Raw genomic sequence first — 288358 nt, forward strand, 5'->3', positions numbered from 1 at the left:
ACCATAACCATCTGCATAGGTCAAACCAGGTTAACAGAATACATATAACATCAATATCTCAATGAAATGACCCTAATCATCAAGTTAACAACATATAACAACATATAACAACAATAAGCTATATATCATACTCATCAACAACATACAACATAATCATCAGGTTATCTAATATAAAACAACAATATCAACGCATACAACTACAGGTTACTATCATTCTTGGCTATCTGACACATGTGCATATAACCACACTAATCATCTAACATCTATCATGAATGTAACCATAACATCAAATACATGTTCATAAAGCTAATGTATATAACCCTAAGGCATATAATAATCCTTAACTTACATACCTCCATGCCAAACATACACTACCTGTATCACGATATGCTCTTATTCCAAAGTATAATGATGCAACCCCATTATGATCATCTGCATCCCTTGCTCTATCCCAACTAGCTCATTAGCATCATAACAACCAATAGCATCACGATGACCTAAATTGCATACAATGACTTCACAAGGCATGTTTGACCTACTATACATGCATAATCATAACCAAGACCATACATGCATAAAAACTGCATATACACACATGAAAAATGAGTACCAAACCATATACACATCATTCTAGCTAGAATCCAATTATCAATGCATGACCACATCAACTACACAAACCATGACCTTATGCATAACAACAACCATTACTCCATTGTACACATTATGCAACCAATATTATGCATAAAAAATGCCAAATCAACTACACCTACGCATAAACACATGTAGTCGAACATAAGCGATCAATTCTTGTAATCAACCTACAAGACTGATACATGTAATCAAAATATTCAAAAATGTAACCTAACATACAAGGATGTAAGTAGGTATCATGAAATCAACATGTAAGCGACATATAATTCATACACAATTAGTCACATGTTCCAAAAATCAAGACATTGTGTCTATTAATTTGAAATCAGCATTAACAACCTATAAGCATACCCCCTTACTATCCATGGTCCACACTAAGGTATAAGGAGGAAGCTACTATAATGGCCCGATCTCCAATGTCTAATTATGGAAATGGGATCTCCAAAGCTCTACTAAATTTAACCACACTTGAAAATAAATTGATTTTTATTTCTCATACATTTGTATGATATTAATTCAAAACATTTCATTTATTCCACTTGTAACATAATAACTAAAAACATGCCACTTTTCCATTTCCTTACATGCAACTTTTCAAATTCCTTGCATGCAACCTTTAAATTTCCGTCCATGCAAATCTTCAAATTATTTACATGAAAATAGGCATAGATCAACTACATCCATATTATCATACTACAATACTATCCCATCCAAAAAATAACATTTTCTTCAAACAATTATCATACTTTTACATTTTTCTTCAAACAACTACTATACTATTACATTTGCATGTAAGCATTTCTTCAAACACTTTACATGCAAACTAATATAGCAAACTAGTTGCATACAAGTAAGCATATACCAACTACAGAAATATTATGACACATAAATACTATCCCCAACCATAAACAACATACTCATTGGGGCAATTAATCATTGAACCATTTAAGAATTTCATCAAACACTTTGCATGCAAACTAATATATTGAATAATTCAAGGCATATATCCTAAATTGTAGTAGTCCAAGTTATGGAAATTGAACCATATGATCAATGGTATTTTTCCCTCACTATGGTTCAAGTTTCAACTTCTGAGATTTCATAGATGAAAACTTATAACAAAATACCAACACAATCATATTTGGTGCACAATTGTAGGAGTATCCAGAAGGCTCAAATTCCACTGGTCATATCTCCTAAAATATAGCGCCTTAAATGTCTGAAATTTGTATCAAAATATCAGTGGGATTTCCCCTCATTGTGGAAAAAATTTCAGCTCCTGAGAGTGCCCATAAGAAAAGTTATAACAAAAATGTCAGTGTGACCTGTTTGAGGCCTGATTTTAGGAGCATTCAGAAGGCTCGACTCCCTCTACTCATATCTCCTAAAATATTGCGACCCAATATCTGAAATTTCTACCACGTAATCAGTGGTATTTCCCCTAAATGTGCACAATTTTTTAACTTCTGAAAGCCTACATATGATTACTTATAGCGGAAATTCCAACATGTCTTGTTTAAAGGTGCATTCAGGAAAGTCATCTTCCATAGATCATAATTCATAAAGTATTGTGAACCAATATCTGAAATTTTTACCACATTATCAGTGGGATTTACCTTCAATATGGAAAAAATTTCAACTTCTAATATGCCACAGAAGAAACTTTATAATAGATATGACAGAAAGGTCTAAAATTCAACCTTTGTTCTTCATTTCACCTATGATAGAGCCCATCCAGTCCAAGTGTTTGAACCATGCTCTAATACCACTCTGTAACACCTTCAAGGGTAAATGTGCATATAAACAACATAATAGGAAAAAAAATACAATAAACATATCAGCCATCAAAATACATATATACATCAGTACATTTGCACATGAAAATCAGGGGAATGAATTTTTTCATTAATAAATGCAATGAACCAACCAGAGATGGGACTACCACGTTCCACCCGACCATAGATTGGTTGAGCCAAGTCTCTCTTCAGCCAATCACCCCCATGCCATATTCCAAGCATGAATGTGGGATCTCATAGAACACATCAATCAAAACTCATCCAGGGCTTCCAGAGGCCCACCACCTCAAACCATCAAACAGTGATTGCACCTCACGGTTGGACATCACCAGAAACCATCATCAAATTGGTCTCCATCCAAGCCTTCCAGGGCTTCCAAAGTGTTTATCCAACCAAGGCTTCCAGAACTAATAACTCAACCCACAACTTATACAGGGCTTCCAGAGCGTTTTTCCAACCAAGACTTCCAGAACTAGTAACTCAACCCACAACTTATACTGGGCTTCCAAATAATTTGTCCAACCAAGGCTTCCAGTACTAGTAACTCAACCCACCAAGGTCTTCCAAAGCGTTTTTCCAACCAAGGCTTCCAAGACTAGTAACTCAACCCAATCTGTTACAAGGCTTCCAGGACTAGTAACACAACCCAAGCTGTTACAGGGCTTCCAGAGTTTTTGTTCAACCAGGGCTTTCAAGACTAGTAACTCAACCCAAGTTTTTACAGGGCTTCTAGAGCATTTGTTCAACTAGGACTTCCTGGACTAATAACTCAACCCAATCTAAGGAAACATGAGAACCAACAAAAACAAAGCAATGAAAGTAAACCCACATTCACCATGGCTATTCAATAAATGGAAAGGCAATCCACTGTCGATCTAGGCAATCCTCCATGCCAATGATAGATCACAACCAAGACACCACATGCATGTGCCATGCATGCCAAAACTACTGAATAAATCATACATGCAACTCGATACCTGCAAGAATATCTGATTTAGCTATTGATGTCGATGCCTTCTTGCGCTTTCATGTTCTTCCTTTGCCTTCTTGCTCCAAGAATCCAAGTATGCCACACCCTCCAAAAGTGTTCCAAGAAAACTCTAAGTCTCCAAGAGTATGAGAGAGAGAGAGAGAGAGAATAATGAGAGAGATCCAAAGCTAAAATGACCGAAGATTCAATCTGAAAGGAAGAAGCTTGCCACCTGATCCTCATAAGCCTTTTTATTAATGAGGCCTCTATTTTCTTCATTTTCCATTCATTTTCCTCCTCACATGCAACCTATGACCTTTCACCTCCTTTTTATCCAAATTTCCATTATTTTCCTTCATTTTCCTCCTCACATGCAACCTGTGACCTTTCACCTCCTTTTTCTCCTATTTTCCATTATTTTCATAAATAAATGTGCCAAAATTATTTTTTGCCTCTTTAATGCCTTAGCCATTGCCTTTGCCAATTTCCTTAACCATAAACAACCAAATGAACACCCCTAGGATGTCTTGCCCACCATTAAGCTTGAAATACATGTCCCATCATCCGTGGTATTTATATATATTTTACATGATATTTCACGAGGTTTGTTACAAAGAGAGAGAATAGAGCGATGCCATTAGTGGTTTAATAAGGTGCAACAAGTGATCGTCGCGGTTTTGAGCTTCATAAGGACAATGACTCTCATTTTAGGGTTTTAAGAGTTATTTCTTCAGGGAAAGATCCAAATATTTTCCAAGCAAAGTTAAAGGAGGGATTTGAGTTGTATACATGGATGAGTATACTGTATAATGATCATGTTTCGGGCACTTCAGGGTATGTCAGAGGGAAGTGCAGGAAGCGTGACAAAATATCGTGTAACAAGGTGAGCAGAAAACATCCCTGTACTCCTCCACAACCTTGTCCATCTGCTACTATTGTGCAGAGGAGCCCTGCCTAGAAGTCGTGGCCACAACCTTCTTCTTTCCCTGAGGATGAATCATAAGGAAAACAAATTTCCTGGTCTGGGAAATGATCTTACTGCTTTGCTTTGCAGTGATCAAAGAGATGGCAGGAGGCAGGGCTACCTCCAGTATCCTGTACAACTTGTTTGCCAAGGTAACAATCACAGAGCGAGGTCTAGACCCATATACAACATGTCACTTCCATAAGTATGGTTGTCCTAACAATACATCACAAAATTCAAGAGGAGAAACATCACATAGTACCTCATCTATGAAGGGCTTGATGCTGTAGGGAAGGCGACATTGTTGGCTGATGTGAATATCTTGTCCTTGGTGAAGCCATTCAATGGTGTACGACTATGGATTTGTTATAGTCTTTAGTCCCAAATGTTTCACAACCTCTACTAAAATGAGGTTCTTTTGGCTCCCGCTATTGACAATGAACTGTAGCGGAGAACACTTCACCCACATCTTTGAGTGGAAGAGGCGTTCCCCCTCCTCTGGATCTTCAAGCTCAATCTTCTGGACCTTGGTGGTGGCCACGGTGGCACTAGGCTCTGCATCAATGATCTTCTTCCCTTTGTCAATTCCCTTATCAGGTTCTGATTCAGAGTCAGAACATGCATCTGATTCTGAAGTTTCAGCTCGGCCATGAGTGACTACTTGGCCTGACACTCACTTGTATTGTGAGTGGAGCTCTTATGGAACTCACACCATTTTCCCATGTCCTTCTTTGTCTTCATGGTGTTGTTATTTGCTTGCGGTTTCGGCAGGTTGTCCTAGGTAGCCCTGCCTTGGCTTGGTCCTTTGTTCTGTGGTTTGGGGCGCCTTTTCCTTGCTTTGGATTTGCAGATCCAAAGTCCCGCTTCTTCTATATAAACTTTTGCTCAACCTTGACAGCATACTGGTACGTTGTGCCAAGTGAGGAAATGTCCAGGAACTCCATCTTGTTCTGGATGTACTTTTGTAGACAACCACGGTACTTGAGCACCAAATTCTGCTTAATATCCTTAATACCCAGCTTCGTGCGAAGGGTATGGAAAATATTTGTGAACTCCGACACATCTTGGTCCCTTCCCTGTCGTAACTTGGTCCAATTTGTGTATTTATCTTCATAGCTTCCGACATGGTAATATTGTTCCTTGATGGCATCTCGGAAAGAATCCCAAGTGGGTGCAGCTAAAAACAACAAGGGTTCACTCTCGACCTTTTGTTCACAGTATGTTTCCCACCAGTCCTTGACGTGTGGGGCGGCTTTGAGAAGTGCAGAAGTAATCTTTTCCCGATTGGAAATATCATGAACTAGAAAATATCCTTCCAATAGACTTAACCATTTATCTATGACGTCTACATCTATTAGGCCTTCAAATATGGGAATATCAAAGTTAACTTGAACCTTAAAAAGAGTGGCGCCTCCAGAGTGGCTGTTGGATGAAGATGCATCGCCTGTGGGTAGCCATCGAAGGATCTGGGCAAAGTTATCCATCATCGTGTCCCTTTGTCTCTTGAGGGCTTCCTCGAGTGACATTTTGAAAGGATCTCCTACCCCCTTGTCTTTCTTTTCTTTCGCCATGGGAGGTCGTCGGGTTTTGCAAGGCTGATCTTGCAATGGTTCAACCAAATCGAGCTCTGACTTCTTATACCCTGACCTCATTGGGGACATGCAAAGAAAAACAAAGAAAGATCATATCACTCTGATACCACTGATCCGAACTTAAATAGGAACACAAAAACTTATAGCGATAATCATAATTACAAAGATGCAGCAGAAAAAACACTTCATTTCGTTAATAGGAAAATACTAAATTATGCTTACAAACAAAACGGAAATAAGATAGCTCGGGCGATGGTTGCTTATCTCTGAGAAGAGATGTGGCAGCTACATGCCTCTGAACTGTGTTACAATGAGGCTCAAACACCTATTTATTATTGAGAAACAATGGAAAATCCTAAACATCCAAAAACCTAACCCTAGGAGATGAAGCGCCAAAATTGTGGGCCCCATTTGGGTAAATTGGTACATCAACTTCTTGGGGTCGTAACATTGGGATACTATCTCCGTTTGGCTATCATAATACCTCGTTTCGAAGAGAACGCCGAAAATAAAAATTTGTAAATCAATTTGGGACATTTTTGGTCTCTTCGTTTTCCCTAAAAACGTCGTTTAGGGCCTCAAAACGACTCCGGAAGTTCAGCACCCAAAAAATTGCCTAGAATAGTACACTGTGCTACAATTAAGGAAACCAAAAAACTGAAAGAAACAGTGTTGGGGGTCCAAGTGGAATAGGCCTGTGGCCACCAATATCCACCTGGATCAAGAGCAAGCTTATTGGAAAATTATAATCTTTGAAGGGAATTAAACTTACTCAAAAAAATTAATGAAAGTGAAAAAATTAAATTTGATTGGAGAAATAAGGTTAAAATTGGACTCCCATTGGGCTATGGAGTTCTTCTTTTCCTAGTGGAGGCCTCTTGGATGTGAATAATTTATCTCCCACTTAGAGTTGAGAGAAAAGCATCAACATGAGATCGACAACAACTATAAACTTCTAAAGAACGTTAAATCAAATTTAAGAAAATAACCAAAGTTGAGTAAAGTTTCTCTAGATAACCATGAAGTAATAAGGAGAAATCTACAAGAAATTTCCTCTCGAATAAAAATAAGAAATTTGTCAAACGAAATGCCCAATGATAGAAAATAAATTCTTGCCCTTTGGGTGTCTTCACCATTTACCAAACCCTTTATTGCTTCATGACTAATAGCTATTTGACCTCCCTTAGAAAATGTGAACTTTTTCACACAAAGGAAAGAAAAATACCAAACATGGGTGCTAAACAATCTTTCCTTATTCTCCAACAAGTAAAATGACCTAGACAACCTACTTTTATGGGAGAAGAGGTGTCTAAATACAACCATACAAAACCATGTGCTTTTACAAAACCAAGTGCTAAAACAAGTGGTTGTTCAATCAATTCCCAACTTACATTTAACCACACATGTGAGAGTGCTTTTGGTAGTTTGATTGGTCAAATAAGTAGAGCACATCACCTAGTGGTCAACGAAAGCTAGAGATGAGGGTCAAAGGTGTTGAGAAACCAAGTGTTAGATAGATTTGGGCTTGGTTCCTCTTACATGATAATTACTTGTGAATGTTTGTTGGCTTCTTATTAAATTTATATTCTCTTCATCAAGCAATTAGAAAAACATAAAGATCACAAAGAGATAAAGAACAACAAAATTAGGCTTCAAGCCAAAGCAAAACCCCACAAGGGGGAAAACCTAAACATCCTCTTCTTATAGAATTAGATCAATTTGAGATATTCAAGACTCAAGACCAAGACCAAGACTATCACAAAGGTCCAAGTCAACCCTCCTCAAAGTCTCCTCCAACCAAGTCAAAGTCAACGAAAGTGAACGCTGGTCAAGCCTTCACAATTTGGTACCTGAAGTTTAGACATATAATTTTCATAGAGTTGCTCCAAAACCTTTACATGTGTGAACAAAAACAAACTAGAAACCCAAATTTTATCTATCTTTTGACTTCTCTTCTCTCTCCTTTGACTTCACTGATTTTTCTTCTTTTCTTGGCTCAAAAACCGATGTGTTGTGTGAGTGAATGAATGGTCTTCAAAGCGTTTGAGTTGACTCTATATATATATGACCAGGAGGGTTGAATAGTTTCCTTAAAGGCCGACTTGATCTTGTGAAGACACTTTGACTCAGCTTTTTTTTCTTACAAAAAGTTGAAGTGGGACCTAACTTAATTACATTTATTTTAACTCATAAAATATCATTTTTTACTCAGTTGACCCTATAAGCATAAAAAACATGCTTTGAATAAAATAAAATAATACCGATGAATATAATAAGTGAATATAATAAATATATCAAAGGTATATTTGAATACATTATGAAGACCAACACTATTTACATTTTCAACATTCCCTCTTAACTAGGGAGGTCTTCATAATGACACAACATGATACTCTCAAGTTGAAATATTCATATAAGAAATGATCTGGATTGATAAGCATCAATGATTATTGCATCATCATAACCAACATTATTAAAACAACAAGGCATTGACTAACAATCTCTATATCTCCGTTAGATCATAGCACAATGTTGGAAGGCATAAATTTGGAAACCACCGCCTCTCAGGCACATACCCCATCTAGATGTTCCCTAGGTATGTCCTCACAAGACTATTTCCTATTTCATTGTCACAATATTTGACGCTAGGAAATATCAGTCCTGAGCACTATTCTTATCTTGGATACAAATCCTCAAAGAATATCAGTCCGAGATACTTATCCAATCCGCCATTCTCCTTACTACTGCCTTCACTAGGATTACAATTTTTAGTCCTGACCATAGTGCATGACACATGGAGAATTCGATGTCCTTTCTCACTCCCTCTAAACCAGGGAGGGAACATCCACGAGCCTAAGCTTGTCCCATTCCTTTTCATGGAAAGGAACATCATTAATACATTAGCTACCTGGTTCGTCCAGTGGACATCCATTGTAGTTTCTTGGCTCCTGTCTGCATCACATCATAGCGAGCTTCGACCTTCGACCTTCCTAGTTCTCTAAAAATATTTATTCAACTTTGAATCCAACATGTCATCAAGTAGTTCATAAAATGATTTATGGATCTGTTGTAGCGGCTACAACCACCCTCCAAAATTTTGAGTATGATTCATTTTGGAGCCTCCCTTATAAACCAAAACAACTCATCTTGCACTGATCCAGGTACTTGTGCTTTGATTGAGCCTCATCCTTTGCATCTTGGCTTATGTTTTCTTACTTGGTTTTCTGTCTAACCCACAAGCCAATCTCTTGAATTGGTCTTGATCCAATTTTGGGCTTTCCTTAGAGAACCGCGCAATCCTTGAGGGAAACTAGCCTTGCTCTCGAGAATTGTGTTGTCCATGCTGACAGTGAGCCTTGAGTTCAAGAATTGCACAGTGCTAGTTGACATCCAACCTTGAGTTGGGAAATTGCGTAGAGAATGAGAGGCAGCCCAAAGCCACTCAGCCCAGGAATTACGCATAACTGGAAGGCAGCCAGTCTTGAGCTGGGAAATTGTGCATAACATGAGAGGCAGCCCAAAGCCACTCAACCCAAAAATTTCACAGAACCCATTGTGCTCAGAAACTGCGTAGTGCATGAGCCAGAGAGTTGACCAATCCTTCCCAGAACTATTCAATCTTTTCGAGAAATGCATGGCAAGTTTCCCCCCGAAAAAGAAAGAAAACTAAAGGGCAAGAAGCATCCCTAGGAAGTAGAGATCTATTATTAGTTTCCTGAAGGTGGCACGTTTCTATCCTTAGAAGTTTCTACCAAGTGTCACTTTTGTCCTTCATCTGAGGCATGTGCATCATAAATTCCAATTTTCCCAATTATATGTAATGGATGCTTCTACAGATGATGTGTACATTCGATCATCAAGCTCTAGCATTGATCCGAATTGGATCCATGAAGAATAATCAAAGTACCATGACTATATCAGATCGGGACAAACTTCGAATTCAAGAGCATAGAGTGATCAGAAAAACCTCTGAACAGTGGCAGTTGGCAACCAGTGTGGAAAGACGAGGACCTCGGTCAAAGCGCACTGACCGAGGCCCATGGAGACTGCGTAGGAGGCAAAACTAGCACCTGGGAAGCCCGGATCGGGAAAAGGAGGCAGTTTCTGGCTCGTGCATTGCTGGGAAAAACCCCTTTAAATGGAAAGGCGCCGAGCTCTCGGTCGCATGGAAGCTGGGAAAACTGTAGGAAAAAAGCACAAAAGGCTAAAGGTGAGACCCACGCTCCAGAAACTGGCGGTATTTATCGGGGGCACCCTTGGGTGGTAAGCCGATTTGGCTAAAACCTAGAGATTCCATTCAATGCCTGACGCATGGCAAGCGGAGGAGAGAGAAAACCGCCGCTCATCACACACTAACGGTCGAGCAAGTCAACCACGCGAAATGAGCGAATGACGTCGGATCTGGAGGCTCTAGATCTAATGGCTGAGAATGCGCCTGATGAAAGAACTGGATTTGACAAGGGAATAAGCCGAGATCTATAAGGGTTTGAGGTCCGATTTGACCGCCGAGGTGGTAGATGACTCATTCCACGATGAGATCGAAGAACCGTACCAACGAGGAAGAGCCAATGTAGTTCGCAAGAGGACAAGTGGACACTCCCTGTGAGCCGTTGATGATGACGCCAAGACAGGGAACTCCAAGCGAGTAGCAGCAGGCAACCCGACGGAGGAAGAAGAGGAATCGAACAGTCGTGAGATCAACTGGATTTAAAGCCATGAACAGAGAACAGAAAACACACTGAGAGAGGATGTCGAGAGGAAGAATCAAAGAGAAGAAAAAACGACAAAGAAAAGAAGAGACAGTGAAGCAAAAAGCAGAAAGACAGAGGGCCGAGCTGACCACAGGCAGTGTCGAGCACCAGAAAGCTTGAGAGGTTCAAGCCATCCCTGAGAGGATCTGTCAGGACTAAGCACCACATTGGGATCCTTCCATTAAAGACCAAAAAGGTCAAGAGCTGGTAAGGAAAAGATTTTGTGCACTCTAGTGGCTTGGGGAATCCAAGAACCACCCTGCTAAGCAAATTCTGTTTTAGGAGACTCATATTGAGCTCCTTCATTGTAATTCTCTGCTTTAAGACACAATAAAAGAAGGCCACCACTAAAAGTTGGACTAGAGACGTAGCCCTGGAGGATAGGGTGAACTCCTTATTAATTGTTGTGTTCTTGTATTTTCTCACTGTATTTCTCTGCTATTTTCCATTTTCCAGTGTCTGTATATTTTGCAATCTGATCAATTAGTTGCCTAAAATAACATAGACACACACTAGCACATGAGTCTGTAATACCTTCATTCAATAATTATTTAACTGAGATCACTCAAATGGTGATTTTCAGATCAAGTGGTATCAGAGCTAAGGGTTGTTAAGGTTAGATAAGCTTGTGTTGGTTTAGGTGTGAATGCTCACTACATCAAAGCTCAAATTAGGAGAAGGAGAGTTGGTCAAAACTAATCCTGAAATTGGGAGAGTCTATCCTCAGAAGACAATGTCAGAGGAAGGTCCTATGGGTCAGACCCTCAATTCATAGAAAGTTTCCTAGCCATAAAGTCCATGGTAGAAGAAATGTATAAAGACTTTATAAAACACAAGGATGAAGATTCATCAGGCTCTAAACAAGACAAAGGAGAAGATGAATCACATTTCCATGACCACTCAAAAGGAAAAGGGAAAGAGGAAAGCTTTCTCACACCTCCTAATAGCCTTGTACATAACAAGAAAGCATCTTTGATCAAGCTAGATGTTAAATTTGATTTGCCTATATATGATGGAGAGCTAAATGCAGAAAAGTTGGACAATTGGATTAGAAAAATTGATGTTTATTGCAGAGTACAGAACATCGACTCAGACAAGAGCAAGATTCAGCTGGCAAGCCTACGCCTAGGAGGCACTACCTTGGTTTGGTGGGAAGGCAGAACCCAAGCTGACCTGAAAAGACATGGTAAGACTATCTCTGTCTGGAGTGAATTTGTTTCTGCAATCAAAAAGCAGTTCTATCCATTGGCCTACATGCAACAAGCCATGATGAGTTGGCAAACTCTTCGGCAGTTGAAAGGGCAAAGTGTGCAAGGGTACACTCAAGAATTTAGAAAGAGAGCATTGATTCTAGGAATCTCATTAGACTCACCAGAGACTCTATTGAAGTACATTGGTGGTCTACACAGCTACATGAGGCATACCATCCTCATGTTCAATCCCACTAGTATAGATGAGGTATCTGTACAAGCTACTCATCTAGAAGCTAGAGGAAAGAATGGAAATCCAGAAGTTGGGGGACCATCCCAACCCATTTCAAGCAAGAGAAAGGAGAAAAGAGAGCAGAAGTGGAAAGCAAGGAAGGCTAACACTGCACAGAAAAGCAAGGCTTCAAACACTCAATGTAAAAAGGATGGGCATGATGATGAGCATTGTTGGATTCTGCATCTAGAGCTAAGACCTAAGAAATTCGAGGGCAAGAAGAAGAAGACTGTTGCAGCTATTCAGAAAGATTTGGGGTCAGACTCGGGAGATGAAACAACCATTGTGGCCACAGGTATAAAAGGTTGTCTGCTTTAGAGAATGCTGAAATCAAGGAGCAGGTGCAGGAGTTTCTCAAGAAGGGGTTCATCAGGCCTAACACATTACCATGTGGGTCACCAATCATTTTGGTGAGAAAGAAAGATGGCTCATGGAGAATGTGCATTGATTACCGAGCACTGAATAAGATAACAATAAAAAATCGTTATCCCCTTCCTCGCATAGATGATCTTTTAGATCAATTGAAAGAAGTTGTTTATTTCACCAAGCTAGACTTGCACAGTGGATACCATCAGGTCAAAGTGGCAGAACAAGGTGCATGGAACACTGCTTTCAAAACAAAGCAAGGATTGTATGAGTGGCTAGTTATGCCTTTTGGCTTAACTAATGCTCCTGCTACTTTCATGAGATTAATGAATGATGTACTCAGACCTTTTCTTGATGATTTTGTTATTGTGTATCTGGATGACATTCTGATTTTTAGTAAAACGTGGGAAGAACACTTAAAGCATGTTAAGCAGACACTAGATGTTTTGAAAAGAGAAAAACTTCATGTTAAACTCTCAAAATGTGAATTTGGCAAAACATCTTTAAATTATTTGGGTCATATAGTAGGGGGTGGTGAATTGAAGATAGATCCCTCTAAAGTGGCAGTCATTGTAAACTGGCCTACACCCAAGTCTGCTACAGAAGTGAGAAGCTTCTTAGGGGCAGCACAATATTGGAGGAAGTTCATTTCTAACTTTTCCTCAATTGCAGCTCCCTTACATGCTTTAATAGGATTGAACAAGGTGTTTCAGTGGGGAGGCAAACATCAGAAAGCCTTCGACACCTTGAAAGAAAAGATTAGTACAACACCTGTACTAGCACTGTCTGATCTGCAAAGACCATTTGAGATCCAAATAGATGCCAGTGACTATGCCATGGGAGCAGTGTTGACACAACACAGTAAACCCATATGTTATCATTCTGAGACTTTTAATCCTGCAGTAGTTAACTATCCTACATATGATAAAGAATTGTATGCATTAGTTCATAGTGTGAAAAAGTAGAAACATTACTTAATGGGCAAAAAGACAGTAATACATACTGATCATCAACCACTTGAATATCTACACTCCCAAACTAAGTTGCAGCAATCAAGACACTATAGATGGATGGGTTTTCTACAACAGTTTCATTTAGTCATCAGATATAAAAAGGGCATACACAATAAAGTTGCAAACATGTTATCTAGACCCATTATAAATGCATCTACTATACTTAAGCATAATTCTGTGTTACATGAGAGTTACATTGAACAATATGCTCAAGATATAGATTTCAAAGATGTATATGCAACTTTAAGTCAAGGCAAAAGAGTAGAAGAATTGGATTATCATGTAAAGGACCGACTCTTATACCATTGTGGGAAACTCTGCATTCCACAAACTGAGAGAGTAAAGATAATTAGAGAAGCACACACTTCTTTGATATCAGGTCACTTTGGGGTAAGTAAAACTATTGCACAGCTGCAAAGATTTTGTTATTGGCCAAAAATGAATGAGACAGTTTCTAGATATGTAAGAGGGTGTACTATGTGTGCTAAAAGCAAGCCCAGCAACAGAAAACTAGGCTTTTACACTCCATTACCAGTACCTTCTCACCCTTGGGAAAGTGTTTTCATGGATTTTGTTGGAGGACTGCCTAAATCTAGGAAAGGTCATGATTATCTACATGTTGTTGTGGATAGGTTCAACAAAATGTGTATTTTGATACCTTGTAATAAACAGATTATAGATGAACAAACTGTAAAACTGTTATTTGAACATGTATGGGTTCATTTTGGATTACCCACTTCCATTGTATTTGATCGAGACACCCGATTTGTGGGGAAGTTTTGGTCAAGTCTGTGGGAACTGATGGACACCAAACTGAAGAAAAGCACAACTCTTCATCCACAAACTGATGGCCAGACAGAAGTTAACAAGATAGTGATCCAGTTACTCAGAGGATATTGCAGCAAACATCCTAAGCTTTGGGATGAGCATTTGTGTTATGTGCAACATGCTTACAACATAGCAAAACATTCTTCTACATAGAGATCTCCTTTTGAGACCTGTTTTGGTTTCACCCCAAGATCTCCTTTGGATTTTGTCTTTGGTAAAGATACCACAGTTGAGGGACACAGTGATGTGGACAAGGAAACTAGGTTCATTGAACAAATCCAGGAGATCCACCAGGCAGTACAGGAACAGCTGGAAAAGAGCCAAGCCAAATACAAGGCTAGGCATGACAAGCATCGGATGGAGCATAGTTTCCAAGTTGGTGACCAAGTCTAGCTGTATATCAGCAAGGACAGGATGCAAGGTGAAGGTAAAAAGCTAAAGCCCATCAGGTATGGACCTTTCAAAATACTTGAGAAGATTGGTGAAAATGCTTTTTTCCTTGATCTACCAGCTTACATGCACATCTACTCAGTTGTAAATGCAGATTGCTTGAGATTGTTTGAACCCTCTCTAATTGAGGATCCTGAAGAGCAGAGTCAATTGCCTTCTATTGATGACCTGCTACCTGAATATCTTAATGAATTGCAGGAAGACATAGTTCTGGATAGGAAGGTGAGGACGACACACAGAGGAGATGTTGAGTACCTCAAAGTAGGGCTCAAGGGTTCAAAGCCGAGCAGTGCAAAGTGGATTGAAATTGGACAAGTGAGACAATAGTACCCTCACTTAGTTGATGCTTGAAAACCAACTTTTGGTGGTCCAAAAGCTTTTTCAATGGGAAGGCCGTGATCTAAATTGGATCCATGAAGAATAATCAAAGTACCATGACTATATCAGATCGGGACAAACTTTGAATTCAAGAGCACAGAGCGATCAGAAAAACCTCTGAACAGTGGCAGTTGGCAGCCAGCGTGGAACGACGAGGACCTCGGTCAAAGCGCGCTAACCGAGGCCCATGGAGACTGTGCAGGAGGCGAAACTAGCACCTGGGAAGCCCGGATCGGGAAAAGGAGGCAGTTTCTGATGCACGATTAGCGCTAATCGCTCATCATTGCACAAAACCCCTCGAAATGGAAAGGCCCCGAGCGCTCGGTCACATGGAAGTCGAGAAAACTGTGGGAAAAAGCGCAAAAAGCTAAAGGCAGGACCCGCACTCTAGAAACTGGTGGTATTTATCAGGGGCACCCTTGGGCGGTAAGCGGATTTGGCTAAAACCTAGTGATTCCATTCAGCGCCCGACGCGTGGCAAGCGGAGGAGAGAGAAAACTATTGCTCATCGCACGCTAATGGTCGAGCAAGTCAACCGCGTGAAATGAGCGAATGGCGTCGGATCTAGAGGCTCCAAATCTAATGGCTGAGAATGCACCCGATGAAAGAACCGGATTTGACAAGGGAATAAGCCGAGATCTATAAGGATTTGAGGTCTGATTTGACCGCCGAGGTGGCGGATGACTCATTCCATGATGAAACCGAAGAACCAAACCAACGAGGAAGAGTTGGTGCAGTTCGCAAGAGGACAAGTGGCCACTCCCTGTGAGCCATTGATGATGACACCAAGACAGGGAACTCCAAGCGAGCAGCAGTAGGCGACCCGACGGAGGAAGAAGAGGAATCGAACAGTCGTGAGATAGACTGGCTTTAAAGCCATGAATAGAGAACATAAAACACACCGAGAGAGGATGCCGAGAGGAAGAATCAGAGAGAAGAAAACAACGACAGAGAAAAGAAAAGACAATGAAGCAAAAAGAAGAAAGACAGAGGGCCGAGCTGACCACAGGCAGTGTCGAGCACCAGAGAGCTTGAGAGGTTCAAGCCATCCCTAAGAGGATCTGTCAGGACTGAGCACCACATTGGGCTCCTTCCATTAAAGACAAAAATGGTCAAGAGCTGGTAAGGAAAAGAGTTTGTGCACTCTAGTGGCTTGAGGAATCCAAGAACCACCCTGCCAAGCAAATTCTGTTTCAGGAGACTCATATTGAGCTCCTTCATTGTAATTCTCTACTTTAAGACACAATAAAAGAAGGCCACCACTGAAAGCTGGACCGGAGACGTAGCCCTGGAGGATAGGGTGAACTCCTTATTAATTGTTGTGTTCTTGTATTTGATCATTGTATTTCTCTATTGTTTTCCATTTTTCAGTGTTTGTGTATTTTGCAATCTGATCGATCTGTTGCCTAAAATAGCATAGACACACACCTGCACATGAGTCTATAATACCTTCATTCAATAATTCTTTAACTAAGATCACTCAAAGGGTGATTTTCAGATCAAGCATTCCCTAGGAGATAAAGAAGCCTTTGAAGCATTGTCGTCGCTTTTCCGAGTGAGTATTGATTTTATTGTCTTTTGTCGCTTTTTCTAACGCTTTTTGTTGTTTAGCTTGTGTGAGTGTTGTGTCCCTTGTTTTTTTGCATGACTATTGGAGTTTTAACTTGTTTTAGCTTTTATAAGTGTTGTTTCAAGTTATAGATTTCCTTTCCCAAGTGTCTCATGAGTTTTCCCGTTTTTGCACCAATGGTCGTTGTTGTGGCGATTCTCTTCACACGCTTTGTTTCCCTTCAGTTTAATCTATTGTTTCACATGCATGCATCAACACTTAGTCAGATCTGCACCCAACGTCACATCATCCTTCAGATCTACTTGGTTTCACACTCCCCATGCGCAGATCTGGGCTCCCCTTGTCAGGATATCACACTTCACTGCATGCACTATGTAGTATGGGAGCTAAAGGCCTTTGCCTTGACTTCTGGAATTGTGCAGAGCCTGTCTTGGCCTAGCTCCAACTCCGCACTGCACAAGTTCGAGAACCAATCTCCCATCCTGTCCATTGAGACTGTGCAATGCGCAGTTTCCATAGTTAGTCAGTGACCCCTGTTAGTGAAAATTTCATAATCCTTGTCATCATATGCCCTGATTGCTACTTGATCATGTTGTGAAGTTATATTTGCAAGAGCTAATGTTTGCCTGTTGGGAGTGTCCTTTTTGTCCCACAGGTACCACACTCGTGAAGTACTTCTCTCTAGAATTCATTGTACCATGGCACTAAAGAGAGCTGCTTCAAGAGAGACCACTAAAGGTACTACTAGGGAAGTAGTTGAGCAAGCGCCAATTAACTTTCCAATACATGCGAACACTCAACTGTTCATAGAAAAGGAGTCAACACTAATAGGGCAGCAAGTCCAGCAACAGTAGAAGAAGGCAACAATCCAGTACAAGATTAGGGAAAAAGGAATTTGCTGACATAATACAGGGAGAACAAAGTTGCAGAGTGAAAGTGGATTCAATCTTTGTGCATGCAACTTTGGTGGCAAAAGAAAAAGGAAGCAGAGGAAGAGAAGTAGAAGCAAGAAGAAGAACAAAGGAAGGCATGATGACGGAGCAAAAAGCACCCATACAGGTCGAAGATTTGGAACAACCAGTAGCAGAGGAGGAGAGTGAACAAATGCAGGATTGGGAGCTTGCTCAGCAGATTGAGCAGCTGATCGAAGTGACAAACATGGAGTTGGATCAGGAGCCACAGAATGAAGACACTGACCTTATGCCAAGAGCACCAGAGGTAATTTCTCAGTCTCCACCACTTCCAGTGTCGGAACCTGTCTCGAGCAAGCAAGGAGATATTGTTATCCTTGATGATGATTCGGTCATGGATGTGTACAATCTATCATTTGATGAGCTGCAAAAGAGGATTGTATAGGCGTGGAGGAAGCACTTTCTAGATGATCACACATCACCTGCATTCATAAAGGAAAGGGTGATAGTGTTAGACACCATGAAGCATTCAGCTGCCCTTGCTGAAGCCGGCTTGGCCTATGTAGGAGCGACAAGCTCAAATGTTAAGTACCCAACGATCGAGAATGAACAACTAGAAAAGAACATGCATGTTTCTAGGCAAGAGGTAGAGCAACTTCAAGCATCAATTAGAATGCAGTTTTCGCAATGGGGAGATGAGGAAAGTGATACTCGTTGAAGTATCAACACTTGAGGATACGATGCAGAAGCTCTATTACATATTTGTTACCATGCATAAAGCAGTTGTCCGCGTACATGGCCTATAACAGTGGAGCAAAGAGTTTGTTCAAACTCTAAAAAGCACACATGCTGCCATCGTCCATGTACAAGAGTGGACAATGTGGTACAAAGAGGCCCCACTTGACTTAGTTAAGAAGATGAAGCCACACGCAGAGCTGGAGAAAGCAAAGGTTCAGATGTTGATCCAGAACTATGAGCAACTTGCCCCATTCATCAACAGCATACAGGCCTCATATGTGCGGTTGTACAATAGTTTGGATGTCATGGTGAGAAAGCATAGGATCCCATCAATCGGTTCCCTCACTAAGGCTAAACCCAAGAACCAAGTCTGACTTGAGATTGATGAGTACATGGAGATTGACGAGAGACCACCAGGGAAGACTTAGAGTTGAATTCACATAACATGTAGAAGTACATCGGTGGTCCTGTCAAGGTTAACACCATGTTTCACATGCTTCAGAACGAGTTGGATACAGGTTCCAAGACCATCTACCCGGATGCCATGGAGGCAAGAGTTCGCTTTCAAAAAGACACCATCAAGCAGTTTTGGGACACCATCATGCAGTACCAAGTTTGGCATCAATATGTGACCGAGAAGCACCAAGTGGAGGTTGCCGAGTTGGTCTTTCCCCAAACTTCAGAGTCATAGTGTTTTGTCTCCAAGAGGAGGTTGCCGCGTTGGTCTTTCCCCAAACTTCGGAGTCATAGTGTTTTGTCTTGTTAGGCTGTCTCTAGCCTATTTTGTCTTACATGGGTACATGTGGAAAATGTAATATTATTTGTAAATATGTTGTAAGTGAAATTCCAAGTGTCATTAGTGGAATGTGAAAATTCATCATGTTATGTAATGATTTACTTGTAAAGAAGTTGAAGAGTCATGAGGAAGTCAAAGAGTCACAAAGGGGAATGTCAAGGGTCACCCCAACCTTTGTTATAAATAGAACCTCATAACTCATAGACAACGCTTTTTGGGAGCCAAGCTTTTGGCTAGGCTTAGGCTGAGAAAAGGCTTTGGAGTATTGTGACAAGCCTTGGCTTCTCCACAGCATAGATCGAGTATACTTCTTTGGAGGAGAAGGTGTTCTTGATTGTAATGTTCCACTATTGGGGCTAGTGGTCGTCAATGGTGTATGTATGGATGGAACTTTCATTTACAATAATAATAACAGAGCCAACAAACTTTCATGCATGTGTTGTTATTGTAGTTGGATTATTTTGGTTTCTTTAACAATGTATGTTTCTTAACTTATGCATTTGCTTATGAATTACTTTGTATGAAATTGTATGAATCTTGTTGAATGTGTGTTTTTGGATTAACTTGTCACTTTAATATGTGGACTATTCCGCATTTTAGCTTATGATGTCATCCCGCTCGTGTGTTCCTTTCAAGCTTCGTACTATTACATGCTTCATTTTCCTCTCGTGTGTTAGAACCCCCATGCATCTCACTTGACTCGCCACAAGTTCACGCACTTGCTTCCACCCAAAGTTATCATACTTATCTCTATACACTACCGCAGTCAAGGCATTACATTACCACCCACTGCTGGGACACCTACTCCAAACGGTCTGAGGTCTAGTTGGGACTTCTTATCGGGGAGATCTCTTGAATGTTGGTGGGTCCAACACTATCAACATGAGCCAAACTTATTCACAGTTGATTGCACAAGCACTCACAAATTCTTACTTTGTAATAGAATTATGCTTTTTCATTCTTCCCAAAAATTCTATAAGCTTCCAATCATTAGTAGTCTCTCTATCAACATCAATATTTTCAATCAATGTGTTCCTGGATCGAACTAATCAGTTGTCAGTACAACGATATCAAAACTCTTCAATTTCTCGCTAAAGGATATTGCCCTAGATCAATCATCTTCTCTTTTGATTACAAGCTTCTATGGGTTTTCTACCAAACTTTAATTAATATTATAACCATCCAATATCTTACAATTCCCTCTTTCTGGCTGAGGTTAGTGAACTTCCTGCTTTCATGCTTCCCTCTAACTACTTTCCGCTTCTTCATTTACGTCTATTAGGATTTAGAGAAGTCTTTGTGCTTTGTTACATTCTTCCAATTCTTCCAACTGTTCGTCAAATTTAAATAGCTTTATCCTGACCTGTAGGCTTTATTAGAAGATCATGAAAGAACAAAATGTGAAGTATATAAACAATATCATTAGTAGTAATCAAGGATTTGTAGAGTACTTATCTTTTGAAAAGGGTTATCTCTCTCTTAATCTTGGACCTGTTCACCAACCTTGTTCTCACATGATGTCATTATCACCAAAGGTTAGATCAACCTCTTACAATGGAAACGATTAGATAAGGTTTTGTTCCTAGGGTTCTTATTAGTCCAAACTAAGCTAGGGTTTACAAACCCTAGATGCCAAAATCTTCAAGACTCTCCCTTCATGAAACCTAGTCTACATATGCAAGGAGATACTTCAAATGTTAACAAGTCAATGATCTCTACATAACCATTTTATGATGCATTGCTATGTTATAAGATATCGTTAGATCATTATGCTATAAATGAACAAAGTTTATATGTACCTTTTTTAGTCTTACCTTGTCCTTGTAGAGACAGGTCGACTTTATGCTTAAATCTTACCTTAAGTTTCATAGACAGGTTGAGTTTATTGAAGTAAATTGACCTTCCTTTATGTATAGGAGAGTAGCATGGATTCACATACTTGTGTCACAATGATAACTTTTCTCATTTCTTCCATGGAGTTCATATGGTTGCATCTTCTATAGTCTTTGTACCTTCCATTAGAAAGCTACTACAAGTGATATATCTCCAATCCAACTGAATGTCTAATCTTGAACCACTACTTTGGATCAAACCCACAAAACTTGGATTTATGTCACTGAATTTGGATCAACCTCGAGACTTTGCATCGTTAAATGCATTTCTTATAGTGTCCCTTCTAGTGCTCAGTCTAGAGATTAGCTTCATAATTCAAAGATCCTTTCACAGAGTTACAAAATTTGGAAAAAGAGTAAACTTCAAATATATATAGGTTTAGTCACCGAGTATTGTCCTTAAAATAATATATCTTCAAAGTCCTCATGGGAACACATGTATGTATGTAACATAATTCATATAGTACTTCATTCAAGGTTCCATAGAATTCAATAATAGGATTCGACCTTCTAAATGGACAAAGATTAGTTATAGTTTTGTTCTTCATTGTTCAATAGTCCTTCTATGTCTTTGGATATTAAGTTCTTTAGATAAGTAGAGAAGTGTCATAGAACTTAGATGCCACAGAGAACATTCATATGCGATAACATTATCGAAGAATTGGATGCCATGAATAGTAGATATTGTTGTTTGGTGTCATCATAAATGCTTGATTAAGCCTCAGTGACGAACTATTATACCTTAGAGATATATAACAAACTTTTCCTTTTCCTTGATCAAGTAGTTTTAGATGATGTTGTTGAGCTTCAATTCAGATCTTCAATATTTTTTCGGAGTGTACTTTTATACATATGAATCTCATAGATACAAATATCACATTTTGCATGAAACAAACTTTCAAAGGTTTTGGCATTACCAAAATTATGATATTAGAGAGTATTGCTTGATATGTCATTGTCTTGGTCCCAGAGTTTCATCCTTTCAGTCTCAACCTAGATTTCATTCTTATAGATTTTTTGGATAGATGCTTATGATCACAATCTCAAACTTGGATGTAAACTTTAAACTGTAGACATAAAGTATAGAGGAGTACTTATTTGTAAAAGGAGGAGAGGCGGTTATAAGAGTGCTTCCATGAATGTTGATGATTCTTCCAAGAATTTCCAAAAATGTTATTGAGTGGTGGCTTCTATAGTGATGTCATCAAGGATGGCTTCTATAATAACATCTTCAAGCTACTATAATGACTTATTCAATTATGAGCGATGAATGAGCAAAAACTATATGATGTTTCCAAGAGCCTTCAATGATATCTTCAAAAGAGAGATTGTTGCTACGAGGATGACTTCAATGATGTGATATTCAAGCCTTCTTTCTTTACTTTGATTAGAGGGAGAGATAGACGCTGCAATAGAACCATCAAGCTACCAACAATTCATGATCTTTAAGTTGCCTTCCTTACCTTAGCTCTGATACCATGTTGAGAAACCAAGTGTTGGATAGATTAGGGCTTGGTTCCTCTTACTTGATAATTAAATGTGAATGTGTGTTGGCTTCTTATTAAATCTATATGATCTTTGTCAAGAAATTACCAAAACATAAAGATCATAAATAGACAAAGAACACCAAAATTAGGCTCTAAGCCAGGGCAAAACCCCATAAGGGGGAAACCCAAACAATCCTCTTCTTATAGAATTAGATCAAAGTGAGATATCCAAGACTCAATACCAAGACCAAGGCTGTCACAAAGATCCAAGTGAACCCTCCTCCAAGTCTCCTCAAACAAGTCAAAGTCAATGAAAGTGAACGGTGGTCAAACCTTCACAAATTTGGTCAAACACAAAAATTTCAAACCTGTAATTTTCACAGAGTTGCCCCAGAACCTTCACACGTGTGAATAAAAACAAGCTAGAAATCCAAATTTTCTCTCTCATTTGACTTCTCTTCTCTCTCTTTTGTCTTTGTTGGTTTTTCTTCTTCTCTTGGCACATAAATCGATGTGTCATGTGAGTGAATGAATGGTCTCCAAAGTGGTCAAGTTGACTCTATATATACATGTCTAGGAGGGTTGAATAGCTGCCCTTAGGGCCGACTTGGTCTTGTGAAAACACTTTGAATTAAAACAAAAAATTCTTTTATTTTCTTACAAAAAGTTGAAATGGGACTTGACTCAATTACATTTCTTTTGACTCATAAAATATTGTTTTTGACTCAATTGAACCTATAAGCGTGAATAACATGCTTTGACTAAAATAAAATAATAACGATGAATATAATAAGTGAATATAATAAATATATTGAAGGTATATTTGAATACATAATGAAGACTGACACTAGTTACATTTTAAACAAAAGCAGGTCAAACCATAAAGAGCCTCATAAATACATTAAATATGTACACACGTGGGAAATAAGAAAGAAAAATGTGCCCCTCTTTTCACAGGGTTTAGATTAAATGGTTTTTACTTAGTCAAACAAGTCATAAAATCCTTCCAAAATCCCCTATAGACATGAAAAAAATAATAAGTGGAGTCTAGTTATGTTCACACATTTGTATGTGACACACTAGCACAATAATACACCAATCAAAGCCCTCAAGTGTGAAGTGCGTCAAAGGAAAGAGGGATGCACCTCACGTATGCTAGATAACAATACTACAATGTAACAAATACTCCATGTAGAGTCATAAGTTAATGCCGAAACCCTAATGGTGTGGTGCCAGTGTTATCATGAATCCCAAAGCAATGTGCACAAATTTTGAAGTACAGTGCACACATTCCAATGCACAACCCAACCTATCATGATGAATCAAAACTCCAGTAAGTTATTAGGGATGAAAACATATATAATCCAATTTAACAAAGATAACAAAAGTTGATCATTACCAAATTACCTAAGTAAATAACGGTGGTACAACTTTATCCCTTTGTCTCTTTCTAGTAGGATATGAGGTATTTTATAAGTTTTTTGATTAGGAATAGGTAAGGGTGATGTAATTTGCAGAAGGGGACTAAGGGAAAAAATACAAAACAACCTTCAATGTCATATAATGATGTGCTAGGTTTGTCTTTGGTTTGACTAGTCTTTTTTTACTATGAGCCTTCTAATTATTTGTTGCAAACCTTTGAGAGGGAGATTTTTCAATTCATTTTTGCTACTTCGACACCATTTTCTTCCCATTTTTGTCATTTTTCTTTTAGTTTCCAGTCTGTTTTTGCTACTTCAACACCATTTTCTTCCCATTTTTGTCATTTTCCTTTTAGTTTATGGTCATTTTTTTATTATAAGAATTTAACCTGTGACTTTAATGGGCGGGCCTTTTATTGAAATAATACAAATTTCTTTTACCTCTTAGCCTTTTGTTTTTGGCTTCATTTAACTTGGGGGTTTATTTGACTTTTATCATTGATTTCTTCATTTATACCTTTGTGACATTTGATAAGCTATTTATAAGTAAGGAATGCAATTTTTATATGGATGAGGTGAAAATGTAGGGAAAATGGAAAAAGGTGTTAAGTATGAAAATGATATGATTACGATACCCACCTCGATTCATAGTAGTACCTAGTGGCCTAGGCCAACACTCTTATTTGTGGATAATTATGTCCCCCCATGGTTAGATGAGGTAAAAAGGGTGACATTTTTACTAAGTTTTAAATGATAAAGATTAATTTCTATGTCATGACACACTTACAAACAAGTTCAAATTTTCCACACCAATTTAAGCTAGGAAACAACACATGGAATCATACCTACTAGAAAAGATCATCGCATAGTCATGTCTGATAACACATATGAGATGGAGTGTATAGAGAGTAGTCACTAATATACCATTGTAAAAGAATGCATGTTTATAATGGAATGTAGTAGAGAAGCAAGCCTAGAACTGAGAAGTTAGAACAAGAACCTTGTACATGCCAATACATCACATTCGACAAAGTGTGTCTCTAAGGTAGTCACTTTAAAGGGGCAACACACACAAAGTGCATGTATATTTTGGTTGGATAATTGATATTCTTGATATGTGTGCGCAATTGCCTCTAACCGGTTTGTATTTTTTATTCTATTTTTTTTAATGTAATGTTATGTGACATGACAACATCTCTCCATATTTAAAGTGCAAAACAACTTTCGATATATTTATATTAGTATTTATACCCTCTCATAAATATAAATTGATGACTCAAATAAAATATAATTTTTTAATAATTTTGATAAAAAAAAAAATATTTTACTCACAATAATTTAATTAAAAAAAATAATTATATTTATAAATATGTTTCTTTCTGCGCAAGCTCAAATTCTATAAACTAGACCAAAGGCAATAATCAAGGCTTAGACATGAATTTTTCAAAATGAGCATGATATGTTGAGTATGCTTAGTGTGCACATTACAAAAACTTGGGAGGAATCTCATGAAAACCATAATAATAGAAAGTAAAAGACACATAGCTAGATGGCATATATACTAAAAAAATAACTACTAGTTGTAACATACTTAGAAAACATGAAGAGACTAGTTGGTTGGTGTAGGTGACCATGATGGCCTGGTGGAGGTAGGCGACCAGGATGGGATGGCCTAGTGGAGGTAGATCTCTGTCGTGTAGAATAACTACCTACATGCACTACATGTGTTCATCCATGATCTCATAAAATAAATGCAATTCTTCCATACAAAAAAAACTATCTCTACTTTTATATTTGTAAATATCTTAATATCAATTAACATATTAATTTTATTTGATCTAAGACTTTTGTGATCCATAATTATTTTTGAAGAAGCTTGCGGATAAATCACATAAGAATTGTTTTAGGGTCAACGTTTGGAACCTACCAATGAGGTTCATCATCGGGACAAGATGAAAAAAACTGATCTACCATTACGATTAAATAGCAAAGGGATGCATCACATAAGAATTGTTTTAGGGTCAACGTTTCGAACCTACCAATAAGGTTCATCATCAGGACCAAGATGAAAAAAACAGATCTACCATTACGATTAAATAGCAAAGGAATGCATCAAGATCCAAAACTCGCTGTTAGATAAATAAAAAATAAAAATAATTAAAAATAATGTATAATATATATATATATATATATATATATATATATATATATATATATATATATATATATAATTTATTTATTTATTTATTTATTATTATTATTATTTTTCAATAAATAATATATATATGTATGTATTATTTTCTAACCTATTCCCTAGTTTGTTATAATTAATTAATAATTACGCCGTAAGGCGTTCCCTCTGAGATGAACATTCCTCCTTACCCTCGTGTCATCTCTCTGCTTCGTCCGATGAAGCGTTAGACGATTGGAGTGTCTCTCGCCGTTGATTCAATAATCGAGTTTAGAGGTGTGGCCGTTGGTGTACGCGTTGGGCATGCATCTTATCGCGCATTTACGGTGGCTAACTAACTCATCCAGCGGTAACTTCATCACCAGGTTCCAGATCAACGGAAAATAGAACTAAAGGATGGTACATAGTTTTGCAGGGAAAAGTCAAGCCAAGGCCACCTCCATCTCGCGCCTCTGGGCCATCCAGGAAGACCTATGGAAGAACCTTTATTTTTCATACAAAGTGGCCTTCGTTGGACTTTCAGGCAGTGGTTTCAGGTAGAACCGAAGGCTGCTACATGCTTTTGCAGCAAAAAAGTCGAGCCAAGGCCACCTCCATCTCGCGCCTCTGGGCCATCGAGGAGGACCTGTGGAAGAACCCCTTCGCTGGACTTGCAAGTAGTGGTTCTCGTGGTGAATGAAGGAAGAAGTTACAGGAAACTCGATGCTCACCTCTCAGATGCATTGATTTTGATGGATATGTGGACTTCTTTCATTTCAGGTTGTTTCTACGAATCCTTATTCGAAGTGTTCTTGTGCCACAGGTGAGCTATCTTGGGATAAAACTTGTGCATCTGTGGATTCGTTTTTTCTTTTTATTTCACTAGTTATGATCAAATGTTTATGCAATAAAGCTATAGTGGAAGTTAGTCTAAACATTCTTAACACATGGGAGGGTTTTACTTGGATGGTTTCTAATAAGGTCTTTGTGTTTTATTTCCTAATTCCATTCTTGCATTAATAATTGAATTTAACTCAGTTTACCTCTGTCTAATGTTGTTTTTTTGCATATGGCAATTCAAAGCAGCGTATACTGTATTTGATACCTTTCTGGCCTACCAAATTGATGGTACAAATTATGTTTTACAATTAAACATATGTTTTTGATTGAAACATCATAGGTGACTCCTGGATCACCTGCTTATCGAGCTGGATTCCGTCCGGGAGATGTCGTCGTTCAGTTTGATGGGAAACCAACTAAAAGCATCAAGGAGGTGAGTTGGAGCATGCTTTTTATAATCAGCAGCACACAACAATAGAGATATGTCATGATTTCTAATTTCTTATATAAATGGGCTACAACAGATTGTTGAGATAATGGGTGACAAAGTTGGAGTGGCTTTCAAAGTAAATGTGAAACGATCAAATAATAATATAATTGACCTTGACTATAGTGCCAGAGGAAGCCAACCCAAATCTATTTTGAGTACGGAGGGTAATATGCATTTTCTTTGCATTAATTGGATTGGGTTTTTGTGAAGCAATTCATCGTCTATTGAAGGTAGCAGTGAGAGGGTCAGCTGGTTTGCATCAACTACCTTCACAGATGTGATTGAGAGCTCCAAAATGAACCCATTTTTCTTTTCCATGCTGAATTTAAGAGATCTACCAATCCCAAGGCACGTGAAAGGAAGCTGCCTCTTGGGCTATGGATGAAGTAATAATGCTACTCGGAGTTAAAAGATTCGGAAGGACTTCACTAAGCATTTTCTTGATCTTTTTGTACATAGGAAGTTTAACTTCTCTGTTGAGCAGTTTCAATTATATCCATTGGAATTTTGGCAGCGCTGAGGTTTCTTTTGATTTTGTGTTTGGATATTGCTACGTTTTGGTTGAGCAGATCCAACAAATTTCTCTGTTATTCTTCTTTTTCCACTTCTCTTTATTTTCCAAGTGCTAACCTCATTCTAAATTAGGCTTGTTTTCCTATTTTCCAAGTTCTAACCTCAGTCTAAATTAGGCTTGTTTGCCCAGGTTTGACCTGTTCTAAATTGTTGATCTAGATTGACCAAGTTTTGACTTGAAAAATCAGATTGTACTTTTGTTGAACTGAATTATTTCTCCTAGAAAAAAATGTTGGGTTTTCTCCCCAGTTTGGGTTTCTTAGGTAAAAAAATTTGGTGTCTACTGTGCATGCTTTTTCTACTGTGATCTTTAATGTGTCCGTTGCATCTACTGTTGAATTTTCCCAGTGTAATTGTGTAATAATGTTTCAAAAATATAGCTTATATTTTATATTTTTGTTAATAAAAACTCTTTTACATAAATATATAATATTCATGTTAACACATAGTATTGTAAATGGTATACAATATTGACTTTTAAGTAATAATTTTGTTATTTTAAATATATATGAAGAATAAAATTTTGTTATATTTAGAAAGAAAGTATTAGGTAGGTGTAAATGAGCAGATTGATCTAGTTTGTTATTACATATATTAATAATTAATTATTAAATTAAAATTTTAATATGATACAAGAGTGTTTTAATCAAAATTTTGTTTGTTACCACATGCTCTTATATATAATATTGTGGTAATCTATCTATTTTACATTTCGAGGTTTTTTCTGCATAATTTCTAGTTTAATATATTAATTTTACACATATACATACTAATTATACATGGACACAAAATATTGACTTTAAATATGGTAATTTTGTTGTTACTTATGCATATAATTAATTTAATAAAAAATAATACATTAAGATTTTAAATGTTATATAAAACAAGTTTAATCAAAAATATATATTTTATGTTTTATTTTTTTGTTAATGTGCAATCATTTATGTAGATATGTAGTATTCATGTTAACACATAATATTGTAAATGGCATACGACATTGACTTTAAATAATAATTTTATATATAAATATATGAACAACAATTTTTTTTTGTATTTAGATAGAAAGTATTAGGTAAGTTTAAATGATGACATTGATCTTGAATATATTTATTTTTTTATTACATATATTGAATTTAATAAATTAAAATTTTAAATATTACATAAGAGTGTTCTAATCAATATGTTAATAAGGGATTAATTGTCACTCTTTAATATTTTATTTCTATGATAAAAAAGAAGGAAAAGAAACGTTACAAGATCACTATAGTTATGTTGACTTAACAAGTTAGGAAGGTTGGATGTGTGGCATTTTTTTTGGAAATGAGAACGAATGTGGGTAAGACCTGACCAATCTAAGAGGATGTGTTTTTCGTCTTCAACCCTCTTAGTATCGCAAAGGTGATGGGTTCTTTAGTGTGAGGGTATTTGGTGGATAGTCCAATGCCCAGTTTCACTACGAAGCTCGCAAATGTGACTAAGTGATAGGTTCTTTAGTCTCAAGGTATTTGGTCGATAGTCCAATGCCCAGTTTCACTATGAAGCTCATGAGAATCAGTTCTCATATTTGCAATGTTTATTATATTCTGCATACTGGTCAAGATAGAGAGATAATTCGTGTTAGAAAGGGTGGGGTTGATCTCATTCTTGTAATGCCTTAGCTTCCTTTTCTCCTCTATCTACTTATCATCCAACAATTTATCCTTAAATTTGGAGCTAATAGTACTTTTAATATTATCCTTATTCCCCAGTATGACCTCCTCCTTTATCCCCCAATGGTCGAGCCAAGACTAGGCATCCATATGCCATCCGCGCTTGAGATGGAAATGTTATTTCTTCTATACATTAGACTATGCTTAATATATATATACACACACATTAATTGTATATGTACATAAGAAATTGAATTTAAATATAATAATTTTGTTGTTACCTATGTGAATAATTAATTTCATACATTACATTAAGAAATTAAGAAGGAGGGCTTGAGTTTCGTTGCACTATGATGGAGAATGTTAAGGTTTCACTGCTCTCTACAACAGAAGGGATAGTTGACATTGGGGCCATGTCTCACGTCCAATATGTTGAAGGACAGATCTAGAGCCTCTCCACTTTGCTTGATGGGTTAGGGCACCATGGGTTCTCTCCCCAACTTCTTTCACTTACCAGATCTAAACTTTCTAAGGTTCATGATAGAGAGGTGAATAATTTTTTTTTTATTGATTTTTTTATTCGGGCTAGATCTACACTTGTTGAGTTGTGACGTAGCTCACACATATCTCTCTTATGCGATGTTAGTGGGTGGATATATGCATCCATAATCAAACCCGCTAGGAGCTACCAACTAATCATTAGGATTTTTCCTTTTCCAGATGCTTGATTGGCCTAGACATTATCGAAAAAGTAGAAACCTTATACATTGATAAGTCAATGAATGTGAGATCTATCCTTACAACGACTCGTTGCCATAGATCTGAAGATCTTTTTGCCTTTGTCTCCTGTCTTTGAAGATCCGTTACAAGAACATAAACAAGGGACTGAATGCAACACAATGATATCTGTCTTTTCTACGGAGGAAAAATCTATCCTCGAATGTGATTTATATATGCATGGGAAAAATTCAAATTACTCGATCTACACATTTGATTCGTATTGATAAAAAGAATGGATTGGAGCTCGATGCAGCCTTATGGATATCGTGGAACCGTTATTCTCAATACTGTATACGGGATGCAAAAGCCCCAATACCTTGGTGACAACCCCAGCCACAGACACTTGCATTGTAAGGTATAAATACCCTAGAGCTACCATATTGGATCTAGGATATACACTCATCCTAGGGATATGTAATTCTAAACAAGAAGGATTGGGCCCTGATCTGAGGTCTCCTTAACGCTTCTCATTGGATTTTCCCTCAAACTTAATAGATCACTAAGCAACAAGGATCTTGAAGTCAATGAATGTACCTGCAATACAATCCCTACTACAGGTAACAAAAATATCATACAACGCCAATCAGGATCCTAGAACATCTGATATCTGAGACAAGAAAAACATAACTCCTTACAAATTTTCTCACAATAATAATAATAATAATTTTCCTTTTTTCTTAGAATAATAAGGTAGTCAACCTCTCGAGTTTTTCCTTTCACCCTCCGGTCTTTAGCCTTTTGGAGAAGGGATTAAATTTTTCCCTTGCTCCTAAGAAAATCTCGGTGGTTGATATTATGCGTGACATTGAATATGGGATCAGGGACTTACCAGGTAATACTAAATATATTATTCAACAAGATTGTGTTGTTATCCTTAGGAAAGCTAAGCCCCCTCAAAATAACATTAGCAAAGATGAGTTTGACACCCTCAAATGTTTGAACAAAAATTAAGATATTGTTGTCTTGAGAGCTAACAAAGGTGGGGCCTCTGTAATCCTTGATAAGAAGTATTATCAGATGATGTTGTTGGATGTCCTGTCTAATAGTGGTAGCTACAAAAATCATGACAACAATCCCTTGAAGAGGATCTCCATAACAATTTCTCTTGCTATAAAGTCTAGTAGCACTATTGGCTCCTTTAGCCATAAGCTTATCGAAAGTAGCCCTATGACTCCTAGGATCTATAAGCTTCAAAAGATCCATAAGGATGGGGCCCTACTTAGACCCATTGTTAAAACCATAAGAGGGCCAACCTATCTTCTGGCTAAATATTTAGCCATGAAGCTTAAGCCCCTAATTGGCCTTACGAATTCCTATGTGAATGACTCCTCTTCATTTGTCAATGAGTTAAGAGATATGAGGTTTGATCCTGGAGACAATCTTGTTAGCTTTGATGCAGTTTCTCTTTACACCAACATACCCAATAAGGAATTCATGGAGGTTATCTATTGCCTCATTGATCCTCACACTACTAAATTAGTCAAGATCTGCCTTGAACTTTTTTCTACTTCGAAGGTGAATTCTATGAACAAACCTGTGGTGTGGCCATGAGCTCCCCCATGTCCCCTATTGTAGCTAATTTGTTTATCGAAGACTTTGAATCCAAATCTTTGGCCTCAACTCTATTTAATCCTAAGATTTGGAAGCGATTTGTGGATGACACCTGTGCCATATGGCCCCATGGTCGTAAGAAGTTAAATCTCTTTTTCCAACATTTTAATAATCAATCTAACTCCATAAAGTTTACCATGGAGCTTGAAGTTAATGGTTGCCTTCCTTTCCTTGATGTCCTCATTTCAAGAAAGGATGATGGCTCTTTCTCCTACCAAGTGTTTCATAAGAAGACTCATATTGAGAAGTATATCCATGCTAAATCTCATCATTTCCCTGCTCAAAATCTAGGTGTTCTTAACACGTTAGCTACTCAAAATTAAAATTTAATTAAAATTTTAATATGATACAAGAGTGTTTTAATCAAATTTTGTTTGTTACCACATGCTCTTATATATAATATTGTGGTCATCTATCTATTTCACATTTCGAGGTTTTTTCTATATAATTTCTAGTTTAATATATTAATTTTACACATATACATACTAATTATACATGGACACAAAATATTGACTTTAAATATGGTAATTTTGTTGTTACTCATGCATATAATTAATTTAATAAAAAATAATACATTAAGATTTTAAATGTTATATAAGACAAGTTTAATAAAAAATATATATTTTATGTTTTTTTTTTATTGTTAATATGCAGTGATTTATGTAGATATGTAGTATTCATGTTAACACATAATATTGTAAATGGCATACGACATTGACTTTAAATAATAATTATATATATAAATATATGAACAACAATTTTTTTTTGTATTCAGATAGAAAGTATTAGGTAAGTTTAAATGATAACATTGATCTTGAATATATTTATTTTTTTGTTACATATATTGAATTTAATAAATTAAAATTTTAAATATTACATAAGAGTGTTCTAATCAATATGTTAATAAGGGATTAATTGTCTCTCTTTAATATTTTATTTCTATGATAAAAAAGAAGGGAAAGAAACGTTACAAGATCACTATAGTTGTGTTGACTTAACAAGTTAGGAAGGTTGGATGTGTGGCATTTTTTTTGGAAATGAGAACGAATGTGGGTAAGACCTGACCAATCTAAGAGGATGTGTTTTTTGTCTTCAACCCTCTTAGTATCGCAAAGGTGACGGGTTCTTTAGTGTGAGGGTATTTGGTGGATAGTCCAATGCCCAATTTCACTGCGAAGCTCGCAAATGTGACTAAGTAATAGGTTCTTTAGTCTCAAGGTATTTGGTCGATAGTCCAATGCCCAGTTTCACTATGAAGCTCATGAGAATCAGTTCTCATATTTTCAATGTTTATTATATTCTGCATACTGGTCAAGATAGAGAGATAAGTTGTGTTAGAAAGGATGGGGTTGATCTCATTCTTGTAATTCCTTAGCTTCCTTTTCTCCTCTATCTACTTATCATCCACCAATTTATCCTTAAATTTGGAGCTAATAGTACTTTTTATATTATCCTTATTCCCTAGTATGACCTCCTCCTTTATCCCCCAATGGTCGAGCCAAGACTAGGCATCCATATGCCATTCGCGCTTGAGATGGAAATGTTATTTCTTCTATACATTAGACTATCATGCTTAATATATATATACACACACATTAATTGTATATGTACATAAGAAATTGAATTTAAATATAATAATTTTGTTGTTACCTATGTGAATAATTAATTTCATATCATTACATTAAGAAATTGAGAAGGAGGGCTTGAGTTTCGTTGCACTATGATGGATAATGTTAAGGTTTCACTGCTTTCTACAACAGAAGGGATAGTTGACATTGGGGCCATGTCTCACGTCCAATATGTTGAAGGACAGATCTGGAGCCTCTCCACTTTGCTTGATGGGTTAGGGAACCATGGGTTCTCTCCCCAACTTCTTTCACTTACCAGATCTAAACTTTCTAAGGTTCATGATAGAGAGGTGAATAAATTTTTTTTATTGATTTTTTTATTCGGGCTAGATCTGCACTTGTTGAGCTGCGACATAGCTCACTCATATCTCTCTTCTGCGATGTTAGTGGGTGGATATATGCATGCATAAACAGACCTGCTGGGAGCTCCCAACTAATCATTAGGATTTTTCCTTTTCCAGATGCTCGATTGGCCTAGACATTATCGAAAAAGTAGAAACCTTATACATTGATAAGTCAATGAATGTTAGATCTATCCTTACAATGACTCGTTGCCATAGATATGAAGATCTTTTTGCCTTTGTCTCTTGTCTTTGAATATCTGTTACAAGAACATAAACGAGGGACTGAATGCAACACATTGATATCTGTCTTTTCTACGGAGAAAAAATCTATCCTCGAATGTGATTTATATATGGATGGGAAAAATTCAAATTACTCGATCTACACGTTTGATTCGTATTGATACAAAGAATGGATTGGAGCTCGATGCAGCCTTATGGATATCGTGGAGCCGTTATTCTCAATACTGTATACGGGATGCAAAAGCCCCAATACCTTGGTGACAACCCCAGCCGCAGACACCTGCATTGTAAGGTATAAATACCCTAGAGCTACCATATTGGATCTAGGATATACACTCATCCTAGGGATATGTAATTCTAAACAAGAAGGATCGGGCCCTGATCTGAGGTCTCCTTAACGCTTCTCATTGGATTTTCCCTCAAACTTAATAGATCACTGAGCAACAAGGATCTTGAAGTCAATGAATGTACCTGCAATACAATCCCTACTACAGGCAACAAAAATATCATACAACGCCAATCAGGATCCTAGAACATCTGATATCTGAGACAAGAACAAACATAACTCCTTACAAATTTTCTCACAATAATAATAATAATAATTTTCCTTTTTTCTTAGAATAATAAGGTAGTCAACTTCTAGAGTTTTTCCTTTCACCCTCCGGTCTTTAGCCTTTTGGAGAAGGGATTAAATTTTTCCCTTGCTCCTAAGAAAATCTCGGTGGTTGATATTATGCGTGACATTGAATATGGGATCAGGGACTTACCAGGTAATACTAAATATATTATTCAACAAGATTGTGTTGTTATCCTTAGGAAAGCTAAGCCCCCTCAGAATAACATTAGCAAAGATGATTTTGACACCCTCAAATGTTTGAACAAAAATGAAGATACTGTTGTCTTGAGAGCTAACAAAGGTGGGGCCTCTGTAATCCTTGATAAGAAGGATTATCAGATGATGATGTTGGATGTCCTGTCTAATAGTGGTAGCTACAGAAATCATGACAACAATCCCTTGAAGAGGATCTCCATAACAATTTCTCTAGCTATAAAGTCTAGTAGCACTATTGGCTCCTTTAGCCATAAGCTTATCGAAAGTAGCCCTATGACTCCTAGGATCTATAGGCTTCAAAAGATCCATAAGGATGGGGCCGCACTTAGACCCATTGTTAAAACCATAAGAGGGCCAACCTATCTTCTGGCTAAATATTTAGCCATGAAGCTTAAGCCCCTAATTGGCCTTACGAATTCCTATGTGAATGACTCCTCTTCATTTGTCAATGAGTTAAGAGATATGAGGTTTGATCCTGGAGACAATCTTGTTAGCTTTGATGCAGTTTCTCTTTACACCAACATACCCAATAAGGAATCCATGGAGGTTATCTATTGCCTCATTGATCCTCACACTGCTAAATTAGTCGAGATCTGCCTTACTTGAACTTTTTTCTACTTCGAAGGCGAATTCTATGAACAAACCTGTGGTGTGGCCATGAGCTCCCCCATGTCCCCTATTGTAGCTAATTTGTTTATCGAAGACTTTGAATCCAAATCTTTGGCCTCAACTCTATTTAAGCCTAAGCTTTGGAAGCGATTTGTGGATGACACCTGTGCCATATGGCCCCATGGTCCTAAGAAGTTAAATCTCTTTCTCCAACATTTTAATAATCAATCTAACTCCATAAAGTTTACCATGGAGCTTGAATTTAATGGTTGCCTTCCTTTCCTTGATGTCCTCATTTCAAGAAAGGATGATGGCTCTTTCTCCTACCAAGTGTTTCATAAGAAGACTCATATTGAGAAGTATATCCATGCTAAATCTCATCATTTCCCTGCTCAAAATCTAGGTGTTCTTAACACGTTAGCTACTCATGCCCTGAGAATTTCAGACAAAAATAACCTCTCTAAAGAGAAAACTCATCTCCTCAATGTTTTCATTAATAATGGTTATAGTAGGCATCAAGGTCTTAAAGATTTCCTCAATGCTAGCAAAGGTCTCAAAGTTAAGAAAGACCCCAGTGATCGTATTTCAGGGGTACACCTCCCTTTCATCCAAGGGACCACATACAGGATCGCGAGAAACCTAAGGAAGAATAAGGTTCCCTCAACTTTTAGTCCTCTCAACACCATTAGAAGCTCCTTGAAATATGTTAAAGACCTAGTGGACCCCATGAATATGAAAGGTGTTTATGTTATCTCGTGTTCTTGTGGAGCCTCTTACATTTGTGAAATTGGTCGGCCCATTAATCAGAGGACTAAGGAACATGCAAATGAAATTAAACATGGGAGGACCCGTTCTTCAGCTTTAGCTGAGAACATATAGAAGACAAAGCATCATATATGCATTGAGGATGCTATTGCAAATATTTCTCATTTTCATCACCGTAAGTTTAGGGAAGCCATTGAAATTGAAAGGAGGTTAAGTAATTTAAACATGGATGATGGATGGAAAATTATAAGTTGTTGGATCCCTGCCCTTTCCTCTTAGTTTTTCTTTCCTGGTCTAGTTGTTTTGTCAATTTTCCTAGCTCCCCTTTTCATTCCCTTGATTTTAATTTGTTCTGGTTTCTCTCCATTGGGTTTATTGGATCCTCTTTATTTCCCTTTGTTGATTTGTTTCCCCTTTTTGATATATAAAATTATTTTATATTTATTTTATTTTTGATATTTATTTTATTCTTCCTTTGAGTTGAGTAATTTATAATCTCCTATTTATTAAGCTCTATAATATGAATAAAATCTCTCATTATTATTGAATTTAGGCTTCTGTGATCCATATCAAGTTTGAGAGAAGATTCTTCAGCGAAAATCACATCGGGATGCTTTTGTTGACGCGTTTCAAACCAACCAGTGTGGTTCATCGTCAGGACAAGTTGAATGAACAGATCTCGCTTTGCATATTAAATAGTCAGAGCAGAATATCCAACGGCTATATTTCTTGACCAGGTAACAACTATATTTACTAACGGCTAAATTTGACCGGGGAACGGTTAGTTTGATTAGGGGTATAACCTTTTATTTAAATAAGTTAAATCAGTTGGTTATATTCTTATTAAAATAAAAGTAAATGGAAAGTAATCTTATATTCTTTTATTTTAATAAGAATATAACCAACTGATTTAACTTATTTAAATAAAAGGTTATACCCCTAATCAAACTAACCGTTCCCCGGTCAAATTTAGCCGTTAGTAAATATAGCCGTTACCTGGTCAAGAAATAAAGCCGTCGGATATTCTGCTCTGACTATTTATATGCATAGTGAGATCTGTTCATTCAACTTGTCCTGACGATGAACCACACTCGTTGGTTTGAAACGCGTCGACAAAAGCATCCTGATGTGATTTTCACCGAAAAATCTTCTCTCAATCTCTCGTTATTATAATTTTACTTCCTTTTATGAAAATGTTATTATATATATATATATATATATATATATATATAGAGAGAGAGAGAGAGAGAGAGAGAGAGAGAGAGAGAGAGTATTTTTATTTTATATATATATATATGTACCTTGTTTAAATTATACTTTAAAAGGAATTTGATTTTCTCCTAAATCTTAGATTAGTCCAAAGTTAATTTTGAATCTTTGATTAAAATTTATTTATTTTATTTATATTTGTTCATTTATATTACAATTTAATATTAATTTTTCTTCGAATAATTACGTCGTAAGGCATTTCCCTTTGAAATGAATTGCCCCAGCCATCACCGTGTCTTATTGTTCACCGTGGATTTGTGGTGTTAGATGATTGAACAAAGTTTGATCGTTGATCCAAAACTGAAACGGTTCATGAATTTTCATCCTCGTCGTTCACCCTAAGATCTTGCTCATGGCAATGGCGGTCAGCAAGGGCACTGTAATGCACGGAGATAAAATAAAGACTGTAAGAGTTGCACAGCCAAGAATCAGTCCACGAATAGGCTTAAAAACCTACACTAAATATATTTCAGAATTTTCAAGGACCAGAGAGTCTGCTAAATAGCAACGGCAAGATGCCTTTGCCACAGAACACATCGAAGCCTCGATATTGTTTCCTCGCAAGCAGAACACCACATTGACCCTGGCAGCGCGCAAAAATACATATGAAAAGAAACAGATGCCACTCAGACCGCCAACAACGATTAGAGGAAATTTTTATATATGGAAACAAGACTCCAGCCATTGAATGTTTAGAGATGGGGAAAGTTAGGCCTAAACTAAGAATTCAGAAATTTTATACATTTAAATGAAGAAAACCTATCGTGAATATATCTCTATCCATTTTCAGCTCCCGACCACGCGGTTCCGTACTAAACCTAACAGATGAACGGTCAGTGCTTAAGATTGTTAAATCAGGCTTGGATTGTCAGTAAGTGAAATCATATTAGTGTTGTAGATGGTTTTTTTTCTGGGCCTGCAGCCCTTCATAATGATCTTTAGTGGAAATCTCTATTTCAGGGGAGCCAATTTTGGGGTCTACAGCTACATTGGTTTTTAATTGGTGAAGACTGCATTCTGTTTAGCAAAGCATTTGTGACTGCTTGTGTCAATTTCATAGAGTTTGATCTGTATGGAAATAGACACAATTTGTAATGTCCAAACATCTTCATTCTAATGTTTTGAATACACTTCGTCAAACTGTTAACAGTTTTAAGGTGAACAAAAATCAAAGCACTCCAGGTTGCTTAGTATGCCTAGCATAGTAGTTTTCTTTGTTTACATGTATTTCCATGATTTGGCAGACATTTATGTTGCACTGGTTGTGAGTTGTTACTGGTTTCGGATGTGGATTAGGATTAAATAGCTCTTCGAGAAAATGTAATGGTATGCTGGATTGCATTTGAAATATTTGTTTGGTGAGGCTTAGTTTGATTTTGAATTTGTGTATCTTTGGATCTCAAAATCTGGAACTATCTTATGTTAGGTTTGTGTTATAAACAATGACTGGAAAACTTCATTCACCTCTTTTTTATGCATGTCATGACGTGGGTGTCATTTGGTATTGTGTTGTGATCCATGACTCGTATAATGTGCTAACCAGGGGTTGCTTTAGCATGATAAATGTGTGGCTAACACATACAATGCTTGCTATTTTGTTTTGACTATTTTACTTGTCTCATGACTTGATCAGCAAGAATCGATCCCTGGACCTGATGACAGTGGCGTCGCGCGGAGCTTCAGAGCGTATTTGTCCCTCCATGCCCTCGAGATCTCAAAAGAAAAACAAACACCTGTGAATTGAAAGGCACCTTCGGCTTCAATCCTTCCTCTACACTAAAAACATACACACGAGCAGAGTAGAGAGGAGAAGCAAAGCGCAGTGCGAGACACGCAAGGGCAAATAATAGTTGGGCTCAGCTTTGACCTCTGTGTAATGTTTTCTCTTCATTCAATTCCAATTAATTGCTTTATCAATTATGTTCCAAATGGCGATTGAAACGTTGTTTTCTGGTCTTCTGGTTCATGCCCTTCCTCCACACGTGTCCCCAAAAAGAACAAGGTTCATACGATTTCAGTGTATGTAAATGAAAAATTAATAGATCAATTTAATCTTAATTTTGACGGATTTACTGTGTGTGTGTTTCCTTTTTGGGGATTTAGAAAGGATTGTTGGGGGGGACAAAAATCAGGCTTGGATTGTCAGTAAGTGAAATCATATTAGTGTTGTATATGGTTTTTTTCTTGGCCTGCAGCCCTTCATAATGGTCTTGAGTGGAAATCTCTATTTCAGGGGAGCCAATTTTGGGGTCTATAGCTACATTGGTTTTTAATTGGTGAAGACTGCATTCTGTTTAGCAAAGCATTTGTGACTGCTTGTGTCAATTTCATAGAGTTTGATCTGTATGGAAATAGACACCATTTGTATTGTCCAAACATCTTCCTTCTAATGTTTTGAATACACTTCGTCAAACTGCTAACAGTTTTAAGGTGGTAGCTGATAAAAGATGAGAAACAACTTAATCACACATCTGTTGGCAAAGGCCTGATACTAAGAAGGTAGGTAGAAGTGGATGATGTTCGTATGCTTTATCTTCATTTCTGCACAGAAAAATCATAAGATAATTGGGTTTTTCGGTTTGGTTTGATCAGGTAGTTTTATTGGTTTATAACTATTGTCAGAACTTTATTTGGAATTCTAAGAGAGATTGAGATGGACTATGTTTGGAAGGCAAATAGTTGAGTTCAAACATGATGAAAATTTAATTCCCTTTATACAAAAGCATGTATTAGGTGTTGATAATGGCTAGAAATATGAACTGAAGATGTATATACCTCCTTCTGTACAAAAAATAACAGAAGAGGCAGAGGTATAAGGTTCACCTCAAATTTTCTTGCAAGTTCAATCCATTGTAGGACGTGAAAGGAAGTGTCATAATGCTAAGAGTGAAAAAGAGGGGAAGGAAGAAACTAATAATTTCAGAAATTTTAGCTTTCTATCCGTACCTTGATTTGTTCTAATAAAATAAATATTAATTGTTTGACGGCATCCAGGGAGCTATCTGGTAATACTAATAATATTATTATTAGTATAATAATAATAATAACAATGGAAAGGTGGGGAAGGAAGAAACCAATAATTTCATAAATTTGGACCTTTTATCCTAGCTTTATTTGTTCTTCCGATCCAACTAATATTTTGTAGATCCAACTTATGGTGAAGCAACAACTTGAAAGCCAATTGCAAGTCATTCAGCCAACAACGATCTATAAGCATGCCATAGTATTATGTCTCCGCATATTCACAATAGTGATTCCACTGTCATATTATTATTCCCCACTTGGACAGAGCGATGACATAAGGGGTTTCTACATGTTGACCAACCATGTAAATTGGATCTTATAAATTATAATTCTTGTTTTCTAGCCTTCTATTTCTGTAGATATCAATTGTGTAGTTGATGGCATACTTTTTATAAATAAATTTCCATGGCTATTACGGTTCAATTAAGAGCCAATCTCTTGCAGAGTTCAGAGTTGAATTCATCTATAACTGCCTTTGATTTAGGGAGTGATCTAGAAAAAACTTCAATGCCTAACAAGACTGTGATAATCACAACCATAAACGCAGCTTGGGCAGAAGAAAACAATGTATTAGATTTGTACATGCAGAGCCTTCAAATAGCCATTGAATCATGTTCTCCTTGTTGCAGTGGACTAGGGGTCATTTAGTCATTGCCAACATATTCATCACACTGTTATATTTTGCTGAAAGAAATATCTGATTCCAATGAATCTGTCTCTACATACCAAGACTGGCGTGAATGGTAAAAGTCAATGAATCTGCCTCTGCGTGCCACTAGAAGTTGTTGGATGAAAATATCTGTTTTAAAGGCAAGAAATGGAATGGTTTTTTTTGTTATTTGGATTACCAAAAGAAATGGCTTAGTTAACATAGCTTATAAATGGAGGCACAAGTTCTGAGGCTCTCATGGTGTTATTTCAATATATTGGCCTTGTTCAAGTTTTGAATGATTTAGAAATTAGCAGATCTGTTAGATAGTGGAGGCAGGAAATTTGCACTTCTTTTCTGTCAAACCTGGTAGCTGATAAAAGATGAGAAACAACTTAATCACACACCTGTTGGTAAAGGCCTAATACTAAGAAGGCAGGTAGAAGTGGATAATTAAGATTGTTTATAGGTTTAGCCAACAGTTTTATTGGTAATATGCTTAGTTTGAACTTTTGGTGATATTGTTTCATCACATAGGCTGACTACGATTTGGTGAATTGTTACTGGAAATATACTTAAATTAGGATAAAATATAGGTGGTAATACCTAGTTGAATGGAGAGTCCCAGTATATTGGCCCTTTTGAGGATTATTAATTGACCAGTTTGTTGCCTTAGTCTGCTGAGAACATTTTTTTTTTGTTGGTTGGTTGTTGTTGTAATTGGTAAATTGTATAGGTGATTTTCATTCACATGCTTATTGGAATAGCTGGCTCTTGAATAGGGCAATCATGTAGTTGAGTATGTGAGAGGGGTTTGTAGAACGCATTATCTAATGAACTCTTATGTAGAGGCTAAAAGTCTCACTCATAGCTTACTCAGGGCTTCAGATGGGAATTTCTTTTATAGACTGATCAACTTACTAGAACTACTGCTACACTTTCTTCATCAATCAAAGCCACTTGAAAATAAACTCTCAGTAAGGGCCATTGTTAATAAAAATATTTACAGTGGAGGGAGTTTCTACATGTTGACCAACCATGTAAATTGGATCTTATAAATTATAATTCTTGTTTTCTAGCCTTCTATTTCTGTAGATAGCAATTGTGTAGTTGATGGCATACTTTTTATAAATAAATTTCCATGGCTATTACGGTTCAATTAAGAGCCAATCTCTTGCAGAGTTCAGAGTTGAATTCATCTGTAATTGCCTTTGATTTAGGGAGTGATCTAGAAAAAACTTCAATGCCTAACAAGACTCTGATAATCACAACATAAATGCAGCTTGGGCAGAAGAAAACAGTGTACAACATTTGTACATGCAGAGCCTTCGAGTAGTTATTGAATCATGTTCTCCTCGTTGCAGTGGACCAGGGGTCATTTAATCGTTGCCAACATATTCATCACATTGCTATATTTTGCTGAAAGAAATATCTGATTTCAATGAATCTGCCTTTGCATACCAAGATTGGCGTGAATGGTAAAATTCAATGAATCTGCCTTTGTGTGCCACTAGAAGTTGTTGGATGAAAATATCTGTTTTAAAGGCAAGAAATGGAATGGTTTTTTTGTTATTTGGATTGCCAAAAGAAATGGCTTAGTTAAGATAGCTTATAAATGGAGGCACAAGTTCTGAGGCTCTCATGGTGTTATTTCAATATATTGGCCATGTTCAAGTTTTGAATGATTCAGAAATTAGTAGATCTGTTAGATAGTGGAGGCAGGAAATTTGCACTTTTTCTGTCAAACCTGGTAGCTGATAAAAGATGAGAAACAACTTAATCACACACTTGTTGGTAAAAGCCTAATACTAAGAAGGCAGGTAGAAGTGGATGATTAAGATTGTTTATAGGTTTAGCCAACAGTTTTATTGGTAACATGCTTAGTTTGAACTTTTGGTGATATTGTTTCATCACATAGGCTGACTACGGTTTGGTGAATTATTACTGGAAATATACTTAAATCAGGATAAAATATAGGTGGTAATACCTAGTTGAATGGAGAGTCCCAGTATATTGGCCCTTTTGAGGATTAGTACTTGACCAGTTTGTTGCCTTAATCTGCTGAGTACATTTTTTTTTTGTTGGTTGGTTGTTGTTGTAATTGGTAAATTGTATAGGTGATTTTCATTCACATGCTTATTGGAATAGCTGGCTTCTTGAATAGGGCAGTCATGTAGTTGAGTATGTGAGAGGGGTTTGTAGAACACATTATCTAATGAACTCTTATGTAGAGGCAAAAAGTCTCACTCATAGCCTACTCAGGGCTTTAGTTAGGAATTTCTTTTATAGACTGATCAACATACTAGAACTACTGCCACACTTTCTTCATCCACAGAAGCCACTTGAAAATGCTTGAAAACAAACTTTCTGTAAGGGCCATTGTCAATAAAAATATTTTCAGTGGAGGCCCTCGGCCCAACAACCATTTTAGCCAGCCTTGGAAGGCAAATAGTTGAGTTCAAACATGATGAAAATTTAATTCCCTGTATACAAAAACATGTATTAGGTGTTGATAATGGCTAGAAATATGAACTGAAGATGTATATACCTCCTTCTCTACAAAAATGAACAAAAGAGGCAGAGGTATAAGGTTCACCTCAAATTTTCTTGCAAGTTCAATCCACTGTAGGATGTGAAAGGAAGTGTCATAATGCTAAGAGCGAAAAAGAGGGGAAGGAAGAAACTAATAATTTCAGAAATTTTAGCTTTCTATCCGTACCTTGATTTGTTCTAATAAAATAAATATTAATTGTTTGACGGCATCCAGGGAGCTCTCTGGTAATAATAATAATAACAATGGAAAGGTGGGGAAGGAAGAAACTAATAATTTCAGAAATTTGGACCTTTTATCCTAGCTTTATTTGTTCTTGAAATCCAATTGCAAGTCATTCAACCAACAACGATCTATAAGCATGCCATAGTATTATGTCTCTGCATATTCACAATAGTGATTCCACTGTCATATTACTATTCCCCACTTGGACAGAGCGATGACACAAGGGGTTTCTACATGTTGACCAACCATGTAAATTGGATCTTATAAATTAAAATTCTTGTTTTCTAGCCTTCTATTTCCGTAGATATCAATTGTGTAGTTGATGGCATACTTTTTATAAATAAATTTCCATGGCTATTATGGTTCGATTAAGAGCCAATCTCTTGCAAAGTTCAGAGTTGAATTCATCTGTAACTGCCTTTGATTTAGGGAGTGATCTAGAAAAAACTTCAATGCCTAACAAGACTGTGATAATCACAACCATAAACGCAGCTTGGGCAGAAGAAAACAGTGTACTAGATTTGTACATGCAGAGCCTTCGAATAGTTATTGAATCATATTCTCCTCGTTGCAGTGGACCAGGGGTCATTTAATCGTTGCCAACATATTCATCACACTACTATATTTTGCTGAAAGAAATATCTGATTTCAATGAATCTGCCTTTGCATACCAAGACTGGCGTGAATGGTAAAAGTCAATGAATCTGCCTCTGCATGCCACTAGAAGTTGTCTGATGAAAATATCTGTTTAAAAGGAAAGAAATGGAATGGTTTTTTTGTTATTTGTATTACCAAAATAAATGGCTTAGTTAAGATAGATTATAAATGGAGGCACAAGTTCTGAGGCTCTCATGGTGTTATTTCAATATATTGGCCTTGTTCAAGTTTTGAATGATTCAGAAATTAGCAGATCTGTTAGATAGCGGAGGCAGGAAATTTGCACTTCTTTTCTGTCAAACCTGGTAGCTGATAAAAGATGAGAAACAACTTAATCACACACCTGTTGGTAAAGGCCTAATACTAAGAAGGCAGGTAGAAGTGGATGATTAAGATTATTTATAGGTTTAGCCAACAATTTTATTGGTAACATGCTTAGTTTGAAATTTTGGTGATATTGTTTCATCACATAGGCTGACTACAGTTAGCATAGTAGTTTTCTTTGTTTACATGTATTTCCATGATTTGGCAGACATTTATGTTGCACTGGTTGTGAGTTGTTAATGGTTTCGGATGTGGATTAGGATTAAATAGCTCTTCGAGGAAATGTAATGGTATGTTGGATTTCCAGTTGATCGATTTGCTAGCTTTTCTAGATGTACTTATCATACAACGGACAAAGTGAACAGAGGCTCTGTAGCTAGGAGAAGCTGCATCAGCTTCAGACCTTTTCTGTTGTGGCCTGCCCTGTTTATACTTACCCTGTTGCACTGTATGCTTGTAGATATGCAAGTTAATAATTGAGAATACTTTTAAATTGGTTTCAAAGTACGAGTTTAGTGAATTTCATGTTCTAAAGCTTATTATGTCCATTCTATTTAGAGATATCTCAGGCTAAGGATGTGTCGACACTTTAGCGTTTAGGTGAAGGCTTATCATCCAAAGATCATATTGTATCTACACTTTCTTTGTATTATAAATATGCGGTTTCACTAAGATCAATAATTTTCATAGTGGAGCAATGCCAATGGCTTTGGGCCTTTATAACTTGAATTTTAGTAATTACCTTTGCTGATTTGATATGTTGGGTCTTAGGCCATCCAAACCAACTTACAATTTTAGTTATAAATTTACAATTTTCGTTGGAATGTAAATGAATGGAATGTCAACTAAAGCAGGAGGATCTGCATTACGCTTTCTTCTATGTTGGCTTCTTCATCGAAATATTCACTCAATCCAAATTTTTGGTGACTCTTTGAACGTAATCAACTGGGTGAACGGAAATGTTGCATGCCAAAATCAAATCTTGAAGATTATTCTTGAGGAAATACAGCGCTTAAAGTCATCTTTCAATGTCTTCATCCTATGCCATGTATTCAGGGACAGAAACGAGGATGCCGACAGGTTCTCAAAGGCTGGTGTTCAACAAGTTTTGGGAAGCTGGTCAATAACACAATACAGGTAGGGGCAGTCCATCGTTTCAACAGATCCTCCTTTTGAACAGCCTCAGTGATAGTGACACTCTGTCTCTAATCGCTTTCTTGGTTTTGGATAGTTTCGTCTTATATGTCTTTGTTTCTCTGCTTCATGTTTTATTATGTGGCCAGTTTTTACACAACAGAACTCAATTATATATACCTCATCTTTCTGATCATATCATCACGCCTGAAGTACTAAAAACAGTTTTGTAAGGTTTTGTTTTTCCTTCTCTGAAGGAGACCTCGAACTGCAAAAGGTTTCTATAAGTCTAGTGTTCAAAGCCTCGCTCAAGGAGGAAGAGCAAACAGTTAGATATATGACCATAACTCCGGAATGTCAGTTATCTGAACTTTCTTCAAACAGTCAAAAGGACTGTGTTTTTCGTGTTTCCTTCAGCGGAACTTTCTTGCAACAGGTCTGCAAGTGACTCACTGTATGTATCTTTTTATTTTGCTTAATAAAAAGTGGTTTTTTCTTCGGGAAAAAAAAAAACTAAAGCAGGAGGCTTACGGGACTGTACTAAAGTTTTCTCTAGTTGCTTCCTTAAAGACTATATGTTATATAAGAATCAAAAATTGATAGAATGAGTTCAACCAGACAAGGAGGCTTGCAGTATTGTATTGAACTTTTATGCTTGCACCATTTTAGACAATATATGTCATATAAGCATCACAAATTGATAGAATGAACTACTGGTAATGGAGTTGAATTAGACATGCAGGTTACATTTACTCTGATATAATAAAATTCTTGTGTGTTGGTGTTTAGATATGATTTGATGTGCTGCTAGTGTAATAGTGGTTATTTTCATTGTAAGTAAGGTGATTATACGGTCCGCTAGGGAGCGATGGCGGGTGTTCGAGTGATTAGGGTTTCAGAAGGTCCGTTCTGTGCCGCCGCTGCCCCCAAAGATCAGCTTTGTTTTGGAACGGCTTGGTGCCTAGCCGCTCGGTTCTCAGAGCTCAATTCTCCCCTTTGGTTTCGGCTCAGATACTTTGCTGGAAAGGAGTATCATGCTTCGAATCAAAGCAAACAGAGACCGGAGGTTTTCTCTCCCTTCTTGGCTTAGGTTGTTTTTCTCAGGGTGGATCTGGGCTCCTTTCCTCATTGCCCTGGGCGTTTTGTTTCAAATCAACCAGACCTTACCCAATTTCGGGTAGATGCACTCTCCTCCGCGGGTGTTTCGCCCTGGCTAGGCAGCTTTGTCTGCGTCTATAGGAAAAAGATGCAGCTGACTTTTCCTCTGCCCCCATTCGGTATGCCGCGGGCCCGCTCTGCCGCTTTCTGGCAGTCTTTTAATGGTTTGGTTGAAGACCAAGTATGGGGCGGGAGCTTGGGTCTGGGTTCCCTGTGGTTAGAGGCTCCTCTGTTCACCTTCGCGCAGATTTGGGCAGTTGCCATCTCGGCAGCGAAGAAATTTATGCTCTGGACTCCCCTTTCCAAGATCTCCTTTCGTCGAGAGGTCCGGGTCTCCCTGACTCCTACAGGTCCTCCAGATACTTTAAACGAATGCCGGAGAATAAACCATGGCAAGCCAGCTCCCCTTCTTGTACTGGAGAACCAACTAGCAGAAGGATCCAGGCAAAAAACAAAATTAGCAATAAAGGATTCCGGTCTTGAAGCGATACAAATCTTCATCAGAACCCTATCAGGTAATACAATCTGCAAGCAAATAAGAACAGAGATGCTGATAAAAAACTTAAAAGACGAAATACAAGAATTATTAGGCATATCAGCAAGCCTGTTGAGCTTGGTTTATGCAGGACACATTTTACAGGAAAAATTTACAGTGCAGCACTATGGAGTAGTGAGAGATTCAACTATTTTTCTGAGCATAAGGCTGAGAGGTGGAAGTTTCGGATCTAGCTCAAAGGGCACAGGTTCATTCAAGGATGCTGTTAAAGGAAAAGGGGAAGCCACCAACAAGCCAGCACCACCACAATATCTACCTGGTCCTTATATAGTGGAGCAAAGTAAGCAGACACCAGTTTTGACAATCGATATGCCGGAGGTAAACAACTTTCATGCCGATTTCTCTTCTTTGGCAGTCATTTGTAGATTCAATGGCTTTTGGCCTAAAACAAATGCTCTTCGGCATTGGATCTTTTCCACATGGTCACCAAACTGTGACATCCATTTATGCTCCAAAGGATTTTTTATTGTAAAATTCGATTCAGTTGAGGAAAAAGACCATGTCCTCCATGAGGGGCCATGGTTCTGGGGCAATGCAGGGCTCTTCACGACCCCCTAGTTTCCGGGTTTTGACCCCTCCTCTATGGTGGTCTCCAAAATGTCGGTCTGGGTCAGATTACATAATCTCCCACTTCATTTTTGGCTCCCCAAAGTTTTTGAAGCAATGGGGAATGCAATAGGAAAATACACCAAGCAAGATGTGGAAAGAATTGCTAGATGCATACATACTTTTTCCAGAATCTGTGTCAAAGTTCACCTCAGTCAAGGGCTACCTGACAGCATCATTCTGATCCATAACAACTCCCAGTGGAAACAACCACTAGATTACGAAAACACGGCCTTCAGGTGCCGAGGCTGTCAACAGACAGGTCACCTCCATAATAACTGTCCTCAAGTCAAAAGAGAAAACAGAAGGAACAAGAAACAAGCAAAAAAACCAAGAGGTTGGCAACACACAGAGAACCCAGAAGAAGAAACAGAAGACGAGGAGGCAGATAACCCTCCACCTGATCATGACGATGATCCAATTGGGGGCGAAGCCACGGCTTCCTCCCCCATAGCAACTAATCAAGTTCACATGTCGCCAGAATCCGAGAATTTGGCAGCTCAGGGAATGTTGGCCTCTTTGTCGAAGAAAAATCCAGTTCTTGAGGACACTAGCGGGGCTAAAAGACATCACTCTCCAGAACACTCTGATTCAGATAAGGACGCTCCTTGTATTGTGGAGGATTCCTCTCTTGTCCTTATTTCATCCTCTCCAACTCAAGGGGAGTGGCGAAAGGTTGAGAAGAAAAAGGGGAGAAAATCATAATTTCCCTCCCTCTTTGTGTTTTTTTTCTTTCGGTCTCTTTCTCTTATCTCTCTCTTATATTTTTTTTCTCGTCCTCCAATTGACGCTGTTGTGCTGGTTCTTCACCAACCAGTTGAGGATGTTGAGCTAGTCTTTGTTAACCAGCTGAGACTCTTTTCTTCTACCTTTTTTAAGGCAAAGAACGAGTCTTTCGGAATGCTTTGCATATACTTGGTAACTCTCTATTTTTATTAATGGATGTTCACTTTTTTCTGTGGAAAAAAGAAGAAGAAGTAAGGTGATTATACTAGCAATTTTTTTATTAACTCGGCAGCAAGTGTCGCCTCCCCTTGTATGGGAATAATACAATGAAATGTTGTTGACTATCACCATTGAGAACAACCCACGGCTATATCATCAATTATTCTTAATACATACATATTTTTCTTGTAATTTTGCCCAGCCCACCATAGAATTTATGTGCATGTTGAAGGCGGCTACTTATTTCAAATTGGGGAAATTGGCTTAAAATTATGAGTTCCAAACTTAAATCCTATTTCAATGAGCTGGCTACACATCTAATTTGTTGAACTTCAACATTGGGAACTAAGACGGATGCTGACTCTTTTTGCTGTGTCGTTTGTTTCTTCTTTCTAAATGATGATGTGCCCAACCATATACTAGCACTTACAGTAATATATTCATCTAAATTTGTCAAACAATTTTAAGGTGAACAAAAATCAAAGCACTCCAGGTTGCTTAGTATGCCTAGCATAGTAGTTTTCTTTATTTACATGTATTTCCATGATTTGGCAGACATTTATGTTGCACTGGTTGTGAGTTGTTAATGGTTTCGGATGTGGATTAGGATTAAATAGCTCTTCGAGGAAATGTAATGGTATGTTGGATTTCCAGTTGATCAATTTGCTAGCTTTTCTAGATGTACTTATCATACAACGGACAAAGTGAAGAGAGGCTCTGTAACCAAGAGAGGCTGCATCAGCTTTAGACCTTTTCTGTTGTGGCCTGCCCTGTTTATACTTACCCTGTTGCACTGTATGCTTGTAGATATGCAAGTTAATAACTGAGAATACTTTGAAATTGGTTTCAAAGTACGAGTTTAGTGAATGTCATGTTCTAAAGCTTATTGTGTCCATTCTATTTAGAGATATCTCAGGCTAAGGATGTGTCGACACTTTAGCCTTTAGGTGAAGGCTTATCATACAAAGATCATATTATATCTACACTTTCTTTGTATCATAAATATGCAGTTTCGATAAGATCAATAATTTTCATAGTGGAGCAATGCCAACGGCTTTGGGACTTTATAACCTAAATTTTAGTAATTGTCTTTGCTGATTTGATATGTCGGGTGTTAGGCCATCCAAACCAACTTACAATTTTAGTTATAACTTTACAATTTTCCTTGGAATGTAAATGAATGGAATGTCAACTAAAGCAGGAGGCTTACGGGACTGTACTAAAGTTTTCTTTGTTGCTTCCTTAAAGACTATATGTTATATAAGAATCACAAATTGACAGAATGAGTTCAACCAGACCAGGAGGTTTGCAGAGTTGCATTGAACTTTTATGCTTGCGCCATTTTAGACAATATATGTCATATAAGCATCACAAATTGATAGAATGAACTACTGGTAATGGAGTTGAATTAGACATGCGGGTTACATTTACTCTGATATAATAAACTTCTTGTGTACTGGTGTTTAGATATGATTTGATGTTCTACTAGTGTAATAGTGGTTATTGTCATTGTAAGTAAGGTGATTATACCAGCAAATTTTTTATTAACTCGGCAACAAGTGTGGCCTCCCCTTGTATGGGAATAATACAATGAAATGTTGCTGACTATCACCATTGAGAACAACCCACGGCTATATCATCAATTATTCTTAATACATACATATTTTTCTTGTAATTTTGCCCAGCCCACCATAGAATTTATGTGCATGTTGAAGGTGGCTGCTTATTTCAAATTGGGGAACTTGGCTTAAAATTATGAGTTCCAAACTTAAATCCTATTTCAATGAGCTGGCTACACATCTAATTTGTTGAACTTCAACCTTGGGAACTAAGACGGATGCTGACTCTTTTTGCTGTGTCGTTTGTTTCTTCTTTCTAAATGATGATGTGCCCAACCACATACTAGCACTTACAGTAATATATTCATCTAAATTTGTCAAACAGTTTTAAGGTGAACAAAAATCAAAGCACTCCAGGTTGCTTAGTATGCCTAGCATAGTAGTTTTCTTTGTTTACATGTATTTCCATGATTTGGCAGACATTTATGTTGCACTGGTTGTGAGTTGTTAATGGTTTCGGATGTGGATTAGGATTAAATAGCTCTTCGAGGAAATGTAATGGTATGTTGGATTTCTAGTTGATCAATTTGCTAGCTTTTCTAGATGTACTTATCGTACAACGGACAAAGTGAAGAGAGGCTCTGTAACCAAGAGAAGCTGCATCAGCTTCAAACCTTTTCTACTGTGGCCTGCCTTGTTTATACTTACCCTGTTGCACTGTATGCTTGTAGATATGCAAGTTAATAACTGAGAATACTTTGAAAGTACGAGTTTAGTGAATGCCATGTTCTAAAGCTTATTGTGTCCATTCTATTTAGAGATATCTCAGGCTAAGGATGTGTCGACACTTTAGCCTTTAGGTGAAGGCTTATCATCCAAAGATCATATTGTATCTACACTTTCTTTGTATCATAAATATGTGGTTTCACTAAGATCAATAATTTTCATAGTGGAGCAATGCCAATGGCTTTGGGACTTTATAACCTGAATTTTAGTAATTACCTTTGTTGATTTGATATGTCGGGTCTTAGGCCATCCAAACCAACTTACAATTTTAGTTATAACTTTACAATTTTCCTTGGAATGTAAATGAATGGAATGTCAACTAAAGCAGGAGGCTTACAGGACTGTACTAAAGTTTTCTTTGTTGCTTCCTTAAAGACTATATGTTATATAAGAATCACAAATTGACAGAATGAGTTCAACCAGACCAGGAGGCTTGCAGTACTGCATTGAACTTTTATGCTTGCGCCATTTTAGACAATATATGTCATATAAGCATCACAAATTGATAGAATGAACTACTGGTAATGGAGTTGAATTAGACATGCGGGTTACATTTACTCTGATATAATAAAATTCTTGTGTATTGGAAACTCCATTTAAAAATGTTACCAAATTCCATTCCCGGGTCTTAAAGCTCCCAAGTTCTGTGCTGTAGTTTTTAAGGACATTTAATATCCTCATGGCTTATATTACTATTCCCTGAAGAAGGAATCTTCCATAATAATCCTCTATGCGTGTATGCATTCATTTGAATCTTTGATGTTCAATCATGTTTCCCTTGTAAAATGTTACCAAATTCCATTCCTGGGTCTTGAAGCTCCCAAGTTCTGTGCTTTAGTTTTTAAGGACATTTAATATCCTCATGGCTTATATTACGATTCCCTGAAGAAGGAATCTTCCATAATAATCCTCTATGCGTGTACGCATTTGTTTGAAACTTTGATGTTCAATCATGTTTCCCACACAAAGGTAGACCATTTTTTTCCAGTCTTATCTAAAGAGGTCACAATTTTGTCTGGACGGCAAATTCTGAAATTTGACTGTGGGAGTGTTTAAATTGTTTTTGGATGGCGGAAATGGATTTAGCATCCATCATGAATGCCTGGGTACCCAAAATACTGAAGCTTGACCGCTGTAATTGACATTTTCAAAAAAATTAGCTGGATTTTTTCAAAATCATGTTGTAATTTCTATAATTTTCTGTGCAAAATTAAGGCACTCAAAATTCTAAAACGTGACAACTATAATCCACATTTTCAAAAAATTTAGCTAAATTTTTTCAAAATCATGCTGGAATTTTTATTATTATCATCATGCCTCCAACAATTTTTCATGCATTTTCAAATATGGAACGACGACCATGATGTTGTTCACAATGTCGTATCGTTTCTTTCACCTCTTCCATTACAATATAATAGTATTTTCTAATAACACCATAAATAGGTAGGATATGGAAAAATTACATCTCAGAAGACCAAAAAAAACTTTAAAATAATGTACAAAAACATGTTCACATAAACAAAAACAATAACATGGATAATGGATAACCTCTACAAAACATTACTATTATTTACCAAATAGCCATATTCGAATACACATAACTAATCATTTCAAGTATAACTCATTATCATCCACCCTAGCTTTCAACAATGTCCATTCACATGTTTCTATTTTTCCACACACTACTATTATTTACAAAATATCCATATTCAAAATACACATAACAAATACTTTCAACTCTAACTCATTATCATCCACCCTTTCTTTCAACAATCTCCATTCACATGTCGCTATTCTTCCACAAACTATTATTATTTACAAAATATCCATTTTCAGAATACACATAACTAACTATTGCAATTGTAACTCATTATCATCCACCCTTGCTTTCAACAATGTCCATTCACATGTCCCTATTCTTCCCCACTCTATGCTATTCTTCCCCACTCTATACATGTCCCTATTCTTCCCCACTCTATGTTATTCTCCCACACTCTATACATGTCCCTATTCTTCCCCACTCTATGCCTTACGGCGTTTCCTTTGCAACATAAGGTGCAAATGCTAGTTATTTTTTTAATAAAATTTCTCCCTTCTGACTTAATGGGTACAAAAATAAAATAATATTATTATCTAACGACTAGTTTTGGATCTTGATGCATCCCTTTGCTATTTAATAGTAATGGTAGATCGGTTTTTTTCATCTTGGTCATGATGATGAACCTCATTGGTAGGTTCGAAACGTTGACCTTAAAACAATTCTTATGTGATTTATATGCAAACTTTTTCAAACATATCAATTTTAACTAAATAAAAAATTATTTACTAGATAATTCATTATTGAGTTGTTGAATTGAGGCTTCTGTGATCCATATTAAGTTTATGAGAGATTTTTCGGCATAAATCACAAGATATTTCATTTGTCGACGTGTTTCGAACCAACCAGTGTGGTTCATCGTCAAGACAAGTTGAATGAACAGATCATGCTTTGCATGTTAAATAGATAGAGCAGAACCTCCAACGGCTATATTCCTTGACCAGGTAACGACTATATTGACAACGGCTAGATTTGACCAGTTAGTTAGGACAGGATTAGGGGTATAACCATTATTAATTAAATAAGTTACTTCAGTTAGTTAAATTCTTATTAAAATAAAAGTAAATGGACCCTTTTTATCCACTTATAATTATAAATATATATTAAAAAATAAATTATAACCTAAATTAATTCAAATTAATAGTTAGTTATCAGAGTTATTATATCTAAATATTAGAGTAATTAATAGTTAGTTATAAAAATTATTAAATATATAAATATTAGAGTAATATATAAATAGCTAGATATATTTTTATTAAAATATAAGTCAAAGACACTGTTTCATACACTAATTTATAAATAAATATTAAAATAAATTAATTATAAACTAAATTAATTTTAAATTAATAGTTATTTATAAAAGTTAAATAAATATATAAATATTAGAGTAATTTAAATTATAAATATGATATCATAAATAAATTATAAAATAAATTAATAGTAAGTTATCCAAGATATTATATCTAAATATTAGAATAGTTAGTTATAAAAGTTATAAATATTAGAGTAATATATAAATAATAAGTTATAATTTTATTAAAATGTAAGTTAAAGGGACTGTTTCATACACTTATAATTATAAATATATATTAAAATAAATAAATTAAAAATAAATTAATTTTAATTCAATAGTCATCTATAAAAGTTAATTAAATATAAATATTAGAGTAATTTAAGGGTTAGAAATAATACTTTAATATTTAAAATTAATGGTTTATTTAAGGGTTAAAATTATCATAGATTAATTTCAAGATTATTTTCTTTATGTTTTTTTTTTCTTCACAGAAACGGTTATGGATTATATTAGCTGAGAGGTCTAAATGCCCAGATTTCAGATTACAATGAGAGGGAGCAAAGCCCAAATAGCGACAACCTGAAGTGCTATCGAGTTTGTGTTCAGCTTCCAGCTCTTTTTTATTACAACTATGGAATCGATTTCTGTGATTTGTCCAAGTTTATAAATACAAACGAATTGTTTCAATAGCAAGCAATAAAACATATCAGCTGACTGATTATGGAATTGGATCCCATGTTTCCTCTCTGTCTCTTATCATTTCCCCCACAGAGAGAAGAGCAGCTTTATTAGCTTCAAGATCTGCTTCTTTGTTGTTGTCTCTCAGAACGTGGAAGTATTTCAGGTTCTGGAACAGTTTCCCCAAACTTCTGATTCTAGATATCAGTCTTGCCAATCTTAAGTCCCGAGGGGATGAGTTGGTCACCATGATTTTTATTATCACTTGAGAATCTCCAAAAATGTTTGCCTCCTTGATTTCCAAATTCAAGAGCAGCTTAAGACCTTGGAAGAGGGCCAATGCCTCAGCTTGAATGCTGGAGTTGATCCCCAGACCCCAAGCAAAGTTGTGGGTCGATATACCTTCAATGTTTTTTACAATTCCTCCTGCCCCAGCCTTGCCCGGATTCCCCTTTGCTGCCCCATCAAAGAAGAGAGAGTGTACCTTTTGATTGGAGATCCAGTCTTGGAAGTCTTCATTATTTTCCCCCCTTATTTGCCATTCTTTAGAAGAGGAGATATTTCTGATGGCTTGGTTAAATTGCAGATTTAAGGAGGCACCCCAAGCAGAATCTAACTGATTTAGATTTGAGTCGTCTTTTTGATCTCCCAGGCATTCTTTTAACTGGACCTTTATCTTAACTGCTACCACTTTGGCATCATGCTGAGTGTTTCTAAAAATTCTGTTGTTTCGCTCTAGCCAGATCTGCCAGCAGCAAATTTTAGGCAGGGAAGACCAAGCCGCTTTAATCACTTTGTTTTTGGGAGGAGGTCCGGGGTAACTGTTCTGCCAATTAGCAAAAAAATCAGTGATGGAGCTAGGAAGAACAAAGTTGGGGTTCCAATAATCCATTAGTTCCCTCCAAACCTGCACAACGAATTTGCAGTTTAACATGAGATGCGTGGCACATTCCACATTCTCTCTGCACAGGGAGCACCTGGACGGGCCATGGAATCCGCGCCTCTGCAGTTTGTCATCAGTGAGGATTTTCCTGTGGCATAGGAGCCAACAGAACATGTCGACTTTGGGCAGAGAGGAAATGCGCCAGATCGCCTTCCAAGGAGCAGGATCGGGAGGGACATTTGGTCTCAAGGTGAGTTTAGTGTAGCCTTGAGCTACTGTGTATCCTGCAGACAGTGAACCCCAGCCACGCGAGTCTCTTCTGCGTACATGCGAGGGAGCAATTCTGTTCAACATAGCCCGAAGGCAGTTGCATTCTTGAAGAAGATCCGGAGGCACATCAGTAAAGTTCCAGCCTGTCCAACGCATCCCAGCCCACATGGATATATCCCACAACGTGGATCTGCCTGAAGCTGTCAACCAGTCACGCAACGCCTTCACAGAGTGGCATTCGCCAATCGGGTCTCGATCCATGATGCGATCAGTCCAAAAATTGATTTTCTTCCCGTTTCTAGGAATCCAGTAAGCATTGGAGCAGATCAGGGGGGCGGCTTTGGAGCAGAGCTTTATAAAAGGAGAGACGCCCTGGGGGAGAGGCCCGTCCAGGCATCTAACTCTCTTGCCTTTGAAATACTTCCTCCAAAGCGCTAATTGGGCCCAGCCAGGCTTGGGCGCAATGATTTTCCAGAGAATTTTGGCTCCCATGGCAATGTTCTGGAGGGAAAGATTCTTGAAGTTTAATCCTCCCTCCATTTGAGGCTTGGAGACAGTCTCCCAGTTAACAAGAGGGATTTTCCTCTCATTTTGTTTACCTCCCTTCCAAAAGAAATTGTGAATATGTTGTTCCATTTTCTGAAGAATGCCAATTGGAGCAAGGAGGACTAAGAACTGAAATAAGGGGAGACTGCAAAGCACAGCTTTGATGAGGACTGACTTGCCCGCAATATTAAGCCAGTTGAAACCCCATGCTTGAAGCTTGTTCTTGAATTTTTCCACTTGAGGGAGCCAGTCCCTGCTATAGGCCCGCTTGAGGAAGATAGGGAGTCCAAGATATTTAAACGAGGTCCAAGCTAAAGAGGCTGTGAATCCTAAGCATCTGGCAATGGAACTAAGCAAGTTGGGCTTGATGTTCCAACAATATATATGGCACTTCCCTTTGTTGAGACTACTTCCCGCTCCATACAAAACTCATCTAGAGCTTCTTTAAATCTGTTGGCAGAGTGAACTGATGCAGCCCCCAGCAGTAAAGTATCGTCTGCAAAGAGGGCATGGTTGATGCTTTTGACTCCTCTTGCGATGCAGATCCCTGAGATTTCCTGCTCTTGCATTTTGTTGTTTAGATGAAAGCTGAGGGCGGAGGCTTGAAGAACAAACAGAAGAGGAGAAAGAGGGCAGCCCTGCCTTAGTCCTCTTGAGGCTTTGAAGAAATCAGCAGCTTTGCCATTGACCAGGGGAGCAATCCATGGCTCCGATATGCAGGCCCGAATCCAGTTTATAAAGTTCTCCCCAAATCCAAACTTTTGCAAAATATTCAAGAGAAAATTATGCCTAACACGATCAAAATCATTTGCTAAGTCTAGTTTGATAGCCATACCTTTTTCCTTGCGCTGCTGGCTTGAGAGGATTGCCTCTTGGACTAAGATGAAGTTGTCCACTAGCTGTCTACCATGAATGAAGCCCCCTTGATTCTCTGGAATGATTTTGGGGAGAAGATACTTCAGCCTGTTAGCTATTACTTTGGTGATCAATTTGTAGCCAATGTTGCAAAGAGAGATGGGACAAAATTTGTTGAAGGAGTTGGCGCCTTTCTCCTTGGGGATGAGTGCAAGGAACACAGAGTTTGTACTTCCTCCAATTTTTTGACAAGCTTGGGATTTTTGAACCATTTTATAGAGGTCTTTTTCCACAATGTGCCAACAGGATTGAAGGAATCTGGCGGAGAATCCATCTGGTCCTGGGGCTTTATCGGGGTTCATGGCGAAGAGAGCATTTTTTACCTCAGCTTTAGTGACTTTAGCTTCTAGTTGGTGATTCATCTCAGCAGTGATTGAAGTGGGAACCCGGTCCAGTAAACAAGAGTTCTGAGTCAGATTCACATCCTCACTGTACAAATTTTTGAAGTGGAGAAAAGCTGCTCGTTTGATGCTTGCAAAGTCCTTGTGATTGGTAGTATCTCCCTTGATTTCAGTAATGGAGTTAAAGCATTTTCTGGCTTGAGCTTGCTTATGAAAGAAAGAGGAATTTCTGTCTCCTGCTTTGAGCCATAGGCAGCGAGATTTAATCCTCCAAAATTCTTCTTCAGCCAGGCAGGCTTTATGAAAGTGTTGTTGGAGCTGGACCTCCTTATCTAGGCTGTCTCTAGTTACATATGCCTCTTCCAAAAACATATGGTGTGCATCTAGTTGACTTTGGAGATTTTTTCTTTCTGCTGCTGGATTAGGAAGGGTTTTGGCCCAACACTTTAGAGCAGATTTCGTTCTTCTAAGCTTTTCTTCCCACACATAGAAAGGTGATCCATTGACTGGCTGAGACCAACTTTCCTTGACTATCTGCAAAAAGTTGGATTCCTTGATCCAGAGAGGGCTAAACCTGAAGGGGATGGGGCCAAGATCGGAATGGGCCCGGAGTTCAAGCTTGATAGGGTTATGATCAGAGATGCTGCAAGAGAGGATTTGCATACTAACGTCTAACCCAAGCAAAAGAAAAGAGCTTTGAACTAAGAATCTATCTAGCCTTGCTGCAATGTGACCAGGACCTACTCTTTTATTTGACCAAGTAAACTTACCAGAGGAAGGCTTGATGTCTAACAGGTCCCAATCTTGCAGGAGGTCCTCTGCCCATTCCCTTGCCGGATCTCGCACAATGCAGCCTCCTTGCTTTTCTGAGGAATGCAGCGTGAGATTTAGATCTCTTGCAATAATGATGTTGTCTAGATTACTCAGATCTGCTTGGCTTCTTATTGAGTCCCAACAAGCCTTTTTTTCTCCAGCATTAATCGACACATAAACATTAAAGAGACAAAAGGATTCTTTAGTTATGAGATGCTGCATTTTTAGCATCAGCCAGTGAGTATTTGATGTCTCAGATACTAACGAAAACTTGCTATCATTCCAAAGAGTGCCCAGTCCTCCAGAGGCTCCTCGGGCTGAGACAGCTATTGCTTTACTTTTATTCTAGAGTTTTTTGCTTGTTTGGAGGAAGTCTGAGTCCTCCATCTTTGTCTCCTGGAGAAGGAATATGTCCGGGGCTTCTATTCTTATTAAATTTCTTATGGCCTCTTCCTTAACTTTGCTCCCCATTCCCCTACAATTCCAGGAGACTATTTTCATTATTTACCTTTGCTCTGCTGGGCTCCCTTGGAGCCTTGAGACTGGTTTCTTGCCATCTTCGGCTTTTTTGCTAACAACCTCTCCAGAGTTGGTTGGCTGCCCTGTAACTTATCCTTGTACGTTTCCTGCTCTCTTTTCTCCCGATCTGTTTTGCGTCCTCTTGTGGATCTCCTAACAGAGGCTTGGGAGTCACCTATTTCTCCTTCCTCCTCCAAGTCTTCCGACTCTTGATCCTCTTCCTTGATTTCGACAGGGTTTCCTTTTGAGCTTTCTGCAACACTTGCATCCTTGGGAGAGACAGGCAGGTTACCTTTATTTGGAGACACTGCCTTTTGGACCACGACCTCCTGGGTGTCCTCTGGTTGCGAGCTAAGAGGATCGAACTTATTTTCTGGAGTAGGCTTGGGCGGGATCTGCTGAGCAGAGGCCTGGTGAGGTCCTTTGCCATTAGGGCCTCCCGACTTCTGTGTCTTGAGATAAGGTTTGGAGCGCTTGACTTGATTCCATCCGTCCTCCTTCCCCTGCACAGCCTCAATGTTGGTTTGGCAGCCTCTGGCGAAGTGGCCATAAACATGGCATTTCAGGAATTTGAAGGGCAACTGCTCATAGTCCAGTTTCTGCAAGTGCATACAACTTCCGACATTTGTTTTGATGGCCTCTAGTAGCCCCACCTCCAGATCTACTTCTACACAGATCCTGGCACAGTCATATTGGTCCTTATTGTTCGCTCGATCTATAAATTTCCCAAGGGCATTTCCAATGTGCATCAAAGAGTCCCAATTCCAACAATGCACTGGGAGATTTGGAAGCCTAACCCACACCGGGACTGCTTTGGGCACATCTACTGCTGGATCGAAGTCTGGAGTCCATTTATTCAGATACAAACCCTGAGGGCCCATGAAGTAGGGGCCGTTTTGGAAGATCAGATCTTTGTCATCCTTTGAAGTGAATTCGAAGAGGAAGAATCCTCTCCCCAGAAAGTAAGAGGTAACACTTTCTTTGATCAACGATGCCCAGTTTCTGTTGACCCAACTCTCAGTGGATTTTGGGGACGGCCATAGCCCAGTGAACTGGCCGATGAGAGCTCGTTTGACCAAAGACAATGCAACTTGGATTGGGGTTTCTGGAGGAAGGGAGATCACAGGAATATCATCCAGCTTTTTTACGAATTTCGCAGCTTCAGAATTCTTCTTCTTTGGGAGCCCTGCCAAGAGCCGATTGAAGGCCTCAGAAGACGAGAGCGGTGGAGGAGAAGGGAGAGGCGCCTGGGGAGTGCCCAACACCTCCATGGGTGCAAGCCCTAGGGAACGGACCTGTCAAAAGCTAGCAGGCAGCAGCACGGTCCTCCATGAACCAGTCCGGCCGCAATATGCAGAATATCCCCCCGCAGACACGCCCAAAGGGATCAGGTCGCGCAGAGAGCGGGCGTGCTCGCTGTTTATAGAACGCGTGAGTTGCGGATCTCGAGGGTTTGCAGAGCGGGAGCCGAGTTCTTTCAAGATTATTTTCTTTATGTTATTAGCATAAATAAGTGCTATTACAATACCTTCAACTATATCAACCTCAAAGAACAAAGGCCACAAGAAACAGGAAACCAAGGGAAATTTTTTTAAAGGACAATAAGAAAAAACAATACATAGGGAGGGGAAGGCAAGAAGACAACGCCTAGGAGGAGAAGGCTGGGACCCAGCAACTACTGATCTTCCAGCGATCCTCTCTATTGAGATTGTTCGGCCTTTCTTCAATCTCAAGCGCTTCCCTAAATTTTCGGTGATGGAATTGGGACACTCTAGCAATCACACTAGCCTCCTTGATACATACATGATGATTGGTTTTCTCCACATGCTCTACTAAAGTAGAAGACTTGGCTCTCCTATGCTTAAGGTCATCTACGTGCTCACTAATCCTTTGATTAATGGAGCGACCAGTCTCACCAATATAGGGGGTCCCACATGAACAAGGAATAATATAAACCCCTTTCATGTCCTTGGGGTCAATAGGATCCTTCACTGATCTAAGGGACTTACGAATGGTGTTAAGAGGTCTAAAGGTCGAGGGGACATTATGCTTCTTAAGAATCCTTGCAATCCTATCCGTGGTCCCCTGAACAAACGGAAGATGGACACCGGGAATCCTCTCCTTCTTATCTCTTTTAGTTAATGAATTCTTAGCTGCTTTGAGAAAAGCCTTTTGTCCCAAGTGCCTATTATAACCGTTCTCAACAAAGACATTAAGGAGATGGGATTTCTCCTCCTCGAAGCTCTTTTCATCAGAGATCCTTAAGGCACGAGTAGCAAGGGTGTTGAGAACCCCCAACTTCTGAGCCGGGAAATGGTGGGAACTAGCATGAAGATATTGCTCCGTATGAGTTTTCTTACGAAACACTCGGTGGGAGAGGGAACCATCACTATTCTTAGAGATAAGAATATCAAGGAAAGGGAGGCAACCATCGACTTCTTGCTCCTTAGTGAACTTAATGGCCAAGGATTGACTATTGAGATGATCGAAGAAGAGGTCTAACTCCTCTTGGCCATGAGACCAGATGACATTAGTGTCATCTACATATCTTTTCCAAAGCTTAGGCAGGAGGCGGGCTGAGTTAAGAGCCTTGGATTCAAAATCCTCTATAAAAAGATTCGCAACAACAGGAGAAAGGGGTGAGCCCATGACAACCCCACAGCTTTGCTCAAAGAACTCACCTTCAAAACTGAAAAAGGTCGAAGTGAGGCAGATCTCAACTAACCAAGCGGTATCAGGATTGGTTAGATGGTTGATTACTTCCATGGCCTCATTTATAGGGATGCAAGTGTACAGGGAAACAACATCAAAACTGACTAGAATGTCTGAAGAGGACGACGTAATTAATTTTAGTTCTAGGAATAATAACATAGAAAGTAGTAGTAGGATCTTTAATAATAATAATAAGTTAAAAGTTCTTAACATGAACAGTAATTCTAAGTTTAAGAAGAATCATAGTTTTAATAAGTTTAATCCTCCTCCCCCTCCTTCTCATAGTAATAAGAAGGTTGTCAATTTGTCTAGTTTCTCCTTTCCCCCTTCTGTTTTTAAGGTTTTAGGCAAAGGTTTAAATTTTTCCTTGGCCCCTAAGAAGATCCTGGTTGATGACATTATTTGTGACATAGAATTTGGGATTCGTGGTTTACCTGATAGTATTAAAAACACTATTAGGCAGGATTGTGCTATTGTCCTTAGGAAGGCTAAGCCTCCTAAGAGCAACCTTAGCAGGGACGAATTTGAAGCCCTAAGATCCTTAAATCAGAACAAAGATATTGTTGTTCTGAAAGCTGACAAAGGTGGGGCTGTTGTCATTCTTAACAAGGAAGACTACCACAATAAAATGTTGGAGCATCTTCATAATAGTGGAAGCTATAAGAAGCTTCCCAAAAACCCGTTAAAGAAGATCTCCAGGAATGTGGCCCTTGCCATTAAATCCAGTAACTCGGTGGGTCCCCTGCACAATAAACTCATTGAGAGAAATCCTATCACTCCTAGAATATATGGTCTCCCTAAAATTCATAAGGAAGGAGCTCCACTTAGGCCCATAGTCAACACCATTGGAGGTCCTACCTATCTTCTGGCGAAGTTCCTTGCCTTGAAGCTTAAACCCTTAGTTGGTTATACAGGGTCCTTCGTTAAAGACTCAACTTCTTTTATTGAGGAGCTCCAGGACATTAAGCTAGACTCTAGAGACATTCTGGTTAGTTTTGATGTTGTTTCCCTCTACACTTGCATCCCTATAAATGAGGCCATGGAAGTAATCAATCGTTTAACCGATCCTGATACCACTCGGTTAGTTGAGATCTGCCTCACTTCGACCTTTTTCAGTTTTGAAGGTGAGTTCTTTGAGCAAACTTGTGGGGTTGCCATGGGCTCACCCCTTTCCCCTGTTGTTGCAAATCTTTTTATGGAGGATTTTGAATCCAAGGCTCTTAACTCAGCCCACCTCCTGCCTAAGCTTTGGAAAAGATATGTAGATGACACTAATGTCATCTGGTCTCATAGCCAAGAGGAGTTAGACCTCTTCTTCGATCATCTCAATAGTTAATCCTCGGCCATTAAGTTCACTAAGGAGCAAGAAGTCAATGGTTGCCTCCCTTTCCTTGATATTCTTATCTCTAAGAATAGTGATGGTTCCCTCTCCCACTGAGTGTTTTGTAAGAAAACTCATACGGAGCAATATCTTCATGCTAGTTCCCACCATTTCCCGGCTCAGAAGTTGGGGGTTCTCAACACCCTTGCTACTCGTGCCTTAAAGATCTCTGATGAAAAGAGCTTCGAGGAGGAGAAGTCCCATCTCCTTAATGTCTTTGTTGAGAACAGTTATAGTAGGCACTTGGGACAGAAGGCTTTCCTCAAAGCAGCTAAGAATTCGTTAACTAAAAGAGATAAGAAGGAGAGGATTCCTGGTGTCCATCTTCCGTTTGTTTAGGGGACCACGGATAGGATTGCGAGGATTCTTAAGAAGCATAATGTCCCCTCGACCTTTAGACCTCTTAACACCATTCGTAAGTCCCTTAGATCAGTGAAGGATCTTATCGACCCCAAGGACATGAAAGGGGTTTATATTATTCCTTGTTCATGTGGGACCCCCTATATTGGTGAGACTGGTCGCTCCATTAATCAAAGGATTAGTGAGCACGTATCTGACCTTAAGCATAGGAGAGCCAAGTCTTCTGCTTTAGCAAAGAATGTGGAGAAAACCAATCATCATATCTGTATCGAGGAGGCTAGTGTGATTGCTAGAGTCCCAATTCCATCACCAGAAATTTAGGGAAGCGCTTGAGATTGAAGAAAGGCCGAACAATCTCAATAGAGAGGATGGCTGGAAGATCAGTAGTTGCTGGGTCCTAGCCCTCTCCTCCTAGTGGTTGTCTTCTTGCCTTCCCCTCCCTATGTATTGTTTTTTCTTGTTGTCTTTTAAAATTTTTTCCCCTGGTTTCCTGTTTCTTGTGGCCTTTGTTCTTTGAGGTTGATATAGTTGGAGGTATTGTAATAGCACTTATTTATGCTAATAACATAAAGAAAATAATCTATGATAATTTTAACCCTTAAATAGACCATTATTTTTAAATATTAAAGTATTCTTTCTAACCCTTAAATTACTATAATATTTACATATTTAACTTTTATAAATGACTATTGAATTAAAATTAATTTATTTTTAATTAATTAATTTTAACATATTTATAATTATAAGTGTATGAAACATCCCTTTAACTTACATTTTAATAAAATTATAACTTACTATTTATATATTACTCTAATATTTATAACTTTTATAATTAACTATTCTAATATTTAAATATAATATCTTGGATAACTTACTATTAATTTAAATTAATTTATTTTAATATATATTTATAATATCATAATTATAATTTAAATTACTCTATTATCATATCCTTAACTTACTCTAATATTTATATATTTATTTAACTTTTATAGATAACTATTAATTTAAAATTAATTTAGTTTATAATTAATTTATTTTAATATTTATTTATAAATTAGTGTATGAAACAATCCCTTTGACTTATATTTTAATAAAAATATATCTAACTATTTATATATTACTCTAATATTTATATATTTAATAATTTTTATAACTAACTATTAATTACTCTAATATTTAGATATAATAACTCTGATAACTAACTATTAATTTGAATTAATTTAGGTTATAATTTATTTTTTAATATATATTTATAATTATAAGTGGATAAAAATGGTCCATTTACTTTTATTTTATTTTAATAAGAATTTAACTAACTGAAGTAACTTATTTAATTAATAATGGTTATACCCTAATCCTGTCTTAACTAAACTGGCAAATCTAGCCGTTGTCAATATAGCCATTACTTGGTTCTGCTAACATGCAAAGCATGATCTGTTCATTCAACTTGTCTTGTTATTTAAACTAGTTTTTTTAATGTATATATCGATTCAACACCTAAAAAACTCCTAGGGCACTTCGATTGTACAAGGATTACCCATCAAATTTGCGATTTTAACAAATTCCTACTGAATTTTAGAAAAATTAGACCAGAAAACACCACCATAAAAACTTCCAAACAATCTCACTAAAAACAACTCAATTCATTATAAGCTACTCTTACTACTATCTTATAATGAATAAATAATATTCATTAATTAAATATATTAATATCATAAATAATCCCTTTGCAGGCGCAAAACAATTCCGTAAAGTCAAACATTTGTATTTGATTAAATTAAATCTCAAATCCGTAATCATAAACATTTTCAATCAAAATCAAATAAAATGCGAAATCATGGGAAACCATTTAAGCATAAATAAACCATGTTATATCAACTAAGTTCTTTGGAAGAGACATTATTATATCAAAATAATTATGTGCACAATCTTGTCTCAACTAAGTTGTTTGCACGAGACATTATTATATCAAAATCATTACAGTTCACATGTAGCCATGTGGTCATCGAAGAACTTTCTATTAAATATATTTTAATATTATTTAAGTATTTATTTATTATATTGTTTTAGAGGCATTTAATTTTATTTTTCACTGGGTTTTAGTATGTGTTTGACTAAAAATTGATGACGGTTATATATAGTAAATATTAAGAATTTATTTTTGTTATTTTTAAAATTTATTTATTTGTAAAGTGATTGGTTAAGATCTTATTATATTAATTACTAATTTTTAATTTTTAGTTTTATTTTCTTTTTATTAAACTTTTTGATTTTTTATTTTTTTTTTACTTATTATTTCTATTTTCAAACTTTTTGATTTTTTATTTTTTTTTTACTTATTATTTCTATTTTCATGAATTATAATTTTTACACAATATTTTCAAACTAATTATTATATTAAAAATATATTTTAATAAATTTAATTATAAATGATTATACATATTAATAAAATTAAAACATATACACATAGATATTTATGTGTTAATATAAACAATATTAGTTAATCATTTCTCTTAATTTTTGGTGATGACATTCAACAATATAATATTTTGTTAATTGTTATATTTTTGTGATGAAATTTTTGTCTTTGTTATTTTTTTGTTTAATTAAATTATATTTAAGGTAAGCCACATACACTAGCTATTATGTAACCCTTGTTATTAAAATAAGTGATTAAAATTTATTATAATTTATTTGAAGTTACTTTAATTATTTAAAATATATTTTATAGTTTTTTTTCGCTGATTGTTATTATAAAATTGAGTAGTTGAATTTTTTGATAATGGTGAACCTATTTATGCTTTCAAAAATGCAATTTATACAATCAGAAATTTTTGTCTTACCTATTTATGCTTTCAAAAATGCAATTTATACAATCAGAAATTTTTGTCTTACTATTTTTTTAATTGATTTAGGTAATTTGGAATTTTATAGTGTCTTGTAATTTGATTGTCAATGTGTAGCCACTAAATTATTATTGTTTGTTTTTTTGTGAATGTGAATAACCTCATCGTTGTTATTTAAGAAGAACCACAACACTTAAAATAATCTCGTTAATAGTCCTAAAGAGTTTTAAATCATTTAAATGTAGTTTTGGTTTTGATTTTATAACCAAAATACAATTTTAACTTAAACGGTATCTACAAGAAAGTCAATAGTGTTTAAGCTCTTAATTATTTAGAAATAATTTAAGTTATAATTTCATGACTAATATACAATTTTAACAATATATTATGAATCACAGAAGCATAAAGTCTGAGATTATATAATATCTATCAGAAAATCAACCATTAACTATTAAAATTAAAATTAAAGTTTAATAATTTCTTTATTAAATCTTATTAATTTAATTAATTTTTTTATTAAAATAAAATAAAATAAAATTATGTATTCCAAAATAAACACACCTATTAACTTTATTATAATTAAAAATACATTTAATACAAAAATATATTTTTCATATATATATTCATAAAAATTCTTAATTATAAACTTCTTAGAAATTGACATTAATTTGAAATTTATAATAATAATTAAAAAATTTACATCTCAAGGTGGTAATCCAAGAATCCAACTAGCTTCCCTTCTCAAAAGAAAATCCTTACTTTAATACCACCTCAAACCAAATACCACCCTTGACCAAACATCTTAGGTTAGAGCAATGCAAAGATATTTTGTCCCACCTCTTTTTTGATATATATTATTTAAAATATGTATAAAATAAGGAATTTGAACGCTGATTTTGTGGATGGTCGAGCATATTTATCAATCCGTACTTTTTATCGGTTATGGGCACAGAGAGAAATACACTACCTTCTATCCGACGTCAGCGGATTGTGATTTTTCTTCTGCTGAAAGCTAATGGGTTGTTCTAGCGCCAAATTCGAGTCAATCACACGACAATCTCACCATTCTCTGCAAGAAAAGCCGGCTATCGTGAGTAATGGAGCTGGTTGATGGGAATGATTATTCTTCTGAATTGAAGAATATTTGCCATCCATTGTTGACCTTCTTGCAGGAGGAGTCCTTATTCAAGTGTGGGATGGGGACTCTATACGAGATCTGATCTGGATCTTCTTCGATTAAGGAAAGGCAGCTGCTATGCTATAGCTTTTGATAGGATCTCAGCAGAAATTCACCACAATTGGTGCCAGGTAGAAGTGGAACTTATCATAATTTGGCATCGCAGCCCCAGCTTACTCCTGAGATTCTTGCTTCTTAATTTGGTAAGCGGTGAATCTTTCAAGTTCAATTGTCTGAATTGTTGCAGAAATTCGCACATGCATCCAGTTGAAGGCAAATGGAATGGATTTTTTTATAACTGATGGAGATGGAATAGGACTAAGGTTTTTATATTTAATAGGATGAAAAAATATCGAGGGGAATTGGTGTATATAGAGTAAATCAGGTGAGATTAGTAGTACTGGCTCTGTGATGGCAATTTCGTGAACGATGGGTGTAACGAGAATTTACCCTATGACCCTCTTTGGGCAAATGAAACTGGTAGATAACACACCCATTATGCCTGATCCAGTTAATTCCCCGAAGACAACAATAGTTCTGGAATTGCACACTTATTATCCGTTGCTATACTCTTGCAATTGAGTCATTGACACAATAATTTTGCATTTATGTAAAAAGGAGAATTATTAAGTTATCCAATTTTTGATGTGGATTTCCATGTTGCACAACATTTCCTGGTACTTCAACATTAGATGAACGCAACAGACCTTGGGGAATGATTTAATCAAGTATGCAGATCTGAGAATTATATTTATTAACAACAGAACTATAACACCACATTTCAGATCTAAAGTTCCATTTTAGTTATGCCAAATCACTCAACATTTCAGCGTTGCCGTCCTTACAAACCAACATATCAAAACAGCCATGAAACTTGCTCAAAACCAGATATGCAATAAGAGAATTTCAGAGAGCGAAGGACATAACCCCTTATTATTACATAACGAATATAATGTACAATACCTCAGTTTTGCCAACGCAGGTACATCACATCTTTCTACTTTATCCCAAACCCTAGCTAGGATATTCACAATTACTGCAAATATATATGCTTAAATGAGCTATACACGGGAAGAAGTGCACAGAAGTCGTCATCATCCATATATGAACTACTTTTGAAGCAAAACATTGCATTTCCCAAATTCCAATATTTAATACATCAGTCTTTTGTGTGAATTAGGATATGCCGGAGAACATAGCTATCATATACGAATTGCTTTGCCACTGGTCTCCTAGTCTATTATATGCATGATATCATACTGAAACTCGCGTTGTTATGTAATGCAAATGTTTTTTCCTTGTGATCAATGGCAAAAGAGTAGGGTTGTATATGTGTCTTTATGGACAAGTGTCTCTTTTTTCTATTTGGGGATGCCCCTTGGAAATTGCATCTGTTTGCATCAGGTAGGAAGGATTATACGCACCCAAGAAAAGATTGTAATTCCTTACATAGTTGTGCCATATTTACTATATTTTTCGCTTTTGCTTTCCTGTCTATCAGTTTCAAAAATATTTCAAGATTTTCTTTTTCGGAATCTTTACAAAATCGATACTTGCATGTTTTTATGCTGAAGCTATCCTCTTGGTATATGATGGCAGGTTTTAATATTTATACTACAGCAAGCGAATTGAAATATGGAGGATTAATGGATTCTGTCCCTAAATTTCCACATATGGATAGTAGCATTTTGTACAAGAAGTTTAAAGGCACAAAGGCTGTGAAATATTATACTAATTTTACAAAATCAGGAACAGGGGGTTCTCTGCTTTATACGTTGGAATAGGAGCTCTCCACTTCACATATATTTTTTTGAAATGGGAGAGTGGATTACAGCAGCTGTAATCAATGTGTTTGGAAGCATTGGAATCAATTTTGGAACGAACCTTTTGAAACTTGGCCATAATCAGGTGAATCCATGTTAAGCATTTCTAAGGTGGTACTATTCTTATTGTGTTGGTATTCTCTTTTTTTGAAATCAGCTTTTGGTCCTTCGAGAATGACGGTCACTTTTTAATGATACTATTCTTTGGAAGATGGTTGAATTGATTGTAATCATGAGTCGCACTTTACCCATTTCTATGGGAGGACTATGTCATACCTGCTTAGTGCTCGCCTGATAGGATTCTTCTCCCAAACAGTGTTCTTAGTTTAGGAATTTAACTTCCCCTGTTTACTTCTTTTGCTTTTACAGGTCAATCTATTTCTTTGCATTTAGCTACCCAAATCCTATTATCTTACATTTAATTCTAATTTTCTAAAATCGAATTTTCTAATCTATTCTATTATTTTTTTTTGTAAGCTTGGTAGGACTACATCTTCATCATGTCCAACTTCTCACCCCGATCAGGGGGATAGCACAAGATTTGAACCCAAGACTTCCGGTTCGGTGAGACTTCATTTCCACGGCCATTGCCAATTAAACTATACCAAGCGGACTAATCTATTCTATTATTAATTCTCCTGCTTATTTCTATTTCCTGTGTTTCTAAATATTATAATATAATGAGCATTATCTCTTCTTTTTAGTTCAATAATATCCACTGCTTTTCGTATTTACAAAATTATTTCTCCCTTCCATCAATTTGTAATCAAATTTTTACCACAATCTTTCATTTCCAAATAAATGTAAAATTCCCCCATTTTTAGTAGACTTTATGGGAATAAAAAAGGGGCATCATTGCTCAGTTTATCAACTAAAACCATGATAGCATCATGTTACTTCACTGTTCTTGGCAGTCTTGTAATAAAGTCCATTGTTGTTACCTCAAAGTTTCATTCTAGAAGTGGTAAAGATTATAGAAACCCTGCTGGATGTTGTTGCTCAGGGTTGAGCTGTTGACATTCCATGCACTGTCCAATGTATTCTGCAACATCCTTCTTTATTCCATACCAAAAATCTTGCTTCCTTACGGAAGCAATCATTTTCTGGTAGCCTATATAGCCAGAATATTGCATTTGATGAATTTTGCCCATGATGATGGTTTTCATATCTGTAGAGATGAGAATATAATCGCTTAACTTATAGCCTTTATACTTCTGCTCTAGTTTCTCCTGATCCAATAACTCATAGCCTCATACCTCTTTTCGATTTTCTCCTGATTTAACCAGGCACTTGGACATAATGTTCATCAATAGCAAGGGACTGCATCCCTCTGGTAAATCAGATTTGCAATTGTTAATAGCTGCTGCATGCATTAGATGCATTTTCCTGTTGAGTGCATTTGCAAGCCTATTTTCTTTCCCTTTTATGTGCTTGATTTCGAATTCATAATCTCAAAGGAATCCCAACCATCTCACTTACTTGGCAATTATGTTTGGTTGGTCAAACAGATGCTTCAACCCATTATGATTTTTCATTAGCATGTACTCCTTGCCCATCAAGTAGTGTTGCCACATCTTTAATGCATGCACCAAAACAAGAAGTTTTAGATCATGGTTAACAGAGTTTTTCTCATGTTCCTTTGGCTCTCGTGTCTCATAACACATCACATGGTATCCTGCGTGAGAAATCCACCAAGTCCTTCCCCACATTTATTTGTGCACACAATAAAATCCCTTTCTAGATTTTCAATTTTCAGGATTGGTGCACTAGTGAAGAGGTTTTAACTTTTTTTAACTACTGAAAGCTTTCTTCACATTTTTGGCTTCATTTCAACTTCTTTTTTTCCTTTGTTTCACAAAAGAGTTATTGGGTGTGCAATCTTATAGAATTCCTCAACGTGGCTTTGATAATAACCAACAAGACCCATGAAATATCTCACATTTGCCACATTCCTTGGGGTGGGTCAATTCACTATGGCCTTGATCTTTTCTGGATCCACAGATACTCCTGAAATGGTGTGACCAAATTAATGAATTTGCTTCTGGTAGAAGTCACATTTGATGAGTTTTGTGTACTAGTGTTTTGTCAGAACTTGCAAAACCATTTGCAAATGCTCCTCATGTTCTTCTTTAGACTTCGAATAGATTAGTATATCATCATGGAATATAGGCATAGATTTGTTCTATTACTCGTTGAAGACACTATTCATGATGCACAAGAATGCTGTTGATGCATTTGTGAGATTATGGTACCACTACAAACTCATAATGACTATATCTTGTTCTGGATAATGCTGTCTTGTGAATGTCTTCTTCCTTAATTTTGACCTGATGATATTTTTATCTTCGATCAAATTTTGAAAACACCTTTGTCCCCCAATTTGGTTGTTTAAATTATCAATCTGAGGCGAATCAGGCGATAGATACTTTTTCTTCATTGTTATTTTGTTCAGCTGCATGTAATTGGTACACAACTTGAGGGTTCTTTTTTTCCATGAACAGAACTGTTGCTTTCCACAGAGACACACTTGGTCGAATGTATCATTTCTCAAGTAATTCTTGCAACTGCAATTTTAGCTCTATTAGCTCCATGGTACTCTTCCTATAAGGAGCCTAGTCTGGTGCAACTCTAGGCACAAGGTTAATTGAGAAGCCAATATTTCTCCTTTATGGTAGTCCCAATACCTCTTCAGGGAATACATCTCTGAATTCTTGCAATACTGGACAATTTTCAAGATTTGGACCTTTATCCTTTGTTGATTTCAATACATGGGTGCATGCAATTGACACCCCTTTCTAAATAACTTAATTAGCTATAGGGCTAAAATCTACCTTATAAAGATTGCCTTTGAAATACTTATTGTTATTGGGTTTTCATCTTGATCAATGCAATCAAATGTCTTATTGTAGCAACTAAGCTTGACTCAATGTGTTTCCAACCAGTTCACACCAATAGGGACATCATATGAACCAAGTGGCAAAATGTTCAGATGTTTCGAGGTGAGAGTCAACTTGAATGGACGTCTCAACACTAGTTTATTTCAATTAAAATGGACAAGTATTGCTTAGAAATCTTACCTTTAACTGCAATCATTGCTAATTGGTGATCTGCTTGGTGATCTTCCAATGCAACATAGATCTTAGGAATAGTCCCTGCTACATTATGAACAACTGTATCCTCTCGAATGTTATGAATATTATTGCTGTTAGACTTTTGCTGTGGACAATTTTGAGCACATGATCTTCTCCACACCCCAAACATTGAATGGGATCTCTTGGTGTAACTGTTGAGAATTATAGTCTGGACAAGAACTTTGCATGGGTTCACATTGAATGTTCAAAAAGTAGTTTGAGATATTTTTGAAAACATAATTTTTGAAAAGTAATTCTATTTTTAGAAAAATAATTCTATTTTGTAATCATTTTAGTAAAAAAGTGAAAGTCTTATATTTAGCAGTTGAGTCTAAAAGTGTATGTCATGCATGACTTAGACTAGGAGTAATTCCAAAAATAGATTCTCGGCTAAAAGTATAAAGACATGGCAAGGTAGAGGATTTCAACACAGTTGAACACAGTTGAACACATGAATAGGTTGAACAGTTGAGAGAGAGGGAGAGTGCAGGCAGCCAGGACAGAAGTGTTTCCAGGCAACACACAGTTCCATATAGTCGTAAAGAACAACTCCCTACAGAAGTTAGTACAGCTACATGAATCTATACACGAATATGAAATTCATACAACAGGGCCGTGCAACAGTCGTATAGTCCATACAATAGTATTGTATGATAGTTGTACAGTTTGTACAACAGTGTCATATGGGAGAGAGTTGCTATTTCTGGTTTTTTTAGCAGGCACATCTCTCAAGCAGCTTAAAGAAGCTCAGCTTCAAGGTGATTTCAGCAACTATGTACCTTTGTTTTTGTGGATAGCATGTGGAGGTTTCCTTGTAAGTTTTTTGAAGGAATGAAAAGATGATTTGAAGTAGTTACTTGTGTATGTATGAAATTGTTTTTATGCTTTTGCTATTTAATTCTAGCAATTGTGTGATTAATGCTATGGTTTGAAATTTAATTTCAACATTAATTAAATTCAACAGTATACTTATTTAATTGAGATCACAAGGACATTAGTCACCTAAGGCTTGAAATTTTCACATGGTATTAGAGCTAACTTCTTTGGTTGAGATTTTCAAGGATTTGTAGCAGTAAATCAATTGTTGGAAAAGGACCAACAGTTAGAGGATTTCAAACTAATTTTCATATTTGGGAGTTTGTGCAGTAGATTTGAGAGATGGTATCAACTATTGTCAGGTTTGAGAATAGATTGGATGGTGCCTTGAATATCTTAGCACAACATTCACAGGTAAGCAATTGTGTGATTGCAATTTGGGAAAATCCACATCTGAGAAGGAAATGATGGCTGTCCTCCATGCAGTGGAGACTTGGTGGCCATATCTCATAGGGAGTATTTTTCCGATCAAAACTAACATCATAGTCTAAAGTACTTCCTCGAACAATGATTGTCTTCACCAGAGCAACATATATGGGTCACCAAGATGTTAGGATATGATTATGAGATCATATATAAGAAGAGTAAAGAGAATTTTGTGGCTGATGTCTTATCTAGACCATTTGAGGAGGATGTGTCACTCCTTGTCTTATCATTACCAAGTCTAGGATGGCTTGAGGAAGCCTGTAAGGATGACTAGCAAATATTACTTTAAGGCAGCTCATCCAACAACTTAAGATCGTAAAAATTATATATGGCAGGAAGATACATTGTGGTATAAAGGGCACATTGTTTTGGCAAAAATTCAACCCTAAAATAATGAGTCTTAGAGGAGCTACTCTCATCACCAATAGCAGGTCACTCTGGCTTTCATAAGACCTATGAAAGAACTAAGTGTTCATTATTCTAGGTAGGCATGAAAACAGATAACATAGGATGAAGAAAGAAGGGAGAGACAATAAAGATACTAGGGGCATGAACCTCTAACAGTTCAAACATAGATCTAGATAGGCATTTCAATGGTTTTTATTGGAGGACTCCCAAAAGTGGGCAGCAAATTAATCATTGTGATGGTGGTAGACTGTCTTTCTAAAGCTGCCATTTGTGTGCCCCAGCCCATCCTTCACTCGTTCCTTAGTTGCCTAGGCTTTCATGGATCATATATTTAAGCTACATGGTATGCCCATTTCCATTGTTTTAGATCGAGACCCCACATTCACCATCAAATTTTGGCAGAAGCTATTTAAATTTCAAGGTACCCAGCTGAATATGAGCACTGCATATAATCTTCAAACTGATGGTCAAATACATGTGGTGAACATGTGCTTGGAAATCTATTTGAGATGCTTTGCTTCTGAAAATCCCATCGGTGGGCATAATGGCTTTACCTTGTCGAATGGTGGTACAATACCACTTATCATGGAGCTACCAAAATGACACTATATGAACCAATTTGTGGCCCAAAACCCCTTTCCGTGGCATCCTATGGACTAAGCGCATCCAAGTTTCTTGCAGTAGCTAGAATGCTTCACACTAGAGAAGCTATTGTCCGAAGGACAACTTGGTTATGGCACATCATTGAATTAAACATCAAGCTGATTAACATAGATTTGAAGATTCTTTTGTCAAAGGGGATAAAGTGTTTTTTCTTTTGTAGCCTAATAAATAGACATCATTCAAAGATAAAGTTCCCTAGAAGCGAGCTTTAGAGTTCTATAGGCCCTATTAGATCATACAACACATTAGTCAGGTTGCCTACAAGTTGGCTCTTGTTAAAATTGGCAACTAGGGCCAAACGCCACATGGGTCATCTTATTTATGACAACTGGTATTTTTCTTGGATTCCTCTCTACGAGAGGTATAGGATTGATCTAAAGATCATCCGATTCTGACATGTACAAATGAAGTTATGAATTTATTTTGATTATGGTCAAATTGTCAAGGTTGGCCAGCAAACTTATGTAGGCTCAAAAGCCCAACAATCACGTCTATTCATCCTTAGCATTGCATATAAATATAAGGCGATTTAGCCTCATTTGGACACACTCATCTTCACACTTTCTCTCTCTCTCTCCCCTCATTGATTGGGTATGGATTTCTGGGCCTCTCTCTCTACACATGTCCAAAATTTTAGGAGAGCGAAATGTTAGGAGGCCGAAATTTCAAGAGGCCGAATTTTTGGAGAGTTTGACCAGCATGCATTGACCTCCTTTGACTGTGTTTTTGTGAGGGCTATCTCCGTTTGGGTAGGCCGCATTTTTGGGCACAGAAATCGAGGCTAAACATTGACTGTTGACTGTAGCTAGGGCTTACTACAAGTGGGATGTTTGACCAGACTTTGACTGGGCTGAATTTGACTGTTTTGAGGGCTATTTTATCTTGCTGTTTGGAGGCCGAAGTTGACTGAAGTTGACCGATTTGCTGAGGTTCAAATCTGCCCTGTTGACTAGCGTTGTCTTTTTTGGTTAGGGCTCTTTTGCTATTGTTATAAATTATCATATTTGTAACTTGTATTATCTCTGTTTGCTGAACTATTGAAGACTATAAGAAGAATTGATCAAGGGTTTCCCCACATTGGGGTTTGTCCCTGGCTGGTGCCACATCTTGTGTCCTCTTGTCTTGGCTTGTCTTCTACTGTCTATGTTTATGTTCCATTTGCATTTTACTATCATGTTGATGTGATTTCTAAACTGGATATTGATATTGGGCTAATTAAGAAATTGAAGTAAAATTGATCTAAAGCATAGAACATACCATTGTTGCCTAAAATTAACATGGTATCAAAGCTGAGGTGAAGACAAAGCCCAAGCAAGAGTGAAAGAGCAATCACCAAAGACAGTTTGACAAGGACAAAAGGCTCAATGGGTTCCTCATCCTACTTCTCGGCTGAAGACAAGCTTCATGATAAATCTGACTATCATGGATGGAAGATGTCTCTTGATTTGACCTTGGAAGAGAAATGAGTGATGGACTATGTGCAGGGTAAAATCCCTGAACCTCCTTTAAATGCACCGGCTGTTGCGAAGACCAAGTACAATAGGGCTGAAGTCAAAGCAAAGAAGATTATCTGGGATTCCATTGACAAGCATTTGGTGGCCTACATCTCCGAATTGAAGACCTCCAAGGAGATCTACGACAGGTTGGTCGACATGTTCAAGGTTAGTAATAATCAAATTCTATTTCTCAAGAACAAGTTGAAGCATATTAAGAAGGGTAAGGACGAGGATATTCAATCCTATTTCTTGAGGATTACTGAGATCAAGAATGATCTACTCTCGATTGGAGAAGTCATTCCTGATAGGGAACTTACTCTCATCACCCTTGGAGGACTCCCACTTGAGTGGTATGTATTTAGAACCATTGTCCTCAACAATGATCGAATTCTAGGGTTTGAAGAATTGATGTTGAGATGCATTCAAGAAGAAACAAGAATGGCGGAGCAAGAAATGCTTTCTAATAGAAGCAACCCCACTGCATTCTCCGCTCATGCCAAAGGAGAAATAATGCAGGGTCTAAAGGCCATTTCCATGGAAACCCTGGATCTAAGGGAGGAAGGAAGGGCAGGTGCTTTGTTTGCAATAAGTTTGGCCACTATGCAGGGGAGTGTCCAAATAGAAGGGACACATCTCACGATAATGATCACAATCATTTCAGGGGCAAATTCAACAACAACGATCAAAGGAATGGCAGGTCCAATGGCAAAGGAAAAAGGAATGCGGGGCATCAAGGAAATGGTCGACCCTCCAAGAAATCAAGGAACTCCAGGTATGAAGAATCAAATGTTGTTAACAATAAGCAAAAAGAGTACTATCTTATATCGGCCCTCTTCACTGCCTCTCCTTCGGACACTTTGGGAAATTGGCTGATTGATAGTGGTGCCTCAAGGCACTTGACCAGATACAGGGAAGCCCTCTCTAATCTGATAGAAAAGGAGACAAACTTGGAGATCATCCTTGGAGATGATGCCACCTATCTCGTGAAGGGAGTAGGGACTGTTACCCTTCAATTGAATCAAGGTAACACTATTCATTTGCAAGAAGTACTATATGTACTTGATCTCAAGAAGAACCTGGTGTCCATTTCAGCCATGGAGGACAAAGAGTGAAGGTGGTATTCATCGATGGAAAGGTACGTGTTTGGAAAAGAAATTTTAAAGATGCTTTTGCTCTTGGGTTCAGGGTTGATACTTTGTATCAAGTTGGAGTAAGTCCATTGGGAGCCATGTCTTGCGACACATCTCTACAATCTAAACTATGGCACCGGAGGTTTGCCCATCTTCATTATAAGGCCCTACCCGACGTGAGACAGATGGTGACATGTATGCTCGAGTTCAAAGTAGAGCATGAAGGTGTATGTTCGGGATGCACCGAAGGAAAACTTACAAGGGGACCATTCCCCTCAAGTAATAGCAAGACCACAGATATATATTGCAATTGATCCACTCCAACATATTTGGTATGATGCCTGTAAACTCTTTGGGAGAATACTTATATTATCTCACCTTTACGGATGATTGTTCTCGCAAGACCTGGATCTACTTCTTGAAGAAGAAGGATGAAGTGTTCATCTGGTTCCGACACTTCAAAGCCTTGATCGAAAACCAACCCGAGAAGAAAATCAAGATATTGAGGATTTATAATGGGACCGAGTACGAATCCAATGAATTCCAAGATTATTGCAGAAAAGCTGGCATTAAGAGGGAGACTACAATGCCATACACTCTTGAGCAAAATGGTGTGGCTGAAAGGAAGAATCGCTCTATTGTAGAAGCAATTTGTGCCATGCTTCATGATCAAGGCCTTTCGAAGTTCCTATGGGCTGAAGCTGCAAATACTGCCGTGTATGTTCAAAACCGATGCCCTCATTAAGCATTGGACTCCAAGACTCTTGAAGAAATGTTCACTCGTAAGAAACTCGATGTCTCTCATTTTAGAATTTTTGGAAGTCCCGTATATTTTCATGTGTCGAAAGAGAAAAGAAGCAAATTGGGTGCATCTGGGAAGAAATGAAGCTTTGTGGGCTATAGCAAAAATTCTAAGAGATATAGAATTTATGTGGCTGGTCAAAAGGAAGTTGAGATAAGTCATGATGTCACCTTTGACGAAGATATGGCCTTCAGGAAGATCAACAACCTTCCTATCCTAAGGAAGGACAAAGAAGCTGACACTGGAAATCAGGGTGCAAAAGAAGACGAAACGATGCCTGATGTTGATGAACCTATTTATCCTATTGATCCTCCTCCTCATGAGCCCTCCTCCTCCAAAAGGAGACCCTCATGGCTTAGGGAGACTCTTGAAGATGCCGAGAGACACATTGCACCAAGGGGGACTTTCCGTGAAAGCAAGAAGCCGAATAGGTATCAAGGATATTTGACCGCCATGAGCATTATCATTCAAAATGAGCCTTCATCATTCGAAGAAGCTGCGAAGCATCAAGTATGGAAGGATGCTATGAATGAAGAATTCGAGTCAATTATGAAGAATGATGTCTGGGATGTGGTCCCTAGACCCCAAGACAAATCGGTTGTCACCTCTAAGTGGCTCTACAAAATCAAGCATGGAGATGATGGAAGTGCAGAAAAGTTCAAGGCTCGCTTTGTTGCTCGAGGCTTCTCTCAAAAGGAAAGTGTAGATTACGATGAGATATTTGGACCTGTTGCCCAATACACCACCATCCGCTCGATCATAGCCCCTGCTGCCTCGCAGGATGGAAACTACATCAGATGGATGTAAAGACCGCTTTGTTGCATGGTTCAATCAAAGAGGAAGTCTATGTGGAACAACTCGAGGGGTTTGAGGTTCATGATCGGGAATCTCATGTATGCAGGTTGAAGAAAGCTCTCTATGGATTGAAGCAAGCACCTCGGGCTTGGTATGAGAGGATCGATAGCTATCTGATGAAGTTGGGATTCACTAGAAGTGAAGCCGATCCGAACCTTTACTTTAAGGTTGAAAATGATAAACCTCTCATTCTGGTACTTTATGTGGACGACCTCTTTTTGACAGGTGCAGACCCTCTCATTCACAAATGTAAGAGGGAGTTGGCTTTTGAATTTGAGATGAAGGACCTAGGACTGATGCACTATTTTCTAGGGTTGGAGGTCTGGCAAAAGCCAGGTGAAATTTTCCTCTCTCAAGGAAAATATGTTGTGAAGATATTGGAAAGATTTGGGATGGTGCACTGCAAGCCTGTGACTACTCCGATGGAACTTAACTTTAAGAAGTTATGTGGTAGTGCTGCTGGACCTGAATTGGGAAATGCTTCTGAGTATCGTCAACTCATAGGAGCACTGATGTTCTTGGTGAACTCCCGTTCGGACATATGTTTTGCAGTTAACACATTGAGCCAATATATGGTTGAGCCTCATCATATACATTGGATTGGTGCCAAGAATCTTCTGAGATATCTTCGGGGCACAATCACTCATGCACTGAGATACACTGCTGGAGATGTGAGGCTGCATGGTTATTCTGATATTGATTGGGTTGGCAGTGTTGTGGATCGCAAGAGCACTTTTGGATGCTATTTTTCTTTGGGTTTTGCTTCGATATCCTGGATGAGCAGGAAGCAGAAATCGGTTGCCTTGAGCACCGCCGAAGCCGAATACATAGTTGGTAGTATGGCCTCCTGTGAAGTTGTCTGGTTGAGGAAGCTCTTCAGTGAGCTATTTGGACATGCGCTGGATATCACCGTGATCTTCTGCGGCAACTAGAGTGGGATTCGATTATTAGGCATATAGATATCAGGTACCACTTTATCCGGGATATTGTACAACGAGGAGCAATAATGCTCCATCACATAGGCACTGATGAGCAGGTTGCCAATATTTTGACAAAGCCCCTGGGGAAGGTCAAGCTCTTGGCCTTCCAAGAACGACTTGGAGTTATGTAGAGACCCTCTTATGAGGGTCCTGTATGAGATGGAAATTGAGCTCTGGGAGCTCTGGGGGGCTTGGGGTACTTCTTGGAGTGATGAGCAACCATAGGGTGAGTGGTTTAGCCTTCCCCTAGTGGTTTGCTGTGTACAGGGTGAGTTTTTCAGCCTTCCCTTGCAATACGCCTTGGCGACATGTAGGTAGGATCAGTGGTTCATCCTTCTCCTGCTGAGACACCCATGCAGTCTGGGACTCATGGGAAGTACCTCTCATTTGGCCAATGAGTAGGGAAATGAGGATAGGGACAATAGTACTACTGTTGGACGCATTGTGTACTACCATACTCCCTATGCTAGGATGACCGATATTGATTTGGGATCAATTGAAACTGACTTCGGGTCAGTAAGAGTGGTATGAGACACTCTTTTGATTGGAACTGACTTTGGGTCAGTAAGAGTGGTATGGCACACTCTCCTTTGATTGGGACTGACTTCGGGTTGGTAGAGAATGGTATGATACATTCTCGATCACTTCTTCTTCTTCATAGTTCAACAGAGTAGAGCAGTGCATTGATGGCAGAGATAGTACAGATTGGTAGATGGATTAGCAGATGGAGTTCTCCCTAGTTGAGAGGGAGTGTTAAAATTGGCAACTAGGGCCAAACTCCACACGGGTCATCTTATTTATGACAACTGATATTTTTCTTGGATTCCTCTCTCCGAGAGGTGTAGGATTGATCTAAAGATCATCTGATTCTGACATGTACAAATGAAGTTATGAATTTATTTTGATTATGGTCAAATTGTAAAGTTCAGCTTGCAAACTTATGTAGGCTCAAAATCCCAACAGTCACGTCTATTCATCCTCAACGTTGCATATAAATAGAAGGCGACTTAGCTTCATTTGGACACACTCATCTTCACACTTTTCTCTCTCTCTCTCCTCATTGATTGGGTACGAATTTTTGGGCCTCTCTCTCTCCACACGTCCGAAATTTCAGGAGAGCGAAATTTCAAGAGGTCAGCCAAAATTTTAGGAAAGCGAAATTTTAGGAGGCCGAAATTTTAGGAGACCGAATTTCTGGACAGATTGACCAAACATTGACCTCCTTTGATTGCATTTTTGTGAGGGCTATCTCTGTTTGAACTTTGGGTAGGCTGCATTTCTAGGCATAGAAATTGAGGCTAAACATTGACTGTTGACCAGCGTTGACTGCAGCTAAGGCTGACCGCAGGTGGGATGTTTGACCAGACTTTGATTGGGCTGAATTTCACTGTTTTGAGGGCTATTTTATCTTGCTGTTTGGAGGCCAAAGTTGACTGAAGTTGACCAATTTGCTGAGGGTCAAATCTGCCTTGTTGACCAACGTTGACTTTTCTGGTTAGGGCTCTTTTGTTGCTGTTATAAATTATCAGATTTGTAAATTGTACTATCTCCCTCTCTGTTGAACTATTGAAGACTATAAGAAGAATTGATCAAGTGTTTCCGCACATTGGGGTTTGACCCTTGCTGGTGCCACATCTTGTGTCCTCTTGTCTTGGCTTGTTTTCTACTGTTTATGTTTATGTTACTATCATGTTGATGTGATTGCTAAACTGGATATTGATATTGGGCTAATTAAGAAATTGAAGTAAAATTGCTCTAAAGCATAGAACATACCATTGTTGGCTAAAATTAACAGCTCTTCTAGTGCACACCAAGACTCATCTAGTCTTCATGTGTCTTGTTTGAAGAAGGCTGTGGGATCAAATTACAAAATGCAAACTAACCTACTAGAACTTGATGAAGAAGATTCCATTTAGCTCCAACCAAGATGTATTGGATACCAAAGGGTGCTAGTTGCACCATTGCATTATCAAGGAAGCATTGATCAAGTGGAAAGATATGTAACCAAAAGATACCACATGGGAACCAACAATGATTCCCTAACAATTTACTCACTTTTATGTTAGTTTTTGTAGCATTGGATGTGTTCTAGCCACAAAATTTTGTGGAGAGGTTAGAATACAAGAGATCTCCAAAACCCATAAATTGTTTATGGAAATTCCGCCTAGAACTGACTTCATTAGATAATTAGCCAGTTTTTAAATATTTCCTAAGTTTAAACTTAGGGAATATGGGTTAATTAATCATAATTAATTAAGTCAAGATGTGAATGTTCTAGAAACTCACACAGATCAACTTCTAGTTAATCCTAGCCATCAATTAAGTTTTAATCTTGGCCGTTGGAGTCCCAACAGAGGATTATAAGAAGTTGATGGGCACTTGGAGAAGACACTTGAGCAATTTGATTTCTTGGCAGATCGATTTCCAGAGTAGCAGCAGTCAGTTGCCAGAGAGAGATCTAGTGAGATCGAAGAGTGAAACAACTTCTATCACCTCGGGACAGCTGTTTTCTGCTACTATTGCTCTGCTCAGCTGATGTCCTTAGTCCTCTTGTGATCTGCAATAACCCTCTGATACCATGTTGAAGTTTCTAAGTTTACTTAGTTAGAAACCCTCCATGCACTTTATCTGATTCCTACCTACTTGTTATTTTACTTAACAAGTTATTTACAATGTAAATATTGAAAATAAACACTAGTGCATGTTCAACATATTACAGATTAACAACTAAAGGAAACAGAAACAATCACACCATATAACACCATTATTTTTGGACCAATGTCCCTGGAAAAACCCATTGTGGGAAAACCGGTGCAACTATCTGAGGGTTTTCTTATTAAGCAATATCAGAGTACAATCTGGGTGCCGAAACTGGCCTATCCAACAGAGAATTTCCTTGGCAGTAATACCTCTCAATTTCTGACAAACCTCCTGGCTGAAGCCCCGGATAATCCTTCCGGCAGCTCCTCAACACCAGTCTGCCCCAGAAACCCCAACGTTAGCTTCTCTCTGGATTGCGTCAGCCCCTCTGTACCCAATGCTGGTCCTGTGTCACCCTGGATGGGTCTACGTCAGCCTTAGGAGGCCCTGTGTTAGCCCCTTGGCCCTCTGTGTCACCAACGGTGGCCTCTTTGAGGCTCTGCGCAGCTCCCGGCTGCCTCTGTGTGGCCCTACGTGAGCCCTGGTTGGCTCTGCGTCACTCTCCCCGGCTACTGCGCTGCTCTCTCAGCACTATCTTTGCCTCTCTGTCTCTCTGTACTCAATGCCCCTCAGCTGCAACTCCCGATCACTAATTCTATCTCTCTTAGCAAACCCCGCTCTAGAGAATAGAATCACTTATCACTCTGGTGTACTTCTCCAAGTGACCCTCAAGCCTCCTCTTATACTTTTCCTGTTGACATATCAACGGCCGAGATTAAGTCCCTAATCAACGGCTAAGATTTGATTTGGCTTGATCCATGTATTTTGGACCATTCTAACACAGTTTCATATTAATTCCCATTAATATTTTATTTTCCCTAAGTTTAGACTTAGGGACTCCATTAAAAATATTAATTATTTTAATATCTCATGAACTGTTTAGAATCTGCCTAAACCCTTTTTGGGTATTGGAGATCTCATGTGCCCCAACCTCTCCACGAAATTTCGTGGCTAGAGCACATCCGATGCTACCCCAAATTAACACTCCCTCTTAGCGAGCACTATGCTCTAGCAATACTCCTCATTGAGTATTACTCTGATCATCCGGCATTGGTCCCTGTGCTGATGCTAGGCCTGCTGCCCACCATCCTTTGCACTGCTGTATCCTGACTGCTGCCCATGGTTTTGCCACTACCACTGCTGCATTTGTACGACAGCTCCCTTTGCATCTGTGCTACTGCTGGTCCTTTCTCTCAGCATTGCATCCGCACTGCACCTCCTCTGATCATGTTGTATCGTGCTGCCCACTGCTGCACTACAACTCAGTTACTGAGAAGTAAGTAACTGATCTCCCAACCTGACCTCCCTGTTGGGCTAGAGACCCTCCTGATGCTGAAGCTCCCACTGCCATTGACAAGTGCTCCCTATCTGACCTCTGCGTTGTTGCAACAACTTCCTGCATCTCCCACCGTTGCACACCTCTTTGTGCCATCCTGCACTGGTGCAACACTCCGGTGCCTCTCGCACTGCTGCAACATGCTAGCCTCGTGTTGTCTCGGGACTTCTGCACTGTAGCTCTCTCTGCTGCTCCATCCGCATCCCTCTCTACCCACATCAGCCAGTCCTGCTACTCCTCGTCGGGGCTCTCGTAGCAAGGTCTAATCCAAGAGGCTGGGTACCTTGAGGATCTTGCCCCTCATCGCCTGTAGCCCGCTTGACTACAACTCGATTTCTCCCCACTTTCGCTCTAGTGGTGCGTGTGCACTCATGGCACAGTCATCGTTTATCAACACTTTCTTCTTTGCCCGTGTTGGCGCTCCCTTAGTCTCGGAAGACTCTCCCTTACTCTTCTGCCTTGGACACTGGGTCGCATAATGACCCAGCTCCCCACAGTGGAAGCACTTGATCTTGGAGAGATCTTTCTTCTTCCGCTTTTTCTGCTTTCCCTCAGATGCTAGGGCAACATCTTCCTCCTCTGCTTGACTTTGATCCCCTTGCTGCTGCTACCCGTCTTCGACTGCCGTTTGATCTCTTCCTGGCGAGAAGAGCTGCCCACATCTCGTCCCAAGGTGGGAGAGTCCCTCTGCCCAGTATACTCTGGAAAAATACCTCCCAGTCTTTTGAGACAACATTCAGGGCTGTCCTCACCATCAACTCCTAATCTGGTGTCACTTCTATAGCAGTCAACTGCTCTCTGATCTTATTCCATCCTCCGAGGAAGGTGTCAATCGACTCTCCCTTCTTCATCTGATACGATCTCAACTGATTCTCAAGTAGCATTCTTCTCTGCACAGAAGTATGCTAGTACAATTTCTTGAGGGCCTCCCACATCTCATGTGCCGTTTCCTTCTCGGCAATGTGTGGTACTACATGGTCCTTGACCCCGTCAAGGATGATGCCCTTAGCCCTTGCCATTGCCTCCTTGTACTTGTCGTTATCATTGGGGTCAACTGGGATAGCTATAACCTTCAAGGCGAAGTTCTTGACACGATTTCTGTCAAGTACGGATAAGATTCTGGCCTTCCAGACTGCGAAGTTCGACGCTCCGTCCAGTCTTTCCTGGTCTCTTACTTCGTGTAGTGCCATGATGCTCTTCTACTTCCCTCCTGGAAGTTCTCTGTTCGACTCCTTTGAGTCTCTACTTCCCATCTGGAAGTTCTCTTCTGGATGCCCTCTGAGTCTTGATTTCCCTCTTGGAAATCCTTCTGCCGCTGTCGAGATGCCCCCTACTCTGATCGTCTTGTGCAATCGCACCACTGATTTGGGTTCCGCGGCTAGAAACCCTCGGTAGCAACTCCTCTTGGCCTTGCTCTGTCAGGTACGGTTCTGACTACAATACCTCACTAGCTCCACTCTGCAATATTCTCGCAGCCTTCTAAATCCCAACAACCTGAAGGTGAGAGCTCCTAAGCTTTGCGCAATCCCGACACCAGCAACTTGGCCTCCTCAGCTAACTGTGTCAGCCCTCCCAGCTACTACGTGGCTCTGCGTGAGGCTCCTTTTGCCTTCCTTAGCCTCTGTGCTGCCTTTTCCCGACTCACCCTTGATGACGTAGTCACTGCATCACCCTTCCCTTATTGCTGCTTTGCTAGAAACAACGTCTGTCACCTCGGGACAGTTGTTTTCTGCTGCTATTGCTCCGCTTGGCTGATGTCCTTAGTCCTCCTGTGATCTGCAATCACCCTCTGATACCATGTTGAAGTTTCTAAGTTTGCTTAGTTAGAAACCCTCCATGCACTTTATCTGATTTATTCCTACCTACTTGTTATTTTACTTAACAAGTTACTTATAATGTAAATACTGAAAATAAACGCTAGTGCATGCTCAACATATTACAGATCAACAACTCAAGGAAACAAAAACAATCACACCATATGTCACCATTATTTTTGGACCAATGTCCTCGGAAAAACCCAATGTGGGAAAACCGGTGCAACAATCTAAGAGTTTTCTTATTAAGCAATATCAGAGTACAATCTGGGTGCTGAAACTGGCCTACCCAACAGAGAATTTCCTTGGCAGTAATACCCCTCAGTTTCTGACAAATCTCCTGGTTGAAACCCAAGATAATCCTTTCGGCAACTCCTCAACACCAATCTGCCCCAGAAACCCCAGCTTCAGCCTCTCTCTGGACTGCGTCAGCCCCTCTCTGCCCAGCATTGGCCCTGTGTCACCCCGGATGGGTTTACGTTAGCCCTAGGAGGCCCCGCGTCAACCCTTTGGCCCTCTGCGTCAGTAACGCTAGCCTCGCTGAGGCTGTGCGCAACTCCCGGTTGCCTTTGCGTGGCCCTGCGTGAGCCCTGGCTGGCTCTGCGTCACTCTCTTTGTCTACTGCGCTGCTCTCCTGGCACTATCTCTGCGTCTCTGTCTCTCTGTACTCAATGCCCCTTAGCTACAACTCTCGATCACTAATTCTATCTCTCTTAGCAAACCCCGCTCTAGAGAATAGAATGACTAATCACTTTGGTGTACTTCTCCAAGTGACCCTCAAGCCTCCTCTTATACTTTTCCTGTTGGCATATCAACAGCCGAGATTATGTCCCTAATCAATGGTTAAGATTAGATCTGGCTTGATCCATGTCTTTTGGACCATTCTAACACAGTTTCATATTAATTTCCATTAATATTTTATTTTCCCTTAAGTTTAGACTTAGGGACTCTATTAAAAATATTAATTATTTTAATATCTCCTGAACTGTTTAGAATCTGCCCAAACCCTTTCTGGGAATTGGAGATTTCATGTGCCCCAACCTCTCCACCAAATTTCGTGGCTAGAGCACATCCAATGCTACCCAAAATCAACAGAACACAGTTAATAACTTGTATGGATTAACAAGTAGGAGAAGTAACATCAGTTTGTTTCAGTAGGGATTCCGGTATAGGAATTTTCACATGGTATCAGAGCTGCATGTGATACAAGAAGAGTAGTGCCAGAGAACCCAGCGCTGAGCAGAAGAGGGAGATCGAAAAAAGTTGCAGGAGGCAGCAGTTCGAAACCCCAGAGGGTTTGCGCAGTCCTAGTCGGAGGGTTGATTTTTGAGGCAATCTCTCTCTGAGTGAGTCGATAGAGAGGAAGGACTCCCAGTTTGAAAGTTTGTGGGGGCAGAGGGAGCAGCGTTGAAGCCTCAACGTGAGAAGATTTGGTGGGACACAGATTTTTTGCAGGCGGTTTGCTGGGCAAAAAATCGTCAGAAGAAAGTGGAGAAGCACGGTTGAGGGAATTCTTCCTCAGAGGACTTCCAACCAAGAAGTTTGATTTCTCATCTAGCTGAGTAGCAGTAGAGAGTAGCAGATCTACTGACTCTAGCAGGGAGTGCGTAGGCTAGCCCAACAGCTGCGCAAAGGAGAGGGGGAGCAATTCGAAATTTTAGTGCAGATGGCCACGGGTGGGCAGGATCCATGGAAGAGCAACAAATTAGATCCAGTTGCCGCAAATTTCTCACATGGATCAGTATCCTTGCTACAGGAGCCTAACCGAATCAGTAGCAGGAGGATCACATTGTTAGCAAATGCAGCTAGTCATTCAAATGATAGTTGCATAGCTAGTTGCAGTTAGTTTTCGGAAGACAGTTGCAGATCTAGTTGCAGTGACACAGGCAGTGTGAATTGCCCAATTCCAGTATGTAGGAGCAGTTCCAGCTTGGAAATTCCCAACGCAGAGCTTCGCAGTCCAGTTTCCAATGCAGGAGGACTGTGTGAATTGCCAGCAGGGAGCAGAGAGATTTCCCATAGGGAGATTGAGACTCAGAGGAAGTCTAGTTTCAAAGGGAGCGGCCCTATGGAAGCTAGTACTTCTAGGTTGAAGGAGATTAGACTCATTATTGCAGTAGTTGCAGCAGCGGTGCAGAAGCATCAGCAAAGCAGTAGGAGCCACAATATGAGTATATCATATTTTTCCATGATAGTCGAGATACCTCCAGGAGGGAGGTGGGATGATTTGGAGCTGTAGTTCGAAAGAGCTACAGATGGGCAGGATCCTTAAGGAGTCCACCTCTCGGATCAATACCTTGCTACAGGAGCCCAGATTAGTAGTAGCAAGATGGACTAATGTCAGATGGGGCCGAGAAGTGTCGGGGAGACAGTTGCAGCGGCTAGGAGCGTCAAAGACTGAACAACGTAGAGCAGAGTTGGCAACAGTGCAGATGGCATAGAGTAGAGGTCAACAACAATGCACTAGATTCAGAGGGTCAGTACAGAGACTAGCAGCAGTCAGGCTTCAACATTCACGTGGTATCATACTGAACACAGTTAGTTCAATAATTTTGGATGTTTTTTCGTTGCTAATAAGGTAGCAACAACAATTTGTAGTGTAGTGGCAGTTGGCAGTGGCAGTGCTAGCAATAGCACAGATGCAACGCTTGAGAGGGAGCTGTAGTACGGATGCAGTGTTGACAGTGGCAACGTCAACAATAGTACAATTGCAGCAGCAACGCAGTAGTTGGTGGATAGCATGTCAGACATCAGCAATGCAGAGGATGATGCTTCAGAGTCTGAGCAGTATGTAGAGAGGCAGTGTATTGTTAGAGCACATTCATCGCTAAGAGGGAGTGTTGATTTGGGGTAGCATTGGATGTTCTCTAAGCCTCAAATTTTGCAGGGAGGCTTGGGCATAGGTATTCCAAAGAACCCATAAAGCGTTTTGGGAAATTCCACCCAGAAGTGATTTTATTAAAATAATTAATATTTTTAATGGGGTTCCTAATTCTAAACTTAGGAAAATTTAAATATTAATGGGTATTAATCTAATTAGGAGTGAAACTTCTAGAAAAAGCAACGGATCAAGTGAAAACGATATGAGCCTTTGATTATGAGTTAATCTAAGCCGTTGGTTGTCCAGCAAGAAGATATAAGAAGGGGCTTGAGGGTCATTTGGAAAATATACTGAGAGATCAAGAGATCGAATTTTTGAAGTGAGAAGTTCTCAGGAGGAAATTCTGATCGAGGAGATTTCTTGCAGTTGAGGGGCAGGGATAGTTGGGTTGGAGTATCTTCTCTAGAGCCTAGGATACGCAATAGAGAGAGGCAGAGAGACACCAGAGGGGTTGACGTTGAGCCAGAAGGGCCCACGCAGAGCTTGATGCTGAACCAGAAGGGCTCACGCAGAGCTTGACGCTGAACCAGAAGGGCTCACGCAGAGGCATCTCAGTGAACCACACAAAAGTTGGAGTTTTGTAGAGGAGTTGACATTTCTGAGCCGAGAGGGCTGGAAATTGCTCCAAAAGGCAAGACTTTTCCTAGTTGAGCTAGAGCAGAGCCTTAGAGAGCTCCACGCAGGGCCATGTAGTTACTGTGCAGGGGCAACGTAGTTGTAGCCGGGGACAGTTGATTCAGCTGCCGGAACAACCGGGATTTGCCAGGTAGAGTGAGCTAATCTTACAATTCTTTTCTGCCAGTTGTATTTCTCTGTAACTGGATTGTCTAGAGGGCATCCAGAGTTGTATTCAGAAACTACTACTTAATAATATAAAACCCTCAGATTTGCTGCACCAGTTTTCCCGCATTGGGTTTTTTCGGGGACATTTGTCCAAAAATAACTCACTTGTTTTTTATCTTTTCCTGTTCAGTTTCTTGTTTCGGCATATTATTTTTAATTAAGTGAAGGTTGCAGTAGTATTTACTTCGATATTTACGTAGAACACAATAAATAACTTGTATGGATTAACAAGTAGGAGAAGTAACATCAGTTTGTTGTAGTAGGGATTTCGGTTTAGGAATTTTCACAGCGAGTACTATCATCAACCACTTCAACAAAGTCTGTCTCTGAGCTCTAACTCAGTGCTTCTTCTACTTTTTAATTTGGATCAATAATGCTCTCAAAAACCCATAAAAATCATAATAAACTTTATATACAATTTAAATGTTCTACAGAATGGCCCTTTCTAGGTGCTTTATACAAATTGGATCCTTTTGTTGCTTGTGCTACAAATTGCTCACCGTAGGTTTGTTATATGTTCGATAAAATGAGACATAAGCGAAATTAAATAATTTTTTTTTTGGACTGTCACTTGTTGGGGCTCGAACTTGAGATCATGTGCATACTCAACACCTACCAACCGCACCACCTCCCAACTCTGATTTGTTGTGAGTGATATTGCTTCAAAGCAAAGAGCTTGGGGATCGGTCCAAGGTCGAATCATATACAGTTCCCTTTACTATGTGTCAATCATCACGACGTTACAACTTTGCAGGGAAATAGCGACATGTCAGTTCATGCGACTAGTCATTGATTAATGAATTGATGGCCTTGGCCTCCAACGATGACTGTACATAAGACTACAGATAATTCAAACAGAACTTGGAATGACAAAAACTATGTTTTGAAAGCCATGCTATAATAAACCAAATTCTCCGCATGGATGTTGCTTGCCACCGAGCACTTGATATATGAATAGAAACAACACTTGTCCACAGGAGCTAGAATCTATTCACCATGTTAGTTTTAGTAGCATCATATGTGTTCTAGCCTTGAAATTTTGTGGAGAGGCTAGAAAACCTGAGATCTCCAAAACCCAGAAATCGTTTCTGGAAATTCCACGTGTCTCAATTAGATTATTGACCGTTTTTTTTTAAATATTTCCTAAGTTTAAACTTAGGGAATATGGTTAATTAATCAATATTAATTGAGATAAGGTGAGAATCATCTAGAAACTCACTCGAATCGATCCAGAGATGATCCTAGCCATTGATTAAGTTTTAATCTTGGCCATTGGTGCTCCAACAATGGATTATAAGAGGAAGTCGATGTGGTGATGGAGAGATCATCCAGTGTAGATACTCAGTTGCCTAGGCAGTTCGATTTTCTCAGAAGCAGCAGCTCAGTAGAGAAGATAGAGTAGAGGGTGGAAGAGGAGGGCAATAGCATTCTGGGAGGAAGATTTCCAGTTCCCGGAAGAGGCAAAGGAAGGAAGGCCAAAATCTCCAGAGGGCCAGCATAAGATTTGCGCAGAGGGTGACGCAGGGAGCTTAGCGCAGAGGCTAGGGAAGCGATTTCAGAGGCAAAAAATAGCTCTGGGGTGAGAGAATTCTCACGATATTTTTGCCAGTATTTTCTCAGATTAGATTGCCAGTTGGGCATCTAAATTATTGTACTCAAAATTGCTGCTGAATATTAATAATAAAACCCTCATTTGCTGCATCGATTTTCCCAAGTTGGGTTTTTCCGGGGACATTTGTCCAAAAATAATTGTGTCGAAACTATTTTGTGTGTGCTAGAATTTCTTAGTTTTCAGTGTTTTAGTTTTTGCATTATTTTGATGGTGAAACTTGCAGCTGTGATTTTATTCGTTATTTGCCGTAGCAAATAAACTACATAATTAATTTTTGAGTTAGAAGAATAATTTCCAGTAGCTGCAATAGATAAAATGTCACACACTAGTGAGGAGTCCGAATCAACCAGGTCAACCACAGATCATGTATTTGTGAGTGTTCATTATTTACGTAGGCAAATAATATGGTGATTAATCCAACATGTCAATATGTGCCAACCATGCATTGTATACAATCCACGTCATATTGGAACCAACCAAACTCCGAGACCAAGCAATATGTTAGGTTATCCTTGGCGAAAATCAATCTCTGCCGAAAGTTTAGACTCCACTATTGTAACTCAACTAGACCGTGAAGGTTAAACTTCTTTTACCAAATTGTGATAGTAGACCAAATTGCATTCTGAATCAACAATCAACGAACCAATGTCCTTGTTCCTCATCACATGACAATGAACTTCACCTTGTTATGACCATAACATCTGCCACGATTTAGACTTCGGACAAAACGACACCAATCAAATGCGATTCAGAACATATGTATGAAATCATGGACTAGTTAGCCAGGGCCCAGAATCCTCAATATAGCAATTCTGCGGGAAACCTCAAACCATGAAATAACACCTTCTGAAATGTGTAGAATATCATGTTAGATCAGATTAAAGTCATAGTTTGACATGCCAAAGTTCACATTTGATTGATCCCCAAGCCTTGCATCATTACTGCGTGCCAAAAGATCTTTGCCAGACATAGAACACTGATCATTGTACGTTCTTATGCATTCTGGTTGTATTCACTTGCATTGAAAATTAAGCTTGAAAAACATGTAGAATAGTTTGTTGAGGTGGGCCTTAGATGTGGTCTGGAACTTTGCATAGAAACCCTGCTTAGTTTTTCTCACAAGTGAAAGAACTAACCAAAAATATAGAATTTCCAGCCCAAAAAATTTCAGCCTTACACAAAAAATTAAATGTGAATGCCCCTAGCCTCAGAGTTCAAAAGATAGATATCTACCCTGGCAAATTGATTATCTTGGATGAAACAAGCCCTCATATATATATTAGACGAGGGGATTTCAGGGAGGGCTGACATGACATAATTTAAAATTTGAAACTTTTGGAGCTAAAATTCTAAATCCCCATTGAATTTGACTTAATCTCCAAAAAATTTATGATTAATCAAACCATTTTCTAGGGCAGATAGGGCTGGAATAATCCACATGTGATTTATTTAAATGTTTGAGAACCAATTAACAAGCCGTCATTAGCATCATAGTTTGAGGTTCCTTGACCAAGTTTTGGGGCTTCAACTTTGAACAACCGTATCTCCTCAATCGCGAGGAGTTATGTGGCGTGCCATCGACCGTTGGAATTGACACGACGAAGAGAAAACAATGAGGATGGTCTCACGATCAAAATCACTGCCCTTTACATGCATTTTTCTCAACAAGTGCAGGGCATCTAAGGCTTCCCTTCGTCTCTTCCAGGGCTTCTTGTCATTTGGAGCTTCCAATCAATGCAAACTAGACGAATATTAAGAGCGTTGAAGGACCGACATTGGCATCAATGACAACACCATTCAACAATCTATGACTCTAGCATTTGAAATTAGGGCCATCATGCATGACATAGATGCCATTGGAGTGAAGATATACATTCGTCTCATAGCGTTCATCAAGGCCCTCTACCCTACGTACTTTCACTATCTTGAAACCTTGTAGGCTTGTGACCAACTCAAGTCCATCACATTTGACTCTCTGGTGGATATAGTTGTAGATTGAGAGAAAGCCTCTCGGAATAGGAAGACAACATCTCAACCCCCTGAAGAAACAATGTGCTTTGCTCAGAAAGGGAAGAATCAATCACATTACTCTCCTAGAGGAAGTGGTAGTAATAGAGGATGTGACAAATATTTTCATAGGCAGGGGTAAACACCATCAAGGAGAAAGATATGATTTTCATTGCATTTGTTGCGACAGAGATGGATATGATGCATCAACATGTATAATCCCTTGGGAGAAGATCAAGACAAACAAAATAGAAAGAAGACATAGGTAAAATACTAGATTTCAATGAAAGGTAAAACCCCTGAATGTGCTCATTGTATTGTTTCCCATTGCAATATTGGAGTAATTGAATATTTGTTTCACACTTTATTTGCTTCTTGGAGAGATGCATGACTGCTTGACATAGGTGCAACATGCCACATGACCTTTCAGAGAGACTTCTTTGAAGTCTTTGGTAATAATGTGGATGGAACAATGTATTTTGTAGATAAAAAATCAAGTCCCAAGCCCTTAGAACTTGGCACCATTAGGCTTAAACTGCCTGGATTTCTTGATTTTCTTCTACATGATGTGCTTTACATTCCAGAGTTGCGAAGAAATCTGCTCTCTTGTGCACATTCACCAGTAATGCCACTCTATTCATATTTTTGTTGGTAAATTAGAATTAAGGAAGGCATTTGACAACATGGTTGTCATGATTGGAGTGGAGGATGAAAGACTGTTGAAGTTGAAAGGAACATCTTCTCATATACAAAATTATGTATACATCTCTCATCACAATGAAGTTACATTGCCATCTAGTCTTCTATGGCATGCTAGATTTGGACATATTAACTATGACAACCTTCGTTTATTGAAAAAGAATGGTGTTTTTGATCTGCGTACTATTCCTAGGAAACTAAAACAATGTGATGCTTGTATCCTTGGAAAGCATAACAAACAACCCTTTCATGATTCCACTTCTAGAGCATGTAGAAAACTTGGATTGATGCATTTTGGTTTGTGTGGCTCTATGCATGTTCCTTCTATTAATAACAATAAATATATGATGACTTTTATTGATGATTACACCAAAATGTGTTGGGTGTACTTGTTGAAAAGTAAATCTCAAGCTTTTGAAACTTTCAAAAATTTTCATGTATGGATTCAAAATGAAGCACAATCACATATTGGCTCTCTTCATACTGATAATGGAAGAGAATATACTTCGAATAAATTTTAAAACCATCTTTGCTACATAGGATTCAATATCAAACTACAGTTCCATACAATCCTCAACAAAATGGTGTAGTCGAAGAATGAATAGGACTATCTTGAATCTAGTTCATTCCATGATGTTTTTACAAAAATGTAAAGTTGATGTTTTGGGTTGATGCAGTTCCATGTGCAATGTATGTGAAAAACAAATGTCCATGTCTTGCTCTCAAAAATAAGACTCCTTATGAAATGTGGTATCGTCACATTCCTTCGGTAAGGTATCTTAGGGTCTTTGGTTCCACTTGCTTTGCCTTGATTCCTAAGGAGAAAAAAATAAACTTAATGAAGGAGTCAGAAGTGCATCTTCTTGGGGTATTCAGATACCACCAAGGCATATCATCTTTACAGTGAGGTAAACAAGAAGTTTATTCTTTCTAGAGATGTAATTTTTCTCGAATATTTGAAAACTTACAGCATGGTTGAGCGACAACTTGATTGTTTGGATAGATTCGCTCATAACTCAATAATGAGATTCCACATCTTGAAAGGGGGGATCCCTATCTTGAATCAATCTTTAGAATCTCCTTTTGAAGCACCATTTCCCTCTCATGAAATTTTTGCCACATCACCAAATCAGGAAGACCCTTTGAGTGTTGTGATTGAGAGGATTGGAAGACTAAATCTTGATCCAATCCATATTTGTTAGTGGAGCAACCTAAACCATCTTAGAAAGGTCCCCAAAACACTTGAAAGTGTTCATCCCGATGAAATCGAAAAGACAGGAACCAACGGTTTCACTAGACAAGATGGAGGTGATGTAGATAATTTTGATTCAATTGATATAGATGATATGGATGTTTCATATAATTGTGAATTGAATTTATCTACTAGTAAGCTGCTTGTCATGGTGAATGGAAAGAAGCAATGCAGAAGGGGTATGATGCTCTCATAAAGAATGGAACATGGAAGTTGGTGGACCCTCCATTTGGAACCAAACCAATTGGCTGCAAGTGGGTCTACAAGAACAAGTACAAATAAGATGGCTCACTTGACAAGCACAAAGCAAGGCTCATGGAAAATGGATTTGCACAGAAAAATGGTGTTGATTATGAAGAAACTTTTGTCCTCCATAGAAAAATGTGTCACCAACTGGTCTTTCTTTTCCTTGGCATCTCATAATGGATGAAAAGTTCATCAAATGGATGTGAAGAATGCTTTCTTGAATGGATACTTGAAAGAGAATGTCTTCATGTCTCAGCCGGAAGGTTTTGTTGTGAAGGGACAAGAACGTAAAGTATGTAAACTTATCAAATCTTTATATGGCCTAAAATAAGCACTGTGAGCGTCATATGAAAAGTTAATTGAGCATTGTCTAAAATTGAATTTCAAACACTTTAATCTTGATGGTGCAACTCTGTTTGTCAAGAAAGTTGACAAAATTGCTGTATACCTTGTAGTGTATGTAGATGTTCTATTGATAATAAGGAACAAAAAACTATATTGCATCCATAAAGAAAGAGATGAAGTGCTTTGAGATGACAGATTTGGGGCATCTTCGTGACTACCTGGGCATTGAAGTGACTCAACATCCAAAGTACATATTCATCTTCCAAAAGAAATACATTGGAGAATTGTTGAACAGGTTTGGGATGGTTGAATGCAACCCTCTATCTACTTCAATGGAATAGAATTTGAATCTCACATCAAAAGAGGGGAATGGATTTAAAGATGAAACCAAGTACAAACAACTTGTGGGAAGTCTTATCTACCTCACCACTACTGGACCTAATATTTCATTTGTTGTTGGGATTCATTCTAGATTTATGCAAAAGCCTTGTAGAGGACATTTGTCTACTGCAAAAAGAGTTTTGAATTACTTGAAAGGAACTCAAGACTCTGGCCTCAAATATTCACAAGTGGACAATTTCAACTTGATTGGATATTTTAATTTAGACTTTGACGAACACAGGCTATCTCCTGAGTCTTGGATCAACAACTGTTCCCTGGAGGTCACACACATAGTCAATTCCAGTGGATTCCACAACAGAGGTAGGATACGTAGTAGCTACAGAAGCAACAAAGTATATTCCGTGGCTAAGGAAAATACTTGAAGATTTGCAAGAGACACAAGTGATATCTACTCATCTTTTGGTTTATAATACATCTGAAATCAAGTTGGCCAAGAATTCCAGATTCCATGATCGGATTAAACACATCAATACAAAGAATCATTTGATTCAAAACTATGTAGAGGCCAAGACTATTCATTTAGGACATTGTTCATTTAATGTGAAAATTGCGGATATCTTCACCAAAGCTCTTGGAAGAGAGAGAGAGAAAAATTCAGAATTATGCTTGCACTCACAAACACCCTTTCGGCTTAAATGAGGGATTGCTGGAAGTAAGAATTTAGGATTTGTGTCCATGTAAATAAAATTGTAAATAATGGGGTTTATCTTGTAAGTAATGAGGAATACGAAGATAAACCGACTCTTGGATAATGACTCAAAGAGTCACTTAGTTGTATAAAATTGATTGCACACTAAAGAAAATATGTCCAATAGATTTAGGCAGCTTGTCTAACAAAAATGACAGGATTTTTCTAATTTTTTGTTACTATTTTTTTGTTTTGTTTTGTTTGTTTTAATTTTTTTTCCTGTTTGGCATAAGTTTAGTATTTTAGTATGTTAATTTCTATAAGATATGAATTTAAATTAGTTATATACTGCATATTATATATACATAATTATTAATATACTTATTAATAAATTTTATATATTTAATATCTATTCACATTTAAAGTTTAATATTTATATTATTTTATAGATATAATATATATTAATTACATGTAGTGTAAGGGTTAGTTCAATTGGTTCACACCAATGTTTATAGGCATTTGACTAATTCTTTATTAGTGCTTTCTATCACTCCCAACTTGCCATTTTTTGCATTTTTGGGTGAATCTTCTAGATGAAAGAAACTCGTGCCACAGATTTTATTGTATTCCATGGAGAAGTTTTTTGTTGTAAGAGGAGTTGAGCTCAAACCTATATAAGGGTTTGGTGGATATGGGGCTAGATACCTTGGAGCCTAATAGAACACTTATTGGATGTAATTGAGGGACAATGAATTGCTTAATGGGTGAGGAAATCCTCTAGATATCTATTCTATCTCATATGGATGAAATCTTCTTTGATCATGTTATGAAAAATTGAATTGGGAAACATCATTCCCTCTTTTTGGTATTTATCATTGGGATGTTCTATATTGATGCATGTTTCTCTATATTTGGTTGTATGCATTTGCAATCCATTCTTGACGTGTATAATATTCATAGCCATTGGAGTCTATCTACTCTAGTAGTCTCCCCTGACAAATTTGACAAATTTCAGATGTTTGGGATGGAGAGGAGGGGGTTAATAAAGCTTGTACTTTGCAGCCATATTGTTGTAGAAAATTTGTTTAGGCCCAGCCTGGTTTCAAGTTTTGTGAAATCACATCAAGTTTAATGCACAACCCACATGTTTTATGTTGTTGTCATAAACATGAATATTTTTCAAACAAGAAACACATGAGCCTACTCTACTCTTTCACTTTTGCTGAGAAAAATACAAACAATCATACAATTTTGACACAAGATTTTTGGTCTAATGACCCTGGAAAATCTGTGAAGGGAAACCCAGTGAGAGAGAGATTTTTATTTCTTATCCAGTAATAAACGACAGCAAACGCAGTCAACTTATCTCCCTGAATTCATGCCCAGAATTCTTTGAAAACTGTGCTGTAGTCCCTCGAATTTTGTGCCAGACAGCTCCTAGAATTTCATGCCTAGCTCACTCAGAAAGTTGTGCCTCTGCTGTACAATATGACAGTAGTCAATTTTTTTGTCACTTCCCCTCAAAATTTGTGCCACTGCCTCGAACTTTGCACACTGATAGTCCTGAAATCAGCCCTCAATTTCAGTGCTTTGACACCTTGATTTTTGTGCCATGACAGTGCAGTAACTGTTCCCTGATAGCCTAAAAAAAACACCCTGCCTGCTCAGAAAAATGCGCTCTGACAACTTGCAATAAATGCTGACAGGCTCCTTGATTTTTGTTCTGTCTGCAAAGAAAATCTGCTGTCCTCTGACTCAAATTCTGGGCATATTCTCTGCATCAGAATTCATGCCTGTTCTCCTTGAGAAATGTTCTGTACCTTCTGCAGCTGCTGTACTCCCCTTTCTCCTGCTGTACTTCTCCCTTGGTTCTCTTCTTTTCTTCTCCTAAGCTCTTGAAGAAATGAAAGCTAATGGTGCCTTTTCCCCCTTTTCTTTTCCTTTTTGTTCTCTCATAATGAAGAGAGACCTAACCCTAAGATCCAATGGCTGAGATTAGATCTTAGCCATTGAGATCAAGGGTGGGGATTTAATCTCTCATTGACCCATAAGTCACTTTATCCCCTAAGTCCCCTTTTCATTAATTATTCAAAAAGTCACTTTATGACTTTATGTCTTATAAAGTCACTTTAACTTTATTTCTCATAAAGTTAAGTCAAGGGGTCATGTTAGGACACTTTTTCCTAGGCTAGACACCAAGCCTTAGGAACACTTGTCCTTGGTACTCTTTTTCTAACAATTGTTCCTCTTTTCCTCAGTAGGGAAACCTAAACTGTTTTGCTGGGATTTACTCTTCATTTCACCTTTCAATGCATCGTTTAAAATTGTAGCAATCCTATTTTAGTAAAGTCCCCCTTGTGCCTGAGGAGAGCTGGCCTAAAGTGTGAAAAGGGTTGGTGAGATGACAGTGGCCTCCCTTAGCTCTTCCAAGACCTTGCTTGAGCTTTAGGACTTTATCTCAAGAAATGAGACTTTGTAAGGTAACATATACCATATTTGCATGAGAATGAACTCACGGAGAGTAATTTGATATCCAGTTCTTGTCAATTACTATTGTGCTATTGTTGATTACTGTCATACGTTAAATTGAATATTGATGAACTAATATTCGGTTCTCTGTAGCCGAGATAAGGAGATTGTTGTTCATAGTTCACCCTTTTTCAGCGTGCCTTGTAAATAGTAAATACTATTAATAACATCAGCAGAAATACTAGTGTATCTAGGGTGATTGTGATTATGAAGGTGACCAACCGCGCATACATTTTCCCAATCACAGGAAATAAATTTGTAACTCTGCATCATAAGTTTTTTTGAACCATCACTTAATGAGTTTGAAAACAATTTAAATCTTTACATGATGTGATTTTTGACTGTCTTAGACATTGCAAATGTCAAAATGAAACTGACTTGCCTCAGTTTTTGGTTTTATGCAATCGAAAATTTTGCAGAGAGAGAGATTAGCCTTGTTGGAAGCTCCAGAATGTGGGGCAAAATCAGACTTTAAGCCAATAATACACTTTCAGTCCTGGCGAGTTGGTAAGAATTGTCAGTTTTTGTAGTGCTGCAATGAATACTGTACATACGGGCCAAATTTTTTTGTAGAGGGTTTTATGAGATTATATGTGTGCAGTTATAACATTCTTAGCTCATCTCATTACATGCAGGGATGCTTATATTTGCTCTCGGAAATTGCCTCAATTTCATTTCCTTTGGATATGCAGCACAGGTTCGCAAATGTACTCACCAACTAAAGGATTTTAAAACCATATGAAGTATGGATATAATTACTCACAGTTTGCCTAACCACTGTTATTTCTTTTCAGTCACTTCTGGCAGCACTGGGGTCCGTACAATTTATATCTAATGTGGCATTTGCTTATTTTGTTCTGGAAGAGAAGGTCACAGGAAGGTAAACGACAGTGAAATTTATAACACAGAAACACGTAGAGGTTGAAACTGGAGATTTATTAATTCAAACAGAGAAGTATACTTGCTTGTACAACTACAGTCTAGAATTTGATTTTATAATTTAAAGCTTAAAGGTATTGATCAAATTAGTGGAGATTACAGTGTAATGGCACTTTTACACAGGGTTATTCTTGCCACTGTGCTTATTGTTTTTGGCAACATCTTCCTTGTTGGATTTGGTAACCATCAATCACCTGGTATTCTCTCAAGTCTGCTCATTCTTTACTGAGATTTTGTTAAATGTTTTTGTATTTGGTTGGTACTTCATGGTCATGAGTGTTGGGCTTCTTTCTGTAGTTTTTACACCTGAGCAGTTGATGGACAAATATACAAATCCCATATTTCTCTTATATTGCCTGGGTCTTTTGCTGATAGTTGCAGTCAATCACTATCTTTACAGGTATTTCTTTTCCCGAGTGAGACATTTCTTATGTGTGTTTTTGGTAGGAGGAAAAAATATTGAACTTATGGGTTTAATCTTCACCATGTTGGAATAATTGGTGTAATTTATACATATGGCCACAGCCCATGCATATGTATTATTATGTACTTGCATTATATAGCTAAAGTTATATTTTATTTCTTTCTTTTGTGTCACAAGAAGTGATTAAGGCCATCCCAGTCAAACTTGAGATGTAGGCTAAATAACTCTCTTGGAGTGTGTGGTCTTGTCTTGTGGGCCCATGACCCCTTCTTGAAGGGACGCCTAGCTTGAGTTGTGTATATATACAAAAGTCAAGCTCCCATTTGTACTATCTCATCTTATGATATTCTTGATCTGAAATACAGTGTATAAGCCTAAGGGCATTAATTTTGACATTCACTCTTTTGATTGGCATCTTTTTCTTAGGTGTACTTGTTTATTTCTGTTTTCAGCACCTTTTCTTGCCTTTTGCGCTCTATCTCAAGTGCACTAGATTTGTATCTTTCCAGTATGCTTGTGAAGAGGCTATTTCAGAATCTGGGTGAGATTTGGTTCCATTGATTCTCTTGTTGACCCTTACAAATTTCTTAATATAAATGCCATGGTATATATATATATAATATATATATATATATTCCTTTCTATATTACATTGCATTTATATTAAAAATACATGCAAAATTCCAAATTTGTTGCAGACTAAATGAAAACATGCATATTTGTACATTAATGAAGGTAGAAATGGTATCCATATTCAAGTGTCAACCATCTAGAATCTAGATTTTAGCAGTTACAAACAAACATAAACTTTTTGAAGCCATATAATAGAAAGTAGACCTTTAACTTATCAAATGAAGTAGGTTATCTAGAAACTGTGAACACTGACATGACCAAATAGTTATGTTTCCAAAATAGACCATCTGCACACTGAACTATGAACACCAAAAGGTCCAAAACAATAAACTAAGCTAGTTGCTAAACACCTCTCTACAGAATAAGTGTTCACCAATTGTGAAAGCACCCATGTTGCCAAATCTTGTAGCTATGGGGTACCACCGCCATGTATGTATTGAATTTTCTAAGTCTATCCGTTAGAAAATTAATCTGTATTCTGCTGGTTTATTTCTTCTACTTGTTTAAATTCGAACAAGTTATTTAATACATTTAAATACCGAAATAAACACAATCACAACATCTACAGATCATCAACTGAAAGAAAACAAGCACACAAGTGACACCGTTATTTTCGAACAAATGTCCCTGGAAAACCCCAATGTGGGAAAACCGGTGCAGCTGTTTAGAGGGTTATATTATTATGCAGTCTATTTGAGTACAACTAGGTGCCTAACCGGCTCATCCGACATAGAAAAATATAGGTATTCAAAAAACCTGTCCCAGGCACAACTGAAGCTCAGCGCTGGCCCTTCTGGCCTCTATGTTAGCCTCTCGCTGACTTGCGTCAACCCCAGGACCCTCTGCGTCAGCCCTCTGAGGCATTGCGCAGCCTTTGGGACCCTCTGTGTCACTCCAACAGCCTCTGCGTGGATGACGTAGTCCCTCTGGCCTCTACGTTGTCTTTGTTGGGCTCTGCATAGCCTGGACTGGCTGCTGCTCTCGCTCTCTCTGCTTCTGTGTTGGTCTCTCAGTATTGTCTCTGCCTCTCTGCCTCGTACTCACTGCCCCTCGCTGCTGATCACTGATTCAATTTTTCTTAGCAACCCTGCTCTAGCAAAATGAATCACTGATCACTCTGGTGTGTTCTCTAACTGACCCTCAAGCCTCTTCTTATACTTTTCTTGTCGGTCGTTCAACGACCAAGATTAAATCTTTAATCAACGGCTAAGATTAGATTTGGCTTGATCCATGACTTTTGGAACCTTCTAAACCAATTTTATATTAATATCCATTAATATTTTATTTTTCCTAAGTTTAGACTTATGAACTCCATTAAAAATATTAATTATTTTAATATCTCCCAAATCGGGTACAATCTGTCCAAACCATTTCTGTGTCTTGGAGATCTCATGTGCTTTAGCCTCTCCACCAATTTTCATGACTAGAGCACATCTGATGCTACCCCAAATCAATAGTATGTTCCACAACTCCTTGATAAGCAATGTTCCACCATTGCTTATATTGGGATCCTCATCATTAGTATCATCCTTCATTTTTTGCCTATTGTCTAGCCTTTTTCCTCTACCTCGATCCTATAGGGACGTTAGTCAACACTACCCAATTTTGATGAAATTACCTATTCTAAGCTTTAAAATATGGTAGAAAAAGCTTGACATGCATGATCAGTGCTTTTGATTTGAGTGAAGGGTACATTTGTCCTAAAGCCATGACAAAAGAGTTCAACAATCACCACCACCAACATTGGGGTACATATCACATACCCTCCTATGTTAATGTGATACAATCCAATGAAAATACCACAATCCTATCAATCCTAAAATACTGACAACTATTAAGTTTGCTGAATTTTAAATGGGATATGAAATTTACTTTCTTCTTGTAAAGTTTGATGAGGTTGGAACCACTCTCAAACATCTTGAAACAATAAATGGTATTGTTAAAAATTTAAGTAAAATGATTACTCTAAAAATTTAATAATACCATTAGGGAGCACTCAAAGAGTGCCTAGGGAGCATCCAAGGAGAGCCCAAGGAGTGTCAAGGGAGCGATTAGGGAGCATCGAAGTAGTGCCCAATGAGTGCAATTTTTGGCTTAGGGAGTGTCCCAGGGAGCTCCCAAAGGGGCAGGGAGTGTGTCAAATTCATTTAGAGTGCACACTTGAATTTTGGAAGCACACTCCTAGGAGTGCTCGCTAGGCGCCCTTGCTCATAGCACATTTTGGAGTTGGGGGGGCAGGGGAGGGCGTTCCTTGTGACACTGATATAAACCTGAATTTGGAGCTGCATCTTCCTTTTGGGTTGTTCTTTGGCACTTTTTCACCCTTCTTTAAGTCCAACGTCTTGATTTTTAAGGTTACCTAGTGTTTTGTACCATTTGGATATATAAAGGTGAACTTATGTAGTCTTCATTCCATAAGGATCCTTCATCTTGCCACTATTGAGCCAGTAGATTCAAAGTGGTTCTTACCTCGTCTAAATGGGGTCAACTATCATTATTGGGTGGATCAAATCACTGCCTTGCTTCTAAGCATAGGTCTATTGATGTACTTGATGAGGCTGCTTTCTATTGAAGATGGTGATAATGATGACCCCGCATGTTTGAAGAAGGATGAAGCTCTTGGGTTGATTACTCTTTATGTCAAGCTTAATCTTATTCATCATACCAAGGATAACAAAGGTGCAAAGGAAATTTGGGATACCTTCAAAACTCTCTTGTAATGGTAAATACTACTTAGGTGAATGACTTGAAATTGAACTCTTCAACCTCAAGATGGGTGACTTTGAAATGGTTAGGGGTAGCTTGCAAGGGTTAAAAGCCTGAAGATTGACATTATTCAAGTAGGAAGAAAAGGAATATAAGATCCAAAACTTGTAAATATTGTTCTAAATAATCGCTCTCAACTATTCATATTTTCTTCTCTTATATTCTACAACATGCCTTTGTTTGTTGAGGATCCTATAACTGTTACACTTGAGGAGGTTTTGTCTAAATTCCATTTAGCATCAAATTACATTGAAGAATATGGGTGAGTTACCACCCTCCCAAGATCAAGCCCATCTAAAGGCTGCCTCAACCTCTCTTAAGTTTGAGTCTGATTAGGGTAAGGGGAATACTCAATCCTCTAAGAAGAAAAAATTCGTAGGGGGCTATTGCCATAAGGAGGGCCATCCATTCAAGCCTTGCCTTGCTTGTTTTCAAAAAATTGAATAGCTTGCAAGATCTTGAATAGGAACTAATCATTTTTTTGATGAGAATGTTGGATCTCATAATGCACATTTGGCAGTACGTTGTGCCCATTGGTTTCCCTTGTCCTCTTCCAAATAAGAGTGGATGGTTGTTTTTGGAGCTACTTGATATATAACAACACATGTCATCTTCTCTGGAGAGTGTTCATGGGTTTGAGTTAGCAAGACCATGTAGCATGAGAGCATTTGTAGATTTGAGTTTTCTCCTTGTGGAGTTGTGGTCATTAACCATGATTAAGGAGTAGGTGTTGATTTCAGTAGCATCGGATGTGCTCTAGCCTCGAAATTTTGCAGAGACGCTAAGACACATGCATTCTCCAAAATCCAGAAATTGTTTGGGAAAATTCCACCTAGAGATGGTTTAATTAAAATAATTAATAATTTTTAATGTATTCCTAAGTCTAAACTTAGGAAATGTGATTAATTAAAGGCAATTAATTAAATCTGGTGTGAATCTTATAAAAGAAGACGAGAATCAACTCCCAGTTAATCTTAGCCTTTGATTATGTTTTAATCTTGGCCGTTGGTGCTCCAACGAGAGATTATAAGGAGCTTGATGGGCACTTGGAGAACACACTGAGATGGTGAGATCTAGGGATCAAAGTTCTCAAGTGTAGCAGCGCTGAGTTGTCCGAGAAAGATTGAGTGATCTTCTTGTAGTGAGGGGTAGGGATAGTAGACCGGAGGGGATTTTTCTAATTCCGGTGAGTGCAAGGCAGAGAAGGCATCGAGAGTTTCAGAGAGGCAGCGTAGTGCTTCAGAGGGAGTCTGCAATTTTGCTGAGGAGCAATTGAAATCCAGTGCCAGAAGCCGGGGTGTGAGTTCGGAAGGCTAGGGAGTCGAGTTTCCAGTGGGCAGAAAATCAAAAGAAGAGGGTGACGCAGTCCCTTGAGCCGTGACGCAGTGACTGTGTGAGCTCATGTAGAAACTGCACAAAGATAGTGTAGGGCAGCTCATCCAGAGCTCGGATCAGTGTCGGATCTCTCTGTATCAGATTGCTAGTTTGGGCATCTAAAGATTTGTACTCAGAAACTACTGCATACTGATTAAAACCCTCAGCTGCTGCACTGATTTTTGCACATTGGGTTTTTCCAGGGACGTTTGTCCAAAAACAATGGTGTATTTGTGTGTGATTATTTCTCTCTTGTGCAGTATGTTGTTTCCGTGGTATTTATTTTGTGAAGGCTGCAGTGTATATGTTTTCATATTTGCCGTAGGAAATTGCAAATAATTTGGTTGACTAATTTAACAAATAGAAGGAACATTATCAGTTGCTATAGTAGGATTTGGGGTTTCCGGATTTTTACATGGTATCAGAGCATAGATCGTTAGCTAGAGAACTCATAAGCAGAAGAAGGAGGTTTGAATTTCTGCGTAGGCAGCGATTCAAAACCCCAGGGGCAGCGTATTTCCTTGGCCAGGAGGGTCAGTTCTTTGTGGAAAATTTACTTCTCTGAGTGAGTCGCCAGAGAATAAAATTTTCCAGATCGAAGAATACCAGAGGCAGAGGTAGTAGCAACAGCTTCCTTGCGGAGTAGATCTTCAGCTGGGATGCAGATTTTGCAGCAGTTTGCTATTGCAAATAGCGCCAGGAGGAAGGAAGGGCACACATTGAGGGAATTCTTTCCTTAGGGGACTTCTAGACAAGAAGTTTGAATTTTCCTAGCAGAGTAACAATGGTTGTGTGTAGGATTTCTCACTCCAGAAGGGAGTGCGGATAGCTGGGCAGTAGTTGCGCAGAGGAGAAGAAGAGGAATTCGACTTTCTTAAGAGAGATGGCATCAACTGGGTTGAGAGATGAAGATCGGTTGGAGGGAGCCTCCAACAATGTGATTTGGAAGGCTAGAATTCTTGGCCTTCTAGATGAGCACGATCTCAAAATTTATATCGATAGTGTGGTAGCTGTACCCGCAGATGCAGATCCGCTTAAGAAATACAAGAAGGAGATGGTGAAATCTAAGAGGTTGATTCTCGATGGGGTTCGAGATGACGTGGTATCTCACATAGCTCGCAAAGATACAACCCGACATATGTGGGAAGCACTAGCTACGCTGTACGAAGGATCTTCCAAGCAGTAGAAGATGTATCTTGAAGAGAAGCTGAGATGCATGAGGATGTAGGAAGGGGAGCGTGTAGACCCCTTCCTTACTAGACTTCAGGATGTCTGGGACCAGTTGGCTTCAGTAGGGTTAGTGCCCCAGCCTACATAGTTTGTACGATTAGCTCTGAACAATGTTTCCGAAGAATGGCAAGTTTTCGTCCAGATTATCCTAGGTAGAGAAAAACTGCTAAATTGGGAACGTATGTGGGCTGGTCTGCAGCAGGAGGAGATGAGGCGAGATCTGGTGAAGGCCACCATCAGTGGTAGTAGCAGTAGTGGGACGAAGCAAGCAAAGGAAGAGGAGAATGCGGCCCTCGCTTCTAAGGGACAACAGGAGCAATGCAGGAGGAAGGACATTTCAAAAACCAAGTGCTTCAGGTGTGGTGAGCTTGGCCACTACAACACTCAATGTCCTCTTAGAAAGAAGGACAAGGAGGAGAAGCAGGATCAACAGGCTGCATCCGCTGAGATCGACAGGCTGTCCTCCATACTGGAGGAAGAGTTTTCCATGATCACTGAGTTACCTCCAGGGGTGAGGTGGGGTGATTTGGATTTGTAGCCCCAGAGAGCTACAGGATGGGCAGGATTCTTGAGGAGGTCCACCTCATGAATCAATACCTTGCTACGGGAGCCCAAGGCTTTCAATAGTAGGATGGACCAGTGGCAGTTGGTGCAGTAAGGTGCCAGAGTGACAGATGCAGTAGCTAGTAGCAGGTCAGATACTAGGCAGCGCAGTGCAAAGTTGGTAGCAATGCAGATGGCACAGAGCAGTCAGCAACAACGCAAAGGCTTTAGTGACAACGCAAAGTCTAGCAGCAGTCAGGACTCAGGTGACAGATGCATCATACTAACCACAGTTGGTTTAGTATTTTGGATGCTTTTTCGTTGCAGCAACAACAATTGGAGAGGGTTGCAGTGCAGATGTAGTGTTGGCAACAGTTTAGCATGGCCAACAACTGTCAACAACACGAATGCAGTAATAAGAGTTGCGCAGTAGTTGGTGGGCAGTAGAGCCAGACATCGGTAGCGTAGCAAGAGATGGTGCAGAGACAGAGTGATGCTTCAGTGGGTTGCAACACTAAAGCACAGTCCTCACTAAGAGGGAGTGTTGATTTTTGTAGCATCGGATGTGCTCTAGCCTCAAGATTTTGTAGAGAGGCTAAGTCTCGTGCATTCTCCAAAAACCCAGAAATCGTTTGGGAAAATTCCACCTAGAGATGGTCTAATTAAAATAATGAATCATTTTTAATGCATTCCTAAGTTTAAACTTAGGAATTGTGATTAATTAAAAGGTATTAATTAAATATGGTGTGAATCTTCTAGAAGAACACGAGGATCAACTCCCAGTAAATCTTAGCCTTTGATTATGTTTTAATCTTGACCGTTGGTACACCAACGAGAGATTATAAGAAGGATCCTAATGGGCACTTGGAGAACACATTGAGATGGTGAGATCTAGAGATCAAATTTCCTAAGAGTAGCAGCGTTGAGTTGCTAAAGAAAGATCGAGTTATCTGTTGATTTGGGGTTGCATCGGATGTGCTCTAGCCATGAAAATTGGTGGAGAGGCTAAGGCACATGAGATTTCCAATACCCATAAAGGGTTTGGGCAGATTCTAAACAGTTTGGGAGATATTAAAATAATTAATATTTTTAATGGAGTCCCTAAGTCTAAACTTAGGGAAATTAAAATACTAATGTGAATTAATATAAAAATGTGTTAGAATGGTCCAAAAGTCATGGATCAAGCCAGATCTAATCTTAGTCGTTGATTAGGGACTTAATCTCGGTCGTTGATGTGTCAACGAGAAAAGTATAAGAGGAGGCTTGAGGGTCACTTGGAGAATACACCAAGAGATCAAGCTTTCGACTTTCTAGGGCTGGGTTTGCTGAGAAAGTTGAGAGAGTGATCAGAGTTGCAGCTGAGGGGCAGTAAATACAGAAGCAGAGAGACAGAGATAGCACTAGGAGGATCAGTGCAGTAGCCAGAGAGAGGGACGCAAAAGCAGCCAAGGGTTCAAGCAGAGCCAGCCAGGGCTCACGCAGAGGCAACCAGGAGCGGCGCAGTGCCTCAGAGGGCCAGCGTGGGTGACATAGAGGGACGGAGGGCTGACGCAATGCCTCCAGAGGCTGACGTAGGCCAAGCCAGAGTGACGTTGGGCTAATGCTGGGCCAGAGAGAGGTTGACGCTGCGGTTTCGTGGGGCAGATTAGAGCTGCCAGAGTGTTTATCCGAGGTTTCAGCTGGAATATTTGATTCCGAGTAGAGAGGTACTATTGCCGAGATTTTTCTCTGTTGGGTGAGCCAGATTTGGCACCTAGATTGTATTTTGAAACTGCTTAATAAATCAAACCCTCAGATAGCTGCACCGGTTTTCCCGCATTGGGTTTTTCCGGGGACATTAGTCCAAAAACAACGGTGTCACTTGTGTGCTTGTTTCTATTTCCTTTAGTTGATGATCTGTAATGTGTTGAGCATGTACTTGTATTTATTTCCAGTATTTACATGGTAAATAACTTGTTAATTAACAGAACAAGTAGGTAGGAATAAATCAGTAAAGTACATGAAGGGTTTCTAACGTGTAAGACTTAAAAATTCCAACATTATCTTCTTGCAGTGAGGGGTAGGGATAGTAGATCGAAGGGGAATTTTCCAGTTCCGGTGAGTGCAAGGCAGAGAAGGCATCAAGAGGTTCAGCAAGGCAGCGTAGTGCCACATAGAGGCAACACAATGCTTTAAAGGGAGTACGCAATTTTGCTGAGGAGCAGTCGAGATACAGTGCCACAAGCCGGGGTGTGAGTTCGAAAGGCTAGGGAGTTGAGTTTCCAGTGGGCGGAAGATCAGAAGGAGAGGGTGGGGCAATCCCTTGAGCTGTGACGCAGTGATTGCGTGAGCCTATGTAGAGACTACACAGAGATATCGTAGGGCAGCTCATCTAGAGCCCGGATCAGTGTCGGTTCTCCAGTGACAGTGTGAGAATGTTTCTCACTACCTCTTTGCCATTTTATTCTCTGTATCAGATTGCCAGTTTGGGCATCTAAAGATTTGTACTCAGAAACTATTGCATAATAATTAAAACCCTCAGTTGCTGTACCGGTTTTCACACATTGGGTTTTTCCAGGGACGTTTGTCCAAAAACAACGATGTATTTGTGTGTGTTTAATTCTCTCTTGTGCAGTGTTTTGTTTCTGCAGTATTTATTTTGCGAAGGCTGTAGTGTATATGTTTCGATATTTGCTGTAGGAAACTGCAAATAATTTCGTTGATTAATTTAACAAATAGAAGAAACATTATCAGTTGTTGCAGTAGGATTCAGGGTTTCCAAATTTTCACAGTAGGAACACCCATGAATTTTTTTGTAACGAAAACTTGAGCAAGTTGGTGGAGTAGGAAACATTGAAAAACTTTGGTCATGGAGCTCTGCTAGGATCATGGAACAAGAGAGCTACATTTATGGGTTTTCCTTTGTGGAACTTGTGCAGGTAGTAGTTTGTGGTTAGTGGAGGTTGGAAAAAAACATGTGGAGCCCAAGTTGAGGTTCATACGAGAGCATTGTGTAACTCCATACCAAGAACTTAAGTAGATTTTGTGGAGCTTGAGTAGGGTTTGGAGAGCCTAGATGGAGATCTTCGAGACAAGCTAGCAATAAGCATAAAGCCATGGGGGATGTAAGAAGGTACTTTTGTGTTTAGTTTTTTTGTGGAGCCCATGATAAGTTGCAAGATACATTAGATGAGGCTTGAAATGGAGATGTAGTTTCTGACCCCTATGCCATTGTGGACTTTTCCCAAAAATCTCCCCCCTCTTAAATGACCCCCTTGTTCCCATCCTCTTTCACTTCATTATCCACATATTCTAGCTTCCCCATGTTCCAATCTGTCTTTCGACAACCATCTTGATCAACACCACTATCCCCAATACTAGAAGCTCCACTGGTATAAATCTGGAGTTGAATTTCTTTTATTGGACATCCTAGATTAAAAACCCAATATGAAGAACAAAATTTTTGGAAACTGAAAACAACAAGCTTCCTTTAGAGGTAACAAATCTCGAATAACTTGTTTTTGAAATGAAACACCAAGAGATCATACTTTTAAAACCCACATGTGAATTTCCCCACTCCAATCTAAAATCTCAAACATAAAAGTTCTACAAGAAGAGATGAGATCAAAGTATGCTTTTCTTAACTCTTGGGTTCAGGTGGTTTGAAAAGGGAACAACTTGTTGAGAAATCTAGGGCATCAAGTATTAGGTGATTTCTCTTCAATTAGTAATTGCTTGTCAGTGCTTTTTACTTCTTTAGATTAGGATCTTTTTTTACTCAGGTTATTAGTGTTCTTCTTCATCAAACAACTACCAATGCATGAACATAAATAGACAACAGAGACAAAATGTAGGTTATCAACCAGGGCCAAAACCTCTCACTCTTTGAGAGGAAAACCTGCACAAATTCTTCTTATAGAGATTCCAATTGACGAATACCAAGACCAAGACCCTTGACCTATTTGCCACTCCAAGACCAAGACACAAGTTCTCTTGACAATCAATATTCTTCCTTCAAAGATTCTTCCATCAAGTCATCCATGTTTGTTCTTCCTCTCACTCTGTTAGCATACTAGGATCCATGTCACTGTGTTTTGCACCAAGATCATTATCTCTGTCATGGCACCGAGATCCTCTCACTGTAGTATCCCTGAGACCTCATCACTGTCATGACACCAAGTTGCACTGTGACCCTCTTTCTGTGGTAGTACTGAGATCATCTCCTATCTGAGCTTCTTCTTGTGGTGGTACTGAAGTAGAGATAGCATTGAAACTATGTCTTTACTTAACTGTAATGACACCAAAATAGAGAGACCTTCTTTATGTGATTATACCGAAACTTGTCATTTAAAACCTCCTTTATGTGATTATACCGAAACTTGTCATCTGAAATAACACTGAACCATACTGTGACATGTGACTGAAACTGTGTCTAACATCTCTACTGCAATCTGCACTGTGATTTTTGCAATTAGATCGAGATTCTTTGTACACTTATTTGAGCTTCTTTCCTGAAATGACATCCGAACTTGTCATTGTAATTTCCCATCAAATTTCAGAGGTGATCAAACTTCTTAACTGTGGAATAGGTTGAGTTGCCTATTTATAGTAGTTTGTCCATGTATATTAGCTGACATGACCATATGAAGAGTTGTGTCTCCAGTTTAGGTGAGCCGACATGAGTTCTATATTTCATCTTGAAGCCGACTTGAAGAAGGATAACTTGAGCTTGTTTTGGAGGGCTACTTGACAATCTTATTGACTTATATACATTTGTAACATGCCTAAGGAGGGTTCTTCATACATGACATTGAGTCTCTTTGACTTTTGTGACTAGATGACAAATCCTAAAGGCTCACAATGGGAGTCATCTAAAAATAAAATTACTTGCTCATGAAACCCATGAGGCAAGCATTACAATAATAATTTTATTTTTCTTCTTTACATCATTTACATAAAGATCACAATTACATGATGTTATGAAGATCGAACCTATCTACACTTTTCAACACTCCCTCTTAACTAGGGAGGTATTCATAATGGTACTTTCATTCTCAATCTAAATAATTTCTCATAAGAAGAATCAGATTGGTAACCCATCTGTATAGCATCATATCAACCAACATTGTCACATAGCAAGGCCTTGACTAACAACTCTATCTCTCCACGAGATCTGAACACAATGCTGGTGAGACCAATGATTTATAAACACCCTCATCATTGTCTCTCTTGGAACATACCCCACCCGAGTTCTCAGGGTGTGTTCCACTAGGACTATTTTTATCTTGGATTCCTAGTCCTCAAAGAATATCGGTCCTCTACAACTACTCTTTTCTTGGATGCCCTAACTCATCCTCAAAGAGTGTCGGATGCCAGATGCTTACCCAATCCTCCATTCTGTCTTCCCAAGTGAAGACAAGAATGATGTGTCTATCTCTCCCTCTCAATTAGGGAGGACATATCTATTCCACTAAAGGAATTTACTCATTCCTAAGGAAGGAATGTACCTAAGCTTCCTCTTGCCTTAGGAATTTCGCTTCCAAGTTTCTACCAAGTAAGAAACTTGTTTCCAGGCTCCCTCTTAACTAGGGACCTACAACAGCTCCTCAGGTGGAGATGATGGGACAACTAGCTGCTTGAAGAACTCCTTCCTTCGATGTCATGAATTTCTTCTTTGTCATGGAGTCTTCATCCTTTTGGGACTTCTTCATAGGGCACAAACCATCCATCACTTTCATTCATGAGTCAGTCATGTCAATATTCCTCTTATCGGAAAGTGATCCATGAGTCCATATCTGGCCTTCCTTCATGCCATGCTGCCTTCTTCATGCCATGTTTTCTGGAAGGATCTTTCATCCTTCTACATGGTCCTCTTGGAAGACATCCACAGTTCTTCCCTCGACAACCCTGTATAAGCCCATCTAGATATATGTTCAAAAATAAGTAATGAACATTACATTTAAATCAAAATTACCTTTGTGATGGTCTTTCATCATGACATCTTCCAATTTGCATCAACATCCTGCATACATATTGACACATCTCCCAAAGATATCCATTGTCAAGGGTCTTCATCTTTTTTGGACTTCCATCTGAGTCTTCATATCTTTCCTGGAGATATCATAGTCAAATCTTTCAGTTCTCGGATGTTGATTGACTTTTCCATGGTTGCATAGTCCATGATCTCTTCCTTCCTTTCTTCACATATTTCATTCACAGGAACTTCCAATTAGAGTTCCTCCAATTGCTGTCAACCACCTCATACTTCATATGAGGACATATTATGTTGATTTCATCTAGTGTGACCCATACCTTCCTGCATCCTTTCAGAGGAGGAGATCCTTTTCTTTTGATCATGCTCTCAAGATAGAGCATTGATCCATGTTACCTGCAATCATATGCCATGATTGTTGATTTGTGTAGCTTGGCAGGTACTCCAAGCCCTAGGGTTCAGGGTTTGGAGGGCAAAGCACCACAAGGGCAGCTTGTGGGCTTGGAACCCAAGTGTGGGGTTTTGCACCCATCGATGTTTGGGCCAAAACCATGAAGGATTTGTGACATGTGATGGATGAGGATGATAGTGCTCGACGATACGATTCCAACGAATTGAGAATCGTTCGAATCCGAGTTGTTGTTAGAGAGAAATGAATTTTTGAATTTGACAAGGTAATTACTGGTTACCAAGTCATGTAGGCTTGGTGTAGAACAACTCCAATAGATGTGTCTCTTCAAGATTCGTTGGAGCCCTTGTATGTGTATAAATACAAGGTGTATTAGAGTCATTTTGATCATCCAAGAGTGGTCAATACACACCAAAGAAGCTCTGAAATTTTTGTGAGGCTTAGCCGCAACAAGGGAGCTAGAAGACAACGTGAGGAGGCCGAGGTACAACTGTGGGGACATTGCGCTGTTGTAAGTGACAATGAGGTGGATTAGGGGCTGTTTAAGGGCATTTAAGGGCTGTCTTAATGTGGGTTGCTGGGAAAAGAAGGCCGCAATCTAAAGGAGCAAGGGACTGCTATTAGAAAGGCAGTTGTGGCGCTATTTGAGGAGGACTGAAGCTACAGTCAACCGCTGGGCTAAGCCGCAGGCCATAGCCAGCAAATGGAATCCCTTAATGGCTGCGTCTAGGTGGACAAAGCAAGGAAGGGACAACGTAGCACAAGGAGGCTCCTTCTAGGGTGAACCACAACCTTTAGAGGCTTGTATAACTGACTGTGTGTTGGGTGGAGGGCAGTGTGGTGTGCCCTAACCAGTGGTGTAGTATTGCAGCAAGGTGAAACATCAGTGCTTGGAGATGTGTATTGGGCCAAGTTCATGACCAGATTGGATCATGTTTGTTGCAGCTTGTTGATGTCATGTGTATGACATTCCGAGGCGGTGAAGTGTCATACTAGGAGCAAAATTGACAGTGATTGATTGGGTGCCTTAGAGCTGATTGGAGGGCAGCGGGTTGGCTACCCAAAGTAGCCCCAGAGCAGTAGACAAGAAGGACATTGTTGATGCGTGATTGGGTGAAAGATTGTAGCCTTATGAGTAGCTCTTTGATGGACAAAAGAGGCTACTAGAAGGCAGGTTGGAGCTCGGGAATTGGCCAGCCTAGAGAGCAGTTTGATGAGCCCGTGTACTTGCAGCAGAAGTGACTTGCAACATTGTTAGAGAGTAGCCCTCCTGGAGTCTCGATGTGTAGATGCCTTGATGGACTAAGGCACTATTAGTGAGCAGTACGGGTGCGAAGGACCGACAGGACAAAATACGATAGAGAAGAGCTGCAGCCAAGATTGTCATTGTATATTGTATACCATAGACTATTGTATTATTCAGATTTGGTTTAATATAATGAAGATTGGTGATTGTACATTATTGTACAATTTTGTTTAAAACTGTGTATATTGTGCATATGTGATTTACTGCTTTATATTTCCATTGTGCAAAGTAGTTTATGGTTGAGATTCTTGGTTTGGTAGTGTCAGTGATTTTAAGACTCTAACCTAGACCCAAGGTCGTGGAAATTCAACATGGTATCAAAGCGTGTCTGAGTTACTTTGGAAGTAAGTAAATCAGATTTGTGCACAACGAAGTACAACATGAGAGGGAGTTGGTCACATTGTAAGTGAAGGGCTCACTACAATGTCGAAGTTGTAGGCAGGTCTCTGGTATGAGGACAGGTTGGAGGGGTTGTCCAACTATAGTCCTTGGAAGGAAAGGATCAAGTTGGTCTTACAGGTCAACAGGCTCGGGGAGTTCGCTGAGAAAGAGATCAAGAAGCCAATCGACCCTAAGGAGCTGGAAATATTTGAAGATTTGGATGCGAGGGTGAGATTGATCATCCTAGATGGTGTGAAAGATGCCCTAATACCTCATTTGTCCGGGAAGAACAATGCACACGAGATGTGGATATCTCTTTAGAATTTGTTCTAGAATAAGAACGAGAACTAGGTACTGGTATTGGAGGATAAGTTGAAGTCCACCAAGATCATAATGCGTGAAAGTGTGACCTCGTATCTGACGAGATTGTCTCATGTCAAAGATGAGCTTTCTGCCATCAGTGTGACTATCTCAGATGGAGATATGGTAAGGATTGCCTTGAAAGGGTTCATCGAAGAATGGAAGCCCTTCATCAAAGGGATCATTGCCAGGTAGAAGCCACCAAATTGGGATAGGTTGTGGGATGACTTCATTCAGGAAGAGTTGCGAGACGAGGATCTTTATCCAAAGAAGAAGGCTTCAGATGATGACATGGCACTTGCAACACGAGTGAAGGATAAGTACAAGAAGTACTTGAGTAAAATCAAGTGTTTCAACTGTGGTGAGATGGATCATTTTTTGTCGAGATGTCTAATGAAGAAGAAGGGAAAGAAGGCCGCTGGTGTTGCCACTTCTGTTGAGATAGATGATCTCTCTAGGAGATTGGAAGAGGAGGACTTTGCCATGGTCTCTCATTTCTCGCAGAGTACTATCGATGAGAATGGATGGTACGTGGACAGTGGTGCGACGAAGCATATGATAGGGTCACATGAAGTTTTTGAGACTCTAGATGAATGGGACTCGAAGTTGCACATGGTGTTGGGCAACAAGAGTCAATTGGAGATCGAGGATCGAGTGTTGTGCCATTCAGAATGGAGACAAGACGTGTGATGCGGGTCCAGGATGTACTATTTGTACTAGGACTCAGATATGGTGTAATTTGCGTCTGGATGATCGAGAGGAAAGGGTTTGAGGTCTTGTTCCAGGATGGGAAGGCATGAATCAGGCCTAGAGGCTCTAAGTCCGATGGGATTGTACTTGGAATTAGAGAGAATGGTCTCTATAGGCTGACGGGCAAGCCTGTGGATCATGGAAAGACGCAGGTGGAGCAGGTATAGGTTCCAAAGAAGCAGGAGCAGGTGCAGGTATAGGTTCCAGAGAAGCAGGAGCAGGTGCAAGTGCGGGCTTCAGAGGAGCATGTATAGGTTCCCGAGAAGAAGGTACACCTTCTGGAGAAGAAGGTTCGGGTTCTAGAGACTCAAAGGGAGTCAAGTTCGAGAGGGAGCTTGCAAATTCAGAGGGAGACTCTGCAGCCCAAGAAGAGTGCGTGGTTAGTGGGGAGCAAGGGTGCTCCTACAACTGCCGAGAAGGAATCATGGAGAGAGTGGAAGATGTTACAGGAAAATAAGAAGAAGCAGGGTGCTTCCAGCAGTGACAACAATTCTTCCTAGAAGGGTGTAGTTCACTGTACAGGGATTGTTGCGATTGCGAGTGCTAGGAGTTGGGCAAGTTTTGCGAGCAGTGAAGACGATGAAGAAGTACTTCCTAGTCTTGGAAGTACCTCCCTCGCTAAGAGGGAGTGTTGATTTGTGTAGCTTGGGAGGTACTCCAAGACCTAGGGTTTAGGGTTTGGAGCGAAAAGCACCACAAGGGCAGCTTGTGGGCTTGGAACCCAAGTGTGGAGTTTTGCACCCATCGATGTTTGGGCCAAAATCATGAAGGATTTGTGACATTTAATGGATGAGGATGATAGTGCTCGGCAATACGATTCCAACGTATCGAGAATCGTCCAAATCCGAGTTGTCGTTAGAGAGAAATGAGTTTTTGAAGTTGACAAGGTAATTATTGGTGACCAAGTCATGTAGGCTTGGTGCAAAACAACTCCAATAGATGTGTCTCTTCAAGATTTGTTGGAGCCCTTGTATGTGTATAAATACAAGGTGTATTAGAGTCATTTTGATCATCCAAGAGTGGTCAATACACACCAAAGAAGCTCTGAAATTTTCGTGAGGCTTAGCCACAGCAAGGGAGCTAGAAGACAATGTTAGGAGGCTGAGGTACAGCTGTGGGGAGACCGAGCTGCTATAGGTGACAACGAGGTGGATTAGGGGCTGTCTAAGGGCATGTTTAAGGGATGTTTTAATGCAGGTTGCTGGTAAGAGAAGATCACAGTCTAAAGGAGCAAGGGACTTTTGTTAGAAAGGCAGTTGTGGCACTATTTGAGGAGGACTGAAGCTACAGTCAATTGCTAGGCTAGGCCGCAATCTATAGCCAGTGGTTGGAGGCCCTTAAGGGCTGTGTCTAGGTGTACAGAACAAGAAAGGGACAACATGGCACAAGGAGGCTCCTTCTAGGGTGAACCACAACCTTTAGAGGCTTGTATAACTGACTGTGTGTTGGGTAGAGGGTAGCGTGGTGTGCCCTAACTAGTGGTGCAATATTGCAGCAGTGCAGCAAGGTGAAACATCAATACTTGGAGATGTGTATTGGGTCAAGTTCGTGACTAGATTGGATCATGTTTATTGCAACCTGTTGATGCCATGTGTATGACATTCTGAGGCAGTGAAGTGTCATACTAGGAGCAGAATTGACAGTGATTGATTGGGTGCCTTAGAACTAATTGGAGGGCAGCGTGTTGGCTACCCAAAGTAGCCCTAGAGTAGTAGACAAGAAGGAAATTGTTGATGCATGATTGGGTGAAGGATTGCAACCTAAGAGTAGCTCTTTGATGGACAAAAGAGGCTACTAGAAGGCAGATTGGAGCTTGGGAATTGGCCAACCTAGAGAGCAGTTTGATGAGCCTGTGTACTTGCAGCAGAAGTGACTTGTAGCATTGTTAGAGGGCAGCCCTTTTGGAGTCTCGATGTGTAGATGCTTTGATGGACTAAGGCATTACTAGTGAGCAATAAGGGTTCGAAGGACCGGTAGGACAAGATACAACAGAGAAGAGCTGCAGCCAAGATTGTTGTTGTATCTTGTATACCATAGACTGTTGTATTATTAAGATTTGGATAAATATAACGAAGATTGGTGATAGTACATTATTGTACAATTTTGTTTAAAACTGTTTATATTGTGCATATGTGATTTACTGCTTTATATTTCTGCCGTGCAAAGTAGTTTATGGTTGAGATTCTTGGTTTGGTAGCATCAGTGATTTTAAGACTCTAACCTAGACCCAAGGTCGTGGAAATTCAACAATGACTCTATAATGTCAAATACACGCATACATACCTTATTTTCCTTTAGGTCATCTAGGCTTCCTTCAACAAATTCCTTGATTGAAAAGAGCTTCAACCCCTTGATCTGCTTCATCTCTTATGTCATCATACCATCATCCCATGAATTCCACAAATTGGAATTCTTGATGGAACACTTTGCTTCCTCTCTAGATCGGTGAACCTTCCGATGAAGATTCCATCAGAGAATCTTGAGGATCTTGAATATCCCCATCCAACAGATGTTTCCTTTTGACTGATGTATGATGAGACTTGTCCTGGATGACTTCTTCCTTTCATAAGTGTCATTTATGCTTTCAATGAGGTTCCCAAGAGCTATATCCTTCATAGTTGAATGCCATAGATTTTGATCCAGACATCCTTCATGTTCCCTATGGTGATGTCACGAGCTCTTACTTTTAATGCTTCTATGATGCCACAATGCATCCCATCATTTATTATAGTCATATCTTATAACAGAAGACTTAGGAACTATGAAAAGAACTTCAGTGAGGAAGACTATCTCAGTCATAGTAGAGATTTCTTACTTCCTCTTTCTTGGACTTCTTCTTTTCAGCTTCCTCCACTTCTTCGGTGATATGGACTTCTTCTCTACCTCTTTGGTTATTGTCCTTCTTGATCTTAGGATAATCTCTTTTGTAATTCCCATATTCTTGACATCCATAGCATTGAACCTTAGCCATGTTCTTCATTCTTTTCTTTTGAAGTGTCGAGTTTAGATACATATGGAATGAGGGGATCCTTGATGGATTCTATGAGAATCCTTTCCCTCACTTCCCTTGTATGAACCTAGAAAGTGCTTGAGCATATTCTTTTGGAGGTTTGGTGATTGAGCCCTTAACATGTTCCATGACCTTATTTTCAACAAGATTCAGATCTGTCCTTTTCTTCCATGCAAGAAAGTTTGAAGCCCCAACCAATTTGTTGCTTTCCTTGCAAAAAGACATTTTAACAGATTCAAATGATGTCATAAATATACTTACTTGTGTAGATTCTTCTTTCTCCACTTGCTTCCTTCTTGAATTTGATGATGATATAGATAGTAGAAAACTCCTTCTTGATGAAGATAGTTTTCTTCAATAATGATTCGTGACCCCACAAGGTCAATAATGATTCGTGACCCCACAAGGAGATAGATCACCTTTGATGATGAATGTCCTTGATGATGATGATCAATGATGGCTTGATGCTCCTTGTAAGATCTTCTTTAAGGATAAGGAGGTCCTTGCTTCAACGAGAGGGAGATTGCCTTAGAACCTTTTGAAGATAATGATCACACCCTTGATCTTTCTTTTCTAGGAAGGAACTTGATGTATAAGTTCTTCAACTTGAGTAGGGTCTTTGTGGTCTCTTGAGATGTCTTGAGGGTTCCACCAACTTATTTGTAGGCTTCTTCTTTGGTTATGATGCTTCCTTTGTAGATCTTGACTTCACGATGATCTTTGCTTTGATGCCTTCCTTGAAACTTGATCCTTGAGTGTCTCTTGATTAGATGCCCTTTCTTGACTTTGTTACCTTAGCTCTGATACCATGTTGAGAAATCTAGGGCATCAAGTATTAGGTGATTTCTCTTCAATTAGTAACTTCTTGTGAGTGCTTTTTACTTCTTTAGATTAGGATCTTCTTTTACTTAAGTTATTAGTGTTCTTCTTCATCAAACAACTACCAATGCATGAACATAAATAGATAAGAGACATAGAATGTAGGCTATCAACCAGGGTCAAAACCTCTCTCTTTGAGAGGAAAAACTGCACAAATTCTTCTTATAGAGATTCTAATTGACAATACTAAGACCAAGACCCTTGACCTCTTTTCCACTCCAAGACCAAGACACAAGTTCTCTTGACAATCAATATTCTTCCTTCTGAGATTCTTCCATCAAGTCATCCATGTTTGTTCTTCCTCTCATTGTGTTAGCATGCTAGGATCCATGTCACTGTGTTTTGTACCGAGATCATTATCTCTGTCATGGTACCGAGATCCTCTCGTTGTAGTATCCTTGAGACCTCATCACTGTCATGACACCGAGTTGCACTGTGACACTCTTTCTGTGGTGGTACCGAGATCATGTCCTATTTGAGCTTCTTCTTGTGGTGGTACTGAAGTAGAGATAACACTGAAACTGTCTTTACTTAACTGTAATGACACCAAAATAGAGAGACCTCCTTTTTGTGATTATACCAAACCTTGTCATCTGAAATAGCACTGAACCATACTGTGACATGTGACCGAAACTGTGTCTAACATCTCTACTGCAATCCGCATTGTAATTTCTGCAATTAGATCGAGATTCTTTGTACCCTCATCTGAGCTTCTTTCTTGAAATGACATCTGAACTTGTCACTGTAATTTCCCATTGAATTTCAAAGGTGGTCAAACTTCTTAACTGTGGAAAAGCCCGAGCTCCCTATTTATAGTAGTCTGTCCATGTATATTAGCCGACATGACCATATGAAGAGTTGTGTCTCCAATTTAGGTGAGTCGACATGAGTTCTATATTTCATCTTGAAGCCGACTTGAAGAAGGATAACTTGTGCTTGTCTTGGAGGGCTACTTGACAATCCTATTGACTTATATACATTTGTAACATGCCCAAGAAGGGTTCTTCATACATGACATTGACTCTCTTTGACTTTTATGACTAGATGACAAATCCTAAAGGCTCACAATGGGAGCCATCTAAAAATAAAATTCCTTGCTCATGAAACCCATGAGGCAAGCATTACAATAATAATTTTATTTTTCTTCTTTACATCATTTACATAAAAATCACAATTACATGACATTATGAAGACTGAACCTAGTTACACTTTTCAACACAACCCTTCGATACATTGACATTGAGAGGATGATACAAACTAGGTTAAAGGAGGTTCCCCTTTGTCGAAGTTGGAAACTTAACCTTTGAGTGCATGGGCTCCCACATTGTACAATCCTGTTGGACCTCCTACATATGGTAACCTCCTCTCATGGCACTTTGGACATCAAGGAACATATTGAGTGTGTTTGGATGGGCACCAACTCCACACTCCTATATTTTTGAACACTAGGGGATTGACTTAGAGCCCTCTGAGCTAAGAGACAATTGACTTGCCTCCCATGCAAGATCTCCCTTGATGCTAACCTCACCAAATCCCAATAGCTGGAGCTTAAGGAGTTTAGGGATCAGGGCATAATAATGAGGAAAGCAAGGAAGTGGGTTGTTATCTGAGATCTTGGAGCCATCATTCGAGACTCCCCTTCTCTAGGATACTCTTTCCCTTGGTCTAAACAACAGGTCTATCAAGCTGGGGGGACAGGTTAAGGGTGCCTCATCCACCATCTCCATTGATTGATGGAACTATAATGGAGTGTTTGGGTCTTCCTTGAGCATACTTTGGGATGTAGTTGGGTCCAACAACCTATCTTTTCTCACAAAAACATATGCAAGCCCCATGCAGACACTATGTCAAACCCATGGTACCATTGGGCTTGATCTTGTTCACAGAAGACACGATCCAACAACATTAAAGGCTATGGTCTCTAGAGCTAGGTTACTATGGTGGTTGTTGCCTCAACATCTAGCAGGTCTTGTCAGATGTGTCGCAAGGCAAAAGGAAAACTAAGACGCAACAATGAGGTGGATGCCACTGTCACCTCAACATTCCACCTCCTGCTCTTTATTGGAACTTCACCACACAGGAAGCTTCCTAATATAGGTCACCCTAAAGGATATTCTAGGTCAAAGGTTCAAAGGTGATGCTTCAATAGCCCCAATCAAGGTATCCAGGCTAAGAGCAAGGCTCAAATCTTTGTGATAAGTGAAAGTGTACCTATGAAGAGGCCTATAAAGAGGGATTTGTAGCCTAGGGTTTCCAATGTATACTTCAATATCCCAACTAGGCATACAAGAGAGAGAGAAAAAGTTTCCTTAATGATATGATCAACAACAGGAGAGGAAAACCTTCAAAATGACCCTAAGTTGAAGCCTTAATGCAAAATTAGGGTTTTTCAAGCCCTAGAATTGCCTAGGGTGATGACGTCAACTCCAGGGAGGGACTTCCAACCATGCAAATTGGTATATTTTGATGTTTGAATGCTCAACAAGGTAGAACGATCTCCAATTAGCTCAATGCTCATGCCCTAGTTACATTTGGCCTCAAACCCTAACCCTAGTGGCTTGCCTTAAAGGGCCGAAATTTTAGGGGAGAGAGAAAAAATTAAAGTTTTGTGATTTTTGACCATCAATATAGATGCTAGTGCCTTGTATCTATTTGAGTGATGGAGTCTTAAGGAATTTAACCATGGAAATATCAAATCGTTGAAGGGAGTAAGGGGGAAACCCTAGGCTTTTACTTGCTAACTCTAGCTATCACTTTATGAGGGGATAAATTTACTAGATAAAAGCTCTCTAGAAGGTTCTCTAGGGAAGTCCAAGGATACAAATTAAAGCATGCAAATTTACCATTTAACCATGGAAATATCAAATCGTTGAAGGGAGTAAGGGGGAAAACCCTAGGCTTTTACTTGCTAACTCTAGCTATCACTTTATGAGGGGATAAATTTACTAGATAAAAGCTCTCTAGAAGGTTCTCTAGGGAAGTCCAAGGATACAAATTAAAGCATGCAAATTTACCATTTAACCATGGAAATATCAAATCGTTGAAGGGAGTAAGGGGGAAAACCCTAGGCTTTTACTTGCTAACTCTAGCTATCACTTTATGAGGGGATAAATTTACTAGATAAAAGCTCTCTAGAAGGTTCTCTAGGGAAGTCCAAGGATACAAATTAAAGCATGCAAAATTTACCAATAATTTCATATACACATAAACATTTAGACATGGAACATAGAAACCCAAGCAATATTTATTACATGCAATAATTATAAAAGATATTCAATAAAAAGTACTCACAAGATATCTAAGAACAATCCTTCTTTATCCCAAAATGATGTATCCACAACAAGCACTAGTTTCCAATAGCCAAATATCCACAAAAGATCACATCTCCACAAAGTAGTGAAGTACAAAAGGTTAGGACGAAATCTCTAAAAGAGGTTGAGTTCTCCACAAATGATGATGAACAAATGAATGAGGTGACTCTCTATTTATAAAGGTCGACCTATCTTAATTTCTAACTAAAAGTCCCTACACAAGTTTGATTTTTGAGTGGAAAAAAAGTAAATTTCGTTACAGGAAAACCCACTAGCTTTACAACATAATTTGCCAATATAAGCCCACATGTGTGAGTTGTCGACCTAAAACTATCATGATGTCATCCAATTGCTTCATCAAGGCTGAAAATGTCTCCATGCATCTTGATCATCCTCCATTTGAGGAAAATCCCTAAATCATGCATCAAAGCAGCTCCAAGGGTCCAAAATCCATATGTGGGTGCCACACATCATTTTCGTGGGTGTCAAGTAAGCAACATGGTGCCTCTTCTCTCTAGCTTTAGGGATCCATCAGATGCATCAATCCCTCCTTAATCATCCTAAGGATGACCATCCTCATTTCGGCTCTGGATCATGGCATGCCCATCAAGCAGTGTCAAGGCCAGCCTCGGGCCATGCTGGGTCCACTAGTACATCATCAAGAACCCTCCATGCTAGGTAATAAAAGCCTAGTGTTTTGGCTCCTGGGGTTACTATGGGATCTATATCAACTATTGAAGTCATCAAAAGGTCCAACGTTATTCAAAAAGTGGGCAACACTACATTTGCCAAGTCATCATGCTCTCTGGAATGTAGTGTATAGCCTGGGCATCATGTGGAATGGGGTGCCCTCAAGGCCTATGTTGCTTTGGACCACTTGAAAAAACCAACTCAAACTCAAATGAAAGCAACCATTCATGAAAGACTAAGATCATAAATGCATCTAAGTGGACCATACTTAAGTGTTAAGGGCATATTAATACTTCAAATTAGGATCACCTTGAAATATTTAACTAGACCAAGTTTTGTAAAGGTGTTCCCTACCTTTGTAGGGGTGGCTAAATAGTAAACCCTATTAGGTGCTTCCAAGCCCCAGGGGGAGGCGACATTTCTAAGGTTAACCCTTCAATAAATAGGTGATAGTGTAAGTAGGTGGCAATGGAGGGGAAAGACCTCATGGCCAAGTGCCATGATCAAGGGGCTAGCTAATGGGAGTCCACATCTTTCGTGGATGCATGAGTTACCTTGCGTAGCTTGATTTTTCCTCCCCTTTGGTATGCCTTTTACTTCCTTTTGATAATGCTTTGTCTCTTGGTGCATAGCTCAAGGATCAAAGCTTGCTTTTTATGATATAGCATTTAATTTACCCTTTAAAATGAAGCGGTTTATTGCTCATCAGGGTTGGGACATGCAAGGGTTCCTTTTGATGTGATGGAGCATAAAGTGCTCAACCAAGTGATGGTTAATGAGGAGGGTAGAGCTCATATTAGGCTTTTTCCCACATGCCGAATTATGTCCCGACCATCTTTTGTATTTTGATTTTCTTTCTTTCATTGTTGCCATATTATGCTTTTCCATTCTTTTAGTGGCATCAACCTCCAAGGCAATGTTTTTTGGCCCTATTCAAATATGTGTATAAGAGAGTGCCAAATCCTAATGAACCAATGACAAGTTGAACCCAAAGAATGGAGATGGTATCAAGGGCTTATAACGTGACATGGAAAGTGTGAAGTATGGTGAAGGGAGAATGAACACGCTATTTCAATCTAGGTCTTCCAAATATTGCCCCTCCTATAACCCTAAGGCCTTAAGGGAGGTCCTACATGATTAGGGCTAAAAATTAACCCCTAGTAAGGTGAGAGAACAAACTTACGGCCAAGATCGGTCAATCATCCAAGTCACCCCTTTATCCATGCTAAATGCCCAAAACATTAAGTAAAATCACCTGATTGCAAAATGATCAAAGTACCTATTGAGTGGTAGCTCACCTTCATCCAAGAGGAATGTCGGGTGGTGAGAGGTGTAGGGACTAATGCAAATGCTGGAGGACCTGACATATCATCATCATCAAGCTAATGTGTAAGGCTACTCACTGGTTGGCTATCCAAAATAGGAGAATTTTTTTTCCTAGGGGGTTACCTATTTTGGTGGGTAATAGTTGTCTTAGACAAGCATGGTAGGTTCTTGTGGGATTTGTTCCATCAAAGTGTCCCCCTACTTCCATATAGTTACATTGCTATATGTTATTTCTCGCCAATGTGATGACACTTTGCAATTCATAGGCAGTTCAAGGGGGACCCTTTCCTTAACTTTTACATTAACATCTCCCTTTACTTCACCACTGCGGAGGCCATTCTTTTGGGGGATGTCAATGCTTGTACCAGAAACCAATGTTGAAAACATCGACATCGGTATAAAATCGACAAGGGTTTGCAAAACCTAAAAATCGAGAAAATATCGGTAAAAATTGGCAAAATCGACAAAATTAAGATACCATCAAAATATCAGTAAAAATCGAGAAACATCGGCTAGGCCAAACAATCGTGATTTCTGGTAAAATCGGGATGTTATTGGGATGTTTGCAACACTGCTAAAAACCTATAGGTGTCTTTATGTGATAGAGCTAAGGATGCACTTTGTCTCTAGAAGTTAAGAGTTAGAGTTCGTGGGGCTCCACAAGATTTTCAGGGTTAGGATTGAGTCCTTCACAATATGTGAGAGACACCTTTTATAGCTTGGTGAATCCCATAATCTCCTAATCTTGAATGGCCTCCCTTGCTACCCTAGGCTAGGGGGCTTCACTTGCTTCCCCCATAATATAGGGCAAGTGTGGTGGACAATGTCCTCGCCAACCATGGCCTCATCCCACATATTTGACCCTTCTCTTTGACTCCCCTCCCTTTGGTTGACAATGTCATCCTCACCTTCTCCCTCTTTGCATCCCCCATCCTCCACCACTCTCTTGCACCACTTTCCTTTTTGAATAGAGAATATGTCGAATTCTACACCATCCTCCCTAAGAAGTTTCTCCCCCCCATCTCTCACTTCATACACTAGACACAACCACAACCAAGTATGAAACAAACGCTAGGGCTTAGAAAAGGCAGCCCTTGATTCCTTTCCCCATTTCACTCAATAGCACACCCATATGCCCGCCCTTGGATCTAACCCCATGAACCATTAGTTCAACGAGGAATGCAAAACCCTCCACAAGTATTGTCAATTCACCCTAAAACATGACCCCTCATCTTTCACTTGCTTCTACAAAACTACTTGTTGCTACCTACACCATAAGAAGTGAACATTCCTCTCCTTGAGGGTTATGAACTTTGCTCGATCCTCTGCCACTCCCCAAAAACCTTTTGGTGTACCCCTTTTCCTAAACATGGCACCATTCCACCACACCTAGACTGCCAATCCATGTTCTTGCCCATGATCGACCTCCCTTTGCAACATTGCTAGACAATCCCACACCTATATCCCTTGCCCCCCTTTACACTACCTCTTCTTTGATAGAGACATGAGGAGAGAAACTAGGATTAGAAGCATTAATCAAGGAATAGATGAGAAAGGCTTCTAGGTCAAATTTCTCAAGTGTGGCAACCAGTCTCTAGTCCCTCATTCTTGATTTTTTTTATCATGTGGTATGCTTTAGTTTCCCCCATTCTTTGTCTAGATATATCATTCACCCGATCCATGAATCGCCCACAAATCGGGTAGGAGTCATGATCAAAACAACTATTGGATTATCATGATTGGACACACATTCTCCAACCTTTATGCGATAATCCTACACTTGTGGTTTTTCAGATGAGTTGGAGAATTGACACCTCAGGGTTAGAGGCAGGTCAGTTTCCACCTAAACTATTAGATGGTCGATCACATATGCACACTCAAGGACATTATTGAGGAGGCTCACCAATGCCCTTTGAATGTTTATTTCTACTTTATTGACGTTTGGAAAGTGTTTGATACAATCCCAAGAGAGGCATTAATCCAAAAGCTTCGTGATATTGGCATCTCTGAGACCCTTATAGAAACCATCACGAGATTGTATGAGTTGGTTCTGGGTCTCCTTCGGATGACATGACCTTTTGACTTCATCTGGAGTAGCATTGGGGTAAAGCAGGGGTGCCCCTTGTTGAAAATAGTAGCAAGAAAGGTTCCTTGATTTATGCCTTAATCAAAGGGACCACAATGAGTTTGTCCTTAGCATGCTTGAGTTCCCTATAAGTTAAGACAAATTCCTATAATTTAGGATTCGTTTCTAAAAGTTAAGACAAGTTATGAAACAGTTAACTAATGCGCTGAAGTGGAAGGCCCGGTTTGTTGTCTTCTAGTGTGAGTTAATTTGGGAAAAGGACAAATGACTAAGTCTCAAGTTCTAGAATTGAGATGGGATGAGCTGCATGAGTTAGTTCAACTAGGTTAACTCAGTCAATGACAAATCAATTTCCTAAAATATAATTTGCTAGATTTGGCTATTCGAATTGTTTTATAAGGAGGAGCAAAGGCACAATTGTAATCATCCTTGAGCGCGAGTTTGTGTGTGAGCTTGTGACAGAGTGTGTGAAAGGAGCTTGTATGCGAGTTGGTAGAGAGCAATTTTCCTTGGGAATCGTGCTAAGAAATAGGAGGAAATTCCTATTTTATAGGGGTAGCCTATGCGCTAAAATTTAGGAGGATTTGCACTTGGAAATAGGCCTTCAGGATTGCGCAAAGGAGAAGGAAAGGAGATCATGGTCTTGCAAGTGTTTCAAGCCTAGTCAGGCAAGGAGAAATCAACTTGGTTTTTATTGGAAAAAACTTGTATTTGCAAGAGATCTATTGCTTAGTTTTCTATCAAGGAAATTCCCAACAAGCAGAGGGTTTTCCCAGTTGGGTTCTCTGGAAAATATTGTGCTTTTGTCATTGTGTGACCATGTTTATTTCTGTTCCTATTCCACTGCGAAATAAGTAGAGAAATTCTGTGTCTATATCAAAAGAAATTAGTTTCAGGTTGTTCATATTAGCACTTGCAGAATTTCATGGATTTTCTACATGGTATCAAAGTAGCGAACATAATCTAGACCAGCACACAGAGAATGCAGTTGGAAGATGACTATCCTAAAGTTTCTTTTTGGGCAGCTGTTTTTGTGACATCACAAGTGCATCGATGAAAAAAGGGAGCTACCTGAAGCAGCCGCAGATCTCAAGTGAAGCCAAGTCAAGAAGAAGATAAGGAAGAATTTTCTAGTTCTGCTTTTGTCTAAAGTTCTAGCAGATTGACTCTAGGAGACCTGTGCAAAGATATTCTGGGATAGTTATTTGAAGTATGACAGTTCTGTGATCAGGCCGTAGAGTTTTTTTGTGAGAGAAAAGAAGGCTGTGACTTCTGTTCTGGGCTAGAAGTAGAGGTTGGGAAAGGGCCAAAGTTATCTCCATGATAGTGCAGGAATTACATGTTAGTTGGAGGAGTTAGCTCATAGGTTGGGTGACTAGTTATCCACAAATTCGGAGGTGGCCGTAGGACTGAACCTTCCTCAAGTCTGAATTGTAACCTAAGTCACCTGACATGGGGACACGGGACACGCAGGACACGAGGATTCGAGTGTCCGACATGGGCACGTTCACCCCCGGGAACGAGATACATTAGGACAATATCTATATATATATATATCTATTAAAAATTAGATATTTCTTACACAATTTCTCATGCATGATACAAATTCAAACATAGATCTAGATGTAAGTTTTACAAAGTAACATTATGCATACAAATACAATTGTAATTTGTGACAGATTCATCAATGATCCAATAGGAGAAAGACAAAAAACTTCAGTTTTCTCATTAAGTCATCAAAATCAAAATGTGTTACATAGGTAGTAGCAATGCCAATGGCAAATAGAAATAGCAAATACAAAACAACTACAAGCCTCAAGGCAGTGGGTAGCTCATGACTCATGAGTCATGAATCATCATCATCAAAATCAGCATCATTGTCATCATCATGGTCACCACTTTTCTCCTCTGTTGCATCCTCCTCCTCTGTATATAATGTCATCTCTGCATCTGCTAGTGTGGAGGATGAACTCTCAACAATATCACCATCATCAAAACTGACAGGTTCTAGCACTAGCTCATTAAGATCCAAGTTGGCCAATGCCAACTCAACACAGCGGTCCAAACCCATATCATTAGGAAAGACATCCCACATCTTTGTCTTTCCCTTCAACCACTCATCCCTCTGCATGTAAAAAAGACGAAGCTTGGTGTGCACATAGCCATTGTCTCTGCCCTGGACTACTCAAGCCTGCTCTTCTTGACATTATACAAATTCCCATATGTGTTCCAATTCCTCTCGCAACAAGAGGATGAAGTCACCTGAGAGATGAGCCTCATGGATAACTGCTGTAGAGGAGGGCTTGTTGCCCATGAGTTTCCCACCAATAATAGGGCTTCTTAGCCCACTTGTCTCTAATCACATCATATCCTGCAAATAGACCAATGCCAGTGGAGCACTGTGCAAAGGTATCCCCCACCTCATCAAGGGTTGTTCTATCCCGAAAAATCCACCTCATTGCATCCTTCCTCCCCTGTGAAATTTCACCATCCATGTGAGGAGGGAATTTGCGGGAAGGTTCACCATTCAGCCACTCATGGCTGTAGTATTTTGGGTTCAATGAGTGAGCCAAACAATGCAAAGCTGTGCAATTCTTGTCCCATCTGCTGACAATAATATCCTATATGGTGGTGAAAAAGGCCTCTTATGATGTCTCATACTCGGGGCACTCACTCTGTAAAATAATGGTCCTCACAGATTCAATCATGGAATCCCATCCCTCATAAACCTCTTCTAGGATGGGTTGGTTTGTATTTGCAAATTGTAGCAAAGCAATGATAGGGTCCATGATACTAGTAAGTAGATCTACCCTCTCCCACCAAGCATTATCTAACACTGTGTCCTTCACTCTTTTTAGGATGCTTGATTTGTCTTCTTCTAAAAAGACCAAAACTCTGAAATAACCATGGCTCCAAGAGCAGTCTTGACCTCCCTCAACCTCTTCAACATGATGAATGAAGAGGCAAACCATGTATCGGCAATCTTCAACAATGGTAGATCAGTGTACTCCTTGTAGATTGTGAGGGATGTTGTCGCACAAAGTGTCTAGGCACCGCAACAATGCTCAGAGTAGGGGTTGTCACTCTGATCCCTACTCACTCCGTTTAGACTCTCTCCTAGCTAATTCAAGGGGGGCAGTCCCTGTAGGCAGATGTTTGATGAGAGACGCGTAAAACAACAAGGTCTAGGAGATCTTTGGCAAGGCAATTTGCTAATGATGTAACTTGGTTATTAATTCAGGCAAGTATTAATGCTATGAGTAATGTTAAGATAGATCAATTAAGCTTGATTAGGCAAACCACAAAATAGAAATATTAGACCAGTGCCTTTAGATAATAATACTCCTTAGAAGCCTCATGAGCCTTTTTATCATTGAGGCCTCTCATTTCTTCATTTTCCATTATTTTCTTTCCTTTTCCTCCTCACATGCAACCCGTGACCTTAAACCTCCCTTTTCTCCTATTTTCCATTATTTTCATAAATAAAATGCCAATAAATGCCTCATACCTTTCCAAAGCCTTTGCCAATTTCGATAGCCATTAATTAATCACAAGTGATCTCCGTCACTGTGTTTTTGCCCAACATTCAGCTTGGAATACGTGTCCCATGACTTTGGTTATTATTTTGCCTTTATTAACTTTATTACATGGATTTTTAACCTGGAGTTGTTACATGCGAGGCCTCGGGCTTGGGCGGAGAGGAGCTGGACAACTATCCCATGTCCATGGCCGAGGTCCTGTGGTCCTGGGCGGAGAGGAGCTGGACAACTATCCCATGTCCATGGCCGAGGTCCTGTGGTCCTGGGCGGCCATGGTTGTTCCTGGCCTTGGCCGTAGGGCCTCGAGTTTGGGTGGAGTGGAGCTACATAGCTCTGCCCTTCCCAGGCCCGACCCCACAGGCCTTGGGCGGTAAAGGTCGATTCCTAGAATCGACCTTGGCCTTCTAGGGCCTGATTTTTTTATGTTTTTTTTGTTTTGTTTTGTTTTTTTTGTTTATAAGTTTTTTTTGTTGTTGTTGTTGTTGTTTTTTTTTTTTTTTTTTTTTTTAATTAATTAATTTATTTAATTGTGTTTTTTTTTTTTAATTTCAATTTATTCTTTTAATTTTTTTAAAATAAAATTGTTTTTTTTTCTTTAATGTTTGTAATTTTTAATGGTTTTTAATGTTTAATTATCCAATCAATTTTTATTTTATTTTTTATTTTTTTGTCTTAATTTTTTAATTTTTCTTCATAAATTATGTTATATATATATATATATATATATATATATGTTGTTTTTGTTTTTTAATTTTTTTTGTTTAAATTCTTATTTTTGTAAGTTAATTTTTTTTTTTTTACATTTCTATTTTGTTTTTTTTTTTTGTTTATATTTATATATATATATTTTTTTGCGGCTATGTTTTTTTTTTAATGTTTTATTACTTGTTAATATTTTTTTAAACTTTTTGTGCTTTTATTTTTTTTCAATGTTTGAATTTTTGTTTTTTTTTTTGTGTTTTTCATTTTTATTTATTTATATATTTATTTATTATTTTGTTCTTTTAAATTTTTAATTTATTTATTTATGTTTTCTCTTGCAGGGTTCGTGTCGATGCTTGACTAGCAACCCGATCCCATTATGTGTCAATTTGATAGTTGATTATAATGAGTTGAGTCTGCCCCCACAATGTGTCAATTTCATGGTTTGTCTTTAAGTTTTCATTACAATGGGTTGAGTACACCTACATTGCATGTCAATTTGACGGTTGATTTTTAAATTTTTGTGGCAATGTGTCAAGTTTTCTTAGGCTAAGATTTTTTTTTGTAAGCTTGGCAGGACTACATCTTCATCATGTCCAATATATCACCTCGATTGGGGCGGAGAACTGAACTGGTGGCTTCACATCAAGGAGTCCCTTAACACAACACCCAATCACTGTCTATCCAAGATCTCGTGGACAAATTGTCTTAGGCTAAGATTTTAAAATCGCTGTACTTTTAACATTTAAAAAAGAAATTACTCTTGGGTATAGTGTCTCTTTCATTCAAGTTTTCATTTTTAAAGTTTTTTGTCATAAAAGTTTTTCATAATGCCATGCTTGAAATATTTTGAAAACTTAAGGTTTTTTGTAGTCATAATCTTTGGTTTTAATTCCATGGTTGAAAAATGGAAAAAAATTTAAGGTTTTTCTAAATCATGATATTTTATCTTTAAAGTTTAATGCTATGGTTGAAAACAATTATAAGTACTTTTTCTTTAGCACCATGGTTGAAAATTGTTGGAATTTTAAGGTTTTTCAAAGACGTGATATTTATATTTAATGTCATCCCTAAAAATCGTTAAAATTTTAAGGCTTTTCAAAGACATGATATTTTATCTTTAATGCCATGTTTGAAAATCGTTGGAATTTTAAGGTTTTTCGGAGTCATGATATTTTATCTTTAACATCATTATTAAAAAATATTGAAAGTTTACCCCGAAAAAAAAATGATGTTATTCTAGCATCAACACTCTTCAGTTTTAGGGTGTTTGGCTTTTATTGGCTTTTACTGCCATTTTTAAAAAATGTTGAAAATTTACTCCGAATAAAAGAAAAGGAAAGGTATCAACAATCTCTGTTTTTAGCCTGTTTTTTTGGGGTTTTTTGGCTGGAGTTCTCGTTTTGAGGTAATAGTTCTCGTTTTGAGGTAACTTTGTTTTCCCTATAAGTTACGTCAAATTCCTATAATTTAGGATTCGTTCCTTAAAGTTAGGATGAGTTATGAAGTGGAAGGTCGAGTTTCTTGTCTACTAGTGCGAGTTAATTTGGGAAAATGACAAGTGACTGAGTCTCATGGTCTAGAATTGAGATGAGACGAGTTGTATGAGTTAGTTCAACTCAATTAACGCAATCAATCACAAAATCAATTTCCTAAAATATAATTTGCCAGATTTAGTCCTTAAATTTTTTATAAGGAGGAGCGAAGGCACAATTGTAATCATTATTGAGCATGAGTTTGTGTGTGAGCTTGTGAGAGAGTGTGTTCAAGAAGGAGCTTGTATGCGAGTTGGTAGAGGGCAATTTTCCCTAGGAATTGCACTAAGAAATAGGAGGAAATTCCTATTTTATAGGGGCAACCTATGTGCTAAGATTTAGGAGGATTTGGCTAGGAAATAGGCCTTCAGGATTGCGCAAAGGAGATCATGGTCTTGTAAGTGTTTCAAGCCTAGTCAGGCAGGGAGAAATCAACTTGGTTTCTATTGGAACAAAGTTGTATTTGTAAGAGATCTATTGCTCAATTTTCTATCAATGAAATTCTCAACAAGCAGAGGGTTTTCCCGATTGGGTTCCCTGGAAAATATTGTGTTTTTATCATTGTGTGACTGTGTTTATTTTTGTTCCTATTCCACTGCAAAATAAGTAGGGAATTTTTGTGTCTATATGAAAAGCAATTAGTTTCATATTGTTCATATTAGTAGTTGCAGAATTTCATGGATTTTCTACACCCCTCACGTTGACCCTCTTTATGATCTACATTGACGAGTTGGAGTCTTTTGTACATGAACACATTGAAGAGGCAGATGGTTGCCTTCTACATCAAGTTTTTATTTCCCTGCTCCATTTTGTCATTGACTTGATCTTGTTGGCCTCTACTCTTGTACACCCCTATCGACTCAAGATCTCTTTTCTTTGGTGTCTTTCCTATAGTGTCGGGACCTTAAGAGTGTTTTCCCTTGGGAGAGAGAAGTACCCTTGCGTTCTGCTCTACTCCTTAGAGGCCCTTGCCTTGGATTACCTCACAAGTCATGCATAAGGTTTGTTTTTAGAGGTCTCTTTGCTTCTCTAGTCAGTGATGAACCCGCTATAGCACCTCCCCCCTTCAAGTATCCCTAGACGCACTGCGCCATCTCCATCTCTTGCAGACTAGACGAGAACTGAATCGAGCCATTAGAGGGATGTCTGCACATTGTATGTCTAGATTACTTGGACCTCAACTCCTTAAAGGGCAAGCTTGAAGATGTTTTCCTATATAGATAAATTCTTGGAGTAGCATGATGGCATCATTGTCTATCCCTTGTACATTTTTTTCCAAGTTACAAAGCGCGGGGAAACCTCAAAGTGTAATCCCTAACATTCCCTAAGTTAATTAATTCTGATTAATTAACCATATTCCCTAAGTTTAGACTTAGGAAATATTAAAAAATGGGTTAATAATCTAATTAAGTCATTTCTAGGCGGAATTTTAAAAAATGATTTCTACGTTTTGGAGATATCATGTACTCTAGCCTCTCCACAAAATTTCAAGGCTAGAACACATTTGATGCTACAAAAACTAATACTCCCTCTTAGCGAGGAATGTGTTCTAGTGCTCTATTGCACATCTTGTGAGAACACCCCGTCTTTGCATCATCTTCTGTCATGTTGCTGATGTCTGGCACTACTGCCCACCAACCACTGCGCAACTCTGATATTCGCTACATTTGTGCTGCTGTTGACAATGATGAACTGTTGCCAACATTGCAACTCCCTCTCATCTGTTGCTGTTGCAACTGCAACAACTGCAACTGAGAAGCATCCTAAATACTGAATCAATTGTGATCAGTATGATGCATTTGTCACTCGAGTCCTGATTGCTACTAGTATTTGTGCTGTCATTGATGAATTTGCGCTGCTGCTGACTCTGCATTGTGCCGCCTGCACTACTGCCAACTCTGCACTGTGATCCCCAACATTTGACTGCTACTAGACTCTGCATCTATCACTTTGGCATTTGATTGCATCTCCTGCCACTGATCCATCCTGGTATTGAATACTGTGGGCCCTTGTAGTAAGGTATTGATCCAAAATGTGGACTTCCTCAGGGATCCTGCGCATCTGTAGCGCTCCGACGCTACAAAACCAAGTCACTCCACTTCACTCCTGGAGGTATGTCAGCAAACATGGCAAACTATGATCTACTCATACTGCTACTGCTAATGCTTCTGCACTATTGCTGTAACTACTGCATTAATGAGTTTGATCTCCCCATTTCCTGAAGTACTAGTTCCATAGGGATGCTCCCTTTGAAACTAGACTCTCTCTGAGTTTCAATCTCCCTATGGGAAATCTCTCTGCTCCCTCTTGACAACTCGCATTGTCCTTATGTATTGGAAACTGGACTGCATAGCTTTGCGCTGGTAAACTCCTGGCTGGAATTGCACATGCATGTTGTAACTGGGCAATTCGCACTGTCTGTGTCATTGCAACTAGTTCTGCAACTGCCTCTCGGGTACTAACTGCAACTAGCCTTGCAACTGTCTAATGACAAATTGCATCTGCTGGCACTGAACTTGCTACTATGATCTTGTGGGCTCCTGTAACAAAGGTGATGGTCCTACTGCAACAATCCAAAACTTATTTGGCTGATCTCCTTGTTGCAATTGCACTTGACCCTGCCCATCTGGGACACTGGAGTCTCATACTCCTCCTCTTGGATTTGGTGCCCCACTATCTCCTTTCGAGCCTTATCCCTGGGTGGGACCTTTCTTCGCTTTGCAGCTCGCATTAGACAACTCGCACCTCCTCCAGCACCTGTCTCCCACAACTGGAAGTCGATCTGCTGTCCAGATCTGGAATCTGACAAACTCGTACGACCATCCTTGCAAAGCTGCAAAATCTGTGAAACTCAAAACTGGAGAAATAAACCTCGAAAATATCATTCTTTCCTTTTGCTCAATGGTTGAATTCGCTACTCACACTCTCTTTTGCAGTGAGAAAATTTTCTCACAGCAACTGCCAACCCGTAAGGGAAAATTGAACTTCTTGAGACTAGAAGTTCCCTGAGGAAAATTTTCCCTCAGTGTCTGCTCTTCTTCCACCCAATGCTAGTTTTTCTCTAGCAAACTGCTACAAAACTATTGCGTCTAGCTAGAGATCTGCTCTGTGAAAATACTGGGTTGCTCCCTCTGCCTTTGGAATCCCTCAATCTGGAGAGATCGAATTTTTCTGTCCCTCTCTCAAAAAAATCAAATCTCCTCAAGAAATTCGACCTCTTGGCAAAGTGACTGCGCTGCCCTCTGGGGTTTTGATTTGCTGCCCACATTGAACAACGAAACTCCTTCTTTCTTCGCTACTGAGCTCTCCGGCTGATCATCTGCGCTTTGATACCATGTGAAAATTCGGAAACCCGAATCCTATTGCAACAACTGGAAATTATTCTCCTAATTGTTAATTAAATTTAACAATTTATTTACTGTTTCCTACAACAAATACTGAATAACTCACACTGCAACCTACACAAATAAAACTGCAGAAGATTAAACAAAGGAAGAAATGCTAGCACACACACATAAATTTGCACAGTTATTATTGGACAAATGTCCCCAGAAAAACTCAACTTGGAAAAACCGGTGCAATAGTGAGGGTTTTATTTTATTATGTAGCAGTGAAATCTGAGTACATCTATGGATGCCTAACTGGCAATCCAAACAACAAGAAAATTTGGCAGAGATATTCCCTAAGCAACCTTGGCACTTGTGTTCCCTGCACTTGCGCATTCTTGCATTCGCGCATTCTTGCACTTGCGCATTCCTGCACTCGCGCGTTCGTGCACTCCCACGTTCTTGCACTTGCGCATTTCTGCACTCGCGTTCCTGCGTGTTCTTGTACTCGCGTTCGTGTACTCGTGCGTTCCTGCACTCACGCGTTCCTGTACTCACGTTCCTGCACTTGCGCGTTCCTCTCAGCCTCTTGCTGCTGCCTCTCTGGATCTGGAAATCTTCCTCTGGATCACTGTCCCTGCCCCTCACTGACACTGCGTCCCTCTTTGGCTCGAACTCTACTGTTGCTAGCTCGATCTGCACAAGGAACTGTTGCTCAAGTGTACTCTCCAAGTGCCCATTGACTTCTTCTTATAATCCTCTGTTGGGACTCCAACGACCAAGATTAAATCTTAACCGATGGCTAGGATTAACTTGAAGTTGATCCGTGTGAGTTTCTTGAACATTCACACCTTGAATTAATTAAATCTGATTAATTAACCATATTCCCTAAATTTAGACTTAGGAAATATTAAAAAACTGGTTAATAATCTAATTAAGTCATCTCTAGGCGGAATTTCCAGAAACGATTTCTAGGTTTTGGAGATCTCATGTATTTTAGCCTCTCCACAAAAACTAACATTCTGCAATTTATTTGCGGCAAGCACTGAATAAAACACTACGACAACTTCACAAAAAATAAATAAACCACAGCAACTGAAAAAATATTAATGAACAACAATATTTTTAGACAAATGTCCCTGGAAAAACCCTAGTGTGGGGAAACCAGTTCTGTAGATGAGGAATTTTATTATGCTTAGAAAAATTCTGTAGTTGAAAATTACAACTATTTGTTGTAAATTAGAAAACCTTCGGAAAATTATTTTGGTCACTTCTGCAAGTCGATTTGGCTACCTGGAGACAACTCGGCTCTCCTGATTCAATTTGTCCTCCCTCTGGCTCACTGAATCAAATCACACATGCGGCCCTAGCAACTCGACCTTGTTAAGTATAGTTATGTTCTATGCTTAGAGCAATTTATTTCAATTTTCACAGTTAGCTCAATATCTTTTCCAGATTAGCAATCATATCAGCAATAAAGTAAACTGCAGATAGAACATAAACATAAATCGTTGAAGACAAGCCAAGACAAGAGGACACAAGATGTGGCGCTAGCCAGGGAAAAACCCCAAAGTGGGGAAACCCTTGATCAATTCTTCTTATATGTTCTTCAATAGTTCAACACAGAAAGAGAGAGAGAGAGTACATTTACAACATAAGTCGGCACTTCGACTTTCTCGATTCATCTCTACATGAGATCAGTTGAAGACATGCTGCTTCCACTGATTCTCCAAGGTGACTCCTTCACCTATCATTGTGCTGCATCCTGTCCACATGCTGCACCTCACTGTGCTGCACCATGCGGCTCTCATCATCACAGTGTTGGACCTAATGACCATGCTATGCACTTCAAGCTGCTGCTCCTGTCACTGTGCTGCTCCAATCACTGAGCTGCTTTCATCACGGATCTGCACCCAATGTTGCACTCATCACTGATCTACACTCAATGCTGCACTCATCACTGATCTGTACTCCTCATGCTGCACCATGCTGAGCTTGCACTATGCTGCATCCAAATGCATGCTGCACACATCATGCTGTTGCACCATATCATCATGCTGCTGCACTAGCTGTCTCTGCTTCATGAAATTGGACTCAGTCAATAATAGTTTGCAGCTGTCATCATGATGACTGGTTAGGGCACCAAGCAGTCCTCCAACAGTCATCAAAACAGCCTAGGACAGCTCCTGGGATATCCTGCTGATCTGGGCATATAAATAAGCCCTCAAACATTCATAAACAAACCTTGACTGTGGTGTTATGGCCTGTGGCCTAACACATAGTCTTCCTGTAGCTTCCAGGCAGCAAAAAATTATACTTGTTCCTCCAACAGACCTGATCTAGAGCTGCTCTAACTTGGCCCTCCTATAAGAAGAAAACGCAGACAAAACGATGCCTAAACCCATGCCTAGGAACAACCTTCTTTCATGCTGTTAACAGAATTATTCTTGCTGCATTTAGGGCACTTTTGCTGCGGCCTAGGGTCAGTCAATGGCTGCAGATTATGGCTCCTCAAATCTGCTGCTAAGTCTTCTTCCTTTGCTGCGTATTAGGCCTCCATAGACTGCGGCTTTAGGCTTCTTTATTACTGCGGATTTAGGGCTCTCTTGACAGTGAATTAGGGCTCCTTTATGACTGCGTATTATTATCTCTTGGACAACGTATTAGGACCTTTCCTAACTGTGGATTAGGGCCTTTTTCTAGATCTCGGTTGAGCCTCCTTTATACAGCGTATGTAGCTTCCCCTTGACTGCAGCTTACTGTATATAGGAGCCTCCCTCTTGTCTGCGGCTAGGGCTTCTTAAGATCTCAGATAGGCCTCCTCTATACAGCGTATAGGAGCCTCCTTCAACTGCGAATATAGGGGTGCATTAGACCCTCTTTTGCTGCGGCTAGGGCATGGCTAGATCCCCTTCAACTGCGGCTAGGTGTTTCTCCCTTCAACTGCGTCTAGGGCACCTTGACTTGCCGCATAGAACCCTTCCTTCATTGCGTTAAAATGTCCCCCATGATAGCGTTAGGATCTAGGGCATTCTCTAGGGTAGTGTATCCTTTTTAGATCTCTCCTCCACCAAAACCCAAAGACAAGTGGAGAGGAAGAGATCACCAAGAGGATGTGTGTCCAAATGACTTTCAAGGCACCTCTATTTGTACTAAAACGTTGAGCACAAGTGGGGTTTTTTTGGTTGCTGGCTGACCTTGACGAATTGTCCCATAACACAAATAAATTCATATCTCCATGAATACTTATCGGAATCGGATGATCTTTAGATCAATCCTACACCTCTCGATGAGAGGGATCCAAGAAAAATATCAGCTGCCATAAATAAGATGACCCACATGGAGTTTGGCCCTAGTTGCTAATTTTAATATCTCTGGCAAACTCGCACTGCTGGAAAATAATCTTGACCTCCACTGGAATTCAACTTCTCATGGAAAACTCGACTTCTCCTATGCAAATTGTTCACTCTGGCAAATATCTCTTTGCTCCACTGGGAAACTCGCCCTCTCTGAAGCAACTCTCACCACTGGGAAACTCAGCCTCTCTAAAGCAACTCACACCACTGGGAAACTCGACCTCTGTAGATAAAATCGATCTCGTACAAACTTTGGAAATCGTTGTGAAGAATTTCCTCCGACAATCCTGTCTTCAATTACTATTGATCTCGATTTGCTAGTTCCCTCTCGCTATCACTGCAAATCTGTGTCTCTGATCTCTCTGATGTTTTCTCCAAGTGCCCATCGATTTCCTCTTATAATCTCTTGTTGAGCAATCAACAACCACGATCTTATCTCAATTGATGGTGAAGATCATCTTGACCCCATCAAATATCTTTTCTAGAAGTCACTAGAGGAAAATCGATTTACCTCAATTACTCTCTGTTAATTAAGCCATTTCCTCATTTAGAATTAGGAAAATTAATAAACTGGCAAATTAATTCTAATTAAGGTAATTTTCCTTAGAAATGTTTTCTGGGCATTGGACAAAATTAATCCACTGTGTTGCTTAGCCTCATATAGACACAATATGAGGGTGCTCTTTCTCTTATGCACAAGGTTTGGTGGGAAATCAATTGATGGTATTAGGAAACAACACATGGTTTTGACATGGGCATTGATGAGTCTAACCAATTTCGCACTTCTTTCTAGGGTGCACTTTAGATGGAGATATTTTAAATTTTTATTATATTGCGTGGTTGCGGTAAGTTACATGTGATAGTTTTCTAGGGCACACCTCTCCTAGCTTCTCTCTCATATTTATTGCTTTGATATTTGAGCTACACACTTCTCATCTTTTGACCTTCATTAGACAACACCCTCACCTCTTTGATTTGGCACATCTATTATTTTATTTCATGTGATTATGGGGGCTTTTGTAAGAGGTGTGTGGCACATTGCATTCATTTACCATTTTCATGCTAGATTTGAGCATATTCTTGGAGGGCATGCTTGTGGAGTCACTTGTTATTTATGGATGCATATATTTTACTATTCTTGGAGTTTTGATATAATCAAAACCCTAATTTGACTTATTCTCCTTGGATTTGTCTTGTTGGAGATGGTCCACTTTCTTTTTTGGGATTGCACCACTTTCTATCTTGTGGAGTGATTCATCTACTTGGCATCTTGCATGTTCATCCATGGAGTTGGTTTCCATGTTATGCACACATGTGGATTGGTTCCATGCATTTTGTTGACCACTTGCTATTTTTGGAGGTTGGTTATGGAGCATTCTCCTACTAGGCTGAACATTATTCTTGGAGGGTGAGTACTTTGTGGGACTTTTTGCATGTTGAGCGAGTTATCATGTCTATTCTTAGTAGTACACCCTCTCTTAGAGACTTTGATGTATCTCTTTTCCATTTTTGGATGAGGGTGAGTTCTCCTTGAGAGCCTTGTGTCCAATATTGTGACATGCTTGACCATCGATTGAGGAAGGATCTAACTACGCCAATTCTATAATATTTGTTTGACTTATCATAGTTTTAGTTATAATATTTGTTTATTATATGAGGGAAAGGACTCCCCATATAAAGATGAACTTTCTCTCCATTGCAATGGTTGTTGAGACTTTTGGGAATTGAGGAGCTCTCTCCTTGAACTTCATTTGTACATCCTATGCTTGGAGCTTGAATGGAATATTGGAGTTATAGCATCTTTATAGTGAAGCTTTATGATTGTAATGTATTCAAAATGTATTCATATATTGATTTCTATTGTAGGAAACCCTTGTTTTGTTGATGTGAAGGACTTGTAATGAACCATGTTCATTTGGATAATGTAAAGTGAGAATTTAAACCCTCTTATTATTATTGTTGTTGCATCTAGCTTACACCAAATAAACATAGTTGCTGCTTGGATGATATGGCATGACCTTCATGTAAGCATTTTGAATTTGAATACCACACCCAGCTCCAGGGACAAATTTCCGCATTAGGTTTCAGCAAGTTAATGCTGGTTTGTGGCTTGCATAGTAGCCCATAACGCCTTACATCTTCATGCACTTTATCTATTTGATCGATGCTTCCTTGACTCCATTTGCTGAAGGTGTGATTAGGCACTTCATCTTGGGGTTTATACCTCATCTTTCCTTCTCACACCCTCATTATTCCAGTATACTACATCCTTCGTTTTGCATAGGTTTACTCTTCACTAAGTCACCTTGTGCTTCCACTTTATAGCCTTAGCAATCCTATTCTTAGGGAAGTCCCCCTTGAGTAAGAGAAGCGCTACCAGAAATGAGAGGAAGATCTACCATGGTCATAGTGGGTAGCCTTCTCGAGTTGCACAAGACTAGCCCCTTGATGCTTGGGACTTCACATCCTGTCGGTTTGCTAGATTTTGTTGTAATATTCCTGGTCATTTTGAGTTTCCTTCAGATTCCAAATTCCAAACTGGAAAATAAGTTCCTCAAAATCTCCGAGGCTAAAATAAAGATCTTCTTTCTTTTCCTTATCAAATTTGGATAATCTTCTTGCTCATTAAGTTGATATTTTGCTGCAACTGTTTTGCTTTGGGGCAGGGAGAATCCTTTGTTCTCTCCTTAGATATCGAGAGGAAGGACTAATTATAGGCTTCTGATGAGCCCATTCATTTCTTCCTGATTGTTTGTAGCCTTCCATAAATTTTAACAAAAATCTATTATGGCCACTCCCAAGTTATCTGCAATCATCCAACCACATTCAGTATTGCCAGGATTTCCTTGAGATCTCTTGTCAAAGTTCACTTTCCACCATCCTGAATCTTGATGGTGAGTCTCAGTTAACATCAAACTCAATCTTTTCCTCAGAATTCTGTCCTTTAATAGAAAAATATTTTATGATTTTTCCAACTTATTGACTACATGTTTTACTGTAGTTGTAATGAATTACTTTGCTTATGTTTTGGACATGTAAACAATTACTTTCACAACAAATTAAAATTGGATGACATAATTTCTACTATTCTTTTTTTATTGGAAACGCACAAGATTATTTGTGACTAAACATTTGAAAAAGTCCCTAAAATAGTAAATGCTGAAGGAACACCATGTGAGATTTCCTATTTATAGCTGCATTATGAAATCTTAACTATGGGATATGCTGTGAGTGTGAGTGCATATTTTTTAGAAAAAATGAAGGATTGATTTCAGATGTTACTTTATCATGCAGAAGAGGGGAAATACTGATTTCAGTATTTGGAAGAGACAATGTCAGATCCTATTGGCATCAACTGCTTCCTCTTTCTTATGCGATTGTTTCTGGTGCGGTTGGATCTCATTCTGTTCTATTTGCCAAATCTTTGTATGTCACTCTTGGTAAATTTAGCTGGAAGAGCAGCTTTTCTCTTTTCACAATCTCAAATATCTGGTTTTTTATTCTCATGCTGATTACTAATTCTTTCTTTTAATTCTCATCATTCATGCTCTGGCTCGCTATTTTACAGATCCAGTTTACTTCGCTTGACAATGAGTGGTAATAGTCAGCTGTATGGGTGGTTTACATATTCCATGCTCTTTTTATTTTTATGTACTGCAGCATTTTGGGTAAGACTTGAAATCATGTCAAATTGTTCCAAAGTTTCTTAATTCCATATTGATTTTATGTTTCCATGTTAAATAGAAGTGACAAATGTTGTATGCTTATTTTTTGAAGAATGTGAACAATTAACTCCTACTTGTGATATATGATGGATGCACTGTATGTTAATTGGAATCCGAATTATAGATGGAAGGGTTCTGCTAAATTTAGAAGTGCGTTAAATTTGGCAAAGAGACCCGCAAATGAAGCTAAGGTGCAGTTTACTTTTCTTATTTTGACTTGGGAAAATTTTCCTATAGTCAAAAATAGAATTGATCTCAGCTGTTCATTGGGATTTAATCTCAGCCATTCGTGGAAGATGGAAGGCCAAGTCGACTTTATATGGAGAGAAAGGGTGCAGACTTGGCATACGATTATGCACTAGAAACTTGTATGTTTTAGCTCAGTGAATAAGGGTTTCCAGATCAGAGTGTTAGGGTAGAAAGAGAGGCCGAATAGCCTCAACAAATTCTTCAGCCAACATACTTAGTTTCTAGGGCCGTGTTTGCCTTGCACAGGAGGGCTGAGAGCCTGTAACAACTGTGCAGACAGGAGGGCTGAGTTAGCTGTAACAAATGCACAAACAGGGAGGTCGAGTTGGATAAAAGTGCACAAATCAGTGTGTTGAGGAACAACGAATTGAAGGGAAACTTTTCCCTCTGATTTGTAATAATTATTTGAGATCTTTGCTGAACACAATAATAGAAACACACAAGTTGGCAGGTTTTCCCCAGTTTCCTGGGTGATTTCTGGCGTATTGTTTATTGTGTGCTTGTGTCTTCGTGAATTTATATTCTGCTGCTTGTTAGAATACTCAGCATATTTATTAAAAGTGTTTGGATTTCAGTTTTCGGTTTCTTCATTACATAATTTTTATTAAATTAGCAGCTGGATATTAGAAAGCTAACATTATAATATGTTAATAAAGTATGGATAAAAGTTTATGTGCAAAAAGAAATGAGGACAGTGAAAGAGTTAGGATGAGGATTTCATAAAATCAAGTTGAATGATTCATGGAGAGATTATTGGAGATAGTTGAACTAAACATCCTATTATGACATAGTTGTTATGGTCACCTATTCTATATAAAGGGACCTAATATACAATAGAAACATGCACAGGACTGAAACGATTGAATAGAAATACCTCTTCGAAGGTGTTACCCTTGTTTTGCATAAGACCTACACTAGTGATTTTTATCACAGGCAGGTTTATAGGTTGATGGCCTAGGTGTTGTGCTTTCACTTGATGATATTGATACTTGGTTTGTCCTTGTGATTCCTTTTCTTTCATGCTAGTATGGAGCCCTAATGATCCTTGGATAGTTGATGATACATGTTGATATAGAGTCTATGGGAAGAATGTCCTATCACTTTTGGGCTAAGCGAACATTGTATTGGCTTCATTAGGGATAAAGCGCTTGGTGTATGTTCCCCTCTTTTGCTTATGATTTATTACTTTGATGAATGGGTATGAACATGGTTAGAAACTCATTTCTCCAATGACTTAGCTCTTATGAATATTTTCCCCAGATGTATGGGTTGTTTATGAGGTGGATCATGGTCATATGTATTCCATTTATAATTGAGCTTTTCCTCAATTAGAGTAGGCTTAGAAATCCATAGAAGGTAGATGACTTAAAAATCTGGTGAAGGGCATGGAATAGTTTCAACCACAAAATTTCTACATTTGCCTCTATGAACGTTGCCAAGTTTGAAAGTAAGGGAGTGTGTTCTTAAATCTTTAATTTTATCCAAGACCACCATGTTTGGGTTCCAAGATGCGACTTAGATATAAGCTCTATCTAGTGTAATCTAAAGAGGAGAAAATCCTACAATGTATAATGAAGCTAAATGTAAAAAGTACAAGAATTTATTTTTTCCCAAATTGGATAGAAAAGGGAGTAGACCAACTTTTCAAGGAAAGCCTTAGGGTTATGGTTTACCCTAAGAAGAGATGGAACATTAAGGTGTGGAAGAAACGTTGGGGTAGCACTTGTTCTTTTGTTTTTGTGATATAGGAAGCCTAGGTTTTGTGGCATAAGAAATTTAGTCCTTTACTACTGCAGCGACTGGTAGTACCCTTAACAAGAGCAAGCCTCATCTCTTCTTGTGTGAAATCACTCCACAAGTGATCCCAACTTGGTAGTTGATCTCGTTCAGTGATTCCTTGAATGAATGTTGCCCACTCCTTGGTAAAATTGTTGAGAGTTGTGTGCACAAGCTCACTATCAGAAGGTGTCTCTCTAACTGTTGCAAGCTCATCTCAGACATTCTGAATTCTGGTGAGATAAGGAGTCACACTCTCACCCTTCTGCATTTTTGTAGTCCTCAACTTCTCCTTGAGAAACATCTTCCAGTTCTCGGTGGAATCCTTGAAAAGCTTTGCGATGGCATCCCACATCTCTTTTGCTGTATTCTTGCCCGAGACATGTGGAACTATGTGATCTCAAACTCCATCGAGAATCATCCTCTTCACTTTGCCATCTCTTTGTTATAGTTCTCTAGTTGCTGTTGATTTGTAGGTATGGCTATATGGCTATAACATTCTCTGCATACGTCTTCAGGCCATGCTTATCTTAAAGGAAAGTCATTCTGGCTTTCCAGACGCCATAGTCACAGGCTCCATCAAGCCTATCCTTATTTCAGAGTCCTGTTTAGGCCATCTTTGTGAAAAACTCAAAAACTGGGACTGCTGCCATAAATCTCTATCTTCCCTGCTGGGTCTACTCTTTGCTACTTGCACTCCTAGAGGAATGTGCAAATATGCTCGTATTTGCCTCCAAAAATCCTTCTCCGGCAACTCACTTTGCTTGCTACCTCAACTGGGCAACTCGCTCAACCTTCCGGAAGTCCTTCTTCGTAATTTGACACACGATCTATTGTTTCTGATGCTCGAATTGGCTGACTGGCAAATTGCTACTTCCTTCTACAAATGGAAATCTCGGATTTCCTTCCTGGAACTAGAAACCCTCTGAGAAATTATGGAAATCTCCTTGTGTGCTTTTCTCTTTAACCCGACGCTGATTGGCTACTGCGAAATCCGCTGCAAAATCAACTACATCTAGATCTGCTCAACAAACTGTTTGATATGCTCTTTGGAACTACTTCCCAACAACCACACTGCCCGCAAATCTCTGCTTCTGAGGCTGTTTGAACTTTCCTCCAACCCAATTTTGGAAATCGAACCCTCTGCCTTTGCAAATTTGCTCTTCCCGGTGGCTTGCGCAGATATGAGAAATTCTACCCAGAACTCCCTATGAAGCTACAAAATTTCTCCTTCTTGCTACTGGGCTTCTAATTTGATCTTTAATGCTCTGATACCATGTGAAAATTTCCCTAAATTGCAGTAATTGGAATTTACTCTTCTAATTGGTTAGCAGTTTATTAATTTTCTGATTAATATCGAATAAATCACACTTCAATTATGCGGAAGCTAAATAAAATGCTGGAACTGAGAAAATAAATGCACACAGACAATAAAAATGGCACCAATATTTGTAGACTAATAGTCCTCGGAAAAAGCCCGAAGGGAAAACTGGTGCAACAGATGAGGGTTTATATTTATTATTATGCAGCAACAAAATCTGAGTACAATAATCTGGATGCCAAACTGGCAATCCTCTAGCTAATAATCTGAGCAAAATAATTTGGAGAAATTATCTCCCTTCTGCAAATAATCTCGGCCTCTCTGGCCCAACTCGTACTCCTCACCGGAAACTCACTTTGCTTGAAATGGGCACTGCTTGGCCTGGATAATTCACTTTGATTGAGCCAACCAATCTCCCTTTGTTTCTGGAAATGATTGGCTTTGCCTTCCGGGTGATCTCTCGGCCTCTAGCAACTGAAATGATTTCTTTCCAGGACTTGCTTTGGGGTTTCTGGTTGCTCGACCTCTTTCTGGAAATAATTTAACCTCTCTTTTGTTAGCTCTCTGGCACTATCAAATTCCACCTCCTACCTCTCTACTACTGCTCCCTCAATCTCTGATGCTTTCCTTCTCTGGCTCGAACTTTTATTCCTGTTGAATCACTGCACTAGATAGCTCGATCTGCCCAAGGAACTCACTCTCCCTCTCGCTCTATGTGTCTTCTCCTCTACCCATCAACTTGCTCTTATAATCTTTTGTTGGATCACCAACGACCATGATTAAATCGTTATCAACAACTAAGATCATCTCAGACTCGATCTGTGTGAGTCTCTAGAGATTTCTCGATCTCTCTCAATTAATTGCTGTTAATTAATCACTTTTCCTAAGTTAGACTTAAGGAATATTTAATTATAAGTATCACCAACAAGAAAAGTATAAGAAGAGGCTTGAATCACTGCACTAGATAGCTTGATCTGCCCAAGGAACTCGCTCTCCCTCTCGCTCTATGTGTCTTCTCCTCTACCCATCAACTTGCTCTTATAATCTTTTGTTGGATCACCAATGACCATGATTAAATTGTTATCAACAACTAAGATCATCTCAGACTCGATCTGTGTGAGTCTCTAGAGATTTCTCGATCTCTCTCAATTAATTGCTGTTAATTAATCACTTTTCCTAAGTTAGACTTAAGGAGTATTTAGTTATTGATCAATTAACTTAATTGAGTGGTCTCTAGGCATTGTCTCCCGAAACCTTTTCTGGATTTTGGAGATCTCGTGTTTTTTAGCCTCTCTGACACAAGTCGTGACTAGAACACCTGTATGATACTACCAAAAACTAACAGTTGGTGGTTAGCCCAAAACCTAGATTGTCCAGAAGGAGCAAATTGGCTTTATTTAGGATAAATATGTTCTTGATAATCTTATAATTATTTGGGGAGATATTTAGTGGGATTAGGAGATGCACTAAAAGGCTCTCTTTTTTAAAATTGATTCTGATAAGGCCTATGAAAGAATTATATGGGACTTTGTCCTTAACATGCTAGATTGTTTGGGTTTTTTCTCCTTCTATCATAGCAGTGGAGAATCTCTTTTTGTGAGCTTTGACGAGGGTTTTTGAATGCTGTACTTTATAATGTTATTCTTTTGTGACAATCTATTTGGGGAGGTTGCCCTCTTACTCCTTATCTCTATGTTATTGCAACAAATTCTCTAGGTTATTTGATGGAGGTATCTAGAGTGCAAGGGAAAATGAGAGTAATTTCTTTGCTTGGTGGCAACCAACATCTTTGTGCCCATTATGTAATTGACTTGCTTTAACGTACAAATTGCCTCCACAATTTGTGGAGGGTATTACACTGTGGTTAGACCCATTTGCAAAATCTGTTGGGGCAATTATTAGTTAGAAAGAAACATAGATTTTCTATATTGGCTAGGATGGCCCCCTTGTTACCACTAAAGTTCTCATTTGGTGTAGAAGTCCCAAGAACAAGATGTGAGAACCCAAACACAACTACTAGGCAAACGACCCACTATCACCTTTAGTGGTCTCGCCTTAAAGGTTCCTAGGCTAGTAGGGTATCCCTAAAAGTTAACTAAGCCTAATCATTGTATTAGTTATGAAAAATAAGGCTTTAGTTAATTTTAGTTACATGTGTAAATTGCTAGAGTGAAATAAGCAGTTTAGGTGTGATTTGCTTAAGAAATGATCCAACTCAACAGTGTACCATGAAATTAAGATCATTAAATTAATAACACCCGTAAGATAGTGAAGTGATTAGATAAACAAATTGCCAATAAAGCTAACAAATGGAGATGTGAATTAAGGATCCTTAATGTGTTATTTAGCACATGTGAACTGAATTCTCCAAGTGGCATGAGAACTTGCTGTGAAATTAAACTCAAGTGGAGAGTTTTGTACCATGAGGTTGATTACACCATCCAAATAATAGGAAATTATAAACTATGAATGATTTGCAAGTAGGATTTTTTCATCATTATGCAGCGAGTGTAAAAAATGCGATATTAAATTTAACAATGCATTCTCTTATGTTTGATCAACCACTTAGAAGTGAATGAGTGCATCCAAAATGATTTGTGATTTAACTAAGTGGGTTGATCCTTGATGAAGTGTTGAAACTTAATTCAAGAAGGGTTGCATAAGAAGCATGAATAGCACCATGAAATGCACACCATCAATATACCACAAAATTAATTCTTAAAGATGTGAGATGTGTTACAAGTTATGAACTTTCTTTAGGATTAAATTTCAGATTTAATTAACCCCAATAACCATTAGATCACAAACCATAGATAATGTTAAATGCACATGTAACAATGGATCTAAATGATTGTTTAGCACCTTAAAAATATCACTCATCCATAATCATGAAATTTGTGATTAAGTTAAGCAAGTAGAGTTAATTCACCCTTATGAAAAGTCGCTCTTATGAAGACATCAAGTGTTTATATGCAACATGAAATGAAAAATCAGAGTGTGAGCTAATCAAGCATCTAACTCCCGCAATAAATGAGCACACATAAGAGAATATAAGTGAGACGGTGAACAAGAAAGGCTAGTAATTTACACTTGTGTGAATATGTGGCTTTTAGGTCTTTTGGAGTTTTCACTTTATGATTTTCAACTCTAACACAATTACCTCTTTTAATGATTACTAAGTTAAAAGAGATTGAAAATCAAAATTTGGCCCAGGAAAAATACAAGAAAGAAATGCAATAAACTTTTACACAGTGCACAAAATGAAAATAACATACACACTTTGCATGAATTAACTCGGCCAACTCTACCTAATTTGCAATAGAATTGAAACACACAACTTGCAAGAAACAAATACACAACTTACAGGAATTAAACACAGTGTGCAAGAAGTAAACATAGCACAAGACCTTCGCGCAGGAACTCACAAATTCACCAACACAACTTCAGTAAACAAGCCAACACATTCGTGGGCAAGATTTATATTAAAAGTAATCAAAATTACAGTATAGTTCACGCACTACCTCACAATATAGTAATTTTGATTACTTTTAATATAAATACTACCTGTGGATGCATTGGATTGTTTATCGAAGTTGCGTTGGTGAATTCATGAGTTCTTAGGTGCAGGCCAAACCCTGAGTTGGGCCCACTTGAGGTAATGTCTTGTGCTGTGTTTACTTCTTACATGTTGTGTGTTTAATTCTTGTAAGTTTTGTATCTGTTTCTTGCAAGTTGTGTGTTTCAACTTTCAATTCAATTGCAGACTAGTGAGAATTGACTTAGTTAATTCATGCAGTGTATGCTATTTTCATTTTGTGCAGCGTGTTAAAGTTTATTGCATTTCTTTCTTGTACTTTTCTTGGCCCTTGTTTTGATTTTCAAGTGTGAAGGGCGATGATCCAACCATTGCGGAACCAATAATAGTTGTTGTGAAACTAGAAGTAGTGCCACGAAATCAATAGTAGTTGCTACGAAACCGTAGCCCTACAGATGTGCTTAGCTCCAATAGGAACAATGACTTGGAGCTGAGTATTGGACTAAGATTTTGATACATAAGGCACCACATGACTAGACCAAGGTAGAGAAGTTAGGCTCTGATAGGACTTAGGTTCCACATCATTGGTATATTTCCTTTTTCAGGTCTTTGCACATAGGATTGGTAGGGACTTTGATGCTTGTGTATACAACACCGAGAGCCTCGTAAGTCAAGTAGACCTTTGGTTGATAAATTAAATGATCAATGAATGCTTAACATCACTGTAATTAGAACATAAGCATTCATTTCGTCAAGCTACAAACACTAACACTCCCTCTCAGCAAGGAAGGTATCCTCCACCTCTCCAAGCTTGTCTTGAAACCAGATGAACTCGCCCTTCACGAAGGGCTTAGTGAAAATGTCTGCCAACTGCTCCTTTGTAGGAATATATTGGAGCTTGATTGCTCCCTTCAACACCCTGTCTCTGATGAAGTGGTATCTGATCTCAATGTGTTGTGATCTATCATGAAACACTGGATTCTCCGAGATTTTGATACAACTTTATTTATCGCAGTGGATCACTGTTGGCTCAAGCTTCTAACCAGACAATCCTGTGAGTAGCTTGCGAAGCCAAATGACTTCACAACTAGCTAGACTAGCCACCATGTACTTTGCCTCAATTGAACTCAGTGCTACTGAGGTTTTCTTCCTACTGAACTAGGAAATGATTGTTGACCCCGAATCGAAGCAACACTTAGAGGTGCTCTTCCGATCTGTATCACCACCTTCCCAATCTAAATTTGAGTACCCTTGCAACCTCACACAATCTCCACCAAGTTATTGCAATCTATATCCTATGTTGCCTTGCAAATATATGAGCACGTGCTTTGCTGCAACCTAGTGAAACTTCCTTGGTTCCACCATGAATTGGCTCAAGGTGTTAACAACAAAGCTGATGTTTGGTCAAGTGTTGACCAAATACATCAACGAGCCAATCAACTGCCTATACTGTCTGGTGTCTGCCAAATCTGAAATTGAAGAACCAATCTTATGCAGGTTGGTCATCATCAAAGTGGCCATTGGTTTGCTGTCCTCCATCCTAAATCTCTTCAGGATCTCCATAGTGTACTTCCCCTTTCTGAGGAAGATCTTTCCTGCTTTCTACCAAACCTCAAGTCCTAGAAAGTAATGCATCGGTTTGATATCCTTCACCTACAATCAATCTCACTGCACATGTCAGAATGAGATCATCCACATAAAACACCAAAATGAGGGGCTTAGATCCAACCAACAAGAAGTATAGGTTGGGATTCGTCTCACTCTTGGCGAAGCCTTTGCCATGCAAATAACTTTCAATCCTAGCATACTAGGCCCTGGGTGCCTGTTTGAGTCCATACAAGGCTTTCTTAAGCTTGCATACATGCATTTCCTTGTCATGGACCTCAAACCCCTGCGGCTACTCAATGTAGACTTCTTCCTCAATGATGCCATTGAGCAAGGCAATCTTCACATCCACTTGGTGGATGCTCCATCCCATCTCAGAAGTTATTGAAAGAACTGCTCGAATAGAGGAGTATTTGGCTATGGGAGAAAAAGTCTCTTCGTAGTTTACTCTCTTTCTAAGAGAACCCACGAGCCACAAATCTGGCCTTGTATTTGTTTACTGCATGCTTTACATTGTAAATCCACTTGGCAGTCACAACTGACTTCCTCTTTGTTCTCGACACAATCTCCCAAACATCATTCTTCATGATGGAGTTGTGCTCCTCCACCATGGCATCTCTTGACACTTGCTGACTGGTTGCTTCCTCAAAGATGGAAGGCTCCGAGTCTATGATGCTTGTCATCAAAGCCATGTACATCATAAACTTCCGCGGAGGTTTGCTCTCCCTGGAAGTGGTATTGGGAGGCTCAACATGCTTCTGAGCATCCTGAAAGGTCTGCTTTGCCCACGTTGGCCTACCAATTGATTTTGAAGGAGTTGACTATTCCTCCTACACTGAGGGTTGGGTATATCTGCTACTGGAAGTTTTTTCTCTTGGCTCCTCCTTTGGTTCCTCCTCTTGAGACCCCTCTGCAATTGCTAGTAGGTCCTAAGATTTCCTAGTTGCCAGGCTCTCCTCGAACTTGATGAATCAACTCACCACTGTCTTCTGTTGATCTATTAGGAAGAATCTATAAGCCTTCGAATCCTCACTTTATACCACCAGAATGCCCCTCTCACCAGAGGGCTGCAACTTTGTCCTCTTTTCGACAGGTATGTGGATGTAGATTGGACAATTAAATATCATGAGATGTCCTATCTTAGGCTTCTTACTTGTGAATGCTTCCTTCGGTGTCTTATCCTCCAGAATCCAGTGCGGGCTCCTATTATGCAAATACACAATTGTGTTGCATGCCTCAACCCACAAAAATACCGGTAAACTCTAATCATGGATCATGGCCTTCACCGCATTGATGATAGGCTGATTCCTTCTCTCTGCAACCCCATTTTGGTGCGGGTTGTAGGCCACTTTCTTCTCCCTCTTGATCCCTTACTCCTTGTAGAAATTAGTGAACCCATTAGAGGTGTATCCACCCTCGTTATTTGTCCTCAACACCTTGATCTTCCTTCTTGTCATGTTGTCCACTTGAGCTTTGAAAGCTCTAAAATCACTGAATACCTCACCCTTGGTCTTCATGAAGTTGATCCATGTCTTCCTGGAGAAGTCATCAATGAAGGTCACATACTAAGATGCGCCCTTTATTGAAGATAAAGACATAGGCCTTGCTAAATCAAAATGGATTTGATCCAAAATGCCTTTGGATTGAGTCTCACTACTAGGGAAAGATGCCTTGACATTCTTGTCAAGTGCACATCCTTTGCACACCCCATGTTGGTCCAGACTAAAGCGTTGATTTCTGGTAGCATCGGATGTGCTCTAAGTCTCAAAATTTGTGGGGAGGCTTAGACACAGGTATCGCACAATACGTAGAAAGCGTTTTGGGAAATTCCACTTGGAATCAGTTTTATTAAAATAATTAATTATTTTTAATGGGTGCCTAAGTCTAAACTTAGGAAATTAAAATAATTAAAGGGTATTAATCTAACTGTGGGTGAAAATTCTAGAAGAAGACGAGGATCGAGCCAAAATGATCTGAGCCATTGATTAGGATCTAATCTGGGCCGTTGGTTCTCAACAAAAGGATTATAAGAAGAGGCTTGAGGGGCATTTAGAAGATACATCGAGTGAGAGATCAAGAGATTGATTTCTGAAGAGAGCAACACAGCAGTTGCTGGAGAAATGATCGAGGTGATTTCTTGTAGTGAGGGGCAAAGATAGTTTCTGGTTGGAGTTCCCTGATTCGGGGATACATTGTAGAGAAGGCAGAGAGAGATCTAGAAAAGGCAGCGCAGAGCCACGCTGGGCAGCGTAGGGCCACGCAGAGGCAGAGCAAAGCCCGATGATCCTAAATTTGCTGGAGAATCGAGTTCCAGAGCTAGAAGCCAGGGTGTGAGACCGGAAGGGCCAAAAGTTGAAGTTCCTGAGGCAAATCGATCAGCCAAAGGAGTGATGCAGTCCCCAGAAGCTGTGACGAAGAGCAACACAGTGATTGTGCAGGCACTGTGCAGAGGTAACTAGGGGCTAGCCATTTAGTGGCTGGATCAATGTTTGATCACCAATGATAGTGTGAGGTATATCTCACTCATCTCTTTGTCAATCAGATTCTCTGTATTGGATAGCCAATAAGGCATCCAAAGATTGTATTAAAAAATTACTGCTTAATAATACAAATCCTCAACTGCTGCACCGATTTTCCCACATTGGGTTTTTTTCGGGGACATTGGTCCAAAAATAACGGTGTCACTTGTTTGTGCTATTTATTTCTTGCTCAATTCTTGTTTCCACATATAATTAATTAGTGGACGCTGCAGTGTATTAGTTTCGATATTTAATGTAGAACATAGTAAATAATTTGTTCAGTTATTTGACAAATAGAAGAAACTTAATCAGTTGTTGCAGTAGAAATTTGGGTCTTCCAAATTTTCACATTGTATCAGAGTTGCAGGTGAAGCAAGAGAGCAGAGCCATAGGGGCCCAACGCTGAAGAAAAGTATAAGAAGAGGCTTGAGGGTCAGTTGGAGAACACACCAAAGTATTCATTTTGCTAGAGCGGGGTTGCTAAGCAAATTTGAATCAGTGATCAGCAGCGAGGGGCAGTGAGTACTGGGCAGAGAAGTAGAGACAATGCTGAGAGACCAATGTAGAAGTAGAGAGAGCGAGAGTAGCAGCCAATTCAGGCCATGCAGTCCCAACATAGACAACGCATAGGCCAGAGGGGCTGCGTCATCCACACAGAGGCTATTGGAGTGACGCAGAGGGTCCCAGAGGCTGCGCAGTCCTCAGAGGGATGACGCAAAGGGTCTTGGGGTTGACGCAGGTCAGTAGGAGGGCCAACATTGAGCTTCAGTTGTGCTGGAGAGGGTTTCGTGGGATAGGTTTTCTGAATACCTGTTTTCGAATATAGAGGTATTGCTGTCGTGTATTTTTCTCTGTCGGGTGAGCCGGTTAGGCACCCAGTTGTACTTAAGGAAATACTGCATAATAATAAACTCTCTGAATAGCTACATCGATTTTCCCGCATTGGGTTTTTTCGAAGACATTTGTCCAAAAATAACGGTGTTAGTTGTGTGCTTGTTTTCTTTCAGTTGATGATCTGTAGATGTTGTGACTGTATTGTGTTTATTTCGGTATTTAAATGTTTTAAATAACTTGTTCGGAATTTACAAGTAGAAGAAATAAGCCAAGCAGAGTACAGATTAATTTTCTAACGGATAGACTTAGAAAATTCAACATGGTATCAGAGCGTGGTTGCAGATCACAGGAGAGTTGAAGGCATCAACTGAGTAGAGCATTTGCAGCAGAATTAGCTGTCCCGAGTGACAATAGCTGATCCTTGCAGAAGCGACAGAGGAAGGGTTGAGGTAGAGGGACTGCGTCATTAGTTTGGGCTAGAGAGAGGCCAGCGCAGAGGCTGAGGAGGGCAGAGAGGTTCAATCCTTCAGTTGTTGGGGCGAAGGAAGATGTGGGCAGTTTGCGGGAGCGAAGTTGGTGGGGTACTGTGGTTAGAACAATACCTAATAGGGCAAGACCAAGGTAGAGGGAGTTACTGCCAAGGCGGATTTCTAGCCAAGGAATCCGGATCAGTATTGCAGTTGCACAGACGATCAAAGAGGAGCGACTTGACAGTTGGCAGAAGGATTTCCAGGAGGGAAATCAAGACTCAGAGGGAGTCCAGAACAGAATTTCCAGACGGGAAGTAGAGAGACTCAGGGGGAGTCGAAATGAGAACTTCCAGGCGGGAAGTAGAGAGACTCAGCAGGAGTTGAACCAAGAACTTCTAGGTGGCAAGTAGAGAGACTCGGAGGAGTCGACAGAAGAGCAGCGAGATTACCATTAATGGGCTGAGAGATCAGGACAGGCTGGACGGAGTGTCCAACCTTGTGGTCTAGAAGGCCATGATCTTTTCCATTCTAGACAAACATCGTATCAAGGGCTTCACCTTGAGAGTGTTGGCTATCCTAGTTGACTCAGTAGCTAATGAAAGGTACGAGGAGGCAATGGCTAAGGAAAAGTGTATCATCCTTAATGGGGTCAAGGATCATGTGGTCCCACATATTGTCGAGAAGGAAATGACAAAGGATATGTGGGACACTTTGAAGACATTGTACCAGCATACTTCCGTGCAAAGGAAGATGCCCTTGGAGAATCAACTAAGGTCATACCAGATGCAGAAGGGAGAGCAGATAGATGTCTTCCTCGGTCGGTTGAAGGAGATCCGTGACCAACTGACTTCCACAGGGGCCACTCCGAATCAGGAGTTGATGGTAAGGACCACACTTAACACAGTCTCCAAGGATTGGGAGACATTTGTCCAAAGCAGACTGGGCAGGGCGAGTCTTCCAGATTGGGAAGAATTGTGGGTGGTTCTTCGTCAAGAAGAGATCAGACCGCTGACCAAGACGGGAAGTAGCAGCAAAGGGGTCAGGATCAAGAAGGAAGAGGAAGAGGATGCGGCTTTGGCATCCACGGGAGCAGGAGAAGAGGAAGAAGAAGGACCTCTCCAAGGTCAAGTGCTTCCATTGTGGGGAACTGGGTCACTATGCAAACCAGTGTCCGAGGAAGAAGAGTAAGGGAGAGGCTTCTGACTCTAAGGCAACGCTAGCGAAGGCGGAGAAAGAAGTCGAGGAGGATGACGATTGTGCCATGAGTGCTCATGTGCCACTTGAGAAGAAGTGGGGAGACATCGAGCTGTAGTCAGGAGGACTACAGGCAATGAGGGGCAAGATCCTTGAGGTACCCAACCTCTTGGATTATACCTTGCTACGGGAGCCTTGAAGAGGAGTAGCAGGATTGGCGGATGTAGGTAGAGACAGATGCGGATGAAGCAGCAAAGAGTGCTATAGTGCAGGAGTCCCTAGGCAGTGCGAGGCTAGCAAGCTGCAACAGTGCGAGAGGCATGGGAGTGTTGCACCAGTGCAGGATGGCACAGAGAGGTGTGCAACGGTATGAGATGCAGGGAGTTGTTGCAGCAACATAGAGGTCAGTAGAGGGAGCACTTGTTAGTGACAGAGGGAGCTTCAACACTGGGAGTGTTTCTAGCCTGACAGGGATGTCAGAAGTTGGGTGGCTCAGTTACTTACTTCTCAGTAACTAAGTTGCAGTGCAGTAGCGGGTAGCAGTAGCACGATGCAACATGATGAGAGTGGGTTGCAGTGCAGATGTAGTGCTGGGAGGATGGACCAATAGTAGCATAGATGCAGAGGGAGCTGCCGTACAGATGCAGCAGTGGCAGTGGCAGAGCCATGGGCAGCAGTATAGGATGCAGCAGTGCAGAGGATGTTGGGTGGGGAGGCCTAGCATCAACACAGGGATCGGTGCTAGATAATCAGTGTGATGCTCAGTGAGGAGTATTACTAGAGCACAGTCCTCGCTAAGAGGGAGTGTTGATTTGGGGTAGCATTGGATGTGATCTAGCCATGAAATTTGGTGGAGAGGCTAAAGCACATGAGATCTCCAAGACCCAGAAATGGTTTGGACAGATTGTACCCGGCTTGGGAGATATTAAAATAATTAATATTTTTAATGGAGTTCCTAAGTCTAAACTTAGGAAAAATAAAATATTAATGGGTATTAATATAAACTGTGTTAGAAGGTTCCAAAAGTCATGGATCAAGCCAAATATAATCTTAGCCGTTGATTAGAGATTTAATCTCAACTGTTGAAGGACCAACGAGAAAAGTATAAGAAGAGGTTTGAGGGTCAGTTGGAGAACACACCAGAGTGATCAGTCATTCATTTTGCTAGAGTGGGGTTGCTAAGCAAAGTTGAATCAGTGATCAACAGCGAGGGGCAGTGAGTATTGGGCAGAGAGGGAGAGACGGTATTGAGAGACCAACGCAGAAGTAGGGAGAGCGAGAGCAGCAACCAGTTCAGGCCACACAGAGCCTAGCAGAGACAGCGCAGAGGCTAGAGGGACTGCAACGTCCACGCAGAGGCTGCTAGAGTGACGTAGAGGGTCCCAGAGGCTGCGCAGTGCCTCAAAGGGCTGACACAGAGGGTCCTGGGGCTGATGCAGAGGCCAGAAGGACCAGTGCTGAGCTTCAGTTGTGCCGGAGAGGGTTTCGTGCGACATGTTTTCTGAATACCTGTTTTTGAATATAGAGATATTTCTGCCGTGTATTTTTATCTATCGGGTGAGCCATTTAGGCATCCAGTTGTACTCAAGGAAATACTGCATAATAATAAACCCTTTGAATAGCTGCACCGATTTTCCTGCATTGGGTTTTTCCGGGGACATTTGTCCAAAACTAATGGTGTCAATTGTGTGCTTGTTTTCTTTCAGTTGATGATTTGTAGATGTTGTGACTGTATTGTGTTTATTTCGGTATTTAAATGTTTTAAATAACTTGTTTAGAATTTACAAGTAGAAGAAATAAACCAGCAGAATACAGATTAATTTTCTAACGGATAGACTTAGAAAATTCAACAAAGGCATCATGGTTTATCCCAAGATGAAGCAACACCCTGAGGTGCTCTTTCTGTCCTCTCCACTCCCGACCCAATCCGAATCAGTATATCCCTGCAACTTGACTTCACCACTTGAGTCATATCTCAAACTATATCTAACTGTACCATGCATGTGCCTCAACACATGCTTTGCCGCATGCCTCAACCATAAATTGGCTAGCTTCCTTCATTGGATCCATCATCACAACTTCTTTTTGGTCACCTTGACTGGGTGTTCCCTTTGACACTAAAGCGAATTTTCTTATGGAAATCTTGACTGCTCCCTTTGTCACAGAAGAAAATCCTCTTGCCACTGTTGCTCCCTCTATTATTGAAGCATACCTTGTTGTCTGGCATGGTCCCCTCATAGAAGGCATACTGCTCCTAGAGACCTCCTGTCTCTGAGCATCTAGTTTGACAATCTCAACCCATGACATCCTCTTGGAAGGTTGCTTCTTCCACTTTGTGCGACTGTCTGCTCCCTTTGAACTGGCAGCTTTTTCGGTCATCTGACATGGTCCTGGATGCCCTCACTACTTGTACAATCCTCCCTTTCAAACACCAATCACTCTTGCTAAGTCTATGCTCGAGCCCTTAGGCCATACAAGAACCTGGCCATCTTGTGACTGGAGAACCTTCTTGCCACAAATTTCTCCTTGTAGTCCACTCCCTCTTTCTAGGAGAACGTTCTTGCCACAAATTTTGCTTTGTATTTCTCAATGCTTCCATCGCCTTGGTAGCCTCTGCAATGGACCCATTCTTCCTTTCCGCAAACCCCATTCAGGAGGCCAAGGAAAAGGGAAAAAAATCATAACCAGGCAATAAGTTTTTGGTATCTAACGCATACAAAAAAGGATGAGAGGTCGACCAAAAAATCAAAGGAGAAAAAAATGATTGGAAGTACTTATCTCTTGATCAAGGAAGAAATTGCTGAGGGTTGTTGGGAATTGTCAACTCCTTCTTGATCCTTGCCTCGTTGCAGAAATTATTGAAGTCCTTGGAATTGTACTCTCCTCCATTATCTGACCTCAAAACCTTGTTCTTCTTCCTTGTCTAGTTTTCTACTTGAGTCCTGAACTCTTGGATCCTGTTGAAGACTTCATTCTTGGCCTTCATGGGAAAAAATCATTAATGAATGTAAAAAAGAGTATTTTTTCTGAAGTCCATTTCCAATGTCATTAAATTTAGGTTCCTTTGTCTTCTTTTGAGGTTGATGTTCATCATCATTATCAACATCATTATTGATGCAATGCTGCTTTTCCTTTCTTTTCTTCTGAGGACACTCCGAGGCATAGTTTCCAAAATCGGACAATTGAAGCACCTGTTCTTTGACATATCCCTCTTCTTCTGATGTTGAACTAGAGCGGCTCTTCTACTTGTATTCTTTTTATCAAACTTTCCAAAATTTCATCTTCCTTTTCCTATCTTTGCATGACTTCCAAGTGCTTGAGTTTCTTCATCCTAAGGTCTCTGCAAGCTGTCATTGGACAACAGTCTGGCCTTCTCTTGGACACAATTAGACCATAGCTTATCAAACTTGGGAAACTTTTCTCGTGCACAAATTTCCTGAACAAATGGATCCCATGAGGAAGGAAATCCATTGAGAGTCGCTGTAACAAGCTCTGCATCATCAATGGTATCTCCAATAACTCCAAGTTCATCTCTCAATTGAGAGACTCTCATAAGATAAGAGACAATAGAATCTGATCTGGACATCATGATACTACGGAGCTGATGCCTCAAGGCTAACTTCCTGCTAGTGTTGTCACTCTGGAACAATCCCACCAAAGCATCATACACTTCTTTGGCAGTCTTCAACTCAGCAACATGTGGAATCAAGTGGTCCTTTATAGAATCTATCAAGATTCTCTTAGCCTTGGCTTCATTCTTCTTATGCTTGGCTTTCTCCTCAACCTCTCTGGCTTTGGAATGACTTTTTTCACATGATCCTGAAGGTGATTTTCTTCCAAGAAAAGAAGTATCCTGGTCTTCCAAGATCTAAAATTAGTAGCACCATCCAACCTGTCTTCTACTTTGAGACTTGGCACCATTTTGACAAGAGATTTAAAATCCAATCAAGCTGCTGATTACTGTCTCTTAGGGTTACTTCAATGGCTGCTCTTTTAACAATGCTCTGATACAATGTTGAAAATTCCAAGGTTAGTGCAGTAGAATACAATTTTCTACCAGGTAATTACTTCCTAATGATTTTCAACTAGTATTTTATGCCACTTCTATCATTGAATAATCACACTACAGAAAATCTCAACAGTAAATGCAGTGAAACACCGGAAACAATAAAGATCACAGAAAGACAGCCATGCACAAAATAGACAGTATTTTACCCTGGGAGAAAACCAACAACTTTTATTAGAAAAAATTATTCTTCTGCCAGGTTTACAAATCAGCGATTTGTCTAGAAATCTGTGCTAATACACAAGTCAAAATACTTGTCAAGCCTGTTCAAAACATCTGCTGGTCAATGCTGGTCAAACCAGCCAATAATCAGGAATTCAAGGCTGGTCAACTCAGCCTGGTGAAACTGGCCTGCAGTCAAACATCGGCCCTACAGTCAACTGTGGTCAACCCTATGGTCTGCAGTAAAATCCCTGTGGTCAACAGTCCGCATGTGCGGCCCTCCTGCAGTCAACTGCAGCTTGGTCAACTCAGTCCAAAATCAGCTCAGTCAACTTTGTTCAAAATTTGGTCAAAGATCCTCCACACGTGCGACCAAGAGAGATAGAAAATGAGGAAAATATGATCTCCAGACAGATTTCTCCTTTGCTCAGACTCTCTGTGCGTTGGTCTCCAAATGGGGTGCCTTAATATCGTATTTATATACGTCCAGGGGGTGTGACAACCCAAGGGACATGTCCCTTCATTGGCTGGCCAGCTTGACTTTTCCAAAATAATAATTTGCATAATACATCTATGCTGTCTTGAAGACCCTCTAGTCGTGCGGGAATACCTCCCGATGCTACACAAATATCAACAAGTTGAACTTCAGAAAATATAGGATGGTGGACCAAGACCAGTGCCTTTCCATTGGGTGGTGGAGTTGAAGTAGATTGAAGAGGGTACCAAGACCAGTGCCTTTCCATTGGGTGGTGGAGTTGAAGTAGATTGAAGAGGGTTTGGTGTAAATGAAAAGAGCCATAACTAGGTTATTAAGAACATGCACTAATGAACCAATTTACCAAATAACCTTCAATGAATGTGCAGAAATAAAGTAAGGATCCTTCCAAAGGTGCACTGAACCATAAAGATGTGTGAGCATGATCATATAAAGAAAGCATCAGCTTCTCAGATAACAAAATGATAGTAGCAAAACCATATAGTGAACAATAACCAACCATAAGAACAAGGAGGTTTAACCTTAACCTTTGATTCTTCTTCTGTACAGCAGATTTATAAAAGGTACTTCAGCAAAATAATCCAGTCATGAATGATGGAAGAAGACGGTAAAGCTTACATAGGATAAAATCCTTGTCTTGCATATTTTACCATTGTTGAGTGCCCAGCTTTGAGGATGAGTTCTGATGCATTATTCTATTGTTTTCCTAGGAGAGAAAAGTAGATCTAAAATCCACAAATATTATTTTATTGTAAAATGGTTGAAGAAGAGCTCTATAAAAGGGTTAGCTCTCTCATTTGTAAATGATTTGGTTGGATATTGGGAGTTCCCTTCCAAGCTTAGTTGAAGATCTTTGGTAGGCAAGCTAAGGGTTTTATTCTATGCGGGGTATATCATCTTTCAGGATTCATGTATGGATTCTTTTGATGAAGTAGCTTTTATAAATCTACTGTAAAGACCTTTTGTTATGGGTAGTTTTGCTCATTGTAAGAAGAATGAAAGGTTGAGGTTAAACCCTTCTTGTTCTTGTGGCTGGTTATTGTTCACTATACTGGTTTACTGTTGTCGTTTTTGTTATCAAAAAGACCGCTGCTTTCTTCATATGATCATGATCACACATCATTATGGCTAATTTGTAATGGTTTGATAAGTTGTACCTTTGGAAGAACGCTCACTTTACTGCTGCATATTAATTAAAGTTTATTTGGTTGATTAGTGCATGTTGTTAACTGCTTAGTTACATTTCCATTCATTTAAATTGAATCCTTTTGAATCTTACCTTGGTCCAACACCCAATTGATAGGTATCGGTCTTGACCCACCATCCTATCTTTTTTAAAGTTTATCGTACACTTTACTTAGGGATTTTCCCCTTGTGCCAGAGGAGAGTCAGCCTAAAGAGAGAGGAAGGGTTGCTGTGGTGACAATGGGCAAACTTTCTGAGTTCCACTAGGTTTGAATTCATGTTTCAGGCTTTATAACTTCGAGTGCAGGTTTGAGAGGTAACAGCATGTACATATTTTAGCAAATTTTCTTTTACTGCAGACCTCTCTGAATTGGAGGACCCCTCTTGTGTTATGGCAGACTGACAAGGTACATATGCATTGAGATTGCTGTGCCTATCGTTGATTCAGGAGGGCTTTTTAATGGCGCTGTCAATGCTTGTGTCTACATTTGTGCTCGTGACAGCCATGAATCCCAGTCGTTTCTATTCTTTTTCAAGTGAACATGTGCACCTTCACTCCATCACCAGGTATGCTTAAGGATCAATAGATGATGGTAAACACTGGTGTAGCATCCCTTTAAAGTATGGCTGCAAAGAGTGCATGAACATTCTCCACTACAATCACAATATATTTTCTTGCTTTTGGTGACTCTTTTCACAAATTGTAACTAGGGAATTTTAGTATTTATGCTTGAGGCCTGGGTTCTCGTTTTTTTACTCTGTGGTGGTTCCATTTCACTCTCGGATGTTTCCCTGTATAGCAAGGATTTTAAATTTTTCTCCGAAGGCAAGAGCGCAGCAGGGAAATTGAAAATACTTGCTTTCCCTACTAAAATAGATTTCAAAATACGAAGTGAATACTAAGAACCTGAGAGTCCCTTAGCGTGAAAGTATTCTTCAAAAAAGATACTTGTCTGCTTCTAACACCACGAACTTCCAATCTCCAACCAACCGTTCTCCAACAAAATGAATATGGTTGATAATAATAATCCGAAGAACCAAAAGCGAAAAATTGACAAAAATAGGCTTGTTGGTTTTTTCTACGCTTAGCAAATCCAAATCAACTCTCTTAAAAAAAAATACTTGTCTGCTTCTAACACCACAAACTTCCAATCTCCAACCAATCAGTCTCCACAAAATGAATATGGTTGATAATAATAATCCGAAGAACCAAAAGTGAAAAATTGACAAAAATAGGCTTGTTGGTTTTTTCTACGCTTAGCAAATCCAAATCAACTCTCCTCTTGCCTGCAGATAAAGGGAAATGAAAGGAATGACGGGGTGAGGCATTTTTAGTGAGAAACTAGGAGTAGATGTTTTTTGTTTTTTTTTCATTAATTTTTTATTATCATTGCCAAGCTGGTCCCTTTTTGGGCCGACAATTGGCTGACAATTTTCTGAAACAGGCTTGTTTTAATGTGTTTCTGGGGCCTAGCAGGCATGGAACATCTTGGAAACCCCCAGATTTTCAAGAAATGTTTGGCTGTTCCTCGATAGGTTGAACACCTGAGGAAAGTTCTTAGTGACACGGGAATCCCATGTATGGTTTTCTTCAGGGATGGGACGGGTTCCCTTGCTACATAAATATAGATACGTAACATCTTCATTTATCTTCTTGCTTAATTAATGCATTAGTGTGGATTTACGTATGCTTAGGAACTTTTGAAAAATAATGTTAACCTTTTAGGGAGAATAGCCTAATTATGCAATGCCATTTAACATTTTAATGAGTAGTAATTTGCAGAAAATAAATTATTGAGCTGTCGCAGCCAAAATTTCTGAAAGTGTCAGAAAACTGATAGCTTTTTCCTGTGTCTATTTTGATACCTGATAAATGTCTTACTCATATTTTCCAATGCAGATGGCTAGATTGAATGATGGATTAGCTTTATTCGATGGAATTCTTGTTGTAGCAATACTCCAGATTGCCTAGATATTCTTATCTATTTTTACAGGATTCACAGCTAAAATTTTCTGAACGTCTCGGAAAACTGAAATCTTATTTGTGTCTTATTTGATACCTGATGAACGCCTTACTCATATTTGCCAATGCAGATGGCTAGATTGAATGATGGATTAGCTTTATTCGATGGAATCCTTATTGTACCAATGCTCCAGATTGCATGGACATTCTTCTCTATTTTTACAGGATTTATATATTTTCAGGAGTATCAGGTCAGTAGTGACCTTGCGTAAATCAAGAGATTTTATGGCGGATCAAATTTGTGAATGTTTCCTAGGATGCCTATGCAGTTTTAACAAGGATACCATACCTTTTCTTTCAACAGGTTTTTAATACGTTGAGGACATCAATGTTTCTAATTGGCATAAGTTTGATATTTGCTGGCATTTCCTTGCTAGCACCTGATGATTCCAAAGGTATTTTAGTCCCCATTATGGGTAATGGCACTGGTCTAGTTCAAATATACCTCTTCTTGTTTTTAATTCTTCAGGTATAGCAATGTAGTAGGCAAGTTTGCAAAAAATAGATCAACAGTGTGCAAATCAACAGGCATAAAGTGAATGGCATGTTGAAAGGATAGAATTTTAAGTTTATTAACCAATCCAGAATTTGATAGCCAAACTCAATTGCGTTCTGTTATGAATAAATGCAAGAAAAGCACTTTCAATGAAAAAAGTATACATTAATGCTTTCCACATAAATACTCTACATTCAAGAACCTACCCTTAGACGTCTACACTGACCAATGTATTTTTTACATGAAATGTAATGAACTTTCCAAGAGTTTATGTTTTGAGGTATGTATATGTGCATATGTGCTTTACGTGAGGGTAGACTTTCAGAATTCTTGAGTAAAAGCCTTGATCAAGCTAGTCCGTAGCTTAGTGTTATCTCTGCAGAGATCGATTAGTATTGATTTGTTTCAATATTTTCAAGCATGCTTAGACAGAGTTTTCTTTGAAACATTTCATTCAGTCTTTTAAGTATCCTCTCCAAAAGATACATATCTACCAGCCTTCCATCTTAACCCTGGATCTATGAAGTGCCAAGAGGGATCAAATCTCTCGAGGTGCAAACCTCTTTTAGAGTGCAAAACTAGTGGAAATGTTTGTCCCTTGAGAAATTTGATCCCTGTTGATGCTTGATAGATCCAGGGTTAAGCCACATCTAGGGTGGTTTAATAACTCTAATAATTTATGAGCAATTTTAATTGTTAGTTCAAGAATGTTGTTACCAGCTGAAAACATTACCATATCATCTTTAAAAATCGCAATAGAAATAGCTCAACTCTTGGATTCAACATTTAGCAACCGACCTAACTCTCGCTGCAAATTTTCTGATTGAGACAAATAGCCAACGTCTCTGTTCGAAATTCTGTTCCTTTTCTTTAATTTCTTAACAATGCTGACTGCTGTGCTAACGTCATGTGATAACCCTTTCATAAACTTATCATTTGTCATTATCATGCATTAATAGCCTTTTGAGTCTTATTTTTGGAAACCAAATCTTTTCAACATTTACAGCTTTTTATGATATTACACAATTTATTTTTAATAATTTCAGATTTTGATCCCAATTATCTCCAATTTTACTATCCGAAAAAGCGTCCTTGTATCGCATAGGATTTCACTTTGCCTAGTACTTTAGTATCCAGTTTGCTTTTGATGCTATTGGGAGATATTGTGAGCATTGTAGTCATAACTGAAAAATGTAGTCTGGAGAAATGGGATGGTGTTTTCATTCTCACTATTTTAGGTGAGGGAGAGCATCATTTCAATCCGTCTTCCATCTATTCTATTCTCTCTGCCTTGGTCCACATCAACCCAAAATCCCACCTTGCCTGTTCAATACTCCAATCTCGGGAGAGGAAAAGGTCTGCTAAGGTTATTCTTCTCAACAACATCATATTCTGCTACAGTTAGCTTTCTCTGGATTCCGGAAAGGGTGTCATCTTGGAAATTAGATTTTAAACTCTCTTATCCCTGATCACCGTAATTCAAGCACACGGTAACAACAGTCCAAACTCTGTGAAAAGACAGGTTTCCTTCATTTTTGGTACTAATACTTCATCCAAGGCTTCTCTGATCACCCCACTTTGTAGCCCAAACAATGGTGGGCAACAGTGACTATTAGGCTTTACCAGCTTAGCTCATGTTTTATTTCTATGTTTGATATATGTAGCAATGTAACCTCATATACATAAAGGCTGATTTTAGATGTATAGCTTCATTAATAAAGGCTGTTTTTGGATATTATTGCTTGTATTATGTGATCATCTATGTGAAATAATATAGAGATGGGTTAAGGAGTAAATAGTGACGTATGACTTATTGTTTATGTTTCTCATTTAAATGTCCTTGGCCATTTATTCACAAATCATAATACTTTCTTTCAATTTTTCTGTTTAATGTGCTATTTTTAAAATAGCACATTATATATATATATATATATATATATAACGTGATATTTCCACAAATATATATTTGGCAATGTCACATTTCCCTGTTTCCAAAATTTTGAGGGCTCACATTTCTAGTGCATTTCCTTTTCAGAAACTTGTACCCATTTCCATGTATCGTGCAACTTAGCATTAAACCTATGTTGTTTTATTCTACATGGTTTGTAAGAGAAGACAATTTACTGCAGTTATGCTCTCTCTATCTATAATTTTGAAATAGTGTCCCTTGTGGCATATGCCACTCGAGAGGAGTAAGAGACAATATTGGTAATTAACATCTACTTGATGACAATAGTGAAACCAAGGCAATTACTTTGTATTATAACTTGTAAAGCCATAATCAAACTGCGTTTGTTCCAAATAGATAAATTTGAAGTTGCTTTCATGTTGCCTATCAAATTTCTAGGAAATTAACCACTTCTATAAATAGCTAAATGATGACTGATCCTTCTGCTCATGTTTTCAGTTATAACCTGCTACCAAAATCCAAACCATCCAAAAACTCTTGGATAAATTTATTTGTTCTTTTTTTGAGGGTATTAGTTTGTCTGAGAATGATGTGACTACAAAAAGTTGGTTAGTTCTATTAATAAATTCGTCTACTTCTTTTTCTTTGTAGTAAATTTCCTGTGTTACAATGCAATTTTTTGCAGGGTCTGGATCAAAGCAGCCATCTCCATCAGTTCAGGAGTCTTCACCTTTGATGCACAATTTTGATAGGTAAATTCTTCTATTGTTTTGCTTGTAGCTTGATAAGTTTTGTGGATCAAGATAAATATTTCTTATATGATTACAAATGCAGATCATATGAAGAGTCACTAGAACAAATCAATACAAAAGAAGGAAGATCCTTGGTGCAGACTCTTCTTACAAATGCCAAAAAGTTTCTAGGAAATGCAAAGGTGATTTCTCATTAATTCTAAGGAATTCTGTCTAGGTCACTGTTTTTTTCTGTCAATGCTTTCTTGTTTACATCAGAAAATAGTAATTTTCTCTCTATCAGTTTCTTTTGACTTGTTTTTCTGTAGGTTTAAAATTCTTTATCTTTGATAGTATAGACTTCCTTTGTGTCCATTAATTTTTCAGATATTTTCCTAATATTCTTTCTTGATAAGAATAGCTTGAAATTTTGAAAATATGGTAAAATAAAATGTGGATTTTTGGTCATGATGCTGAGGTTTTTCTATGCTTGGGGTGAGATGTTGATGCTAGTAGCAGCAAAGCAAAATCCTGGAGAGACTACGAGATAGGGTTGGATAATGGCCAAGACCAAAAGGAAAATTAATTCTCAAAAGTTAGCATTGCTAGCCCTACTAATATCTATGGTATATCTAGAGGGCTGGTTTTATCAGAGTTGCAAATACAATAGCAACTGCAAAACGTTTTCCGGCAATGGATAGAAAACCATTCGAGTTCAAGGTGTATTCTACATAGTCTTAATGATATAATATAAGATAAGATAAGATAATTTTATTAATGTCCAACTGATGAACTCAAAGGTAGGTCAGTTGGCACTGAAGGATACATCCAGTACCAGTACAATGTGGGAGTGTAAACACAACTCCTAGAGAATGCCAAAGCTAAAACTAGGATAAAATGAAGTAAAGGAGACAACAATAGGACGCCCTCAAGAATATGTATATAACTGAATCAAAGGCCACTGATGATGTATAAGACTAAGTGAGTGTAATATTCTGCTAGGGAAAAATACGGTAGATAACAGAAGCAATGAACTAGCTACAACTACCAAATTCAGAAATTGTTAAATTGGCAACTAGGGCCAAACTCCATGTGGGTCGGCTTATTTATGGCAGCTGATATTTTTATTGGATCCCTCTCGTCGAGAGGTGTAGGATTGATCCAAAGATCATCCGATTCCGATAAGTATTTATGGAGATATGAATTTATTTTGTTTATGTAATTATTATCAAGCCGACCAGCTCTTATGTAGGCTCTAGAAGCCCAACCGACGTGTCTATTCATCACCCTCATTTTAGTATAAATATAAGAAGATTTGATGTCATTTGCAACACACATCTCTAGTGATCTCTCTCCACTTGTTTGGGTTTTGTGGACAGAGAAATCTAGAGGAGATTACGCTGTCCTAGGGGCTGATCTAGCCACACCCTAACTGCAGTCAAAGAAGGAATAGCCACAGTGCCCTAACTGCAGGTCAATCAGCAGCCCTCATCTATGCAAGTCAAGAAGGCTTCCTAAACGCTTCTACAACATAATCTTGTTCACGCAAAGGAGACAGGGAGCCATCCGAACACACATTATGAGACCTGTTACACTCAGTCATGAAGAAGCTCATATACGCTTAAATATGAAGGCCCAAATGCTACTGTAATCCTAACACAGTCAAACCCTAGCCGTAGTAAGGAATGGAATTCATCACAGTCATAAGTCCACAAGCAATGGAGATGATACGTGAAGGGTAGCCGCAGTGGATTCAACGCTGTAATGAATTACGCTGGTCAATGAATCCATAGATACGCTGTTCAATTACGGTGGTCAATGAATCTATAAGATACGTTGTTCACTACGCTGTTCATTACGCTGGTTAATGAATCAATCACTGTTCAATTACGCTGCTCAATGAATCTATAGGATACGTTGTTCACTACGCTGTTCATTACGTTGGTTAATGAATCAATCACTGTTCAATTACGCTGGTCAATGAATCTATAAGATACGTTGTTCACTACGCTGTTCATTACGCTGGTTAATGAATCAATCACTGTTCAATTACGCTGGTCAATGAATCTATAAGATACACTGTTCATTACGCTAGTTAATGAATCAATTGTTGTTCATTACGCTGGTCAATGGAAACATGTATACGCTTAAAAGAAGAACAGAACTCGGGTTTCACCTCTGGAATCCACGTGAATCTTGGGTACAAGTATACGCCATAATGGAAGGACAGAACTCGCATAAAGGGAGGAACTGATCTCATATTTCGTATGAAGATGGGTGCAGGGATCCGCAAGTATAAGAAGCAGATCTGCATTATGTTAGGGCATCACTTTGTCTGTCCTCATTCTCACAGAAAATGCCTGGTCTTGAGTATCGAGGGTTTATGAGGGATAGAAGAGTCCTAAGGTGCAGATCTGGAACCCAACAAGCAAGGCTGTAGAAGACCTTGAAGAGCAATATCATCTTCAGGTTGTCTGAGCAGTCCATTCTAGTAAGCAGATCTCTTTGTCTCAAGACAGCGTTGAGGAGATACCCTAGACAATGTATGAATTCTGATTGTTGTGATTCTGGAACTATAGCCTAGCTGCTTTGCTAGGCTGCAAGTCATAGCAAGCAGCTAAGGCTGATATGCATATGGTTGTATAATAAAACAACAGAAGGACTATGTTGCAGCATGATGAAGCAATAGAAGGACAGCTGCATGATGGGCACTAGCAAGAGCAGCATGATGATGCATGATGCAGCATGATGGTACCTCACGGTAAGGTGCAGAAAATGGACGAGATGCAGCACTATGATAGGTGAAGGAGTCACCTTAGAGAATCAGTTGAAGCAATATGTCTTCAACTGATCTCTACCGATATCCAAAGTCAAAGTGTTGACTTTTATTGTAAATGTACTCTCTCTCTTTCTTTGCTGAACTTTGAAGATAAAAGAAGATTTGATCAAAGGGTTTCCCCACACATTGTGGGGTTTGTCCCTGGCTTGCGCCACATCTTGTGTCCTCTTGTCTTGGCTTGTCTTTTGCGTTTTATATTTATGTTCTATCTGCAATTTATCATAATACTGATGTGATTGTTAACTTTGAAAATTTAAATAAATTGATCTAGCATAGAACATACCTAATCTTAACAGAAATACACAACCATAGACATTAAATACAGAAAGTAGGAACAAAATTCTGAGCCATTGTATTAATATGGATAAATCTGAGTACAATAATTGAGAAGAGGAACCTGGGCTTGCTACTGCAAGCTTATGGCGAAACACAGGTGTCAAAATGGCCCAAAGTGTCTGTAAAGTCTCCCCACATGAACTGTGCCCTATTGCTGGAAAAACTGCTGCTGCTGACTGGAAGGGATCACGGGTTTCGACCCTCTGGAATGCTCAGAAAATTCTAGAATTTTAACTTGAGCCTCCACACGTAAAACCCACAAAAACCCAAGAAGCGTTTGGGCTCTCTCCAACCTACCCCTGGACCCCTCCAAGAATGTGTGCTCCTCCTTCAGCTAGTAACTCGCAACCTCTTGAAAAAGCTCTGCAAATGGGTGCAAAATCCTCCCGGAACACCACCAACTCACCACAAAAAATCCCTCCAGAAATTGGCTCCAACTCCACTCCCTTATCACTCCTCTCACTTAGCTCCACCAAGCTCCGCACAAGCCTAGCTAGGGAGCTCCTGCATACCAACGGAAAGACAAATCTCAGTCTGAAGAATTCCCCCAAGTCCAGCTCTGCAAACCACCACAAACCTCTGGCTAAAACCAAGGCAAATCACTCCCGAAAATCCTGGAATCTAGCACCAACTGAAGCTGCCTCCACAAGTGATGTGAGTTTCTCTACTGTGTCCCAGCCACTTGCAGAATAGGCTGAAATACTCCTGCAATCAGTGCCGGAACAACTCAAGAATGTAGCTAATGACTCTCCTAGGGTGACACTCAAATTTCACCGAAGAGAGAGTTGGAAATTGTAATTTCCACCTGGAAATCCCTTGTGCTAAGCAGCACGAGTTGACTTGGCTGAACAGTTCAAGCGCACAATTGTTCAATTCTCAAATTGTCAAATATCCCCAAAATGATGCTCCCCTCCTCTATTTATCCTTGTTGCCCTTTCTCTCCTTGTGGGCTCTCCAATTCAACCCCCTCTCTTGCCTTCTTCCCTCCACATCGAATTTCCCTCAAGGGGTTCAAATTCCCTCCTTGAGGTGCCCCCCACCTTCCACCAACTCTTTAATTTTCCTCTTTTGTCTAATGTGTAGCCTCTTTGCCTCAAAATTGCAAATGGGGTCCTCCAATTCACTTTTCGTAAGTCCACCCATGACAAAATTGCAAAAATGTAATATACTTAGCAAAATTTATCGAGTGGGGACATCACAGTCCTCCCCGCCCAAATGTTGCTTGTCCTCAAGCAATTGCAATGCTGGATGCTGTAATACCTGTTCTCCCTCCCACGTGTCATCCTCCTCGGGTAGGTCCTTCCACCTGACAAGGAACTTCCTGATAGTTCTGTTCTTGAGCTTTCTCTCTCTCACCTCAAAAATGGCCCCCAGAATCAAAACCAAGTGCCCCTCATCATCCATAGGTGGTAACTCCATGGCAACGGTGACCTATTGTCCCAAGGCCTTTTTCATGCAAGACACATGGAACACATTGTGCACTTTGCTCTCGGGTGGGAGCTCCAACTCATACGCTACCTCTCCAACTCACCTGGTCACCCTGTAAGGCCCATAAAAACGTGGCTTGAGCTTCTCAGCTCCCATTTTCTTCTATGTATATTGCCTATACGGTTGGAGTCGTAAAAGGACTAAGTCCCCAACCTCAAAGTGCCTCTCAACTTTGCCTCGGTTTGCATACAACTTTTGCTGATTTTGTGTGGTCTGTAGGTTATCCTTGAAATCTCTAAGGATGTCTTGACTCTCTTGTATCCAATCCTTAGCCCCTGGGGCCCTACTATCTCCAAAAAACCATGTCAGCGAAAGGTAACCCATCATAACCATATAGGCACAGAAAGGTGACATACCTATGGACATGTGGTAGGTGGTGCTATAACAGTACTCCCCATGGTGCAACCACTTCACCCACGCACACTGCTGACTTGTCACATAATTGCGTAGGTAGCCTTCCAACCACTTGTTCACAATCTCTGTTTGGCCGTCCATCTACAGATGGTAGCTAGTGTTGGGTGTGAGCTCAATCCCCACAAGACGAAACAACTCTTGCCAAAAGCCTCCCATAAATCTTCTTTCCTTGTCACTGATGATGGTCTTAGGAAGACCATGTAACCTGAACACCTCCCGGAAGAATTGCTCGACCTCCTGAGAAGCTGAATATCGACCTGGGATGGTGAAAAAGTGGGCAAATTTAGTCAACCTGTTAATCACCACGTAGATGCAATCTCGCCGCTGAACTGCTGGAAGTCTCGTGATGAAGTCCATAGAGATGCTCTCCCACTTCCTCTCAGCAATAGGGAGAGGATGAAGCAACCCAGATGGATGTGTTTGCTCGTCCTTGTTCCTCCGACAAACTCCACATGCCTGCACATGCCTCAAAATGTCTCCCTTGAGGTCTCCAAGTGAAGCGCTCTTTGATACTCCAATATGTTTTGAGAAACTCCTGATGCCCAACCAATGGTGAGTCATGCAACTTGCATGATCTTCTTCCGCAACTGTGAGCCTGGCACCAGATATATCCTATCTTTGTAGTAAATCACCTCGTCCATCACTCTGTACTGGTCATCCCCAGTGCTACCATCCAATAATCTCACATGCTTGCCGATATTTGGAGTACTCCACCAGCAACTGCGCCCTCTAATCCTGAGTGATGTCCATCAATGAGAGTGTCGCAGGCCTCCTGGATAATGCATCAACCACTACATTTTGCTTTCCCTTGACATACTCTATGTCAAAGTCATATGCCTGGATCTTACTGACCCACTTCTGTTGCCTCTCGTTCAGTTCTCTCTGCTCCGAGAAAAACCGAAGACTATTGTGATCAGTCTTCACTCGGAACCTGTTACCCACCAAGTACTGCTGGAATTTGGCCAATACATGCATAATGGCCAACATCTCCTTATCATATATGGAATATAACCTCTCATGCCTTTGTAGCTTCCGACTCTTGAAAGCAGTTGGTGTCCCCCTTGCATCAAAAGCGCCCCAACGCCCTCACTAGATGCACTGCACTCCAAAACGAAGGGCTGTGAGAAAACAGGTAAGGCCAAGACCGAACAGATGTTCATCACCTTCTTGAGGCTCTCAAGAGCCTCTTGTGCCATGTTAGTCCACTCAAACGCTCCCTTCTTCGATAGGTTTGTGAAGGGTGCTTCCAGCGGAGAAAACCTCTTCACAAATCACTTGTAATAAGTGCATATACCCAAGAATCCCCGTAACTCCGTCATTCCTGGGCATAGGCCAATCCAAAATGGCTTTGATCTTCTCCTAATGCACACACACCCTATCCTCACCGATCATGTGCCCTAGATACATCTTTGTCAACCCAAACTCGCACTTGGACATCTTGGCATAAAACTGCTGCTACTCCAAGATGCGCAAGGCCTCCAAGTGTTGTAGGTGCTCCTCCCAAGTCCTGTTGTAGATGAGTATATCATCAAAGAATACTAGCATGAACCTGCGCAGGTGCTTGTGGAACACGTGGTTCATGGAAGACTAAAATGTGGCAGGTGCATTGGTGAGCCCAAAGGGCATCACCAGGAACTCGAAATGCCCATAGTGGCACCTGAATGCAGTCTTCGGGATATCCTGCTCTCTCACCTGAATCTGATGGTATCCCGAGCGCAAGTCTATCTTAGAGAAGTATTTGGTTCCTCTAAGCTCATCCATCAACTCATCAATGTGTGGGATTGGGTACCGGTTCTTGAGTGTCTTCTTATTCAGGGCCCTGTAGCCGATGCACATGTAGAGTGTCCCATCCTTCTTCTTCACCAACACAACTGATGAAGTGAAGGGGATAGAATTGGGCTTGATGTGCCTCAATGCCAACAGTTCTTGAATGGCCCTCTCAATCTCATCCCAGTAGGCCTTGGAATGTCTATAAGGGGTAGTGATCAATGCATGCACACCCTCCTCCAACTCAATCGTGTGCTCAAACCCCCGATCTGGTGGGTGGTCTAGAGGAATCTCTCCAAAAACTACTTGGTGTCTTTCTAAGAGTGTGAGAATATTTGGGTGTGGATGCCTTGCCTGAGTCCCTGCCTTTGAAGTCCTAAGCTCCACTTCCCATTTTATATCTCCACGTCGTAAGTCGGCCTCCATCTGATGGGTTGATACTATTTGCAAAGAGTAGGAGTGCATGCCCCTCAACACAACCAACTTCCCATTTGGCCCCATAAACTCCATCTCCAACTTCTTCCTGTTGAAAATGTAACTAGGTTTGGTCTTTATAATGACATGTGTTATTGCGATTTTATGTAATTGATGCAAAGAAGAAAAATAAAATTATTATTGTAATGCTTGTCTCATGGGTTTCATGAGCAAGGATTTTTATAGTATGACTCCTTTTGTGAGTCCTTAAGATTGGTCATAAAGTCGAGTTGAGTCGGTGTCATGTATGAAGGACCCTCTTGGGTATGTTACATTTTTGTACGAGCCATTAATTTAGTATGTAAGCCCTTTAAGACTAAGCACAAAACAACTCCTTCAAGTCGGCTACAATATGGAGTATATAACCTACTCAAAGAGACATGTCGGCTCAACTCTCTCAAGTCGGCTAATTATGAGGCTCCAACCACTATAAATAGGGCAGCTCGGCCTTATTTCAGAGCAGAATTTCAGAGATACAATTCGGTCAAGATCTGAAGCTTGGAAGAAGTGTGAGGGTCATCAAGGGAGCCTAATAACCAATGAGGAAGAAGGAAAGAGCAGCGAGGTATCTAGTGTTGATTTGGGACTGTTTTGTGGGCCAACTTACCTCCACACATACGAAATTGCAGACCTGTATACTGCAGAAGAAGCCGAGGTTCTACTGTGATACTTGAAGGTCAGATCTAGGAGAAATTGAGGTGCAACACAAGCCAAGTTGCCAAAGAGGAATCCTCCACCTCAAGCGAAGGAAATCAAGGTAGAAAGGATGGTCATCTACACGTGCTAGGGTTTCTGATTTAGGGCCAAGAAGTTGCAGGCCTGAAGTAGAGGAAAGGAAGCTGAGATCTGAAAGAAAGTCGAAGTAGAAGGAAGGAGCAGGCAATTGACTATCGTTGACTCAAGAGGGCAAGATAAGAAGCTTGGTGTCTTGGTCTTGGAGAGGTCAAATAGGTCAAGGGTCTTGGTCTTGGTATTCGTCAATTGGAATCTCTATAAGAAGAAGAATTTGTTTGAGTTTTCCTCTCAAAGAGTGAGAGGTTTTGACCTTGGCTGATAGCCTATATTTTGTGTCTCTTCTCTCTTTATGTTTATGCATTGATCGCTGTTTGATGAAGAACACTGTAATAACATAAGTAAAGAAGATCCTAATCTAAGAAGTAAAAAGCATTCATAAGCAATTATCTAAAGAAGAGAAATCACCTAATACTTGATGCCCTAGATTTATCAACACTTCCAATCAGTAGTGACACGCCTCAAAGAATGCAGCCATTGGACACCCATCACCACATTGGTGTCCGACACATCAACTATGAAGAAATGATTGGTCATAGAGTAACTCCCCATGGTCAGGTTCAGACTGGGAACATATCTCGTGCACTCTATGGTCTTGTCTCTTGGCACCAACACTAAGAATCCCTCAAAAGCCTCTGTGTGTATACCTCTCCGCTCCACCATCTGGGCATAAATGAAATTGTGGGTAGCCCCACTGTCCACCAACACTGACACACACTGTCCCTGCACTGTGCCCCTGATTCGTAATGTCAAATACTTTGGAACTCCCTGAAGCGAAGCAATAACCCCTCCAGTGGGTAGAAGTGGGTCTCCTCCCCTAGCCTGTGGTTCACCATCTCCTCCATCTATCTCCTGCTCGTTCTCATCCTCTAACGCATTGTCTGAGTACACCTCGATGTATTGGGCCTTGCCCTTCGTGCACTTGTGCTCGGGTGCCCACAACTCCTAATACATAAAACATAGCTTCCTCCTCCGGAGGTCCCTCCTAGTCTCATCATCAAGCTGGCCACGCCTAATCTCCCTCTGTGGTGGTCTGGTGTCTTTGTCCCTCTGGGGACCAGTGGGTTTGGTGGGTACTGGAGCCCTAGTCTTAGGGATTGCATCTATAATGTCCCTGGTCCTAGAGATGGCATCCAACGACATAGGCTTGTAAGCCCTCACCCATCCATGTAGTGGATCAGTTAACCCCTCAACAAACAACATAATCAACAGTGCCTTTGAAATATCTGTAACCATCACGACCAACCTTCGGAACTCTAATATGTACGCCTCAACACTGCCTGTCTACCTCAAATGTGCTAACACCATGAAGTGAAGCTCAGGGTCCTTCAGTCAGCCTCCTGATGAACTCTGTGTAAGAGGTGATGTGAATATGCCCAAGTGTAATTAGGCCATGGTACCACCACTCCTGCGCATCTCCCTCCAAATGTAGGGTGGAAAATTGAATAACATCAGCCTCCTACATGGGATTTAGATGGAAATAAGTGTCCGACTTCTAAACCCATGCCCTAGCCGAACTCTTGGCTGACCAATCATAGTTGGGGAGTGTGACCTTCCCTGCTATCTTCTACACCACCTGACTCAGCGATGTCCCGACTTTAGTCTTATGCCTCTCCTTGAGGTGGATGAATTCCCCAAAGGAAATGACCCTCCGAATCTTGGGATCTAGCCCCTCATATTAGTCAATCCATGTCTCAACAAAATTCACCAAATCTACAATGGGGTCTGCTTTTCTCTCTCTCTTTGGCTCATCCATGAACTGTGGCATGGTGGGACGACTAACCTTGCCACACATGGGAGTGTGGGGCTGCTAATATGCATGCTCATGCATGTGGCTTCCACCTCCTGCTCTGGAACCCCCATCTCCATTATGGTCGTGCCCCTGCCGGTTTTGTACCTATAAGGCCATCATCTGCTGCATCATATCCATCATTAGTTGGCCTTACTGCAACATCGGTTGTTTCACCCTCAATAGCTCATCCATAACCTGATTCTGGCCCCCCTGTCTTGGCTACTCATTACCCTTTTGGTTCTCCATGCATTTTCTGGCGTTATCAAGCTTGATGTCTGAAAAGTGTCAAGTAATCCTTCTTTATCACGTCCTCTTCCTCTACCCCTGCCTCGACCTCTCTAGAACACTACGCCTTGATATCTGGGTGGCAATACTTGCTATTTTCTCCCATAGTTGGCCAAGAATATGCTCTGATACCACTGTAATATTCTGCTAGGGAAAAATGATGCAGGGGCATCTTGCCTCCAAGACAAACTCTGTTTGTCTAGACTTAGGGGTTGTTTCATTTACCAAGGGAGTTGGTTCCCTAATTTATGTAATTGAGTGTAATTGATTTAATTATTGTATTTTTCTAAGTTGTAAGGAGATTTTAGAGAATATGTATAGAAATTGTAATTAGATCTATTCCTCAAGATAGATCTCGGGAATATTTGAGAGAGTTAGAGAAAAATGAGGGAAGTTAGATTAGTGAGAGATTTGTGGATCTAAGAGTCCTAGATTAGAGATTTAGGTGAGGATTCTTTGGATCTGAACTAAATCAGTTCATAATCCCTTTTCATGTAAATAATAGTTAGAATAGAGATAGAGGAGTGTGTGTAGAGACAGAGTGTGCAAGCGAGAGGCTTGAAGCCAAAACCTGGCTTAGTGCCAGAATGGGCCAAGTGATGTAAATCAGGCCAGAAAAGGGCTTTTTGTAAATCCATACCTATATTTAGCAATAAAATATTCTGCTTAGTTGTTAACTGTATGTATTTTATGATCATATATGTGAGAAGAATCATTGCAGGAGAAACCAAGCTCAAGAGGGATCTACGCCTTCAGATCCATGTGAGACTTGAATTCGAATAGTGGCAGATTCAGGAGCTCATGAAAGTTAAGCACTGATCTTTGATCAACAAGGATCAATGATCCATTAACCAGAGAAGGACTGCGAGAGGAGGCTTCATATATATATGTAGTGGTCGCAGAAGGGTTGTAGAGAAAGGGAGATTACAAAAGCATTGTAGACAGGGACATAAGTCAAAACAGAGTTGAGTGTAGACGAGATCAATTCGTAGTGGAAGCGTGCTTGGAGAAGAGTAGAATGGACAAATACTTTGTGTTTTAATGCTTGGAGGAGAGATCCGAAGAGAGCATAGAGCCAAAAGGAGTCGAAGTATAGAAGTCGACGTTGAAGAATCTGGGGCAATTATAGTTAATGAGATTCTTCTTAGCATGATAACTATTTGTGAGGTATTTTATCTTTAGCTTATTAGCACAATCTTTTCTTCATATCATTAGTGTGTGTATTTCTTACTTCATCAAATAGCTACCAAAACAAAGAGACAAGAACACACGATGTTGGCTTTCTGCCAGGGCCAAAACCTCTCCCTATTAGAGAGGAAAACTCACACAAAGTTCTTCTTAGAGAGATTCAAATTGACGAATACCAAGACCATAAACCTTGACCTACTATGCCACTCTAAGACCAAGACATCAACCCTCTTTGTTGTCACTGCTAAGATCATCATTATGCTGCACCATTGAAGTCATTACTACTTTACCACTGAGATCTTCATTCTTGTTGCTCCATGACTGTTCCTTCATCGAGCTTTTCAACATCACAACGAGATCTTTATATACATGAATGAGAGCTGCACTGAGATCATTGTTGTATCATAGTTGCACCACTGATATCTTCATTGGAATACCACTGAGATCATGATTGCATCATGATTGTGTATGCCGAGACTATGACTGTGTATACTTCTGCACTGTGCTCTTCACCAAGACTATAGCTATGCCCTCCTTGCACTGAGGTCTGTTGCAACTATGTTGAGACTGTATGGTTGTGACCTTTTAACTAGGCCGAGACATTAGGGATATATGTGAAGATATCATTGTGATACTCATTCGAAAGCTATAGTAATCCTCCTCCATACGAAATGCTGAACTGTTGCCCTTATCCGAGTGTCCTATACCACTGTACCTTGTCCGAGATTCTGAGCTGCTTGCACCCATCCGAAATTACAGAGACTTGTCCGAATTTTTCTGTGTTTCCTGTGGTGACCTCAGCGGGGTATTTATAGTGGTTCTGTCTCCCTAAATAAGCCGACATGTCACAGTGAAAGGATTGGTCTATTATTTGAGTTGACTTGACATTAATATATATTTTGAGGCCGACATAGCTTCTCTTCTTCATCGTTTTGTTGGTTGATGTCTTCAGGAGGATTGTGCTTGTCTTGGAGGGCTGTTCTAGACCTTTATATAGACTTTTATACATTACACATAGGCTCAAGAAGAGCATGACATTGACTCTTTAAACTAAATCCTAAGGCTCTCAATGGGAGCCACTAAATAAATAAACTTCTTGCTCATGAAACCCATGCAGCAAGGAATAAATTCATTTTCTTGTTTTACAAAAATCATAATACAATGTCATGAAGACCGAACCTAGTTACACTTTTTCCAACATTTGGGACTAAGCCAATAAAGCCTAACACTTAGCCAAATTCTTCTTTTGGAAGAAGTTTTTCAATAGACAGAGTTGAGGAAATAGAACTAGCACTAGACAGAGCCGGGAGATGGACATTATAGTACTGAGCTGAAACCCCGTAACATTTATAAATTGACAATTTCAATAGCGCTGGGCACCAGGGATCCGTTAGTAGACAAAAGGTTTTTCCGTTACTCAAGACCAGTTCCTAACGGAATCCCGTGACAGAGATTTGACCTGGAAGGTCGAAAACCTCGGAAATGCCAGAAGCCAGTAAGCATTTGTGAATTGGAATTTCAAAAGAGCATCAGGGTTCTTGGTAGAGGCCACAAGAGGTAAGACATAAATGTAAAGTTTTTCAGTTATAAGGCGAAAAGGGACTCGAGGAGAATTTTATAAATGAAGGGCTAATAGGGAGCGGTGCTATTGGAAGGTGGGCCATACCAGAGGGTTGAAATCTCGTAATGTTTTGTATTTGAGTTAAATAAAGAGCAGGGCTCGCGAGGTCACAAGAATTGCATATTACAACGCCTAGTTTCAGTGCTTGGTTCTAGCGGATGCAAACTAGAATGATAGTAATAGGAGCTTGGCTCTATGGGCTATTGATAAAGGGATTTGGTTCTAAGACTTTAAAGCGAGTTGGCTTCCCTTTTTAGCTCCTCCCATTGAAAGTTTTGGCAGGGAAATGGATCTATGATCCTGTAAGGCGATTGTAGCAAGAGAAGAAGGAAGCGCCAATTTGGACAGAGGACTAGGCACTATGGGATTGGAGCGAACTTGACCTCGGATATGGGTTTGGGTTTGCATCAAAAAATATGGTATATAACAAAAGCAATGAAATAGCTACAACTACCAAATTTGGAAATACGCAGCCATAGACATTAAACACGGAAAATAGGAACAAAATTATGAACCATTGTATTAATATGGATAAATTTGAGTACAATAATGAGAATAGAGGAACTTGGGCTTGCTACTGCAAGCTTATGGCAAAACCCAACTGTCACAATGGCCGAAAGCGCCGACAAAGTCTCCCTACATGAACTGGGCCCTGCTGTTGGAAAAACTGTTGCTACTGACTGGAAAGGATCAGGTGTTTCGACCCTCTGGAATGCTCAGAAAATTTTGGAATTTTATTTGGAGTTCCCACACATAAAACCCACAAAAAACCAAAGAAGGGTTTGGCCTCTCTCCAACCTACCCCGAGACCCCTCTAAGAATACGTGCTCCTACTTCAGCCAGTAACTCGCACCCTCAGGAAAAAGCTCTGCAAAATGGGTGCAAAATCCTCTTAGAACACCACCAACTCACCACAAAAATCCCTCCGAAAATTGGCTCCAACTCCACTTCCTTATCACTCCTCTCACTTATCTCCACCAAGCCTTGCGCAAGCCTAGCCAGGGAGCTCCTACTTACCACCAGAAAGACAAATTCTGGCCTGAAGAATTCCCCAAAATCCAGCCTTGCAAACCACCACAAACCTCTGTTTAAAACGAAGGCAAATCACTTCCCAAAATCCCGAAATCCAGCACCGATGCTGCCTCCTGAAGTGATGTGAGTTCCTCTACTGCACCCTAGCCACTCACAGAATAGGCTGAAATACTCCTACAATCAGCTCTGGAACAACTCAAGAATGTAGCCAATGACTCTCCTAGGGTGACACTTGAAGTTCACCATAGAGAGAGTTGGAATTTCCACGTGGAAATCCCTTGTACTAAGCAGCACGAGTTGACTTGGCTGAATAGCTCAAGCAAACAATGGTTCAATCCTCAAATTGTCAAAAAGCCCCAAAATGTTGCTCCATTCCTCTATTTATCCTTGCTGCCCTTTCTCTCCTTGTGGGCCGTATAATTCAACCTCTTCTCTTGCCTTCTTCCCTCCATATCGAATTTCCCTCTAGGGGTTCAACTTCCCTCCTTGAGGTGGCCCCCACTTTCCACCAACTTTTTAATTTTCCTCTTTTGTCTAATGTGTGTAGCTTCCTTGCCTCAAAATTGCAAATGGGGTCCTCCAACTCGCTTTTCTTAAGTCCACCCATGCCAAAATTGTCAAAATTGCAAAAATGTAATACACTTAGCAAAATTTATTGAGTGGGGACATCACAATGAGTAAGTCTAGGGATGGAGCTTGATGATGTTAAGAATGTTGGAGTCTGATAGTCGATGATAATGAGGGCGACAATGGCATTGTCTTGCTACCAGAGTCCTCTGGATCCAACAAGGTGTTTGTGTTGAAATTTGTAGCTATGCCTGGTCTTCATAATATTTGTAGTGTTGAAAAATGAATTGTATTAGCAAAAGAAAATTATATGAAGCATGTTCTTCATGCCTGCAAAAAAAGATTTATTTTGTATTCAGAAGAAATTTTTTATAAGGCTCATTAAGAGCAGTAAAAATGATTTTTTGAATTTGTATTTTACCTCCACAAATTGACCTTGTTGGCCTCTCCAAGATCAAGTCGACCTGCCCAAGAGTCACGTCTTTTCGCATGGACAACTTACTATATATTGAGCCTATTTGCTCTGCTCCATAGGCAGATGTGGATCACCTATATCTTTAAGGCTTATGCGAAGGTCTGTGGCAGAGTGCAGATCTTAGACAGCATGCGGATCTAAGGCAGAATGCAAAGGTTTGAGGCAGTGCGGGTCTGAGGCACACATATCTCTGTGGAACCACACAAATTTGAGGCACCTTCTTTGTGACATCATCTGAGCTTGAAGGCAGATATAGAGGACTTGTTTCGGCCCCTTTGGACACCTCATCTCTGTGGCATATCTTTGCAAATACAATGCGAGTTTGGAGGCTGAGATAGAGGATGTGTCTCTGTGATATAACTCTGCGGTATAATGCGAGTTCTATGGCAGACCTGGAGGATATTTCCTGGTTAGCGTTCTGGAGGGTTGACTTGGTCCTTTGGTGGTTGGTCATCTTGCTAGTTAGTTGACTATGATGTATCTCTTGTTGCACTGATTCTCTAAGGAAAAGGTTGGATGGGTTTTAACTTTTTCCCCATGGTGGTTTTCCTAGTGTAAAACTTTGTGTTCTTTGTCTGGCTGTCTCTTTATGATTCTACTTGCTATATGGTTGATGTCTTCTGTGTAATTATTGAATGATGTAATTAATGAATGAGAATTTGAAAAGATCATAATCATCAAAGAGAATTATCAGTTAAGAAGACCATGTAAAAATTCAACATGGAATAAGAGCTTAGGTTGGAAGAGCAACCTTGAACTAGATTTGAAAGGGCAACAAAATCTGAAGAGGAAATTGAACTTTTGTTCCTTGCTTAAGGTCAAAGTCCTCAGGCCTTAAAGAGGCCAAAACAAATCTTAGTGTGGTTCATGTCCTCAGATCTTGAAAACTTCAGTCCATATATTAACTAGCGAAAATCCTCAGACCTAACCTTGAGCATCAGTCTGAGTTTCAAGTGTTGTTTAGAGGAGTTGAGAATTCTCAAAACATTTGTTCCAGGTAGGCAAAGAAGGTCTTTGTTATATAAAAAATTAGTTAATTAGTAGTTATTAGGCAAAGGGCATGATCAAAGATCATGCCCATTCACCAAGAGGCACCCAAGGCAGTATAAAGCCAGGGGCCTCCCACAAATTGTAATCATCTTCTATCTGTTTAATAATAATAAAATTTGAATTTGCTGAATAACTGAGTTTATCTGTGCCATCTGGTATTAAAGCAAGTTCGATTGTTGGCGTCATTCGACCCCCGTCTGCTGTGTCATTCGATCCCCAGTTCGCAGTGTCATTTGACCTCGTTCGTTGTTCTCTCCGCTGTCACGTCGCACCGTATTCCGCTGTGCCCCACATCATTTCCGCGCTGTGCCCCACCATATTTCTGTTGATGTCTTTTGCCCTCAACCACCTCTCCGTGCCATTATTTCCTCGACCACCCACGCCGACAGCCACCGACTGCTGCTGGTCACCTACGTCGCCTGCCACCGCGTCTCCACCGCTATTCCCACCGTTTGATCTTCATTTCCTGTGCCTGCATCTCAGGTTGATCGTCGAGCCACGAACATCGCGATCTAAACCCGCTATCTAACTGTAGCATTAATATATATAATATAGATTTGTAATATATATATGTGTGTGTGTGTGTGTAAAAAAAAATTAGTTCAAATTAAGGAAGAAAGCTTAAACTGGCAGACAAATATACACCCCCACAAATTCGTTCATTGTCGTCGATGACAATGATCGATTTCAACAAAAAATTGATTGATCTTGAGAATAGGATTACTAGCCATTCCGATGATTTTAACCAAAAAATAGTCGATCTTGAGAGTAAGGTTACTGGACATTCCGGCGATATCAAGAAGCTTCAGGATACAACAAATCGGATAGAAAAACAGCTCGGGCAGAACCATATCGAATCCAAAATGAATCATAATTAGACAATGACAATATTGACTGTTATTTGTGACAGGATGAAGATTACACCCAAACAAATATTCCAGAATGATGAAGGTAATCAAGAGCACAATTCTACAGATTCAACAAATTCAGCAGATTCGCATGGAAAAATCGAGTCTCCAAAGGAATCGTCTACGCACCATTAAGAAAATAGTAACGTGAATTTTCAAAATAAGCAGCTTTGGAATCCATTCACCAATCAATACCCTCTTTTCACTCCACCGTTAGTGATGTATCAACGAAGAGCAAAAATCAAGCTGCCCAAGTTCGACGGTAACAAAAAATGCAGCGTTGTGTGGCTCAATAAAGCAGATTATTATTTCAAGATTTACAATATTGACAATGATGACAAAAAGATTAGGCACGCTTCCATGAAAATGGAAGGCGAAGCATATAATTGGTATATGTGGTGTAAGAAGACGACACTCGCTATTTACTTGGAGAAAATTTAAGGATGCGTTCTTTAAAAGATTCCAAGGTGTCAACGAAGAAGAGTTCTTTTCAACACTCATCAGATTGCGACAAAAAGGAGATGTGGATTAATACACTCGAGAATGGGAGACCTTAGCAACACAGGTACCTGGGTTATCAAAATCTCGTCTAATCCAATCATACATCTCTCGACTTAAAACCCATCTACGAGTAGAAGTTGAGCTTCATGACATTACGTCGATAGAAGTATTAAGACGAAAAGCAAAAGTTGAAAAGGTACTATGGTCAAAACTGGAAAAAGTATACTCGAGACGAAGATTTCCCCAGTTTGCGAATACGGATAATATAAAATATGTTCCACCACATCTTCGTGAAGGAGAAAAATCTAACGTGGAAATGCAAAGGATGAAAGAGGGCAAGTGCAAACGCTGTGGCGAAAAGTGGGACACTAAACAAAGGTGTGCTAAAGGAAAAGAGACAAAGAACCTATATAATGTGAAAATTTCTAACACAAAATTCTTCTGCAGTAACTGATTTATTTCACCTACTTAAATAAGTTATTTACGAAACCCTTCAGTAAACATCAAAACAAATTCTACTGCAGTTGCCACATAATAACATAATGAAAAATAACAGTGATATACAAGCACAAGAATCATTCACATCAACCCAGTTATTTTGGACAATTGTCCCCAGAAAAACCCAATGCGGGAAAACTAGTGTAGTAGATGACGGTTTATTTATTATTCTTCAGCAACAATCTCTTTACAAGGAACGATTATATAGAATATAGTGACTCGTCTGAGAGAAACACCTGAGACAATTTTTCCCTTTGCTCTGGAGAAATTCTGACACCTCGGAGACCCTTCAGCCTTCACTGCGTCACCTCTGCGTCACTTCTACGTTAGGCCTGCGTGAGGATTGCGTCCCTTGTTGCGCTGTCTCTCTCTGATCTTCCCTCTACGCTGTCCTTCTGATGCTCTGCGTCACCTCCTCCTCAGTCTCTGACTGTTGTTGATGCCCTCCTCTTCCTTCACCCTGCAACTCTCCCTCTGAAATCGAACTCCTCCTCCTTGAGAATCGATTTTCCTCGGGTTACTGAGTATTTGCTCGGTGTGTCTCCGAATGACTTTCAAGTCTTCTCTTATGCTTTTCCTGTTGATGATTCAATGACCGAGATTAAGTCCCTAATCAACGGCTAAGATTAAAAGAGACTTGATCTTTGTCTCTTAGAAGCTTCTCACCGATATTTTTATTAACACCCATTAATATTTTTATTTTCCTAGGTATAGACTTAGGAACCTCATTAAAAATATTAATTAGTTTAATAACCCACAATCTGGGAGGAATTTCTCCAAATGATTTTTGGGTCTTGGAGATCTCATGTATTCTAGCCCCTGCACAAAATTTCGGAGCTGGATCTGATGCTACCCAAAATCAACACTCCCTCTTAGCAAGGAATGTGCTCTAGCAATACTTCCCAACTTAAGTATCACACTAATCCACGACATCGGTCCTCTGTGCTGCTGATGCTCGGCTTGCTGCCCCTCATCTACTGCGCTGCTGCAACCTGTACTGCTGCCCATGACACTTCCATTGTCACTTCTACATCTGTACTGTAACTCCCTCTGAATATGCTGCATCATGCTGCCCATAGCATTGCCACTGCTAACTACTGCATTGCAACACCCTATACTACCTCTTCTTCTACTGAAACGGATTCTTAATCATCCCCATCTTCTCCCTGAAATAAACAAACTTTGTTCTTCTTAAAGCCTTGGTGAGAATGTCTGCCACCTGTTCTCCTGTCGGGGTGTACCGTAATTGTACTGCCCCTTGTTGGACACAGTCTCTGATAAAGTGACATCTGATGTCAATGTGCTTTGACTGATCATGAAGACTGGATTCTTAGATAACTTGATGCAACTCTAATTATCACACAAAATATTGGTCACTTTCATCCTTCTTCTGAATAGATTCACAAATAACTTCCTAAGCCATATGGCTTCACACGATGCTGTGCTAGTTGCCATATATTCAGCTTCAGCTGAGCTCAGAGCTACAAATTTCTGTTTCCTACTACACCAGGAGGTCATTCCTGATCCAATATTGAAACAGTACCCAATGGTACTTTTCCTATCTACTGAACTTCCAGCCCAATTTGTGTCAGTGAACCCACTTAGCCTGATGTCATTGCCTCGGGTGTACATTAGTCCATGCTCGACTGTTCCTTGTATATATTTGAGAACATGCTTGGCTGTTGCCCAGTGCGGCCTCTTTGGTTCCACCATGAACTGACTGAGGGTGTTGACAACGTAACAAATGTGCCTGGTATTGAATAGATACATCAGGGACCCTATGAACTTCCTGTACAAGGTGGGATCGACTTGTTTATCTTCAGATGCATCAATCTTCTTCCAGTTGGTAATCATTGGATTAGGCATAGGTCTACAGTCCTGCATTCTGAACCTTTTCAGAAGTTCTGTAGCATATCTCCCTTGTCCAAGGAAAATTCTATCCTTTTGTTGCTGAACTTCCAACCCCAGAAAATAATGCATCCGCCCCAAATCCTTCATGTCAAATTCTGTAGCTAGGTTTTCCTTGCAATCTTTGATGAGCCTGGACGAACCTGTTAGAAAAAGATCATCCACATATAACACCAGAATTAGAGGCTCATTCTCTACAATCAGATGGTAGAGGTTGGGATCTGCGTCACTCTTGACAAATCCCATCTTCTGCAAGTAACCATCAATTTGACTGTACCATGCTCTAGGCACCTGTTTAAGCCCATACAAGGCTTTCTTCAACTTGCATACATGAAATTTCTTCTCAGGTGTCTCAAAACCCTCTGGTTGTTCAATGTACACTTCTTCTTCTATCACCCCATTCAAGAACGTAGTCTTGACGTCCATCTGGTGAATCTCCCACCCCATTTGTGCTGCAAGGGATATCACAGATCTAATAGAAGTATACTTGGCTACTGGGGCGAAGGTCTCTTCGTAGTCTATCCCTTCCTTGTGAGCATACCCTTTAGCCATGAACCTGGCTTTGTATTTTTCCACGTTGCCATCTACAACATATTTGATCTTGTAGATCCATCTTGAACTTACAACTGACCTGTCCTGAGGCCTAGGCACCACTTCCTAGGCATCATTGACCATTATGGAACTGTATTCCTTCACCATAGCATCTACCCATACTTGATGCTGAATGGCCTCTTGAAAACTAGAGGGTTCTCCAACCTGAGCCACCAGGGCTTGGTACCTATTTGGCTGTCTACGCTCCCTTTTCTCATTCCTAGGAGCTCCAATGAAATCCTCTGCATCCCGTAGTATCTGTCGAAGTTCCTGACTCGTTCTTCCACTGGTAGTGGGTAGATCTATTTGCTCCTCCTCTTCCTGAGACTCCACTTGTTGTGATACCTCTGGAATTTTGTCTTTAGGAGAAATACTGGTGCTGGTTTCTACTGGTCGAAGTGGCTGGACCAATGGATCATCCTTTGACTGCTCTTCGGAAGGCATTTCTCGGGATTTCCTGAAAGCTCTGTCCTCCATGAACTTTACATCCCGTCGAACTACGATCTTCCTATTTCCCGGAAGATAGACTCCATATCCCACTAGATATCATTTTTCTGCAGTTTGATCAAATTTCTTCCTCTTTTCTTCGAGTATATGGCAGTATGCCAAACCCAAATATTCTGAAATGACTCACCTCAAGCTTCTTACCAATGAAGACACTCTTCGGAGTAATCTTACCCAATGCCCTGTGAGGAGTCCTTTTCTTGACATACATTGCTGTGCTACATGCTTCTGCCCATAGAAATTTGGGCATATCTTGATCATACAACATCGCCTTTGTTCCTTCAACAATAGTCCTGTTCTTCCTCTTTGCTACTCCATTCTGCTTCGGATTATAGGGAGCTGTCCATTCTCTTCTGATGCCTTCCCTTGCGTAAAAATTATTGAAGTCCTTATCAATGTATTCTCCACCATTTTCTGAGTGCAACACTTTTATCCTCTTTCCTGTCACATTCTCAACCAGAGCCTTAAACTCTTTGAATCGATCAAAAATCTCATCCTTGGTTTTTAGAAAGCAGATCCAAGTCTTCCTAGAATGGTCATTAGTGAAGGTGACGAAGTATTCGGCACCACTAAGAGCTTCTGTGGACATGGGTCCGCAGATATCTGAGTGTATCAATCCTAGAACACTCTTAGGCCTATTGTTACTTCTGGAATAAGTTGCCTTGGCGTACTTGCCTAGCGCGCACCCTCTGCATACATCGTCTCGTTTGGTACTCAACTCTGGAACTCCTGTGACGGTTCTTCTGAGAATTCTTAGAGCCCCATGGTGCAAGTGTCCCATCCTCCTGTGCCATAGATCATTCGAATCTTTTTCCCCACTGTTGCCTATTAGTGCCATTGGAGATTCTAGCTATAACTTATACAACTTGTTACTTCTAACTCCAATTCGGGCCTTCTTTTTTCAACACGGATGTTTGACATATACTTTCTTCCCAATGAAGAAAACATCATAGCCCTTGTTTTGTAACTAAGATACATAGAGTAAATTTATCCCCAATCTTGGCACATGCAGCACACTGGTTGCTTGAAGTCGATCCCTTGCTTCTGTTTGAAAGACTATAGTACCTCTCCCTACGGGGGTACATTTTGACTTATTTCCCATGGTGATTTGGAAGTTCATCTGTTCTTCCTGATAGCTCGAAAAACATTCTCGTATTCCTGTCATGTTGGCAGAGCCTCCACTATCAATATACCAAACCTCAGATGAAGCAGAGCTTGATAAGCAAGCGACTTCTTCTTCCAGTCTGGAAGCTAACATAGAATAGTCATTCCTCTTGCCCGGGAGAATTGCGTGAGTCCTTTTGAGTTGCTGCCCCAACATCATGCTCTCGACTCATTGCAGATTCTCTAATCCTGTTGCTTGATCTCAGCTCTGATACCATGTGAAAATTTCTAACACGAAATTCTACTGCAGTAACTGATTTATTTCTCCTACTTAAATAAGTTATTTACAAAACCCTTCAGTAAACATCAAAATAAATTCTACTGCAGTTGTCACATAATAACATAGAGAAAAATAACAGTGATATACAAGCACAAGAATCAATCACATCAACACAGTTATTTTTGGACAATTGTCCCCAGAAAAACCCAATGCGGGAAAACCGATGCAGCAGATGAGGGTTTATTTATTATTCTTCAGCAACAATCTCTTTACAAGGAATGATTTTATAGAATATAGAGACTCCTCTAAGAGAAACACTTGAGACAAATTTTCCCTTTTCTCTGGAGAAATTCTGACACCCGGAGATCCTTCAGCCTTCAATGCATCACCTCTGTGTCACTTTTGCGTGAGGACTGCATCCCTTGCTGCGCTATCTCTCTCTGATCTTTCCTCTACATTGTCCCTCTGATGCTCTGCATCACCTCCTCCTTAGTTTTTGACTGTTGTTGATGCCCTCCTCTTCCTTCACCCTGCAACTCTCCCTCTGAAATCGAACTCCTCCTCCTTGAGAATCGATTTCCCTCGGGTTACTGAGTATTTGGCTCTAAAGTCTTTTCTTATACTTTTCCTGTTGATGATTCAACGGCTGAGATTAAGTCCCTAATCAACAGCTAAGATTAAAACAGACTTGATCCTCGTCTCTTAGAAGCTTCTCACCCATATTTTTATTAATACCCATTAATATTTTTATTTTCCTAAGTTTAGACTTAGGAATGTCATTAAAAATATTAATTATTTTAATAACTCACAATTCGGGTGGAATTTTTCCGAACGATTTCTGGGTCTTGGAGGTCTCATGTATTCTAGCCCCTCAAAATTTCGGAGCTAGAGCACATCCGATGCTACCCAAAATCAACATATAATTGTGAAGCAACTAATGATTCAAACAATGATGAATCAGACATAGAAGGAATAGAAGATGCCCCAGAATTCTCTCCAGAATTAGATGACGAAAGCATTCCGCAAGTGTCATTATCGGCTATGATAGGTATATCACAACCCTAGACTTTAAAATTAAAAGGGCATATCAAGAAGAACAACGTAATGGTTCTCATCGACACCGGTAGCACCCACAATTTTTTAGACTCAACCATGGCAAAGAGACTCAACATTTTCACATTTCCCATGCCCAACATGAAGGTGATGGTAGCCGATGGTAAGAAGATTGAAAAGGTAGGGAAATGCCATAAGGTCAAATTGTAGATTCAAGACTTTAATTTAGAATCTCCGTTCTACACTATACCATTAGGAGGAGTAGATGTGGTCTTAGGTATCCAATGGCTACAAACCCTAGGCACTTACTTTGCCAACCATCAAAAGTAGTTTATAAGTTTTAAATGGGAAGGGCAGAGGTACAAGTTATACGGATTCCAAGCACCAGAAAATCAAATCGTGTCATCATCCCAGATGATGAAAATGATTCGAAAAGGAGCACCAACTTATGTAGTACAATGTCACCAATTAGAAATGTTATCTGCAAAAGTGATCAACGAAGAGTCACCAGAAGTACAAGAGCTAATTCAGAAGCATGAAAAAGTATTCTAAGACCTGCCCAGGAAAATGCCTCCTAACAGGGAAATTGAGCATACAATAGAAGTCAAAGCAGGATTAGACCCCATCAACATCAAACCGTATCGATATCCGCATCACCAAAACACTGAAATTGAGAGATTAATCCAAGACCTTTTAAAATGTGGACTCATCTTAAAAAGCAGGAGTCCGTATGCTGCTCCAGTTGTATTGGTAAGGAAGAAGGATGGATCTTCAAGCTATGCATTGAGTAAACAAAATAACGATTAAAACCAAATTCCCAATTCCCTTTATGGATGGAATGTTGGACGAACTACATGGCGCAGAATACTTCTCAAAATTGGACTTAAGGTTAGGCTATTACCAAATCAGAATCAGGTTGGAAGACATACCAAAAACTGCGTTCCGAATAGAAGAAGGTCACTACAAATTTAAAGTAATGCCCTTTGGGTTAACTAATGCACAAACAACATTCCAAGCCACTATGAACGAGTTATTCCGTCCATATCTTAGGAAGTTTGTATTAGTATTCTTTGATGATATTTTAATTTACAGTGAAACTTGGAAGGAGCATCAGTTCTTACACTACTGGAAGAGCATCAGTTCTACGCTAAGAAATCCAAATGCACCTTTGGGAAGAAAGAAGTAGAATATTTCAGACACATAATATCCCATGGAGTAAAAGTGGACCCTAATAAAATCAAGGCTATAAAGGAATGGACCAAACTTGTTACTATATCCAAGCTAAGAGGGTTCTTAGGATTGACTGGATATTACTGAAGATTTATTAAAACTATGCACATATAACTTCACTTCTAACAAACCTTTTAAAGAAGAATTCATTTCAATGAAATGAGGAAGCAGGAAGGTGTTTTGAAGAATTGAAGGATGTTATGTCTAATGCCCTAGTATTGGCAACTCCAGATTTCTCTAAACCATTTATCATTGAGTGTGATGCTTCCGAGTTCGGTATAGGCACAGTGTTAATGCAAGAGGGGCATCCAATAGCTTTTGAAAGCAGGAAGCTCAATAAACGAGAATGTATTAAATCCACATACACCAAGGAAATGCTCGCTATTATGCACGCACTGGCCAAGTGGAGACAATATCTTTTGGGAAGTAAGTTCTCCATTCGAACAAACCATAACAGTCTCCAGCACCTCTCCAACAAAAAACACTTTCCGAAGAACAACAAAAATGGATTGAAAAAATTGTTGCCTTTGACATGGAGATATTACATAAAAAGGAAAAAGACAATGTAGTAGTAGATGCCATGTCTAGGAAGGACGAAGAATCAACATTACTTGCAGTCTCAGTTGTTGTTCCTAAATGGCTTAATGAGATTCGAAGTGAGTATGCCAAGGATCCTGAAATAACTGCGATAATCAATAACCTTCCAAACAACTCAAATTTGAATGGAAGAACGATATTCTATGGTACAAAGGAAGAATCTATTTGAATTCAAACTCCAAGTTTAAATCCAAGATACTCAAGGAGTCACATGATTCACTATTAGCCGGACATGTAGGATTCTTTAAAACTTACTACAATGCACGTCAATCATTCTTCTAGAAGGGGATGAGTCGCGATATTCAGAAATATGTAGCTTATGACACCTGGATTACTTCATCCCTTAAACATTCTGAATAAAAAATGGGAAGAAATATCAATGGACTTTATTGAGGGGTTACCTATATTTGATGGCAAGGATAAGATTTTCGTAGTAGTTGACAGACTCAGCAAATATGCTCACTTTATTGCAATGAAGAAATGAGACTTAGCTAAACAAATCGCTGAGATATTTTGCAAAAATATTTATAAATTACACGGTTTTCCAAAATTCATTGTGAGTGATAGAGATGCCAAATTTAAGGGTAATTTTTGGAAGGAATTGTTCAACCATATAGGAACCTACCTAAATATGAGTTCCGCTTACCACCCTCAAACAGGTGGACAAACGGAAGTTGTCAATAAATGTTTGGAAGCCTACTTACGTTGTTACGCTACAGAAAAAAAAAGTGGGTTCAGTGGTTGCATCTCGCTGAATGGTGGTATAATTCTACTTATCATATGTCAGCGAAAATGACTCCATTCCAAGCTTTGTATGGGTAAGAACCTCCGTAATGGAAAGATTTAGCTACCGTCCAGACAAATCTACCAGCTACTAAAAACCAACTAGAAGAAACCCAAAAAATCGTCCAAACCCTAAAGGAAAATTTAAATAATGCAAAAAACCATATGAAGCAACAAGATGACCGAAACAGAACCGAGAGAGAATTTGAAGTTGGAGAATGGGTATTTGTCAAGCTCCAGCCATATAAATAGTTGTCCTTGAAACAAAAAGGAAAAAATAAATTAGCACCAAAGTTCTATGGACCATACCAGATAAACAAAAACATTAGCCAAGTTGCATATAGTTTAAGCCTTTCGATAAAAGTCATGTTCACAATGTCTTCCATGTATTCTACCTTAAAAGGGCACTGGGTGACCATCAAGCAGCACAAATAATACTTCCATCCTTAGATGATGAAGGGTCATTTTAGAACTAGAAGGTATCAGATCCACTAGGGAAATGAAGCTTCGATTTCGTATAATCAAGGAATACTTGATCAAGTGGAAGGACTTACCAGAAGAAGAAGCTTCTTGGGAGACTAAAGCGTTTCGTCAATAACATCCCGTCGTTACGTATGCTTTGAGGACAAAGCATTTTTTGGGAGGAAGGCAACTTTATATAAAAGTTTAGTTATTTAGTAGTTATTAGGCAAAGGGCATGATCAAAGATCATGCCCATTCACCAAGAGGTACCCAAGACAGTATAAAGCCAAGGGCCTCCCACAAATTGTAATCATCTTCTATTTGTTTAATGATAATAAAATATGAATTTGCTGAATAGTTGAGTTTATTTGTGCTAGTCTCAAGTCAAAGGATCGAAAGAGTTCTCAAATGACATAAAAGACACGCGTCATATAATTGGGAGAAGTTCAATCTCATAGAGCTTCAGAAGTCTGAGAACTTCTTCATGGATTGCTTCAAGAGGCCGAGGTTATAAAGAGATCAAGATCGAAATCATAAAGTTATAGGGTCACCTCTGTCCAAGATCATACTGAAGGATGTATTGTTTTTGAAGCACCTTGTCAGTATATCAGATCACGAATGAAATTTGCTTAAGGTTGATGCTTCGTGCAATATATGTATAAAAGCCTTCTCCTTGGATCACATATCAAATTGCGTTGCAAAATGAAAACCAAAGTTCAGAACCTTCTGACAACAAGCTTGAGGAATATTTGAAGACTATAAAGTACATGGTTGAATCTAAAACGAATCTCAGACTATAATGGTTTACTATAGATATGTGGTTAGACCGATCCTCAGAAGGAGTCTGAAATGTATTTCTTGTGATTAAAGTTGTCTAACATTTGAAGAAGGCACTAAACTTTCTGATTTCAAAGAAGAGTTTTGACATTCCTCTCCTAGTTCGAGAGCTTAAGTGTGAAGGTTAATGTCTTCTAGAAACCTCAGAAATGTGGGATATACTATATTAAGATATTGAGGACAGTCATGATGACTTGTATGACGTATTCAAGTCTGATATGAGCTGTGTACAAAGCTCTGGAAATACAAAGTCTAGATTTCAAAGCATTAACTCATGTTGCCATGAACCTTGCTACAAATCAATGAAAAGCGATTCACTGTCACTAAGTATACCTTTGTAGAAAAGAGGTCGAGCTCATCTTTTAGAGTAAAATTTGAAGTTATCAAAGATGTGTTTGGATGCTATGATCAGCCCTAAATGATGGAATAAGATGAAATTGCTACAATGAGTTTGAAGGACAATACCTACTTGATGATGTCAATGATAGATTTCATCACATGAAAGGCTTATTGATTTCTAGGGATTTTGTCATTTGGATGTCTAGGGTTTGTAAATTCTAGTATTCAAAAAGATTTGAAAAAGAAAAAACCTAGGGTCTGGGAACAAAACCCTAGGATTAGACGTTTCCGTTGAAAGAAGAAACCCTAGCCTTTGCAAAAGAAAAATGGCATTAGGATGATGACGTGGATAAGGTGCAAAATGGATGCAAGGAGTCTAAAGATCTAGAGGGAGCTGATTTTTTTTCAAAATATAAGTACTTCTATATCTCTTTTCTTTATCACTGTTATTGTTAGATGGTTTCTTGTTGTTGAATTCTTTGCTTGTTTGTAATTATTCTTCCATGGCCTCCTAGTGAGGATTGCATGTACATATTGAAGGATGCCTAGACTTTTGTAGCAGATGGAAGAACAAAGTAGAATTGTGACAGGAAAGATTTTCCCATAAAGAGGGAGAGGATCATGACAAGACTTTTGTCTTAGTTGTAAGATCTACCTCAAGTTTTTGACGAACATGAAAAGGAGTCTCAAGATTGAAGAAGACTTTGTAATCTGGGCTTGATCAAGAATGATCCTATATGATTTGTCTCTAACGAAAGAAGGACTCGTGTGAGAGGGAGCAACTGTGGAGTATTTCCTCTAGAGGGAGCAATCAGAAAGCCTTGTTATGACCTTAGTAAAAGTTGACCTCAAATTCATGGATGATGGGTTGTCAGTGTAAGAGGGAGTACTCCGTTAAGTTGACTTGAAAGCATTTGTATTGATGGATCTTATGAAGCTGCAAGGATTCCCGGATTCAGTTTGAGTTTATTGCTTCAGTTTGGACCTGGTTCTAATTTCTTGGATGAGCATGAAGCAGTATGGCACATGCTGAGAATATTGTAGCTGAATTGGCAATTTTAGAAGCAGTATAGCTTCAAAGGCTACTTGCAAGATTTGATCAAGTGTAGGTGACAACCATGATGAAAGACATGGTGCAAAATGGGGCAATGAAGCTCGAGTATATCTCCATTAATGAGCAGATAGAAGATATGCTGTCGAAGGCTCTTTCTTAAGGGAAGTTTGTGTACTTTTGGAACAAGCTTGGGCTTGTGGAGAATGCCTCTCTGGTTGAGAGGGACTGATGATTGCATCATGGATATGGTTTCTCCCCGTGTCATGTACTTTGACCAGAATTAGGGATGTTATCCCTGTGTCAAATACATTAACTGAAATTAGGGAGAATGATTTGATAGATTAGATAGCATCGTGGGAAGATATTCTTCTTGTGTCATGTACTTTGATCGGAATTAGGGATATTATCCCTATATCAAGTACATTGACTAGAATTAGGAAGAATGGTCTGGTGGACAAACATTTTCTTGTGTCATTGTATAGTGACCTAAGGGTTGTAGTCCCTATGTCACTTTGACTTGTATAGGAAAATGGTTTGGCAAAGGACAATCATTCTCCCTGTGTCATTGTATAGTGACCTGATTAGGGATGTTGTCCCTATGTCACTTTGACCTGGATTAGGGAGAATGGTCCTAGAGGTTGTAGCCTCCCAACATCATGCTCAAATCTCTTTCTAGAGTGAGCTTGTTTATCATTGATGAGGCCTCTGGTGTTTCACCTAGACTATGTCTATAGTTGTTTGATGGTGCATCGTGATTATGTATGATTGATGTTGGTGCTTATGATATTGATGATGATGCTATCAATGTACCATGTGTCACAATTGCTGACCTGATTATGGTAACTTGTTTTACCACGTGTCACAATTGCTGACCTGATTATGGTAACTTGTTTTACCACGTGTCACAATTGTTGACCAGATTATGGTAACTTGTTTTACCATGCATCACAATTGTTGACTCGATTATGGTAACTTGTTTTAACATGTGTCACAATTGTTGACCTGATTATGGTAACTTGTTTTTACCATGTGTCACAATTGTTGACTTGATTATGGTACTTGGATGTGTTATAACCTTTTCTTAGAGAAATTTGTCAACATGAAACCATTTGGATAGTCATTAATAATACCTCCCTAGCTAAGAGTGAGTGTTGAAATTTGTAACTATGGTCGGTCTTCATAATATTTCTAATATTGAAAAATGAATTGTATTTTCAAAAGAAAATCATACGAAGCATGTTTTTCATGCTTGCAAGAAAAAGATTTATTTTGTATTCAATTTTTTTTATAAGGCTCAATAAGAGTAGGAAAAATGAATTTTTGAATTTGTATTTTACCTCCACAAATTGACCAAGTTGGCCCCTCCAAGATCAAGTCGGCTTGCCTAAGAGTTGCGTCTTTCCACATGGACAAATTACTATATATTGAGTCTATTTGGTCTCCTCCATAGGTAGATTCGGATCACCTATATCTCTGAGGCTTATGCAAAGGTCTGAGGCTAAGGGTTTGATGCAGAGTGCGAAACTCAGGCAGAGTGCGGATCTAAGGCAAAATGCGAAGGTTTGAGGCGGAGTGTGGATCTGACATAGAGTGCAGTTCTGAGGCACAAATATCTTTGTGGAACAACGCAGTTCTGAGGCTCTCTCTATGACATCATCTGAGCTTGAAGGGAGATATAGAGGACTTGTTTCAGCCCCTTTGGACACCTCATCTCTGTTGCATATCTCTGCAATACAGTGTGAGTTTGGAGGCTGAGATAGAGGACGTGTCTTTGTGATATAACTTTGCGGTATAATGCAAGTTCTGTGGCAAACCTAGAGGAAATTTCTTGGTCAACATTCTGGAGGGTTGACTTGGTCCTTTGGTGGTTGGTCATCTTGTTGGTTAGTTGACTCTGATGTATCTCTTGTTGCATTGAATCTCTAAGGAAAAGGTTGGCAGGGTTTTTCCCCATGGTAGGTTTTCCCAGGGTAAAACTTTGTGTTCTTTGTCTTGCTGTCTCTTTATGATTCTACTTGCTATATGGTTGATGTCTTCTATGTAATTATTGAATGATGTAATTAATGAATGAGAATGTGAAAAGATCATAATCATCAAAGATAATTATTAGTGAGGAAGACCATGTAAAAATTCAATAGCTTGTCTGCATGATCTTGGGGGGATTTAGGAACGAGGGATACCCCTAGCATTTGAGGTCGAAGGAAAGAAGCTCTAGATAAGTCTTTGGTGGTTCTGTTGGGGTTGGGGAGGAGTCCATTGCTTGGGGTGGGGGTCACCTTGCTAAAGAGTTTTTTGGAACTGATCTCTTTTGACGCTCTGGGTGTGAGTGAACTGATGTGTTGTTTGACACCTTTGCAACGATGTTGAGGATATTGGTTAGCCTCCCAAAGGGGGGGGGTTGAGGGGAAACCCGAGGTCTCACTGTTTTACTATCTGAAATACTCTAGAACTCAGCTCGTCGTTTGTTGCTCTGATCAACCTGGAAGTATGATGCGATCGTCCGGATCATTCCCAAGTGATGCGGGGTTTGTGGGATTTGAAATTTGTGTCTAAATATCTCCCTAATGATAGGCATCTTAGGTCAAGATAGTAGGTATTGAAAGCATATAGAGAGGGATCCTCTTGAATCTCTATAGAGGTAATGGTAGCGCCCTTTGAGCTCATAGTATAGGGGGCACATAAAGATGAGGTGCTGCTTTGTCTTTGGCTCTTGAATGTGACATACTTGGCAGATCCTATTAGATCTTGGTATATGGTGGTCAGTCTCCACTCGGAGTCGATGAGAACCAACCCAAAGATGGCCCAAAGGGATCCTTAGTGAGTGCATCCAATGTCTGTGTATCTTTGGGGGGTAGACGTTGATGCCATCTTGTAACTCTAGGAAATGCTCAAGGTAGAAGGACATCTTCGAGCCCAAGCCCGTTAGGGAGGGAAGTCGAAGTGACCTGAATTTACAATCTGTAGATATCCTCTCGAATGCATTGATTCAGTACCTATTTGGGCAACATTAGATGGCTCAGTGTAGCAAGGAACAATTTGAAGATGCTCTAGGGAGGTGGTCAGTGTATGGAGAAGTTGAGAAACAATTGAGTACCAACCTCGTGTCCGACCTAAGGGGTGAGTCGAAGTAAGGGCCTTTGAGGAACAGAGTGCAAGGCATGGGTACTGGTCTCTTTCGACAGTGGGATCTCTAAAAAATCTAACTCTATGGAGGAAAGAAACCAAGCGAAAGATGACATCAAGGCAGAAGGGGGGCCACCAAACTCAGTCCCCAGATCTCAGACCCATATAGGATTGTGGGTCTAATAATCACGTCCATGAGGTAGAGCTTGGACGCGATGCCCTAAAATTGACTCTGGAAGCATTGTCCCTTGATAAGGGCTAAGGAACCATACCCTTTGCTAAGTTGAGGCTGGAGGGCCTATCACATACCAAAACGAGGTCTCATAAATTGTACTCCCAAGTAGATGTATGATGTGGTGATCTCGATCTCTTCCCTCAGAAATAGAAATGCATGTTTGTAAGAGTCTTCTTCGAAGCATTGAATATCATAACCTTGGTTTTACCTAGGTTGATCGTCAACAGTCGGAGGTCACAAAAGTTGGCCAGGGCATCGATCCGTCTCTGCAAGCCATCGTGAGTAAATGCCAGCAAGACCGAGTCATTTGCAAAAAGGAGCAGGTTGATCAACACATGATGTAGAAGACAACCATCCCCCTCTTGGATGTGCTCACAGAGGAAAGATTCCAGGAGAGACACTGATCATGTTATATTCCTTCACATCTATTTATGAAATCTGACTCAAATAATTTTAGGTCAACAATAGGTTTTAAATGGCTGGAAATGCACACAACAACAAACAAACTGTAGACGTCAACCTTAAAAATAGAATTAAAAAATGCATAAAATGAAAGATTTTCCCTTTTTAACATTAATAGGTGCAATGCTTGATTTTAGGAAAATAACGTATAGGTGAAATTAAGATATTACATGCAGATATAACCAAACCCTAACCATAGTTTACCATGAAATAAAGAAAAATGGAAAATTTAACTTGATTAACACACATGGACTAGTGCCTTCAATAAATTGGGAATGAAGTCAATAGGATGAGGTCTAAGGAAGAGGACCTTGGACAGAGAGGGAGGAGAGAGAACTCACTCTACTACCAAACTCTTGACGATTTTAAATTCAAGGAGATTTAAGGTCAAAGGATGCAATCTAGTTCCTTTGATGGACACTTGATGACAAATTTTGCATACTAAGAAACAATAGTTCATAAAAGATATTGCATTTTTTAACATGGCACAAGATAAACCTTAATTCCAACAATGATTGGCAAAATGGAAGAAAAATAGCATGAAAATCACACCATTCATCCAAGCATTACTTCATCAATCCAAGAAAGTCTCTTTGTGCCAAAACATATCCTCCCCAAGACAATTCACTATCTAAAGAGCCATTGTGTTCAAGTGAAAGAGAGAGAGCTAGTGCACACTCTCTGCAAGAGAGATATTTAAGTGCGTGGCAATGATCCATTCAATTTGACTCCCCTCTATTTATAGGAGTGTAACCAAGTCGAATTGGACATAATTTACAAGTAAAATCCCTAAAATTATGCCCTTAAGTGTTCATAATGTTATTAGGTCATAAGCCAACCTATAAGATAGATCTCATAATATCAAAAGATAATAAAATGTCTTTTTTTCTCATGTATGGGAAAAGGGCTCTCCAACATGACATCATCCTCATTAAGTGAGCATCTCCATTAAGCAAAGTGCCAAGAAGGGTCCAAGAGTACTCCTCGCTCCAAGACATCTCATCAATGTGAAAGGGTGCATCATCAAGCCACAACACCTCAAGCCATACATCATCTTCAAGAGGCTACATGTCATCACTCTAGGGTTTGGAAGGGTGGTGTTGCATGCCTAGGGCATGAGGCCATCATCAATAAGGAGTGCACAATGTTGAAGAATGCAACCAGGTTCGGTCTTCATAAATTGTACTTGAGTCAAAATGTAATATATTTGTCAAAAGAAAAGCAAAAATAATTTTTATTATTATTGAATTGACTTGTTAAAGCATGGATTTCATGTTTGGGTCAATTTTCATAGGGTAAGCCTCCATTGTAGGCTTTAGGTTAATTGTCAAAGTCAATTTTTGTTTGAAGACTCCTCCTCCATCAAGGTATCCTTGCCGTCGGCTTCAAAAGAATCCTCATCAAGTTGGCTACTGTCAAAAGAACTCATGTCGGCTCAATACAGTGACACTGCTCTTCAAAGTATCATGTCGGCTCATTTATGGACAGACAACTATATACATAAGGATGAGAACTTTGCATTACTAACATAGAAATTTGGATAAGGATTTCAGAGAGCAAGTTTTGGTGCTACAACAGAGCTAACAATTTCAGATAAGGGAAAATGTTTCGGTGTCATTATAGGGAGCTCAGATAGGGCATAAAGATGATCTCCATGCTTCCACAGATTGGTGTTATGCCTCCCACAGTTCGGTATTATACTTCTACAGTTCAGTGCTATGCTTCCACATTTCTGTGCCAGTATGTTCTCACAAGATTCAATGCTATTACAGTGACCTCTATTCAATGCTCTCACATCACCACAGTGATCTCATCTCGGTGCTAGTACAGTGACTTCTGTTTGATGCTATTACAATGATGTTTTCACAGTGATGCTATCAAAGTTGATGAAGAAGCCAAGATTGGTTGTAGAGATGATCTCTTCAAGACACAAATATAAAGAAGAACGACTGCTACAGGAGCAATAGAACTGAAGTGTGACAAGGTTAACTTGATGGATGGAGGTAGTCTCGAGTCTAAGGTGTAAGGGTCTTGGTCATCTCATCTTGAATCTACTAAAGGAAGAATTTTCACCGAGTTTTTCCCTAGAGTGGGGTTTTGCCCTGACAGCGTGCCTACATCTTGTGTTTTCTTCTATTTTCTTGTTTGGCATTAGTCTTGATGATAAGAAAAGATAACTCGAAAGAACAAATAATATTAATAATAACATCACAAGATAATATCATAATAAGAGAAATCGTTTAACTGCCATCTCTATGGATTTCTCAACACACAAGGCCTCCTAAAGTATCTCAAGTCATCATCATCCTCATTTGGGCTCTGGAATGTAAGTTTTTAATTGATCAATTATTGATTTTAAGTTTCACTAAGTTTACTAATTTATATTTGCTGCTCACACATAAATGCAAAAGCTGAACTTAGAATCAACAACAACAAACCATGAAAGTAGACACAGAAATTTTGGGCAAAACCCCTAGAAAAACCCTGAAGGGAAAACCAGTAGAGGAGATATTTTATTATTTATGTGCCCTTAGAAATATAAATAGAGATTACTACAATTTTTTCAGCATTAAATACAATACTTATATCGTAAATTGAACCCACAGAAAACCTTGAAAACTGTGCCTATTTCTCCTCGAAGTCTGTGCCAACAGATTTTCATATGGAATTATGGCTATAGGGACATGCACAACATTAATAAATATTACCTAGAACTGTGTGCCTGATTTTGTGCTTTTCTTGTACGGAACAGTACGGATTTAATCACAACTGATTTCCTTGTAAATTGTGCCAACCCTTGCCCTCAATTTCTGCACCTTCTTTCTTCTGTACGATCAGCAATAAATGCCTGTATGACCTGCCCTTAAATCTATATGTTTCTAACTTCTGTCCATTCAATGCTGTACTTTTTCCTTGGGATGCATGCACCTAGTGTTTTAAAAACTGGCTGGTTTGAACCGGTAACTGGTTAAACCGGCCAGTTCACTAGCTGACCAGGTCAAACCAGCAGAAAAACCCGGTTTGACTCCTTCCTTTGCCAAAAAATTAGAAAAACCGGTCCTAACCGACTGGTTTATGGTCCAACCGATCGATTTATGGGCAAACCGACTGGTTTATGTTGATGTGGGGTAGCATTGGATGTGCTCTAGCCATGAAAATTGGTGGAGAGGCTAAAGCACATGAGATCTCCAAGACCCAGAAATGGTTTGGGCAGATTCTAACTGGTTTGGGAGATATTAAAATAATTAATATTTTTAATCGAGTTCCTAACTCTAAACTCAGGAAAAATAAAATGTTAATGGGTATTAATATAAAACTGGGTTAGAAGGCTCCAAAAATCATGGATCAAGCCAAATCTAATCTTAGCCGTTGATTAGAGATTTAATTTCGACTGTTGAAGGACCAATAGGAAAAGTATAAGAAGAGGCTTGAGGGTCAGTTGGAGAACACACTGAGGGAGATTAGTCAGTTTGATTTCTAGAGCAGGTTTAGCTAAGAAATTCGAACCAGTGGTTTGGAGAGCAACAGGAGGCAGTGAGTACGGAACAGAGAGTCGGGAACAACACTAGGGGAACAACAAAGAGGTTGGAGAGGCAGACACAGAGCCTCTCAGGTAGACGTAGAGGCTGCAAACTGTGTAGTCACTGGAGGGCCTGCGTGGGTGACGTAGAGGGGTCGAGTGCTGGCGCAGAGAGGCAGGGGCTGACGCAGAGGGTTTGGGAGCTATGCAGAGGTCAGCCACGCTGACACTGAGACTGGGGGAAGTGTTGAAGAATTTTCTCTCAGTTGGGTAAGCCAGTTTGGCACCCTGTTGTACTGAAGAATTGCTAAATAATAAAATCCTCCCTTGTTGCACTGGTTTTCCCACATTGGGTTTTTCCGGGGACTCACTGTCCAAAATATTTGTGTCGATGTGTTAATTTTTGTGCATGTGTTTGTTTCTGTATTATGATGTGATATCTGCAGCATAATTTATTTTAATGTTTATTGAAGGATTTTCATAAATAACTTATCGGAAAATAAGTAGGTAAAATAAATTAGTTGTTGCAGTGATAGAGTTTTCACATGGTATCAGAGCAGGTAATCAAAAACAGGAAGGGAAAATCAATTATGGGTCGAGACCATGATGCAGAGGCATCTACATCAGGAGACTCGCACAGAGTTTCAGAAAATTGCACAAGTGAAAGTGATTTCGATTTCTCTATGTTGCCTTCTAGGTTGGAAGAAGAAGTGGCTTGTGTGACTAGCTCTGCATCATCAGAGGTATGGTATATAGACAATGGGGCCTCTTGGCATATGACGGGAATCCGGGAATGTTTCTCAGATTATCGGGAGGAGAAGATGAACTTTTAGATCACCATGAGGAACAAGGCAAAATGTACTCCAGTAGGGAGGGGTACCTTAGTTTTTCAAACAGAAACGGAAGAGCGGTTCCGTGCTACCAATGTGCTGCATGTATCAGAATTGGGGATGAACTTACTTTCTGTGTCGCAACTTCAAGGCAAAGGCTATGACATTTTCTTCATCAAGGAGAAAGTATGCGTCAAACAATCGAGTTGGAAAAAGAAAGTGTAGATCGGGATCAAAAGTAACAGGTTGTACAGATTACAACTAGAATCACCAATGGCACTAATAGACAGTCATGGAGACAAGGATTTGAACGAACTATGGCACAAAAGAATGGGACATTTGCACAATGGGGCTCTGAGAATTCTCAGGAACACTGTAACAGGAGTTCCAGATCTTAGTACGGAACAAGATGATGTACGCAGAGGATGTGCTCTAGGAAAGTATGCCAAGGCAAAATTTCCTAGAAGTAAAAACAGGGCCAAGAGTGTATTGGGATTGATACATCAGACATCTGTGGACCCATGTTCACTAAAGCTCTTAGTGGTGCCGAGTACTTCCTTACCATCATTGATGACCACTCAAGGAAAACTTGGATTTATTTTATGAAAACCAAGGATGAGGTTTTCTGTCGATTCAAAGAGTTCAAAGCTCTAGTGGAGAATCTGATTGGGAAGAAAATAAAAGTTTTGCGGTTAGATAATGGTGGAGAAGAAAGAGGACTTCACTGATTTTTGCACTAAGGAGGGCGTTAGAAGAGAGTGGGCAGCTCCATACAATCTGGAGCAGAATGGAGTAGCAGAAAGAAAGAACATGACTATTGTAGAAGCAGCTAGGGCCATGATGTATGATCAGGATATGCCAAAATTCCTGTGGGCAGAAGCATGAAACACAACAATCTATGTTCAGAATAGAACTCCTCATCGGGCATTGGGCAAGATTACTCCAGAAAAAGTCTTCACGGGTAAGACGCCTGAAGTCAGTCATTTCAGGATATTTGGGAGCTTAGTATATTGCCGCATACCAGAGGAAAAGAGGAAGAAGCTAGATCAAACTGCAGAGAAAGGATATCTAGTGGGATATAGTGAGAATGCTAAGGCATACAAAATCTATCTTCCAGGGAGAAGGAAGGTAGTAGTTCGACGAGATGTGAAGTTCATGGAAGACAGGGCTTTCAGAAAATCTCGAGAAATGCCTTCCGAAGAGCAGTCAAAAGAGGAATCGTTGGTCAAACCTCTTCAACCAACGGAAGCAAAGAATTTTTCCTCGGGTCAGGAAGAATCATAGGATGAGGAGGAGCTAACAGAAGCACCTGCTGACAGAGGAAGAACGAGTAGGGAACTTCGTTAGATTTTGCAAGATGTAGAGGACTTCATCGGTGCGCCAAGGAACAATAAGAGAGAGTGAAAACAACCAGATAGATATCAGGCATTAGTAGCTCAGGATGGGGAGCCTACCAATTTTCAGGAAGCAGCTCAACATCAGGTTTGGCTGCATGCGATGGTAGAGGAGTACAACTCCATAATGGTGAACGATGTCTGGGAGGTAGTGCCAAGGCCTCAAGACAGATCAGTGGTAGGTTCGAGATGGATCTACAAGATTAAATACGCTGCAGACGATAATGTTGAGAAATACAGAGCTAGGTTTGTGGCTAAGGGCTATGCTCAGAAAGACGGAATTGACTACGAAGAGACCTTCGCCTCGGTAGCCAGGTATACATCTGTTAGAACCGTGATATCTCTTGCAGCACAAATGGGGTGGGAGATAGAAGAAGAGGTATACATTGAACAACTAGAGGGCTTTGAGACACATGAGAAGAAGTCTCATGTATGCAGATTGAAGAAAGCCTTGTATGGGCTGAAACAGGCACCTAGAGCGTGGTATGTGTGAATCGATGGCTACTTGCAGAAAATGGGATTTGTTAAGAGTGAGGCAGATCCAAATCTCGACTATCTGGTTGTAGAGAATGAGCCTCTAATCTCAGTATTATATGTGGATGATCTCTTCCTGACAGGATCATCTAGGCTCATAGGGGATTGCAAGAAGAATCTAGCCACGGAGTTCGACATGAAGGATTTGGGACGAATGCATTATTTCTTGGGGTTGGAAGTTTGGCAGTAAAAGGTGGAGATCTTCCTTGGGCAAGGGAGATATGCTTCAGAAATCCTAAAGAGATTCAGGATGGAGCACTGTAGACCCATGGCTACTCCAATGATAACCAACTAGAAGAAGATTGATGCATCATAAGACAAATATGTTGATCCCACCTTATACATTTGCTACACTGTCAACACCCTTAGTCAGTTCATGGTGGAGCTGAAGAGGGCGCACTGTGCAACAACCAAACATGTTCTCAGGTATTTATAGGGAATAGTCGATTATGGAATCTTGTACACTAGGGGTAAGGATATCAGATTGAGTGGGTTTACTGATGTAGATTGGGCAGGAAGTTCAGTGGATCGGAAAAGTACCTCTGGGTACTATTTCAACATTAGATCAGGAATGACTTCCTGGTGCAGTAGAAAACAGAAATCCGTGGCCTTCGGCTCAGCTGAGGCAGAATATATGGCCGCAAGCACACTTCGCGCGAAGCCATATGGGTTAGAAAACTGCTTGTGAACCTATTCAGAAGAAAGATGGAGGCGACCAGGATCATGTGTGATAACCATAGTTGCATCAAGCTCTCTGAGAATCCATTGTTTCACGATCGGTCAAAGCATATTGATATCTGGTGTCGCTTCGTCAGAGACTGTGTCCAACGAGGAGCTGTACAGTTGAGCTACACTCCTACAGGGGAACAGGTGGCAGACATCCTTACCAAGGCCCTTGGAAGAACCAAGTTTGATTATTTCAGGGAGAAGATGGGGATGATAAAGAATCCATTTCAATAGCAGAAATGGGTATGATGTTGCAATGCAGATGCAATGTTGGGAAGATGGACCAGCAGTAGCACGGATGCAGAGGGAGATGAAGTACAGATGTAGCAGTGGCAGTGATAGAGCCATGGGCAGCAGTACAGGATGCAACAGTGCAGAGGATGTTGGGCAGGGAGGCTTAGCATCTGCACGGGTACTGATGCCGTATGATCAAAGTAATGCTTAGTGTGGAGTATTACTAGAGCATAGTCCTCGCTAAGAGGGAGTGTTGATTTGGGGTAGCATCGGATGTGCTCTAGCCATGAAAATTGGTGGAGAGGCTAGAGCGCATGAGATGTCCAAGACCTAAAAATGGTTTGGGTAGATTCTAACCGGTTTGGGAGATATTAAAATAATTAATATTTTTAATGGAGTTCCTAAGTCTAAACTTAGGAAAAATAAAATATTAATGGGTATTAATATAAAACTAGATGACAAGGTTCCAAAAGTCATGGAGCAAGCCAAATCTAATCTTAGCTGTTGATTAGAGATTTAATCTCGGTCGTTGAAGGACCAACAGGGAAAGTGTAAGAAGAGGCTTGAGGGTTAGTTGGAGAACACATTGAGGAAGACCAATCAGTTAGATTTTTGGAGCGGGGTTAGCTGAGAAATTCGAACTAGTGGTTTGGAGAGTAGATGGAGGCAACAAGTACGGAACAGAGCGTCGAGAACAACACTGGGGAACAACGCAGAGGTTGTTGATTTGGGGTAGCATTGGATGTGCTCTAGCCATGAAATTTGGTGGAGAGGTTGGGGCACATGAGATCTCCAATACCCAGAAAGGGTTTGGGCAGATTCTAAACAGATCAGGAGATATTAAAATAATTGATATTTTTAATGGAGTCCCTAAGTCTAAACTTAGGGAAAATAAAATATTAATGTGTATTAATATGAATCTGTGTTAGAATGGTCCAAAAGACATTGATCAAGCCAGATCTAATCTTAGTTGTTGTTTAGGGACTTAATCTCGGCCGTTGATATGTCAACAGGAAAAGTATAAGAGGAGGCTTGAGGGTCACTTAGAGAATACACCAGAGTGATCAGTCATTCTATTCTCTAGAGCGGGGTTTGCTAAGAGAGATAGAATTAGTGATCGAGAGATGCAGTTGAGGGGAATTTGAGTATAGAGAGACAGAGAGGCAGAGATAGTGTCGGGAGTGCAGCGCAGTAGCCAAGGAGAGTGATGCAGAGCCAATCAGGGCTCACACAGGGCCACGCAGAGGCAGCTGGGAGTTGCGCAGAGCCTCAGAGAAACCAGTGTTGCTGACTCAGTGGGCTAGAGGGCTGATGCAGGGCATCCTAGGGCTGACGCAGGCCCATCCGGGGTGACGCAGGGCTAGTGTGGGACAAAGAGGGGCTGACGCAGTCCAGACAGAGGCTAACGCTAGGGTTTCTGGGGCAGATTTGTGTTGAGTAGCTGTCGGAGGGTTTATTTGGGGTTTCAGACGGGACATTTGTCTCAGACTGAGAGGTACTACTGCCAAGGGCATTCTTTGTTGGGTAAGCCAGATTTGGTACCCAGATTGTACTCTGAAACTGCTTAATAAGAAAACCCTCAAATAGCTGCACCGATTTTCCCACATTGGGTTTTTTTGGGGACATTAGTCCAAAAATAATGGTGTCATATGGTGTGTTTGTTTTTGTTTCTTTTAGTTGCTAATCTGTAATATGTTGAGCATGCACTAGTGTTTATTTTCAGTATTTACATTGTAAATAACTTGTTAAGGAAAATAACAAGTAGGCAGGAATAAATTAGATAAAGTGCATGGAGGGTTTCTAACTAAGTAAACTTAGAAACTTCAACATGGTATCAGAGCGTGATTGCAGATCACAGGAGGACTAAAGGACATCATTTGAACGGAGCAATAGCAACAGAAAACAGCTGCCCCGAGGTGACAGAAGCTGTTTCTAGCAGAGCAGCAATAAGGAAGGGTGACGCAGTGCTTGCATCATCAAGGGTGAGCCAGGAAGAGGCAGCGCAAAGGCTAAGGAAGGCAAAAGAAGCCTCATGCAGAGCCGCGCAGTCGTTGGGAGGGCTGACGCAGTAGGCTGAGGAGGTCGGGTTGCTGGTGCCGGGATTGCGCAGAGCCTAGGAGCTCTCACCTTCAGGTTGCTGGGGTTTAGAAGGCTGAGGGATATTGCAGAGTGGAGCTGGTGAGATATTGTAGTTAGAATAGTTCTTGATAGAGCAAGGCCAGAGGAGTTGCTACTGAGGGTTTCTAGCCGAGGAACTCAGATCAGTGGTGCGATTGCACAAGATGATTAGAGTAGGGGGCATCTCGACAGCGGTAGAAGGATTTCCAAGAAGGAAATTAGGACTCAGAGGGAGTGCAGAAGAGAACTTCCAGAAGGGAAGTAGAGACTCAGAGGAGTCGAACAGAGAACTTCCAGGAGCGAAGTAGAGGAGCATCATGGCACTACACGGAGTAAGAGACCAGGATAAACTGGATGGAGCATCGAACTTCGCAGTGTGGAAGGCCAAAATCTTATCTGTACTTGACAAGAATCGTGTCAAGAACTTCGCCTTGAAGGTAATAGCTATCCCATTCGACCCTAATGATGAAGAAGAATCACAAAGCCATATAACCATATGCACAACAAATTAACACACAAAAATTAAACTAGCGGAAAAGGCAGAGAGGCATCATGTGGTCTCTCATGCTCATGTAATTCACATTATTCAAAAAACCTAATAATACATTTAAATACATGATTAAGTGGTTTTAAGATAGTGCGTCTATCTTAGACTCACTGGGTTGAGACAATTTCTCAACTTACACACTAATTTAGGAGAGCTAGTTGGAGAGAATCTCTCATCCAAACTAGACTCCTTAGTTTGAGGAATTCTCATGATTTTATTTACTTAATTTAATAATTGGATTTATTATTGATTTTTAAGAGAGTGAAGCTAACATTCCCCCCCTTAATGATAAATCCAAAACGAACAAGGAACCATCTTCCAAGTTCTCAAGTTGATCCTCAAAAAACATTTGCCTGAAAAACTGCCAAAGCTGGATGTTGAAGAAACTACAATATGAAGAGACCATGAGTTAGCTGCATCACTGATTTATCTCTGAATGTCGCTTGACAACTCCATCATGTGCCAAGCTGCAAAAGGATCCAACTGTCCTTTGCTTGAAAACAACATCCGGTGTCCACTGACACAATTTGATGAACGCCCACTGGCGTATTTGCTAATGATGATCGCCCACTGGCTGATGAAGATGCCCACTGGCTGCTTCACTGATGTTGTCGAGACTTTCAGTCTGACAACCACTTGTCAATTTCATTGACATTTCCCCCCCTTTGTCAGCTGAAAGGAGAGGCAATCTTCTCCAAAATATATTTGAACTCCCCCCCTGTAGGTGGAGGAGTATTTCATTGGTGTACTCCCCCGTTCAATTGCACGAGAGTACCATCTTCATTTGACTGTTGGCTGCAATATGTGTGAGTGAATCCGATTGTAAAACTTGTACAATCTTCTGGCTGTGGATGACCATTCCCAGGGATCAATCCATGAATAATTTATCTGTAATCTCGCTGATTGTTGTTGTTTGCGACATTTCTCTGATGAATGATTTGACTTGCCACAATGGTGACAAGGATGGAGATCAAAACACTGATCTTCTAGATGATCGGTTCTTTGACAATGAAGGCATTTTGCTTTGACTGCAACTTCAGTTTGCGCACGTCTGTTTGTCTGCAACTTTCTCATGGCTTGTTGATTGTAGTTGATCAAGAAATCCTGCACTGATGAACTTGATCGGCTTAGAATAATCGGGGATATGCAAGTTGTTTTCATCTTTGTCATATACTAATCCTCGTCGATTTTTGTTACTTTGAAGTTCTTCCCATGGCTTGATGAAGAACTTCGACACTTGAAGTTGGTTGGATTAGTGACTTGGAATTAACATCTTTATCTTCATCTGTACGGATGAAAGACTTGGAAACATCGCTCTTTTGTTGCAACTCATCTCTTTGAAGTTGCGACTCCAGTTGAAGAAACTCGATCATTTCATGTGCATGTTGTAGATTCATTGAAATATCAACAAGAGTTGCTTTGCTGATTTGTACCATGCCTTCATTAGTTGAGAGGATCAAATTGTTAAGAATCTTTAATAACTAAATGCTTTTCGCCATGTGAACTTGTTGGAACTCACGCTCGCTTGCTTTTAATACTTGCTGGATTTGTAGAACTCGCTCGCTTGATGTTTGATTGATTGTTGCATGCTCGCTTGAACTTGTTTTAACAATTGATTGTTTGAACTCACACTTGCTTGCTTTCACACTCGCTTGATGATGATCGCTTTGCTTGAATGCTTCATTGACACTTTGTGAATGCTGCAGTCAACTTCACACTGGCTCGTTTGTTGTAGATTTGATTTTGACACGCTCGCTTGCTTTGTTGTTTAAATGACACGATCGCTTGCTTTGTTGTTTGAATGACACGCTCGCTTGCTTTGTTGCTTATTGCTCACTTGAAGAATAGAATACACTTGTTTGATGATGATTGCTTGTTATATGGCTTGCTTGAACTTGCTTGATTGATTACTGACACTTTGTGCTTTCTTGAATGTACTCACTGAATGTGTTGATTAAAAAAGGAAGGGTGTCGAACACTGTCGAAAATGCACCTAAGAGACAAATGACAAGTTCAATCTTGATGACTCAGTTGAAGACTTACTTGACTTAATTTTAATTGATTCCCTATCAATTCAAAGTGTGGGTGTCGGTTTCAACCGAGAATGCACCCTTACAATTCAGTTTAAAACAGGTTTATGTGCAAGTGAAACAAAAGTGTTGCTGATGTCGTTAGGCTTGAAGTGCTTGATTTGTAGTATCCTTAACTTGATGGCGTGAATTCGCTGTTGTGAAATGTTGTTGCAGAATATTACTTTTATCAAGTCGATGATGTGATGCTTTGTGCTTATGAACTTAATTGATTATGGGAGCTTTGATTTTAGGAGCTTGATCGATGACTTGTATAGGTAAACTTTCTTATGTGCATGTAGTTGTTTTGTTTAAGCATAATAAAGAGAGTGTTTTACAAATTCGACTCAAATCATGCAAACACATTCACGACACAGAGTGTACCTATGATCCCCTTATTCAATTTCGGGCATATCTAGGACACGATCACCACAAAAAGATATGTTTTTATTAACCTTCAAGATTCATCATCATGACAATGTCTTCAGTGAGGTGTCTCAAGCACAGGCTGAGAACTCCTTGGCGTCAAATTGTCTTCAAAAACTGACTCTAAAACAATAATAATGCCAAGCTCTAGCGTCAAAGTTAACTCTAATATTTGTTTTATCTCTCTTTTACATCAACCCTCACTTTTCTCACTTGTCATTGTGACTTCTCAATTACAATTTTGACTTTGACTTTGAAATGTATTTGAGCTACCTCAAAGTAAAATATTACTTTAGATGACTTTCACCCAAACAAATTCACTTATCGCTCCAAATTTATAGAATATGCACCTTATGACTCCAATAACTTTGTCATGATTACAAAAAAAAATATTTCATAACCTTATCTCTCCAAAAGCTCCATAAAAACTCTACTTTCAATTTGTAAATTTCGGATAAAAAAGGATTTGAATCTAAAGAAAGCTTTTTGCCAAATTGTATGATTTCTCAACAGAAAAAATGACTATGCTTCCTGCAATATCAATCAAAATTCCCTAAAAAGCAACAATATTTATGGAAGCAACGCTTTGCCTGAATGATATGATTTCTTCCACGCCCCCAAAAATGAAAATTAGCTATTTTCCTGCAATAGCAATCCAAAGTCCATCAGATGCTTGTGTGCTTTTTCTTTTGTAGGAGAGAACATGTTTCAAATTGATCTGATCATCAGGGTCGAAATGGTGCTCACACATTAGCTCAAAAAAAATTATGTAAACATCGAGCTCTAAAGGCACGAGGTCTTTCAATCTTTTTGAAACCAGAAGGAATTTTTTCGAGGCAATGGAAGACCAAACGCCTTTGAGGAATGGGAAATGGAAAACAGAGTTCGCCAGAAATGGTACCTGTGCTACAAATTCAACGGCCAAAGAGACCCTAGAAAGCAGTTCCTATGTGCAGAGAAATAGTGGGTCTTTCGTTCTAACAGCTCCCTCTGGCAGAATCATAACGACCAAGGCTAAAACAAAGCTTAGTTTCGGTCCTGCAGTTTCCTCTGATTTTGCCTCACATCGACCCAAGGAAATCTTAACATCTTCGAATTTAAAGGAAACCCTAACATTTTCGAACTCAACCCCCAGGAAGCTCGAAGAGACTAGCTGCCCATCGTCTTTACAGGCATTTCCACTGTCTAAGGGTGAAAATACGGGTTCAAATTATAAAAAGCGGCCAAAGCACGCCTCAAAATCTTTAATTACAGCTCCATGGAAACTTGACGGTGGCAATTTTTTGAATTCTCGAGAAATTTTATGCTCTGCAAGTGAAAATTCAAAACAAGCAGTGAAATATGAAGGAGAAACCCCGACTTTGAAGCTAAGCGCTGGGCTCGAATTTATCTGGACTGGTTGTTGGAACTTTTACATATAGTTTAGCACCAATTTTTTTGTCTTATGCCGCACAATCCATACAAACTCTATGCATAGCAAGTATGCAAAAATTCTCCACGAAGGCAAGTTTCCACATCCGAGCTTCCACAAAGATAGACTTTATACACTACAATGCATAGAATTGATATCTTCTTAAAATACCTTCAAAATTCTTTGGGGGAATCTTACCTTGATAATTAGCAATTCTTTTCCATCAAAAGCACTGCTCAACGATCTTTAATCCATGCACAGATCGCATCCACTGCTGCTCCATGGCTCATGCAGATCTAGCTTCTACACAATGTCTCCGCAGATTTGGCTTTAATGCTACACGAACTCCATAAAGATTCAATCCAACAGCATGTTGATGATTTGATTATGAAACAAATATTTACACATTCAAAATTTGTTTCTGGTGATTGGCATGGATGGACTCACATAGGCCCTAAGAACCAAAATCAAAAGCTCCAATACCACATGAAGAAGAATCACAAAGCCATATAACCATATGCAAAACAAATTAACACACAAAAATTAAACTGGCGGAAAACGCAGAGAGGCATCATGTGTTCTCTCATGCTCATGTAATTCACATTATTCAAAAAATTTAATAATACATTTAAATACATGAGTAAGTGGTCTTAAGATAGTGCGTCTATCTTAGACTCACTTGGTTGAGACAATTTCTCAACTTACACACTAATTTAGGAGAACTAGTTGGAGAGAATCTCTCATCCAAACTAGTCTCCTTAGTTTGAGGAATTCTCATGATTTTATTTATTTAATTTAATAATTGGATTTATTATTGATTTTTAAGAGGGTGAGGCTAACAAATGATAATGACAGGTACGAGGAGGCAATGGCGAGGGCCAAGAGCATTATCCTTGACGGGGTCAAGGATCATGTAGTACTACACATAGCTGAGAAGGAAATCGCATTTGAGATGTGGGAGGCTCTCAAGAAGCTGTACTAACATACTTCTATGCAGAGAAGAATGCTGCTTGAGAACCAGTTGAGGTCATATCAGATGAAGAAGGGAGAACCGATTGACACCTTCCTCGGAGGACTGAATGAGATCCGAGATCAGTGGACTGCGATAGAGGGGACAACGGATCAGGGGCTGATGGTGAGGACAACCCTGAATGCTATCTCAGAAGATTGGGAGGTGTTTGTCCAGAGTATACTGGGCAGAGGCACTCTCCCACCTTGGGACGAGATGTAGACAACTCTTCGCCAGGAAGAGATCAGACGGCAGTCGAAGACGTTTAGTGGCAGCAAAGGTATCAAAGTCAAGCGGGAGGAGGAAGATGTGGCCCTAACATCTAAGGGAAAGCAGGAGAAGTGGAAGAAGAAAGGTCTCTCCAAGATCAAGTGCTTCCACTGTGAGGAGCTGGGTCATTATGCGACCCAATGTCCAAGGAAGAGGAGTAAGGGAGAGTCTTTTGAGACTAAGGCAGTGCCAGCTCGGGCAAAGAAGGTAGTTTTGACAGACGATAACTGTGCCATGAGTGCACACGCACCACTTGAGCGGAAGTGGGGAGACATCGAGCTGTAGTCAGGCGGACTATAGGCGATGAGGGGCAGGATCCTCAAGGTACCCAGCCTCTTGGATTAGACCTTGCTACGGGAGCCCCGATGAGGAGTAGCAGGACTGGCTGATGTGGGTAGAGACAGATGCAGATGGAGCGGCAGAGAGAGCTACAATGCAGGAGTCCCGAGATAGCGTGAGCCTAGCAGGCTGCAACAATGCGAGAGGCACATGAGTGTTTCACCAGTGCAGGATGGCACAGAGAGGTGTGCAACTGTGCGAGATGCAGGGAGTTGTTGCAATAGCGCAAAGGTCAGAGAGGGAGCACTTGTCAGCGGCAAAGGGAGCTTCAGCATCAGGAGGGTCTCTAGCCCAACAGGGAGGTCAATTGGAAGATCAGTTACTTTTCAGTAACTGAGTTGCAGTGCAGCAGTGGGCAGCACGATGCAACATGATGAGAGGAGGTGTAGTGCGAATGCAGTGCTGGGAGAAAGGACCAGTAGTAACACGGATGTAGAGGGAGCTGTCGTACAGATGCAGCAGTGGCAGTGGCAGAACCATGGGCAACAGTACTGGATATAGCAGTGCAGAGGATGGTGGGCAGCAGGCCTAGCATTAGCGCAAGTACCGATGCCGGATGATTAGAGTAATACTCAGTGAGGAGTTTTGCTAGAGCACAGTCCTCGCTAAGAGGGTGTTGATTTGGGGTAGCATCGGATGTGCTCTAGCCACGAAATTTGGTTGAGAGGTTGGGGCACATGAGATCTCCAATACCCATAAAGGGTTTGGGCAGATTCTAAACAGATCAGGAGATATTAAAATAATTAATACTTTTAATGGAGCCCCTAAGTCTAAACTTAGGGAAAATAAAATATTAATGTGTATTAATATGAATTTGTATTGGAATGGTCCAAAAGACATGGATCAAGGTAGATCTAATCTTAGTCGTTGATTAGGGACCTAATCTCGGTTGTTGATATGTCAATAGGAAAAGTATAAGAGGAGGCTTAAGGGTCACTTGGAGAATACACCTGAGTGATCAGTCATTCTATTCTCTAGAGCGGGGTTTGCTAAGGGACATAGAATTAGTGATCGGGAGATGCAACTGAGGGGCATTTGAGTATAGAGAGATAGAGAGGCAGAGATAGTGTCGGGAGGGCAGCGCAGTAGCCAAGGAGAGTGACGCAAAGCCAGCCAGGGCTCATGCAGGGCCACGCAGAGGCAGCCAGGAGCTGCGCCTAGCCTCAAAGAGGAGAGCGTTGCTAACACAAAGGGCTAGAGGGCTGACTTAGGGCATCCCAGGGCTGATGCAGACCCATTCAGGGTGACGTAGGGCCAGCATAGGACAAAGAGGGGCTAACGCAGTCTAGAGAGAGGCTGACGCTGGGGTTTCTGGGGCAGATTTGTGTTGAGTAGCTGCCGGAGGGTTTATCTGGGGTTTCAGTTGGGACATTTGTCTTAGACTAAGAGGTACTACTGCCAAGGGCATTCTCTGTTGGGTAAGCGGATTTGGCACCCAGATTGTACTCTGAAATTGCTTAATAAAAAAACCCTCAGATCGCTGCACCGGTTTTCCCACATTGGGTTTTTTCGGGGACATTAGTCCAAAAATAATGGTGTCATATGGTGTGTTTGTTTTTGTTTCTTTTAGTTGCTAATCTGTAATATGTTGAGCATGCACTAATGTTTATTTTCAGTATTTACATTGTAAATAACTTGTTAAGGAAAATAACAAGTAGGTAGGAATAAATCAGATAAAGTGCATGGAGGGTTTCTAACTAAGTAAACTTAGAAACTTCAAAAGAGGTTGGAGAGGCAGACGTAGAGCCTCTCAGGTAGATGCAGAGGCTGCAGACTGCGCAGTCACTGGAGGGCCCGCATGGGTGACGTAGAGAGGCCCAGTGCTAACGCAGAGAGGCAGGGGCTGACGCAGAGGGTCTGAGAGCTATGCAGAGGTCAGCCAGGTTGACGCTAAGACTGGCGGAAGTGTTGAAGAATTTTCTCTTTGTTGGGTAAGCCAGTTTGGCACCCTGTTGTACTAAAGAATTGCTGAATAATAAAATCCTCCCTTGCTGCACCAGTTTTCCCACGTTAGGTTTTTTCAGGGACTGATTGTCCAAAATATTTGTGTCGATGTGTTAATTCTTGTGCATATGTTTGTTTATGTATTATGATGTGATATCTGTTGCAGAATTTATTTTAATGTTTATTGAATGATTTTCATAAATAACTTATCGGGAAATAAGTAGGTAAAATAAATCAGTTGTTGCAGTGATAGAATTTTCACAGTTTATTGCTAGGGCAGCTATAAACTCCACATAATGCATTTTTGTGAGTTTCGAAGCTGTTTTGAGGGAAATGTGGGGTTGTTTTCCTCCAAAAATAGTTCCTCCAAGAAAAACATGCCTACCCTCTCATTTTCCTGACACATCTCAACCCTAGCAATGTTGGCAATTAATGGTAATGTTAAATTCTTAAAGTAAAAGTGGATATCCACTTTCACTTAAATTTTTAATATTACCATGAAATGACTCGGGATGTTTGAGAGTGGTTTCGACCTCATTGGATTTCATATGGAGAAAGTAAAAGTGGATATCCACTTTTACTTAAATTTTTAACATTACCATGAAATGACTTGGGATGTTTGATGGTGGTTTCGACCTCATTGGATTTCATATGGAGAAACTAGAATTTTAGATTTCACTCAAAATTTAGCAGACTTAATGGCTTTCATGATTTCATGGTTTGGGGGTTTGCAATGTTTCCATTTGATCTATCATGTGTAAGGGTATGAGATTGGCATTTGATCAAGAGCATGAAGCCCTTTAAGAACCTTGATGTTGGTGGTATTGATTGTTGAACTTTGTTGATGTTGTTGGTATTGATTGTTGAACTTTGTTGGTTGGTGGTATTGATTGTTGAACTCCTCTACCATGGCCTTAACAAGAATGCGCTCTTCACTCAAAGGAAAACAACTGGTTAGGCATGCTAATCTTTTTCTACCACATTATAAGGTTGAGGAGATAAACCCTTCACTCGAACCAAAATCATTGGTTAGGCATGTTAAACCTTTTCAATTTCTATCATGTTATAAGGTTGAGCAATCCAAGTCTGAAGACTTTGAGCTAGATGAAGTTTATGTATCTCTTGTTGATGATGTTTATGTATTTCTAGTAGCCTTGAATCAATGATGAGTTTCATGAGTGACCATGTTGATCAGTGATTTGTAGTTTTGATGTCTATTTTTGCTACTACTACTAAAGTTGAGGAGTTTTAGGAGTCCTCAAACTCTGAGCCATATTATTTATGTATCTCATGTTGATGATCTCTTGTCTAGTAGTGGTGATGAGTTTGATCATGATGAGGAGTGATCATGTTGTTGATCACTGATATGTAGACTTGTAGTAGGTCAATGACCCCATAGCTTAGAGCATTGTTTTCGGACTCTAGAGGCCATTTAGAGCCTCATTGATTATGTATTTTGTTGCTGATATGTATTCCACTCGATGCCATTTTGATATATTCACCTTTACATGGTATATAGATGGGAAAACCTTGCATATTGTCTCCATTGGTTTGGAATCATGGTTTTAAATCTTAAAAATAACTTTTTTTATTAAAAACTAATTATTTTATGTATTTTTTAAAGACCGGTTCATTTAGACCTGACTAGTCCTGGTTTGACCGGTTCCGGTTTGAAACCTGGTTTATTAGGTGAACCAGTCCAGTCATCGGTTCCGGTTTTTAAAACTATGCATGCACCAACTTCCTTGGTATTTGCACCAAGTTTTGCTGCCCCCTCTCTCTTTCTTCAACATCGTGAATCTCTCTCTCTCAGCTCATAATGAAGTAAAAAATGTGTGCCTTACCCTCATAAATCTCTTTTTATGTCTCATTAAAACGATTATAACCATCCCTAAGATCTTCAATGTTCAAGATTATATCTTAGTCCACAAGATCAATGGATGTGACTTAATCTCTTGTTGAGATCACTTAAATCACTTAAGTGACCCAAATTTATAATATAAAGTCACTTTATAATCATTAATTATAAAAGGTACACTTTCTAAAATCACTTTATAAAGTGTTGTCACTTAGAGGGTGTTGCTCAGACACCTCCACATGCTAGCGACTGCCAATGCGGAAGTACCTATCTGAGCTACCATTTTCAACACTCCCTTTTAGTGAGGAACGTACTTCGAGAAGAACCTCCTCTCGGATCTATCACTTCCTCTGCTGGTGTAGATGCTCCCTTCGAACTGAAAGATCCTCTAGCTACCTACACTCTACTAAGATTTGGTAATCTATTCTCCTCATACTCCAATGTCATGATATAGTATTTCCAAGACACATAGCCAATTCAAGGAAAGACTATATCATCATGTAGCCATCATCAAGACGTTTCTAATGGTAACATAACTCCTTCTAACTGCTCACGGTTGAAGAGAAATGATTTTTGGATTTTTGATGCTCCATTTGGATACCATAGATTTGAATGCATTTTTACGTCATTTACCTAGCTCAAATGGAAGTATAACATACATCGTTGGGAATCTTATTCCGAGACCTTTCCAACGGTATATGAAACTCCCTCTAACTCACAGTTGACGATTTTTGAATATTCACCATACATTTTGCTAGTTTTACAAGCTAATCTAGCCAGTGGACAAGTTGGCTTAGTCTAGACCCCAGATGCACTATATATAAGCATGAGGAGGAGGCATTTTAGGAACTCGCACAAGGAAAATTTGGATTTGTTAAAACAAGCAAAGACAATAAGTGTTTTTGGGGTTCATATCTCATGAACTATAAGTGAGGAGAGGCTGGATTTGGGAGGACTTTTGGCAGCACATTTTTAAAGGATTTTGGCACAATTTTTGAAGTTCTTTTTGGCATCATTCTTAGAAGTTTGGAGAAGATCTTGAAGTCATTCTTCTAGAAGTTTGGAGCAGACCCTGATGTCATCCTTGTAGAAGTATTGAAGTAGGTTTGAGTTACCTTTTGAGGCATATCAATAGTCTTTTCTGAGGCAGAGTTTTTGAGAAAGTTCTGAGCTACTAAAAGCAGAATCTGAGGTCTATTCTAAGGCATATCTAAAGCAAATGATTGAAGGTATGAATTAGAATCTATTTTGTTGCATTGGAGGTCAGAGTTACAGTGGCATACTTATTGGAGCAGATCTGAAGTTGAATATGTTTAGGCAGAGATAACAATGATTGTATATTGTTGTATTTGGGTCATTATCCCTGGTACAGGAGCCCAAGAGTTTTGTTCTTTCTTTTATTGTTGAGGGTGGCAGGGTGGTGCTAGGGAAGGAAGTTGTAGCTTCCTTTAGGAGGTTGTCGCCTCTTTCTAGTGGGAGCTAGTAAATTTGGGGTTGTAGCCCTTCCTGTCATAGTTGGTAAACCGAAAGTTGTAGCTTCCCTTGTAATATAAATAAATTGTTCATATATGTCTTGTATACTCTTCGTATGAGTTGTTTGGTTAATGCTTGTTATACTGAAATTGTAAGAAAAAGTGAAATACCGATTCACCCCCCCTCTGTGTTTCCAACACACTGTCCACTAGCCATAATCCACTCTCCTCATACACAGTAGTAACACTGTTAGAAATACAGTTGAAAAGAGAAAACTCTTTCTCAAATCTCTCAGGAAAGTCATCAAGCTTAGTTGATGTTACTACTACTGCCTGAGTCTCTTTCTTCTTCTTGTATGGACACTGCCTTGCATAATGACCAATCTTCTGACATGCAAAGCATTTCACTTTGGTCATGTCCTTCTCAAAAGTAGATCTCTTACTTTCCTTAATCTTACCTTTGCTTTTTATTGTAAGAGAAACATTATCCTCATCCTCTCCATCATGTTGGCCTGCATTTTTGGAACCTCTCCTTGTCTCTTCTTACATGAAATCATCCCACAATCTTTCCCAACTAGGAAGATTTTCCCGTGCAACAATCCCATCAACAAAGACATCCCATTTCTTAGGAAAACCACCCAAGGTTGATCTCACCAACTTTGAACTTTGAATAGTTTCCCCCACTGCTGCGAACTCATCTCTAATCTGTGTGATCTTGGTGAAGTATAATGCAACTTTGTCAGTTCAAACATCTTGGTACTTATCAGTTTTTCCTGTAACACCATCTTCCTATTTTCATTGGAACTTTGGTATAACTTAGTTAAGGCTCCCGACATATCAAAAGCATTAGCCTTACTTATAAGTTATAACATGAAGAATGACATGGTCTTAGCTTTAATCATACACAGTAGCAATAACATGGAATCAAGAAGAATCTTCTTAGCTTTAACATTCTTCTTCGTGTATTTCGCTAAAAGTACTGGGTCCATAAGAACAACTTTTGACTTCTCAACAATGTTGCACAACTCTTGTTCCTCCAACAACAAAACTATTCTCTCTTTCCAAGAACTAAAATTAGCTGCCCCATCCAACCTATCGTGATACCTCAACCTAGTAGCCATGACCTACTCAACTGACCAACAATAAACTGACCAATAGTACTCTTCCCTTCACTTTCCAAGAAAAAAAAAACCAAGCCCCTAGAAACCCTTGTGTCTATCTGCTTTCTTGTTTCTTCTCTGGTTTCCCCCTGTTCAGTATGGCTCTGATACCATGTAAGTTTTTAACTGACCTAATTAATGATTTCAAGTTTCACTAAGTTTATCATAGTTAACTGCTCATTTATATTTGTTGCTCACACATAAATGCAGAAACTGAACTTAGAACAAAAAATGCCATTGAATCAATTACTTAACTGCTGAACTTAGAAACAACAACAACAAACCATGAAAGTAGACACAAAAATTTTGGGCAAAGCCCAAGAAAACCTCGAAGGGAAAAACAGTTGAGAAGAGATATGTTATTATTTATGTGCCCTCAGAAATATAAACAGGGATTACAACAAAATTTCAGCATTAAATATAATACTTATCTCGTAAATTCAACCAATAAAAAACATTGAAAACTGTGCCTGTTTCTCCTTGAAATCTGCACAAAGTTTCTCCTCAAAGTCTATGCCAACAGATTTCCATATGGCCATATGACTATACAGACAGACACAACAACAATAAATACTATCTTGAATTGTGTACCCAATTCCGTACTTTTCTTGTATGGAACAGTGCATATTTAATCACAAAAGACTGCCTTGTAAATTGTGCCAACCCTTGCCCTTGATTTCTGTGCCTTCTTTTGGTTGTATGGCCAACAAAAAATGCCTGTACTTTTACTTTAATTTGTATGGTTTTCAATTCATGCTGTACTTTCTCATTGGGATGCATGCACCAACTCCCTTGGTATTTGCACCAAGTTTTGGTTCCCCTTCTCTCTTTCTTCAGCCTCACGAATCTCTCTCTCTCACTTCATTAAATGCTCATAATGAAGTAAAAAATGTGTCTTCACCCTCGTAAATCTCTTTTTATGTCTCTAAATGGTTATAACCTGTGTTGTGAACATCTTGATAACATCCCGATTTTATCTCGAAATCACGATTTCTTGACCTAGTCCATATTTGCTGATTTTTACCGATCTTTTGATGGTATCTTGATTTTGCCAATGTTTTCTGATTTTTACCGATATTTCCCCGATTTTTACGATTTTTTGATTTCCCGGACTCTTGCAGATTTGAACCCGATGGCGATGTTCACAACATTGGTTATAACCAACCTTAAGATCTTCCATGGTCAAGATTAGATCTTGGTCCACGAGATTGATGGACGTGACTTAATCTCTCGTTGAAATCACTTAAATCACTTAAGTGACCCAACTTTATAATATAAAGTCACTTTCACTTTATAATCATTCAGTATAAAAGGTACACTATAAAATCACTTTATAAAGTGTCGCTACTTAGAGGGTGTTGCTGGGACACTTCCACATGCTAAGCACTGCTAATCCAGTAGTGCTTGTTCGAGCTACCCGTTTCAACATGGAACTGCAGTAGTACTTGTTCGAGCTACCAGTTTCAACATGGAACAAGGCGGAGCTGATCAAGAAGGCGTAAGGACAACCTGGGGGCATCCTAGCCCTTTGGCGCACATAATCAATCTTGGCAATGTCCTAGCCATTGTGCTCTGCGATTTAGCATCTGGAGGTGTATAAGGTGTCATACATCCATGTGTGAGTTACATAGTAGCCAATATTCATCATTTTGGAGGCAATGTCGTAGGTGGAAGGTCATAAGTGCTCTCCTGGCTAGGCTAGACGTCTTCTTTAAGGTGTTGTAGAAGTGCTAACTCATCCCTTAAGGGATATCTAATGCATATCGAAGAAAACACTTGAGGCATACCTAAAGATCAAGTGAGATCGACATCATTAGGTGAAGAAACCATTAAATTATCATAGTGGACCATATTTAATGCTAGGGGTACCAAAATACTTCATACAAGCCATGCCTTCAAATGTCTTTCTAGCTAATGATTGATAAGCAAGTTACCACACTTAAGTTTGGGATGGCTATTCTGTTAGTTTCTATAGCATTGGATGTGTTCTAGCCACAAAATTTGGTGGAGGCTAGAATACATGAGATCTCCAAAACCGAGAAATCATTTATAAAAATTCCACCTAGAGATGACTTAATTAGATTATCAACCAATTTTTTAATGTTTCTTAAGTCTAAACTTAGAAAACTGGTTAATAAATCAGAATTAATTAAGTCAAGGTGAGCAAAGTCTAGAAACTCACACGAATCGACTTCAAGATGATCCTAGCCCTTGATTAAGTTTTAATCTTGGTTGTTGGTGCTCCAACAGAGGATTATAAGAAGTCGATGGGCACTTGGAGAATACACTAGAGCCACTTGGAGAATTCAATTTTCCTGAGTAGCAGCTGTCAGTTGCTAGAGAGTTTGAGCTTCAGTGAGGAAGCAAAGACAGTGAGGGGCAGAGATAGTGATCTGGAGGAAGTTTTTCAGATCCAGAGAGGCAGCAAGCAGTAAGGAGGCCGAGTTATTCCCAGTGAGGCAGCGCAAAGGACTGTGCAGTTGCTTCAGAAAGGCAATTCAATTTTGCTAGGGGGAAAACCGATTCAGCTTCTAGAGGCCGGAAAAGTCTTCCAGAGGGTCGGAGAATCAATTTCCTCAGCAGAGACAAGAAGAACGATTCATTAGAGGCAGTTCTGGGCTTAGACATCCAAGGGTCTGTGCAAACACTACGTAGAGGCTGAAGCAAAGGGTTCAAGAGGGTGGATTTTTTGAAGGGAAGTTGTGCCGGGTTGCTTGTGGAAGAAGGGAAATTCTTTTAAATAGTTTTGGCCAGATTTTGTTGCTGTTTGGATTTCCAATTGGGCATCCATAGATTGTACTCAGATTTCACTGTTGCTTAATAATAAAAACCCTCATCTGCTGCACCAGTTTCCCAAGTTGGGTTTTTCCAGGGACATTTGTCCAAAAATAACGGTGTCATTTTTATTGTGTGCGCTAGTATTTTCTCAGTTTCTAGTGCTATTTTCTTCCGCAGTGTATTTGTGAAAATCACAGTGTGAATTATTTGATATTTGCGTAACAAACAACAAATAAATTAATAATTAGAAAAATAATTTCCAATTGCACATGGTATCAGAGCGTGAGTGATCAATTGAGAAGCTCAGAAGCGAAAGAGAGAATTTCGCTGTTCAGTAGGAGCAGCAGGTCGAAATACCTGGAGGTAGCGCAGTCCATTGCCAGGCAGGCTGAGTTGCTTGGGGAAGTTCGATTTTTCAGTGTAGAGGCAGAAAAATTTGAATTTTCAGATTGAGTGATTCCAACAGGTAGAGGGAGCAACAACAACCCAAATTTTCATTGAGCAGATTCCTTGGTTGGACATAGAGGGTTTTGCAGTAGCAGAATCAATGCTGGGTGGAAGAGAAAAGCACACAATAAAGGGAAAATTTCTCTCAGGGAACTTCGAGTCTCAGAAGTTCGATTTTTCTAGGCAGATTGGTAGTAGCAGCTAGCAGATTTGCGCATTTCAGGAGGAAGTGCAAATAGCAGAGCAACAACCAAGCAAAGGGAAAGAGGGAGTTTTCGACAGTTTTAGAGATGGCCATAGTTTGGCTTAGAGATCAGGATATGTTAGATAGAGCTTCCAACTATGTCATCTGGAAGGCTAGGATGTCCTTCCTTCTAGATGAATATGGCCTAAAAGCCTACATAGATAATATGGTGGCAGTTCTCTAGGATGTAGACTAGCTCAAGGAATACAAGAAGGAAATAGCGAAGACGAAGTGGTTGATCTAAGATGGAGTTCAGGATCATATAGTCTCACATATAGCGGCCAAGGGAACGACCAAAGAGATGTGGGATGCTCTCTCCACGCTATACCAGGGTACTTCCGAGCAGCGAAAGATGTTCCTGGAAGAAAAGATGAGATGCATCAGGATGCAAAAGGGGGAAGGCATAGATCCCTTTCTCACTAGGATTCAGGAGGTCTGAGACCAGCTTGCAGCTGTTGGGGCAACACCTCAACCTTCAGAGCTAGTACGGTTGGCACTAAACAGTGTCTCAGAGGATTGGCAAGTCTTCATCCAAAGTATATTGGGTAGAGATATGCTACCAGGATGGGACAAAATGTGGGTTGACTTGCAGCAAGAGGAGTTGAGGCGAGCTCTTCTAAAGAGCTCCATCAGTGGCAGCAGTAGCAGCGGATTGAAGGGTGTGAAGGAGGAGGAGAATGTGGCTCTTGCATCAAAGGGTCCTAGCCAGGGGCAAGGGGATTAGAAGAAGAAGAAAAATGACCTATCTAAGGTCAAGTGCTTCAGGTGTGGCGAGTTTGGCCACCACAGTACCTAGTGTCCTCTCAAGAAGAAGGACAAGTAGGAGAAGCAGGATCAGATGGGAGCACATGCTGAGATAGATAGGGTGTCCTCCAGGTTGGAGGAAGACTACGCGATGATGGTAGCCATACCTCTAGGAGTCAGGTGGGGTGATTTCGAGTTGTAGCCGTAGAGAGCTACAGAGATTGGGAAGGGTCCTTGAGGATTCCACCTCATGGATCATTACTTAGCTATGAGGGTCCACAATATTTAGTAGCAGGATGGATCAGTGGTAGTTGAGGCAGTCAGTACCAACGTGACAGTTGTAGACTAGTAGCAGTCAGGTGCTGGGGAGCGCAGTGCAAAGTTGAAAGCAATGCAGAGTTAGTAGCAGCGCAGATTCTTCAGTGACAGTGCAGAGGCTAGTAGCAGTCAGGACTCAGGAGATAGATGCATCATACGGAACATAGTTGATTCAGTGTTTTGGATGCTTCTCAGTTGCAGTTGTAGCGGCAACAAATGAGGGTAAGTTGTAGTGCAGATGCAGAGTTGGCAACGTCAGCAACAACACAGATGCAACATTAGAGTTGTGCAGTGGTTGGTGGGCAATATGGCCAGACACCAGCAGCGTGACAGGAGGTGATACATAGGCAAGGTGTTGTGGCAGAGTGTGCAACACTAGAGAGAACACAATCCTCGCTAAGAGGAAGTGTTAGTTTTTGTAGCATCGGATGTGTTCTAGCCACGAAATTTGGTGGAGAGGCTAGAATACATGAGATTTCCAAAACCCAGAAATTGTTTCTAGAAATTCCACCTAGAGATGACTTAATTAGATTATTAACCAAATTACTAACGTTTCCTAAGTCTAAAGTTAGGAAAAATGGTTAATTAACCAGAATTAATTAAGTCAAGGTGAGAATAGTCTAGAAACTCAAATAGATCGACTTCAAGATGATCCTAGCCCTTGATTAAGTTCTAATCTTGGTCTTTGGTGCTCCAACAGAGGATTATAAGAAGAAGTCGATGGGAACTTGGAGAATGCACTAGAGTCACTTGGAGAATTTGATTTTTCAGAGTAGCAGTAGTTAGTTGCCAGAGTTCGAGCTTTTGTGAGGAAGTAGAGACAGTGAGGGGCAAAGACATCTGGAGGAAGTTTCCCAGATCCGGAAAGGCAACAAGGAAGCCGAGTTATTCCCAGTGAGGCAACACTGAGGACTACACAGTTGCTTCAGAAAAGCAATTTGATTTGGTTGGGGGAAAAATCGATTCAACTTCCAGAGGCCGAGAAAGTCTTCCAGAGGGTCAGAGAATCAATTTCCTCAACAGAGACAGGAAAAACGACTTCATTAGAGGCAGTTTTGGGCTTAGACGTCTAATGGTCTATGCAAGCATTGCGTAGAGGTTGACGTAGAGGGTCCAAAAGGACGAATTTTCTGATGGGAAGTTGTGTCGTGGTTGCTTGTGGAGAAGGGAAATTCCTTTAAATAATTTTGGCCAGGTTTTCTTGCTGTTTGGATTGCCAGTTGGGCATCCATAGATTGTACTCAGATTTTATTGTTGCTTAATAATAAAAACCCCCATCTCTTGGACCGGTTTTCCCAAGTTGGGTTTTTTCATGGACATTTGTCCAAAAATAATGGTGTCATTTTTATTGTGTGTGTGCTAGTATTTTCTCAGCTTCCAACGCTATTTTCTTCCGCAGTTTATTTGTGAAAATCACAGTGTGAATTGTTTGATATTTGCTGTAGCAGACATAAAATAAATTTAATAATTAGAAAAATAATTTCTAGTTGCTGTGATAGATGAAATTTTCACATATTCAATAGCCCTATTAGGTGCTTTAAATGATAAATCCCAAGGGGAAGGACAATTCCTAGGAAGACACTAATCCATAGGTGCAAGTGATAAAGGTGGACATGGAAATGGAAAGACTTCAAGAAATACAACATTGCCTAGGTACTAGTTCAATGAGATCCAACATCTTGAGTGTAATGATGTGAAGAAGGAGCAACCGTGGGGGCCTAAATTACACTTTTCCTTGGCCTATTTTGACACCCTTCTGGTACACCTGCTTTTTCTTTTTCCTTGCATAGATTGGCTAACCAAATTGCTTGATACATTCCAATATTGCTTAAGGATGTAGCGGTTAATTGTTCATTGTGGTTGTGACATTCATAAGTTTCTTTTATTTAGATAGAGCACGGTATGCTAAGAATTGGGTGATGGTTAATGAAGGGGGTACAACTCATGTTAGGCTTTATCCATGCACTTTTAATTGTTCGAACCATATTTACATTTTACATTTTCTTTCATTTGTTGCTATATATGCTTTTATTTTTATTTTAGTTGTATCAACCTCTTAAGGGAAAATATTTTGGGCCCTTACTCAAAGATGAGGATAAAGGTTGTTAGTATCAATCACAAATGACAATCAAACCAAAGAATGGAAATGGATATAAAGAATTGATGGAAAGTGATAAGTATGGATTACCTTGGGCACATTGTATCAATTAGTGCCTCCTATTTGTTCACCTCTTGGATAGGGGAAAGGAAAGGCCTTAGGAAAGGTCACACTGGACTAGGGACAAAGGTATAACCGCCCAGGTGAAGCATGGGAATAAGGATACAGTCAAAAACAGATAATCATCCAACTAAACCTATGATTCATATTAGAATTCCCTTAACTTTAAGTCAAAGCACATGATTACATTTGCAAACCAAAAAAGGCATAAATTCCCTCGAGTTTGTTGTTTTTCCTTCCTTCCTTTATTAGAAGTATTTTGGGACCTTAGAATAAGACCAAAAACTATACTTATTTATATGAATCCTCCCCTATGCTTGGGCATTTAGCTTCCTAATTTATAATAATCCACGTCTATGTTGCAGGAAATGCCTACTTAGCTATTGTTCTAGTACCCGAAATACCCAATAACATCGAAACCCATATATGTCTGGGAAACGTTACCAACCATATCATACATATGTCTTTTCATGATTTAGAAACATTTTATGGTATGACCAATGGTGTTTGCAAGGCATTTTGGCATTTTCCAACAGTGTTTTTGGGCATTTTTTTGGATGTGTACAGGTCCACTCAAACAACCATGAGGGGTGTGAGGCCATAGGCACCTAAAAACATCAATGTTCCACCAAGTTTCCGAGATAGGGGACACACGAACGAGGATATTTAGGAACAAAGAGATGCATAGGGGGAACATGTAGTAACATCCCAAATTTTAGGGAAATTCAGGGGGGACGGGGGGATGTTCGTGTGTGTGTGTGTGTGTGTGTATTATTGTTAAAATTGGCAACTAGGGCCAAATTCCATGTGGGTCATCTTATTTATGGCAGCTGATATTTTTCTTGGATCCCTCTCCTCGAGAGGTGTAGGATTGATCTAAAGATCATTTGATTCCAATAAGTATTCATGGGGTTATGAATTTATTTGTGTTATAAGACAATTCGTCAAGGTCGGCCAGCAACCAAATAACCAACACGTGCTCAACGTTTTAGTATAAAAAGAGGTGACTTGATAGTCATTTCTAAATACACTTCTATCTTGATTTCTCTCCACTTGTCTTGGGTTTTAGTGGAAGAGAAATCTAGGAGTGGAAGCCCTAGACGTTGGAGGAAAAGAGGCTGCCCTAGCCGCAGCAAAGAAGGCAGGCCAGCGAAGCGATGGAAGGGTTCTATGCGTTGACCTAAAGGAGCTCAAGGAAGAAGCCTAACACTATCCTAAAGCAACCCTAATACTATCCTAAGGCAACCCTAATGTAGTACTAGTAGGCAACCCTAACGCTATCCTAAACATACCTATGGTGCCCTAGCTGCAGGCATATGGTGTTCTAAACACTGGTCTAATCCAACCCTAAACGCTGGTCTAATACAACCCTAAACACTGATCTAATCCAGCCCTAAACGCTAATGTAATCTAGCCCTAACCACAGTCAAACAAGGTCTTACCCGCATTAAATGGAGGGTCGAGTTGCTGTAAAAGAGGCCGAGGTAGGGCAGACTGTTTCAAGGCTGCATAGAGGTGTCTTGAGTGCAAGAAAGGGTTGCTTATGACGCCATATGGAGAGGCCTAAAAACAGGTCCGATGTTGTTGTTCTAAATATCCCTAGCTGCAGTCAATAAGTGGAGATCAACTACTGCAGTCCTAATTCTAGCCTCACCCTAACTGTTGGTCAAGGAAAGTTGGTTGTAGTCCTTATGGGGTTGACTGTTAGGGACAACAACTACGGCAATATAACTAGGCAGCAACAAGCATGGAGCTGCATGGGACAACTGCATAGTAAATGGGACAACAAAGGAATGCTAAGGCAAACATGGGACAACAGCAAGCATGAACAACATGGAAAGCATGGATAGCATGGAAAGCATGGAAAGCATGGCAAGCATGGACAACATGGCAAGCATGACAGCCTAGCAAGCATGGACAACATGGCAGGCATGGAAAGCATGACAACATGGCAAGCATGGACAACATGGCAAGCATGACAACCTAGCAAGCACGGACAACATGGCAAGCATGGAAAGCATGGCAAGCATGACAACCTAGCAAGCATGGACAACATGGCAAGCATGGTGCTGCAAGCAGATGAGACATGCTGTATGACAACATGGTTCAGCTTACCACATGGGCTAGCAGTGTGCCAACATGATGCAACAATGGCACATGGGACAACTGTGGCACCATGGTGCAACAATGGCACATGGGACAACAGTGGCGGCACCAGGTGCAACAATATGATGTGTGCAACATAGTCATGAGGTCCAACTTAGTGATGATGGGTGTAGCATGGTGCAGCACGGTGAGGTGCAACATGATGACGAGGTGCAGCACAATGATAGGTGAAGGAGTCACCTTGGAGAATCATTTGAAGCAGCATGTCTTCAACTGAGTTCAGCTATCTCATGTATCATCTTCTTAGAGACGATCTATGCTATTATTTAGATAAGTCAAAGTGTTGACTTCTGTTGTATATGTACTATCTCTCTCTCTCTCTCTGTTGAACTATTGAAGAGCATATAAGAAGAATTGATCAAGGGTTTCCCCACATTGGGGTTTGTCCCTTGCTAGCGCCACATCTTGTGTCCTCTTGTCTTGGCTTGTCTTATGCGATTTATGTTTATGTTCTATCTGCAGTTTACTTTAATGCTGATGTGATTGCTAATCTGGAAAAGATATTGAGCTAACTGTGAAAATTGAAATAAATTTCTCTAAGCATAAAACATACCTAAAATTGACATTGTATCAGAGTTGAGGTGAAGACAAAGCCCAAGCAAGAGTGAAGGAGCAATCATCGAAGACAGTTGGGAAATGACAAAAGGCTCAATGGGTCCCTCATCCGTCTTCAAATTCACCAAGGGTGAAGTCGAAGTAGAGAACATTATCAGAATGGCATAGCGGAAGCTTTTGATGGTCAACATAAAGATCACTTCAATGAGAAATATGGATCCAAGGGTGGAAAGAAAGACAGATGCCTTGTTTGTAATAAGTTCGGCCATTATGCGAAGGAGTGTCCGAATGGCAGGGACACATCTTTTGATGAAGATAACAATCATTCCAGGGACATCTTCAATGATCAAAGGAATGATAGGTAATGTAGGACATCAAGGAAACAACCAACTCTTCAAAGAAAGCAAGGAACCCCAGGTATGAAGAATCAAATGTTGTTTCTGATAAGATAAAGAAGCGTTATCTTGTATTGGCCCTCTCCTTCAGATTCTGTGGGAATCTGGCTTATTGATTGTAGTGCTTCAAGGCACTTCATCGTATAGAAGGGTGATCTCTCTAATTTAGTGGAGATGGAAACAATCATGGGATTATACCTGGAGTTGATGCCACCTATCCCGGAAAGGGTGTAGGGAATGTTACCCCCCAATTCAATGAGGGTAACTCGATTCATTTACAAAATCTCTTTTATGTACCTGATCACAACAAGAACCTGGTGTCCATTTCAGCAACGGAAGTCAAAGGTTTCAAGGTGGCATTCATCGATGGAAAGGTAAGTGTTTGAAAATAGAATTTTCAAAGATGCTCTTTCTCATGGGTTCAGGGTTGGTAATTTGTATCAAGTTGTAGGATGGTCCATTGCGGATCATGTCAATTGACATATCTCATCTATAACACCGGAGGTCTACCTATGGGACCCTACCCGATGTGAGTCAGATGGTGACAGGGATGCTTGAATTCAAGAAGAGCATGAAGGTACATGTCTAAGATGTACTAGAGGAAAATCTTACAAGGGAACCATTCCCCTCATGTAGCAAGTCCACTGGTTTGGAACAACTCGAGGGGTTTGAGATTCATGATCGGGAATCTCATGTATGCAGGTGGAAGAAAGCCCTCTATGGCTTGAGGCAAAACACCCCGGGCTTAGTATGAGAGGATTGATAGCTGCCTGATGAAGCTGAGATTCACTTGGAGTGAAGCCGATCCAAACCACTGCTTGAAGGTTGTGGATGATAGACCTCTCATACTAGCACCTTGTGAGGACGACCTCTTTCTGATAGATGCGGACCCTCTCATTTGCAAAAGTAAGAGGGAGTTGGATTCCAGATTTAGAATGGTAAACTGCAAGCCTGTGACTACCTCGATGGAGCTTAACTTTCAGAAGTTATGTGATAGTGATGTCGGACCAGATTTGGGAAATGCCTCTGCATTTCATAAACTCATTCGCATTGATGTTCTTGGTGAACTTCCATCCGTATATATGTTTTGCAGTTAGCATGTTAGGCTCATATTTAGTTGAGCCTCCTTGGATTGGTGCCAAGAATCTTCTGAGATATATTCAGGGCACAATCTCTCATGGGTTGAGATACACTGCCGAAATGTGAAGTTGCATGATTATTCGAATGCTGACTGGGCAGGCAGTGTGGAGGATCGCAAGAGCACTTTTGAGTGCTGGTTCTCTTTGGGTTCTGCTTCGATATCCTGGATGAGCAGGAAGCAGAAGACGGTTGCTTTGAGCACCGCTAAGACCGAATACATAGCTATGAGTATGATCTCATGTGAAGCTGCTTGGTTGTGGAAGCTCTTCAGTGAGCTGTTTGTACACATGATGGATACCACCGTGATCTTCTGTGTCAACCAGGGGGGATTCGATTGTTGAGGAATCCCGTATTCTATGATTGCTCCAGCATATAGACATCAGATACTACCTTATCTGGGATATGGTACATCGATGAGTGAGGAGGCTCCATCGCATTGAGACTGATGTACAGGTCGTAGACATTCTGTCGAAGCCCTGGGGAAAGGTCAAATTTGTGACTTTCCTGAATGACTTGGATTCGTTGAGAGACCCTCTTATGAGGGTCCTGCATGAAGCATGCATTGAGCTCTGGGAGCTCCGGGGGCTTGGGGTACTTCTTGGAGCAACAAGCGACCATAGGGCGACTCACCCTCCCCTAATGGTGCGCTATGTATAGGGTGAATGGCCCAGCCTTCCCTTGTGATACCATATGGCGACTTAGGGACAGGATGAGTGGTTCTCTTGTCGAGGCATCCTACCCATGCAGTCTAGGACTCATGGGAAGTACCTCTCATCTGGCCAATGAGCAGGGAAATGGGGTTAGGGACCATAGTAGTACTATTGATGGACGCATCGTTGTATCTACCGTGCTCCCTATGCTAGGATGACCTCCATTGATCTGGGATCAATGAAACTAATCTGGGATCAGTATGAGTGGTTTGAGACACTCTCTTGTGATATTGATTTGGGATCAATAAAACTGACTTCAGGTCAGTAAGAGTGATATGACTCACTCTCTTGGAACTGATCTGGGATCAGTAAGAGTGGTACGACACACTCTCTTCATATGGAACTAACTTTGGGCCAGTAGAGAATGGTATGAGACATTCTCGATCAATTCTTCTTTTTCATGGTTTAGTAGAGCTCAGCAGAGCAGAGTAGTGCAGGGAACTGATGGCAAAGATAGTACAGTCGGATGAATGGATCAGCGGATGGAGTTCTCCCTAGTTGAGAGGGAGTGTTAAAATTGGCAACTAGGGCCAAACTCCACGTGGGTCATCTTATTTATGGCAACTGATATTTTTCTTGGATCCCTCTCATCGAGAGGTGTAGGATCGATCTAAAGATCATTTGATTCCAATAAGTATTCATGGAGTTATGAATTTATTTGTGTCATAAGACAATTCGTCAAGGTCGGCCAGCAACCAAATAACCCACACATGTGCTCAACGTTTTAGTATAAAAAGAGGTGACTTGATAGTCATTTTTAAACACACTTCTATCTTGATTTCTTTCCACTTGTCTTGGGTTTTAGTGGAAGAGAAATCTACGAGTGGAAGCCCTAGACATTGGAGGAAAAGGGGCCGTCCTAGCCACAACAAAGAAGGCAGGCCAGTGAAGTGATGGAAGGGTTCTATGCGTTGACCTAAAGGAGCTCAAGGAAGAAGCCTAACGCTATCCTAAAGCAGCCCTAATGCAGTCCTAGAAGGCAGCCCTAATACTATCCTAAACATACCTATGTGCCCTAGCCGCAGGCATATGGTGCCCTAAAAGCTGGTCTAATCCAGCCCTAAACGCTGGTCTAATACAACCCTAAACGTTGGTCTAATACAACCCTAAACGTTGATCTAATCCAGCCCTAACCACAGTCAAACAAGAAGGTCTTAGCCGCAGCAAATGGAGGGTCGAGTTGCTGTAAAAGAGGCCGAGGTAGGGCAGACTGTTTCAGGGCTGCGTAGAGGTGTCTTGAGTGCAAGAAAGGGTTGCTTATGATGCTATATGGAGAGGCCTAAACACAGGTCCTATGCTGCTGTTCTAAAGATCCCTAGCCGCAGTCAATAAGTGGAGATCAACTGCCGCAGTCCTAATTCTAGCCTCACCCTAACTGCTGGTCAAGGAAAGTTGGTTGCAGTGCTTATGGGGTTGACTGTTCGGGACAACAGCTACAGCAATATAACTAGGCAGCAACAAGCATGGAGCTGCATGGGACAACTGCATAGTAAATGGGACAGCGAAGGAATGCTAAGGCAAACATGGGATAGCAGCAAGCATGGACAACATGGCAAGCATGGACAACATGGCCAGCATGGCAAGCATGGACAACATGGCAAGCATGGAAAGCATGGCAAGCATGACAACATGGCAAGCATGGGCAGCATGGCAAGCATGACAGCCTAGCATGCATGGACAACATGGCAAGCATGGAAAACATGGCAAGCATGATAGCCTAGCAAGCATGGACAACATGGCAGGCATGGACAACATGGCAAGCATGGTGCTGCAAGCACATGAGACATGTTGTACGACAACATGGTTTAGCATACCACATGGGATCACAGTGTGGCAACATGATGCAACTATGGCACATGGGACAACTGTGACAGCACGGTGCAACAATGACACATGGGACAGCAGTGGCAGCACCAGGTGCAACAGTATGATGTGTGTAGCATAGTCATGAGGTCCAACGTAGTGATGATGGGTGTAGCATGGTGCAACACGGTGAGGTGCAACATGATGACGAGGTGCAGAGCAATGATAGGTGAAGGAGTCACCTTGGAGAATCAGTTGAAGCAGCATGTCTTCAACTGAGTTTAGCTATCTCATGTATCATCTTCTTAGAGACGATCTATGCTCTTTTTTAGATAAGTCAAAGTGTTGACTTTTGTTGTATATGTACTATGTCTCTCTCTCTCTGCTGAACTATTGAAGAACATATAAGAAGAATTGATCTAGGGTTTCCCCACATTGGGGTTTGTCTCTGGCTAGTGCCACATCTTGTGTCCTCTTGTCTTGGCTTGTCTTCTGCGATTTATGTTTATGTTCTATTTGCAGTTTACTTTAATGCTGATGTGATTGCTAATTTGGAAAAGATATTGAGCTAACTGTGAAAATTGAAATAAATTGCTCTAAGCATAGAACATACCTAAAATTAACAATTATAAACATGATTCAAATTCAAATTCAATAATGAGATACATTGATTTATACATCATAAATGATTCAATGAAATAGAAATAGTAAAATATTGAATACATTGATTTAAACTCGTCATTTGTTATTCTAGAATTTGATTAGTTCTTAAGCAAGATAGTAGATATTAAAGTTTGAAGATTGGAATAGTAAATTGAAATTACTCAAACTCAAAAATAGTAAAAAGTGAAGAGTTAAAGAATTGGCCTAAGGTCATCAATATATAGAGTCAAGATTCAAAAGTTAAAATTAAAAATGAAAAAATGGAAAATGAACCAATGTTATCAAACTAGACCGGTTATTGAACAAGTTGACCCCAAAACTAGGAACCAACAAAAAATTAGACTAAAAAATATATAAATATTTGATTTTTGAAAAAAATACGTAAATATTCATGTGCATCCATATGAATCCAAACCATTATACAAAAATATGCAAAGCTTCTCATATACATAGCGAGAGTGGATAGAACCAAAATAGCAATGAGTGCAATCTATTTTTGAACCAAAATTACATCGACAAAGAGGCTCTGGATGGCCTTTATAGTCCAAAAAAAATCATGCTACAAGAAATACCTACATATTATCAAAATTGTTGTCTATCTTCGAATCCTCGTCATCAATACCACCCTCTAAGCATTAAAATAAGATAGAAAAAGTTTAACATGTGAAATCAAGATTTTGTTTGAGTGATGGGAATATTTTTACTAGGGTCATGACAGAGGAGTTGAACAATCACCACCAATATGAAGGTACATAGAGGGCTTGGTGCTCTTGATTAAATGCTAATTCCATACCCCCATACATGATAGAATCCAATGGAAATGTTGCAATCCCACCAATTTTGAAATCATGAAAATTGTTGAGTCAATGAGTTTGCTAGATTTTGAGTGGGATCTAAGATTCTCCTTTCTCCATATGAAATCCAATGAGTTTGGAACCACTCTCAAACATCGTGAAACAATTAATGGTAATGTTAAAAATTTAAGTAAACATTCTCCTTTATGTTTCATTTTCATTATATAGCATTAGTAGGGATCTAGGGTTGAATATTAAGCTTCCCCACTCATAAATGATTGTTTTTAGCAAAAATTCAAAGGGGGCGCCCACAAGCACCCCTTTTGGGGAAACACCTCCTTTACATTGGGGAAATGTTTCCCCAGTTGTAACTTATTGTTTATGCAAAATTCAGGGGGGATGCCCACAAGCACCCCTTTTGGGGAGATATGTCCTCCACATTGGGGAAACATTTCCCCTTCTGTCTCCTTGAGTTTCCCCAAAAGGGGGACGTGGGGAAACATTTCCTTGGATGACCCCTCCTCCTAGGAGCGTGGAAAATGTGGGGAATGCGCCCCCACCTTTGAGGACACATCCCCATGGAACACTGAAAAACACTTAAATAATGGTTAGTGATGATATCTAATTAGTTTCTAAACATAATTAATTTTAGATAGCTTGGCATCTATGCTTTGTGTCTCGTAGGGGTGAAGAATATACAAGCGGGCTTCATAAAGACTGTGATGTGGATCCAAAATACCCAGACTTGGAACTCTTTCTTGCTGCTCTTGATATTTGTAGTGATGCAAACAGAATTGGAGCTACGTCCTATTCCAATCCAGACTTTGGTTTCTGCTGAACGAGCGTTTTGTTCTATTTTTGTTGTTGATGATGAAGTTGAGATGGATATGTAATTGCATTTGGCTTTAGCTTGTGTTTTATTTCAGTACATATGGCCTCATATTAAAGGATGATTTGAGTATAACCCCATCTATAAAGGCTACTTTTGTATTTTACATCATCTAATCATTTATGAGAGTTGTAGCACATGTCTATATGAACTCTTATAAATAATTACATGATGCAAATTCCAAAAGTAGCATATATATATATATATATATATATACACACACACACACAGTAAAAACATTGTTTGTCAATATCATACTTCCTTTAATGGATTACAATGAATATCTACCTAATCAACTGGTTATTTGGAAATCCTATGGCCTCTCTAATAGACAATGGAAAGCAAAAACATGGACTTCATATTGATTGCAACATTTGTGCTTAGGTTGCATACTCTAGTTTGCTTATTATCCATGTCTGCTACCAATTTTCTCAATTGGGAGCTGACTTTGGACACAGTTAGTCATATTTGAAACAGATGTATAACTACCATTGTTTTTGATGTTCCTCTCTATTTTAACCAGGGTATGTACAAATCATTTTATGGAGTTAAAAAAGTCTACCTATACATTTACCCTTGAATTATAAGATTTTCATTTGTTAACCCTGCCCTTGCCAAGCAAGGATCTTGGACCAAATCCATTTTTTACCCATTTCTTATAATCACAGTATCATTTTTCGCAAGCAAAATCCATTTAAAAAAAATTCTGGATGGAATGCATTTGTTCTTTCTCACAATGAATTCTATGATAAAATTAGCACAGTGGATGTATTGTTTCTGTTGCCTGTGCATTACAATCTGGTATTGCAGTTATTGCACTGTGATATTGGATTGGAACTCTAAAAATGCTTATCCTCGTTTACTTTGCCGTTCTTAAAAGGATAAATTCTGCTAAATTGTTGCACACATGAAACAATATCTTAATATGTCTATTTGAAAATTAAGATTCTTTTGTGAGCAGTGTAGTGACTTTTTCAACAAAGGGATGGTAACATTGCTTAACCCTTCTATTTGTCTGGATTGCAATGTAGACTGCATGTACTCTCTCTCTGGGATTAGGCCAAGATCAAATCCACGCTTCGTCAGTTCTTGTGATGCCTATGATACCTTCTCGCATGACGGGATTCCGAGTTAATGCTCTTAATCCAATCAAACTTCATTCTGTGGCAAATGCTTCGTGGATTGACATCATAGAAAAGGATGACGATTTGGACCTCCCTGACACAAGTGTCTTGCATGCAAACAACTGTAAGTGATAATGTGCGTTCAAACAACTGTAAGCGGTAATGATGGAATTTTATTATTGTCTTTTACTTATTTTGCACAAGATACATTGGTTGACCCACTCTTTCCTTAATAACACCAGGAATTGCAGGAACTATTCAACGAGAAGTATCACATGAAGAACTTAATTCTTTGTACAATTATTTCCTTTAACTATAAGGGTTTCCTCTCAACATTGGTGTATTATTTGTATATGTGATCCGCCAATAAGATTCAGTTCTAACTTCTCACTGGTCGCATCACCATCAAAGCATTTCGATTCAAAATGCCTCTCAGCTTGGAGATCAATAAAAGGAGCTGCCATCTATGCAGGTCTCTAGAATATGCACTTACAACATATCAGTTAAATATGAATTTACTTATTTACTTAGTGGAAAAATGTTCTGTAATACTATTCCTGAAAGAAGGTTGAAAATGAATAGCTTGGAGTCCAAGAGAACGTTGTAATGTTCTGTCTCTCCTGACCTGATATATAACTGCTTCTGTAATGTTTAAATCTTTTTTAGAGGAAATTTGGTAACGAACATTACAAATTTTATTCATTTTTAAAATATAAGCCCTCAAAAGCCAAAGATGTCTTGAGAATTATGTTGTGCAGTAAAAGACCTTTTGCAGGGAATTTCTTTATATTTCTAATGATAATTTTTCAGTCCATGTTTGTCACGCTGTTTCTGGAGCCCTGAAGCTTAATGGGACATCAGAACAATGCCATCCACAAATAGTATAATTTCAATGGCAATCCCAAATTGGAAGCGTTTGTACGTATGACCCTTATAATATCGATACGTAGTAGCCATATATGGAAATACTTTTATTATAGTTTAATTGCTTTCGCAGATCGAAAAATTGTGAAATGTCTTGGGTGTTCAGTTTGGGTTAAACATAAATCAGTGGTATTAAACCTAACATATTCTTGGCAACTTAAATTATTGAGAATCGTGTAACTTCATGTTAAGTGAATATGCTTCTTTGAACATACATATGAAGGTGGCATTATAAGTTAAACATCATGTATGCACGTATATTTTCAGGGATGTCTAATATGCTCAGCTGCAGCCTCTGCATGAGATTTATAAAATTGGCATTAGGTCCATTTCAACAAAAGGGTTGCATTGGATCAACCATCACAAATTTAGTCGAAGTACAAGCATGAAGATAGAAATTTTCAAAGACAAAAAGATACCCTTAACGTCACAAAGGACTCAGGAATGAGGACAAAGAAAAGGCTTGTCACCTTTGTATGTAGGTAGATATAATTCCATCTTCCATTTTATTTGATTGACATATATAATCAATACTACGTTCTATCCTTTTGCAAGTTTGCTAGTTGTTGCTCAGCTGCAAGCATGGCATGAATGAGATTCATGAAAAGGGCATTAGCTCCATTTCAACTAAAGGATTGCATTGGATCAACCACTGCAAATTTAGTCAAGTACAACCACGAAGATATAATTTTTCCAAGACAAAATGCCTGATAACTTTAACGTCTCAAAGAACTCACTAGTGAGGACACAGAAAGGGATTGGTCACCTTTGTATATAGGTGGGATATAATTACATGTTACTTGATTGACGTATATAACAAATATTGCACTCTATCCTTTGCAAGTTTGCTAGTTGTTGCGATGTATATTTTCATAATTGATTCTGAGCAGTGTGACTGACATTCTTCTTTTATCCTGCTCGTTCATAACACAACAATGCATGTTTTCACAACAAATGACTTACCCTGGCACACTTGTATTCACTATAATATTCTTCTTTAAATGTTGCTATTTATAACTAAGATACTGGTTCACTATGGTGCAAGTCCATCCCCATATTCTCTTTCTCTAAGCCATGTTTTGTATAAGGTTAGTTTTGAGATTTCATTAACATATTAAAAATATATTAATGTTTGTCTACCATTAAATAATAATTCATCGTTATATGAACTCGTAGAAGTCATCTAAACAACTTTTATTATTTATTAATATGCAAAACAAAACCACGAGGAGTAAAACATCAGGGATGCCATGAACGAAATGTTGGGACCACTATGAGTAGAGTTGTAAGTGGGTAAACTGCAACGATAACAAGTACTTGTTATCCTACGTGTTTGGTGCATAACTCCCAAACCATGGTTAGAATATGAGTATCTAATAAGCACAAATTTATGATTGAGCTTCTAGCTTTGCCAACCCAAAATAAAAAAATTATCAAGGAAGAAATAAAATGCTAGTAAAAGTTAAAAACATCTCAACAAATAACCAACTGACACATGTTATGTAATAGTATTACTCTTGCGATAAATAGCATATATTACATGCATATGTGTCTCTTAAATGCACATTTTATATTTAGATAAAATTACATATTATATTCATAGATATTTTTTCTTAGGCTTTATGCTATAGCACACTCTTGAGGGTGTAGTACTTTCCCAAGGAGTAAATTCCTTTTGGCTTCCTTTTAGGAAATATCACAAGGAAACTATCTCAAACAAAATCCATTGGGCATCTTTCACCAACCCCAAAGCAACCCTAGTTTTGAAGGGTTGACTTTCATAATATTTAGAACACATGTTATATTAGCACTATGTTTTCATTTGCATCATTGTTTAATCGACAAAATGTAGCTATCAAGTGAATAATTATTCCTCCAATAGATAACATCATGCCATTGGAAGTTTCATTGCCAACTTCTAAACCTTTCAAGATATATCTTAAATCCACAACTATGCTCCATCATATTACTATAAGCACATAAAACAATATTAATGCATAAGATGCATTGTTCATCCTCAAATAACAGAGTGATATATGCAACCATTAGGGTCAAGCTTCTTCCTTCTAACTTGTTTATTGCCTTCTTGATATCCCCTATTTTCAAATTATCTATATTATGAGTGCACTTTGAGATCCTATAGGTTTAAGTGTTTTAGTAACCTTATTATAATGCAACCTCATCAAGTAGGTATGCACTATTTCCCTTTGTTAGGGGGTGCATGCAATAAAATGACGATAAAATATAGTAGATAACAATCAATATCATGCTTATTGCCATACATGGACATGGAAAATAAAGCATATCACAAGATACTACGGGCAATGCTTTTAAAGTAACTAATTTAACAAGTGGATTATATTCTCCATAATATGGGGGAGATTGTGGAAATGGGGTAATAGTTTACAAAGTTTTTTGTGTGGTTTATTAGTCCTCTTTGTGGTGGTTGATATTGGTAATATTTAGATGGATTGCTGAAATCTTGGAATTAATCTTTCTAGTTAAGGACATCGCAAAATTGCTTACAACTAGGTCCTTAAAATTGGTTATATAAAGTTTGATCCATCAGTATGCAAACTTAAAGTTAGTGCTCGTGGATGTTTCCCTTTATTTCTTTATATGAAAACTCTACACCTATTGTTTTATTAATAGTCAAGGGAAGCTTTTATGTCAATAAAAAATACATAACAATCTTGTAGTTGAAAAAATTGATAATGGAAAAGTATCTAAAGGACATGAGAAAGATCCTAGTTAAAGGGCAAGTAAATTTGGATAACAAATATTGACTAATCATAGAAAGATATTAGTGGGTTTATTTGTTATCAATATAACCCATTATAGATTTACAAAAAGTGAAGTCTCCAGTGATAAAATGTCGTTGACCGACTTTTGTAATGTAGTGCTTAATTAACATGGTATATCCACTTTGGTCAAACACTTTTAAGACAATTTCTTGCACAAACATATCAAGATCAATGCACCAATGCATTATTGGTTAAAACTCTCAAAGGGGGAAGTAGTGGAAGTAGTGCATTGCCTAGCCAATGGAGCCACTTGAGGAAATCTATTATTGCAAATGGAAAATAATATATATATGATTTTTTCAAAATCAATCATCGACAAATTACTCTTCATGCTCTTTACATAGAGAACATGGAAGAATGAGTGTTAAGTCATGTATCAACTTCCATTAGTATCAAGGAGAAGATGAATCATTAGATCTATTTATGTTTAGAACACATTAAAGAAAAACACTTTAGCTAATGGCACATTGAAGCAACAAAATTTATAGCTTGTTGACTTTAAATGTAAAATACACAAATGTATTTGTAAATAATATTTTTATTAATATATATAAATGTACAAGTGATGAGAAATGTTATAATGAGGACCCACTTATACTTAGGAAAGTGTCTTTTCATGATTGGGCATGTCTTTTAGACACGCCTTTTCACTTAACTAATGACTATTTGAATAATCATTATTTTGTTTATTTATTATTTATATTCATCTTATTTTATATAATTTTATATTCATAACATTGTCTCTCTCTTCAAAAAGCTTTGTCCTCCAAGCTTAATCGTTAATAATTTCTTCCTTGCCCACGTCTTTTCCAGCATGAGTCAATCATTGGTACTATTGTCTTGGAATTAGATTTTATCCATTTCCCTCATATATATATATATTATTTTCAATTTGATTTTTTTGATTATATACAATTAAATAATTAAATTCATAATAAGTAACTTTGTAAAATTATTATAAAGTAACTTTATAAGTTTATAAAGTAACTTTAATAACATTTATAAAGTAACTTTACGATTAATATTTATGTTAATTGCCTAATTTATAGTTATGTTTATTTTATTTCCTAAATTACTACCCATCGGACGTGTGCCAAACAACTTGTGTCTTTCAATGGTTACATGGCAAGTCTTCATCACATATAAGTCATTCAACATCTGTGTTCACTAATCCCAGGAATCCCTTTAATTGCCAGCGAGCCTTTGGAGTGAACTTCGCTTTGATTTCCCCATTAGCAAAATACTCTAGGCTTGAAAAAAGTTGTGTACTAGAAAAGAATGAGGTGAGTTTGCATTCTTCAAAAAACTCCACTGTAAATCTCATAACATAAAACCCACAGTGCATCGCATTCGATTGTTGTGGAGACAAAATATGTTCCCAGTGATTCTTTACGTAGTCTTTTGGCACAGAAACAAGTTTCACTCTATTGAACATTTGAACCACGTAGTCACTCCCATCACTTTTTATAATTTCTTTGGGAATACAATACAATAAAATGTTTATAGTGCATTGTTTGCCTTAATTTTTTTTTTCAATCAAATCCCTGTCATCTATGTTGATTGATCCAATAAATCCTTTTAACTGCAGTTGAACCTTCCTTTGGACCTTCGTTATGATCGCACTCGCCTTATCCTCAGTGTAATTTGAAAATTTTTGTAAGTAGTGGAAAAGATCTAGTACCGGCATTCGCTGGGTTGAACTTATGTTCTTCATAAACTCCACTGCAAATATCATAACATAAAACCCACAATCCTCAGAATTTGGTTGTTGAGGAGACATGATTTCATGCTAGGCTACATAATTTATATCAATGTCGGCCTCCTGGCAATAACTCATGCTATGGCTTACACATGACTTTTTCCTATTTCAAGGCCTTGAAGAGAGTTGACATGCAATATGCATGAGGTTCTCTAAGGGACACTAGGAAGATTTGCATTTCTTCGTGGCCTGAGCGCACAAACAATCACTAAAGTCTAGTGTTTCTTATATAGCAGAGGAATTATATTGAAATCAACTTCTTTCATCTCGTTGTCTAGTGCATCCTCCAAAATGTAGAGAGGCATTGCGTCTCTTCTATTATTGAGCTCGTGTATGTTGAGACTTATCATGTATGCAGAACATCAATGAACTTTCTCTTGAATTTCATCCAGAAATTCTTCCAGCAAACTTTGAAACTTTTCTATTACCTCATTGTCCTTCGCCATGAAAGGACTACGCGGGTTACTAGCAATAAATCGAGGACTACAAATAGATGAATAATGACAATATATTTTCTCTGCAGAATCTCTTATATGAAATCCTTTCATCTTCATTGAACAACTATTCATCCTCCTCTTCAGGATATTCACTATCATTTTGTTCAACTTTGTTATCTTTAATATCCTCATCTTCATATCCAATTTCTTTTAGGAGATCAAAATAATAATCATTGTTTGCCATTTTACTCGATTATGTATCATCATCTTCCGAGTATTCACTATGGAGATCTTCAAATCAATGTTTTTTAGTTCAAACTTGCAGAGATTCACCGTCCTTTGTAGCTTCATATGATATTTATAAATATAATTATTATCCCCGTCACTTCTTTCATCTTAATCAAAGGACGAGGAATGAGAAATATCAAGAGAAATATTGAGAGGGGAGCTGCCAAACTCTATAGGAGTCTCCTCCGAAATTTCTGGTAACTCCAAATTTTCTTTCCTCGATTCATTTTCACTTTCATCATTTTTTTTCAGCTTTCTCAACAGTCTCCGGGCTAGCAGGCTCATCTTTATCACCATCTTGATTGATATCATTCTCATCCACATCAAGATCAACTTCATCTCGATCATCATCTTGATCTATATCATCCTCATCCACATCAAGATCAATTGCATCTGGATCCTCATCTTGATCGATATCATTTTCATAGTCATCATTATTTATTACATCTTCATTTTCATTATCATCATTCTGATCAAAAACTTATTCTCTTGCTTCACCTTCTTTCGTTTCTTCACCGTCACTATCATCCTCCTTATTATGGATTTCTGCATAAATTTTGTTTAGACATGCTGTAACTACTGCACATGATTTTTCTAATCATTGAAATGCTTCTTGACTTTTACTAAATTTCTCAATGGATTCAGGGCGAAAACTTAACAACATATTGTGCGGCGGATAACGTTCAAAGACTCGCTGTAACACCCTCCTCCCACATCCACCCAAGTAACCATGCCAATCGGGGTAAACATGAGACGAGAGGCTATTATGATCAGATTCAACCTCCTAGGTAACCTTAAGGAAGTGGAATCGATGGAACATTACAGACAGTCATCGAACATCATCAATAGAACCCTCAGGAGGTAGTTAGCCACTCAAACAACTTGTCCCTGGGTCCCACTACTATTCTAGACCTCTGAGGCCATAGTCGCTCTCATGCTATGGGCAAGGGAACGACCACAAACTTAAGGTTTCTCTCATAGGCCTACATGTCAGCGACTGTGGAACAAACTTTCCATTTCTGTGCCAACGACCCCGGGATTTAAGCCATTTTTTCAGGCCCAGAGCCCAGGGCACTGCCCAAAATGGACTGAAAGCTCAGAATCAAGTAAAGTACAGTGAAACAATGAAGCAAAAGAAATAACTCAACAAGGCCTTAACCATACCCCTACTAGCCATGACAAACATTTCATCAAACATATTGTCAACATGTAACCTACAAGTATAAACAACATAATTAAGTGTAGGGATCTCATACTTTTATGAGAATCACCATGAACCATTGTTTCCTCATGTGATTTTCTTCCTTATCACTTATTAGGTTATAAATACCATATCCATTCAAATACAAGTAAAAACATGATGAGAGCCATGCATAGTTACTGTCACAAAATATACATCTAACCAACACAATAAGAACATAAATGCAATAAACGTATCAGCCATCAAAATCCATATATATATCAATATATTTACACATGAAAATCAATGGAATGATTTTTTCATTAATTAATGCAATGAACCCACTAGTGATGGGGCTACCACATTGCACTCGACCATAGATTGGCTAAGCCAAGTCTTTCTTCAACTAATCACCCCCGTGCCATATTCGAAGCATGAGTGTGGGACTCATAGAATACATCAAAAAACACCAATCGATGTGGATGCCACCGGAGTTCTCCTCCTACACCATGAGGAATTTGAGTGCCTCCTAGTCTCTCAGGCTTTACCGTGCACCCGTAGTCCGATCTAGGGATCACTAGGCCCTACATTGAGACATACTCTCTAGGCTTTACTATGCTTCCATCCTGGAATCATTAGGCCCAACAGAGAGAAAATCCACCTCTTGGATTTACCTTATATCCCGCCATTCACCGGCACGGATTCCTAGGTCCATCGAGGCACACAATCTGGCTTTACCGCAACCCACAGTCCGATTCAGGGGTTACTAAGCTAGTGGCTTCACGCATCCTTAATCTGGTTCAGGGACCACTACACCATGTGTTTGTCAATTTGGAGATCCACCTAACTCAACTTCGAATCCAATCCGACCATCCCGCAAAAACCGAATGAGAACCCATCTCATCAAAGCTATCAGGAAATGGCAAGGCTAGGTTGAAAATACTGTCACACCTGGAAAAACCCATGCCATGGTAGAAAAAAAACACATGCAATCCCATGCATGCAAAATCTAGCAAGGAAAATACACATGCAAGTCGATACTTGCAATGAAGCCTGCTATAACTGCTTGACCCTGCCTTTCCCTGCTTGATCTTTGCTTCCTCTTGCCTTATTTTCCTTTCTTGCTCCAATGCCAAAGTGCTCCAAGAAAACTCTAAGTGTCCAAGAGTATGAGAGAGAGAGAATAATGAAAGAGCTCCAAAGCTAAACTAACAAAAGGTTACCAACTGATCCTCATAAGCCTTTTTATGAATGAGGCCTCTATTTTCTTCATTTTCCATTATTTTCCTTCATTTTTCTCCTCACATGCAACCTGTGACCTTTGACCTCTTTTTTCTCCTAATTTCCATTATTTTCATAAATAAATGTGCCAAAAATGCCATTTTTCCTTTCCAAATTCTTAGCCATTGCATTTGCCAATTTCCTTAGCCACAAACAACAAAATGAACACATACTAGGATGTCTTTCCCGACATTCAACTTGGAATAAGTGTCCCATTCATCTGTGGTTTTTGTTTTTAATTTTTATTACATGGAATTTTCACTAGGGTTGTTACACTCGCATGGTTTTGATACCACTGAAGCAACAAAACTTATAGCTTGTTGACTTTAAATGTAAAATATACAAATGTATTTGTAAGTAATATCTTTATTAATATATATACATGTACAAGTGATGAGAAATGTTACAATGAGGACCCACTTATATACCTAGGCAGGTGTCCTTTTATGATTGGGCATGTCTTTTAGACATGCCTTTTCACTTAACTAATGACTATTTGAATAATCATTATTTTATTTATTTATTATTTATATTCATCTTATTTTATATAATTTTATATTTGTAATAGACATTAAACCAAGCTGACCTTAACTAACTCTTGAGTGTCTAAATATCTTAACATCCTCCCTTAAGAACAACTTGGGATATGATTAATTTTTTTACAAAAGGTAACAATGTAGGAGAAGGGAGAATGCATTAGAGCCTATTCCCTCTTAATGAAAACTTCTTGAAACCCTAACATAGATTGAAGATTGGAAAACTTTGTTTTCGTAAGAGTATTTATGAAAAATTTCTATGGCTGTCTTTTGCATGGCAATAGAAAACTTCGAAAATGTGATATTGACGAAGATTTTTGATGAAATGCATATGTAGCTCAATATGTTTGTTTCATTGATGTTGAACTGGATCTTTGGCAAGTTGAATAACACATTGATTATCAGATTAGAGGGTGGTTCAATGTTATTGTTGGAATCCAAACATTACAAGGATCTACCAAATCCACAAGACTTCTTAACTTGCAATAACTACTTGTTGATACTCTACTTTTGTGGAAGGAGGAGCAAAATGATGTTGGTTTTTACAAGCCCAAGTAATCGGTCTAAAACCAAGATTGAAATCATAACCTATAATGGACTTCTAATCATTACTGCCACTAGCTCAATTGAAATCAGTGAAACCAACATTGAGTCCCCCTTGAACAACAATGTAGCACAAACTGAGCTGTATCATAGATATATTGAATGATCCTTTTTCTTACTTTCCAATGGCTCTCATAGGGTGTGTACATAAATTGGGAAACAAGATCAACAATAAATGAAATATCAGGATGGTATAAGCCAAATGCAAAAGGATACCAACTAATGGATCACATAGAATGTCATTTACTTTAGTTATAATACAAGAGGCAATGAGTTGAGTCTAAATTGGAAGGAATATGATGTTGGCTTATAATCTTCCATGTGAAAGAAACAAAGGAGGTCATATGCATATTTATATTGGGAAAGGGGAATTCCTTCCTTGGTTTGCATGACTTGGAGGTTAAGAAAATAATATAAATGTCCTAAGTTTGTCATTTCAAATTTCTTCTCAAGGTTAGATTTAACACGTGCTAAAAGTTTTTGGTCATTAATCTCGAGGACAAGGTCGTCAACATAAAGAACAAGTATTCTGAGATGGTTACCCACTTTCTTGGTATAAGTTGGTGTTAAGAAGAAAGCTATCTATTGTGGAAATTCCAAAACTGAAATCTTATTGCAGCAACTGAAAATTATTCTTCTAATTGTTAATTAATTTTAACAATTTATTCGCTACGATAAACACTGAATAAATCACATCGCCACGTTCACAAATAAAACATTGTGGAAATAATAGTGCTGTAATATGAGAAAATACTAGCACACATACACACAAAAATGACACCGTTATTTTTGGACAATTGTCCTCGGAAAAACCCAAATTGGGAAAACCGGTGCAACAAATGAGGGTTTTATTATTAAGTAATAGTGAAATTATGAATACAATCTATGGTTGCCCAACTGACAATCCAAACAATAAGAAAATCTGGACAAAATGATTTAAGGGAATTTCCCTTCTGCCACAAGCAACCCCGACACAACTTCCCTTCAGAAAATTTGTCCTTCTGGACCCTTTGCGTCACCTTCTGTGTGGTGCTTGCACAGACCCTTGGATGTCTAATACCTTAATTTCCTCTGATGAAGTCGTTTTTTCATGTCTTTGCTGAGGAAACTGATTCTTCGACCCTCTGGGAGACTTTCTTGAACTCTGGAAGCTGAAACGGTTTTTTCCTCTAGCCCAATCGAATTGCTCTTCTAAAGCAACTGCACAATCCTCTACATTGCCTCATTGGGAATAACTCGGCCTCTTGCTGCTGCCTCTCCGGATCTGGAAAAATTCCTCCAGATCACTGTTCCTACCCCTCATTGACTTTTCTTCCTCACTGAAGCTCGAACTCTCCAACAATTGATTGTTGCTACTCTGGAAAATCGAATTCTCCAAGTGACTTTGGTGTATTCTCCATCACCACATCGATCCCTCCTTATATCTTCAGTTGGGACTCCAACGACCAAGATTAAATCTTAATTGATGGATTAGATCAATTCTGGATCAATTCGTGTGAGTTTCTAGAGAATTCTCACCTAGACTTAATTAATTATGATTAATTAACCAGTTTTCCTAAGTTTAGACTTAGGAAACATTAAAAAATGGTTAATAATCTAATTAAGTCATATCTAGGTGAAATTTCCATAAAATATTTCTGGGTTTTGGAGATCTCGTGTACTCTAGCCTCTCCACCAAATTCCATAGCTAGAACACTTCCTATGCTACAAAAAATAACACTCCTTCTTAGCGAGGATTATGTTCTCTCAAGTGTTGCACATCTTGCCACAACACCCTGTCTCTGTATCACCTCTTGTCACGTTGTTGATGTATGACCATATTTCCCACTAACCACTGCGCAACTCTGATGCTGCATCTTTGCTGCTGTTGACACTACCATATTGTTTCCAACACTACATCTGCACTACAACTCCCTCTCATCTGTTGCTTCTACAACTACAACTATTGCAACTAAGAAGCATCCAAAACACTGAATCAACTATGTTCAGTATGATGCATTTGTCTCCCAAGTCTCTAACTGTTACTAGCATCTGCACTATCACTGAAGAGTCTACGCTGCTGCTGACTCTGCTACTGAGCCAGCTGCTTTGTTGCCAACACTGCACTACGCTCCTCATCATTTTACTGCCACTAGTATTCAACTGTCACTTTGGTACTGACTTGATCAACTGCCATTGATCCATCCTACTACTGAACACTGTGGGCCCCCATAACAAGGTAATGATCCATGAGGTAGAATCCTCAAGGATCCTGCCCAATCTCTGTATCTCTCTTGGGCTGCAACACCAAATCAACCCACCTCACTCCTGGAGGTAGATTTGCAAACATAGTGAAATATGATCTACTCATACTACTGTTGCTACTGCTCCACTAACGATTTCATACTGCTGCTGCAAATAATGCAATAATGGATTTGATCTCCCCAAATCCTGAAGTACTAGCTTCCATAGGGCTGCTCCCTCTGAAACTAGTCTCCCTCTGAGTCTGGATCTCCTTGTGGGAAATATCGCTGCTCCATCTTGGAAACTCGCACTGTCCTCTTATACTGGAAAATTGATTGCGTAGTTTTGTGTTGGGAATCTTTTGGCTGGAATTGCACATGCATACTGCAACTAGGAAATTCACACTGTTTGTGTCACCACATCTAGCTCTGCAAATATCTCCCGATTACTGATTGCAACTAGATTCACAACTTTCTAATGAAAAATTGTGTCTGATGACACTGAACATGCTACTATGATACTGTGGGATCTTGCAGCAAAGGTGATGATCCAACTGCAACAATCTGGAATTGATATGACTGATCTCCTTGTTACAACTGCATTTGACCCTACCTAATATGGCACATTGGAGTCTTATACTCCTCCTACACCTGGATTTGGTGCCCCACTATCTCCTATCGAGCCTAGTCCCTGGTTGGGACCATTCCTTTCTTTGCAACTCACACTTCCTATGGTACATGTCTCCGAAAACCAGAAGTCGATCTGCTGCCTAGATCTGCGTTCTGGCTAACTGACACGACCTCTTCTGGAAATCTCGTATGGTCATCCCTCCAAAGCTACAAAAATACGGAAACTCAAAACTAGAGAAACAATCATGAATCTCCTCCCTTTCCTGCTTTGAAACTCGCACTCCCTCCTGGAATGCACATAACTGCTACTGTCTGCCTTCAACTACTTTCTGAGACTACTCGCTCAACCTTTTTTATTGTCCTTCTTTGAACAATGGCACATGAATTGCAATCCCAACAACTTGAACTGGTTGTTTTGGCAAACCCGCACTTCCTGCTACAATTGGAAATCTAGGATCTCCTCTAGAAAAATGGATCCAGAAACCCTCCGAGAAATCTAGAAATTCCTCTTTGTGTGATTTTCTCATCCACCTGACATTGATTCTGCAACTGAAAACTGCTGGAAAACCTTTGCATCCAACCATAAATCTGCTCAGTGAAAATCTGAGTTGCTGCTACTCCCTCTAACTGTTGGAATCACTATCCCAGTAAACTCGACTTTTCTACCAACCTGTTTTGAAAATCAAACCCTAGCCCCAGTAGTTCGGCTAACTTGTCTGGGTACTACGCAACTTCTGATAATTTCGGTCTTCTGCTCCCTCTGAACAACCAAATTCTCTCCTCAGATTTTAAGCTTCTCGACCGATCACTCACACTCTAATACCATGTGAAAACTCCAAAATTGAAATTCTATTACAGCCACTGAAAATTATTCTTCTAATTGTTAATTAATTTTAACAATTTATTTGCTATGGAAAATACTGAATAAATCACACCTCAACCTTCACAAATAAAATACTGTAAAATAATAACGTTGGAATATGAGAAAATACTAGCACATAGACACACAAAAATGACACCATTAATTTTAGACAATTGTTCCCAGAAAAACCCACCTTGGGAAAACTGGTTCAACAAATGAGGGTTTTATTATTATGCAGCAGTGAAATTCTGATTACAATATATGGATGCCCAAATGGCAATCCAAACAGTAAGAAAATCTGGCCAAAATTATTTAAAGGAATTTACATTCTTCCACAAGAAACTCCGACACGACTTCCCTTTAAAAAAGTCGTCCTTTTGGACCCTCTCTGTTAGCCTCTACGTAGTGCTTACACAAACCCTTGGATGTCTAAGCCCTGAACTACCTCTGATGAAGTCGCTTTTCCTGTCTATACTGAGGAAACTGATTCTATAGCCCTTTGGGAGACTTTCCCGACCTTTGGAAGCTAAATCAACTTTTTCCTCCAGCTAAATCGAATTGCTCTTCTGAAGCAATTGCACAGTCCTCTGCGCTGCCTCACTAGGAATAACTAGGCTTCTTGCTGCCACCTTTATAAATATGGAGAAATTGCTTCAGATCACTTTCCCTTCCCCTCACTGACTCTGCTTCCTCATTGAAGCTCGAACTCTTCGGCAACTAACTGTTTCTACTTTGGAAAATCGAATTCTCCAAGTGACTTTGGTGTATTCTCCATCACCACATCGATCCCTTCTTATATATTTCTATTGGGACTCCAACGACCAAGATTAATTCTTAATCAATGGCTTAGATAATTTCTGGATCGATTCATGTGAGTTTCTAGAGATTTCCCACATTGACTTAATTAATTATGAAACAATTTTCCTAAGTTTAGACTTAGGAAACATTAAAAAATTGGTTATTAATCTAATTAAGTCATCTCTATGTGGAATTTCCAAAAACAATTTCTAGGTTTTGGAGATCTCATGTGTTCTAGCCTCTCCACCAAATTTCATGGCTAGAACACATCCGATGCTACATAAACTAACATCTATTTTAGCTTACCAAACCTAACTGGAGATTTCTTAAGGCAAAAAATAAGATTAGAGTCATTCTGAAGATAGCTAAGATCTTATATCATGCAAACATTTTCTTGTAAATGTCCATGCAAGAAGATGGATTTAACATCCATTTAATGAATCTCCCATTATATGAAGTAGAAAGAGCTAGAACAAGGCAAAGATAATTCCTTTCGGCTATAGGGGCAAAGATTTAAGTATAGTCAGTTTCTTCTATTCGAGAAAATCCTTTAGAAATTAACCGAGCATTATGTCTTTCAACACCCAGTTGATGCATACTCAATTATATACACCCATTTACATTTGATTAGTTTTCTTCATTCTGGGAAAATTACAAGATTCCAAGTGTCATTTTCCCTTAAGGAATGATATTCTTTATTCATTGATGTGTTCCAATCTAGATGGCCATAAGCTTATGCAAACATTTTTGGATCACAAATCTTTGAAACCTTATTCAAAAGAGAGGAGGTTCACTAGAATTGTGAATGTGTACAATCCTAATCTAAAATATCACCAACAAGCTCACCATCCAGTACTTGTGTTTTATGAACACATCTAGGAGGATTTGGTGTTAGTGCAGGTTCATGTTCAATGGAATCAACTAGAGGAGGGTGAGTAGGGGGAGTTGAATCTTGATCCTCACTATCATCATTCAAAGAAGAAAGTAGAATACAATAACTGTTATAAAAGTTGGGAATTGAAAGATGACACAAATCTCGAATTAAGCATGTAGGCCAAGAGACCATCAAACTTGACATCTCTTCTAGTACAAATTTCATTGGAATGAGGTTAAATAATATAACTTTTTACATCTTCAAATATCCAACAAAATGCACTTCTCACTCTTAGGCTATAATGCTTTCCTTTTTTCATTGGAAACATGATCCACACCAAAAAGGTCTTACGTTTGGTTTTGTTTTATTAGTGATATATTTTTTATAGCCTTTGTAGGAGTGTAATTAACTATGTAATCTGCATAATTAATGTCTTTTACCCCAAACATAGGACTTAATCCTTTAAATTAGATTATACAATCTGACATTTCTTTTAACGTGTGGTCTTTCAACTATACCATTTTGTTGTGGTGTATCAGAAACAATATTTTGAATTTGAATGTTTTGTAGTGCAGTAAGTTATAAATTTGTTGTTAAAATATTCACCTCCATTATCTATTCTTAACTTTTGATGTTGATGTCTAGAGTGTCTTTCTACAAAGGCCTTGTAGGCCAAAAACATATAAAAGAATTTACTTCTAATGTTAAAGAAATAAATCCAAGTGCATATGGGGAAGTAATAAATAAAAGTTAAGAAATGATTGAATCCATATAAATAAGCATAAGGAAATAGACCACAAAAATCACCATGAACATGCTGCAAGGCACCAAGGTTTTTTAAGAAGCATGCTTGTAAAAATTGTCTTAATTATGTTTGCCTAGAACATCGATAGGATAAGATCCATCTTTGCAAGAAACAAGAGGGAAAATAGCCATTATGTTTTGTTTACATAGTTGTTACAATGAGTGATATTTTAGATGACCAAATCACTGATGCCAATGTTTTCTTATGCCATTTCTATGCACAATAAAAAATGATTCAAGGGATGCTGACCCAAAGTTGTCAATTTTGTACAACTTGGTAATATCATTAACAATTATAGTTGCTAGGACATACTTAAGATATTTTAAATATTTGATTACAACTTGGTTAGGTGGAAATTCTATTTTTTTACCTTTAACTGAATGAGAGATTTGGTAGACTTATAGAAGGTTCTAAAAAGGATTTGGAACACATAATACCTCATTAAAATAACCATCATCTAACTGAACCATTCGAAACATTACAACACAGAGAGATATATTATTGCCAACAATATTTATTTAGTCTTATTTTAATTAAGAATAGAAGAGATAGCTTTATCCTCATCCATATGACAAGATGTCATAGAATCAATAAGCACTCATTAAAGGAAGTAGATGTCATATTGAAGGAAAACTAAAAGTAGAAAGAGCATGCCCATGCAAAGAAGAGTTAGAAGAAGGATTAGGATTGATGTTCTTCTCAATTGGGGCTTTTAAGACTTCTATATTGTTGAAACATTTAGATTCCAATTGAACATCTCACCCACAAAAATTACTATGATCTTTCCTTTTGATTTGGTTTCTTTATAACTATTGGGAGTAGGAGTTGGATAAGAGGCTTTAGGATATTTGTTTTTTTGGTTTTTGTGAGGATGATGCTTCTTTGGATGTCTAGGCCTTACTTTTTTTAACCCTACCAAGGCTTCATTGGGTGTACCTACAATGCTAATCATTCCAAGATGAAAAAGGTTATCTTGCTCTCTAATGAAAGAATTACAAAAAGTTTCAAAAGAGGCATTTTGTAAGTAGTTCATTGAGTCATAAGTGCTTGTTTGGTGGAGTGAAATGAATATATAAAAATTGAATAAGAATTGTCAAGCTTAGCAAGAATAACATATATATGGTTTTCCTCCTTGATCGTTTTACTTTCTTCAAATAGAGTACAAGCGATATAAAAATTGATAGTAATGTTCACAACAAAAGAAATAATTAGGATTTAAAACAATCAATAGATTATTCATTCTGGTTCCTGATGATGGATGCGGTGTTCACTTGAAAGGTCAAATGGATTAAAAATCCTCTACATAGTTTCTTTTGGAAATTTCCCAAAAAATAATTTGATTTTCAAGTTGGTGGGCTCAAATGTCATTGTGTTAACCAAACATGGTTTCTAGATTTTGTTAAGCTACATCTAGTTTCTTAATTCCTTAAAGGTGAAATTTTAGATGTAATATCTCCATTTTGAATCTCTGATTAAAACTTGTAAATGTCTATTATGTTTGGTGTTTATTGCCGACATGTATATTTTAATATTCTGCCAAGGTGAACTAGTTAACTTAAAGAAAATGTAAATGCAATTTATTTTGATTAATGAAAATATTCAACAACCAACACATGAGTGCTTATAAATAGGCCATGATATCACGAGTGGATAAAAGGTAAAGAGGCCTATGGGGGAAATATTATGCTTAGATACGTACCCTTTTCCCACTTATCCAATTGATTTTATCTTCACTCATTTGCATTATAACTCTGAATTTAAATCATTATTTAAAAATAATATTGAATCCTTTCATCAACTACCTCCTTTATTCTTGGATAATTGTCTCCAAGCTTATTTAAACTAATGTGTTAAGGTTAGTATGGGAAAACTAATATTTAACTCACGAGGAAAAGGGAAATTCAAAGGGAGAAGGAGGCCATTCTTGGAATGTGGAAAAATAAGAGAAGAGAAAAGAGAATAGAGAAAAATCCATACTTTCCATGTGCAACCATGAGTTTGCATGTTTTTGAGATTATAAGCTTGTTTCGAGATTTAGAATTAGTGTGGGAAATTTACTAAGTCTACAAAGTGTGAGGGTTGCAATCAATGCAATAGTTGGGCGAGCATGATAGACAAGAGATAGGGGAGAAACCAAGAGACTATGTAGCAAAGAAGGTGCTCACTCCAGTGTTATGTAAGCCAACAAATGAAGCACCTGAGATTTTGGAAACTGTGTAGTCAACAATAAGAAATTCTAGATCAAACTTAACTAGAGAAATGGTGACCTAGAGAATTAAGTGTTGTTGATTTCACCTTGGTGATATGATGGCCTAGCTTAGGGGTGGTTATCTATTGAAATATTTTATGCAACTATGCCTACAATTGTGTGAAAAGGTGCCTAGCTTTGAGTGAGTTGGCTATGTAGACTTACAACATTAGTTTAGTGTTACTTTGTGCTTAGTAAACCATTTTCAAACTTGTTTGTTGATTACAATGTATATTTTCTTATGGCTGAAAGTGATAAATGCTTGAAAGGGCATGTATGAAAATAAAATTTTGTAAGCATATTTTATAATAGTCTACCTAAATATTGTTTTCCAGAAAGCTGCATGGGTTTTCCCAATGTATTCCTACAATGTAAATCTCTATAAATGAGTGGTTGTATGTAATCCATAATCTTGAACTTATATGTGTATACATGGATGAGACTAATGCCAATCCTATCGAAATGGTTCTCTATATTTAATAATTAATTAGTATTTGGATTGAATAGAACTTGCAAATACATAAACCACTAAATCTATGTTAATAGTGAATGTTTTCATGTCTCATGAATGACACATGTATGCATGAGTGATTCTTGGTTATTTTATGATGATTATTGTTTATCAAGAACTCGTATTAAATCAGTTGAAACATGGTGTATGAAGTTTAATTGCATATGGGAAATATTTAGCTTCTCAAGTTATAAATTTCTTTAAGTTCATACTGCAACCATATTTCATTTTAATGTTTGGTTATTTCTTAATAACTATCAAATGGGTTAATGTGATTTTTGACAAACAAAATATTCATATTGAAATTGTTGCGTTCATCAAAAGGATGAAACATCCAAATTATATTTTAGGAATTATAGGTCATTTATCAAGCATGTAAATATTGTTGTGGTGCCTGTAGGATTTGATTTGATTATAACTCAAAATATGTGATATGAGTAATGATGATTTTTGGTAAACATGAAACTTATATTTAGATAAACTTACCAAAGATTTGGGATACTTAATTTGTAAATTTTAAGATATAATCTATTTTAAACTTGTAGGTAATGCTGCAAATCCTATAGGTGTTGCTACAAAAGGTTTCGTAGTTGCTAATTTGTTAATAACTTAGAATTAGTGATTTGTATTAATGTGGTTTTTCTCTACAAAATCCATATGTTAATAGTGACATGCACACAAAAATTTGTAAGTACCGAGATTGTAATTTCTGAGATATTGGATCCATAACAATGTTGTGGATTTCTAGTAGCATTTGCTATGGAATTTTTGCAGTAGTTGATATGGAATATCCAATCGCTATGGAATCCCTATAGTAATTGCTATGAATCTATCATGCTACAAATTTATTGTATATGTTGTGTTAAAATTATAATGGCTTTAAATAATCATAGAGTAAGTGAATAAGTTCTCTAATTAGTAAAATTTATAGGGATATATTTGAAAATGGTTTATAACGAGAAAAATCGATTTTCTTGGTTAACATTATGAAAATGAGTAGTCTAACCATTAGACATTTTTGTTTTTTTTGGTTGGAATACGACAATAAAAAAATCTGCGATATTGTGGATTTTTAGTATTTAAAATGTGTTTTCAAATGCATAAATGGATTCAACACCCTTAAAAATCCCTTGGAAAATCGGGTTGTGTAGATTGTAGGGTTCAAACTTGCCATTCAAACAAATCCCTGTTGGATTTTAGAAAATTCAACTGGAAAATACACCCAATAAAAGTAAAAAAAACATCTAAAAGTTAGAATACGTCGTAATGAAAATTGTAGATCAACCAACTGTAATTTTATTTTTCGATATGGATAGAAGTTACAAATTTGTATTAATAATAAATATTGATCATTATATTGGTGAAGAAAAAGCTTTAGTACCCTATAAGCTTGATTAGGAACAAAGGCGATCAGGTAGGTGACCATAGATCACTGAAGATGGTTTTTTTTATTAATCCATGTGTTTCATCATTTTCATTATCCCATTTGGATTTCTTTAATGGTTAGAAGGGGAATTTCAACTCGGTAAAGCCTCATAATTGTAGTAAATCTACCATATGGGTTTTCCATGATAAATAGTTAGAATTAGTACACCAAGGTCACTTGAACTAGCCATATGTCAACATGTAACTAAGATGGCTTCAAACACAAAAATTGTTTTTTTTTATTAGTTACATTTTGCATTACCTTTGAATTTCAAGATACATAACTTATAATCCCATAGTCCAAAATATTATTGGCCTCAATTTGCCTCAAAGGAAACCATATCTAATGACTGGTAATTTAAGAGAAAGAGTATCAACATAAAGTAACTGAACCCAACCACAACAGAACTCAGCCAAAATTGGGCTACATGATAAAAGAAAACTACAAACAAACATAATCAAAAGTCAAGATTTAAAAGAAGTCAGAGGAGCAGGATCCTTAGAACTTGTACCAATTGGCATAGAGGGCTTGAGCTCACAATAGAGATGGATTTTTAGATGAGCCATGGGAGCATCCAATCTCTCCAAACAACACCGCCAGTAATCATTAGAGAAATTTTGAGATCTAAAATGGACCTCAAAACAAAAATGTACAACCAAAATCAATTTTATAAGAACCAATAGGATTCAAGATGATGATGTCAACCATGGGGGATGGTTCACCATTTTTGGAGTCAAAAAGTAAAAATATTAAAAAAACTACTTGTTCAACTCGTATTTTTAACTTATCTACCTACTATTTTACTCAAATTTCAAGAAGGAGCATTCGCTGGATGCATAATTTATTTCCTCATCCAATGAGTAGTCATGTTGCATACTTTTGATGGACCTTGCTACATGAAAAATGAGAAATACATGAAAACATGATTGCAATCACGTTTTTTCATGCATTTCTCAATTTTTGTGTAGAAGAGTCCATCGAAAGTATGAAACATGGGTAATCCTTGGATGAATAATTAAATTCTGCATCCAACAAGTGCTCCCACTCGAAATTTGAGTAAAACCATAGGGAGATAAACTGAAAATACGGATTGAAAAGTAGCTTTTTATTTTTTTCCTCTAAAATCTGATGATGCAATCTAATATTCTTTTATTATTTTATTTTATAATATTCCTTAGGAAGCCCATTTTAGACCTCAAAATTTCTCTAATGGTTGCACCCTATGGATCTTGTTCAAGGAAGAAATATTGTCATTTCAATCTTCATGCTTCTCTTTTAAGATTTCAGAGTTTGAGTATCCTTGGCTATTATTAATGACATAAGTTTTCAGCTAACGAATCTCCTCTCAAATGCCAGGAGAAGTCATAGAGTGAAAAATGGCATCCGCTTCCTGAGCCTGGGCCTAGGCACGTGGTCGACCTTGCTAACCATGACTGCGCATCCCTTAACATGGAATTGAGGTCCAATAAGGAAAAAAATAGGTGTGAAACTAGTGCCCCAACTAACCCACCCAAATATAATTATATCCAACCAGGTCACAATCACCTAAGATCCAAACACCAAAGTTACAGCGAAAGCCCTCAAGCCACCACAAGAGAAAATCTCAATACACCCTTGAATTAGATACCCATTGCCAAACATGAAATCCAGAGAGCTATACAACCACATGATGTAAGGTGCATGGAATGGTCATGCCAAAGAACATGACACCATCAAATTTAAGTCATACTGACACAGAAAGAGAGGGGAAAATTAGTTGAAGTGAGGGGGTCACAGGAATCACCAAAAACCAAGAGGTATTGAAACACAAAAGACAAAGTATCTCCTAGAATAATATAAGAGAACAACTTGAAGTGAACCACACACATACACATAAAAGATAACATGATTCATAGAACAAGGGGGGAATCAATACCCTATAACTGTTGCCTGAATTTTCCATAGAAAACAGAGTTTCGAGCACAGACAACCGAGAAACGATGTCGACGATATCCTCTTTTAGTTTCTGTAGTCTCCATGGAGTCCCAACATGCAAAAATGTAAAATCTCTAGGTCTTGATACTAAATCACCACCTAGAACCCCAAACAAACAAGTTGAGTGCCTACGTCCAAAAGACAAATTACCTCACATGTCGTCGTTTGCCACTGCCAATGCAACACCAAAGGAACACAACCCCTACACAATGAAAGACAAAAAATCACTCCATGCCTTTGCCAACTTATTACCAATTGCAGAATCCATAGTGTTAAGCAACTGAAAAGATAATCCCACTAGCGACATGGGTGGAAACCAGACTGGGCATAAATTCCAAAAACATTCCAGAAACATAGCATGACAAGGATCATACTAGAGATAGGCCATTGGGATAAATTAAATAATAATTTGCATGATTGGTGCATGGGAGGGGCTAGACATGCCACCCCTCCTCTTCATTGCAGTGGGAGGTGACGAGGTGGCACATGCCCCTCCTAACCTTCGTTGACAAGTTTCTGTTGACCTCGATCGAGGGAAAATACGAAAAATGATTTTCTAGATCGAAGGAGCTCAAAAAAATAAGCAGTTAAATAAATTTTAGATGTTAACTCCTTTGAAGAAAAATATAAATATTAACTAAGGTGCCATGTGGCAGGTGATGGATGCATAATGAGGTCACCGAGTAAAAAAACTGAGTAAAATTAGTAAACAATGTTTTCCTCCTTGTTTGAGTTTGTCTTATAAATTCACATTTACAAATAAAGTACTTTAATAATGTAAGTGAACCACTTTTACTAAATAAGTGAGAATCACTTTTACAATAAAATTACCATATAAATTAAAGTGGCATGCAAAAAATAACTTAGAAAAAGAATAATAAAGTTATTTTATATGTGATTTATTTTTATAGTTTAAGTGGAATGCACTTAAAACTAAAATTATTTGATAAATTAATTTTGTGTGCACTTTTTAAAAAAGTAACCTACAAGAAAGACTTGTAATCCATACCTCTAATTTAATAAAGTAATTTTTAACCAAATGAACTATTGAAAAAACATATGCAAATGTTAGAAAGGAGAATGGGATTTTTTTGTCATACCTTTTTCCTTAAAATGTGTGTTTATCTTGAAAACCCTTTGTTAGTAAAAGCTTTAACAACCACTACAGGGAAAAAATAAGCAAATTTCTAAAAATATTTTGAAGATTTAAAAGCTCGGGGTTAGATTTTGGTTAGTCTACGTGTAAAATGCAACTTTTTCTCTATGCTTCTAGTTCACTAAGATCACATTAGGTACATGCTAAAGAGTATACCTAGAAAAGAAAAGTATTTCTATTTTGTTTATGATTTGTAAAGCTCACAAAAAACACAAATTGGAGAGGATACACATTAGAAAAGAATTAAAGTAAAAATATAAATACAAAAACTAAATAATTTTTTAAAACATAAAAAAAAACTTAAAAAATGAAATTGTTTACCTCTTGATATAATATAAATTGTTGTATTTTGGGAAAATGAAAACTTTTTTGGGTGAAAAAAAGGGTTTCCAACCCAAAATGATGGTTTGGAAGCATTAGAAAAGTTCACTTAACTCCTTTAAAGCTCATAAACAATAGAATCTAGAATTCTTTTTGATGCATGCAATGATACATGTTTAGAATCTTGATCAAGTATGAAAGCAAGTATTTGTAGAATCTTTGATACCATGTTTGATAAACAAGTTATATCCACACAGATCAAGAATCTTAAGGAAACCATTCATACAAACAAATCAAATATGCATACATTTGTGTATTAAATTGTTAAATCTCTCAAAGAGGGAAACAATGCACAACCACAATGAACATATCCATTTGAGGAAATATATTAATGCAAAAGGAAAATAATTTATGGATGAATCTCTAGCAATTAGTCATCAGTAAATTACCCTCCATGATTTCTGAATAGATATTATGGAGCAATCACATGTTAAGCTATGGATAAAGTGTTGTAGTATTAAGGAGACGATGAACCCTCATATCACTTTAAATTTAGATCATAATTGTGACTGTCATATTACGTAATGACAAAAAGACACTAAAAGGACACACTTTACCTAAAGACATAATAGACCATGTTGATTTTGACTAACTCCTAAGTGTCTAAATTTCCTAACATATAATGCCCTATTTTTTGTTTCAAAATGTTGGCTAGCTATATCTGCTAGATAAATATCACTTTTATAAAATTTCAAGCATAGGTGTCTATAATCCTAATGTTATATAATTAAATAAGTTAAATCATAACTTATTTAACAATAGAAAATTAAATTTCTGAACATTGCATCTATTACATAGTAGCTAAAATATGAAAAATGAAATAAATAAAGCACATACACAAAAACATTCCTTTAAAATCAGCTTTCCATTTCTTTGATCAAAGCTTACAAGGTGTCCTATATATCTTTCTCTGAACTAGTGGTTGTATGGTCAACAAAATAAAATCAAACAATAATGTAGGGCCTATTGAGGGCATATGTCTAGATTTGAGGTTGTACGACCTATGCATGAAGAAAGGACTAATATAACAATGGTACATATTATATGGCATGTTGTACTTGATGTTGGTCCCTTAAACAATTTACTACTCTTCTCCTTGAATTTACTTTGCCCTCTTCTAACTCTCTTGTTATATTTTCATGTGTTTTTAACTTATCCTATATTTTCGAGGCTTATGCTTTGCGAGATGTAACTAATCTCCTCAATCCTAAAACTAATTTCCATAATTTTAGCTACCTCTTATCTCAATCACGAGACACACAACTGAGATTAAATCATAGTTTATGACACTAATGTTCAAGAACTTCTAGAACATTTCAATTAGATTCCTAAGACTAGTTGACTTCAAAACAATATACTTTTTTTTTGTTTTATTTTTGAAGTGAAATTAGAATATAGAATTATTTCCTACTTTTCTTAATTGGTCACTAATAAAATGTCATGAACCACTTTCTGCATGTGTATTGAATCCTGTGTAAGAAGTTCTTACAAAGCTATATTTCTCAACATTCCCTCTTATTGATGAAAAATTATGTACCAATTTTTGAGTGCTTAAAAATTTCCTTTTGCTAAGGGTTTGTTCAAAATATTAACTACCTATTTATCCATGGGATTATGTCAAAGCTTCACTATTCCCTTCTAAATCCTATCTCATTTGAAGTGATATTTGATCTCTATGTACTTGGATATGCCATGAAACACTAGATTCTCTAAATGTTTGATACATCTCTAATCATCATAGCAAATCATTATTGGATCCAACTGCTAATTAAAAAATCCTAAAAGTAATATGACAAATTATATGGCCTCACAAATAGTAGTACTAGATGCAAACTCATATTTTTCCTCTATTGAGCTAAGTGCCACAAAATTCTTCTTCCTACTATATAAGGATATCATTGCTAAATCCAAGTTAAAGCAACACCTTCAGGTGCTCTTCTTGTTTGGTGCATTTCATACTCAATCTAAGTTTGAATACCCATGCAACTTCACTTTACTATCTCCATTATTTCTCATATTGTACTCCACTATGCCCCTCAACTATATAAGCACATGTTTTGTCGCTACCTAATGTTCTTGCCTTAGTTCCACAAAGAACTAACTCATGTTGTTCACTACAAAACATACATTTTGTCTAACCTTGACCAATTACATCAAAGAACTTGTTAGGCTTTTCTATAATGTGGGATCCACCAACTATGAATATAAAGATTTCACCTCCTTCAAATATGTGATCATCGGGGTGGCCACAGTTTGCAGTCCTCTATCCAAAACCTCTTTAGGATCTCAATTGCATACTTATCACGCACAAGGAAAATATGATTTAGGTTGATATTGGTGGCCACCTACCTATTCCACTTGGACCCCCAATACTGTTTCTTTCAGTTTCCTTCATTGTAGCACAATTTACTATTTTTGGCAATTTTTTGGGTCCTAAACTTCTAGAGTTGTTTTGAGGCCTTAAGCGACATTATTTTTGCAATGGGCAGACCCACAACTTTTTGTAGGGGTTTGCAGGCGAATTTTTTTTTCCTGGATAAATATTTCTAATGAGGTATCATATACACCAAACAAAGATCATATGCCAAAGTTACAACCCCGAGAAGTTGATGTACTAACTAACCCCAATGTGGCCCACAAACTTTTGGCACTTCAAATCCCAGGGTTAGGTTTTTGGATTTTTATGGTTTTCCATTATTTATAAATAATAAAAAGGCTTTGAGCTTCATTGTAACACAATTTAGAAAGCATGTAGCCATTGTTGGGAAAATCACTGAGAGGAGGGGGGGTGAATTAATATTTTAAAACTCACTTAAACCTTTCAAATTCTTATTCATATTTATATACACTATTGTCATTAAGTAAAATAGCTTATGCACGTGACTATGATGAAAGCAAACAACATACATATAGTTAGCTAAATTTTCATATAATTCATCATATGTTCTACATTAACTAGTATGTAATTACTTCATTAGCCTTTAATTATACAATAATCATTAGTGGTAAAAACATAATAAACATCACACATAAGAAACATATCAACACATGAGGACACTAGGATTTTTAGGTGGAAACCCAATGTGGGAGAAAACTACCGCTGCTGTCATCTTTGTCTTCATATTTATTATAAAGGAAAACATCTTACAATCTTCTATTGTCGCAGACTCATACCAATACATAGGCACCCACCTGAAAAAGGATACAACCTTCGCTCGTTCTCCAGCACCCACTGGAAGGTAGATCCAACCCCATGATCTTGTTTAACAACACCCACTGGAAGGGAGCTCCAACCCCATCATCAGATTCACCGACTACCACTGGAAGGAAGCTTTGAATTCCTCACGAAAGGCTCCAACACTCAGTGCCTTTGTGGACCATGTTTCATAATATTTCATACTAGATCCACCTGATCCAAAACATCAAACCTGTAGGTTGCTTTTCATCATATTTTTAGACTAGACCCACTGCCATCATTTAAGCCAAATACCAGATAACAATACTGAAACCAATCATTGTGTTAAATTACCCAATCACTGAATCAAATGAATCACCAAAGCAATCAAATATTAATCAATCAATACAACTAGATCAAATTCAACCAGGATAGATAATGCACAAATACTCATCAATAAGTCAAGTCAAACAATGTTATCCATCACAAAAAACAGTTGTTGCCACTGCAAAAACTGATCAACCATATGTCATAATATATACACACTACTGTTCTAAATCATACCCACATATGTACACGCTTCTCCTTAAGAGGACCTGCATACAGATCTTAAAATACTGAACAACTGAGTCCAAATCATTGTCACACTAAATCAATCACTGAGTCACATACTGTACTCATCATAGATCATTGAACCATATAAAGATCATCACATAGTAGCATAATCTCTAATCAACATATCATTCTATAACCAATTCAACCCTACCAGAACTGTCAAACATAGATTATCATGAGAGAGACATCATTGACAGACACCAACAAACATAACATAACTGATCATACATCATTAACAACTCATACGATAAAATCCTAGCAGATGCACACGACTCTTATAAAGCACATCCACGTATATATGCTCTTATCATTCAACACAACTACGTACAAATCTATCCATATTGCAGAATATATACGCGACTTCCCAATAGACGATCCGTGTATGTACGTGACTTCTCAGTGTCAACCATGTGTACAAACCTGTAATCACTAAGACATACCTTCACTGCAATACAACATCTGTCAAAACCAAATCTCGGCAAGCAAAATTTTATAGACACACATCATAATATAATCATCACAGAGCTATCAAACCATTAACAAATTATTCAATATGTGGTCATTTCATATCTATTAGATTTGATCCATCTCCATGCTCCGTGGTGCACTCCCATTTCAGATCAATTCATTCATAAATAATCCATCACATGCACACATAGCACATTGATCTCCATCTCCTTATATAACTTAGGCCTTAGTCAATACTTTAGGCCAATCCCTTAGTAATGTTGATGGTATTCTTTCAAAGGATCAAATATTCGTTGTCACGCTCATTACTATAAGCCAATACCATGGTAAAGACCCCTGGTATTCATAATACCATAGTGCGGAAACTGTATGTGACTTCTCTTCATCAAATTTGCGTATGTACACAAATTTTCTTACAGGACACTCGTATACTATCCTAAATTTTACCTTTATCATATTTCTGTCTCTGAAATGATATTCCTTTGTCTATTTCATTTGTAGTATCTGCATAACCATCATGTTTACTTCTTTATCAAGTAGGTTTCCTTCAAGGACAACCTTTATCCATTCTCTTTGTCACAATGCATAATCACCATGTTGACATATTTATCATCTTAGGTTGCCATAAAGGACAACACATTAGTCATAATTCCAATAATCTCCCCCTTTGGACTTGATGGCAACCACTTTGGTGTTTGATCACCATCACCTATAAATACTTGTAAACACATCTATAGAAAAACCAAAACACAAAGCTACTCTCCCCATTTGATATCAAGGTCAAAGGGGTGGCCAATGCTGAATGCAGACTTCCTTCTCCCTTTGTGGAGAGGATCATCGTAGGTCTGATTTGCTGAGTATGAATACTGACCATACTCCCCCTAAGCATATGCTGAATCTTTTGGAAGATTTTCAGTGAAGTACATGACGATATGACTCAACCAAATATGACCTTTCATATCACCAATGACTCATTCTTACATCAATCACCAACATGGTGTGGTTACATATCTGACTCAACATTACATCAAATTCCGAAAATATACATAATTGACTTGACTCCAATAGTCCAAACATGACTGAATATTACAATTATTACATCATAGGTCTTTACATGACCTTTACATCAAGAGACAAATATGACATTTATGATCAAAACCAAAGACAAGAACATCAACCATGTGGTAGCAGGACCATAATAGTCATCATAGGGTCTGGAAACATTGATAACAGCAATATGAACATCAACATGCACATCCTTATCATCAATATGCAATATAAGACAATGTATCTTCAATATCATCAACCTGTTACCAAGTATGCAACATTACTAAATTGTAGCAACAAAATAAGATTGTTCCATAGAGATCTGTTACCAACTCATCCTCTTGGCCTCATTAAGGTCAACTTGCTCTTTCCCTTTGTAGAAGGAGCCTCAACATATCTCTTCATCCATCAATAACATGTGTGAGAACAAAGAATATCATCATAAAGTAAGATAGGACAATGTAGCATCCATCATCATCACCATGTGACCAAATATTTCAAGCATCAATATGTGACCCAACAATTGTAGCAGTAGTATATCAATAACCATCCTCTTAATTTCATTTTATTCATCTATTAAAGATAAGGATAACCTTCAACATCAATCAAGTGTATCAAGAATAATCATCACACCATATGCAACTCAAGTGATTATCCATAATATTCCTATCTGCAATTTATTGATATCCCATGACACAAAGATAGCAATATGAATTCATCATCATCAACCAGGCATAAGACTATGGAATCAAGCTTTGTTAGTAACCTATCTTCTTAATCTCATATCATCAAGATCAACATGTTCTACATATGAAGAGACACAATCCTCATTCAACATACCATATTTAACATAACATATTCATGTATCATCACCAAAAACAACACTTATAGGCATCATTCCATAACTGTACCGTATGCAACTTATGCATCACAATAATATATAAGTAGTGAGTGAAACTCACAATCATCAACTAATGTCAATAAGTACCATAGTATGCATATCCTATTCATGCAACTATAACCAACATCCGAGAATTCATCATCATTAATGACATAATAGCAACATATGTGACTTCAACATCATCTACACATCATTAACAAGGAATTCTCAAGAAATCATAATGCCAACAATGTACCATTAGGAGAATAGTAAATGCTCCCCCTGAACCTGTGCCTGATATTCACTGCCATATCTAATCATGTCTATCTTCATCCATCAATACAATTGTCAAGAGAATCATATTGCAGAAACTCATAAACCATCATAAGAAAATACTACTTCTAAGTAGTATCTGAGCATCAAGAAACTGTAACCAACCAATGTTAGAACTAGAAAGCTAATGAATAACTAACCGAAGCATATCATAACTTCTCCTTGAGTCTTTCCCATTGTTTCTTCATCTTAGATAGACATATGCAAATTTCTAGACCAAAAATCACGTATATATGCGATTGTCCATTATGAGATCCACGTACAGAGAGCAAAGTGTTGAACTTTCATAGCCACAACTGCCCCTTAGCATGTAATGTATGTTCTTGTTTCACTGTTACTACATTAGATACATTTTCAGTAATAAAATCAACATGAATATCAAATCAATATGGGAACCATCATCAACATATACATGTGTATAGCTCTTGCTGAGATCATACACCACTGATTCTGAGGACTCGATAATCATCTTCTACTCCTCATGAGGTCATGTAACTCACATCACTTCTGTAGTCACTATGAGAAGTATTATTTTAAGAATGATGTACTACAATAGGGATCATCTTCTTTTACTCTGAGTTTGAATCCTCCTCATTTCTACAAGAATTCAATTATTTAAACACTTATAATTTGTCTGGATTTCTGTATCCTCTTTCTATGACTTTTCCAGTTTCTTCATCCATAACCTTGCACTTGGCTGACGTAAACACAATTATATTTACTTTATCCACCATTTTACCTACACTTAGAATATTTTTCTTTAGCCCTTGAACTAATAAAGTATCAGCTGCTCCTCTATGTTTATTAATTTTGGCTCTACCTTTTCTCAAAACTTTTGTTGGAATATTATTTCCAAGAATAACCTTACCATATTGGTTTTTTCTTGAGAGAATCCATCTTACTCTTATCTCCAGTCATGTGATGAGAGCATATGTTGTCTATTTACCATTCATATTCTTCTTCAAATGAGCATAGAGCAAGACCACGCCTTATCTGTTCTTCTTCTTTCTGCTTATTATCAGAAATGTTGGTGGATCCACATTTTTCAGGTCTTTTGACATCAATATTCTTATATGATTGTTTGTCATGTTGTCTGAGCTGATCCATAGATTTGTTCCTTCATTCTTTTTGTACATTCCCAAAATTTTTATAAGAATAACATATTATATGAGCAAAGGAATCATAATATTTTTGTTTCATATTCCTTCTATTGCAATCAATAGCTTTGTGACCAAATATGTTGCAAGAAAAAAAATATCCCTTAAAGAAGCTTGAGTACCTGGAAGTTGATGATATTTTTGTGAAGTAGTTATTTTCTTGAGATCAAAACAATCTTCTTTTGCAATTGGCTGCAACATGTCCATAATTATGTCATATAAAAAATGAAACATTATTGATCAGAGTAGAGAATCGATTAAAGTCTCTATTATTAGGAGAAAATGATTTCTTTTGAGAATTCATCTTCTTTGGATGTTGATCTGGTTGACTTCTAATCTCTTTGACATGAATTTCATAATTCATAATGCTATCTTTCAATATCCTTTTACAAGCTTGTGAACTAGATTCTCATTTTACAGTTTCATGAAAACCAAGACTGGATCTAATGGCGGAAGACCTTTGACTACTAAGAGTGCTATCCAAAATCTTAGTACTATCTTGGAATCTCAAGTGTTTATTCTTCTCTTCTAATTTTCTTTTTAGAATGTTTACCTCAACCTCCATTCTTTGATATTTCTTTTCCTTTTCAAGATATTGCTTTATCATTCCTTATTCAACCTTTCTTCCTTCTTCCATTTTCTCCTTTAAGTTGATAATTTATTCCTTCAACCCATTCCCTTGTTCTTCAAATGCTTGACACAATTCTTCATTTCGCTTGTTTGAATTTTCAAGATCTGCTTTTAGAGAGACAGTCTCTGCTTCAAGGCCTTCACAATATTTATTAGATTCTACTGCAATATTTATTGATTTAATATGATCCCTGTTATCATATTCCTGCAACTTATCTTTAAGATTAATAATCTTTTTCAAAGCAAGATCAAGTTTTATTCTAAGATTAAGAACTTCCTCTATTCTGTCTTCTTCCAAATCAGTGACATACTCATTTTCTTTAGAAATGAGGTTACATGTTGGTTCTTTTGATGAACTATATTCCTTTGTTCTTCCTTCATGGATTTCCTATAGATTATCCTGTACTTCCTTTGCAGTTGCATAATGCTTAACCCTATTTAGTGCTGAATCATGTATGCTATTAATGATATCACTTAATGAATTACTGTTCTTTTGCACTTCTTCGTCTGATGGAAAAATTTTGGTGAAGACATTGCATACTAAATACCAAACATCAAGGTTCATTAGATTATAATTCATCTTTTATTTCCATTGTTTATAATTATCATTTCTTAGCATAGGTATGCCTTCATTGTCCATTGTTTCTGACTTGCCTTGTTCTTCTACTTCTAGGGCCATTATTTTTTAATCTATTTTATCTTTAGAACGCTTACTTTCACTTTTACCATGAGTACAAGTTCAATAGATTAAATTCCATCTTCATTACCATCATTATTACATAGACAAGGACATGCACCACAATTAGAGAAAAGGCCGATACCTGATAGTTCTTTGTTACTGTCTTCTTCATTCTTGATCAATAGAAAGTGGGGTGCTCCCAAAACTGAATATTTGTTGACATCTGTAACTGTCACTACATCTGATATATCATTGTCACTACCACAGTTTTCTGACTCCTTCCTTCGAGCTATCTTCTTATTTCCCATCATCCTTGATCCACTCCAAGCGGTTAAGCTTCAATTGAAGTGACCTAATTTGAAACCAATTGCTGGGAAAAACACTGGGGGGTGGGGTTGAATCAGTATTCTAAAAGTCACTCAAACCTTTCAAATTATTATTCATATTTTTGTATGCTACTGTCATTAATTAAATTGGCGTATGTACGTGACTATGATGAAAGAAAACAACATACATCTTGTTAGCTAAATTTTCATATAATTCATCATCTGTTGTACTTTAACCAGTATGTCATTACTTCGTTATCTTTTATTTGAATAGTAACCATGAGAAGTAAGAACATAATAAAACATCACACATAAGAAGCACATCAACACATGAGGACACTAGGATTTTTAGGTGGAAACCCAATGTGGGAGAAAACCATCGCTGCCATCGTCTCTGTCTTCATCTTTATTATAAAGGAAAGTATCTTACAATCTTGTACTGGCACAAACTCATACCAGTACGCATGCACTGACCTGCAGAATGGTACAACCTTCACTCATTCTCCAACACCCACTAGAAGGGAGTGCCAACCCCTTGATCTCGTTTACTAGCACCCATTGGAAGGGAGCTCCAACCCCCTGATCAGATTCACCAGCTACCACTGGAAGGAATATTTGAATTCCTCACTGAAGGCTCCAAACCTCATCACCTCTGTGGACCATGTTTCATAATATTTCATACTGGATCCACCTGATCAAAAACATCAAAATTGTAGGCCACTTTTCATCATATTTTTAGACTGGACCCATTGCCATCATTTAAGCCCAATACCAGATAACAATACTGAAACCAATCACTGTATAAAATTACCCAATCACTGAACCAACTGAATCACCAAAGAAATCACTAAATCTTAATCAAGAAATACAACTAGATCAAACTCAACTAGGATAGATAATGCACAACTACTCATCAATAAGTCAGGTCAAACACTCTCAACCATCACAGAAACCAATTGCTACCACTACAAACCCTGATCAACCATATTTCAGAATATATATATGCTACTATTATGAGTCATACCCTCATATGTACACACTTATACTTAAGAGGACCTGTGTATATATCGAAAAAAATAGAACAACTGAGGCCAAATCACTTTCCTATTGAATCAATCACTGAATCACATACTGAACCCATCACAAATAACTGACCCAGATACAAATCATCACATAGTAGCATAATATATAATCAACATATCATTCCATAACCAATTCAACCCTACAAGAACTCTCAAACATAGATTATCATGAGAGAGACATCAATGGCAGACAACAACAAACATAACATAACTGGTCAGACATCATTAACAACTCATACTGCAAAATCCTAGCAGATGTACGCGACTCTTGTAGATCACATCCACGTATATACGTGCTTATCATTCACCACACCTGCATATAGATCTATCCATATTGCAGAATATATACGCCACGTCCTAGTAGACGATTTGTGTATGTACGCGACTTCTCATTGTAAAACCCGCATACAAATTTGTAATCACTGAGACATACCTTCACTGCAACACAAAATCTATCAACACTAAATCTCAATAAGCAAAATTTTATAGGCACACATCATAATATCATCATCATAGAGCTATCAAACCATAAACAAATTATTCAATATGTGGTCATTTCAAATCTATTAGATATGATCCAACTTCATGCTCCCTGGTGTACTCCTATTTCAGATCAATTCATTCATAAATAATCCATCACATACACACATAACACTTTGATCTCCATCTCCTTATATATATTAGGCATTAGTCAATACCTTAGGCCAATCCCTTAGTAACATTGATGGCATTTTTTGACGGGATCAAATATCCATTGTCACACTCATTACTATGGGCCAATACCATGGTAAAGACCCCTCGTATTCATAATACCATAGTGCAGAAACTGTATGCGACTTCTCTTCATCAAACCTACATATGTATGTGAATTTTCTTCACAGGACCCACCTATACTTTCCTAAATTTTACCTTTATCATCCTTTTGTCTCTGAAATGATATTCATTTGTCCATTTCAGCTATAGTATCTGCATAAACATCATGTTGACTTCGTTATCAAGTAGGTTTCCATCAAGTACAACCTTTGTCTGTTATCTTTGTCACACTGCATAATCATCATGTTGACATCTTTATCATCTTAGGTTTCCATAAAGGACAACACATTAGTAATAATGCCAACATCCATGACATCTCTTCTTAGAGATAAGATACTATCACCAAAGCTAGTTTATTTCCATTATGCATGTAAACAATTTAAGTATTTTTTTATTAATGAATTGAAGTTCAATTTTCATTGTAGATCTATGTTTCTGTTTAAGTCTGTATTTCATTTCGTTCCTACATAAATATGGATCAGTGGTATCAGAGAGGTCTTCTCTTTCTTTGTTTTTCGGTGCATGTCCTCAACGAGGTCAGGGTATAAGGAGTTAGGGCTTGAAATGGTTGAACCCTTACAATATTGGCCTCATCGAACCCAACAACCTCCCATGGAAGAAGAAAAGAAAGACGAGGGAGCAGGAGATCCTTTCAAAATATTGCTCGAAGAATCCCTTGAGCAATAAAGGAATGAGATAATGGATAAATTTTCCCAAATCCTTTGGTGGTTATCAGCGGACGAAGCATATTCATCGATGAACCATCTTGGAGGAACCACCTCCTTTAAGGTACAATTTAACTTCAACATTCCTATATTTAAAGGCCAGATAGATGTAGATGTTGTAGATAAATGGTTAAATTTGCTGAAAGGATATTTTTTGGTTCATGATTTTTCCAATAGGGAAAATATTACTTTTGCACTCCTCAAAGCTTCCACCCACATCAAGGACTGGAGGGAAACCTACTGTGAGTAGAGAGAGGAAAAAGAACCCTCACTATTTTTAGCTACGCCTAGTACATGGAATTATTTCAATGACATCGTCAAGGAACAATATTATCCTGTCAGGAGCTATGAAGATAAGTACATAAAATGGACCACACTGTGGAAGGGAAGGGACCAGAATGTGCTAAAGTTCACAAATATTTTTCATACCCTTCGCATGAATTTGGGTATCAAGGATTATCGACATATTGTACTCAAGTAATACAAATATCGACATAAATACATTCAGATTGAGATGGAGTTCCTGGACATCTCCTCGCTTGGCACCGCATATAGATATGCTGTCAAGATCAAGCAAAAAATTAAACGGAAGAAGTGAGAGTTTGGATTTATGAATCCGAAGCAGGAAAAAGGAACCCCCAAACCGTAGAACAAAGGACAAAGCCAAGGCATGGTGAGAAAGGACAACCGATAAAATCCACAGGAAAATAATATAACCATGAGGACAAAGGACACTGGAAAATGGTATGAGTTCCACAAGAGCCCCACTCACAACACAAGTGAGTGTCATGCCAAGTAGTCACAAGTGGCTGGGCTAAAGCATTCAAAGTCAGATTCATGTTCTGACTTTGAGTTAGAACCTGACAAGGGGAAGGAAAAAGGGAATAATATTATCAATGCAGAGCCCAGTTCCACCATTGCCACCACCAAGGTCCAGAAGATGGATCCCGAAGATACAGAGGAAGGGGAGTGTATCTTACACTCACAGATGTGGGAGAAGGCATATCCACTGCAATTAATTGTTGACTGTAGGAGCCAAAGGAACCTCATCTTAGAAGAGGTCATTAAGTGGTTCGGCTTACTCACCAAACCACACCCATAACCATACACCATTTGGTGGCTCCTCCAAGGATGATATCTCCGCGTAAGCCAGTAATGTCGTCTTTCTTACAACATCAAGCCCTTCATGGATGAGGTATTGTGTTATGTTGTTCCTATTGAAGTATATGATGTTTTATTAGGCCAACCATACTTGTGGAACCATCATGCTATGCATGAATTTAGGCCACACATTGTTATTATTACCTCGGGAAGTAAGCTATATAAGATACCAGAGGTAGCCCTACCTACTACCATATGTTTGATCTCTGTTAAGAAATGCAGTAAGATCATCTCCAGACTAAGAATTTTGTTTACTTTTTTATTCACTCTCATAGTAGGGGGAAGATCGTGGCCACATCCATGGCCCTTGGGAAGCGTTCCTCCATGCAGCAGACACAGGTGGATAAGGTTGTGGAAGAATACCAGGACATCTTCTCCTCAACCACAGGGGTACCTTTGCACCATTAGGTCAAGCATTTGATCGATCTGACTCTTGGAGAACCTCTACCCAATGGAAGGATATACTATTGTGCTATTATGGAAATGAAGAAATCAAATGATAGATCCAAGAGCTACTGCAAAAAGGGCACATCTGACCAAGTTCCTCAAGTCGTGGGAGCCCAATTGTACTTGTACAAAACCTGGAGACTCTGCATTGATTATCGAGCACTAAACAAAATCGCTGTCAGGAACATGTATCTATTCCCATAGATTGATGACCTTCTTTACTAGCTCAATGGGGCCAAGTACTTCATTAAGATCAATTTGAAGACTGCCTATCACCAGGTTCTAATAGAACCCACAGATGTATGGAAGGCTTCTTTCAAATCCAAGGAGGGACTTTTTGAGTGGTTGGTCATGCCTTTCGAGTTGATAAATGCCCCTACAACTTTTATGAGGCCGATGGATGAAATATTGTGGTCCTTCATCAAATCATTCGTGGTTGTATATCTGGATGACATCCTCATATTAAACAAGAGTTGGAAAGAGCACTTGCAAAACATTCGGCAGGTCCTTCAAACCCTGTGATAGCACAAACTATGTGCTAACTTGGAGAAATGAACCTTTGGAATGATATAGGTCAAATATATGGGTTACATCATTGATGAACAAGGTGTGCATGTGGATTTGGCTAAGGTGCAAGTCATTTGGGATTGGCCAGCCCCGACCACTCTAACAAAGATTCACAACTTTTTGGGCCTTGCCAATTTTTATTGGAGGTTTGTGTTGGGATTCTCTCATATCACTTGGCCTTTGAGTCAAGTTACCAAGGGCAGAGAAAAAATAAAGTTTTACTGGTCTGAGTCCCAACATAATGCTTTCATTGATCTGAAGCACCCCCTTTTCTTTGTACAAATACTCACAATTCCAGACTTGAAACAACCATTTGAAATTGAGAGAGATGCTTCTAACTATGCTATTAGTGTAGTTCTCACCCAACAAGGGAATCCGATGGCCTTTCACATTGAGAAATTTTTTGATGCAATTCAGAAATACCTCACCTATGATAAAGAGATGTATTCCATCGTGCAGGCTTGCCGACAAATAAAACATCACATTATGGGGAAGGAGACTGTCATCCACATAGATCATTGATTTCTTTAGTTCATACAGGCACAAGGAAAGTTACAAAATGATCACCATCAGAAGTGGTACACATATCTACAACAATTTCATTTGAAAATTAGATACAAGAAGGGAAGCACAAATCATGTTGCAGATTGCTTCAAGGGAGGTCTTAATTGTAGCACTGACCATTGTTCTCAAATCTTGTGTCCATGAGACCTTTGGGTGGTTGCAAGTATATAAAAATGATCCACATTTCACCACCACATACCAGATGCTAGTAGATGGAAAGAAAGTACCAGAATTCCACCTCTAGAACACATTATTATGCTACCTGGGCCACCTTTGTGTTCCTTCAAGCGAGCATGCCAAGCTAATTTTGGAGACACACTATAGTCGGTTCACAAGATACTTTGGAGTGGAGAAAACCATGGTAGTAATATATAAGTATTTTTATTGGCCAAAACTTCGACAGGATGTTGGAAAATATATTAGATCCTGTACTGTTTGTGCCATCACCAAGCCAACCATCAAGAAGTAAGGCCTATACACTCATATTCCTACTCCTAGCCATCCTTGGGAATCCATTTCCATGGGCTATCTGTCTGGCCTCCATTCCACCAAGCATGGTAATGACTGTGTATTTGTGGTTGTGGATATATTTTGTAAGATGACTATATTGGAAGTCTGCAAGAAGAGTATCACAACAAAGGACACTGCCAAACTCTTCCTTGAACTAGTGTGGGTACATTTTGGGATCCCATAGACCATTATATCAAATCAGGGTAGTAGGTTCTTGAGCACATTCTAGTTGAGCCTATGGTCATCACTAGACACCAAGCTCACTAGTCGAATGCATTCCATCCCCAGAATGATTTCCGGAAAGAAGTCGTAAACATGATGATAGTGCTCCTGATACACGTGTACAAATCCAAGTATCCATGAACCTAGGATGAGAGCATCCCCTATGTGAAACACAACTATAACAGATTTCTCTATAGATCAACTAGCTGCAATCCATTTCAAGTGGGTTTGATATTTCAACCATTATGTTTGATTGATGTTGCCATGATTACACATGCATAATCTACACATACAATCAGAGGTTAATGAAGTAACCGGTTTTATTGAATGCATTGAGCACATCTGCCAACAGGTTCATGATATTTGGGATAAAGCCAATGCTAAGTACAAACAACAACATGATCAACATTGGGTGCCACATAAGTTTCAGGTGGGTGACAAAGTTTGGTTGCATTTGCAGAAAAAATGCCTCTCAAAGCCCATTGGAAGCTTCGACCACTCTGGTACAAGAATTACACCATCACCAAGGCTATGGAAGACAAATATTTCAAGTTCAACATTCCCTCAATCCTTGGCCTGCGCCCAATGTTCAATGTGGATCGCCTTCGACCATACTTTCCACCATTGTTGGATACATTAGATATTGTTGAGTAGCTGACACCAATAGAGCTCAAACAAATTGCATGGAACATGCCACGACTAATCAGATCATGGACGCACAAATTAAGAACAGTCACCAACTGAGGATCTAACTGTATCAAGTTTCCAAATCTGGCCTACTCCTGGACCAAGGAAAGTGGCTCACCAAGGACCAAGTTCAGCATAAATTTTCCCATCTCATGGAGACACTCAATGCAATGAGGACCACTTATTCCTACGAGGGGAGGACTGATCTAGGTGTATATTGGTGGCCACCCTCCTATTCCACTTGGACCCCTAATAATGTTTCTTTTAGTTTCCTTAATTGTAGCGTTGTTTACTATTTTTGGTAGATTTTGGGTCCTAAACTTCCAGAGCCATTTTAAGGCGATAAACAATGTTTTTTTGGAAAATGTGCAATCTTGTAGCCTATGGAAAGGATTTGCATTCGATTTTTTTTTTCCTCGGATAAATATTTCTAACGAGTTATCATATGCATCAAACAAATATCGTATACCAAAGTTATGACCCTGTGAAGTTGATGTTAGGGTCCAACCCTAACCCCTTTATTTATGTAATAGGGTTGAGTCATAGGTATAGTTAGTTAAAGAGTCAATAAAGCCCGTATTAATAATTGCAAGTGGTTGTCCCGCATTTAAGAAAGGGACCACAGTTAGTTGCAAACAGCCCGTGGTATTAGATAGATGGTATTCAGAGAACCATGGTAATAACCCATGGTACTGTATATATGAATCCTATATAAAGGATAGAGACTCCCCATTGAGAAATATCGAGTCTTATTTTGTAATTGAGCTCTGCTCTGCTGGAGGTTGCCCCCTTGAAGAGGCAAGTGAACATTGCTTTCATCTCTGAATAATAAAATACTTGCTGTTTTTCTCATTTTGTTATGTGTTATGGGTTGTATTTCTTCGCATATTTGGTATTCTATAATTTCTCGTAGGTTAAGCGCATAATAGTTGATGTACCAACTAACCCAATGGGGCCCACCAAATTTTTGTGATTCATCTCCTAGGGTTAGGTTTTTAGATGTTTATGGTTTCCCATTGTTTCTCAACAATAAAAAGGTCTCCGATCCTCATTGTAGCATAATTTATAAGGAAAGTAGTTGTCACATATCTTCTCATAGATAAGCTAGCATCGCCCAAGCTAGTTTATTTCCATTCTACATGTAAACAATTTGAGTATTTTTTATTAATGAATTGAAGTTTAATTTTTGTTGTAGCTCTGTGTTTCTGTTTAAGTCTATATTTCATTTCATTCTTGCATAAATCTGGATCAGAATCTCCTTTGGTCTCTGTCAAAACTTCAACCCAATATGTAATACATCATGTTAATGTCCTTCATATTGAACTTCACTACCATGTTTGCTTTGAACCCCATAATGATCTTATCTATACCTATAAGGCATCTATATACAACACCAAGCAATCAAATCAAATCAAATCAATTTATAATGTAACTTAGGATCTGCCTCTCTTTTGGTGAAGCCCATTTATTGTAGATTTCCATTTATCTTGGAATATCTTGCTCTTTATGTATGCTCCTATACATATATTACTTTCTTAAGATTGCAAACATGGAAAATTTTCCCATTTACCTCAAATATATGAGGCTATTGTATAGATATTTCTTCCTTAACGATCCTATTAAGTAAATCTACCTTCACATCCATTTGATGTATCCTCCATCCCATAAATGAAAACAAGGACATAAATGCTCTAATGTAAGTGTACTTGCATACTAATGAAGCAAATGTCACCTCATACTCCACTCCTTTTTGGTAGAAACCTCACATGGTGAACCTAACCTTAAAGTTCTCAATGTTTCCATTTGTGACATTATTTATCTTGTAGATCCACTTGTAGCTCACTACTAACTTCCTGTCTAGTCTTGGCCTTATGTCTAAAACACCATCTTCATGATGGAGGTATACTAATCCACTATGGAATCCTTCCATATCTATTGGTCTATTGTCTCCTAAAAGATAGAAGGCTCAAAATCTAAGATATTTGTAATCAATGCCATGTAGTTTGGAAACTTTTTCAAAGCTTTTCCTTCCATAAAAAATTATCCTAAGAGCACTAATAGACATGGGTGGAAAATCAGATGGCGGAATCCGATGGAAAGGATCAGAAAAATTGTCAAAAGTTAAATGTATTTTTTGTTTTTTGTTTTTAAAATTCCAACGGTCATCAGGTATCTATCGGGAGTTCCTTTATCATCGAATATCCGACGAGAGTTCCTACACTGTCGAATATCCAACGTTTGGTCCAATATCAAAAAAATACCAGGGAATCGTTATATAACGACCAATTCCATGATTAATGGCTTCTTTCTGTTGAACACCATCTAATTTAGGACCAATTTTCGTAGAGTCTAACTAATTTTAATAATATAATATTAATGTTATAATTATATATAATATTATTAATATATAATTAGGCTATATATTAATATTAATATCAATATTATATTTTTAATATAATATTATATAATTATAATATAAATTGTATATATAAAGTTATATAATATATCATTAGAATTATATATATATATATATATATATATATATATATATATATATATATATATATATATATATATATATATATATATATATATATATATATATAACTTCGACATAGTTTCTATAATATAACTTCGACATAGTAGGAAGCACCAGTAGGATTGTTTTGAAAGGTTGTAGGCCTATTTAGAGGTTATTTTTTGAAGAAAATCATCACTGAAAGTTTGGTAAAGAAAAATGTCACATAACATTCCTCAAAGAGTCCAAGGAGATATGGGACTGACATCGGGGGCTTCGGAGGAATGAAAGTGTTGTTTCCCTTGTAAAAGATGCAATGGCTTGAATTTAAGGAGACTTCTAATAAAAAAAATTAAAAGGCATTATAGAGACTATTGACACGCTGAAGGTGAACATGCATATCCTACATTTGTAAGTTATTCATTATATGTACTTGTATTGTAGATTGTTTTTGTATATGTTTATATGTAAATTGTATTTTAGATTGTATGTCTTTATATTGTAAATTGTATTGTCTTTGTATTGTAAATGTTTATATTGTTTTGGGAGATATTTGACCTATGTTGTCATCTTGATGTGGAGAAATATTATTTGATTATTATGGTTAGGATTGATTAAGGAGTTAGGTCAAGTTATGGGTTACTTACTTTATGGGCCTAGGGATAAGGGGTTATTTTTAAGGGTTTAGGAGTTAGGGGTTAAGGGCTTAGGGCTTAGGGGTTTAAGGTCTTAGGGGTTTAAGGGATTAGGGGTTTAAGGGATTAGGGGAATGGGGTTAAGGTGTTATGGGGTTTATTAAAAAGTTTAAATTTACAAACCATAATTTAGTAAAATGTTATGTTCCTAACTAGTACAATGTATTTCACTCATAAAAGAGACTCTTTCTTATTTTTTAAGGAAAATAATATGGGACACAAGCCTTGCACTTGGTGTTTCAAATTTTTTTAGGTGACAATGAAATTTTTTAGCTCAAGTGATATATAAGAGCGAGGAATTCTCTTCTCTTTTTGTGATAAGTAAAGGGTCTCGTTTGTTGTAAATTGTGAGAAAACTTGAAGTAATATCAAAGCTATAATAGTTCTAGGAAAAGGGTAGATTAATGAAATGTTTGATAAATCATTAATGGTTTTTTTTTTCCAAATTTATCCTACTTATTATCACTCATGCAAGGTAGAAAATTATATTTTGAATGACCTTTGAAGTAGGAACAATGTTTTTACTCTATAACATCCACTTACCACTAAGTACAAAGGGGTGAGTTTTTGACAGATTAGTCAAATATTCAACTAAGTAGTCAAAAAGAAAGAATACCCCATTTTTTGTAGAAGAAGAGGTTGACGTCATGCCTTAGTAGAAAGGGGTTTCCTAAGAAAAATGTCTTTAGTGGGTTCCCTACCACTTGCCTAAGGAAAAAAGGGGATCTTGTCTAATTTTCATACATAGGTTATTAATTTCAAAGTTTATAAGTTAAAACATATTATGAAAATACAAAATAAAATGCAGCTAATAAGTTAGATAAAAAAACACATTGTTTCCTTGATTTTTATTAGCTAACCTAGACAATATGAAACCTACCTATTTAGGAGAAATGATGCAAAAAATGTTGGGTGTGTGTTATATTCTTTCCGCGACTAGCTTTATGCGCCAAGGACCCAATAATAGTTGAGAAGACCCAAGGATGGAGGGTAGACCCAAAGATGGTGGGTGGACCTACCCATGGTTTTCTGCCCATGGTATTTTGTAGATTTGGTCAAGGGAACTACGGTTATGTTCGAATCTATGGTTATGGATTAGGGATTGTAAATGATTCAACATGTAAAATGAATATAATGAAAAATCAATCTGGTAGTCCTGGTTTTGGGAGTCATGGGAAATCTCTTTGTATATTTGTTTTATGTTCTCTCCATTATATATTTTTCTGTTTTAAGAATTCATTTGTAGATGATTTCTGTATAGGGTTAAAACCTACATTTGGTATCAAATAAGTTTTGACTTCAAGGGGACACCTTTTCTACTACGAGGTTTTGCTTAGGCTTGTGGTAGACCCTATTTAGTGGGAGATCTACTAGATCGATTCTTGTGGTGAAAGAATATCAAGCAAAATGGAAAGATAGAGATCGACAAATTCAATGGTCAGAGTTTTGAGCTATGGAAGCTCAAGATGGAGGATCTGTTGGTGGAACAAGATCAGTGGATTGATGTATATCTAGGCATGACACCAACATGAATGTCGGCAGAAGACTGGGCAAAGCTAGATCTAAAGACGAAGAGAAAAATATGCTTGCCTCTCTTAGATTCAGTCTTGTTCAATGTATTAGAGGAAGCTACGGTGAAGGATTTGTGGGACAAGTTAGGGACTTTGTACCAATCTAAGGCTCTTGTGAATAAATTATTTCTTCGAAAAACGTTGTATAACCTGAGGATGAAGGATGGATACTCAATGATAGAGCATATGAACGCCTTTAATACTATGGTAATCCAATTGTTATTTGTTGATATAAAATTTTTAGGCAAAGATAAGTGCATCAATTTTCCATGTTGTGTACTAGATTCGTGGGATAGTATGGTTGTTGCAATTCGTAGCAATAGAACTACCTTGAAGTTTGATGAAATAGTCTCATTCTTATTGTCGGAGGATATGAGATGGAAAAATATGGAGAGCCAAAATGTTTGTATGAGGACTGTCCCCGAACATAGACAAAATAAGTCCTCAAGTGAGAGATCTAAATCTAGAGGGAGATCTAAATCTCTTGGAAAAGTTGTAAAGGTATGTTGGAAATGTGGAAATGAAGGGCACTACAAAAGGACTGTAGATCTAAAACTCTTGAGAAAGGAAAGGGATATGATTATGCTCCTTTTGCATAGGAAAAAACCACCTCAGATGAAGGTGGGGATGTGTACTTGTCTTCTTCTTCAAGTACGCATGTAGATCATGAGGCATGGTTGATTGACTGAGATGCATCCTTTCACTTCACTCCCCATAGGGAGTGGTTCTGGGAGTACGAGAAATATGGTGGTGGTGATGTCTTCTTAGGGATGACAGGAAGGCAAGAATCATCAAACGTTGAACATGCAAGTTGAAGTTGCAAGGTTGAAGGATTAGAACACCTCTCGGTGTTCTACATATTCCTGCATTAGCTAGAAATTTGATTTATCTAAGCAAGATGGACGTTGCAGGTGTAAAAATAATGTTCAATAAAGATACTTGGAAGATGGTTTAGTGAGCATTGGAATTGATGCAGGTATTTTAGATTCAAACTCTATACAAGATTCTAGGTAGGAATGTTATTGAGGGGTGCAACAGTTTTGTGGTTCCTGAAAGTGGAGAAAAAAATCTAATGGCTTCTCGAGAAAAGACCATGCTATGACATCAAAGGCTTGGACATATTGGAGATGAGGTCCTTTGAATACTACATGGTAATGGTATGGTAGAAGGTATGTCTAATTTCTCTCTAGATTTCGATTTTTGTGAACATTGTGTATATGGGAAGCAAAATCGGGTGAGTTACCCCTCAGGTGCTAAGAAAGCGAAAGGGATATTAGAGCTTGTGCACAGTCATGTGTTTGGACCTGTGTTAGTTCCACTAATGGGTAAGTCTGTGTACTGCATCTCATTTATAGATGACTTCTCTAGGAATACGTGGATATATTTCCTCAGGAAGAAATTTGAAGTCTTTGAAAGGTTTAAAGAATTTATGTCTTTGGTGGAAAATCAGACATGGAAAAAGATCAAGGTGATGAGGACATATAATGGTGGAGAGTTCTTCAAGAAGGATTTTGAAGATTTATGTAAGAAGTGTGATATAGCACGAAAGGAGACTAATACACACACACCTCAACAAAATGGATTTGTAGAAAGAATGAACAAGACGTTGATGAAAAAGGCAAGAAGCATGCTCAATGGTGCCAAGTTAGGACAAGAATTCTGGGTATAGGAAGTGGATACTGCATGTTACCTATTTAATAGATCATCTTCATCAATGCTGGAGGATAAGACTCCACATGAGGTATGAACTAGTAAGAAACCCTCTCTTTCACATCTCAGGGTATTTGGCTGCAATGGATATGTACATATGACAAAGGAAAAAAAACCAAGTTGGATAGTAAATCTGAAGGGTGCATATTTATTGGGTATAAGGATGGTTTAAAAGGTTATAAGATTTGGAAACCAGAGATAAAGAAATATGTGTACATTCGAGATGTGGTGTTTAGAAAGGTCAAGGATGTTATTAAACAATGAAGTCCTACCAATGGAACCTGAAAATATAGATTTTAAACTCAAGGGGGAAGAATAAGGCTTTACAGTAAAACAAGAATCACAAGAGGAAGAGACACATACTCCAGTTTTGAGAAGATCAGTTCGAGAGAGAATGGAGCCAGAGAGGTATAGTCCATCTAATTTTTGTTCAAATTTTTATTTATCTATTACTTATGATGACCTCTGAACTATCAGGGAGGCAGTGGATTCAAAGGATGGAAAACTCTAGAAAGAGGCGACGATTGATGAAATGACATCTTTGGACAAAAATGAGGCTTGGGATCTGGTGGAGTCGTGGGCTCAAAGGAAACCCATTGGAAACAAATGGGTGTTTGAGAAGAAGATGAATGCAAAAGACAAGGTGGAGAAACGCAAAGCTCGGTTGGTAGCAAAAGGTTATTCCTAGGTTTTAGGAATTGATTTTGGTGATATCTTTTCTCCTATTTCCAAGTTAGCTTCTATTAGATTACTTTTATCTATTGCTAGTGCTTTTTATTTTGAGGTAGAATAGATGGATGTGAAGACAACATTTCTCCACGGGAATATGGAAGAAGAGATATATATGAAGCAACTTGAAGGATTTGTGGTGAGGGGTAAGAAAGAACTGGTATGGAGGTTAAAAAAGTATTTGTATGGGTTAAAACAGTCACTAAGGATGTGGTATCAGAAATTTGATACATATATATATGGGGACTTGGCTTCACCAGGAGAAAAGTGGATCACTTTGTGTATTTTAAATTAATTGGCGACCATGTTATTTATTTTGTCTTGTATGTGGATGATATGCTTCTGATTCTGTTGACAGTGTTGGACCCGCCAACATGTCAAGGGGATCTCCAAGGTAAGAAGTCCCAATTAGACCTCAAACCGTTTGGTGTAGGAGTCCCAACAATGGGTCATAATGTAATGCCTTGACCGCAATGTCGCATAGAGGTAAGTAAGATAACTCTATCAGTAGCAAGGGTGT

The 288358-nt window shown here is 38.8% G+C and overlaps 1 protein-coding gene across 3 annotated transcripts; it reads left to right on the forward strand.

Annotated features, from left to right (window-relative positions):
- Positions 1-68105: 68105 nt before the first annotated feature.
- LOC149200116 (magnesium transporter, putative (DUF803)) lies at positions 68106-241526 on the forward strand. 3 transcript variants are annotated; one of them, XM_089402595.1, is made up of 16 exons: positions 68106-68568; positions 69965-70273; positions 70666-70752; positions 100669-100756; positions 100885-100946; positions 101044-101129; positions 101312-101385; positions 101486-101588; positions 144389-144520; positions 144663-144762; positions 166326-166445; positions 166559-166649; positions 169345-169411; positions 169494-169593; positions 240736-240964; positions 241071-241526. In XM_089402595.1, the coding sequence occupies exons 2-15, from the start codon at positions 70181-70183 to the stop codon at positions 240958-240960; spliced, it is 1428 nt and encodes a 475-aa protein (XP_089258721.1). In that variant the 5' UTR covers positions 68106-68568; positions 69965-70180; the 3' UTR covers positions 240961-240964; positions 241071-241526. The 3 variants fall into 3 exon arrangements, with proteins under 3 accessions (XP_089258721.1, XP_089258722.1, XP_089258723.1); XM_089402596.1 differs by having other exon boundaries at positions 68108-68568; positions 240736-240952; XM_089402597.1 differs by lacking the exon at positions 70666-70752 and having other exon boundaries at positions 68109-68568.
- Positions 241527-288358: the final 46832 nt, after the last annotated feature.

Source organism: Pinus tabuliformis, chromosome 2_1, assembly GCF_031772625.1.
Source record: "Pinus tabuliformis cultivar Carrire ecotype Pingquan chromosome 2_1, CPIR1, whole genome shotgun sequence".
NCBI lineage: Eukaryota > Viridiplantae > Streptophyta > Pinopsida > Pinales > Pinaceae > Pinus > Pinus tabuliformis.

Excerpts from the sequence above, each read along its gene's own strand:
- LOC149200116 (XM_089402595.1), top strand. The coding sequence starts at position 70,181 with ATGGGAGAGTGGATTACAGCAGCTGTAATCAATGTGTTTGGAAGCATT. Across the intron at positions 144,521-144,662 it reads GTTCTATTTGCCAAATCTTT|ATCCAGTTTACTTCGCTTGA; the intron begins GTATGTCACTCT and ends GCTATTTTACAG. Across the intron at positions 166,446-166,558 it reads TATATTTTCAGGAGTATCAG|GTTTTTAATACGTTGAGGAC; the intron begins GTCAGTAGTGAC and ends TTCTTTCAACAG.